The following is a 251,357-nucleotide window of genomic DNA, read 5'->3' as shown; positions in this document are numbered from 1 at the left end:
TGTGCGTCTCGCTTTATGAGCATAGAGTGACACCTAGTGCTGGAAAGAAAATTGCAGCTGAAGATGCTTAGTGGCTCCACTTCATGTCACCACATTGAACAGTGTTTGCAAACAACTTTTTTAGTTCTATTTAGAGTGGGTAATTGTCACGCTCTATACGTGAGATTTTTCTAATATGATAATCTCACAGTTCTTGTATTTGCACCTGGTGTTTACTTTGTATAAAACCACAACATTCGATGTCAACGTTACGTATTTCCTCAGATGAATTTATTGAGACGATTTCAAAATGACACACAGTAATTCAGATTTAGTATCTGGATGAACATATGTTCATATACAATGAAAATGTCTAACGACCCCTTATTGGTCAAGTAAGTCAAGTGACAAAACCAAAGAAAAGACTCAGAACATTAATGATATTGTCAGATAAAAAAAAAATCAAACCCCTCTCTCACGTTGAAGCATTAATTTCTAACCACAGGGAATTATCCAATTTCACTTAATTAGTCTGTAATGTATTATTTATACACTAAAAGTAATGTATCTTTTTTTTTATCTATCTATGCCACCCATGAAAAGTGAGAGGCAGAAAAATTGAATGCCCTTCCTGTCTATAGCAGACGGTACATCATTATTAACCTGTGTATACCACTTTTTATTTATTTTTATTTATTTTTAAACATTTACGTTTGGCGATATTTTTACAATGTCAAACGTGCCTTAGCTCAATAGAAAAATGAGAAACACTGCAAGTTTAAAGTATATGGAATATTTACATTTCATTCCAAATATCAGAAGGCATAAAAATAAACAAATCAGAGTAATTAACACGTACAAGAATAACTTCTCACGTCTCATCAATGTACTTGCCAGACGGGGGAAGTAACAAAGTACAAATGCATCGTTACCTCTGTACTTAAAAATTTCAGTTATCTGTTCTGGGGCTGCAACTAATGATTCTTTTCGTAACTGATTAATTTGTCAATTAGTTTTCGATTAATCTTTGAATCAGATAAAACTTTTTTTTAATTTCCATCCCTTTATTTTAAAAAAACAGGACATTATTTAAAATTGACAGTGGAGAAAATGCACAAACATAAATTGATTTTCATTCAGTCACTGGTCCGTAACATGTCAGAAAATAGGCAACAATGTTGATCATTGTTTTCCAAAGTAACAGTAAATGTTTGCAAATGTCTTATTTTGATTAAACAAAGATAATCAGAATGCCTTTATAGATGTCTATCTGAGAATATTTACTGTTGAGAGGCTGAAATTTGAACCATTTAAGTTCGACAAGGTCTCGAAACGATTAATGGATTATCAAAATAGTCGATTGAATTGATAATCGATTAGTTGTTGCACCTCTAATCTGTTTTTTCTGATGACGTATTTTTCTGATGAAAGTATTTTTTCTGATGACGTTTTACTTTTCAACACATCAAAATAGGCTTGTTACTTTTTCTAAGGTAATAGAAAAAGGTTAAGTCAACCGCAGTTAAGATCTTGATCGATTGAGATCTTGGGGTTTTATAAGGTGAAAAGACAGGGGCAGCGGTGACATGGGGGAAGGTCAACCAGGGAGCATTCACGACGATAACGCAACAGATTTGGAGAAGCAAGATATTCCCCATCCATGGTCGTACATAAAGGGTTATTTAATATTGTCAGCTCCCAAGAAACATTTGCGGTGAATATGTTACCTACCGTAACTACCAGCTTCTTGCATTCAAAGAATCTCCATCTAACCTGGAAAAGTGTAATACAGGTAAGGTGTATTTATTTCAGTTATCATTAGCCGATGACGTCTTGTCAGAGCAGTGACTTGGGCAGTTATGCTATTGGGCTAACACTTTGTTGACAAATCTCTTTAGACGTCAACTATAGTTCATTTTTGCAGAAAACTTGATTGCTTGATTGATTTGCAATGTTTGGTATTTTTTTTTATTTTTTATTTTGCACTAGACTAATATTACCAAGGGATTCCAAAGTGAAGAGTGTGATATTTCTTACACTTAAAAAAACCCAACGTGTCATATGCGATACTTACACTAAAATTAATTCATAATGAATGAATTATTTGTTGTGTTTTGTTCAAAAGGACCAATATCCAGCCAGGGTCCATTTTGAAGGAATTTGTATTTGAGAATGTATCTAATGTTTCAAGCTTTACAGGGTCAAATGTGTGTGTTGACAAATATCATGATCCATCAACTGTAATTCATTTCGCAGAAACGTTCAATTCGATTAGTAATGTGTAATAAGTGCCAACCGAATGGTGCTCGTGCCTCGGTGTGGCGACTCCGGACGGAACGAGCCGAAAGTCGCAACGACTACTACTATTTCCCACGCAGTCCAAAGTGAGTTACGATCTCTTCCATATGTCCACAGAAAGAGTATTTGCATCTCAAGTGGTGCGCGTCCTGGGCCCTTCTGGTGGTGCGTCCCCACCACTCCATTTACGCACTGGCCCCGGGCGCTGCGTACGCGTCCGCGCCGCTCTTGCCCATTCCTCCCGGGAGGAGAATGTAAGCCACCTGGGGCTGCACACCGGCCGCCGACCACGCCCCACAGTTACACGGCACCACGTAGGGGCTGCCGGCCGTCGCGTGGGTGTGCTGTCCGAGGCACGCCAATCCCCCCCCGACCACAGTAGCCCCGGGGTGGTACGCGAGGGTGGGCGCGCTGTAGCCGCTCAGAGGCGGCTGGAAGTCGGCCATCCGATGGAGATGTCTCACCGGGGAAGGCGCCAGCAGGGTGGGGCTTTTATTCCCGTGGATGAGAAACGATGAGTCCACGGAGAATCCCTTCAAGGGCTCCACATGCGGGAAAACGAGGCGCTGCGTCTGGGGGAGACTTTTGGGTTTACGTCGGGGTCTGTACTTGTAGTCCGGGTGTTCTCGCATGTGTTGAGCCCGGAGCCTCTTGGCCTCGTCGATGTAAGGACGCTTCTCGGAGTCGGAGAGGTTTTTCCACTCGGCGCCCAGTCTCTTGCTAATTTCCGAGTTGTGCATCTTTGGGTTGTCCTGGGCCATCTTGCGCCTCTGGCCCCTGGACCACACCATGAACGCGTTCATGGGTCTCTTGATGTGGTCTAAAGGTTTGGGCATTTCCAAATCCGACCACACATTCATTTAAAACAAATCCAGTCACCCTCCTCCCCCCCAAAAAAAAGAAAAAGAAAAAGAAAAAAAAGGATAAAGTCATGGGCTTTTTATGGCGTAATAAACCCACAATACATGTTTTCTGTGCTCCTAATTGTTTGAATGACATGTACAGCCTGGTTGCAAGTTGGAAGCTTGTTAAGGAAGAAACCAAGCATGTCAAGCTCTCATTTTCACTCCACTGTCACGGTGGGGCAAGCCAATGAGAAGAAGAGAACACTGTAATCCCCCTCAAAAAAAAAAAAAAAAAAAAAAAAAGACTACATTTCTAAGACGCCCTCCTTTCCCTCTCCCTTTTGACACTTGAGCCTCACAAAATCTCTGATGATGATGGCAAACGGAAAATAAATTGTTAAAAGAATTTAACATAGGCCAAACATTCGGGATATTGTAATGCCATTAAGTACAAGAGCTGTATGAAGATTTCTGCCTTTGGGCATAGTATTTAACATTAAATCTTAAATTAAATTAAATCTTATTTCAACATTGAAATACAGTGGTGCCTTGAGATACGAGTTTAATTCATTCCGTGACCAAGCTCGTATCACTCAAAACGTTTATAAATCAGCTTTCCCTATTGAAATGAATAGAAATGCCATTAATCTGTTCCAGCCTCACCCCAAAAAACCCAACCTACATTTCTGTAAGATGTTTTTTAGAAAGGAAAATAGAGCTCTGTATTACTGTACTTTATAAAAATATATAGTAATAAGAAAATTAAATCGAATGTATCATAATTAATACATTACGGTTCCTTCTAGTGTGTGTGTGTGTGTGTTACTTGGCCACCAGAGGGCAGTATAATACAGTCACGCAGACACAAATGAAGAAGAGTTTCACAACTGCTGTAAGTGACTCATGCAATAATATTAGTCGTTTTTCGCAGAGGGTAAAGTATATATCCCTGTGAGTATTATTATATTTTCTGTCTATGTGTGTTGCTAGACCGTTTGTGTGCAAATATCCATTCCGTGAAGCGTTATAACACCGCCACATACATGCTAATTATTCACCCGTCTATGGCGTTTTCTTTTTATGTGTTAGCATTAAGCTAGTGGACTTTAGCGGCAAAGTTATGTGGTTTTAAATATACATGCTGTAATACTCTTTGATTTACCTTTACTTGTTGTGACGTGGCGGCACGACGAACGAGTGGTTAGCACCTCTGCCTCACAGTTCTGAGGACCGGGGTTCAAATCCCGGCCCCGCCTGTGTGGAGTTTGCATGTTCTCCCTGTGCCTGCATGGGTTTTCTCCGGGTACTCCGGTTTCCTCCCAAATCCCCAAAACATTAACGGTAGGTTAATTGGAGACTCTAAATTGCCCGTAGGTGTGAATGTGAGTGTTAATGGTTGTTTGTTTATATGTGCCCTGTGATTGGCTGACGACCAGTTCAGGGTGTACCCCACCTCTCGCCCGAAGACAGCTGGGATAGGCTCCCGCACGCCCGCAACCCTTGTGAGGAGAAGCATAATGGAAGATGAATGAATGAATGAATGAAAATGTCTGTTGTAAAGTAACCCATTTAAAGTTGTTTTCCCATCATGCACTGCAGGCTTCCTGTATTCCACTAGACTACAAGTCTTCAAATTGCTTAACCCCCCTTCTGAAAAATCTATATTAATCACAGCCATAATTTGCTGGTCCTGGGAGTCTGTATTGATTTTTTTAAAACCATTTTCATACTTATGATACCTTATCTGATCAAATATAGGCTTTAGCCTCCTTGTATGTTACTGAAATGACATCGCTGGAGACATATTTGAATGGCTGCGTGTCAGGAAGTTAACACACTATCTGGGTGTTGGAGTGTGTGGAGATTACAAAGGCATTCCAAATTGAGTACTTAAAAAACATGTTGTAATCACAGTAGATGCTCAAATATCTTCTACTCTGCCTTGAGATTTTTCTAATGTCAAATATGTGCCTTAGCTCACTAAAGGTAGGGAAACACTGCAGTAGGAGGTCTTTATTTCATTTACTTCCCCCAATCAAAAGCCAATGTTTCTGGATGATCCAGTGGTTCCGCTGCACAGCAGCAATAGTTGTGATAAGACATTTTCAGCAGAAGGGCTGGAGGGATAAAGTGACGGACAGCAGGGGTCACCCACCTGATCCATCTCCTCATAGCCGGGCTCTTATCTACTGGCGCTGGAGGTTCCGGATCCCACAAGCACCACATCCAAACAGTGACCACTTCCAAACTGTTTTTAGACAGCCATAGAGATTAAACATATATGAGATTATATGAGAAGAAAATATTACTTTTGTTGTAACTGGCATTTGGTACCTCGAACCTGAAGTGGGAATTTACCCTCCTAAATTCATCTCTTAATATCCCCACTGTCATCATTGAAACCATCACTATTATGCAAAAACACAATATAACAGCTCACAACTGTGCCACATACATCATCTGGAGCAGTTCACAATCAATATTTATATAATAACATGACAAAACATTACAAATGTAAATAAAATACATCATGCTTACCAGAGCTGCTAATTGTTAAGCAACAATTCAATTAAATGCAATTCAAGCAACAGATATTTGAACACAAACGGTAGCAACACATGTAAACAGACAATATCACAACACTCAAAGGCATAATTCGAGCAACAGGTACAATATTTGAACACAAATGGTAGCAACACATGTAGACAGACAATATCACAACACTCACAGGCATATATTCTACACTCACAGGCATATATTCTTTATCGTCTGCAAAAATGACAAACACTGCAATTTACTGAGTCTCTTGAAAGAGCTGCAATAAATTAATGATGGTGCATAAACAGTTTCCATCCATCCATCCATTTTCTGAGCCACTTCTCCTTACGAGGGTCGCGGGCGTGCTGGAACCTATCCCAGCTATCATCGGGCAGGAGGTGGGGTACACCCTGAACTGGTTGCCAGCCAATCGCAGGGCACATATAAACAAACAACCATTTGCACTCACATTCACACCTACGGGCGATTTAGAGTTGTCAATGAACCTACATTCCATGTTTGGGGATGTGGGAGGAAAGCGGAGTGCCCGGAGCAAACCCAAGCAGGCACGGGGAGAACATGCAAACTCCAGACAGGCGGGGCCGGGGATTGAACCCCGATCCTCAGAACTGTGAGGCAGACGCTCTAACCAGTCATACACCTTGCCGCCCATAAACAGTTTCATTCTATTTAATTTGTTATTACTATATTTTTAGTAAAGTACAATACAGAGTCATATTTTTTGTTTTTGTAAATATTTGTTTTTTTTTGGGGGGGTGAGGCTGGAATGGATTAGTGGCATTTCCATTTATTTGAATGGGGAAACGTGATTTGAGATATGACAGTTTTGAGTTAAGAGTCTAGTCATGCCCAGTCTTGCCCGGACACGGGTCACCGGGGCCCCCTCTGGAGCCAGGCCTGGAGGTGGGGCTCGAAGGCAAGCGCCTGGTGGCCCCTCCACCTATGTGGCCCAACCGGCACAGCCCGGTGCAGCGTCTGCAGTGATGCGGACTTTGTATCGGTCCGTTGTGGTGAAGAAGGAGCTAAGCCGAAAGGTGAAGCTCTCAATTTACTGTTCAATCTACGTCCCTACCCTCACCTATGGTCACAAGCTGTGGGTCATGACCGAAAGAACAAGAGCCCAGATACAAGCAGCCGAAATGAGTTTCCTCCGCAGGGTGTCCGGGCTCTGCCTTTGAGATGAGGGTGAGAAGCTCGGTCATCCGCGAGGGGCGCAGAGTAGAGCCGCTGCTCCTCCACATTGAGAGGAGTCAGATGAGGTGGCTCGGGCATCTGGTTAGGATGCCTCCCGGACGCCTTCCTTGTGAGTTGTTCCATGCACGTCCCACTGGGAGGAGACCCCAGGGACGACCCAGGACACGACGGAAGGACTATATCTCCCGGCTGGCCTGGGAACGCCTCGGGATCCCCCCGGAAGAGCTGAATGAAGTGGCTGGGGAAAGCGAAGTCTGCTCAAGGTACTTCCCCGCAACCCGACCTCAGATTAGCAGAAGAAAATGGATGGATGGATGGAGTCAAGTCACGAGAACTAATTAAACTCGTAAGTCACGACACTACGTTATAGTGTTCCCATGCTATTTTTTATGTATTATTAATTGGCACTCCCCCATAAATGGTAATACTTGCCTATACGTGCCACAAGATGGTGGCAAAGCTCCTCAACATAAATCCTTGGAACCAAGATGGTGTGAAAACAATACTTTAATTGCAGTGGTATACTTTAGTTTATATTACATGGGCCAGCACAGCAGTACTGGTTCTCAAGGCCTTGGGCAGATTAGATTCACATGGCAACCCATTGAGGCTGAAATATAACTGGACAGAAAACAAAATCTAACATCCACATACAAGTACTGGAAGCAGTTAAACCAAGAGAAATGCTTCAAAATGAAGGGAATAGACGATTTGGAATACATTTAAAAGAAATAGAATTTAGGTTGTAAATGTAGGCCATAACCATTGCTGTAACTACAATTTGGAGTATGCACTTTTGTGTACTTGTCTGTGTTTGGTGTGACTTCTAAGAAAGAGCAGGATGGAAGGTTGGAGCGGGGGTGTTGTTGGTTGAAATGGGTAATAAGAAAAAGTGCCAGCAGCACAAAATGTCTGTGGTAATCCGGTTATCCCCAGGCTCTAAAGATACTGTCCCTCTCCTTGGGAAGTCTATCTTTTCTTCTTATGTCAAAACTGTCTTCCATGCACTCAGGTGGAATAGCGATTTATGGTGGAGAAAGAAATGGACAGGTACACAAAGAGGCAAAAAATGACAGATGACACAGAGAACCAGAGTCTGAATGAGAAGGGTGTCAGCGTTTGACCTGAAAAGATTAACTTGAAAGATGAAGAACTGCTGAATTACTTTGATTGTACTGGACTTATTGACCATGTTTGTTATTATTGTTGACAATGGACATTCGTGCTATGATCAAATGAGTGCTAATTCAGATTCACTCGCGAGTTCTCGTGAAAAAAATGAATCCCAAGTTATAATTGTTTAATGAAAACGAATCAAACTACATATTTTATTCTGACAAGAGCTGCATTGCTGAAAATGCCCTTTGTTTACATCCGCCGCCATTATTAGCCAATCACATGGATCGCAGAGCCGTTCTCCCCTCCGAAACGATAATCCCCGCAGAGCCGTCTGATGACCGTGGGCCTGTGAGGAGCCGCACTGATGTTCATGACAAGCTGCGACTGCGGCAGATAAATTGGATAAAGTTACGCGAGATTCATTCAACGCATCGTAGCAGATGATTGATGAGAGCTAGCCAGCTTCCGCTAACTAGCAGCTAAGCTAACTAGCTGTTTTAGTAGAAGCATATATTGCCAGCCAGCATGGATTTACGCATTTTACGGGCACCAAAAAGCGGCGAGGGATCCCGGTTCAAGTTAGCTATTTTAAACTAAAAAGATGCGTTTTGGCAACAGCTTTTTCTGGAGGGAAAAACAGTTGCGAAACTTGTTTTTGCCATTTTTAAGTTAAGTGAAGAAATTAATAGAAAAAAGTTACATCTTTCAGATGAATACTGGTCTAAATCAAGCTTTAGTTACAATTTTTGAAAGACATTTGATGGAGGTTGGGACTTAGACCACTATTGCACTGAACTTTGCTTTTCTAATTCCAGTTTGTTTCTTTCCTTTCAGGCAATCTATTGTCGATGATACTGACCGGGATCCAACTGATAAAACTGAATGAAAGATGATGACAGTATCTCAGTTGTAGATACAACTGTCATTATATCTCATCTAAATGAAAATTGTAATCATTATATTTGGTAAAATATAATTGGCACGATATAAAAAAACAAAAAATAATGTGCTTACTAAAAATATTGTTTCTTCTTTGTGTCTGTGTAGATTCTCAGTCATCTAGGTCATGGTAATCCGTAAAGGTTGAATTGAGGCAAATGAAGGCAAAAAAAAAAAAGCACAACAAATTCAAGAAACAAGAAGAGCCTTCTTGTTTCTTGAATTTGTTGTGCTTTTTTTTGTTGTCCAAAAATGTTAAAAAATGACTTGGTAATTATGCTACTAGGCTAATGACAGTAGTTCTTGGGTGGGGGGGGGGGGGAGTCTCCTCTCTAAGGGGTCCCTGGAATCAAAAGGTTTGAGAGCCCTTAGTATATAGTTCATATCCCTGACTTCCACACCACTTTACAATGTGTTCTATGTTTTCATGCTATCTTAATGAACCAGAGACAATGTTTCTATACAACTAGGAAGTTCCATCACACTTCCATGTCATGTTTTGTTGTTTCAGCTCCTAAAATAATCAAATCAAATCCAAAAAAGTGCATTCTTGACTAACAACACTTTCTGACACTTCTGAGTGGTCCATTAAGGAAAATCCCCAAAGATTTTCAGTGCTCTTAGGGAGGGATTTCACTAAACCATGTACTTATTCTCATGATACTTAAGAAAAGTAAAGCTCTTTTAATAGCTTTCCTCCTGACACTTTGACAGTGGAATATGCTTCGGTTGACCCTGGGCGGGTTGACAGAGATGGGGGAGTGGGGGGGAGAGATCTTTGCCCAACAAATCATTTCATAAGACCTCATCCTGGCTAAATTAATACACTTCCTCCCGGGTTGGGAGGATAAACCTGATTGTTACATTACCGCGGTGGTCCCTATCAGCCAGTTTGTAATACGAGCAAGTCAGCAGTCAGTGAGTTACATTTACAAGCAAGCATTTGTCACCGATTTTTCTGCCACCAGGGCATGAGATTCAAAATGGCCTATAGCATAAATCAAGTGCTGCTTGGAAAGTGGAAGATATGACAGACAGGAATAGTTGGATCTGAATTTATGACCTACACATTTGGATGGGATTTTATCTAAAATGGTTAGTTTGTGTTTACTGTATATTTTTCAGGAGTCAGTATTTATAAGGATGAATTATTATTAAATGTGAGTCACTGCTAATTATCTATGAAGGACCAGATATAGGCCAAAAATAACATTTACTTCGCACACATAAAACGTCTCGTGCACATACGAAAACACTCACACACAAAAAAAAAAACCTCTCACACACAACTAAAACCCTCTCAAATACACCCCCCCACCCACCCACACACACACACACACACACACACCAAAATAACTCTCACATATGCAGTAAAAACCTCTGAGGCACACAAGGGAACTTCTTACTCGCACACTAAAAAAAACCTCACAAACACCAAAAACCCTCTCACTAACAACAAAAAACCTCTAACATGCACACCCAAAAAATCCCACACTCACCCAAAAATGTTTCTCACAAACCAAAACCCTCTCTCACACACATCAAAAAATGTTCACCACACACCAGGGAACGTCTCACACACGTACCACAAAAACTCTCACAACCAAAGTAAACCTCTCACAGTCACCAAAAATCTTGTTACACACACCAAAAAAACCTCACTCACACACAACAAAAAAACACTCAAAAACAACAGAAAACCTCTCATGCTCATACCAAAAACATATCTCACACTCACAGTAAAAAAAACTCACACATACCATGAAAACCTCTCACTTTCACCTAAAAACCTTTGCCTCACATAAGGAAAGCTCTCCCACATACCAAAACAACCTCTCACGCCAACCCAAAAACTCACACTCACCCCAAAAATGCTCACTCACCCCCAAAAACTCTCACTATCACATAAAACTCTAACACACAGCAAAACTCTAAATAATGACACATGCTCCAAGATACCTCTCACTCACACACAAAAACCTCTCAGCCTCAATAAAAACCTCTCCCACACACCAAAAAAGCTCTACCACATTCCAACAAAACTCTCACACCATCCCAAAACACAAACACTCACCCAATAACGCTCACTCACACGAAAATAACTCTCATACACAACAAACAACTCACAAAAAACAAAACACTCACACGAACCAAACGTTTTCTTATTAACCCAAAAAAAATCCTCCTCATTGACACCCAAAAACTTTTACAACACCAAAAGACCTCTCACAAACAAAAGGTTCTTATTCACTAAAATGTCTCACTTAGACAAAAAAGTCGCTCACAGAAAAAAAGATTGCTTTTTCCTCCCTATGTGAAGGGTTTTTGTTTTAGTAAGAAGGTTTTGGTGAACAAGAGAACTTTTTGTTGGGTGTGAATTTTGTGTGACAGAGGTTTTTTAGGTGTGAATGAGAGATGTATTTTGTTATGTGTGCGAACATGTGTGTGTGTGCGTGTGTGTGTGTGAGTGAGTGTGTGTGCGTGCGTGTGTGTGTTTGAGAGAGAGTATTTATTTTTGGCCTATACGGCACCTCATAATTATCATTTATCAGCATCTATACTGCATAAGCCCTTTGCCCCTGTTAAGAGAGTGGCCACCCTTAAAAACATTTTTGAAATGTATTTAAAGTCACATCTGAAGTCATCACATGAAGCTACCATACAAATGACAGACCCAAGAGCAACTAAGAAGCTTATGGAAATAATGTTTCCCCCGCGTGCTCAAGATATGCTTGCTGCAACAGCAAATGGAATAGACTGCTATTTACCAACTTATCTCACGGCTCTTATGGCGGCTAGAAGGAGAAAAACACAGATAGACAGGCAGAAAGGCTTTAGAGAACATTTGCCAGTTGACTGAGCCTCGGAGCTAGAATTAAATATTGGTGCTGTATAAGAACGACTACCACCGGGCGGTCCTCCGAACTGTTCTTCGCTGACGTGTTAAACCATATTTAATCAATTGGATGTGTAAATGTAAAGAGCATTGTGAAAACATCACAGCATCTCCCCATGATGCTTTTTCATATAGAGGTGCCTTGAGATACAAGTGACCAGACCTACGAGTTTTTTGAGAAAGGAGCTGTCGTCCTGCTAATTAATTTTACAGCCTTGCTTTTTTGGACATTTTTTCTAAAAGAGGCTTCATTCAAGCTGTGTATTGCTATTCAAAGAGGACTAAACAAAACAGAGAATTACATGTGTAGTGTATTTAAAACTACCACACTTAACCTTTCAGTCTGTTAGCTTAATGCTATGCTAATTAGCATCTATGGTGCTATAACCCTTAAATCACAGATTGCCCACAAATGGTGCAGCAACACATGTAAAAAGATAATATAACAGTACTCACACTCATATTCTTTATCCTCTGCGAAGAACGACTAATATTAGTGCTGTACTAATAAGCGTTGACATCTCACTGAACAGTATATCCGTCTGTCTGCCGTATACTGCCCCAAGGTAGCCAGAAAGAGCAGCACAATGGCTATTCAATTTCTATTCAGGTCAGTGGGGATAGATGTTTTGAGATATTAGTTTTTTTAGTTACAACAGTGGCCACGGAACGGATTAAACTCGTAACTTAAGACACCAGTGTACTCTTGTTTTTCTACAGCTAGCGCTGTCCTCATTAGGGTCACACGTTAGCTGGAGCCTTTTCCAGCTGACTTTGGGGGAAAGGTAAGGTACACCCTGGACTGGTCACCAGCCTATCGTAGGGCACAATTTAGCAAACATTCACACTCACACCAACGGGCATTTTAGACTAGTCTTCAATGGACTTTAAATGCATACTTTTTGGAATGTGGGAAGAAGCTGGTGTATCTGCACAGCACTAACGCAAGCACGGGAAGAACATGCAAAAGCAACACGAAATGCTGAGCCCAGATTCGAACACACAATTTCAGAACTGTGAGGCAGATGTGCAAAATTGGAAAAAGAAGGTAAGGTTCAGGGCTCGTCCGGGATTGGAACCCGGGAAGCGAGAATCATACCCCTAGACCAACTTGCCACATAGCAACCAGCACTAAACCTTCAAAAAACTTGAAAACCCATACTGACCCAGTAAGGTTATGATTTTTTTTTTTTTTTTTTACTCCAATGAAATACATGGCTTCATTGTTTCTAATGCACAGTATGCCAAATGATAGACGTCGTCCGGGCAGATAACCGGATCTCCTTTGGATAAATAATATTACATACGAGTAGGGCATCGCTGGACATAAAATTGTATTGGCACTAATTTAAAAAATATATAAAACGAATTCCTTTTTTTCTAGACTGTAAAACGACTTAAAATCATATAACCAATGCATTCGGGCTGTATCATAAGTCATAAGTCATCACATCAGCCCAGAGCCGTACATCAACCATCAGCTGTTGTTGATGCATTCGACGCCTCATTGAGCGGGTTGGCCCGTTGTTGTGATACGTCAGCGCGTCCACCATATTGGATTTGTCATATCTGCCTTTAAAGTCAACAATGTGAACTTAATAAAGCGGCAGCCTATAAAGCATAAAAAAATTAATGCTTCTGACTAATTTACACACACGTTTACATATATGCACCAAAACAACGTATTACACGTGTAAAACTTTTAATATTATTATTTAACCTGTGTCTGCAATATCTGTGTATTGTTTTGGTGCCATCTGGTGGTATCTTGGTGCCAAGGAAACACATTGAAGTGAGTTGAGGAGCTTCATTTAGACAACAGTAGTCCTTTGACTTTGATCTTGTGGCTTCCTTAGGAAATTACATACCCTTTTTTGGGATCGTCAATCGTCAATAAAGACATTTTCATACTGCACTTCGTTTTTTTGGTGTTCGACACAACGCAGCGTGCAAGGACGACACGGCCCGAGTGCAAGCTTGCCCATATTTGGAAGTACTTGCGTAGCAGCCAACAAGGAAGTAAAAGGGTGGCTTTTCCTGCTGGTTAGTCTATTGCTGTTAGCACTCCGAAATCACTCCGCCAACCCCTCTCCTACTGAATGCGCCTTCTGACATCACAGTGACCCTGTCTCAAATTGAAAATTTTTCAATTCGAGGGCGCGGCAAACACCCAGCGTGCGTTGAGAAATGCCCTCGAACTTCCATATACACAATGAATAGGTTTGTCGACAGCACGCTGCACGTTGCTAAGTGCAGTGTGAAAAGGCCTTCACACGCAGATTTTTGCTATTCCCTATCCCCTGCGAATAGTGGGAGTTCACTGTATAACAGCACACATCTGTGCCATCACTTCCACTTAAATGTTATGTAACACTTCAGAATAAACATTTATCTAATAATAACATAACAAAAACATTTAAAAAATTAAATACATAGTACTCATCAGAGATGCTGATTATTAAATTGATTAATGTGTGCAGATCGCTACAGATGTGTTCTTGTCGAACATGGCTGTAACAATGATTGCGCTGATCAACTAATCAGAGTACAGAAAAATACTTAATGTCATTGAGAACCAGCTCTGGCCCTGTGAGTATAAATTTGAAATCTGATGGGTTAAACAAATACTGCCATTGCTAATATAGTTTAAATTGCATGGGCCAGCTATACTTCTTCGGGGCCTGGACATATTAGATTAACATGGAAACACATAGAGGCTCAAATCTGATTGGGCAACATTTTTTAAATGAAATTAACTGAAATTAAGAAAATAGACTGGTGGGAGTAAATTCATACAATACAATGGCACCAATACTAGAATTTAGGTTCTAAATGTTAGTCAGTGCTTCTGATAGTGTTTAGAATTGCTAGTGTTTATGAATTAGGCCTCTTCAACGGGCCTTCACTATTCCACATCCAATATGGCGGCGGCGTCCACGTACGTACCCAATGTGTTACCGCCTGGGTCGCGCGGTGCATTCTGGTCAATTAGTGTCTGCTTGTAGAAAGCTGTATGCACCGGAATCTGAAGAATTCGAGACGTCCGCCAAGCCAAACTCTTCTTCACTACCTCCGGTCTTTACTCCTCTTTGTCCTCTCCACACTCCATTTTCCAGCGGGCTCTTAAGGTAATGGTTAATATTCCAGCAGCTCATCACTTTTGAAAAATAAATCAGCGAGGTTGACTCGGCTCGCAGTAGCTAGTTGGCTCAAATTAGCATCGCGAGTTAAACAGGGAGAAGCTAATCGGCTAGTTAGTGAGTAGTTAATACTATCTATCGTGCTAAGAATGTAAACTGATTTGATTTATTGACCTCTTTCCATCGCCTTTTCGGGAGACCATGATTAAAATGTTTAATTTGTTCGTGGACGTCACCATCAGCCCCGTTCCACACCCACTTGAGCGTCAACCGTTATACAGATAGCGTTTATGGTCCACATTTTTGCACGTAAAAACGCTCATTAAACGCAGTTTATATTTTATACCGTTGAATTCACTATACTTCACAATGTATATTCAAAGTCCAGAACAATATTTTTTTGGGTAGTTTAATAACGACGTGGCTGTCTTTCCCGTTTGAGTATCAATCAAGACAGTCTATCGGTTTATTGTCGGTCACCATGTACTGAAAACATTAAATAAGAGCAGAAATGCGATTTGTCAGTTTCTAGCTTTGTTGCTAATAATCCATCTGCAGTCACCGTGGCAGGTGAGAAAGAAAATCAAGAAAAGAGTGAAAGTTACGTTAGAAAATAATCAATTTTATACACAAAAATTACATTGTTCACTATACAAGAACAAAGTGAATTACTCAGGATGCGCAAATATACCCTCATAAATTGCATTACTCACTCACATAGGGCAACAGCCACACATATATAGTCATGGATTACATTATTCACCCCAGTACATATGAGGATAAAGTGAATTAATCACATAGTATACACAAAAATACCCACATCCACATGAATTGCATTATTAACTCTCCCCTGTTCTGCACGTGAAGGCAATTATCAAACACTCCTCCCAATTCATACAGTGCAATCCAGTTTACTACTGCCAAAGCGGGAGACTTCACACGCATTGGAAGCCTGAACCATCATTTTTGCAGTAATACTGTTCTGAAGTGACTTGTCTTTTTTTGTTTGACTATTCAGCCTTAAAATAGAAATGTGTCGAAAGTCAATATGAAACACTTTGACTGTAAGTAATAATAAAAGTCAAAGAAGCATATCACAAGCCGTAATGCAGCTCACAGGAAAAGTAGATCATGTTTTTTTTACGTGTGGTGACATTTGAGCTCTCACAAAGCAAACCAGACTTGCTGTCTCTCACACTTCCAAGGCTTGTAAGCATTCAGGCATGAGAATGCATTACTACCATTACCATTACAAACAGTTTTTGTGAAGACAATGAGTTTCTTTTGTCGTTTATCTTTTTCGATGAAATGTGATGCCTGTCCTTCCAGGTGCAGTGAGGAGTAATCATGTCTCAAGGTGACAGAATGAAGGCAAGTCTTTGAGAGTAGCAGTCACATTGTGTGCTTCATCTTTATGGTTTTGTGATTGCTCATAATGCAGAAGTGGGAGGGTCCATAAGTAACTCAAGTCGTAACCTTCAAGTTTCAAGAAAGCCCCAAGTTACTGTGTCAACAAATCAAGCAAGTCAAGTTTTTACTTGGATTGAGCAAGTCATACAATTTTGCTTGGTCACAGCATATATTTGCACATTAGCCACTTTGCGCTCAGATCTGTACTTATGTACTTAGCAGTACTAACATACTGTTCTTTGTAATGGTCCGAAACAAGTCTCTGTATTGTCCATTACTTTCTTCTCAGTTAAACGCATAACTGGCGTGAGGCTTGCTTCATGTTTGACCAGTTACCGCTTACTGTACAGTGAGTATAAAAATTCTACACACCGATGTTCAAAGGCCAGGTATTTGTAATATAAAAGAAACGGACAAATTTCTCAAAATTTTGTTGAAAAACCAGACAAAAACACTTGAAATATCCCAACCAGCATGCAGGAAAATGTTTAAAAGTCTGACAAAAGCGAGCTTGAAATTCTTGAAATTCTCTCCATTTTTCTGAAATGTTTGTTTGGCGCACGCAAAAAAAAAAACCACATCACCACTCATTGCCAAAAGAACACCATACTTACAGGGAAGCCTGGGGGTGGCAGCATCATGCTTTTGAGACTGTTTTTCTTAAGATGGAACTGGGACCTTAGAATTATGAACAATTCCAAAAAGCAGACAGTGTAAGCACAAAACCTTTAGACTTCTAGAAAGAAAGATAAATGTCAGGAAAAGCCTAGTAGAACATCTGAAATTTATTTGAGGTTAATCAAAGGCACTTTACATGGTGGAAGATGTTTGCTGACTGCCATTTAACAAGTTTCAATGTGATTGGTTTATTCTGAACACAGCGACAGCTTCAGTTATAAAATGGTGTGCACATTTGTGCATTATCTGTTTATTTGTACTTTTCCCCTGAAAAGGATTACTTTTTTAATTGATTTGTACGGGTTATATATTACATTAATGGTGGAAAAATGTTCTGAAATGATTAATTTTCTTTCTTTTTTTTTAATTTTTTTTTATATATCACAAAAACCTGGCATTTGAACAGGGGTGTTAGACCTATCCACTGTAGCTTACCTGTCTTTTTGGGTCTTATAATGGCAGATAAATGTTAAACGGAGTAGTTGTTGTTGAATCTTAAATTGTTTTAGACAAGTCAGCCCCAAGTCCTTAATCGGCGACTAAAATCTTTTAAAATTTGTGACAACTTTTGGATTTGGAGAAGAAACCTGCCATCTTGTTCCTGCAAAACGAGTGATTTTACAGTTCTTGCCTCAGTTTCAATAAAGAGCAATAAACACTGGAAAGGGGGGGGGGGTAACAATTGTGTCTGATTTTATAGACAAAAAAAGCTACATATTTAGCTACTATGTTTATCTGTTATTTTTTTTGTTTTTACAGCAGGGCCAGTTCACTAACCCGGAGACCCCAGGCTATGTTGGTTTCGCCAACCTGCCCAATCAGGTCCATCGCAAGTCCGTTAAAAAGGGCTTTGAGTTCACCCTTATGGTTGTCGGTAAGTTTATGATCCTGTTTTCATAACATTCAGATAATGTTTGTGGTGGTATGCTCTTTCATTAATCTTTCATAGGCTTATATTAAAAAAAACAGCCCTACACAGCAAACACTGCTGTGTTGAGCTTGTCTTAATGCGTAAGTGTAGTGTGTGTATTGCAAGTAGCTCATCAGTCTAGTTGTTCAGCTGGAGTCTGCAACCGTGTAAACTCCTGATGTGAGTGCTGTGACTCACTCCCTGAGCCCCACTTTGGAAAGGGGGAGGGTGGAAGATCTCTGAAACACTGCTCATCCTTTTCGCTTTAAAATAAACCCAGTGTGAAATGTGGCCTGTGTGCCTGCAGGGATTGTTTCAAACAGTGAAATAGACTCACTCTGTCCTTTCCTGACCTTACTAAATGGTGATTTCACCTTCTGCCTGATCTTCTGCTGGCATTGTTACAAGTTATTTTAAATTATGTTTTCTTGTATAGACTAGACTCCCTTGTAGATGCAAAGAAACATGTTATTGCTCTGTTGGAAACCACAATCACAAGATTCACACATCAAGTAGTTGCTTGAGACCCTGTCGAGATCAGACTTTCTCTGATAGTCACGTTTGGTCTCTTGATTGATTTTCACCACACAGAATAAAGTGACCTAGCTACTTGGTGCTAGTTTTCATTTCATGTAGTCTTCCTCAGAGTTCTCAGATTCTGGGTTCTAATCGCGACTCCAACTCTCTCTAGGTGAAGTTAACATGTTTTGCCTGTGCTTGCGTGGGTTTTCTTCCCGTACTTCGGCTTCCTGCCACATTCCCAAAACATGCATTTCAGGCTCATTAAAGACGTTAACTCAGGGGTGGGCAAACTACGACCCGCGGGCCACATCAGGCCCGTTGATCATTTCAATCCGGCCCGCCAAAGATTGGTTACAGAATCACCCAAATCATATCAAAATCAGGACTACATTCATTTGAACTTTTCCTGTAATGCCGAGTGGTTCGCAGGTAGCGCGATAGTTACAGTGATACACTGACTTGTCTTTGGCTTTTCTGTTTTTAATCTACTACTGCTCTGAACCTTTCGTCAACCATGAGTGGGCCAAAGAAAATAAAAGTTGGAAGTGAGTGCTGAGTGTTTAATATAGAATGGACTGCTAAATACTTTTTCCACTGAGGTCCGGTCAAAGGCTGTATGTCTAGTTTGTTAAGAAACCACTGCGGTTTTAGAGGAACATAACAGCTGTCACTTTTCTACCAAACATACTGATTATGCTAACAGCCATTCAACGCAGGAACTGATGGCTACGGCTCAGCGGTTAAACTCAAGCTTGCAGGCTCAGCAAAACACCTTTATCTGACAAACTGCCATCCAAGATTCAGTCACACAAGACCCTGAAACAGACCCTGAAACAATGGGAGCTGCAGATGGAACTGATTGTTCTCCAATGCGTTACTGTCTTAAAAGAGAAGTTCAACTCTCAAACTGGATGAGTTTTATGCTTCATTAAGCACAGACAAATTTCCCAAAATTCGGAAGATTGCACAGAGGATTCTGGTGGTGTTTAGCTCTACATACAGTGGGTATGGGAAAGTCTTCAGATGCCCTTAAAATTTTCACTCTTTGCTGTATTGCAGCCATTTGCTCAAATCATTTAAGTTCATTTCCCCCTCATTAATGTACACACAGTACCCCATATTGACAGAAAAAAACGGAATTGTTGAGATTTTTGAAGATTTATTTTAAAAAAAAAAACCTGAAATATCACATCCATAAGTATTCAGACCCTTTGCTGTGACACATATATTTAACTAGGGTGCTGTCCATTTCTTTTGATCATCCTTGAGATGGTTCTACATCTTCATTGGAGTCCAGCTGTGTTTGATGATACTGATTGGACTTGATTAGGAAAGCCACACCCCTGTTTATAAGACCTGACAGCTCACAGTGCATGTCAGAGCAAATGAGAATCATGAGGTCAAAGAAACTGCCTGAAGAGCTCAGAGACAGAATTGTGGCAAGGCACAGATCTGTCCAAGGTTTCAAAAAAAAATTCTGCTGCACTTAAGGTTCCTAAGAGCACAGTGGCCTCCATAATCCTGAAATGAAAGATGTTTGGGACAACCAGAACCCTTCCTAGAGATGGTCGTCCGGCCAAACTGAGCAATGGGGGAGAAGAGCCTTGGTGAGAGAGGTAAAGAAGAACCCAAAGATCACTGTGGCTGAGCACCAGAGACGAAGTCAGGAGATGGGAAAATGTTCTAGAAAGTCAACCATCACTGCAGCCCTCCACCAGTCGGGGCTTTATGGTAGAGTAGCTCGATGGAAGCCTCTCCTCAGTGCAAGACACATGAAAGCCCGCATGGAGTTTGGTAGAAAAAAAAAACACCTGAAGGACTCCAAGATGGTGAGAAATAAGATTCTCTGGTCTGATTTTTGGCCTTAATTCTAAGTGGTATATGTGGAAAAAAACAGGCACTGCTCATCACCTGTCCAATACAGTCCCAACAGTGAAGCATGGTGGTGGCAGCATCATGCTGTGGGGGTGTTTTTCAGCTGCAGGGACAGGACGACTGGTTGCAATCGAAGGAAAGATGAATGTGGCCAAGTACAGGGATATCCTCGACGAAAACCTTCTCCAGGGTGCTCAGGACCTCAGACTGGGCCGAAGGTTCACCTTCCAACAAGACAATGACCCTAAGCACACAGCTAAAATAACAGAGAAGTGGCTTCAGAACAGCTCCGTGACTGTTCTTGAATGGTCCAGACAGAGACCTGACTTAAACCTAATTGAGCATTTTCGGTGCGTCACATGACAATACAGGTATTTTTGCTCTAAATTGGCTCTCAGTATGGCTCCAAAGAAAGTGAAAACTGCTAGCGATATTATCAAAAGATCACAAACACAAAGACCAATCATGTTTTTTTTTTTTTTTTTTTTTTTTCCTCCAAACAGTAATATCTTCAAGTCAAATCTGTATCGTGCTTTTCTCAACACTGAAAGACGAAAGAGTAACGTAACTATAACTCGGTTGCATCCAGATTAATTGCATTTCCATTCATTTTAATGGGAAACTACCTTGTTTCACAAACGTTTCGCTTTTCAAATAGTCGTGGAACAGATTTAATTTGTACACCAAGGTTCCACTGTAAGTAAATAAGGCTTCTTTACCATTGAGGCATAAGTTTTGAATAATTTCATTGTAAGGCATGCCAACAAGTTCTTGGTTAGTAACACCTCCGATTTAGGAGTCCTATCAAGACAATCAGAATGTGTTTTAAAAGTAGAATCCTACAAAAATCAACCCAGTTAGAACAGTTAAACATCACTTAACAGAACCAACGCTGAAAGTCTGGTGGGTGCAGTGTTCAACACTTATGCAACCAGATGAATATATATTTTTCTTTTACAATTTAATTGCAAAGGTTGTACGTCATATTTAAAGGTTGAAAATGTTTTGAGATTATATACTGTATCATCAGAGGAAAAAAAAAATTGGTGCGGGGTGTGTTCACACATCACTATTCATTTAACTTTGCTAATTGATTGTGAGAGCTCTCACACTGCTACTTTCTCACAATAAGGTGTGTTGGGTCAAATTTCAACACTTACCTAGGTTACCAAATATGGTTCCTTGTGTAATATAGTGGTTTACCTAATAAGATTTGTGCAGTGTCTTTGCAAACTGATCCAGAAAGCCCTCTGGGGCTGATCTGGACATCCTTCTGGATGCAGGGAGTTAAGAAAATCCAAAACTGGTTGGCGTACATAAAGTGCGAAACCACTACAAATTGATTGTAAAGCCTTTCATTCAACATCAGCAGATGCACATGTCCCTTAGGTATTTAGCGTTCATAATTTATGAATCAGTCAAAACAGTCATGCTGTAGTGCTGACAGATTACGAATCAAAACATGTTCACTCGTTCCTCAGGTACCAGGATTAACCACTTGATAACTCTGGGAAAGATTAACAGTGAAGTCAGAGCTTGTGTTGTGTCTGTTTCCTGGTTAGAGGCCCAGAGTGTTTTTCAGGAAGGTGTCATCTCCCCCTGCAATGCCAAGAACCAAAATATATATTCTTCGTTACAGTCTGCATAAGATTATTCACCAGTCCCAACTAGCACTCAGTTGTGTATATTGTTTTTGTTTGTCTGTCTTTTGTTTTTGTCCTTTTGTGGCAAAAGGTGAATCTGGGCTTGGAAAATCCACCCTGATCAATAGCCTGTTCCTGACTGACCTCTACCCTGAGAGAATCATCCCAGGAGCAGCAGGTAGAACACCAGCACAAACACGCACAGGCCTCCAGGCCGTGGCGTTTGTCATGTTGCTGAGCTTCATGCATTCACGGTCCTTTCATTCCCAAACAGAGAAAATCGAGAGGACAGTTCAGATCGAGGCATCGACTGTGGAAATCGAGGAACGGGGCGTCAAGTTGCGTCTCACTGTGGTTGACACCCCGGGCTATGGAGATGCCATCAACAGCCAGGACTGGTATGAAATGGGGGTTGAACGACTTCATAGTTTTTGCAGTCAAGTCAATTTTAATCAAAGACACGATTGATATTTTTTTTCAGTTGCCTCGAAACACAAACTCGCTCGCTCACTCACTTCCCCCGTTGTCCTTGGTTGCACTGTCATCGAAGATTTCCAAGATCTTCCACTTCTATGCCTTTCTGTGACTCTTCCAGTCTTTCTGTTGCAACCAGGTCACTGAGTTTAGTGTCACAGAATGTCATCATCAGGTTGCAACACAGAGAGTCACAGAAAGGCATAGAAATGGACATCCTTGGATATTTTTATGGATCAAACACCTGTTGTGAATTTTGCCATTCAGCTCCTTGTTAGAGAACAGGAAGTTGTGCAGAAAAATACTGAAATGATTAACTGAAAAACTTGAATAATTCTGTTACAAAGAAAGTCAAAGCACAATCTCTGCCTCAAACCTTTTGTAGTGACCTGAAGTAGACAGCAATAATACCTGCCCCTCACATGTGTAGTTATTTATTGATCCATCCATTTTCCATACCGCTTATCCTCACTAGGGTCGCAGGCGTGCTGGCGCCTATCCTGGCTGACTCTGTCCGAGAAGCGGGGTACACTCTGAACTGGTCGTCAGCCAATCGCAGGGCACATACAAACAAACAACCATTCACTCTCACATTCACACCCGCAGGCAATTTAGAGTCTTCAATTAATCTACCATGCATGTTTTTGGGATGTGGGAGGAAACCGGAGTACTCGAAGAAAACCCACACATGCACGGAGAGAACATGTACACTCTACACAAGCAAGGCTGGACTTGATCCGGCTCCTCAGAACTGTGAGGCAGATGTGCTAACCAGTTGAGCACCATGCTGCCCATTGTAATTTAATAATGCAAAATCAATTTATATCTGATTAATCTATGGGTAATCGATTCTAAACTTTTCGATAACTGCACCCCTACAACAAATACTCTTTCAAGGAACGCTAAACACAGCTGAAAGGGATATTATCTAAGGTCATCACACCTGAACGCTCTCAAATATGATTTGTGTAAAGCTACCAGTTGGAGGTGCATTAAAAAGTTTAGAGATGATGAAATTGAGTCACCTGTAAAGGTTATAGTGAATTTTAGGTTTATCCTGTACTTGTGGAAGCACAGGCACCTACAACTGGGGGCAGAAAATTCATTTAAATGTGATGTATAACTTTTTCTCCGACCAGTTTCAGCACCATTATCAGCTACATAGACGACCAGTTTGAGCGTTACCTCCACGACGAGAGCGGCCTAAATCGCCGCCACATTGTCGACAACAGAGTTCACTGCTGCTTCTATTTCATCTCTCCGCTTGGCCACGGGTAAGTGCCTCCTGCTCACTGGAACGCCAAAGATAAATTTGCACATTCATTGCTAACTGTACTGCAGTATTTTCACTAATGTGCCGCCTGCTTGTTTCTTGTTTTCCCAGCTTGAAACCCCTGGATGTTCAGTTCATGAAGGCCATCCACAATAAGGTCAATGTGGTTCCTGTCATCGCCAAGGCAGACACGCTCACCCTCAGAGAGCGAGAAAGGCTTAAGCGCAGGGTGCGCAAGATATGTTATGCTTGCCAGTTCCTACTATCGTGTGCAAAGTCTTGAGGCATCTCAGTGAATGAGTGTACAGTGATCCCCTGTTCATGTCCACAGTTACATTCCAGACCCAACCGCTATAGATGAAAATCTGCGATCTAGAGAGTGACCATTTAAAAAATATTTTCGACCCAACCGCTATAGATGAAAATCTGCGATCTAGAGAGAGTGACTATTTAAAAAATATTTTCAATAGTTTAATCCTCAAAATACCACATGCTTGAAACATAAAGTACACTTTTATACACATTCTAAATGTATTTTAACACACAATAAAGAAGTGTGTATAGAATCCTTAATTCCTAAATCAACAGTCTGTCTGTACTTGCACAAAATGTAATTTATGGAGAGAAGGTGATGGCATGTTCACTATTCCTATAGCACAGTTTAAACCCCATAATTTTCCAAAATGTTAGTTTTTAAGGGATTTTGTATGAGGAATGGAATTCAAAACACAAACACCTGAAACTACATTTAGGGGGAAAAATCCCAAGTTTGTAGGGCCTAGGGACCAGAAACTGCTCCTGTCTTTATTTTTTGTGTTGTAACTGAACAATTAATTCTAGCCCTTGTGCGTTACTTTGCTCAGATTCTTGATGAAATTGATGAACATGGTATCAAGATTTACCACCTCCCTGACGCTGAGTCAGATGAGGATGAAGACTTTAAAGAGCAGACTAGGATCCTCAAGGTAAACTCAGTTTCATCTTTGATCCCTGTTTTCACGTTTCAACAACTTAAGCATTAAATGTGCTCTTTGGCCACCAACTATGCTTAGAAGTTGCTGATCTTCCCCAGGCTAGCATCCCTTTCGCGGTGGTAGGCTCCAACCAGCAGATCGAGGCCAAGGGGAAGAAGGTGCGGGGCCGCCTGTATCCCTGGGGAGTGGTGGAGGTGGAGAACCCCGAGCACAATGACTTCCTCAAGCTGCGCACCATGCTGATGTAAGAAGAGTTACTACTTATAATCTATAAAACATACCTGATTGCAATAAGAAAACAGACACATAGTGACCCACCTGAAGTTTTTCTGTTTGCTCATAAAATCGGTGTATCTTCGTTCCTCTATCGATGCTAGCGATGTGTAGTTACAGGATGAAAAATTAAATGCTCCTCCACTAGATGGCAGATTGTAGAATTGACCTGGAATCCCCCTATTGCCATTCATGCAAAAGAATAGCTTTGTGTTCAACTAAACAGTCCCACATTTATTTATTAAAAATATACACTTATAAAATATTTTACTGTTGCGAATCCATATGTTCCACTTTTTAAATGGAACTTTTAGAAAAAAAAATCTGTTTACCGCGATATTCTAATTTAAAATGCACCTGTATCTCACCATTTTTCCACAACACCACAGAACCCACATGCAGGATCTGCAGGAGGTGACCCAGGACCTGCACTATGAGAACTTCCGCTCGGATCGCCTGAAGCGCAGCGGCAGGTTGTCCTCCCATGGTTACGTTCTGCCTCTGTCCCCTGCGTACGTACTACCTGTCTGTCCGCTTGCTTCTCTGCACCTCCTCCCCCCGCCTCAAACAACACCATCACATTTACATTAAGACAGTAGGAAAAACACTATGACATTTTAAGTCGTTTAGCTCAACACACACCTTTGAATCAAATATACAAGAACCGGTATATATTGTACCAGGTCTATATTTATATATCAAAGCAGATGACATAATTTCTAGATTTAGTTTGTATTTATTCAGAAATAACCATTATAATTCCTGAAGTAGTGTCAGTTGTACTGTAGTTCTAACTCATCATTTTGCATGTAAACGACGCTGGCAACGAGCAAGTCCAACAGGTGTTTAGTGTTTTCGTGGGCCAACAACATCAGGGATGGGCAAAGTAGGGCCCGCGACACACATGTACGACTACCGATTATTCACATTAGTCCTGTAATGTAATTTAACGTTTTTGAGCCACTGGTGAAATTGCAATGCCTACAATGTTGTATTTTATTAAATAGTTTATTATTAAATACATTTTATATTTTTATTTAAATCAGTATGGATTATTTTATTTTTTTGAATAAACCATTCATAAAATACAATATATTTGTCATGTTCTTAGTTCAATATAATTATACATATAAATTATTAAATATAATTGAAATTGGCTTATTTTGGTTATTTTATTAAACTAACATTTTCCATAAAATACAAAATATTAGTAAAATGTTTATTTTACAAATAGATGGCTACTTTGTGATTACATTTATTTTTTAATAAACTACTTTACATAAGATAAAATATTTGAAAACTAAAGAATTTTACATTTTATTTTTATCAAATTTTATATAAAATGAAACTATTAGTAAAATAAATTTGATACCATTTAATAATTTTATTTCTAAACCAAATATTACTCAAACAGTTTTACATTTTTATTATTTTAAATAATTGGCTAGTTTATGAATGTAGATGTAAATGCCATGAAATAAAAGCTGGAATTCTGAACTTTTGTCTCATATTCATCTTTTGATCTGAAACTCAAATGTCTTCAGAACACAACAAAAAAAAAAGGAATTGACCTTGCCATTCCAGTACTTTTGGAGGGGACTGTATGTTCTAAATAGTAATGCAACAAAAAATGTGCATGGATTATTTTAAAGTAAACCATTTACAAAAATAAACGTTTTGTGAAATAGTTAGCTAATTAATTATAGGTCAACTGATTATAAGTAACAAAATAAAAAACGGACACATTATTTTATTTAAAAAAAAATAATAATAATTTTTGATCCGTTTTTAAAAATCCCAAATTTGCCTGTCCATGAAAAACTAGCAGCTAACCATGGATTAGCTGCTAGTTTTTCAATAGCATGTATAGCTAATAGCGGACTTGAACAGAGTTGCCACGTTCTCATTATTAACAAATCATCACCCTCAAAATAGCTCCAAATAAGTTTTTTTCAGTTATTCCCTATAAAGCCAATGCAGGAAAAGGGACTGGTTTTACTGGTCTTCACATTACCCGGCCATCTGCGCTATGATGGGGTTCTGGTCTTGAGTTTTCCAATTCCCAGTGGACAGTTGGAGGTACTGTTTTTTGTTTTTTTTGTGGGGGGCGGGGTTAGTCTATTGTCAAGTGGGGGAGGTATTGCAGTTCCCCTGTGACTTTCACCTTCTGCTGCTTCCTTTCCTCCAAGCTCACTGCTCTCATCTTTTGTAGATGCCCCCTTTCCTCTAGCAGACCACTCGACTAATCCACTGACCCACTTATTCCACTTTTTTCAATGTGGCTTTTGTCATGTTTGCCTAATAATGAGCTGCACTCCTGCCATATAAACCTCACACAGAATCAACTCTTACACTGGTGCACATCGCTTACAATGCAACTTCACATTTGGATTAGTTTTTTTATTGTTGGTTTATCCACGTGCTCTACTCACAATAAATTAGGGATATATCGCTTTCGGGTGACAGTGAGGCTTCAAACAGGATATTCTGAAAGGGAAATTGCCACTGAGCCCACACTGGATATAAAAAGTCTGCACACCCCTGATTAAAAGTAATGATGAATCATGAAAAAAAGGATGAATTAACCATTTTGATGGAAGAAAAAAAATAACCTGTACAACTCAATTTAATTGCATTGTAACAGTTAAGTTGGCCACTCAATTGTGTTCAGAATTAACACAATTATATTATTATAATGTTCATGTTAAATGGGTGTCAACACGCAGCTGCCACCAGTTTAAGTGCCTCTGGTTAACCGCAAATCAATTTGAGCTGTTCTAGTAGGCTTTTCCTGACATTTTTTTTTTTGCCCTCTATCAACCTGGCATGTGAACAGGGGTGTGTAGACTTTTTATATCCGTTGTAAACTGTCATCAGTAGATTGTGATTTATTTTTTCTCCCCCTCCCTGTTCAGTTCCTTGTTAGAGAACAGAAAGTTGTGCAAAAAGTACTGAAACATTCAACAGCTGGGCACGTGCATTGAAAAGTTTAGAGAAGGGCCAATTAGGTTCACCTGTAAAGGTTATGGTGCATTTTAGATTTGTCCTGAAATTTCACCCAAAAGCCCAATATCACGATCTTTTTCTGAGTAGTTATAAAATAATTGACAATGTGGGCTTGAAAGTAGCATTATATAGTAACTGTGTCCCTGTGCGGCTGCTACAGAAATGGTCCGGAACCGGAGGAAATGGACAAGGATATGATTCTGCAGGAGAAGGAGGCTGAGGTGGGTAGTGCCACACATGGCACTGTATCGAGTGAACAGTGGTTTTCAAACTGGCAGACCCTTGGTGTGTGCCAAATAATTAGCAATAAATTGGTGTATGATTTTTTTCAAAAAAAAAAAAAAAAAGTGTTTTTATTTTATTTTTAAGTAGATACAGTAATAGCCCTTACGTGTTTTTCAAGATGTGAGCCATCTTTCGATTGATTTTTGTCTTGAGTTGCGAGCAAAAACAAATTTATCGCCAGCTATGGTGCCGGCAAACTTAACAATAAGCAGTGGCTTGCTTGCTGTTGTTTACAGTAGTGCCACTCTTGCGGAATTTTAATGTAAAACTAAAAAACAAGAAGAATTACAGATTGTGTTTAATTGTGGATGCTGTTGTCTTCCAGCTGAGACGAATGCAGGAAATGATCGCCAAGATGCAGGCCCAGATGCAGAAGCAGGGGGATGGAGAGGGTGACGTTTGAAAAGATGGAGTGAGTGAGAATGATCCCCTTAGAACTGTGTTGACACAATATACAGTGGGGCAAAAAAGTATCTCGTCAGCCAGCAATTGTGCAAGTTCTCCCACTTAAAAAGATGAGAGAGGCCTGCAATTTTCATCATAGGTATACCTCACCTATGAGGGACAAAATGAGAGAGAGAAAATCCAGAAAATCTATTTTTTTTTAAAGAATTTATTAGAAAATTATGGTGGAAAATAAGTATTTGGTCACTTACAAACAAGCATGATTTCTGGCTCTCACAGACCTGTAACTTCTTGAAGAGTGTCCTTTGTCCTCCACTCGTTACCTGAATTAATGGCACCTGTTTGAACTCTTTTATCAGTATAAAAGACACCTGTCCAGGTTGTGGCACAATTGGTGGCTGACTAAATACCTTTTTTGCCCCACTGTAGATATAACGAGTATTTTGTGTGCATGTTATACCTATTTTGTGGCCACAATTTAGTATTTTGTGGGCAAAAATGAGTATTCTGTGCGCCTGCTATACATACAGTGGGTACAGACAGTATTCAGACCCTCTTAAATTTTTCACTCTGTGTTATATTGCGGCCATTTGCTAAAATAGTTTTTTTTTTCCTCATTAATGTACACACAGCACCCGATATTGACGTAAAAAAAACGGAATTGTTGAAAATTTTGCAGATTTATTAAAGAAAAACTGCAATATCACACAGCCATAATTATTCCGACCCTTTGCTATGACACTCATATATTTAACTCGGGTGCTGTCCATTTCGTCTGATCATACTTGAGATGGTTCTATACCTTCATTGGAGTCTAGCTGTGTTTGATTAGACTGATTGGACTTGATTAGGAAAGCCACACACCTGTCTATATAAGACCTTACAGCTCACAGTGCATGTCAGAGCAAATGAGAATCATCAGGACAAAGGAATTGCCTGAAGAGCTCAGACAGAATTGTGGCAAGGCACGGATTAGGCCAAGGTTACAAAAAAAAGATTCTGCTGCACTTAAGGTTCCTAAGCACAGTGGCCTCCATAATCCTTAAATGGAAGACGTTTGGGAAGACCAGAAGCCTTCCTAGAGCTGGTCGTCCGGCCATATTGAGCAATCGAGGGAGAAGAGCCTTGGTGAGAGAGGTGCAGTCGGGAGATGGACGAATGTTCAAGAAAGTCAACCATCACTGCAGCCCTCCACCAGTCGGGGCTCTATGGCAGAGTGGCCTGAGGGAAGCCTCTCCTCAGTGCAAGACACATGGAAGCCCGCATGGAGTTTGTTAGAAAAAAAAAAACACCTGAAGGACTCCAAGATGGTGAGAAGTCAGATTCTCTGGTCTGATGAGACCAAGATCGAAATTGTTGGCCTTAATTCTAAGTGGGTTGTGTGGACAAAACCAGGCACTGCTCATCACCTGTCCAATACGGTCCCAACAGTGAAGCATGGTGGTGGCAGCATCATACTGTGGAGGTGTTTTTCAGCTGCAGGGACGACTGGTTGCAATCGGAGGAAAGATAAATGCGGCCGAGTACAAGGATATCCTGGACAAAAACCTTCTTCAGAGTGCTCAGGACCTCAGACTGGGCCGAAGGTTCACCTTCCAAAAAGACAATGACCCTAAGCACACAGCTAAAATACTGAAGGAATGGCTTCAGAACAACTTCGTGACTGTTTTTGAATGGCCCAGTCAGAGCCCTGACTTAAACCCAATTGAGCATCTCTGGAAAGACCTGAAAATGGCTGCCCACAAACGTTCACCATCCAACCTGACAGAACCGTAGAGGATCTGCAAGAAGGAATGCTACAGGATCCGCAAATCCAGGTGTGGAAAAACTTGCATCATCCCCAAAATTAGTCATGGCTGTATTGGTTCAAAAGGGTGCTTCTACTAAATACTGAGCAAAGGGTCTGTATACTTATGGCTGTGTGATATTTCAGTTTTTTTTTTGTTTTTTTTTTATAAATCTGCAAAAGTTTTAACAATTCAGTTTTTATATATATATATATATATATATATATATATATATATATATATATATATATATATATATAAAAAAAATATATATATATATATATATATATAAAAAGAGGGGGGAAAAAATATATATATACATACACACACATATATATATATATATATATATATATATATATATATATATATATATATATATATATATATATATATATACATATATATATACATATATATATATATATATATATATATATATATATATATATATACATATATATATATATATATATATATATATATACATATATATATATATATATATACATATATATATATATATATATATACATATATATATATATATATATATATATATATACATATATATATATATATATATATATATATACATATATATACATATATATATATATATATATATATATATATATATACATATATATATATATATATATATATATATATATATACATATATATATATATATATATATATATATACATATATATATATATATATATATATATATATATATATATATATATATATATATATATATATATATATATATATATATATGTATATATATATATACACACACACAAACAGTGTTATAATTAATTATAAATATATATGCTCTGTTTTATTTCTTATGCTTTTTTTTTTTGTTTGCCAGCTACTACAATGAAGTGACCCATGGATTCAAAGTGGCATATAAAGTTTATTTTTTAATACAAAATCATCTGTTACCTTTTCATTTTTTTACATTGACAAATTTGACACTAAAGCTGACTCAGTTCTTCTGGTATATTTGGTCCTAAACAATGTTTTAAAGCACATGCTATTGCTAATATTTTCCTTTTGAAAGCGCCTCACTGAGAGTCAGAAACAACTAGTCATAGTCTGAATACTTTTTATGGGAGGGTGAAAAATACCCACCCTGCCCAAGTAAAGAAAGTGTGCCATGAACTGTTGTTATGAACATTATATATGATATTACCCTCATGCATGCTATATGACATGCATCTGAAATCGTTTCAAATGAAATGTTTTCCGGTTGTCAGGTCAGCATGAAAGAGTGGCTGTCATAGTTTTGAGTTGGACAAACTGTTACCTGTAATACTGTTGGCTTTACAAACGAAGGATATTATTCATTACATTTCTTTGACAAGTGAAGGCTTCTTCATTTTCTAATGTACTGTTAGGTGACGTCATGCCCCAGTGAGAGCCAAATGTTTTCTTGTCTAATTCAAGGCAAGAACATTTGAAACAAATTTTACTTGTCAAAGGTGGCCCATTAAGGTCCATCCATGCCAATTATTCCCTCACCAGATAAACTGTGAGCTCCTGACATTCCTCTTTCAGCTGTTTTTATCCCGATATTAAAGCACCAAATATTCTTCTTATTGTATAATGTTGTAATAAAAGTTTTATTCTACAACTGTAGGCTGGTCTATTTTTTAATGTATCTTTTTCTCCTATCCTGTGTATGATGTGAACTCCTCAATACTAGAATTGTGTGATCAGATTATAAATTTAGAAAAGTAAACATTTACTCAACCTAATCTACTCCTACTAATACTGCAATTCAATCTACTGTAATATATTCTTTGGAAGTGGTTCGGTTTCATAAACCGTGGCTTTGGGGTCCACACAATAATGTGCCATAATTATGTATCATTTAAAAAATGCATACCTTTTGTATCCTTATCTTTGAGCCAATTAAAAGCACTAATGTGAAAAGATTGTGACGCATCACGTGGTATGTACAGCGGCTGCAATAACTATTTACCACGTCACCATAGATCTCACTAAATCTATCTCCAAAGGTGCTATTGACAGCAGGATAATGATCCAGAACATGCTGCCAAGGAAACTCAACTGGTTTCAAAGAAAAAAAATAAAGCTGCTAGAATGGCCCAGCCAATCACCTGACTTGAATCCAATCGAAAATAACTGAAATTCAAGGTCCATAAAAGAAGCCCACGGAACCTTCGAGATTTGAAGACTGCTTGTGTAGAGGAATGGGCCAAAATCACATTAGAGCAATGAATGCGACTAGTTTCTCCATATAGGAGGCATCTTGAACTTGTCATTGCAAACAAAGGCTTCTGTACAATTTAGAAGTCAAATGCCCATGTTAACTGGGAAGGCTGGCAGCGAATGAGTTAGGTGATCGAAAATTGAATCTTGCATTCCTAACATTGGCTCTGCTGCTCAGTGTGATGTGAAAAAAATGTGAACGTGTTTAAGGAAGTGCATCTTTTGTATATGTTGTCAATTATGTACTAGGAAGAAGTGATGTTGTAACATTATGCACAGCCACAGTTTATTAACAATTTAGCAATGCCGTTAGCTATATTGCTAACGTTAGCTACCATACTGAGTCATCCGTACTGTACAGTATATGGCCACTGGTTACATTTCTTTATCATCTTATGATTACATTACTAAATAAAATTCAACACTTACAACCAGCACGGCTCAAAGACGGAATTAGCATAAAAGGGAAGCACAAATCCTAAATAACTGAAAGAGCTTGATTATATACACACAAATTTAAAGTTAGACAATTTTTCTGTTGACAAAAAGAAACTAATTACAGATAGACTGTTTTTTTCTATAATCTTGGGGTTTATTTCAATATTAAGTTTGCATTTATATCAAATGTTGTCTCCTCTGAAATAGTTTTGAAGGGAAACACAGCATTTTCATTACTCCAATTCACCTTCCGGTCTTTCCGTCAATGGAGCAACTTCTCTAGGATCACAGCGCTGATGCCGACCCAGATGATGGGCTGGTGGTATCAGACATGCATGCCCTTGCCCCCTTTATGGATTCATAAATCCCATCACATCCACCTTGTTTAAACAGGAACTCTACATTCAGATCCTCAATCTTATGCAGAGACTGAGTGAAGTGAAAATGAAATGTGAAAACCGTAGAATTGGTAAATGTCATTTTTATTTTTTGGAGGCATTTGTGTACATGATCCAGTATTCTGTTTCAAGTAGTCTAAACTTGCAAGATTTTCTTTCAAGATAATTTCTCTAATGCTAATTTGTTGTTCATTCAGTACCTGTTTTAATACAGTAAGTTATACATTTCCCATTAAACTAACTCAATGCTCCATGCATTTCCTTGTCTGACTGGGTTGTCATATTGTGTCCAGCTTGACATGAACTTACAGTGTACTGTTCTGAAAATAGACTTACAGGACCTTTTTAATGTGTTGCATAACTTATTTTATTTTGCAATTAAATATATAAACAACCACAATGTATTGTTACTTTATTGTTACATTCATGGTCAAAGTAGACAGTTATCCTACAAGTTTGTCTGTCTGTATTTAGAAGATGCATGCTGGTGTTCCTGTGCAGTCAACCACTTTATCACTCCAGGGGTAGACGGTAGTTAAGTATAATTTACTTTGTTCCCTTAATTCTTCCATGGGAGAATCTTGGAATAATTTACTCTGGCTTCCTTGGACCCGAAAAGTTTGAGAACCCCTGCCTTGAAATGACGAAGAATTGGATGACCATTAATTTTTTGGGGGTGGGTCTCCATAGAACTGAATTTCTAGTCTTTGGGTATCAGGACCTTAGAGGAAAGTTTCCAGGCACCTTTTAGATTTTGATAAGCACAAAGGCCACTTTTCCATAATTGCCCAAGTCATTTCTGACTTACTGTCACAATAACAGTAAAAAATACCAATAATATAGGACTCTTTATTAATATAGGACTCAACTGCACTCTTCTAGTTTGTTGAATTTGTTGTTTTGTTTTGCAAAAACATTACAAAATAACTTCGGCAATCATGCTATTTTGCTAACGATATTCTACAGTATGTGTGTTCTTGTTAGAAAATATGCGAGAATTATTTTTTTCCATTCAATTTATTACACCTTTTCAGTCTAACAGGTATACCCAACGTGTTTTTTTTTTTTTTTTTGGTCTTAAATACTCTCCACACTTAAAAGAAAAATTGTAAAAATATTTAATAACTACATAAAAGGTCTCTTGGGCGGGGGTGATGAGGAGTGGGCAGGTTGTAAAAGTGGGTGGGTGGGGCACAGCTGAGGTCCTTGTCTGATTTGTTGGGTGAGGGTTGAACATTCATCTTAGGGTTTCATCGCGAAGACGGCGTGGTGTTTCCGTTTAAAGAAAACCTGAGAAAACAAACAGCGGCATATTAGACGACGGCAGGTTCTTTCTAGATCCCAGATGTCAGTGGTGTACCTGCACACTCTCTCCATCATGTGTGTGACGAGGCGGTCGGAGATGCCCGGACAGGATTCCTCAGCCAGGTTGAAGGCGTTCTCCAGCTCCTCGATGGCGCCAACTCCGCCGCCACTCGCTCGCCGCTTCTCCTTTAGCTGAGGGCCGACGGAGTCAATAAGGATCAGGAAAGAAAACAGTCGAAATCTCTAGTATACCTTGCCTTGAAAGTTTGTTTGAATTTGTTCTGTAATTTTCCCCACTGAAATGAATTAATATGACAAAGATCTGTTCTAAACCCTTACCCTAACCCACGGTGGTGACTGGTTAGCACATCTGCCCCACAGTTCTGAGGTTCACGGTTCAAATCCCAGCCCCACCTGTGTGGAGTTTGCATGTTTTCTCCAGGTACTCCGGTTTCCTCCCACATCCCAAAAACATGCATGGTAGGTTGATTGAAGACTCTAAATTGCCCGTAGGTGTGAATGTGAGTGTGAATGGTTGTTTGTTTATATGTGCCCTGCGATTGGCTGCTGACCAGTTCAGGGTGTACCGCGCCTTTCGTCTGAAGATAGCTGGGATAGGCTCCAGCATGCCTGTGACCCTGGGATAAGCGGTACAGAAAAAGGATGGAGGGATAATCTGTTCTAGCCCCTACCCCCACGCAAAAGCACCACCACTTTGTTTGTTACATGTTTAGTCAAACATATGACACCATTAAGGAAGCAAGTACAGGACTGGCCAAATATGGCCAGTTCTATGACACATTAGAGAGCAGCCCATCAAGGATTGACCAATCAGAGAAAAGGGGTTGTCCCAACTTTTCATATAAAAAGCCTGTGTTTTGCTCATTGTGTTTCGGTCTCTCCTGGGAGATGCTCATGAATTTGATCTTTTGCCTTTCAGAATGAACTTTTTTTGTGATCAGACCAGCTCAGACTCCAGGCTCTTTGTCCCGTTGGACTGACATTTTTCCAGATCTAAAGAAACTGTGTTAATTCCACTTAAATTCCAGAGTTTGAATTTAGGTTTGGACTCGTAGGACAGGTCATGACTCCAACTTCAACTGAAATCCATGCCAGCCTGAATTTAGCGGTTTTCCGGACATGAAATGCCGTAAAATGCCATGTTAAAGTCGAAGTTAACAAGGGAAAAAAGTCATACTCCGAGAATGTAAAGAATATGACTTTATTGTAGTAACATTATGCCTAATAAACTACAACCACAATAAAAATGTTGTTGCATTAATAGCTCAATCAAAACGTAGTTTAAGAGGTCAAGTTATAGAATTTGTTGTATGAAATTACTCTTGCCTTCAGAAAGTCAGGATGCCATAGGAATGGCAATTTAGAAAAACAAATAATGCATTATAACAGGTACTAAAAATTGTGGAACAAAAGGCATATTTTTTTAGACTATGCATCGTCATATTTTTTTGAGAATAAGGCATCTTTTCCACAATGAAACACGTAATAATATGAGGATAAAGTTGTGTCTTTGAAATTCACTCATTGAAACGGACTTTCTTTCCTCGTTAAACTAACTTTAAGATCATAAAATTACGAATTTATCTTGGAAAAATACAACTTTATTCTCCTAAGATTACAACTTTTCTTTCCAGCAAAATTCATCTGATTATGACTTTACTTCTCAGGCAATAGGCAACTTTTTGATTTCTATTGCATGCAAGGTACAGGTCGTTAGCCTAATAGCATAATTGCCCAAGTCATTTTTAACATAATGTCACAGCATCAATAAAAAAACAAAAACAAATTTGCTTACTAAAGATTGTTTTTTCTTAATTTTACTGTGGATTCCCAGTCATCCAGGTCCGCAAATATTGAAACTGGACTTTTATTTGTTTAATTTGTTGGGTTAATTCTTCTTTTCCCAAAAACTTTCAACTATGACTTAGGCAATTACTGTTATGCTATTAGGCTGACGACATGGTAGTTATGTTTAATTGACATTCATATTCATAAGGGGGCCCTTGGGAAAAATTCTCTCCTGTTGGGGTGCCTGGCCCCAAAATGTTTGCGAACCCTGTGATTTAGACATACCTCTTTGAAGATGGGTGTCACCAAGGCTGACAAGCACTGTGACTTGGGTTGCCTTTTGACAGAATCCCCTGACTGGAAAGAGATAATGTGATGATTTTTCAACATAAATATAGATTTGATGTAGATTGTGTGGTTCAAGTGTGTGTCTTGCCTCCAAGTCAGTATGTGTGTAGCCCTTTTGTAACTTGTTCAAAGAGCTTGGTCTGACTGTTGGAAAGGTCCACATGGGGCAGGAATCCACATCACTATCCGCATCCCTGGAGAAAGAAATAGAGGGAAAATGACCAAACAATTTAAGAAGTGTTATGTCTAACAATTTGGACACGTTAATCGTGCATTAAGAATACTGTGGATTGATTTCCGATTATCACATCATCTTACTGCCACACTTAAAGTATCACAATATCATGACGGGTATGACATAGAAGAGCCCTAGTTTGACTCGAGCTACATATTGCGTAACCAATAAGTAGGTGAGTAGAGTGGACCATGTAAGACTCACATATCAGAGTCGTCCGAGCTGGACTCCTCCCCGTGACCCTCGGACTTCCAGCGGCGGTAGCGGTCGATCAGTTCAGTCAGGTAGGCAGTCTTCTTGGTGTAACGCGTGATGAACTTGTGCTTCACCAGCTCTTTGGCTGTTGGCCTCTAAGTCGAAAGAAGCACGGGAGAGAAAAAAGGAGACAAAAGATTAAAAAAAAAATAATAATTTAAAAAAAACGTGGTGATATTACCCTATTACATTGAGCTACATTCTCCTTGATACTTTCTATTATTGCTTGTGCGATCTGTTTGTTTTGGTTTGTCAGAGAGACTTCTGTCACATCAACAACATCACCACCGGTGACATTTGACTCAATTTGACTCATCCAATCAAACAGAGCAAGGCAGTCACATGACCACAAAAAAAGTCTCTGTGGCCCCGCACAGAAGCAAAGTTTTTAAAGTGATTCATTTACATGAAACAAGGCAGAAACAACGGAGGCGGTCATGCGTTGTTATCTGTGTCTGCCGAAAAATGTCCACATTTCAGCCTACAATAACCTACCTCAGTTCAGACTTGAGAAAAAACCTTGTGGTTTTCTAGGTACTCTCTTCCTGGTCAGCCTATTGTGCTGTTTCACGTGTGTAAAATAAGAAAGTTAACGCCATTAATTGTGGCTGAATTTGCTTTAATTGAAAATAACTCATTAATGCTTTAGTTTAAGTGATAGTGTTGGGTAACCTCGGAGTTTACACATTCCTATTTTATATTTTTGTATATTTGATGCTCATGCCCGGCAAAAGAAATAAAAATCAGAAGTGCCTCACAAGTGACTCCGTACTTAAGTAGTTTTTCACTGAATACTTAATTATTCAGAGGACTACTTTGTACCTTTACTTGAGTAATATATCCTAACACTGCTGTTATTTGAGTAAAATGTTTGACCAATGCAAGCAAGCATTTGACACGCCCATGCATTAAAAAAACATGAAAATTTTACTCACAAAACGGGGGTCCTTATTTAGGCATGCCTCCACAAACTCTTTAAAGGGCTTGCTGTAAGCTCCTTCTAGGGTGGGCGGAGTGTTTTTGGGAATAAGGAAGAGGACCCTCATGGGGTGTAAATCAGAGTTGGGAGGTTTGGCTTTGGCCAACTCAATGGCTGTGATTCCAAGGGACCAAATGTCAGCCTAACAAAAGGGCAAAGGAATCAAAATTAATACAGTAGGATTACACACATACAGTACAAATAAAGGGTCTACTCACCCCTGTTAAAATGTCTTTTTTTTTGGTGATATATATATATATATATATATATATAAAGAACAAGATAAATAATTTCAAAACTTTTTCCATCATTAATGTGACTTACAACCTGTAGGACTCAATATAAAAGTATTTTCAAGTGGGGAAGTAAATCAAACATATTAAATGAGAGACAGCACACACCTGCAATCATTTAAAGTGACTTTGATTAACCCCAAATAAAGTTCAACTGTTGTAGCCTTCAATGAACCTACTGTGCATGTTTTTGGAATGGGGGAGGAAGGCAGAGTAACCGGAGAAAACCCACGAAAACACAGGGAGAACATGCAAAGTCCAGACAGGAAGGCCGGAGCTGCAATTCAAACCCAGCCCCAGAACTGTGAGGCAGACTTGTGATAACCTTTAGTCCACCGTGCTGCCCCGGGTATCTGAGTAAAAGAAACAATTTCAAGAATGTCACGCAGCCTGAAAAATGACACCGGATCAAAGCAAAGTATTATGATCCTAATAAAGGCTGACCTCCTGATAGAGCGGCGATCAGATAAAGATGGTGCAAGTGTACCAAATGAAATTGCTGGTGATTACATACTGTGCATTTTTCCACACAACAAAAGGTGCTCATATGGTTTCTGCTCTTTGAAACATAACAGGAGGCCCTCAGTTTCGGTGACAGAACACGACACAGTCCGTCACTAACCTACGCTAATGCAGTCGTAAAGTCATAATTACATTAAATAATTGTATGAAAGCACTTTTAGGCCATATAAAACAATCAAATGAAAAACAGTACAGCGGGAAGGTAACCAAGTGTGCCTCCAGACTATGCATTCTTACGCCACTCACTAGTTCATTGCACATCCGTCGCAAACTGAGAACCCTCTGTGATGTTTTACTTAAAAGCACGGGTCAATATGAAATATTTTATTGCTCATCGCAGTCTGATAGAAGGTATATTTCGAAAATCAGGTGCATCCGCCTGTTGCCGCTATACATGTCAAAGAGCTTGTCTTGGAGATATGATTCGCTAGAAAAAAAGTAAAGAAACAAGCAAGCAAAAAGGAGTTTAAAAAAAGTCTTTGGGCAGCTTCTTCAGAAAGGGGAAAAGACCAAAGAAGAAGCTACAACTTACAAGGAAAGCTGCATCTAAAAGGCAATACCAGCAGTCGTACTAAAAATGTGGCTTTAGTTCTACACTTGATTTTCAGGCACCAAACCTGCTCTGCCTATAATGTGATGACAAAACCGCCCCCAAAAAAGCACTGAATACCTTCATTTCATTTCCAACATCCTACCTTTGTTAAGCATGATTTTTTTTAAATGATGGTGACAGACCCGCCATACACTGCGTAATGCGGTTGAACCCGATTGGACCAGACCATTGGAAAAAAAAAAATAGGAAAAAGCAGGTTGCTAAAGAGAGAGGATGTGGGTGAGAATAAAAGCCGTTGCGTATGAATCCAAAAGCTAGTTTATTTTTAGACTTGTCACGTGTCTTGTGGCGTAGTCCTCTAACTGACGGCCAATAAAGTTTTTTCAATCTTGTCGGTGAAAAAACACGTCGTCAGTGTGGGACTATTTTGCAGTGTCTCAGACAAACAACACGTAAGTTATTTGCAATCTGTGCACAACTGACGTACGTCGTGGGGAACGTCCTCTAAATGCTTCAACACAATAAATTTGATCGGGCACCTGAAGAATGTACACAAGGAGGAGCATGCCGCGTTCAAGCAATGCAGCGTGGGGGGAAGCCAAACGGACCCCAACTCTGGACAACGCCCAGAGTTGGAGAACGTGAGAATAAACATGTCATTATCAGTATTTGTTAAAAGTAATTTCATTTGTTCTGTCTGTCACTATGCCTCACTGGCATAAATAGAGGAACAAAGATACATTATTTATTGTAAATAGAATTGTTTGAGCAATTAGGTACACAAGTATATACAGTAAATGAACAGGTCATAGATAAATAGACACATTAGTGATCGGCCCCAAAAATCCTGATCGTGTAAAGCCTAAAAATCAGTATCGGTCCTGAAAAAAACATACCGGTCTATCATTAATTAATTAATTAATTAATTAATTAAGAACTGCATTCAGGGGAATGGACAGTTGTGAATCTTTTGCTGCATGAAACAAGTCTGTGACTGGGGACCACTGGCTTAAAGTGTCCATTCTGCATAGCTGTGGTCTCACCTTGAAGTCATACGCCGACTGCTTGATGACCTCGGGCGCCATCCAGAAGGGTGTGCCCACAAATGTGTTCCTCTTAATCTGAGTGTCAGTCAACTGTCCCGCCACCCCGAAATCAGCCAGCTTTACTTCGCCCTGCTCGGACAAGAGCACATTGGCAGCTGGAGGTAGCAGAAGGAAAAAGAGTTACAATACAAGTGAAATCATTCAAAGTGTAGATTTTTGCTCCAGTGTTCCACCATTATATTTCAGTTCACCGTTCGCGCCCCACTGTAGCGCATTTTATTTATTTAAATTCCGTTTTTTGTTTTATCAGGGTTTTCTATTTATATTTTACAATACAGTGTTGTTTTTCTTCATTAAACATAAAATTTCAGTTTTTTGTTTTGGGAGGGCTGTAATGGATTGTCATTTCAATTCATTTCAATAGATGTTTGAGATACAAGTTTTTTGAGATACAAACATAGTCATTGAATGAATTAAACCTTTAATTATCGCAAGGCACCACTGTACTTGCCCTTGCACGTGGCAAAGGAGAGCCACAGTTGCCGATGCACTTTTCAGCCTTTTATTGAACAGCGGGAAAACAGTAAAACACAATGACACTCATGCAGAAGCTGCTGTCACCCACAGCTCACGCCCAGACACTCACACAAAAACTTGCCAATGTCACATACCATCCCACCAGGGCCTGCCTCTTGGAGGCACATATCTAACACATAGACACTACAAAATATACAGCATTTTCTATACAGTAATGCCTTGAGATACAACTTTAATTCATTTCTATGACTACGCTCGTATCTCAAATCCACCCATCCATCCGTTTTCCATACCACTTATCCTCACTAAGGTCGCGGCCATGCTGGAGCTTATCCCAGCTAACTTTGGGCGAGAGGCGGAGTAGACCCTGAAATGGTCACCAGCCAATCGCAGGGCACATATAAACAAACAATCATTTACACTCACATTCACGCCTACAGGCAATTTAGAGTCTCGAATTAACCTACCATGGATGTTTTTTTGGGGGGGATGTGGGAGGAAACCAAAGTACCTGGAGAAAAACCATGCAGGCACGGGGAGAACATGCAAACTCCACACAGCCGGAGTTGAACCCAGGTCCTCAGAACTGTGAGGCAGATGTGCTAACCAGTCACTACCGTGCTGTGTATCTCAAACCATCTACCACAACTGAGATGAATAGAGACCCTATTCATCCATACTTGTCTCCCTCAAAAGACCACAACATTTTTGTAATGTATTGTTTAATAAAGAAAATAGAACTTGCAGTTTTTAAAAATATATAGTAAAAAACTTGAATACAAACCTAAATTCCAATGAAGTTGCGACGTTGTGTAAAACAAATAACAAAATACAATAATTTGAAAATCCATTTAAACTTATATTCAATTGAATACACTACAAAGACAAGATATTTAATGTTCAAACTGATGAACATTATATCATTTTGAATTTGATGCCTGCAACACATTCCTAAAAAGATTGGGAAAGTTGCGGAATACTCAAAAAACACCTGTTTGAAACAGTCCACATGTGAACAGGTTCATTGGAAACAGGTGTGTGTCATGATTGGGTATAAAAGGAGCGTCCCTGAAAAACTCAGACATCAAAAGATTCAGAGAATCTGGAAAAATCTCTGCACGTAACCAACATTGAATGCCTGTGACCTTCGATCCCTCAGGCGGCAACGCATTAAAAACCGGCGTCATCAGGAACGATTTAGAAAACCATTGTCAGTTAACACAGTTGGTTGCCACATCTACAAATACAAGCCAGCATCTGTGATGGTATGGGTGTGTGTTAGTGCCCTTAGCATGGCTAACTTACACATTTGTGAATGCACCAATAATGATGAAAGGTACATACCAGTTTTGGAGCAATATGCTGCCATCTAAGCATCATCTTTTTCAGGGACGTCCCTGCTTATTTAAGCAAGACAATGCCAAGCTACATTCTGCATGTGTTACAACAGTGTGGCTTTGTAGTACAAGAGTGCAAGTACTAAAGTGGCCTGCCAGCAGCCCAGATCTGTCTCCCATTAAAAATGTGTGGCACATTATGAAGCGCAATAGACGACAACGGAGACCCTGTTGAATTAAGTTGTACATAAAACAAGAATGGGAAAGAATTCCACCTACAAAGCTAGAACAATTAGGGTTCCCAAATGCTAATTGAGTATTGTTAAAAGGAAAGGTGATGGAACGCAATGGTAAACATGCCACTGACATGCAAACACCGAAGACATGAAAAGGATGACAAAAAAATAATAATAAAAAACTTTGTAGGGGGGCCCTGGGAGCAGAGACTTTTTTGGGATTTTAACATAAATTAACCAATCTGGAAGTCTCTGAATAGTATAATAAGGCAAAATAAATGTTCTTCACGCAGCAAAACATTTATTTACACCGCTCAAGTAGATGTTGATGTACAAATTTAAGATTAACAGTAAATTTGTCTAATTTATTTGCTTTTTTGTTTTGGCCTCCAACTTGAGCCAGGGCCATTTCCACCTGCACCTGATGCCTGCTTCAAGCTGTGCCACATGAATAGCATCCTCCTCCTTAAGAACTCTCATTCTGGAAAATAATTGACTAAAATCATTGTCTGTTTCACTTCATTTTTCACTATTACCAACTTCAAAGGCTAATCCCAATTTCAAAGGCTAATCCCAAATGCATCCTCCAGGGAAATATTGATTACAATATTTTCTGAATTTGAAGTTAGTTCATTCTGCGTTGTGACATCATCCCTAACATCGCTCCATCGGTAAATACATTTAACATTAACATCCGTAAACTAATTAGATAATTGTAGGCGCGGTTCCGAATTAATACAAGACAATATTATAATTAATTAATACAATACTAGTGGATCAGCTCTTGTCGCCAATGTTACGTGTGCGTCGTGGTTCTGCTGGCACCACAACCAAAACCACGACCCGCAACACCTCAACACGAAAATACAAAAGACTAGGGCAACAAATAAGACACTGGCTGATCTGATGAGCAAAAATGTTGCTTCAACGTAAGAGTAGCAAGAGAGGATGTCCGCTCCAGAGGTGGGTAGAGTAGCCAAACATTGTACTCAAGTAAGAGTACTGTTACTTGACAATAATGTCACTCATGTAAAAGTGGTCCTCCAAAAAATTACTTAAGTGTAAAAAGTACACAGTGAAATAATTACTCAAGTACTGGGTAAATAGTGAGTAACTTCAGTTTTTTTTAACCACACCATGAACATCAATAAAAAAAATAATAAAAAAATAAAATGTGAATGTGCAAATTCTAATCTTGCTGTGTGTATGTGCAAATTTTCTGTTTTGTGTTTTCTCAAGTTATAAGTGAGATGAAATGTCCCCGTTTGTGCAGACAGTGCCAGTAAAATACTACAATACACGAAAGCTGATGTTGTGACTTTCTTGTGTCGTTTGATTGGTGCACTAGACTTTAACGTCACTAGCGGTTAAATGGGATTGGCACAAACAGCGCCCAACGCGGAAGTCTAAGTCTTGCGCACGAAACAGTTGATAAACAAGCAATAATTGATAAATAAAAGTAGCGAGCGACATTTAGATTATTGCAATGGAATAAAAGTACCGTTACTTGGATGCTGGATGAGTGTAATGGATTTAGGTGCCAGCGTTCGAGTACGAAACAGCCTATGACATCAGAGACGGCCATTTGTGTTCAAAATCTGTTGCTTAAGGCGTTATAACACCACATTTTTTAGGTAATCTTTGCCATTTCCCATTATGTGTTAGCGTTACGCTTGTGGAATGAGCAATTCTCTATGCTTAGTTTGACACTTTATGCTTAGTTTGACAGTAAACTTCAACTGGAAGAGGCATTAAACAGCTTGAATCCTCTTTTTTGAAGAATTATTCACCATCTGCCAAACTGCTCTGTTTGTAAAGTGAGTCAAATTCACTGCCAGCATCTAAGCGCTCTTATATCACATTTTTTATCCCATGTGAAAGCAAAACAAAAAGGCCAAACGACGGCTCGTATTTCCAAAAACTTGTATGTCGGCTGGCTCTTATTTCAAGGCACAACTTTTAATTTTTTGGCGTTGAAATACATTTACAAAATTCTGAAAAAGTTTAAATGTGTTTCAAACGGGTGGGGTTGTAAAACTATTATTATTTTTATACAGCCTCTTAATACCAGATTTTCAGCTACAGCGGGTGGGTCTGGAACGTATCACTCACGGGATGAACAGGGGTTCACTGTATTACCAAAGACATTCTTTTCACCTTTAATGTCTCTGTGAATCTTCCTTTCAGAATGCAAATACTCCAACCCCTTCAGGATTTCCCGCAATATCGTGGCAATGTACGTCTCTTCAAGTGGTCCTGGACGGAGCTAGTTGGGGAAAAAAACAGTTTTGCTTTTAGATTTTTCAAATTTGTAAAAGGTGCAAGAAAACAGAAATTACATTACCAGATCCAGAGCAGATCCTCCACCTAAATACTCCATGATAATCCACAGCTTGGTCCCCTGGTAGGCAAAACATAGCAAAAAGATGTCTCAAAGCATCCACGTGGGAAGACATGATTTGAATGAGGAACTCACCTTGAGGTATGAGCCATAATACTTGGTCACAAAAGGACTATCACATTGGCTCAGCACTGTGATCTCCTGCTGAATGTCTTCAATTTCGTCCTCTGCCTCCTCCAGGTCGATGATTTTAATAGCTACAACCTCCTTGGTGCGGTTGTTGATGCCTTTGTAGACCTCTCCAAAGGAGCCCTTGCCAATGCGCTCTTGCTTGGTGAAGTACTCCTCAGGATCCAACCGTGAATTCTAGTTCAATGACATTTTAAAAAGTTATGAATTTTTCATGTATAGCATACAGAGTGTCCCGAAAAAATATACTCACTCTTTGACTTGCTACTACTCGAATATTTAATTTTCATTTAGGTGTTTATTGACATAGATGAGTCTAATGAGTTAAGTACACTTTTTATTGAACTATATTTAATGTTAATGTTCAAACTGTACATAATTTTGCAGTGATTTTTAAGGTGGTACTTGGTGTAAAATATTTGACAAATAATGATCTACTCTACATGCATGTTTGCAATGTTTGCAACTCGTTTGAAAATGCAGTTTCAGAAGTAGTACTAGGAAAAATTGGATTTTCCTCAATGTGTTTGTGGTGTAACGTAAATGGCGTGGCAACTGAGTTAAGGTCATTATGGGCGTCGCCTGCTGAAAAGCACAAAAGCATTGGCGTGTTAAAATAAAGAGTTGAGCTTTACATCATGTCAGTATTAAAGAAGGAAAAAGATCAATTACACTGTTTAAAATTCAAATCTAAATCTAAACAAGAAAAAAAGATGTTGCATGTTGGCATGTGGTGGATAATAAATTTTTATATACATACCAAGTGTATTTACTGTGCGTGTGTACAAATAAGTATTTAACACGTCACCATTTTTCTCACTAAATATATTTCCAAAGGTGCTATTGACATGAAAATTTCCCCAGATGTTGGGAACAACCCAAGTAATCTTACAATGAAAGTAGAACAAATAAGATCCTAAATTAAGTTGTATTTAATAGTGTGAAATGACACGGAAAAAGTATTGAACACGCCAACTGGTATTTATTTAATTATTTGTACAAAAGCCTTTGTTTGCAATGACAGCTTCAAGATGGCTCCTGCATGGAGAAACTAGTCGAATGCTTTGCTCTGGTGTGTTTCTGGCCCATTGCTCCTCGTCAAATCTTGAAGGTTCCATGGGCTTCTTTTATAGACCTTGAGTTTCAGTTCTTTCCATAGATTTTCAATTGGATTCAAGTCAGGTGATTGGCTAGGCCAATCCAGCATCTTTATTTGTTTTCTTTGAAAGCAATTGAGAGTGTCCTTGGCAGTATGTTTAGGATCATTATCTTGCTGAAATGTCCCCCCTCGTTTCATTTTCCTCACCCTCGTAGATGGCAGCAGAATTTTGTTAAGAATGTCTCGGTACATTTTCCCATTCATCCTTCCTTCAATAATATGAATAATAATATTCATCCCCACACCATCATGTTCCCACCTCCAAATTTCACAGTTGGTATGGTGTTTTTCGGGTGATGTGCAGGTCCATTTCTCCTCCAAACGTGGTGTGCATCATGGCATCCAAACAGTTAAATTTTGCTCTCATCCGACCAGACTATATTCTCCCAGTATTTAACTGGCTTGTCCAAATGTTGTTTAGCAAACTTTAAACGAGCTTTTACATGCTTTTTTTTCAGCATTGAGGTTTTGCGTGGTGAGCGTGCATACAGGCCATGTTGGTAAAGTACATTACTCACTGTTTTCCTTGTGACAAAAAGGCTTTACACAATCAGGATTTTTGGGGCCGATCAGCGAGTTTAAAAAAAGGATAACCGATCTGATCACAAGATGGAGTAATGTGTCTATTTAAATGACTTGTTAATTTCCCGTATATACTTGTACACTGCATAATGACTATCTTAATGTATTCATTCTCTTGTCCAGTGATTCGGAAATCAGTGTGCCGTGGCCCATTAGTCTGCCATGAGCAATTTTCAGGGGTGCCGTGGGAAATGATCACATTTTACTTCACTGCTAAAGAAAGTATTCATTTACAAGAAATAATGTGTGTATGTATGTAAATAAATGCCCTTCTATTAGATGGCAGGAACTACATACAGTATTTACTGTGTATCTACTTTTTGTGACATTTTTTTTGTTGGTGTGCCGAGAGATTTTCCAATTGTAAAATATGTGCCTTTGCGCCATAAAGGTTGGAAATCACTGCTCTAGTCACATCATGTATTCTAATCAGTCAGGTCAAACCAACATTACAACATGACAGAAATAATGGGAGCTAACTTATTGTAGTTGAATTACTTTATTGTAATTAAAATTACTTCACACACATCGAAACTTTAGAGCATGATTCGACATCATCATTGCGAGAGGTATCGTATTAAAAGTATGTGAACATACCTCAAGCAAGCCTTAAATTAACGTAATCTTCCGAGCACCGGTGACCACCAGCCACGTTTCCCCCCATTTTGTTTTTATAATGGTGAGGATAAGCAGTACAGAAAATGGATGGATGGAATACACGCAACGCAATGTCGTCGCCATGGTGTATCCGGTCGCGTTTATTATGAGTTAACAAGATAAAGCCCAGTGATTGTAAAAGACCCGATGTGGTGGTATCGGAATACAAGATTTTATTGCAGTAGTCTGACATAGTGCAATCGGGACAGACCAAATTTGTCTTGCCGTCTGATCCATGCAATACATGTTGTCTGTATCAGATGTGTTGTCTGTCCCGCACTCCCGACATGTTTTTTTTTAAATAACTTTATGGGTTGTCAAATATTTACAGTAGTACGTCAAAAGACACGCGACACGGCTAAAAATACATTAGCTTTTGAATTCAAATATACTGTACACGATGCTGACGCGGAGTAAATGTCTTTTGCAGAGCCGATCAGATCAGCGAATTGTGACATTAAAAGCGATCAGCCGATCAGCATAAAATCCTAATTATCGGCCGATACCGATCAGATTGGTGTAAAGTCTTGTGACAATAGTACCTGCTTATTCCAGGTCTTTTTGAAGCTCTTCACAGGTGGTCCTTGGCTCTTGGAGAATTCTTCTGATTATTCTTTGGACTCCTCTGTCACACCTGATCGAAGCAAATTTATGGTGGTATGATTGGCTTTCCACTTACGTATTATGGCCCCAACCGTGCTCACTGGAACGTACAGAAGCTTAGATATGCGCCTGTAACCAATGCCATCATTATGTTTTGCAACAATTAGTTTGAGCTGGTCTTGAGACAGGTCTCTGCTCTTACCCATCATGAGATGTGTCTTGACTCACACCTTGGCTATTAGACCTTTTTGTAGGCCAACATATGGACTGAACCAGCTGATATTCATTTGCACTGACAAGGGGCTGGATTGCTGTTTGATGATTGATAGATTTTAGGTGTCTTGGTTTTCCATGCCTTTTTGCACCTCGCTTACTTCATGTGTTCAATACATTTTCCCTGTGTCATTACATATTATTACACACAACTTAATTTCTGATTTTAGTTGTTCTACTTTCTTTATACGTATGAATTACTTGGGTTGTTCCCAACATCTGGTGACATTTTCATGTCAATAGCACCTTTGGAAATATATTTCGTGAGAAAAATGGTGACGTGTTAAATACTTGTTTCAGCTGCTGTAATGCACATTTAGTACAAGTGTAGAAGGAATTTGGTTAATACGGATTTGACATTAGAACAGTGATTCCCAACCCGTAATGTGCCATGAGATCATCAGGTGTGTCGTGCAAAATGATCCAAATTCACTTCATTGTTCTGAAAATTGTTGATTTCTGATGTATTTTTGTTCATCTGTTTATGCCAGTGACGTATAGTGACAGGCAGAAAAGTGAAATGCGCTTTCACTACATGGCAGATGCTATATAACTTACCTGTGTATCCACTTTTTGTGGCAAATTTATTTGGTGATGTAAAAAATATGCCTTAACTGAATAAAGGTTGTGAAACACTGTAATAATACTGTGCATGTTTCGTCTTCCTACGATGACCCACCTTACAATGAAAGCCTTGTCTTGACAGTGTGTGAATATAGTGTGCAAATGTTGTTTCATGTACCTGGTTTTGCATGTCTCGTAGGTGTGCCATCTCTTCTTCAAGTTGATTGTTTCACTCTTTCCGGGATTATCAATGTGTCCTTTTTACTTTATTTTTGTACCTCCTCCCCCCCGCCCCCATGCCCCCACCCCTTCCCTCCTTCAGTCGCTATCTAGGAAGCTAGCTTTAGGTGGCTAGCCAACAAGATAAAGAGCCAGCCAGTCAGCCAGCCTACTGCTTCTTCTCTTAACGGGGCTGTCACTCCGAGCACCGTCTTCGGGGCCTCCAAGTCCACTCGGGCAGCCAATAGCCCTGCGACAAGCCGTCCTAGCGGCCGAGACACTCCATGTATGTCCGTGGCGGTGGGCGAAGAGAAAAATAGCCCACCCGCGTTCGGTATTTTTAATTCATTTCACGAAGCCCCGTTGTTCAACAGCTTGAGGACAAAATAATGGCCCTGACAAACAACGCATGCGCAGCTTGGTGTTAAAACCGGTGGAATGCTGGGATTTGTAGGCAATCGTATTGTAGTTTGGAGAAACCTACTCAGGGGTTCTCAAACTTTTTTTCTCCATACAGGAGATACTGTTATCCATGGACCTCTTTATAATCCGAACGCCAATCAAACATAAATACCATGTGCTCCCCTAAATGCCACAGTATAGAAATTAAAAAGTTGCCCATTTACAACAGGAAAAAAGTTCTGTGTTTTTTTTTTTTTTTTAGCAAGGGGAGAACATGTAAACTCCACACAGGAAAGCCACACCTGAGATTCCAACCACCAAACTCAGAACTGTGCGGCAGACATGCGTTTAACCACAGCATGCTGCCTAATTGTAAACAAAAAGGAAAGTTAAAAAAAAAAGATTGTTCAATCCAGTTGAAGGGTCAGTTTGAAAATATGACATTGAAAAAATAAGCCACAGGTCTGAATTAGATTTTTACATGATCTGGAAGTTTGGTAACGAGCATTATTAAGATACATTCGCTTGTTAACCAAAATTTTTTGAAGGCCATTTGTTTTCCCTTTTTTTCTTGTGTTAGATTTTTAAAAAAAAATCACTTTAAAAATATTATTGAATTTGATTTTAATATATAATAATATGGTTTTGCGTGACTCAAAAGTTTGGCAAAGATACATTAGCTTGTTAGCCGCACCTACATTTTTCAAACACATTTGTTTTCCAGTTTTTTGTGTTAAAGTAAAAAATAAATAATTAAAATTATAAGGTTTTGCTTTTTTATTTTTTATTTTAATATTAATATATATTCTATCGTGTTTTGGATGATCCAGTCACCAAGGAATTTGGTAGCAAGCATTATTAGTAAAGATATATTAGCTTGATAGCAGCCACAATTTTCTGAGACATACCTTTTCCTGTGTATGTTAAATAAAAAAAATTAAATAGTTTTTAATTTTTGGATTTTTGATTGCCAATTGAAAATGGAAAGAACGACCGATACACACATTGTAAAAACAAAAATAATTATTTTAAACTAAGAAAATAAAATTCAAACTGGCACGGCCCCACTGATAAAGCTTTTGGTATTTTTGGGATATTTTAATTTGAATAACAATTTAAGACTTGTTGACACTATATTTTTTTCCCACCGAATTTTTCGATCATAGAAAAAAAATGCAATGTGCGAAATTTGATGGTTAAAAAAATATTGTTTCCCCCAGCTCCGCCCCGGCGGGCACTTCGGATACCTATATCAAGCACACACAGACCACCAGTTTAAAAGGGCCGTTCATTGGTTCATTTAATCGATTCTACATTCTGTTCCGGGTTATACTCATTCGCGTCTTTGCATTTCGGAACAAGTTGCCATCCATTTGACCAATGAATATTTAAATCCCGCGCATCAACTACTAAAGGTATGTCGTCGTTGGGTTTAGGTTGAGTCAAGCGTCTCATAAATCCGACGTTTTGGGTTAGACCGTTACAGCGAATGGCTAAACAAACCGTCGTGACCGTACCGCTTGTTTATACCGTGACGTATGGTAAATAACCTTTTTTTGTGACGTTAGACACCATTAACGTTCATGGTTGTATTTGATTGATGGACGTCTAAATCCCTTTACAGACGTCGAGGTCATGTGTGTCAACAGCTCAGCCTTCGTGTTATGTAATTTAATGCAGAAGAACGTGAAATGGTCTCGCTCAAATACAGTATCAGTTCCGTTTGGCGCGTCACATGATGATATGATGAATTGTTTACAGAATTAATTTATGAATTTCGCAGGAACCTAATTACATTGGAATCATCTGTCAAGAGAATTAGCAGATTGTCTTAATATTCGCTTGATTGGGACGAGATCTAATGGTCATAATATCATCAGAATTGTTTACTTTTCTTTCTTTTTTAAAATTTTATTTATTTATTATTATTTTTTTAAAGCTGTAATAAATGCCTGTGTATGAACCCGGTGTTGCATGTCTCAGAGCTGTGCCATAATATGAATTAATATTGTAAAAATGTGTAAAATAAATGTGCATATTAACATATACCTACTGTATACTGTTCATGTTCGGTATATTTATACCTCTTCATTTTGCACTCATAAATGTCACTGCAGAATTTGACGAGCATATGATTAATATATTTACATAATTGTAATGTCTTCACTGTAATTTATCTTTAGTTTCAACGTGGAGTAGAGCTATTATGCATACATTATGTATAGTAACAGTTTCATACACCTTATTTTGTGTGTATTGTAATTCATCATCATAAATCACGGTCGATAATGTTTCCCACTTTGTACTAACTGTCCAAATCATTAGCCTAAAAGCATAATTGCCTGTCATAATGGCAATCTGCAACTTTAAGTTAAATCGAGGAAACTTGACTCTTGTTTGTTGAAATTGTTGTATTTTTCTAGTGATACACAGATACTGGCGATACCAATATTGGTGCCGTTGCCAATACTGTAGGTCTGTACCGGTACTCGGACTGGTAAAAATTCCAAGATACTGGTATTAAGTAGTGGTCTGATAATGCATTAGTTCAGATGTCCTGCAAGTTTTATTTTAGAACTAAAATGACGTGTGTTATGGCCTACATTTAAGTGAAATATGTGGGAAGACTGTTTAGGGAAAATATGAAATTGGATTTTAAAAATCTCCGTAATGACAAATTATTACTAGTCTAAACTCTGTTATATTCGAGTGAAACTCATGCCATGTTCTGGAAAAGTTTGGCAACACGTTTTCAAAACGTAATGACAAGATCAAGTATTGGTACTCTGTTTTGATGAGTAGTCAAATATATACTTGTAATTGATATGAATTAAAGTGGTATCGGCGAATCCTTTTGTTTTCTTGATTTCTGAGGACAATAAAAAAAACAATAAAAATTACTTAAAGTAGGTATTTATGTTATTAGGCTAATTAAATATTACTACAGCATAAATTAGACTATACCTATTCCATGTCACATACCAACATGGAACATTCTAATCTTTCGTCAGAAAAAAAAAATACTGAAAAATCTACCTTTAGTACAGTAATAGAGTATGATTACTTTGTTTCCTCCCACCACCGGTTATAAACTTAAACTGTGAAACACTGGCCTAGCATTAAGTTGTCTTTGCGACTGCAGTTGACCCTAAAAAAGACCCAATACTGTATGTCTTAATTTGTATCTGTGTACAAATGTGTATTTCTGTTTTCTCCCACAGGCTGCATGAGTGGGCCGTCGTTCACCTCGCCCCCCGCCGAGGTGGCGGAGATGAACCGTATCCACTATGAGTTGGAGTACACGGAGGGCATCAGCCAGCGCATGCGCATCCCGGACACCCTCAAGGTGGCTGCGGAAAACCAAGATGGTTCTCTGCCACAGCAGCAACCCCTGCACACTCATTCAACGCTGATGCAGGTGCCTGAACGAATTGTCGTTACAGGTGAGCTCAGACATGAATTATACTATGCCTTTCTGTGACTCTTCCACTCTCTCAGTATCTCTATTGCTACCTGCCGCTGACACTGTAAGCTCAGTGACTCGTCATTTTCTGACTCTCTTCTTTCCACTTGCTACACAGCGGATGATGGGGATCCTCAATTCTCTTGTCCGAGAGACTTGGACCTGATTCAGTCCATTCCTACCATGGAGCTCCTGGACATGAAGGCCCCACCGCGTGTTCTCACACTCTCAGAACAACCACTGGGCTCCTTGGAAACTGATCAAATAAGCAAGAGCAACCCCAGCCACGCAGTAAGACAAATCTGTGTGGGTTTTTTTTGTTTTTTTAAAAAAAAATCCATTTAGATCACAGGTTTCATACTGAAGAACTGGAGACCAGATCCAGCCCGCCACATCATTTTATGTCATTAGCTAAAGCATCCATCCATCACTCCATTTTCGGAGCCGCTTCTCCTCACAAGGGTCGCGGGCGTGCTGGAGCCTTTACTGGATGCGATTATTGGGTTCTTGAAGCATTTATGGAGTTGAAGACTTAAATAAATTGGAGTTTTGAGAGTTTGATCTTGTTGCAGTCTATCTGTTCCAATTCTAGCCAATTGTTGCTCCTCATTGTGGTGCATCCATTTGATGAGGTATTGTAATTGGTTAGCTAAATAATGGTGTTTAAAGTTGGGAGCATTTAGGCATCCCTCCTGTTTACTTTTCTGAAGAGTGGATGAACTAATTATATTTTTCTTATTTTTAAAAAATATATATATTGCGTCATAATCTAATCTAATCATTATGGACTTTTCCAAGCGAAAGAAAAAGTAGTTCCACCAACTGTGCAGCAGTTAGACAATCTCAATAGTTTAGTTACTTTCCAATGTGTTCCTCTTAACGATGTACATTACTTTTAATAACCGAAGTATCAGTGTTTTGATTTAAAAATCGATTTTGGAGCACAAGGATCTGGCATCGGAGGTAGCAATATTCTGCACTTTTGATAGCTTTGCGATGTTAACAGATACTGAATCTATACCATACCAAAACATAAGTAAAAGCAGTGGAATCAGAGAGGCCCAACATGCATTTTGAATTCTTTGTATTTTTATTCATTCAAAATCTTAGGCATTGGAGGATATCGTAATTTTCTCCATTGTGGGACTCATAAAGGTTATCTTATTGCATAAAAATAATGCTTTATATATACCCTCTTGAAAAAAAAAGACAATCTGTTAAAAATAAAATATTTTGCGCAGCTGCTGAGATTTGCATCCCACAAAAATTGCTTCACAGAAGTTATCACAAAAACGTAGACCTGTGAAAACCAGCACATAGTACTGTCTTTTTCCCTCTCTGGTTCATAATTCATAATATCCTTCGTAGAAAAGTGAAAAACTATGCTGAGTATCTGTCTAGCTGCACATAGCAACTCTGGGGGGAAAAAAAACTTTACTAAAAAGATGTGATATTGTACTGTTTTTGATAACACTGTACTTTTTTTGGTTACCAGTACACCATGCAACCCAAACCAGTATATCCACTTTTTTGACATTTTTATTTGGTATTGTACCGTGAGATGTAAAATACCGTATGTGCCTTGGCTCAATAAAAGTTGGGAAAAACTGACCAAGATTATGTATCATTCACAGACTCATTCTCGATCTCGAAGGGAACGCAGTGCCAGTGAGTTCATATCTGGTCGGCATAGCAGTCAGATTATCAGAGGTGACGTAAGGTGAGGACGTGCTTCTTTTCTATAGTGCTTGCGCCTTTTCTGCCTCTTGTTTTACTCCTAACTACTTCAAAAATCTCCCCCTCTTTACTGTTTCTCTCCACTTACCTTTCTGACAGTGTAACACCTTCACCTTCTGCCCCCCCAGTCCGCATGTGTCCCCCTCTGTGCTCCCCTGAGGACGCAAACGTCAACCTGTTCACAGCCGCGGGCTTCATGGCTTACATCCAATCCACTACACGCCGGGCCTACCAGCAGGTCCTTGAAGTCTTGGATGACAGTCACCGCCGGTGAATTTTTTTTGTTTTCTTTTTCCCTTCAATTTATTCTTGAAAATGTATTATATATCCATGCATTTTTCTATTTCTATATTCTATTTTTATACTGCTTTTGCTCTTTTTTTAAAGCATTTGTGTTGTTTGCAAAACAGTGTTTATTTCAAAGAAGTCAAGACCGCATTAACTGGGTATATCCCATTTGTCCTTTTACACTGCAGTCGCATTGGCAGATATCCGATACATTGGTGCCTTGAGATAGGAGTTTAATGTTCCGTGACCCCGCTTGTTCCTCAAAACACTCTCATATCAGCTCATCTGTCCCTATGGAAATGCGATTAATCCGTTCCAGCATCCTCCCCAAAAAACATCAGAATTTTTGTTTTTTAATAAAAAAAAAAAAAAACACTAAAATATTGTACCGTATTTTCACAACAATAAGGCGCACTATATTAAATGGCGCAGTTTCAGTTACGGGGTCTATTTCTGTACTTAACATACATAAGGCACACCGTATTATTGGGCGCAGGTATGGTAAAAGATACGCTATCTTAAAATGTACAGTAGCATGCATGCACGCTAAAACAATGTTTTTAAAAAGGCAGCGGGCTCAAAACTGAGTTCGGTTCTACTTTATTGAAGTACACCCTGAACTGGTTGCCAGCCAATCGCAGGGCACAAACAAACAACCTTTCGCACTCACATTCACACCTACGGGCAATTTAGAGTCTCCAATCCACGCATTTTTTTGGGGATGTGGGAGGAAACCGGAGTGCCCGGAGGAAACCCACACACGCACGGGGAGAACATGCAAACTCCACACAGGCGGGGCCGGGGATTGAACCCCGGTCCTCAGAACTGAGAGGCTGACGCTCTAACCAGTCGCCCACCGTGCCTCTTTTTATGTTATTTTTTTATTTATTTATTTTTTTAAATTGTTCACTAACTGCTGCTTGTTATGAAGGGAGTTGAGCTTGCTGCCACCATATAGCGCTCATATCTCCAATTTTTGCTTGCAAGTCAAAGCAAAAAAACAAAAGCCGATCGACTGCTCGTGTCCCAAGGCTTTTAATTCGACTCACTCAGATCTCAAGTCGCCACTGTACATCGTAATATCTGAGTCCATGTGTCTTTTGTTTCTTTAGGCTGGCGTGATGCATATTCCCAATTGTGCCAATTAAATGTCACTTTCAATGTCTCAGCCGCAATATAGAGAAGAAACCTCACTCTGGCATTACAACCTCACATTAATTCCAACTAATTCTTTATTTCAATGTGTTTTACGTGGATTTGTTATTAGAGAGTGTCTTTCATACTTGTCATCACTGTACATCGCACAGGACACACCTGGACCTTGCCTTGGAAATGAACCCAGATGAGTCTGGCTTAGTGGACGCTTCCTCATTACGACGACAAGTATGTTCACATGACTCCAACATGTTATACATGTAATGTCCCTAATATATTGAACACTGCTCACAAAAACTTAGGGATATTGGGCTTTCGTTTGGACTTTCAGGATGAAACTAAAATGCACTAAAATTTTATTTTACTTTCTATAAACTTTTTAATGTAAAGAAAATGTTATTGTGCATTTTAGGTTAATTTTAGTCCCATCCTGAATGTACTTTTTGTGAGTTATTGGTCACTCACTGTATTATTGTTTATTACGTTGAGGTGAATAATGAAAAATTATAGGATCCGGTCCCATTGCCAGGTGCATGCCAGTAAGAAAATACATTATGTGTGTGATCTTACAGATTGTGAAGCTTAACCGCCGTCTGCAGATGCTGGAGGAAGAAAACAAGGAACGCTCCAAGCGAGAAATCGTCCTGTATTCTGCTACGGTTGCATTCTGGCTTATCAATACCTGGGTTTGGTTCCGCCGCTAAAAAAATAAATAAATAAATAAATAAGAAAGAAAGAAAAAGCATCTCCCAAAACACATGGAGCCAAAGCAATGTTTTGGTACTGACAAATTAGGGATTATTTTCTAACATCTAGACAACTGCTGGAATCAACTGCATTTTCAGTGTCATCCATTGCATGCTTTTATGGGAAATGATTGAAATTCAGATTTCAAACTCTACACTGTATACAGCACTGTTTTAGATCCAACGTACTGTACGACACTTTTGCTGCTTTTGCAGTGCATTTTGTTGTTAATATTATTTTTCAAGCGGCAAAGTGTGGTTATGTTGCACATAACCAAGAAAAAATATTTGGATCTATTTTCCCCACTGATACTTGCGTTTAGTAGCTTTATTGTATGTTACCTTTTTTTCCCATGTCTTTTACGCTGTGCAGCCAAATACTTTTTCTTTTTTTTTGTGGAACTAATCATTAAATGAGAAACAAGATAATATTTTACTTTGGCAACAATTGCTTTGGGTGACCCAGTCCAGAGTTGGAGCTGCAGTAAATAAATATTCTTAGTGTCAAAGTATCATGAAAAAAAAATCTAAAGATGCCATAAGATTTATGCTGAATGTTCATTGTGTTCTGTTTCACCAAAACATCGATGTACAGTAGTGAAATGTGGCATTGTCAAACTATTGCTCTTTTTTTTTCTCTTTCTTTTACTACTTTATCAGTTACATAACCTGTATGTGGATGTCATGTAAATTTTCTACACGAGCTTTCCAAGTTTTGACCTCGCTTCATCACACATTTTCCCCAGAAGATGAATAGAAGTTACCTTTTCCCCCTATCCAGTCTTCTTCGAGCTGTTGTTTCTGTAGCAGTGCATTATAGATGTTTATGTAAAATCTAGATGTCAGCAAATTGAATTCTATATAGAGTTGACATTGAGGGTATATATATTGTTTTCTTATCTGTGTGTCTTTGATGTTTTATTTGAATTGAAAAACCAATACATTTGTTGTTGATAAATTGCTGTAATTAAATTCTCCATGACTTTTATTTTGTGCAACGCTTCCTCCTACTGTTTAAAGTAAGCATTACGAGGAGGCGACTCCAGACCTTCCTGTGTACCAAGCGTACTCGGGTGACGACACTTAATTAAGAGCAGCGCCCATACAAATATTAATCTACAAATATTAGATTTTCCGTTATAGGGATAGACCACGGTGCGTTACAATTTACGTGCGAATTCGAGTTACGTCGCCGCTTTAGGACCAAAACTCCGTCGTTCAACGAGGACTGAAACCTGTATTCACTCGGATTTTAGGCAAGTAAAAGTGGTTAAAAAAAACAGCTCAAACAAAATTTGACCCTTATTTTTTGAATAAAAAAAAAAAGAAAAATGTTCCTGGCACTACCAGAAGTGACGTCACTGCGTAGGTTTGTTGTTAAAGGTACGGATAGGGTTGCGATGGGGATAACTAAGCTAGCAGATTTGATCCGATTTGAAGCTCCCGGGGCGATTTCTCACAAAGATGTCAGTGACTACACAGGTAAACAGTCACCTCTGACTTTCTAGCACTTTGCATCGTTTTTCTTTGCCACGATTTCGCCGTTGTTGTGAGACGCAAGGCTAACTTGATGACGACCTCGCTGTGTTTACGTCGCAGACAGTGTAGCACCTGGGTGAAGTTAATCTTTGGTACCTTTCTGCAATCATTCGTATTTCTTACATATTTTTTGTTTCTAAAAAAAGAATGAAAAACTAACACACTCTTCCTGCGCCAGATGTTAACACAACATGCATTCTTAGGCTCCAATAAATAAATGAATGGGCCAATAGTTCAATCAGGATTGGTATTTAAGCAGTACTCTTCATCGTGCTGTTCACATTTTGAAATCATGAGACAAAGATGAGGCCTAACAATTCATCAACAGTGCCTCGCCCTTGCGAGACATTTTCATGAATTTTAACACCTGTTGTGAATTTGTATTTTCCGCTCTATGTTAGGGAACAGCATGTTTTGCAAAAAGTACTGACACATGAACGTTATTCTAAAGGTTCGAGAGGGTCAAATTAAGTTGACCTGTAAAGCTTGTAGTGCATCTTAGGTCCAGCCTGAAATTTCACCTGAAAGCCCAATATCACAAACTTTCTGTGAGTAGTGTATATATACCATAGGGAAATTAGTAGTGCAGGGGGTTGGGGGGGTGATTCATGTTGTTGATTGGACACCAGGAACACTATCATGCTGGACTTATTTCATCAAAATATGTAATGCCATCAGTGTGGGTTTGTTGTCATTTCTGTTGTCCTCGTATGTGGTCATGGATGACACAGTTGCTGATGCCTTTCATTCACTTTATTCCCACAAGTAGTAACGGAACACATCGACTCTCCAACTTGAGCCAGCGTTCAAGCTTAAATGTCCCTTTGACCTTTCATCTTTGATGTGATGTCACAACCGGCAATCACCACACCCGCCCTTAATGGCCCATACTCAGAGCCAGAGATATACAGTATTCAATATTAATTTCTGCAGTACAATGTAGTCAAGCTTCAGCTATTGAATACTTTTAGTATAAATTATTACTTCTATTATTCAATCTATTAATTGAATAATTGGTTAACAAATTATGTTGGATTAAAGTTGATTGTGAAATCAGTTTTTCCCGATTATTGTTTGTTCAGCGATTATTGTTTATTTGCTATTTTTTTAATGATTAAACAAAACCAAATAGACAATACTAAGCAATATCATTCAAGAGGGAGTGATGTACTCATCAGCCTTTTTGAAAAGTGAGAGCTCCTTCTTGGGTAATGCGAAGGGCTATCAATTACTCAATTACAAGTTATTCATACTACAGCTGCAAATAATTATTATTTTCACAATAGAATAAAGTGACTCATTTTTTCCCATGAATTGGTTATGATTCAGTCACTAGTTTAGCCTGTAATGTCAGAAGATAGGCATGTTGATTAGTTTTTCCAAAGTAAAAGCAGATGTTTGCAAACATCGTATTTTGATTAAACACAAATCAGTCTGCCTAAATGGAGGACAACAGAAATCAGAGAATATTTACTGTTGAGAGTCTAAAATCAGAGCATTAGGACCTTTTTGAAAGAAAAAATGGGTCAAAATTATTAATCTTTTATCAAAATAATTATCAATTAATTTGATAATCTATTAGTTGTCGATTAATCAATTAATTATTGGATATCTACAGTGTTAAGTTTAATTAGTTAATGCTGTTGAGCTTTTTTTTTTTTACTCTAAAGGCAAGGTCATTGCCTTGGATACATCAATCGTGATGAACCAGTTCCGTGCCGCAACACCGTCACTGAAGTAAGTAACCTGAAATACTATATGTTGCAAACTGGAAGGACACTCTGACTGAACATGATCTTGTTCCAGTTTAATCCGAAAGCATTACAGTACAGGATGTAGTTGGCTGTGTGTCTGTGTCTGCTTCTGCAGCCCATTGACTGGCCTCTTCTTTCGCACTCTGACTTTCCTGGAACATGACATAAAGCCCGTGTTTGTGTTTGATGGAAGACCTCCCGGAGAAAAGATTGCTGCTGTAAGTTACACACCGAAGACCACATGTTGTCATTCAAGTTGAAAATTAAGTTTTGCAGATGAACTATTAGAGGCTACTCAAAATATTGATGTAAAAGGTCATAACGCTGGCCCAGCATGCATGTGAATTGAATTAATTGATACTGTGAGACAGTGGACAACTGTTGTTTGATCTCTTCATGTTTTTCTGGCAGCTTCAGAAACGAGCTGAGGCAGCAGGTTGGCGCTCCCCCAACCATTTGGGCACAGGTACAAAATACACCTTTACGAGAATATACACAGAAGCAGCTGAACTAAATTTATGACCTTAATTCTAATATTAGTTACATGAAACTGTATTAATTTATTCTCAACAGTCTGTTGTCTTCATTTTGTCATGTTTCCCTTGGCTGCACTGCTTCCAGTACGTGTATGTGGACGGTAGATTATTATTATTTATTTTTTTTGTCCAATCAGATTCAGCCTCTATGTGTTGCCATGCCTATGTAATCTGCCCAGGACGCTCAGAATCAGTCATATTGACCAATGTAACTTAAGATATGTTACAGAGTTGACTGTTTCTTTAACCAATCAGATTACAAATTCATCCTCACAATCACAGGGCCAGCAAACTGGCTCTTGATGATTCCAGCATTTTTCCGTCTTCTGATTGGTTGGTCAGAAAAAAACTGTGCCACTAGCAAAACATGCCTGTAGTGATTTGCACAAATTAATACATTTAATAATCAGTATCTTTTAGTTAGTATTATGTATTTTGTTTGAATTTTTATGTTTCTTTCATGTTATTAGATTAGCATTTTTTATATAGTATTGACAGTTTTTATAATTCTGACATGATAGTGGTGTTATAAGAGGTGAATTTAATCGGGTAAGTCCTCACTGAAGGCCCAGGTGCCAAATGCACGGTCTGCCATTGGAATGTACCCTCGAAGTGTGATGTTGATTTTGTTAGCCTAATAGCACAATTGCCTAAGTCATTTTTGAAAGCTTTTTGAAAACAAGTGAAACCAACTAATTCAACAAACAAGAAGAATTCAGTTGCCTCGATTCAACCTTTGCAGATTGCAATTACCTCGATGACTGTAGATCTACACAGACATAAAGAAAAAAAACATTATTAGCAAGCACATCAGTGTTTTTCAATTGATATTTTGACTAAGTTAAAAATGACTTAAGCAATTATGCTATCAGGGTAACGATTTGTATCTTCTCAAGCGGCATATTTGTCCTTCATCCAGCATCACTCCAAACAAAAGACAGTTTCCATCTCCTGAAGCTTCTGGGTGTACCTGTGATCCAAGTATGACCTTCATAATAGTTAAATGTTATTTTCCCTTGACTCTGTCACTTTTGACAATTTTTTTTCTCTCTTCTTGTTGGTTTGTTCCAGGCTCCAGGAGACGCTGAGGCCCTTTGTGCTTGGCTGGTGAGAGAGAGGACTGCAGAAGCTGTGGCATCAGAGGACATGGACACGTTGCCATTTGGGGCTCATGTTCTGATTCGCCAGCTAAATGCCAAGAAAGACAGGTAAAGAATGACGGGCAGCATGCTCTTTAAAGTAGTCTTCATATTGTTATCAACTTCTCTGTAGTTTTCATTACAGTCGTAAGCATTTTTGTACTAAACCACAAACATTTTTTACATTTTTGTTATATAACATTGCCACTAATACAAAATTAAGCAGCGTGTCTCTATTTTTGTCACTATGGGATCACTGTAAGATAAAGTGGAAGCAGCAACATTTTAAAGCTGCAGAACAGCTTCCAAAAAAAAAAAAGAGTCTTTGCTTTCTTTCAGGGCCATACTATTACTATAGTGTGCTTACCATCAATGCTTTTCTCATTTACAGTGACATAGTGGAATATTCTTTACCCATGTTGTTGGAGAAGCTCCAACTAACTCACAAAGAGGTAACGGATTACAGTGGTACTATGACTTATGAGTGCCACAATTGATGAGTTTTTGAGTTACAAGTATTGGTCATTTTATATTGCGAATCAAAATTTTAGTTATGAGCAAGCCTCAGATACTATATGCCACCACGCGAGGGAAGTGAAAACAAAATGGAGCGATGAAGGTACTGCAATGCCCTCGCATGTGGGCAAGGAGAGCCACAGTCATGGATGTACTTTCAGCTGAACACACATACCGTATTTTCACGACCATAGGGCGCACCGTATTAAATGGCGCAGTCTCAGTTACGGGGTATATTTCTGTATTTAACACATACATAAGGCGCACCGTATTATTGGGCGCAAGCATGGTAAAACATACGCTAGCTTAAAACATATGGTAGCATGGATGCACACTAAAACAATGTTTTAAAAAGGAAGCAGGAGCAAAACTGAGTTCGGTTGTACTTTATTGAAGTATTTAACAATGTACTCACGTTATTTTTTGATCAAGCCTCATCCACAAATCCATCAAAGTCCTCATCTTCTGTATCTGAAATGAACAGCTGGGCAAGTTCTCAATCTAACACGGCAGGTTCGAGACAGTCTCGTTGCCGTACGAAAGCTCGAACAACAGTGCAAGCAGACACGTTAGCTAAAGCATCCACAATCCATTCACAAATGGTGACGTAACTCGTCCGGCGCTGCCTCCTAGCCTAGTAAAGCTGTGTTCGCCATCTGTCATCCATGGCTCCCACGCCGCTCACTTCACTTTGAACGCCATGTTTACACGGATGTCCAGCGGTTTGTCAAGCCTCACGGATTGATGGCAAGCCCCGAGTTATTACACTCAGTCGAATGGTGACTGTAGAGACGCTTCTTCCGGCTGTTCTTTGCTCATTCATCCATTGCTCGAGGTGGCCTTCCAACTCCGGCCACCTCGCCTTGTTTCCGCGTTTTGTTTTTCTTTTTTTTCCGCGGAAACTCAGCTTCGTCTTCTTGACTTGGCGAAGCTCGTTTTCCTGCTTCCTCCACTTGCGAACCATGGATTCGTTGATCTTGAATTCTCTCGGGGCTGCTTGATTCCCATGTTCCTCAGCGTAACTGATAGCTTGCAGTTTAAACTGTGCTTTGTAAGCGTGTCTCTTCGTAGGTGCCATTTTCGGGGGTCCCACGGCCAAAACGATGTTGTTTTGCACAATGCCCACCCCGGAAATGCTCCCAGTCAGTCAAGCGGTAAAAAAAAAAAAAAAAAAAACACCCCAGCGCTATATCCCTACTGGGGGCGTGACTTTAGCGTCCTACTTCACGCACCCTTCCCCTGTCCTCAGCCACGTCCGCTTTTCCTCTGTTCAGCGTGTCGGCAGGAAATGCTAAAAAATAAATAAATAAATAAAAAAAGCCAAGCGGAGCGCTCATCACACAACAACATTTATAGATGTTGGAACTCGGTGCACACATAAGGTGCGCCGCATTATAAGGTGCCCCGTCCATTTTGGAGAAAATTTAAGACTTTTAAGTGCGCCTTATGGTCGTGAAAATACGGTCTATGAAATGAGTACACTTGCAAAGGAGCTGCTGTTGGCCACAACTCACACCCACATGCTCACACGCAGACTAACAGACTCTAGATCCAGAGGTCACTCACTAAGCCACTCCCCTAAAAGGCACACATCCAACATCCAACACACACACTTAATAAAACCAGATTATATATTTTTATTGGCTTTAATTATGTTTTTACAATACAGTGCTTGTGTTTCTTTTTAAAAACAGAACAAAATAATTGTGCTGCAATGGATAAATTGCATTTCAGTTCATTTCAATTGGAAACATGTATTTGATATAGGTGTAGGAGTAAATTTAGTTGAATGAATTCAACTAGCCAGTAAAGATACCACTGTATTTAGATTCCTATTTTGTTGAGGTTTTAAGGCACTGCTTAATATTTATCATGTGCTTCTTTCCCTCGCCCATCCCAGTTTGTTGACCTGTGTATCTTGTTGGGATGCGACTACTGTGATAAGATCGCAGGGTTCGGTCCAAAGAGAGCTCTGAGACTCATCCAGAAGTACCGCACCATTGAAAATGTCGTTTTGCATATCAACAAACAGGTGCGACATTGTCAACCAAGCTACACTTTGTGAGTTCTTTTTAAGATGTTGATACCTTGCTGCACCACAGACATATCCAGTGCCAAATAACTGGAAATACAAAGAGGCACGAAAGTTATTTTTGGATGCACCACACACAGAAATACCAGAGTTGATATGGACTGAGCCAGATGAAGAAGCTTTGGTTGGGTTCTTCTGCCGCACCACATATGTCAAGTACAAATCCATTGTAGTATTTTGCATGTGATTCTCTCCCTTTTTCAAGACTAGTCACTTGATGTTTGTTTTCATGATTTTAGGGAGGAAAGAATCCGTCATCGCATGGAGAGATTCCGACAGATTCGGGAGAGTAAGCGAAAGCAAAGGGAAACGGAGATCACAGCAGGACACAGCAGGCAAACTCGGATGGATGACTTTTTCAGAGTTCTTAGAAAGAGGGAGCAGGTGAACCTTATGATTACTTTATTACTTATTAAAATGTATTATTGAAGGGATAAAAAGCTCTGCTTCAACTTAAATAAATCATGACTTGAAGACTTTCATAGAGCAGGGAAAATAGAGGATTGATTGAAGAAACAATACATACCAGTTCTACCATTATAAATCATTTTGATGGTTCAAAATTCTGTAAAATTATACAGTAAACCACCAGCTTTATTGGGGGCACACTATGCTCTGTTATTTGCTGAAAATTCACCTACTGTTCTGTCTCGAGATCATTTTTTTCCCCCTTGATCACACTCGTAACTTAAAACACTTGTATCTCAAATCATCTTTCCCCATTGAAATTAGTTGAAATACAATAAATGCCTTCCAGCCTCCCCCAAAAAGCAACAAAAATGTAAATTTTTTTAATTAGAAAATAGCGCTCTATGATTTTGTACTTCATAAGAACATACAATAATAACATAAACAGAATGTAAAGAATTGAATAGTTTTTGCCAGATTTCTTTGCTTAAATTCAATGGAATTGAATGCTGCATACAATAATAACATAAACAGAATGTAAAGAATTGAATAGTTTTTGCCAGATTTCTTTGCTTAAATTCAATGGAATTGAGTGCTGCTCCTTCTGTTGTGCACACCATGGCCATCTGGGGTCAGCATAATACAGACATACAGATATACAGGGTGATTGAAAAGTAATTCCCTATTTTAAAATACTTATAATTTATTGATATGTTGCAATATCCATCCATCCATTTTCTTTACCGCTTCTCCTCAGTAGGGTCGCGGGTGTGCTGGAGCCTATCCCGGCTATCATCGGGCGGGAGGCGGGGCTACACCCTGAACTGGTCGCCAGCCAATTGCAGGGCACATAGAAACAAACAACCATTCACACCTACGGGAAGTTTAGAGTCTTCAATGAACCTAGCACGCATGTTTTTGGGCTGTGGGAGGTAATATTTTCACAATTTTTTTTTGTGTATGAGTGGCCAGGCAGAAGTCCTGACTTAACACCCTACGACTTTTTTTCTGTGGGGTTGGTTAAAGAAGCAAGTCTATTCTACCAAACCAATGACTTTGGAAGAACTTGAAGTGCGAGAGTTCCTTGTGAAATCAGTTAATGCGGTTCCCAGGCGGCTTGAGAAACTGGTGCCTAATGCTGGCGCCCATATCGAATTTTAAATTAAACTCCATGCAATACACTTTCTTCGCATGTTCATTTCTAGTAAGAATTATAGTTCATAAGTACTTAAAAATAGAGAGTTACTTTTCAATCACCCTGTACATGGAGATGTTGGTCACAACTCATTTAGAAGCAGTAATATTAGTCTTTTTTTCGCAGAGGATACAGAATATATGCATGTGAGTATTGTTATATTATCTGTCTACATGTGTTGTTCCACCGTTTGTGTTGAAATAGCCGTTGATTAAAGGGTTATGACACCGTGACACCAATGGTATTTGTTAGTCTCTGGCGTTTTGCATTGTTTGTTAGCATTAAGCTAAATGGACCTGCCTAAGATAAAGCTATGTGATTGTTTTAAATACACAACGTGCAATTCTCTTTTTTTTTATGTGTAGTTTGAAAGTAAACTAAACTGGGAGAGGCAGTAAACCGCTTGAAGCCTCTTTTTGAAGAATTGTTCACAATCTGCTAAACTGCTGCTTGTTATAAGTTCAGTTGTGTTGACTGCCACCACACTGTGCTCGTATCTCAAATTCTTGCTTGCAAATCAAAGCAGAAAATCGGCCAAACGATGGCTTGTATCTAAAAAAAACTCCCTCACTTGCATCTCAAGGCACCACTGTATTTGCTGTTTTGTGCTCAGGCTAAATCCTTGTCTTGTAGAAAAATATAAATATTGCTTTGGCACCAACTTGTGGCCAAGGACCTTTGTTGAAGTGAGAGAAGGAGCTTTATTTAGACCATAGCTTTGTCTAATAAAAAAAAAAAGTGCTTTGCCGCCATCTTGTGGCCTCTATAGACAATTAAAAACCTTTTGGGGTGGGCATCAATTACTCATGTATTTTCGCTATTCATGGCAGAGTCCGGTCCCAGTCAGGGTCATAATATATTTGTATATCATTAGCTTAATAGCAACGTTGCCTAAGTCAGACTTTTTTCGAAAAACAAAACAATAATTTCAACAAACAAGAAGAATCCAGTAGCTTCAATTCAACCTTTTGCTGATTCCCATGATCTGGATGAACGAGATTCTACACAGACATAAAGAAAATAAAAACACAATTTTAAGCAACACATCATTATTATTATTCATTTTGTGACAGTAAATCAACAATGTCTTGAGGCAATTATTCTATTGGGCTAATGATATGCTATATATATATATATATATATATATATGCACTGTATTTTTTATTTTTATTTTTTTAATGTACTTTTTCCCAGTTCGTCTACATTTCGACACATGAATTTAGATCCAAATTACACAACAAAAATGTTGTCTTACTGCTACTTTGAAATAGAAGCAGAAAGTCATTTACTGTAGTTGAGTTTAAAGAATTGTGCAATAATAGGTTTGACCTGACAATTATTCACTCTTTCCTCTTCCAGCCTGTTGAAGCTGGGGACTGTGGAAGCAGCAACAGAAAGAAACCAAAATTGAAATGACACCATCAAACATGGATGGAAGTTGGTTGTACATCTATATGCTTTTACAGAACTCTCACAATCATGTATAACCCATTTAGTTTTTTTATGCAAACATTTTTTCCAATGTAAAAAAAAATGTCTGTGTTTTTTTTTAATGCCTTGCAAGGCAACCATTTAACCTTTTTAATTATTACTGTTGTTGTCATGCTCTTTGAAATACTTTCTAACAGCTGTTGATTATGTAGGTAAAAAAATAATCATTTTGAAAACCTGTGAATTGAGGGTTCTTGTTCTGCGTGTGATCAGCTTTCTTGTCTGAGTGCTAAAATGCCATTCACAATGAATATCATTAAGTCCGGCATAATCAAGAAAGACAGAGCAAACAGTGGGTCGCTATGAAAGAGGCCAGTGTGATCTCTGTCAGGGTTGCTTCCACCAAGCCCAAAAGAGACAGGGGATGTCTCATCACAAGGTATTCAAGTAGCACCTGTTGTGAAATCTGTGCCAAGGCGCAGACCACAGACTTGAATTACGCTGGTGGATTTTTGAAAAAGACTATAACTGAGATGTGTAAAAGAAAATAAGTGTTTTGTAAATACTCATTTATCTGGATTAAACATTGTTTAAATACTGTCAATAAAATTAAAACAGCATTTAAACAATTTCTGAGTATTTGTATGTGTGACTGAATAAAGTAGTGAAACGCAGTGATTCACAACCATGTGCCGGGAGATCAAGGTGTGCTACATAAAATTATCCAATTTCACTTAATTGGCCTCAAAGAGGCAGCACGGTGAACAACTGGTTAGAGCGTCTGGGAGGAAAACTCCGGTTTCCTCCCACATCCCAAAAACATGCATTAATTGGAGACTCTAAATTGCCCGCAGGTGTGAATGTGAGTGCGAATGGTTGTTTGTTTAAATGTGCCCTGCGATTGGCTGGCAACGAGTTCAGGGTGTACCCTGTTTCCTGTCTGATGGTAGCTGGGATAGTCTCCAGCACTCCCGTGACCCTTGTGAGGATAAGCGGCTCAGAAAATGGATGGATGGTCAAAAAGAAATATCACTCATTTACCACAAAAAAAATATTTTTGCTCATCTATTTATGCCGGCAACGTATAGTGACAGGTGGCACAATTAAATGTTCTTCCACGAGATGGCAGAATGTGCATCCATCCATCCATTTTCTGTACCGCCTATCCTCACAAGGCTCGTGGGCGTGCTGCAGCCTATCCCAGCTATCTTTGGGTGGGTGGCGTACACCCTGTACTGGTCACCAGCCAATCGCAGGGCACATATAAACAAACAACCATTCGCACTCACATTCACACTTACAGGCAATTTAGAGCCTTCAATTAACCTACCATGCATGTTTTTGCGATGTGGGAGGAAACCGGAGTACCCGGAGAACAGGCAAACTCCACACAGGCAAGGCCCGGATTTGAACCCCGGTCCCCAGAACTGTGAGGCAGATGTGCTAACCAGTTTTCACCTGTTGCCCTTTGTAAACACAACAATTGCTTACGTGTTCAACTAAACAGGCCGACAGACCCTATCCAAAAAAAATAATATCATGGAAATGTTTTTTCATTTCCATAATTCTATTCAAAAAGTTAAAATTTCATAGATTATATATTCAGGGCCCACAATTTAAACAGTTTCAAGTATTTATTTGTTTATTTTTACATAATTTGGTTCAATTGTCTCAGTTTGGTTCAATATGGGGAAGACTGCAGACTTGACAACAGGCCAGAAGACCATCATTGATACTCTCCATAGGATGGGCAAGCCACAAAAGTTCATATAGCTAAGGAGGCTGGCTGTTCACAGAGTGCTGTGTCCAAGCATATCAATGGAAAGTCGAGTGGAAGGACAAAATGTGGCAGGAAAAGATGCACCAGCAAAAGAGATGACCATGGGCTTCGGCGGTTATCAAACAGAGAAGATTCAAGAATCTAGCAGAGAACCAGAAAGAGTGGAATGAGGCGGGAGTCACAGCTTCAAAAACCACCATATTTTGATGCATCTGGGAGATGGGCTACAACTGTCGGGTTCCTCGGGTCGAGCCACCTCTGAGCCTGAGCCAACGTAGGAAGCGTCTCAATTGGGCCAAGGAGAAGAAGGACTGGACTGTTGCCCAGTGGTCCAAGGTCCTCTTTTCCGGTGAAAGTAAAATGTGCCTTTTATTTGGGAATCAAGGTCCAAGGGTTTGGAGGAAGAGGTCCAGTGTGAAAATACCCACAGTCAGTCATGATTTGGGGTGCAATGTCCAACGCATGTGTTGGTAAACTCTGGTTCCTTAAATCCAAGGTCACCGTAACAGTCTACCAGAATGTTTTAGAGGACTTCATGATACCTTCTGCTAAAGATCTGTATGGAGATGCAGATTTCATCTTCCGGCAGGACCTGCCCCCTGCCCATCCGCCAGAAGCACCAAAACCTGGTTTGATGCCCATGCCATCACAATGCTTGACTGTCCAGGCAACTCACCGGATCTCAACCCCATTGAGAATCGATGGGGTATTATCAAGAGGAAAATGAGAGGCACCAGACCCAAAAACAAAGAAGAACTGACAGCAAGCATCAAGGAAATCTGGGTTTCCATAACTCCCAGGCAATGCATCAAGGCGGTGATTAAAGCAAAGGGATTCCCAACCAAGTATTGAAGATTAACATATCGATTTGAAAGTACCATATTTTGATTGATTTAATGAGACCTTTATTTTTTTTTCTCCAAAAACTGAGAAGTAAATTGTGATTTATTCACAGTATTCTATTTTTTTCTTATTCCTGATTTTGTGGGTTTTATGAGCTGGAAACCCAAATTATGTAAAAATAAACAAAGAAATTGTTTAAATTGTGGGGCCTGAATCTATAATCTATGAAAAGGTAAAATTTTTGAATGGAATTATGGAAATAAATAAACTTCCATGATATTCTATTTATTTTTTTTTGTCAAGGGTCTGTACATTTCACACTTGGTAATTTTTTTGAGTAAATTGAGGCAAGCTCATCTTTATGTATTGAGGAAAAATAGATAAACGTAAAGAAAGTAATGTTTGGATTAAAGTACTTTGTTTTGAATTATCGCCTAAAACTTTTGCACATTTTTACAACTATATTCCTGGCAGAAATAGAGGGCCACAAAATCTAATTTTGCACAGGGAATTTTGAACTATTGGTACTCCAAATGTGTATTGGCCCATCTGAAGCAACTTTATTCTTTATGTCATTGTTTTACTGTAGGCAGAACAGTGGACGAATGGTTAGCACATCTGCCTCACAGTTCTGAGTTCAAATCTGGCCTCGCCTGTGTGGAATTTGCAGGTTCTCCCCGTGCCTGTGTGCGTTTTCTCCAGGTACTCTGGTTTCCTCCCACATCCCAAAAACATACATGGTAGGTTAATTGAGGACTTTAAATTGCCCGTAGGTGTGAATGTGAGTGCGAATCGTTGTTTGTTTATATGTGCCCTGCAATTGGCTGGCGACCAGTTTAGGGTGTACCCCACCTCTCCCCCGAAAATACTGTAGCTGGGATAGGCTCCAGTAGGCCCGCGACCCTAGTGAGGACATCTGCCGCACAGTTCTAAGGACCCGGGTTATTGCGATAGAATTCTGTCCTGCAGGTGGCGCTGTGACTTGAGAAGCTGGTCGGTTTATTTTATTTTTTTGCCCAGAGAAGAAGATTTTGTCAGTCGCCCATCCATAGCACTCTCAGCCTGCTGCCTGCCTGCCTCCCTGCCTGTCTGTCTGTCTCCCTTCCTCCCCGCCTGCCGCTGCCGTCCAACGCGCCCCCCCCGAAGACGCCCACCCATTTCCAGGTCTTGAACCGAACCACCCTAACCATGGCGACCAGCGCAAAACGAAAGCAAGAGGAGACTCATTTGAAGATGCTCCGGGAAATGACTAGCCTCCCCGCAAATCGGAAATGCTTCGATTGTGACCAGCGCGGCCCGACCTATGTCAACATGACAGTGGGCTCCTTCGTCTGTACCACCTGCTCCGGCATCTTGTAAGTCCCATTCTCATTGTTGTCGTCCACCCGGTGAGGACGACGCTTTTTCCGGGGGAAGGGAAAGCCGGGGAGCTCCGCGGCTGCCTGACTTGGCGGTTCCGTTAGCACGTATGCTAAGCGTTCAAGTCGAGACAGTTTGGACGCCAAGACGGGTTCAGTGTCAGGTCGTCGTCGTGTACTTACAAGCTTTAAATGAAGACCTGGAGTCTTCAAAGTCACATTCAGGCTGAAGAGTTTGTAAGTGGATTAGTGGAACATGGTCTCATGGGTGTTGTTGGTGGTTGACAGACTAGTTGGCAAAAGTATTTACACAGTACAGCTGTTGGAGAAGTATTGATTCAATTCTTTTACTAAGTAAACAGTTTCGGAATTCTGAAATACAGTCTATTAAAAATATATATTTTTTAGTAATGTCAATTATGTACAATACCCAGAGGTACGCGCACACTTTAGTAATAATAAATGTACAGCTCGAGTAGAACTGATTCTTCCTTTAGTTAAAAGTACAGACTCTTAAATGTGCACAAGTACAACAGTAAAACATCTTTTTTTTTACTGCCAGAGGTGGCAAAACTACTCACGCTCTGTACTTATGAAGTGGAAATACTTGGATAAAAAGGGTAAAGACTCTGAAATGTACGCTAATAAAGTAAAAATACATTTCTACTGTCAATAAATACGACATGGAGGTGGCAAAAATACTCACAGAAATTACTTAAGTAAACGCCCAGATACATACTATGTAAAAAGCCTTTGGTGAAAGTAGAAGTACTGATTCAATTCCTTTTACTGAAGTAAAAGTAGAAAAGTACAGAATGAAATGTATTCAAGTAGAGGTGGCAAGTACTCAAACTCTATACTTACCGTAAGTAGAAGTACAGAATTATACTTGTGTATAAAAAAAGCACTGATTCAATTCCTCTAATTACGTAAAAAAGTACAGACTTTGAAATGTTCTCAATTAAAAAAAAGTAAGATTTTTTTTTTTTTTTTACTTTTTTTTTTTTTTTATTGTCAATTATATACAATACCAAAGGGTGGCAAAAGTACTCACACTCTGTACTTAAGAGTGAATTAGGACGCATTAATGGCAGATACAGTACTTCCATCCATCCATTCATTTTCCATACCGCTTATCGTCACTAGGGTCGCGGGCGTGCCGGAGCCTATACCAGCTGTCTTCGGGCGAGAGGTGGATTACACCGTGAACTGGTCGCCAGCCAATAGAAGAGCACATATAAACAAACAACCACTCATGCTTATATATTTAAAAAAAGCCTCTGATAAAAGTAGAAATAAAAGTACTGATTCAATTCTTTGATTTAAGACTCTGAAATGTGTTCAAATACAAATAGATTTATACTGTCAATTATCGGTTTTTCATAATGTGGCACAACATTGTGGACTAAAAAACGCTAAATTAGCTAACGCTAACAACTGAAATAAATACACCTTGTGTGTTCAGATTAAGTGGAGACATTTTTTAATGTCAGAAGCTTGGGGGCGCACTAGACAAAACACATTTACCACGAATCATTCATGGAGCCAACATCAATTCTCTTTAATAAGGCTATGGATGGGGAATATCTTGCTTCAGTTGTGTCATTGCCATTAATGCTTCCAAATTCATGTTCCTCCATGTGGCTGCTGTCCCTGTTTTTTTTTGTCCTATAAGACCCCAAGATGTCAATCAAGACCTCCACCGCGGTTGACTTCACCTCGCTCTAGTTCTGTGTTTTTTATGGTGCGTTGTCATCCGTAGGGGTTGAAAAACAATTTTGACCAAGCGAGGAGGAGAAAGTACCAGGCTTTACACGATCAGGATTTTTGGGACCGATCAGCGAGTCAAAAAAAAAAAAAAAAAAAAAAGATAACGAGCCGATCCCAAGATGGAGCAATGTATCTCTTTAAATGACTTGTTCTTTTACTGTATATATTTGTGTACTGTATACTGAGTATCTTCAAAATTATTCTCTAGTCAGGTCATGTATTCTAATCAGTCAGGTCAAATCAACATTACAACATAACAGAAATAATGGGTGCTAACTTATTGTAATTAAATTACTTCACACACACACTGAACCTTTAGAGCATGATTTGACAGAACACCCGCATGTTTACGTACAACCGTTAGTGCTAGCACTAGCTTACTAGGCAACATAACGTTTTGTTGCCTGCTTGCGAGCCGTATCGTATTAAAAGTACATGAACATACCACAATCAATTGCTGAATGAAAATCCTTTTCTGAGCACCGATGACCACCACCACACGTTTTTCCCTATTTTGTTCTTATAATACATGCGGCGCGATCCATTGGTGTTGTAGTCGCTATGGTAATGAGTGTATCCGGTCGCGTTTGAGTTGACAGTATAAAGCACAGTGATTGTAAAATACGGGATGTAGTGGTACCAGAATACAAGATTTTATTGCAGTAGTCTGACATAGTGCAATCGTGAAAGACCAAATTTGTCTTGTAGTCTGATCCAGGCATTACGTGTTGTCTGTCTCAGACGTGTTGTCTGTCCCTGCCGACATGTTTAAAAAAAAAAAAAAAAAACTTTTATTGGCGGTCAGATATTTACAGTACTACGTCAAAAGACATGCGACAAGGCTAAAAATAAACTAGCTTTTGGATTCAAATATACTGTACATGATGCCGACGCGGCGTAAATGTCTTTTGGGGAGCGGATCAATGATGTCATTGATTGGATCGGCGAATGATGACATTAAAGCGGATCAGCATAAAATGCTAATTATACCGATACCAATCAAGCCGATCAGATCGGTGTAAAGTCTAAAAAGTGCAGATATGTTTTATTGGGAGCAAAAGTTAAAAATCCTAATAATAATGACCGTAATTTCTCGTATATAATGCAAAATTTTCCCCCCAAAAATTGTCAGAAGTCAATAGTGCGCATTATACATAGGTAAAGGGGAAAATGAAAAAGAAATTCCCATTTTATAAATGTATGCCGCCATCTAGAGGTTAAAACAGGATGTCTTCAAGGCGTGGCAAGGATGGCTCCCACAACTCCTTCCCTTTTTATGTGACATTCATTGTGGGTCAGTGGGCCACTTCTCATTTCCCCTCCCAAAACTAACGCATTGGGAAATCAGCACCAGTGAACTTGAGTTGAGCAATGTGCTCACTGAGTACTGTGTGATGGGGCCTAAACGTTACGGGCTTTACAGATCTGGGTCCATGACTAAAGTGTACAGTGGTACATCAAGCCAGTGTTTCCCAACCTTTATTGAGCACAAGGCACATATTTTTACATTAGCCTAATAGTACAGTTGCCTAAGTCATATTTGAACGTTTTCGGAAAATAAGAAGACACTTTTAGCCAGCACATTGGTATTTTATTATTAGTAATTTTTATTTCGTAAGAGTAGGTTAAAAATGATTTGGGCAATTATGTTGTTAGGCTAACAACATTCCAATATTGAGACAGAGAATCTCCAAAGCTTGGGATTGTTTCATACTTAAAAAAAAAGATAAAGTGCAATGTGTCTACTGCAGAGCAGAACTAACTACATGTATCACAACAGCACGTCTATGATCGCCAACACAAGGTATTGATGTTAGCCAATTTATAACAGCCTACCTCTGCTAGTTAGGACGTATTGTAATGGCCCCACAGGTTATCAAATATGGACAAGACCGCCGGTGCACTTTCAATCGCTTTCTTGAACAAATCGTAACAAAATAAATGCGTAATGAGCACATTGATACGCGAACTGCTAAAGCCACAACTGACACCCAGGCACACAGACTGGCTAACAGTTAGCCAGGTAGCAGAAAGTTGCTTACCTGAGCTTGCAACAGCAGACTGTACACTCATTGCTAACCCCACGTCACCAAGCTAGGCCGCAGCTTTTAAGCCACACACACGCAAAGTCACAGGTTATATACTAAAATGTGAGGATGGCGACTCGAAGTAGAAAACAATAATGCCTGTACCTTACATGCAAATTTTTTTGTTGAATAATGAAAAGTAATTTTTAAAAAATCAGAATAATCTGTAGAATAATCGATTCTGAAAGGATTCGATAGCTGCGCCCCTAGTTAGAGAATAGAGAGTGCGCCATCTTATAGAATTTGACTTCAAATACTGTAGGTTTTTGCTCATTCTTTGGAGGGAAAAGGGAACTGCAGAGTTGCATTAACCAACATTCTCACATCCTTCCACAATTTCTGCACAGCATGGACTCTGACCTAACATCCACAGTACTTTACCACCAGTGTTGTTTTTAAATCCCTTCCCGCAGGCAGGTTTTTCCACCAGGACTTCTCTACTACCCCTCTTCTGGGAACTCTCCACAGCCTGAATGCTCCCCAGCAGCTTTCTAACTGGCCTTGCATGTTTTCACAAGAAAACATAGCCTCACATATCCCTCTGAGTATAGAGCAGACCTACGTATAGTATTTGTTTTGAATCCATTGTTTAGTCTCTTCGTTATATGAAATGGTAATACAAAATGTGTGATTTCATAGAGTCAAGCATTGGCTTTATTGCTATTGTGCTCCAGAACCGAATTGCCCTTCTGGGACTAATAATGTATTCTGAATCAGAATCTAAACAACTGAACCAACATTTCTCTTAACCAAAGAACACAATACAGTACTTAGTATTTTTGACGCCTGCAACAGATGAAAGGCATTTCAATTAATTTCAATGTGGAAAATGTATTTGATAAATAAGTAAATTGAGCTTGGAGCAAATTAACTCATAAGTCAAGGTAACACTGTATGAAACCTTATTAACTGGAGCGCCGTTGTTTCCAGTAACATGTTAAACATCAATTTCCATACCAGTATAAGATGGAAATAACTAGTCTAATGTAAATACTTTAGAAACACTACCTTAAGTTTAATGCCGAATGTGGTTACTAAACATCTTCTCATTGTTTGTTTTGTTTTTAACAGTAAGTGTCATGCAAGTATGAAAGGAAATTACCCACTGAATTAAAACAAAAAACATGCATAACACTCCACCCTTTGATCACACGTGACTTGAATTTGGCCATTGTTTCCCTCTAGCTTTAATTATTGCTAAGTTTTTTCACAGGTCGTGGGGGGGGGCTGCTGAGGCTCGAAGGCCCACTATGGTTCAGTCAACGGCGTACCACATATGCCAGTGGGTTCTCTCCCGACCGATCACGTTCTCATGGCGCCCCTCACGTTTCTCACGTTCTAGGTTTTTTACTGATGAAACGTGAAGCCTACCTTTGGAGCATTTTTTTGTGGCTGTGGCAGAGTCGAAGGAAGCTCCCTGACTCGACTCCAGGGTCGGCGTCGGTATGGAAGCCCCATACTGTCACTCAATAAATGTTGGATAATAATAGTTTTCTGTAAACAACTAATTGACTAATCCGTCCGTCTCTTGTACACACTGTGCAGTGCGTTTGCATTGCCAGAAAATGCTCTGTGGCTCTCTTTCTTTGTCGTGCGCTTTCAAACACACATATTCGACATTAAGCATAAGAAACAGGTATGTCACGGTGGGTTTTGCAAGAAAATTTAACACATGGCTTAGCTTTAGAAGAGTTGCAGGCAGTGAATACGAGATGCTGGGAAATGCATATGCTTCCCGTTACACGGCGGACCGCTTCCAAGTTTTGATACGCTTTATTACTTACTGTCAGGTTTAGTTGCCTGCACGTGGTTTTACTACAGCCTACTAGGTTTCCCATCTGCACCATGACTGCCGTGGAAATGTTTTGACAATGGAGAATCCATCCATGGAAATCATGGCCTGTCATGTTTGCCAATTTCCCCCCCCAGCGGTATCTCACGACTATTTGACATTCGAGGCATTTTGGTTGAACTACAAATGTTCAAGTTACTGAAATTGTCTTCAGCAGAGTTCATTCTGCTCACTTAAGGCTTCTTTATACTCACGTGGGCGGTGACCGCGCTGACGTCACTCCGGCTATCCCGCGCACAGTTTTCCTTTATACTCTAGCGCAACCCACGCACACAGTTTTGAAAATGTACCCCTCTAAGTCGGGGGTGTCGCTACGGCTGGTATTGGCTAGGCCACCACAGGGTGGAGTTTCCTCTTCATTTTTTGGCCATTTCCGGTACCCGTTTTTACATTCCTTTCCGGAACAAGGAGCAAAGTAACAACAATGGCGACCGTGGAACAGTGTCTGCTAGAACAAATGAACCGAGCTGACCAGATGATACATTTAATTATGCTCCAAAATCGATCAATAAGGCGGCGGCGTAGATGGTATGTAGAATCAAGGGGAACACTGAGTACGTCATCACAACATGTGACTAAAACGGACCAATCACGGGAGGTGATTTCCGTGGCATTCTACGCGCAGCAAAAATGTTTGCCCTGTGCACGTCAAGTGACGCATAGGGGCCACGCGGCCCAATGCGTCGGTCACGTGAGGCAATGCGGGCGCTGTCGACCACGCGAGCGCGGGAGTATAGAGAGGCCTTTATTCAACAGTCCCTGCTGTTGATGATTTTTAATTTTTTTTAAAGAATAGCTTAATAAGTGAGTCTCTGGAACATGATGTTCAATGCTGTACAGATGGTGAACAATTCCTTCTAAACAAGCTGTAAAAATTCCACTGACTAGACTTTTTTTGTTGGAATTTTCTTTGCATCCTGTCCTTGTTTGCTTGCGTGAACAGATGTCAATGATGTCACTTTCTCTGTGATGTAGTTTCTGGAGAGCAAATTGACCCTAACGTGTCCCCAGGTAGTTTTGAAAGTCCTGTCAGCTGAAGCAATCGTGGCTTGTAAAAGTTTTGGAGTGTAATTTTGATGTAACGTTGCTTCTGCTGTTTATCTGTTAAAAGGTCTCCCAGGATCAAAATCACATTCTAGCCGTGACTATGGCTTGAATGTTTAAACAAAAGTGTGAGGACAAAATATATTCCAAGTCGGTTCCATAGAGGCTCCACACATCAAGCTTTCCAAGTGATTTACCTGTGATCATTCAGCTTTGGTTTGAATTCAAGGAATGCAGTGGCAGTAAATGTATGCCACAGTTGTTTGGTGTTGTATTTAGGAATTTGTCTTTGCTGCTTTCACACACGTGCACACAAGGCATTGGATTGCGTCCGGCCTCCTATATTTTAGCTAACAAAAAACCTCCTCCACCCCACAGGCGAGGGCTGAACCCCCCACACAGAGTGAAGTCGATCTCTATGACTACCTTCACACAGCAAGAAATTGAGTTCCTACAGAAACACAGCAATGAGGTAACACACTCCTGCAACATTGTTGAACATATTTGAATTGTCATAATGCTCTGCCTTTAATTCTGAAGTCATCTTTCTGCTTTTTCAGTTCTGCTTTGTCAACTTTATTGGCAGTCCTCCTGACTTTTTTTCCCTTCCATTTCTCTTCATCCCCTCCCCCTTCCTGCTACTTTGTCTCACCTCTCTCTTGGACACCCCCGATTCAAATTCCCCTCCTTACCGCCCACCCCCTTCATTCCTCTGAACCCCCACCCTGTCCTGCTGTAGGTCTGTAAACACATCTGGTTGGGCCTCTATGATGACAGGACGTCAGTTGTTCCAGATTTCCGGGAGCCGCAGAAAGTGAAAGAGTTCCTCCAGGAAAAATATGAAAAGAAAAGATGGTATGCTGAACTTATTGTTTGCTTGTTTTTGTCTACTCAAATAAGATCTGGTTTAGTTAATTGTTTTGTAGTGTTTTTCATATCAAATGGTGATTTGGTTGTTTGCAGCCACTATTGTACTATTTGATGGACGCACACCATTAAGCACAAATGATAAAAAATAAATTAAAAACTATCATGTTCTTAAAATTTCAGCATTTGGTACCTCGGCCTTCCATTGGGACTTACCTGACTTAATCCATCTCTTAATACCACCACTATCCAGAGTCAGGAGTCAGACCAGTCATACATTTGATGACTTTAGACTAGGCGAAATGGCACAAGACTTTCAACTTGACTTCGATTTGAACACCAAAGTCTCTTGACTTCACTTGTACTCAAGCCCATTGACTTGAAAAGTCACTTTTACCAAAGTTTTGAGAGATGAACACTCTGCAGCTCTCTCTCAATAGTTCAACATGCCAATATTAATTTTATTGCAGGAATTTCAGAATGATGTATCCATTAAGTAGATGTTGTCAGCTGGTATCGCTCAGGTGGAAGTGTCCCACTGCACTAAAGGCTTCTTTATACTCACGCGGACGGTGACCGCGCTGACGTCACTGAGCCTATCCCGCACGCAGTTTGCCTTTATACTCGAGCGCAACCCGCACGTGCTCTTTTCTCCTCCAAGTCGGGTTGTCGCTACGGCTGGTATTGGCTAGCACGCCACAGGGTGGAGTTTTTTTAATAGCTATAATAGAGTCCACCTCTGTGCTTGCCTGTGTCCATAACTCCCCCTTGGAAGGATGTGAGTGATCACAGGAGTTGATGAGTCCTCATCATGAGTTCATCATCCAATTTTTCCTTGTTGTTGCTAGACCATCCGAAAGACCATAAAACCGTGAAACTTATGTTATAACGTGATACTGAACCTTTATTTTTTTCTGGTGTGGCAGCAATACTCTTCCGTACATAAACTACTGTATTCAGTAGTCATTCAAAAGAAGCAAACCGCCTTCAGATGATGCGTCAATAGTATTAGCTAACAGACGAGCCAAAAAACATGCTCGCACAAGCTGAGGTGACATCACACATAGACAAACAAAGATGCGCACTATCACTTTACACAAACAGCATAAAGTCGTTTAATTCACCTTTCGGCATTTAAACACAATAGTAAATGTAAGGGAATACAAGCATATTATAAATGCAAAGTAGCCTGTGGCTATTATTACAGTAGTTGCTGCATCTGGAGAGAAGCAGAAACATACTTTCACTTTTGATGGTGCAATCAAGGACCCCCCAATAAAATAGGACATTGAAAATGCAGACAAAAATCCAATATCACTGAATTAAACCAAACAACATCAAGATTCTACCATGTGGCGATAATTGAATTGCTTTGGCCTGAGCACAAATATGGCATATAGATGAGATTTTCATCAAATAACGGAGGATAGCTTCCCCAAAAATCTGCAAATATGCACATTTGCAAATGCGAATTGCGAATATGTGCAGGTTCATATTATAACAACCTGCAACTGTGCCGTGTTTAGTACATCATCTGGAGCAGTTCAGAATCAATGTTTGTCTATTACATGACACACAAAAAAAAACATCTTACTCACCAGAGATGATGATTATTAAATGTATTAATGTGTCCAGGTTGGGACAGAAGTCAAAGTTGCCAGTAATGTAGCCAGCTCACTGGCCCTGTAAGGATAAATTTGAAATCTGATTGGGTTAAAGAAACAGTCTCATTGCTAATATACAGTAGTTTAAAGCTAGCACTACTGCTTCTGAAGGCTGTGGGCAGATTAGAAATATACTAATAATACTTACATATACCAAAACTGTGCAGCCAAGAAAAACACAACAAAATGAAGAGAAAAAAACAGTTGGAAACAAATGAATACAATTTCATGGAATAAATATAAGAATGTAGGTTATAAATGTCGTTCAATGTTTCTGATGGCAGAGAAAGCCACTGCTTGAATCAATGATTTTAACTCCAGTGTTCACCTTCCAACATAAGAGAATATTCATTTATTTTTTAATTTGCCCTCAATTTGAAGGTATGTACCTCCAGACCAAGCCAGGTCAGTCGTAAACGTCCAGGCATCAGTGTCTGGCTCCTCAGCCAGCAGCACTGGCAGTACCCCAGAAGTACAGCCTCTAAAGACCTTACAGCTCAACAAGACCCCACTTCGTCAAGTAAGAAAATGCACATTGAAACCCATCTGTGTTCTCCTTAGAAATATGATTTGAGGAAAATGTCTGATGACTGTCTATGCCTTGTGTCCAGTCCCCAGCGTTAGGGCGCTCCCAGGCTCACATCACACCCCAAGAGAAAAGGTTTGACCTTCTGTCAGACCTGGGTGGTGACATCTTTGCTGCCCCACCTGCACAGGCTGCCACCTCCACCAACTTTGCCAACTTTGCACATTTTCCAAGCCAATCAGGTAAAACAAAACCCACGTGTTCCAAAACAAATGTACATCCTGTCATCATTCCATTACTTTTAAATTCATCATCCAATTTTCCCTTGTTGTTGGCTGCAGCACCTCAGCGTAATACAGACAGCAACTTTGCCAACTTTGATGCATTTGGAAACACTGCAATTCCATCCCATCTGAGCACGTCACCCCCCTTAAAGTCCTTTTCCACAGGTACCCTCCCCCTCTATCTCCACCAGCTTGTCCACATTTGCTCACCTCACCACATGTCATTTCATATTCACAGTGTACACCACTGCACTGTGCTGCAGCTGCACTGAGCACGTGTGGAACATGAAAACCTGATGGATGCACTTAATCTAGAATTCTTGGTAAAATTCAGATACGAATGGGATTTGTTGTGGTTGTCGAAGATCATGCGTTACTAGTTTTTTTTTTTTAAGTTTTAAAAATTGTGATTTAGTTCCGGAAACATTAGCATATATGTTTTGTCTCTCACGAGACACTAGCCTAAAGGCTACGTTTACAGTATGTTCCCAGTGGCCACGGCAGCCCCGTTTGCTCGAAACATAGTGTATTGTGAGATTTTGGCTATTATTTTTCTCCATATTTAAGTCATGCCATCTTTTTTTCATGGTCTATCGCAGTGTTCATGAGTTCTGGAGACTAAAAGGTGCACTATGGTTCGATCTGTGATTTAACACGGATGCCAGTGCCTTCCCTTCTGGCCTGACCCATTCTGATGGGCTTCGTTACATTCTCTCAAGGTTTTCTGTGGATGAAATGTGGACGCTGGGCACTTTTGAAGCACATTTTTGGCCCCAGCAGAGTCAAATGAAGCGCCCCTCGTAGGCTTGGCTCCAGAGTCAGCATCAACATAGGGTTGGCACATACTGCCGCTCATTTAATGTTTGATTATATTTGTTTTCCGTGAACAGCTAATTCACTATCCGTCTCATCTACCAAATCACGCAAAAGAGCATGTTATTCACATACACACTGCAAAGTGCAAATTGTTTGACTTCTAAAAAATATCACCTGGCAATCATGGGCTGTCAAGTTGTCAGCCTGCCTTCTGCGGTGTCTTTTGACAGTAGTGTTTTGTCCTTGGTGACCAAAAACTGGGGTGCCCTGGCCGCTGGGAATGCAGCCTAGCCAATTAGCAGAACAATGTGGAAGCTTCTACCTAAATTCATAAAGTATAATATGTCAGAAAATGTACATAATGCTTATATAACCAACCATTTAAACAGGAGGAGGCATGCCAATTCCGTCCAGGTCAAGCGCTGTCCTCGCCCAGTCCCAAACTGGGAGCTGCACAGAGGATCGCTACGCTGCTTTGGCTGAGTTGGACAACAAGCTAAGCTCCTCTCTAGGCAGCAATGTGCAAGGGTGAGAGACTGGTTGACATACAGGCATTTCACTATATAGGAGCAACTCTGCTCATGTTAAAAATATTTAGTCTTTAATTAACTTGGGTAATAATTTGTGTCCTGTTTACAAGAAAGCAGAAAAATGTTTGCAAGTATTAGCGAATACAAAAAAATTGCTTCCTGATTTCATATATTCAATTGCTGTAATGCAATAACACAGGCTTGTCATGACAGGAATTTATTTGGTCCAGTGCTTGGCTCATCGCCAGCCCAGAATGCACCTGTTCTACCCAGTATGCAGCCCGGCTTTGGAGGTGACTCGTATTATAGTGGTCCTTTTTAGAATAAAAATACATTTCTTACTCTTTTAAAAACCGGCCATTCCATTTAGGGGTCCCTTCCACAAATCCCTTTGTTGCTGCAGCTGTCGCCTCAGAGATGGCCACCAACCCTTTCCAAGCCAATGGCAGAGCTCCAGCTGCAGGTTTGTGCACATTTTAGCACACATTGACATCTTTTCCTGGTGTGGTTAGGTGTAGCTCAATCTAGACTGGGCAAAGTATGTAACACATAGGGCTTGCTCCGTTTTTTTAATCCAGCCCACTGGGCATTTTACATTATGAATAGTCCTGTAATATTTGTTGCATTGATTTAGCTTTTTTTTCCCAAATATTTGTTGCGTAAAATATATTTATTCATATCTCATTAAAAACTAAATATATCAATGAAAGAAAATATTTACATGAATATTAATTTATTGTGTTAAATAATTGTTTGGTTAATAATTAAATTAATACATATAATGTTATAAATAGGCAATGTATTGTATAGTTAAAACTACTTGACATACATATTTGAAATAGTTTTAACTTAATTTTTTTCTCTCTGTATGTACATTGTTTGTTTATTACCCTATCTCATGAAATAATTGGTTACTTAATTCATTTATTGTAATTAAAATAAAAAATATTAGTATCATTCTTGTACAATTTTTATTTTATTGAATAATTGGTAATTAATTGAATAATGCAAACAAATCTGATTAAAAGTATTACAACTAAAATAAACAATTTTACAAACATGTTTTAACTTAATTTCCCCCATAATTTGTCAATGAGAGTTATCTCTTTTCACTGTACAATTTACACGTATTGCAAACACCTTTTTTTTGTTATCCTCATTAACGAATGACCTGGCCCATCTGTGCATTAAAATTTCAAATGTGGCCCTTGAGCACAAAAGTTTGCCCACCCCTGAGTTAATGTTCAAGTAAGCCGAGATAACTTCCTGTGTTCTTAGAAGTGTTTCCTCCTTGTGTTGTGTTTTGTTGCGTATGTATGTTTGTAGCCGCCTCATTTGGTACTGGCTCAATGAGCATGCCCGCTGGCTTTGGGAATTCGTCTTCATACTGCCTCCCGACCAGTTTCAGCGGAAACTTCCAGCAGCAATTCCCTGGCCAGGCCCCCATCCCTTATTCTCAACCCGGGGCCTACCACCCTCAGTCGAATGGTTAGTGGCCTCCCATATTCCTGTGTCCTTGTACCACCTTATTACCTATGCAGCACCTGCCAGTTGTTTCCTATGCACACATTTCTCAGACATGCATATGATTTTCTGAGCATGATGGCCCCTTAGCCTTGGAAATTGTCACTTATGCTTGCTGGGAACTGCATGTCACAGCTTGTCAGCGGCAGCTACTGCTCAGTCATTTGAAGTTTTTTTTATTTGGGTTATCAGTTCATTGAACAATTACATATATATTGGGTATATTGGGGGTTCTCAAACTTTTTGGGTCCAAGGGCCCCTTATGGGTGAGAATTTTTTCCAAGGACCCCCCCCTCATAATCCTAACGCCAATCAAACATACTGTGACTACCACGTGTACGCGTAATCGCCATTGTATGTTTCAAATTTACACCAAACTATTCATGACCTAGTTAATAGAAATTAACTAAATTATCCATCCATCCATCCATTGGCTGAGCCGCTTCTCCTCACTAGGGTCGCGGGCGTGCTGGAGCCTATCCCAGCTATCATCGGGCAGGAGGCGGGGTACACCCTGAACTGGTTGCCAGCCAATCGCAGAGCACATACAAACAAACAACCATTTACGCTCACATTCAGACTTACGGGCAATTTAGAGTTGTTAATCAACCTACGATGCATGTTTTTGGGATGTGGGAGGAAACCGGAGTGCCCGGAGAAAACCCATGGAGGCATGGAGAGAACATGCAAACTCCACACAGGCGGGGCCGGGAATTGAACCCCGGTCCTCAGAACTGTGAGGCAGACGCTCTAACCAGTCGTTCACCGGGCCCGTTAACTAAATTAAATTTTGTTAAATTCAATATTTTTAAGACTGCAACAAAGTGTGTTTTTGAAATGATGGGAAAGATGACTCGGGTATCTTACACCAGTCCTACCATCTCTTATCCAATGCCAAGTTGTATGTCCTTTTCTTATATTCTTCCCCTTTCTATTTCATTTTTAAAATGTTCCTTTTTCATATCATAAAGGCGACCCCCAGTATTCTTGTTCTAGTTTTTTTGTTCCTATATTGTAATAATAGATAGTTGTATAATGGTGGAAGGACCAATCATTCATCTTTGTACTATTTATCTGGTCTTGGATAAACTGTGGATATTCAACTATGGATGAATGGTGAAATGTTAGGTTAACGAACCATGTAAAATCCAATTTAAAAGGGAATTTGGGGGGGGGGGGGGGGGGGGGGGATTCCTGTAATATGCCTTTTGGTATTAAAAAACAACAACAATTCATGCAGGTATGTCAGATTTTCGTGAATATACGTCAAAATCATATCAGAGCTTTTAATTGGCTCAAAGCTAAACTCGCGAGGATTACTATTTGTGTCATTGGTGCGTCAGTCCCCATATGTAAAGTAAAAAATGCACTTTTGAAAATGACATGACATAATAATTTATTGCAAATTATTATTGTGGAGCTCCAAGCTTTGCCTCGTGGACCCCTAGTGATCTTGGGACCCCAGTTTGAGAACCACTTTATACTGTAAGTCTGGACCAAAAGCCCATAAAACAAAATTGCCATCTCTTTTGAGGCTCAGTCACTTCCTAAATGCAATCTGACATGCTGGGGTTTGATCCTCTTTCTCCTTTACAGTGTCACGAGCGCCATAGAAAAAGATGATTTGTTAAGTTTTATAAACTTCAAGCTCCCTGTTTGTCTTTCCCCCTCAAGGCCCTGCTGCATTCCCAGTCTATGGTCCAAACAAGTCCTCAATGACGCCGTTCGGTCAGCCCATGGCTGGTCCTGGCATGCCCACTAATCCCTTCATGGTGAGCATGCATTGTCTCAAGTTATGGTTGCGCCGCTGACTGAAGTTAAGCGTGTAATTATAGCATCATTCCCAATGGTGGGAAGTAACTAAGTACAAATGCTTTGTTACTGTACTTAGTAGATTTTTTTTAGTATCAGTTCTTGAGTATTTGATGACTTTTTACTTTTACACTTTACATTTGAAAAGAGATACCTGTACTTTCTATTCCTTTTTCAAAACTGTGGCTAGCATTAATACCAGTTAAACTACGCGAGTAGAGCGGCAGAGGAGGAGAGACGGAAATATGGCTAGTACGACTTAAAAACCCTGAAATGTTGAAAACTTCAGGTCAGCACTATGGGAGCATTTCAGCTACCTGCTTGAAAACAGAGATATAATTTGCATATATGACAAGACCCAGACTATTTGTCGCAGGCGCTTCAAAAAAACTTCCCAGACTCTCATTGAAAAATTTAAGGCACCTTCAGAGACACCATCCTGAAATTTTCACTTATTGTGTGTGGGCCTGCAATGTAGCTCCTGCGATAAACAGTACACTAATTAAAATAAAAACATAAAAGTAAAATTTTTTAATGTAATTTATAGTAACGTAACATTTTTCAACATTTCACTTTTGTATTTAAATACATTTTAGTCAACTTTTTTTCTTTACCAGTCGAATCAGTACTATTTCTACTTTTAACCAGCCTTTAAAACAAACAAAAAAAAAATTCCCAATTTTTTTTTAATAACAGAAGAATCTGTACTTCTACTTAAGTACAGAGTGTGCCTACTTGATCCCCTCTTTTCCTTCTAGGCGGGAGCCCCCACTGGACCGTTCCCTTCAGGCAGTACCTCAACCAACCCATTCCTGTAGCACAACCCCCCGTCCTCATCACCAGAGGGCAGCATGCAGCACATTAGTCAACGCACCGTTCAGTAACGCTATTATTGGCACTACATTTCTTTCTGCACAAAGTTTACACTATGAAGGAGAACAAAGGACTATATTGAAGACTAACGGACTTTTAGGGGGAAAATGTTTGGACTATATACAATACATTATATAATTTTTATATTATTATTATTTGTTTATGCCTGTAAACTGTGAGCATATCATCGTTTGTAATCATATTTACTTATGATGTATAACGAAGACCGTGTTAACAAAGGTGAGTAGCTACACTTTGTGTAAAAACCACTACATGCTATATTGTAAGTAAGGGTTTACAATTTACCAACAGGGTTCTAACTATATATCAGTGAGCTGGAGTTTGACCCCAACCATGGAGATGCAGGTATTTCATTTAAAAAAAGGGATTGTTTTTGTTATTTTAGTGCTACTAGGTTAGAACTTAGGCCCAAATTGTCCATGAATAGCCTTCACAACCAGAGTTACAGTTGCCTATAACCAAAAGGAGCTTGCTAATAAGTGTGTAAATCCATCCAGGTTGGTTGGGATGCTGTATTGCCAGTATCTAAAATTGTAGAACCAAAGGTCATCAGTTGGAAACTAAGGCCAGATCTTTTGAGTAACTGAAACTTAAGGCATGTGGACAAGCCGGTGAGAACACAAATGCAGTAAACTATCTAGAAAATTTGGATAAAGTGTGCAAAATGATCCAAATAACTGTCATTTAGGATGTCAGATGAGCAGGTCTCGAAATTTCACAATGTGTGAACTATGTTAATGTGAGCTTCCGCAGCGACTGCCTTCAGGTTTGAGTTTGCACTCGATTTAGGCCTCGTTTTATTACTGAATTACTTTGTCACCGGACATGTATTAGGGTCCCAATTGTGCCGCTCGTGACTAACAAATAAATTCCGTGTGTTTCTTGTCTTTGCAAGAATAGCTAAATCAATGTGTACATATATAAATATATGTATAAATAAATTAAAAGATTTTTAAATACTGCATCCTTCTAGTTATTTTAGCAAGTCAACTATACCAGTGGTTCTCAAACTGGGGTACCCAGATAAAATAATTTGCAATAAATTATGTCGTCGTCTTTGGGGGGGGATTGCTGACTACGTATGTGGACCAGCGAGCCGATAAAACTAATTACTCCTTCCTACCTTTTAGCTTTAGGCCAATTAAAAGCTCTGATACGACTGTGATGCATCATCACATAAATGACACCACATCAATAGCTTTTTTTTTTTTTTTTCCTTGGGAGCAAAAAATCATGTGAGAGAAAACGCCCATTTTAAAAAAAACAAAAACAATTTTTGTGAGAATATCGTGTATTCTAAAAAAAAGCTGCCTTTTCCAAAATAAACGGCATCATATAATGATAGGTTTTTGAATAACAAAAAATTAAAATATGAACAAAAATATAAATGAAAATATTTATTATTTATTATATTTATAATATTTAAATACTTCGTTATAACTGACTTTAATATACAGTGATAAGATTATGACAAGAAAAATATTATGAATATTATAAAAAAATATGACTATTCTTGTTGGAATAAGACTATTTTGACAAATCTTTTTTTTCTTGGGGAAAAATACTGTCATAACTTTTTTTTTTTTTTTAATGAAAAGGCAACCAATTTTTATGGCATTTTGGGGTTATGTTTACTTTCCTTGAAAATAGGCATTTTGGTAGTTTGGTTTAAAAAAATACAAATTTATTGTCATTACAATTTTTAATCTAAAAATAAGTTACTGTAATAAGTTACTTTTCCTCTTTAAAAATTATTATGAATATTTTTTTCTTGCTAAAAACATCTTAATTTTGCATTACGGTATGTACATGGTAATTATTTAAAAAAATAAAAATTGCAAATTGTCTTCACTTTTAAAAATATTGACATATTGCAAGCATTTTTAGTTACCAATTCGCCTTTAAAAATAACTTGAATGATACTGTAGCTGGAGTTTTTACTGGCTTCTGATTTTAAAGCTAGTTATCCATCAATTTGTGTATATGTAATAATATGAGGAATGAATATCTGATGGATGAATAATGACGAAATAATGAATATACATTATGAGGAGTTCGCAGCCATAACGTCCCTCTGAGTGAAATTATAACTACGATGTGGGCCGCGACAAAACCTGAGTTTGACACCCCTGAACTGTTTACTGTAAATAAAAGTGTTGGAACACCGTTACCATGGCAACACACAAACCCATCATGGCGTCCCTGTTGACAGACCCGCTGTTTGAAATCTCTGGACGGGGTCCCTCAACTAACAAAAACTTCTATAATTGCGTTGTTACCAAGGAAGACGTACGTATACGCACTTCAGTGGCAAATGTCAAAAGTTATTTCCCCTGGTTTTCTGACTTTTACCGAAATTAATGAGAGGGTCACCGTTTCAGTGCCCGATGCTAATTACTGTTAGCCGTTAACGTTCGCCGTGGTCGCCTTCTTATACAAAACGGATAATAATGGTCATTTCTCATTAACACCCTCACAGCGGTACAATATTAGTTTAATATGCTTCTTACTATGGTGGGGAAAATTCACTGCGTCCTACGGACAGTATCAGGCAAAGCTGATGCTTATTTCTATTAAAGATAGATGACACAATTGAACATCAAAACATAGAACAAAATAAGTTTCTGATTCTGTTTTGATGTTGAATTGTTCAGTTGTTGTTATATTCAGTTTTCCCCAACATTTACTTAGCCATGACACCCATTTTACATTGTAAAAATCTCCACCAAACAAAAATGTCACGAAAAGTATATACTATACAGTACTGAAATAATTAGGATCTCATCTCAATTTACTCACAAATTTACCCAGTGTGAAATCTGGGCCAGTTAAGTTGAACACAAAGCTATTATTCTGTTTTATGAATGACAGGTTATATGTACCTTCTGCCATCGAGTGGAAGAGCATTTAATTGTTATGCCTGTCACTATACATCGCTCGCATAGTTGTAAATATTTTTTAGAGCAATTAAGAGCATTTCCCGCGACATCCCGGCTCACGACATATAGTGGTTGGGAATCACTGCCTTATGTTGTTTCCCCAGAGTGTATAATCTTTCTAATACACACAGGTGATATGGAGATGGTGGATGATATCTCCCAGAGCTGTATACAGGCTTTCAAAGCCTGGTCAAATGACCATGTCTCATGAGGATTTCCTGGATGACAGCAAGCTACAAAGTAAGGACTTTGTAGGAGGAATAAACAGTTTGCGTTATGCTAGTAGTATATGCGTTATGCTAGTAGTATAATAGTTGGTCATATTGGGGCAATAAAAAGGCTACATTGTGTAAGTAAAAAGTTATTTGTCTTGACAAATATCTTCTTCACAGATGAACTCGGCATGATCTTTGGCTATGGTGCCTTGCAGTACACCAAGGCTCTATGCCAAGGCCATTTTGATTACCTGGCACGTCTCCCTGACTCCTTACTTCTGCAGATCGTCAACTATCTGGAGCTCGAAGATGTGGGTCAGCTTGGACGAACTTCGCATAGGTTCAGGGAGGTGAGTTCTCCCAATGTACAAAGATAAAAATGCACATTGGTTGTTCCCCATAAAGACTTTTGGCCTGTCTGCTGGGACCTAATGAGAAATACTGGTACAGTAATCCCCTGCTATATCGCAGTTTGCCTATTGCAGTCCTGCTATATTGAAGATTTTTCTTTTAAATATATTTTTTTGATGTTGCAATATTCTTACAATGTGTTTAAGTAAGTTTGAATAAGTGTGTATTGGGGAGGTATTTTAAGCTTTAAGGGGTTTTGAATTTAAAGACCCAAGCATACTGTACTTTTCAACTCTTCCTCAGCTATGTGGCTCAGAGGAGTTCTGGGAGCAGGCAGTGCGGCGGTGCTGCAAAACAGTTTCCCCCGAGGTACCTGCCCTGGCACGAGAGGTGGGTTGGCGTAGCATCTTCTTCACCAACAAGCTGCAGCTACAGAAGCTCCTCAGCCGCCGCAGGCTGAGGGCCGAAGAGGAGAAGGCCGAGCTTACTCCTGGGAAAAGGTCAGAGACGTCTTGTTCCGACCTAAAACCAGTTGCGGGGGTGGAACACACAATGGAGGGATGACAGCGCCCAAAAAAAAAAAAAAAAAAAAACTTCACCATCCCATATTTAGCCTGCTGTTGGACTGTATTGATTTGTCACTCATATAACATCCCTTACTTAATTTAAGTGTTCACATTCTTTGGTCGTATAATTCAAATAGATCATTTGATGAGCAGTTTGCAACATTTGCTAAGAGATTATTATCTAGTGTGCCATCTGAATGTTAACACCCAAAAATAAACATGAACTAATACACTTACAAGCCACATTTTGGTTGCATTATTTTACTGTATGAGAGACTAACTGGATAAAAACAAATATTTAATGAATACCTCCCAAAGAGGAGCATTTTTATCTCCGTAAAGCCAGAATAGATCTCATGAGATTGTATAGGTGCAAAAGTCAGTAGTTTTTATTTTAAAATACATTTTGATATTGTAAACTAAAGAAACATAACCAATGTCAATAACATTTTGTAGAGGAAGAACAAAAAAATGACGAGGCTACGGATAAAGGTGTGATGAAAGAAGTGGATTTGAGTCTCTATAGCATCAGTGGAATCCAATCACCCCCTTAAATCATAATGGCACCTCCCAACCGTTCATAATACCCCATAAACCAATAAGTAGACTTCTAATTAATAAACAGATGGACGAACAAACACATACACAGTTGTGCCTTAGGATACAAGTTTGATTCATTCCGTGACCATCTTTGTCATTCAAAACAGTCGCATCCCAAATCATCTTTCCCCGCTGAAATAAATTTTAATACCATTAATCCGTTCCAGCCTCCCCCCAAAAAACCTACAAAATGTTTGTAATATCTTTTTAATCAGGAAAATAGAACTCTACATTGTACTTTATAAAAACACATAGGAATAACGGGGTGGCACGGTGGACGACTGGTTAGAGCATCTGCCTCACCGTTCTGAGGACCTGGATTCAATTCCCGGCCCCGCCTGTGTGGAGTTTGCATGTTCTCCCCGTGCCTGCGTGGGTTTTCTCCGGGCACTCCGATTTCCTCCCACATCCCAAAAACATGCATGGTAGGTTAATTGAAGACTCTAAATTGCCCGTAGGTGTAACCGTGGGTGCGGATGGTTGTTTGTTTGTATGTGCCCTGCGATTGGCTGGCAACCAGTTCAGGGTGTACCCCGCCTCCTGCCCGAAGATAGCTGGGATAGGCTCCAGCACTCCCGCGACCCTTGTGAGGATAAGCGGCTCAGAAAATGGATGGATGGAGGATTCTATCTGGTGTGTGCAAGTTGGCCATCGGTGGGCAGTATAAACAATCATGCAGACGCCAACGAAGAGGAGTTTCACAACTACTGTAAGGAGTTTCACAACTACTGTAAGTGAATCAATAGGCCTAAAATGAAGTAATATGTTTTTTTTGCCAAAGGATAAACAAGATCTATTCCTTTGAGTATTGTTATATCGTCGATGTGTGCTGCTTATTGTGTTACAACACCACCATATAGATTCTATTTGTAATGCCTGTTTATGGCATGTCCCATTATGTGTTAGCATTAAGCTAGCAGTCTTTAAGGTAAAGCTATGTAGTTCTAAATACGCAATGTATGTTTTGATTTACAACCCCAATTCCAATAAAGTTGGGACGTTGTGTTAAACAAATAAAAACAGAATACAATGATTTGCAAATCATGTTCAACCTATATTTAATTAAATACACTACAAAGATATTTTATGTTCAAACTGATAAACTTTATTTTTTAGCAAATAATCATTAACTTAGAATTTTATGGCTGCAACACGTTCCAAAAAAGCTGGGACAGGGTCATGTTTACCACTGTGTTACATCACCTTTTCTTTTAACAACTTTCAATAAACGTTTTGGAACTGAGGAAACTAATTGTTGAAGCTTTGTAGGTGGAATTCTTTCCCATTCTTGCTTGATGTACAGCTTCAGCTGTTCAACAGTCCGGGGTCTCCGTTGTCGTATTTTATGCTTCATAATACGCCACGCATTTTCAATGGGAGACAGGTCTGCGGCCTCATGTACAAAAGGTGCGTACGCACAAAAACGTGGCGTCCGTTCTTTTTCACGGCAAAATTGATAAATTGAGTAATAAGTTGATAAATGGCTTTTGCTTTGCATAGTCGAGTTTTAAGTTGCACTTACGGATGTAGCGCCGAACTGTATTTTCTGACATTGGTTTTCTGAAGTGTTCCTGAGCCCATGTGGTGATATCCTTTACACATCGATGTCAGTTTTTGATGCAGTGCCGCCTGAGGGATCGAAGGTCACGGGCATTCAATGTTGGTTTTCGGCCTTGCCGCTTACATGTAGTGATTTCTCCAGATTCTCTGAACCTTTTGATGAAATTATGGACAGTAGATGATTAAATCCCTAAATTCCTTGCAATTGAACGTTGAGGAACATTGTCCTGAAACTCTTCGACTATTTTCTCACGCACTGTTCACAAAGAAATGAACCTCGCCTCATCTTTGCTTGTGAATGACTGAGCAATTCAGGGAAGCTCCTTTTGTACCCAATCATGGCCACTTGTCCCAGCTTTTTTGCCACCTGTCCCAGCTTTTTTTGCCACGTGTTGCAGCCATAAAATTCCAAGTTAATGATTATTTGCTAAAAACAGTGAAGTTTATCAGTTTGAAGATGAAATATCTTGTCTTTGTAGTGTATTGAATTAAATATAGGTTGAACATGATTTGCAAATAATTGAACCGTATTTTCACGACCATAGGCCGCACTTAAAAGTCTTAAACTTTCTCCAAAATGGACGGGGCACCTTATAATGCGGCACGCCTTATGTGTGCACCGAGTTCCAAAATCTGTAAATGTTGTTGTGTGACTTTGATGAGCGCTCTGCTTGACTGACTGGGAGCATTTCCTGCCGACACGCTGCTTATATAGAGGAAAGGCGGACGTGACTGAAGACAGCATGGCTGGATGGAAGAGGAGAAAATGAGAGCGTGCTGAGTGAGATGTACGTAAAGAGACCGGATGTTTTTTTTCCACGCGTCACCATCCCTGTTGATCTGTGACTCCATGCACGCCCATCTCACAGCCGCTGTGAAAAACCGAGTGCAGCAAATGAAGTCGGAGCTCACCATCATTCCGGGAGGCTTGACGAAGGAACTAAACAGGGCGTTCAAAGTGAAGTTGCGAGTGGCGTGGGAGCGATGGATGACAGATGGCGAACACAGCTTTACTAAGACTAGGAGGCAGCGCCGGACGAGTTACGCCACCATATGTGAATGGATTGTGGATGCCTGGGTTAATCTGCTTTGACTGTTGTCCAAGCTTTAGCGACAGCCGGCATCATTGCAGAACAGCCCCCCGGCAACGAGACTGACTCCGACAATGACGAGAGGGAACCCGGCATGTTTGATGGAGTACTTGCCCAGCTGTTCATTTCGGATACAGAAGATGAGGACTTTGACGGATTTGTGGATGAGGATTGTTAAAAAAATAACATTACTACATTGTTAAATACTTCAATAAAGTACAACCGAACTCAGTTTTGCTACCGCTGCCTTTTTAAAAACATAGGCTAGCATGCATTCTAGCCTATGTTTTAGCGTGCATCCATGCTACCGTATGTTTTAAGATAGCGTATGTTTTACCATGCCTGGGGCCCAATAATACGGTGCGCCTTATGTATGTGTTAAATACAGAAATAGACCCCGTAACTGAGACTGCGCCTTTTAATACGGTGCGCCTTATGGTTGTGAAAATATGGTATGTCAAGACAAAATTTAGCCATGTCGTGGCTCATATCTTGAAAAACTGTGATTAGTGATTAGGGAGTACGAAATGAGGGAATAATTCCAAACACTGCTAATGCCTTCATTGGTATCTGCCAACACATTATAGTAATTTGGTTATTAATATTAAAAAGGCACACTTACAAAGGCCACTTCAGAAAGGTAGCAGAGGAAAATAAAAAAAGACCAAAAATATATTACAGGGACAAATGGATTGAAAAACTGGATAATCTGGTATCAGACATGCAAAAAAAAAAAAAAAAAAAAAATCATAAAATGTTTGCATTCATCAGGCAAATGTTCTCACGTTGAAACTGCGCTCGTACCTGCAGGCCGCTGAAAGACGGGACGAAACACACACCGTTTGAGTCACTCACGCTGTATGCCATAGGGCTGGTATGCTTCACGTCAGAGAACAGATCTACAAACGCAAAAAAAAGTTATCACATTGCTTTACACAATGGTGGATTTTTCTAGGTGTCATACAGTGCCATGAAAAAGTATTGCCCCCCCCTCTCCCCTTCTCAAATTCTTATATTTTTACATCGTTTCCCCACTTTAATGTTTAAGATCATCAAACAAATGTAAATAAACAAATATCACCCAACTGAACTTAAAATGTTGTTTTTAAATAGTGATATTTATTAAGGACAGAAAAAACTTTTCAAAGTAACCTCCTTCTGTGTAAAAAAGTAATTACTCCCCCTGTTATATCATGAATTAATTGTGGCTAATCACAATTTTTGGTTAATTTTCACTGATCACACCCAATCATGATTAATAAAAGTTATGAACCGAATCGGTGACAAAGGGCAACCTTGGCGGAGTCCAACCCTCACCGGAAACGAGTCTGACTTACTGCCGGACATGCGGACCAAACTCTGACTCCGGTCGTACAGCCCGTATCAGGGAGTTCGGTACCCCATACTCCCGAAGCACCCACCACAGGACTCCCCAAGGGACACGGTTGAACGCCTTCTCCAAGTCCACAAAACACATGTAGACTGGTTGGGCGAACTCCCATGCACCCTCGAGGACACTGCCGAGGGTGTAGAGCTGGTCAACTGTTCCACGGCCAGGACGAAAACCACACTACTCCTCCAGAATCTGAGATTCGACTTCCCGACGGACCCTCCTCTCCAGCACCCATGAATAGACCTTATCAGGGAGGCTGCGGTGTGTGATCCCCCTGTTGTTGGAACACACCCTCCGGTCCCCCTTCTTAAAAAGGGGGACCACCTCCCCAGTCTGCCAATCCAGAGGCACTGTCCCCGATGTCCACGCGATGTTGCAGAGGCGTGTCAACCAGGACAGCCCCACAACATCCAGAGCCTTTAGGAACTCCGGGTGAATCTCATCCACCCCCGGGGCCTTGCCACCGAGGAGCTTTTTAACCAGAGGCCTTTACTCTTACTCAAGTAAATATTTGGATGACTACTTTTTACTTTTACTTGAGTCATATTATAAGTATCATAGTCATATATAAGTATCAGTATTCTTACTTGAGTACAATATTTGGCTACTCTATCCACCTCTGCTAATAACAATGAAATGCAGAGGCAATTGTGTATACATAATTGATGGAGTAATTGTACTGTACATTCAGTGCTACCGCCCCTTAAAAGTAAAAAATTAAAAAAAATTTAAATACGAGCCATCGCTCAGACGATTTTTTGTCTTGGGTTGTGAGCAAAAATTTTAGTTATAAGCGCTAGATGGTGGCAGCAAACTTTAAAACAAGTGCTTGCTTCAAGCTGTTTATTGCCACTCCCAGTTGAGGTTTACTGTCACACTTAACATAAAACAAAGACAACTACATGTTGTGTATTTAACCAAACTACATAACTTTGCCTTACAAAATTCCGCGAGCTTGATGTTAACACACAATTCAAAACGCCATGGATAGGCTAACAAAAGTAGCATGGCTGTTGCGGTAGTTCTAACCCTCTAAACAACTTACATTTGAAGACATACGATAGCAACAAGCAGACATACAAAGAAACTCACAGGCATACATAATTCATCCTCTGTAAAAAAAAACGACGAATATTACTGCAGCTTATTCATGACATTCGTCTTCTGTGTTTCGCCGTCAAAACTATCTTTGTGTTATGCCACCCCCTGCTGGCCAAAGAGTGCACATTAGAATTCAATGGGCCTCCATTGAATTAAAGCATGAAATAATGATGTGCACTCTTTTTAATTTATTGCATTCTATACAGTTATGTTATTACTGTATGTTTTAATTTAAGTACAATATTGTGCTATAATCTTCAATATTAGTACATATTACCTACCATGAGATAAAACAATAGACCATACCTAAATTACAAAAAAAGTGTTTACAAAGGTTTACATTGCTGGAATTGCCTCATATTGATAAGCCTTCCACATTGAGCTACATCATGATTTGAGTTCCAAGAAGGCACAGAACTCCCGTTAGTGCTGATAGGATTATGAGTCAATGGGAGAAACAATCCTATAGGGGGTGCAGTCATTCATCCTTTTGTTGAGTGAAGTGGATACACTCTGCCTGGTAAGATTTGGGTCATGGGAATCAGCTGTCTAGCTTTCACTGAAACGGATCCTATTTATTTAGCAACTGGTTTGAGTACCAAGTCAGAACCTTTGGGGCTCCAGCGTTTTAATGCGTGATTTCACTTCCAGGTGAATGTGATGCGACCTGAGCAGCACTGCGGCAGAGCAAAAATGTTTGTTCTTGCTATGCTTGTGTATTTTCTCAGAGCAAAGTCACATACATATGTTTGATTAATTGGACGTATGTGTATAGAGTTGTATCGGATCAGAATCAGAATCATCTTTGTTGGCCAAGGAGTTTGTCTCCAGTAGTTAGAACCACTCCAGTACTACAGCAAAAAAGCCATGATCACAAAATATACATTTAAACTATGAAAAAGGATGGATGTTGATTGTTAAAACTTGACCACGTTTGAAATTCTTCATACAAGTGTAACTTGACTTATGAGTGACCTGATTTAAGAGTTTTTCGTGATACGAGCTGTCGCGCTGATGTTTTTTTTGCTTTAACTTTGGCAAAAATTTGAGATACCAACGCTAGATGTTGGGAGTGAACTTGACTCACTTCACAACAAGCAGCAGTCTGGCAGATAGTGAACAATTCTTCAGAAGAGGCTTCAAGCTGTTTACTGCTACTCCCAGTTCAAACTACCGGTAAACATAAAGAAACTTACACTGTGTATTTAAAACAACCAGATAGCTTTGCCTTGGGAAAGTCCTCTTAATTTAATGTTAACAATTAATGAAAAATGGATAGCGTCTTTTAGGCAGTGTTATTGCTCTATAAACAACAGATTTGCAGCAACACATGTAGACAGAGAGTATAACAATACTCCCAGGCATAGTCTTTATTCTCTGTGATAAAGGCAACTGTTACTGCAGCTCACTGAGCAGGTGTGAGCATATTCTTTGTGCATATTTGTATGTCTGTATTATACTTGGCCCATTGCCCATAGCACGTCTACCAGGAGAAGCACAATGAATTAATGATGATGCACAAACTGTTTAATTCTTTACATTCTATTTCATTATGTTATAATTATATAATTTCAGAAAGTACAATCCTCTAGAATTCGTAATAAAAAACATGTTTTTGTTGGCGTTTTATTGAGGACTGGAACGGATTGATGGCATTTCCATTTATTTCCAAGGGGATGTGTGACTCGAGTATTTTGAGTTACGAGCATCGTTACAGACCAAATTAAACTTTTAAAGGTCCCGTATTTTGGCTATTTAGACATCCATAGAGTGAGTCTCTAACATGGACTTGTTATAAAAGTGTCAATTTAATTAAAAAAAAACACCTTGGTTTTGTCATATGAGTGTCCAGAAAAGGCCCCTCTGACAGCTACTTCTGTTTGATCCAATTTTTTATCCGTTTTGTCCATATTTGGCTAAGAAAAATAAATCGAAAGGTGAATGAACTATGTGTGAAATAGTTAATTCATTCTAATTTTTCACTTGTATTTTTTTTAATCCAGCTTTCCATTTTCTATAGCACTTGTCCTCATTAGGGTTGCGGGTATGTATTACTGATAATCTAATTATAATTAATTAAACCATTTTTATTTATTTTATTTTGCTCTTTTTTACAATAATAATATATTATTAATAATAATACAGGGCGGCACAGTGGATGACTGGTTAGAGCGTTTGCCTCTCAGTTCTGAGGACCGGGGTTCAATCCCCGGCCCCGCCTGTGTGGAGTTTGCATGTTCTCCCCGTCCCTGCGTGGGCTTTCTCCAGGTACTCCGGTTTCCTCCCACATCCCAAAAACATGCATGGTAGGTTAATTGATGACTCGAAATTGCCCGTAGGTGTGAATGTGAGTCCGAATGGTTGTTTGTTTGTATCTGCCCTGTGATTGGCTGGCAACCAGTTCAGGGTGTACCCTGCCTCCTGCCCGATGATAGCTGGGATGGGCTCCTGCACGCCCGCGACCATAGTGAGGAGTGGCTCAGAAAATGGATGGATGGATAATAATAATACAATATTTACAATTTTAACAATACAATATTTACAATTTACAATAATCTCATTAATCAATTGTTTGAATAAAAGGGAAAAAAACAAATTGAATACATACAATTAAAAAATTTCAGTCTACTCAAAGTTGATTAATCAATGACATCATTGATAGAATAGGGCATGAACAACTAACGATTTTTTTTAGTCGACTATACAGGTAACGTTCTAATTCTAGCCGAACTCAATTAATTGATGACATTATTTTTTCGGCATGTTGCAGCAGTCCCCAACCTTTTTTCACACTGTCAGTGTCATAAAGGGATACAAACGAAGTGATGTTGGTCCTTGTTATATGGTGAATAAAATTCTCAGTAGCACACAGTTGTCTGTGCATTCTTGGACATAACATTTTGGCGACAGAGAGTTTCCAAATTCTTGGTCACTTCACGCCACCAACCGCTTTCCTCACCGCAGATCCCATCGTCCTGCTGGTAAGAATATTTTAAAAACAGTGGCGATAGCCAAATCTGTTAAGGCTAACTGCTATTCTTATACACAACCAGTTTATTTTCACATTCACAGATACGTCCAGACGTACAAAGACGTTGCCTTGTTGAACGAACATGTCGCTGCTCCACAGAGCGTTGTATTCCGGTGATGGCAGCAGACAGGTGAGTGCCAAGTAACTTCTATAAATTAGCGAATTGGAAGAGAAGATGCCAAAAATGTGATTATTGATCAGTCGACTTCAAGCGTTAAACGTTGATGCGGATAAGGAAAGTTGACTAATCAATTCAATCACTAGCATAGGATCGTATGGTCATGGCACCTCAGCATATGAATTCTTTTAAAAACATTTTGGTTTAATATTGATTTTGTATTTACTTATTTTATTTTTTTATTTTTATTTTTTAAAATCGTTCACTGGTGCATGCCCACTCAATTTTGTGGTAAAGAAAGATGAGGACCCAAGCGCACGGAAACAGGGAGGCAGGGCTGGATAAATCGCGACAAAAATATTTATTTTCAGAAACAAAAAAGCCAAACAAAAGGTACATGGAAAATTCTAAATAATTTCTCTTAAAAAAAAGAAAAGAAAAAAAAATCTAGATTAAAAGTAACAAAGAAACACAGGGAAACAAAATACCACAACAGGAAAAATGGCAAAACTAGAAACATGACTTGCTGAAACAACAATGATCCAAAACAGACTGAACAATCCCAGGGAGCTAAATACAAACAAACTGCCGAGACGAGGCACACCTGGACAAGACACACGATCAAACATCTAGTAGCGAGTGGCCAAAATAGCACCAGGCTCCTCTGGGTTGTCGTCGTCGTCTCAGCTCAGTTTCTCTGCTCACTCGTTGACGTTTGCTGACATATGACTTAGACCTGTTATCCATTAATTCCTAATAGAGCTCCAATGAGAATTCATGGCTCAGCAGAGATTATCTCATCGTGGTAACTAGTAGGACCTCTTACAGTGACTTATGAGTGTGCAGAATAACCCTCTGACCTGTTGGAAAAGTTAGAAGCCGTGCCCGTTTCATCCACTCAGGGAACTTAAATCCTTACAAGACTCTATGATCCATTTACAACATGACGTTTGACAAATTTGATATGTATGGTAGTCTCTTTTACTGGCAGTATGCCCTTTCGTCTTCTTCAAATACTGCTTCACCACTGAAGGATACTGGCAGAATTTTGTCACGGACCAAAACTTGCCAATTAAGCATGGCTAATTCAGTCGTCATATAAAAATACAATTTAATTACCCGCTCAGGCATATTGTAAGTGAAAAAGTCTGCATTTGAAGCTGTGGCAGCAAGCCTGTGATCTTGTATCGTGCACTGACAGTTTAAGACCATTTCAGAATGGATTAGCTAATATTATTTGAGGTTTATGATATTGAATTAATCTACATTAGTGTCAATGCCAGTACCAAAGATAGCGCATATGACCTCATACTGGAAAATTAAAACCACTGTTGCAGCTCAAGTAAAATTCCCTGATACTGTGCACTACAGTGGACACATTCAAACATGTTAAATGGGAGTCAGCGCAAAGCTGCCACCATTTAAAGTTCAGATGTTCTAGTAGGCTTTTCCTGACAGTATGGTTGCTTTCAAGCAGAAGTCTGAAGGTTTTGTGCTAAGACTGACTGCTTTTTCAAACTGTTCATAATTGCTTCCACCTTGTCTAAGGCCCCAGTTCCAGCTGAAGAAAACAGCCCTAACGCATGATGTTGCCAACACCAGGCTTCACTGTAGGTATTGTGTGTTTTTGGCAAAGAGCAGTGTTGTGCTTGGGTTAGGGTTAGTGTTTAGGGTTAGGGCTAACCCTAAGTACCTTTTGGAGTTATGGCCAAAACGTTCAATCTTCAAAATTTTGTCACATGCACTCGGGAGATTTTGTTATTGTCAATACAACACCTGTATCGAAGCAGGAGTTCAGACCATTCAGAGAGATTCCCTCACCCCTTTGAAACAATATATAAAGCCAAAATGTCTTGTTACATTTTTGTCCATTGTCAATCAAGGAAATTTTGTGAACTGCAATGCAATAAAAAAATTGAAAAAGTTAGTGCACAGTCAACGATCCCTGCTAGTGACTGCTGTACATCATGAACAAATATAGAGGGCCACAAAGCTTCTTAGGACAGAGCCCGCTTACGATTCCCTTTCTGTGCACAGCATCCTTGAATAGACCACACAAAGATACCTAAGCCAAAATCCCTCCCTGGTATTTAATTCTAAATGAGTGATTACTGGGTGTGTCAGTGTGTCTTGGGTTTGCAGGTAGTTTGGGTGAAGGAGCTCATTCGTTCACTGGCTTTTAAGAGTCCTGCAACCTGAGACCCGTACACCCTCAGACACACTGCACCCGTTGCAAGAGGTTTTTCCTGGGTAGTTGCTGAAGAACCCAGTTGCGTAAGGGGGGGCCGACCACATACAGCCGCCAAGATGTGTGACATGGGGGGTCTGGATAACCTGGTGGCCAACACGGCCTACCTCAAAGCCCAGGGTGGTGATGACAAGGAGATGAAAAAGCGCCGTCGCAGCTTGTCTCTGCCCAAGGTGGAGCAATGTGCTGCAGTGCGATCATCCATCGATAAGGACTTTACATCAATCTGTGAACGGCAGCCTATTGGCAAAATGTTTTTCCGTCAATTCCTGGCAAACAATACCGAGTTTAAGCTTGCTGCTGATTTCTTGGACGAGCTTTACGACTGGGATCTGGCTGAAGGTGCAGTAAAAGACAAGGCGCGGCAGAACATCATCAACAAGTTTTGCAAAGCTGACTCCAAGAACTTCTTGTCCTTTCTCACTGGGGAGGCCGCTGACAAATGCAAGGCTGTGACAGATGCCACCTTCGATGAGGTGATGAAAGGCAAAGTCCAAGATGGTGTGAGGGAGTTTTTGATGGGCACACCCTTCACAGATTACCAGGCCAATCCATTCTTTGATAAATTTCTCCAGTGGAAGGAGTATGAGAAGCAACCCATCAGCGACAAGTACTTCTATGAGTTCAGGACCCTGGGAAAAGGTGGTTTTGGAGAGGTAGGACTGGAAATTCATGACATAAAGTCAGTGTGTTTGATAAAATGATGGTTTAAAATTATTAGAGTCCTCAACAAGATAAAAAAAACATGCAATTTTTCTAGAACTGTAACGATGTTGACACAAAAGCTTTTAATGGAAATAGAAATATGATAAAGCATTACATCAACATACATTAATTTGTTTTATAGACCATTAAGTCCCAAGGTACACACATACCTAATAGTTTGATTTTAGAGTACCGTAGTTTTACAGTTTTCAGTATAAATGGTACACAATCAAGAAGTCTTCAAGAATCCCTTTACTGACGACTGAACATAGAACATAGAAGTTCATAAATTATGAGGAGTTTTTCTTCATAAGCTTTAAATGACATTTTCCTCAAATCTGGAAGCTTGTTACAGAAATATTGTGACTGAAATGCTTAAATGTGATTATTTAAAAAAAAACTTTAAACTTTTTTACACTTTAAACGACACACTGTTAGCTACTCATGACTTAACCTTTGCAATTAAACTTGAAGCAACAGTGGTCCTTATGCAACCTGAATGACACAGGATTAAGTACAGATCCTTGGGGAACTCCTTAAATGATTCTGTATCATGCTAAGTGAACTGCTTAGCGGTACGTTTTGCCATACAACTAAGGATAAAAGCAAAGGCCAAAATGTTGAAAAGCATGCAGGAAGTTGAGCTACAAAGACCTGCAAATACAATAAATACACAAGAGAATTCTCAGGGCATTGAATCGATCACAACTGGACTGTAATTGTTGTCTTAGAAGACATTTCACCTCTCATTAACCTACATGAGAAAAATTGTGAGGATTACTACTAAGGCTGAACCCATTACCTATTAGGTGTACAGTATCATTTTCATTTTAAAGAATACCTACTGTGTTGAATATTTCTGAAAATGTCTGCAGTCCAGATTCAACGTAAATGAGAAGTTTGACTTCTTGAATCTATATATAAAGTGCCACTGTTTCAGAGATTATGTCAGTTGTAGGCTAAACTTTAGTCTAATTTGTGAACTGAAGTCACAGAAGTTAGGTACTACAGGGCCTTTTCCCAGCATTTGGCTACTGTATATTTACACAAATTAAAAAGTCCAACAATCAGTGCAGTTATAGTTGAAGGTTGCTTCTGCAGCATTTGGGTCTTTCAATTCAACTATTCACTTGAAACCTTTTCGCAGGTATGTGCCGTCCAGGTGAAAAACACAGGCCAGATGTATGCTTGCAAGAAGTTGTGTAAAAAACGACTGAAGAAGAAGGGTGGTGAGAAGATGGCCCTTTTGGAGAAAAAGATCTTGGAGAAGGTCAACAGTCTGTTTCTGGTCAACTTGGCCTACGCTTATGACACCAATACCCACCTGTGCCTTGTTATGACCTTGATGAATGGAGGAGACCTCAAATACCACATCTACAACATTGGCTATGACGGCAATGGCGTGGACAAGGGCATCGAGATGAAGCGCATCGTCCACTACACAGCCCAAATCACCACCGGTATTCTTCACCTGCATGCCATGGATATCATTTATCGTGACATGAAGCCTGAGAACGTGTTGCTGGACAGTGTCGGCCAGTGTCGACTTTCAGATTTGGGTCTGGCCATAGAGATTGCCCCAGGAAAAACTGTCTCCCAGATGGTAAGTAGAGCCAACTCATAACAGTTACTACTATTTCTCCTCTTATTTGCCTTGGACACTTTTATCTAAATAGCGAGACCTGAGAGACACCAAACTATAGGAATGACAACACTCTTAATTGGTTAATGATGCATCAAAAACAGCACCTCCTTACGGTGCTCAGGTATCATAAGGTAAGGAAGGGTATCATTAGGTCATAACTAAAACTGAATCCACGTTCTTGAGCAGGTTTCAATCTTGGTGGGCTTTTCATTTTAAATCCGGACAGGGATTACTGGACTGTTTAATACACCTGTGCAAATCAGTCTCTCTCTATTCATTAGGTAACTCATCCTTTTGTGATCACATTACTGTATAGTCGAGGCATTTCAGGGGCACCGTTATGTATGGATCCTTTCCTGCAATAAATGTTAACCTTCCATGTTCTTACCATGACTCCTGAAAATATACTCTCACTTCTAGCTAATTAAAGCTTTTTTTGGGATGACGTAGGAACCGTGACATTTTAGTCAAGAAGAAGTGGTCAAGTCCTGACACTTCTTCTGCTATAGAAAAACTCACCTTTGCGTTCATGATGTTTGATTTGCAAAACCACGTATGTCCCGTAAGATGATGAACTTTGAACATATCTTTTGGCCTTTGCTTAAGGTATTTGCTGTAGCAAGGAGTAAGCCCTCAGCGCTATGAATGTCCAGTAATCTCATTATCCAGTTCTGTGATGCTCCTCAGCCAGCTAAAGCGACTGTACTAACCTCCGAGGGCAAGGTTGACTTTGGTCCCCCTAATCCTTTTAATGGGCATTACACAGTCTGTCCCTGATCAGATTAACAGAAAAATAATAGTAGAAGTTTGCAAGCAGAGTGACTTTAAGCTTAGAGAGAGTGAGTTGGTTCCAGCATTGAGTTTAAACTACTCTTGTCTATTAGACCAACTATCAACAGAATCACAAAAATTAAAAAAAGCCCTCCAAAATAAGTTGATATACATTCTAGATTTGCATGGTGCATAAGATAATACAGTTTTTGGCTTTTTGTGTCTTGCCAGCCATAGTCAGATATCTTTGGCCAATTCCTGTCAAGGTTGGTGGAATATTGTAGTGAAGATGGATCAATTGTATAAATCAGTCACGAGAGACTAGGTATTGCCTGTTATGCGTCCCACCTCACGGTTCCTACCAATCCAGAAAAGGTTGGTAGCTATAGTAGAACACTTGTCAGCGTGTAGACACACATGAGTCTTGACAGGTAGTAGGCTTAGCATTAGGATTAAGCTCCTGGTTCGAGACTGCGGGTCACGTCATGAGGGATGGGGGATGGCACAGATACTGGTGGAGGGTAACTAAGCTAAAGGTGAAAGTGAACATGGCAGTAGAGTTCTCTGAAGACCATTTAACCCTGTTGGAAAGTTTCTCTGTGAATGTCATAAGCCTGAGTCTTCATTCATTTACCTTTTAGGCCTACCTCTAAAATATAACTGTACCCTGTCTTACTTCCACAGGCTGGTACTGGAGCCTACATGGCCCCGGAGCTTTTGAACAAAACTCCATACAGGACATCAGTGGACTGGTGGGCGCTGGGCTGCAGCATCTACGAGATGGTGGCCGGCTACACGCCTTTCAAAGGGCCTGAAAGTAAAAAGGAGAAGGTGGAGAAGGAGGAGGTACAACGTCGTATTCTCAATGAGGAACCCAAGTGGGAGCACAAGTTTTTCGATGCCACCACCAAAGACATCATCCAGTTGTTACTCAAGAAGAAAATGGACGAGCGTCTCGGCATTAAGTAAGATTTAGTCGAGAACAGTGATTCACAACCACACTAATGTGGGGAAATGACCCAATTTCACTTAATTAGTCCAAAAATTATTATTTATCAATTTATGTCAGCGACGTATAGTGACAGGCATAGGCATTGAAATGCTCTTCTACTGGATGGCAGAAGGTCCAATTAAGCTGTGTATCCACCAAGAGTAATAGCTTTGTGTCCAATACACGTCTAAATTCCACATTAAGTACATTTGTGAGTAAACTGAGATATCATCATTATTTCAGTATACAGCCATCCCCCGTTCGTTGTTGTTTACGTTCCAGACCAACTCCTGATAGGTGGAAAGCCGCGAGATAGAAAGAGCATTTAAAAAACTTTCTGCATTAAAATACTCTTTAACGCTTTAAACCTTCATTAAGCCAAGGGACAGATTACATTTAGAAAGCACAAAACGTGGATACACAGGTTATTTATGTATCTTCAGCCATCTAGTGGAAGAGCATTTTATTGTCCTCCCCGTGTGTGTCGCTGACATAGATAGTTAAACAAAGATACAATATTAGTAGTAAGTAAATAAATAATTTTCTGACCATTGAAGTGAATTTGGATAATTTCTTGCTACACACCTGAGGATCTCTCACGGAACACTAATATGCCGCGACATACTGGTTAAACACATTCAAACTTATTAAAACACACTATTTGAAGCGGCTCAGAAAATGGATGGAAAATTGTCAGCATAAAATGTATAGAAATACATTAAAATACATAAACATTACAATACAATACTATACATAATAACATCAACACTGCACTTAAATGTTCTTAAGGGTAAATAAAAATTGAACTTAAAAATCTTTTTGGGAAACACACAGTTCTAAAAATAGATGAATGCATATGTGTTGTACTTAAAAGTTAAATAGAACTAAACTGTACTTAACAAATTTACTGTACTGGATGTAAAATACATTTAAGACAAATTATGCACAGTTTGAACATTAACACTAGGAATATGAAAAAGAAGCTACTTAAATAATGATTCAAATAAAATGTATTGCCCAGAAAAGTTAAATGTTGTACATAAACAGATGTTTGAAAACAAAAGCGCGAAAAGATTAAATGGATTTGTTTCGTACTTAAAAGTTGAATACGACTGAACTGTACTTAACAAATGTACGGTACTATCTACAGTGGGTACGGAAAGTATTCAGACCCCCTTAAATTTTCCCCTCTTTTTTTATATTGCAGCCATTTGCTAAACTCCTTTAAGTTCATTTCTTCCACATTAATGTCCACACAACACCCCATATTGACAGAAAAAAAACAGAATTGTTGACATTTTTGCAGATTTATTAAAAAAGAAAAACTGAAATATCACACAGCCATAAGTATTCAGACGCTTTGCTCAGTATTTCGTAGAAGCACCCTTTTGAGCTAATACAGTCTTTTTGGGAATGATGCAACAAGATTTTCACACTTGGATTTGGGGATCCTCTGCCATTCCTTCTTGCAGATCCTCTCTAGTTCTGTCAGGATGGATGGTGAACGTTGCTGGGCAGCCATTTTTAGGTCTTTCCAGAGATGCTCAATTGGGTTTAAGTCAGGGCCATACAAGAGCAGTCACGGAGTTGTTCTGAAGCCACTCCTTCGTTATTTTAGTTGTGTGCTTAGAGTCATTGTCATGTTTGAAGGTGAACCTTCGGCCCAGTCTGAGTTCCTGAGCACTTTGGAGAAGGTTTTCGTCCAGCATATCCCTGTACTTGGCCGCATTCATCTTTTCTTCGATTGCAACCAGTCTCCCTGTCCCTGCAGCTGAAAAACACCCCCACGGCATGATGCTGCCACCACCATGCTTCACTGTTGGGACTGTATTGGACAGGTGATGAGCAGTGCCTTGTTTTCTCCACACATGCCACTTAGAATTAAGCCCAACAATTTCTATCTTGGTCTCATCAGACCAGAGAATCTTATTTCTCACCATCTTGGAGTCCTTCAGGTGTTTTTTTTAGCAAACTCTATACAATTTAATGGGGTCTGAAAACTTTCCGTACCCACTGTATCTAACAAGGAAGCCATTGTCATTTTTAAATTGTTTACATTCTTTGCCTTTTCTTTAGGGACAACCTGGAGGACCCCAGGAATCACCCGTGGTTCAAGAGCATAAACTTCGCCCGTCTGGAGGCCGGTCTGGTGGCGCCCCCGTGGACACCCAAGCCCAACGTGGTCTACGCCAAGGACACGGGCGACATCGCCGAGTTCTCCGAAATCAAAGGCATCGAGTTCGACGCCAAAGATAACAAATTCTTCAAGGAGTTCAGCACAGGCGCAGTGTCCATCCAATGGCAGCAGGAGATGATCGAAACGGGACTGTTCGACGAGCTAAGTGATCCCAACAGGAAAGAGGGTGGAGGAGATGTGGATGATGAAAAGAAGTCCGGTACTTGTATATTGCTGTGAGAGGACTCCTTGTTCATTTTTCACATCACATGCACACTTTTACCCTTTTCAAATCGGACACATTTTTTTCAGGTAAAGAGCACGTTAGTATGCAACGTCTCATCTCAGGATGTTGCTCTACTGGACGACAGAACGAGGGTCAAACTAATACATTGTTCCCCTGCTATTCACGTTGGTCTAGTACCAATACGAAACCAGGCAGCATTCTGGACCAGTTGCCGCTGTTGGATTGATTTTTTTTTTTCTTTTTCTCCCCCAAGCTCTTCCCCTCACTTCAACATAGTTCCTTGACACCAAGATGCCACAAGATGGCGCCAAATAATGTTAGACATGGCTTTACCTGAGAACAAAAACAGCGACTAGGTGAGTCCTTCAGTTCAAATTCACGAATATGCAGGAGTTTCACTGTACCTTTAATCATGTCACCTTGCATGCACTTTGACCAGAAATGTCAGCTGGGGGTCTTTACATCTTTAGAACACTTCCACACAAGTATGAAATTAATTCACGAAGTAAGAGGCAGGTTGAATAGAAACGGAGCAGAGGTGGCAGACGTACTTACACTCTGTACTTAAGTAGAAGGACTGGTACAGGGTAGAAATACTGATTTACTCTTTAAGTAAAAGACTGCAATGCAACAAAAGTAAAGATGTATTCTTAATGTCAACTGTATCCAAAATTCATTTTGATAACAAGCGTTTTCAACTTACTAACAACAATTTTTTTAAATAGATAACGATAATGGAAAAAATACACCTGATCTGCAAGTGTTTTTTCGGATTAGACGGAGAATTTTTGAATGCCAGAAACTCTGAATCTGTTGCATCATCGTCGCTGGTTTACGTTCCGCCTTAAGAATCCCCAAGATCTCAAATCAATCAAGATCTGAACTGGGGTTAACTTTACTTCTCTTTTAGTTACGCCATTTTTTTTACATTGTGTCCTCATCTGCGGATGTTGAAAGAAGTATTTTGACAAAAGAGCTGAAAGTACAGATCCGTTTTCAAATGTAGGCAATAAAGAAAAGTCGCCAGAAAAATAAATACCCAAGTAAAGAGACCTGGAAAATCTGCTTAAGTACAGTAGCTAAGTATTTGTACTGTGTTACTTCCCACCACTAAAACTAGACATTATAATGGCTGGAAATGTGCTTTTGTAACTACTGTAGTTGGAATCTGGTTCAATCTTAAACCTCTGATCTCTTTGTTGAACCTTTAATTTAACTATTAAAGTGGAAAAAAAGTGTAAATGTTGTACATAGAGTACATCTGTATATCTGTTTACCCTGAGTGAGGAGCAATGGTTTAGTACTTCTTATGTTGGTGCTATGAGAAAAATCAACTAATTAATAGTTATGTTATGAATGGCCTCTTATTAACTGAGAATTGGAAGGACGTGGGACATTTGAGAGGAGCTGGGTGATGAATATTTATACTGGAATGTTCTATTCTGTGCAAATAACTCAAACCAGATGTTGAAGAGACATCCACACAGGGCATTGTTCATGTTCTCAAGAGAATTTAGCAAGCCACATTATGCACAGTTTGAACAGTAACACTAGGAATATAAGCAAAAATACCTAAGATACAATACGATTGCTCAATAGAATAAAAATTATATTTACACGCAAATGCCAGGAAAAAATTCATGAAAACTGTGGTGTTTCAGGACAGTATGAATGTTTCTAAGGGTAATTATTTTGCTGAAGGTTTTTGATCTTCCCAGATTTTGATCTTAAGTTTTTACAGTTAATGTTATAATGAAGACTAAATGTACGTACTTGTAAATATACCACAAGAGAAGTTTTAACATAGGAGAATCACATGTAAGGATGACATTTCATTAAATAAAGTGCTAAATATGTCTTTTAAAACATGTCTTGTCTGTCTTTTGGTATAGACCAGAGTTTTCCCACACTTCTTCATGTTTTCATACAGAATAATGGAAGAAAGAGGGGAACCCACTGCGTTATGTTTATGAAACATTGTAAAACCAGTTCGATATGCTCTTCCCCAAAAATGTTTTTTCTTGTTTTCCGAAAACATTAAAACATGACTCAAGCCACTATGCTATTCGGCTAATTACGAATTTAAAGGGAAAAAAAATCTAAAATCTCAGTTAACGGTGACAAAGCAAAATGTTATAAGTATTTGTGTCATTTTTGTTAAAGAAAAACAACATTATATTGTCAATTGAAAAATACCAAAGTGCTTGGTCATTTTTTTTCTTTGCATACCCCTGGTAGACAAACTAGTCAAACATGATCATATCAATTGCATTAATCCAGTTGGATTTGCTGCCTGCGTCCATGGCTGTGCTTCAGGCCTGCACTGGCTGGCAAGTTCAACTCTTAGCTGATAACGGGATAACCCGTGTTATCCTTTTCACCTTCTTTGTGTAAATCATCCTCAAATCCCTTAAGGTTCTCAAGCATCCCCATGCAACTGCCAGGGCGTCCATCTGTGCAAAAAGAAGATTAAAGGTAAAAGCGGGGATTGATATGTGATATTTATTAGAAATGACTTGCAGTGCTATCTAAATGAAAGTCAATATTGAAAAAAAATCAACTGCAGATGTAAAATTTATACGGTTTCATGACTGCTTTATCGGCCCGACTCAAAGAAGCGTACGGTGTATTTTAGGAGAGGCTTAATCCCACACAGATTATCCTTCGGACACAGAGAAGTGCTCAATGGACGGAGATATTGGCTGGAAAAAGACAAAAGGCGACACAGGTGGCTAATGCATACTCACACTCTCTACTAAGTACAAGTACAGATACTTGTGTGAAAATAGACTGGAGTAAAAGTAGAAGAAATAACTTGACTCCTTAATAAGTACAAATGTACAGACTGAAATGAACTTCAATTCAAAAGTGAATATAATGTTTTTTCCCAGTCACGCTGTGAATGTTCACGAAGTTCACTCTGTTTGTGCCCTCATGGCGCGACTGACTGGGGACCAGTCCAGGCTGTACTCCAAAATCAGCTGTGATAGGCTCTAAAATTAGGGATAACAAAAAAAAAAACAAGACAGGCAAACGAGTGTCCTTTTTTTTTTTTCCTTCAAAATCACTTTTATTTCACAATTTATTTCATCAGGTCTTAAGGCACCCTGAGATGTTACAAGTTGTTCTTTCAAACATGGGTTCCTTTAAACACTGTGTAAACATAGTTTTGAATAAGATCATTTCCTGTAAATATTTAAATTATTTCTTTACAATCCACAGACGTTGTGTTTTTGTGACAAAAATACAGTGTGAATTAAGTAAATATGGTCGATAGTGTTTACAGTAGATATATATACATTGAGTAAGAGTAATAGACTGGCAGACAATCAGATCAACGGGCCGAAGAAGAGAGAAAACTAACAAACAATATTTGAGAGCCGGAGAGAGATAGAGATCACGTAGTGATATTTAGCACATACTTACAGGTAATGCTGAACTTTGCGATGCTTTTTATTGATCTTTTTTTCCTCGTTTGTCTCACCGCACCTCTCTGACGTCGAAGCAATTTACAGTGTACTTAGTGTGTGTGTGCGCATGTTTGTCTCCTCAGCTTGTATCTATGGACAACACTTCGAGCATTGATTCCATATCCTTCATATTCAGTTTAAGGTGTACTAGTACCCTCTTTGGCCTCACCACAATGATAGAATGACTGTGTCTTACTAGTAATGTTTTTTTCCACGACTAATGTCACTTTTGACCCACGAGTATGCAATTAAACCTTACTAGTAAATTATTGTGCTGCACTAGTAACACTACTAGGCCCGACTCATAGGCATGTGTCATGCACTAGTAGCTACCTGGACCCAAATGCCCACTATTAGTTTTGCATCACTAGTGACATGTAGTTGTCCTACTTGAGTGCAGAAATGACAGCTGTAGTGAAAAAAAAAGTTACTAGTAAGACATGGTCATTATACTAGTGAACTAAATTGTATTACTAGTGCGGACAAAGAGAGAACGCCTTACTAGTAACATTTTAACCTCTACTATTGCCGCTTTTAGCCTACGAGGACACAAATTCACCTTACTTGTAAACTACTGTGCTGCACTACTAACACTACTAGGCCCAACTAGTAGGCATGTGTCATAAACTGGTAGCACCAAAATGTTCACTAATAGTTTTGCCCCATTCATAACATGTAGCTGTCCTATCTTCTAGAGTGCAGAAATGTAATAAAGCAGTGAAAGGTAGTAGTGGGAAAAAAACATGCTGACTTGTCTTACTAGTGAGGCCAAAGAGCGTGCTAGTACATGGACCTTAAGCTGGAAATGAAGGATATGGAATAAATGCTCAAACGGCTTCCCATAGCATCGGAGCAAGACAACATATCTAATCCTGAAGGGCTCACCCACATGTCGGCTGTTGCAATGGAGAGGTGAGCACACAGGAAGACAGACTGACCGAAAAACAGACAGGCAGACATGCAGACAGGCAAGACGGACGGCACGAGACTAGGTTGCGGCGACACGTGCCCCAACACAAAGATTTATCTATTATTCCCTAAATATGCTAAGGATCACTATGTATTTATATGTAGAAAGATATTTTTTTTTTCATATACAGGAATACAGTTGCTATATTATATTATCAACATATGGATTCTTTGTGGTGTAATATGTGACACTTTTGCAAAAAATAAAAATAATAATAATCATAAAATAAGTGCTGGAAATGAGCTACCGGACTTCTTCCCCCACCATCTCACAACAAGATAAGAATCCTCGTATTCTCTCTCAGGACCATCTTTAATGCTGTCGTTCGTATACCATACGACTATGGGGGGATGAAAACAACACTGCTCTCTTCCGGGGATGGAAGATCTATCGAAAGGTGTTAAACTCAAAAGCCCTGGGGCACCACATCAGCAATGAGTTTTTCTACTTCATAGTTGTTGCTAAATGGATTTGTTTGTTTAGTTTGGGCAGATTATCTGAACCAAAGTCAAACATTTTCTTCGATTTGAACAGATATTACAACCAAACAAAAAGATTGGGATATTTGACTTTCAGGTGAAATTTGAGGATGAATCGAAAATGCACTAGAACCTTTCCAGGTGACCAATATATTTCCAAGGACGACGTTGTGGGGAAAATGACTTGTTCCGTTCGAGAATACCTGAAATAAATAAGACAACGTAACTTGCGCCGTTTATTCTCTGTCAGACAATTGGAGACGTGCAGGTCTGGCCAAGTGAAGGTCGCAAACACTGATTTTTATACCTCCATGTAAATGGTTCAGACCTACACGCATAATGCAGGAAGACACAGACGATTAGCACGATAGGATCCGAAGGGGAGGTCTCACACCTCCGCCTTTCGGTATTGTTCTCGATCAGAAGAACTGGAGTAGCTCTTGATTGAATAATCGAATTCATCACAAGTGTTGCAATTCAATATCGAATTTACAGGAACACACTGAAATAAGTTATACTAATATCCTGTCCGAAGCCTCGCCATCGCGAGAGAGACTGGAAAAGTCACAGAAGTGGACATAATGGAACCATTTTGTAGTGTAACTTATTTCAGTGTGTTCCTATACCTTCAGTTGTGAATCACAACACTCGTGACTCATTGAAGATTCCAGAGACTCCAGTTAGTCTGATCAAGAATAATACAGAAACGAGAACATTCTGTCTGAAGCCTCGATATAGAGAGACTGGAAGTGTCACAGAAAGGCAGAGAAGTGGACGTCCTTGAAAAACACCTGCTGTGAATTTTGCCTTTCACTTCTTTGTTAGAAGACAGCAAGTTGTGCAAAAAGTACATTTACAGTTGGACATTCATACGTTTCGAGAAGGTGCAATTAAGTTCACCTGTCAATGTTCTAGAGCACTTTAGGTTCATCATGAGATTTCACTCAAAAGCCCAATATCCCCAACTTTTTGTGGGTAGAATACCAATCAAATGCTTATCCAATGATGTATAGGTAATCATATGATGTGATGTTCACGTTGATACCTTTTTACAATTTTCACAGCCCTAACGGCTCTCCGAGTGAAACCACAACTAGGATGTAGCCCGCGACAAAAATGAGTTTGACACCCCTGATCTACAAAATATGAAGAAGTTGCATCGGCGATAACACGACAGCTCCAAATGGCTTGCTTGCGTTGGCTATAAATTCAGCTAATCACATCGAAATGAAAGCAAAACGGGGATGACTTGTGCAACAGGTGGAAGGGATGGATCAGGAGCACAGCCTGTGTCTTGTTCTCTTGGGATCTTTTGCGGAGGTCAGCAAGGAATCTTGAAGGAAAGAAGGGTCATTGTCATCAAAGCAACATTCGTAACTGGCTCTCCGACTACGGGCCGGACTAATCTGCCTCATCCCGAATGCTGTCTTGAGAGGGATTTGACACTTCCTTCCTCAGCGAATGTGGGCAGCCTCCACACCGGCTGGGGGTTCCTTTTGACCGGCAATTTCCCTCTTTTTTTTTTACTCCACCACCTTGATCCTGAAGGTGACGCGGCCCAGGAACTTATCCCTCTCGTCGTTATTGCGCAGGTTAGAGCCCTCTACCCGACACTCCACCGACAGCTCCTTGTTGTAGTCCTCCTTGTTGAGCAGCAGCTTGACGGCAACCAGGGGCTGAACGTAGTTCATCTGGACCACAGGAGGTACACAGTGAACTGTGGATCAGTGGTGGGAAGTAACAAAGTACACTACAAATACTTGAGGATTATACGCAAATAGATTTTTCAGAGTTTCATTTGCTCAGTAACCAATCTCGTAACTACATTTACTCGTACAGCGGTACCTTGACTTATGAGGGCCTCAACTTATTATTATTTTTTTTTTACCCGAGAGAAATACTCACGTGAGCTTTCTTGCCATAGTAGGGGAAGTACATCTGGTCAATGCGGCCCTTTCTGGGGAAATACTGCATCTGAACTGGGTTCTCCTTCTGCAGAGCAGAATACATGTTAATGGAAGCATGCCTTATATGGAATTTCTTTCAACAAAACACTAAGCGATGACCCTCTTTTGTTAGTGTGGAGTTTGTAATGAAGTGGAAAGCATGGTATGCTTTGTTGTAAATTTGCTATTTGCAGCGCACATTATGCTGATTGCACTAATAATGGCTTGAAAATGGCACAGGGGTGGGTTTTGGCGCCATTGTGACTTTACTACGCAGTTATTCTTATTCTGGCCTATTATTCCCGATACTTGACATACCAGCTTACCCTAAGGTCGCCACTGACAGCATGCAGAAGAAAGTCAGTAAGAAACAAAACAGACAGAAAGGGGGAGGGAAATGAAATCAAGATCAACAAAACAAAGTGGTCACACTGTTCTGCTCATCACAGCTTTTTTTTTTTTTTTTTTTTTTTAAATGACAGAAATGAAAAAGACAAAAACAAAAATACACATACAAGCACATCTATTTGGGAGGGAAAAAGTTTACTTTGACGGTGCAGTTGACGTAAGGGTCCCCGATAGGCTTCAGGCCAATAATCTACAAGGTGAGCAGAGAAATGAATTCAAATCAAAGCACTGCCCAAAACTCTATTACTGAATTTGTAACTGTCATTCTACTATTTGTTCCCATGAAATTGTATTACTCTATTCCTTACAGTCTATTCTCTTCATTTCATAGTGTTTCTCTTGGTACTTGATGTGGATGTTAAGATTTCTTTTCATCCAATCAAATTTCAGCCTTTCTGTGTTGCCATGTCAAACTAATCTGCCCAGGGCCTTCAGAATCACAATAAAGTCAGCATTTTTCTGTCCTCTCATCTGTTGGTCTGAGCAAAAGTGTTCAACTAGCAAAATACATCTGTAGCGAACTGCACACATTGATACATTTAATAATAAGCAAATCAGCTGAGTACCATGTATTATATTTACAAACTGACGAGGCTGTATTAAGAGTTGAATTAAGTCAAGTTATTTCTCACTAAAGGCCCAGGTACCAAATACATGGACCACCCCCACCCCCCCACCGTATGATTCCTATCATTTTACAAGGGATAGGAGTTGTGGTTTTAGTCACCCTGTTGAGTTTCAGAAGCACGCATGGTCTTCCCTCAGAGTAACCAAAGTTTGTGTCAGACAGGCCAGAGCAGAAGCTAAGGTAGCCTCTCTTGAAGCGGCACACTTTCTTTTCCAGTTCCTCATCCTGCAGGAAATACTTCCCTTCGGGGCAGTCCAGATTCTTCTCCTGCTCTGTGTCATTGTAATCCTCTGAAAGGTGGAGGCGGACACAGGTCAGATAGCAGTTGTGTGCAGTACCTTGACTATAGTATCCATTATACTGTGCAGTATGAAAAACATCAATAGTAAAATGCAGTGAAAAGTCAATATGTGTGCAAAATAATAAACATTTCAGCAGTCTCACTGGATTTTCATTCTCAGGCTCGGATTGGCTGCTGGTGATCTTCACACGTTATTGGATTTTAATTTAGCTTTAAGCACTTTTAAGCTCTATGATGGGCCCCGAGCATCCTGCATCTTCAAAGGCTTCTGGGAGGAAGATCCTGACCATTCAGGAGAAGATAAAACTCCTGGATACATTCCAGGAAAGTCAGAATTATGCAGACATTGTATTGATTTCTGTGCCCTGTCGACATAACATAATAATGGAACTCCATAACTTAGGCATTACTGCCATGCACGGGTATTCACAGCACTTATTTTCACAGTATTTTCTACATATAAAATACTTTAATACTTTACCAGTGATGAGAGATTGTGATTTTCTAGGAATGTTGCTGATAATTTGAAAATGTTATGTCGCAGAGATTTATAAAAAATAAAGTCTTACATGTTGATATTGATGTGTTTCTTACCTTGTTAAATCATTGTTGATAATTACATTATTGTGAGAAATCATTACCATGATCAGTGTCTTCACACAGATTAATATCAGTCCTGCATTTTTTTCCTGTACTGGTTATATTCACGAGGGTTGCGGCAAAAATTACAAACTCATTCACTGCTGTGGACGTTTACATTTGTCAACGGGAATCCAACCGTTTACTCCCAAAGGCGTATATATTCGTCAAGTACATTTTTCAACGGTAGGCATAGAACACAATGTAGAACACAGCCCAGCTTGTTTGCATAATTCAAGCTTCTATAACTGTAATGACAAACACACCAGTGGATGGCAGTGTTGCATCACTGTGGATTTGAGATCAGCACAGGTTTTGAGTAAAAGATAAAGATTAGGCTGTGAATCTGGACTTGTCACATCAATTATAAGGGAGAGAAATGCCAACACGTTGGAAGTCTGACGTTTGGCATCTTACAGTCAGACAGTATGAGTATATATGTATATATATATATATATATATATATATAGTATAAACAGATTGTGTGTGTCGCAATCATGAGAAAGATGTGATGGAGTGAATGACTAACGGCGTGTAAGTAAGTCACACTTGAGCTCTCTCTCTCTCTCTCTCTCTCTCTATATATATATATATATATATATATATATATATTACCGTCAAAGTCACTGTTCTGTCTGACATGTTTCTTTTCATGAAAAGCTTTGTTATTAGTGAAACCTACCCATGTTCTACTGCTGATTACTAGCGAACAGAGAAAACATAGGAACCAAGTTTTTGGGTAAAAGAAGACAATTCTTTGTTTTGGTACATTCAACCAATTGTACCAAAACAAAGAATTGTTTTCTTTGTTTTGGTACATTCAATGCTTATATTGTCACTAAACAATATTGCGTGGGTCTTGTAAGATAAGTCAACATGCTCGCAAGTGGCTGGCAATATGGGGAACTCTGGTTGGAAACCGCTTGGCAGTTAATGAGTTAATAATAACAACACTTGATGAAAAGGTAATATGGGCAAATTTGCTATTTCAGAAGTGTGTATGTAACCGGTAGGCCTTCCCATTAATCATTACCCAAGAAGTATTGTAGCTCTCGGTTTCAAAAAGGTTTGTGACCCCTGCGCTATACCAATATGACAAATCTGCCTTGACAAGAACATCAATATAAATATGAATGCATCACGGCTCTCACTTTGCAGGAATGACTCCAGGTTTTCCACGTACTGTGCATACTTGAGGGGCTCGGATTTGTTGAACACGATGTCCAGAGAGTTCGGACGGATGACCAATCCTGGAAGGGAGAGAGAGAGAGCAGGAATGTGAAGGAATCCAAGCAGGTCGATACATATACAGGAAAGCCAAAACTACATTGTAGTACATTTACTCCAATGGCATCTCATTATATGACTAATCAAGCATGAATAATGGATGGAGCTGTGTTGGCAATTACTGTAGCTGAAAGCTTTACCGTAGCGCACGTGAGGACGGAGGAGACACTAACCTGGGAAAGGAACGCGGTCTCTGTACCTGGGCACGTTGTCATCCAGGGTGAGCAGCATCACCCACATGGTCAGGGTGAACATACCGGCCAGAAAGCAGTAGAACACCAAGTAGAACAACAAGATGAGAGCTACAGGGGGGAAGGGGGGGGGGGGTCAAGATTGGACCAACACAAAGAGAAAAGTAATGAATCATTTATTACCTGCCGCAAACAACAACAATCTATTTTCCACATCATCTCTTCATTTGAGTGTTCTATCCCCTGTGGGGGAAACCATTTTGGATCAAGGGGGAAATGCTGGCTACTGTTAAAAAATACGGGTGCTGACTTTCATCTTAAGGGATGAAGCTGCAGCATTCGACACATAACGTCTGCATTTCTCCACTGCAGGTAAAAAAGGAAGCCTGAAAATGTTTCACCGCACTGCATAAAAACAGGGCTTAAAAAATGGAATCAGTACAGTATTACTTAACTTGAACAAAATGAGCTGCCAGTACGGCACAGTGGGCGACTGGTTAGCACATCTGCCTCACAGTTCTGAGGACCGGGGTTCAAATCCCGGCCTCGCCTGTGTGGAGTTTGCATGTTCTCCCCGTGCTTGGGTGGGTTTTCTCCAGGCACTCCGGTTTCCTCCCACATCCCAAAAACATGCGTGGTAGGTTGATTGGAGACACTAAATTGCCCTTAGGTGTGAATGTGAGAGCGAATGGTTGTTTGTTTATATGTGCCCTGCGATTGGCTGGCGACCGGTTCAGGGTGTACCCCGCCTCTTGGGCGAAGATAGCTGGGATAGGCTCCAGCGCGCCCGCGACCCTTGTGAGGATAAAGCTGTCCAGAAAATGGATGGATGGAGCTGCCAGTAGAACAGGAAGGATTTCTTAAAACAAGTAGCTAGCCTCAAAATCCCCTTAATTGAATTTAATTTGATCTTAATCTTAATTTAATCTAATGAAGTCAAAACACACACAATCTCAAATCATCTTTCCCCATTGGAATGGATGGAAATGTCATAAATCCGTTGAGCCCCACCCCCAAAAGAAAATGCATAATGTATTTATAATAAGGAAAATAGCATTTGCCAATATTGTACTTTATAAAAACTTAGAGTAATTATAGAATTAGAAAAGAATTAAACAGTTTGTGCATCATGATTTAATGTTTCAAATTCTAGTGTTCCCACCTTGTCCACTGGGGGGCAGTATAATACAGTTATACAAAGGATAAAGTATGCCTGTGAGTATTGTAATATTGTCTGTCTAGATGTGCTGCTCCACAGTTTGTGCTCAATTATACATAAAGGGTTAAAACACCAAGACTTCCAATGCTATCTGTTAGCCTGTCATAGCATTTCACATTATGTGTTAGCATTAAGCTAGCGGGAACATTCTTATGGCAAAGTTTGGTTGTTTTAAATACACAGGGTATAATTCTCCCTGTTTTATATTTAGTTTGCCAGTAAACTTCATACGCAATAAACAGCGTGAAGTCTGTTTTTTGAAGAATTGTTTTTTGTTGTGCCGACCCATCGCCAATTAAGACTTCTGTCAATTGTGTGAAATTGTTGATTAATCACATCTCAAAGAAACTGAGGCAAATTGGATTCCACTACTCGGCTGTGACCAGCAGAGGCGCTGTTATTTCGGTTTGGACTAGTTTGTGAAGAAGAAAGACAATTTCTACTGGCATAATTATTTGTCAAAACAGGAGAAAAGAACATTCTGACAAAGATTTAGCCTTACCGTTACAATCAATCGTTTGTTTATTTTTGTGCATAGTCAATCAAGGAAATGTAATCAAATGTATTCAAACACTGCAACAACTGGGATTATTATTTTTTTTTTTTTGGGAAAAGAAATATTTAAGCAAAACCCAACCCCTAATTAAAAGGATGGGAGAGACCCCTTCTATCAGCCCCATGCAACTCCCTTTTCTGTCATTCCTCCCAGAAGTATCCCACAATGCTTAGTGCACGAAGTGGGGTTGTGGGAGGGAAGAAGAGAGGGGAAAAGAAGAGAGGGAATCCCATTTGACCTTGACAGGCATGCTAATGTAGGCGGCCATGCAACTGCAATGGAGCATCCCACTGCACAGCAGCACGGGGGAGGGGCGGGCTGCATGACGGCCCCCGCTCTGCAGCCTATAGGAGCCTGACGTTTTGTTACTACCTCTACCCATGACCATCATTACATAAAAGCATCATATAGGTGCAGCCGGGGCGTGCTGATGTACTGAGGCCCAACGCTGTTCTAATTCGTGCACATGATTTAAAAAATATATATTTGAATTCAAATCCAATTTATGTGTTCATGACTCATTCCTGCATCCTTGCATGTGTAGCTATGCATATCTTCATGGTGCAAGCTTCTCTCTCTACACCTTCATGTAGGCCTGTGATGGTCCCTCACATCCCCCCTCCCCATTTTTTTGGGAGGCTCACATCTTTAAATGCAGTATGAAAAAATAGGGTATACCAGGGGGGTTTTCTTACCCCAACTGCCGGCCGTGCGCCCCAGAACCTCGCCGGTCCTCGGGTTGTAGAAGGAGTCCTTCCAGCTGGACGTTTCCGCCTTGTTGGCCGGTTTATCCTCCGTGCTCGCCATGCTGGGATTCTTTTCAAATATGTAGGGAGAAGGGTAAACGTCCTAAAAGTAAATCCCCAAAATATGGGGTAAAAAAAATAAATTAAAAAAATGCACCAAAGCGCAGAGCGGTTGATGTAATGAGGCGAAGAAGCCGGTGAGTGGTCGGATCAATGGTTGGGAAGGAGTGGGCGGTGGAGATAGAGGGAGCGCTTAGCAAGCAGGCACAAGGAAAGGAAGGAAGGAAGGAAGGAAGGAACATAAAAAAATCCCAGAAAAAAATCCAGTGACGTCGACAAATGCCCCTCGGTGGCAGCTGATGTGGAGGAAGGATGCGCATTGGTCGCCGGCGCATGAGACGCGCACCCATTACAAATATAGGACGCACTATCTTGCTTTCTTATCATCACTTTATGCTCCATCCGCGGTTTACGGTCGTGCATCTGCTTGTCCCAGTTAATACTGCACAGTGTGTTTAAAGGAAAGGATGTGGTTTTGTGTGTATTTCTCTCTCTCTCTCTCTCTCTCTGATTGTGATTTATGGCTTGTAGCGCACATTCCAGCATGCAGGCGATGCACAGCCGGCATGTTTCTCGTTGGGTGCTATTTGTGTCTGACTGAGCATATAGTTAGATATTTGGGGCATTTGCCAACCCTTGTTGCTATGGCAATGGGACACTATGCTGAAGCCACAGTGTAAGGGAAAGCGGGAGAGGGAAGCTAATACAGTAGATTGTTTTGATTTGAGGGATTTTTTTTTTCTTTTTTCTTGTATTAACTGTGAAGTATCGAATGTTGTGATTCTGTACCAGGGCCTGCGGTGGGGACTCAGCTGACTTAATCCACCTCTTGATACCACCACCATCACGTCACGATTAAAAAAATATATATATCAATACTCTACCAAAAAAAGCAATAACAGCTTGCAAACTGTGGCAGGTATACTGGGGCAGTTCAGAATCAATATTCATTGAATAGCATGACAAAAACAAAATTTTTTTACATAAAGTGCATCATACTCACCAGAGATGCTGATTAAAAAATGGATTAATGTGTGTAGCTGCGTAGCTACAGACGTGTTATACTAGTTGAACAGTTTTGCTCTGACCAACCAATCAGAGGCTAGAGAAATGCTAACAGTTTGCTGGCCCTGTGAGGATAAATTTGAAATCTGATTGGTGAGGGAAACAGTCCCGTTGTGACTGCTGACCAGTCCAGGGTGCAGTCTGCCTGGGATAGGCTTCCTGCAATGCCGAACAGGATAAGCAGTTTTGCAAATGGATGGATGGATCTTTTTGTTAGCCCGTCTATGGCGTTTCACATTATATGTGAGCATTAAACTAGCAGACTTATGTTAGAGGAAATTACACGATTTGATTGAACATTTTGGCGTTTTATTATATAATATTTAATTACAGATAATATTTAATTCTCTTTTGCGTTATTTAAACTGAGGGTGACAAATATCGAGAAGCAACCACGCTTTACCACTTATTTGGAGAACTGCACGAGAATGAGAACAGATGGTAAGGAGTACTTCAAAAAGTGTGTTTTTTCACATTTTAATAAGTTTAAATGTGATTTAAGTGTGTAGGGGAGGTACAACTGCATGATAAATAAAATATCTCTATATATGGTTGGCAGTTCGTATCCCTGCCCGAGCACGTTGTCGCCGTGTCCCTGGGCGAGACACGTAACCCACATTGCCTATGAATGAATGTTGTTAGATGTTTGTTGGCGGTCAGAGGAGCCGTAGGCGCAGAATGGCAGCCGTGCATCCGTCAGATTGCCCCAGGGCAGCTGTGGCTACACAAGTAGCTTACCACCACTGGGGTGTGACTGTTGAGTGAATGAATAATGCGTGCAGTTCTTCTTATTATATTGCAGACTTTCACCTACTGCCGGTGGGTCTGGAACGTGTCCTCCACGATAAACAGGGGTTCACTGAAAAAAGAACATTTACTTAGTAATATTATGCACAGAGACAGAACATGTTCACATTTTAAGGTCATATGGCAATGATGCCCCCGTCTCCCCAAGTAATGGAGGCATCATACAGTTCAAGTATAAGAGGATGAGACACTGACAAAGGGGAAAAAATGCTCAACCTGCAGCCCTATATGACACCCTTTAACAACCAGTGTGTCAGGAAAAGAGAAGAGAACGAGGAAATGGTGGGGGTTATATAATGACCCATGATGAAGGATGCAGCTCATATGGGGTTGATGGGGGTGGGGGGGTGTTAGGCTAGTGGTCGTGGTGGTGCATCCAGTTCGAGCTGTCAGATTGAATTTGTTGCAAGGCAGGGTTCTCCCCTCCACAACTCATACAATGCGGCACGGCCATGATTAGTGTGAGAGTAGGCAGCACTGATTCATGGGCTCGTTCTGTCCGCCTCACTCGCACGTTTGGCTCCCTGAATGCGGCACTGAGTGAAAAAAAGCCGAGAGAGGACGGAGTGGGGTGCTTGCTAACAGTTGGAAATTGGGGGGTATATGCGCAGCGATACTGGAGAAATTTGTGCAATGTACACTGTGCTCTCTCTCTCACAATCCTCCCATTGTTGATGAACACCCCATCCCCTTTTTATTCCAGTGCACTCAATTAGCGCCTCCTTCACCATACCAGCACCACGAGCGGGAACACACACACACGCACACATTTGTTCTCATTCTATCCATCCACAAGCTGCCATAGCAACCCTCACAGCGAGCGTGCTCACATCAATGGGAAGCACTCCCTACACTCATGTACAATCGGTGTGTTTTGTAATTACGTCTAAAAAAGAAAAACTGAAATATCACACTGCCATAAGTATTCAGACCTTTTGCTGTGACACTCATATATTTAACTCAGGTGCTGTCCATTTCTTCTGATCATCCTTAATATGGTTCTACACCTTCATTAGAGTCCACCTGTGTTTGATTATACTGATTGGACTTGATTAGGAAAGCCACGCCCCTGTCTATATAAGACCTTACAGCTCACAGTGCATGTCAGAGGAAATGAGAATCATGAGGAACTGCCTGAAGAGCTCAGAGACAGAATTGTGGCAAGGCACAGAGCTGGCCAAGGTTCCCCAAAAAATTCTGCTGCACTTAAGTTGGCGTCCATAATCCTGAAATGGAAGACGTTTGGGACGATCAGAACCCTTCCTAGAGCTGGCTGTCTGGCCAAACTGAGCAATTGGGGGAGAAGAGCCTTGGTGAGAGAGGTAAAGAAGAACCCAAAGATCACTGTGGCTGAGCACCAGAGATGGAGTCAGGAGATGGGAGAAAGTTCTAGAAAGTCAACCATCACTGCAGCCCTCCACCAGTCGGGGCTTTATGGTAGAGTAGCTCGACGGAAGCCTCTCCTCAGTGCAAGACACATGAAAGCCCGCATGGAGTTTGCTAAAAAAAAACACCTGAAGCACTCCAAGATGGTGAGAAATAAGATTCTCTGGTCTGATGAGACCAAGATAGAACTTTTTGGCCTTCATTCTAAGTGGCAAGTGTGGAGAAAACAAGGCACTGCTCATCACCTGTCCAATACGGTCCCAACAGTGAAGCATGTTGGTGGCAGCATCATGCCGTGGGGGTGTTTTTCAGCTGCAGGGACAGGACGACTAGTTGCAATCGAAGGAAAGATGAATGCGGCCAAGTACAGGGATATCTTCGACGAAAACCTTCTCCAGAGTGCTCAGAACCTCAGATTGTGCCAAAGCGTCACCTTAAAAAAAGACAATGACCCTAAGCACACAGCTGAAATACCGAAGGAGTGGCTTCAGAACAACTCCGTGACTGTTTTTGAATGGCCCGGCCAGAGCCCTAACTTAAACCCAATTGAGCATCTCTGGAAAGACCTGAAAATGGCTGCCCACCAACGTTCATCATCCAACCAGACAGAACTGGAGAGGATCTGCAAGGCTGAATGGCAGATGATCCCCAAATCCAGGTGTGAAAAAGTTGTTGCATCATTCCCAAAAAGAATGTATGGCTTTATTAGCTCAAAAGGATGCTTCTACTAAATACTGAGCAAAGGGTCTGAATACGTATGGCTGTGTGATATTTCAGTTTTTCTTTTTTAATAAATCTGCAAAAATTTCAACAATTCCGTTTTTTTTTCCCGTCAATATGGGGTTCTGTGTGCACATCAATGTGGGGAAAAAATTAACTTATTTTAGCAAATGGCTGCAATATAAAAAAGTGAAAAATTTAAGGGGGTCTGAATACTTACCGTACCCACTGTATTTTCTTAACAAAAAATGCCACCATTGAGCCACCAAAGTTGACAATATTCAATGTTTAGACTTTGTGTTTACATATATACCATAATTGTTTGAATAAATAATATACATGTATTTCACGTTTGTCTGAAAAGACACATTTATTTTATCAAGTTCCGCTTCAAACAATCATGTCATCAAACCGTAGTCATGCTTGTTAGCAGGAAGTCTGCTAACCTGTTTTCCGGCTTTGGTCACGTGACGTTCCACATATAGCGGCTTACTTGCCGATTTTCGCTATTCGCAGCAGGATCCCAACGAATAGCAGAGGAACACTGTACTGATTCAGCTTGATTACTTAAGTACAAATAAAAAACACAGACGGAAATAGACCTCAGTACACTGAAAAAGCATCACACAGTTGTCATTCGTTTAGTTTTTTTGAATAAACATTGTTGAAAAATATTAGCTTGCAAATGATGCAAATGTTTTTTCTTTACTGTAATTAAAATTTACAGCAGGGCACCGAACTGAAATGTTCATTTAGTTGATTTTCTTTAATTCAGTGTAATTTGCGCATGCATCGTGGACTAGGACGGAGTGACGTTGACATTGGTAAGAAAAACATAAACTTTGCATTTAAGGTCTCGTTATGGTTAGTTTAAAGTCATTTATGTTTTTAACATGTATCTGTCCTTGATTGGACGCAATGTTGTAATATGCAGCCGTTGAATCCGACACACTATTGTCCAGAGCGTGCAGGCCAGGTAAACTGTAGCCTTCTGGGGACGGGAGGAGCTTCTGCTTAAAAGTATATATTTCTCCCAGATAAATGCCATAAAATGTTAAATAATAATGGTAAACGCTTGTGCCTTGTGTGCCTGTATAAGTGTGCATGCGTATGAGCATTGAAACTCACTGCTGTGTGTTTCTAAACAAAACTAAGTCAGCCAAAGTCAGCGAACACTGGTAATGTTTGTGGCGACATTAAAAAATGCTTTACATAAAATAAAAACTTTCAGGATATAGAAATGAATATTGTTTATTGATTCAGAGCTGAAAAAAATAACTGTGACAGATTAGTTCAGTAAGTTACGCAGTGTTTAATTGTTTCAATGTACATAAGTAAAAATGAATTTCGCTTGTCAATTACATACAGTCCACACCGGCGAGGCCAGATTTGAATCCGCGTCCTCAGAATTGTGAGGCAGATGTGCTAACCAGTCGTCCACCATGCAGTGTTCTTGTAATAATAAGAAAGAATACAGTATATTACAGTACATGTTGTTTATAACGCAATACATTTCTGTATGTAACAATTGAGCACTGGTTTGACTTTTATGCTATTAAAATGAGTGATTCCATAGCTTTGCTAACATTGTGAACAACACAAAATGTGTGTGATTGGCAGACTTATTTTGGTACATCTGTTTTTTTGTTGTTGTGTGAGGTTTTTGCAGCAGGAGTGTTTTGGGTGTGTGTGATAGGTTTTTGGTACGTTTTTCTGGGGTGTGTGTGTGAGTTTCTGTGGTGTGTTGTTCTTTGGGTGAACACGAATAATGAGATTTTTTTTATATGGGAACTTTTGGAGTGTGAGTTTTCTTTTGTGTGAGTGGGAGTTTTTTGGTGAGTTGGGGATTGGTGATTTATGTTGTTAGGTTTTTTTGCTGACCGTGAGTTCTTTAGGTGTGAGAGGTATTTCTTTTGTTGCATGTGTTTTTTTGTGTGTGAGAGACAAATTATTCATACGGCACCTCATATGGTTATAGTGTATCATCAAAAGTTTAATGCAAAAACCCACTGTGTGAGACGTGTACATATTCTTTTTTTGCTGCTGCACCTGTATTTAAAAACGAAACAAAAAATTAGACGCGCGCCGAGTGTGTTTGGGAGGGCGTGCGAGGTCAGTGTCAGGCTTGCTTGTTGCGTTTGAGAGCACAATAACGCAGCGATGTGCAGACACGCTCAAGCGACTGGCTCCCAGCAGCCCAAAACTCTTGTCAAAGCGCACGTATATTGAGTCACACTCTGCTTTTAAATTATTAACATATGGCAGGAAATGGCTTCCGAAGGCTCTGTCACAATGCAGTCGTTTAGTCAGGTATGTTGCATGATTTGCGTCCACATTTTGAGCCCATTTCAACCAAAAATACCAAATTATTGATCGAGGCTATCACATTTTGTGTTGGCCAATGGAAAACCATTTGAGCATTTTTTTTTCTCCATATCCTTGATCTCTAGCTTAAGGTCCATAGTACTAGTATGCTCGTTGTGCTCATCAGAAAGACAATTCAGTGCTGGGCACTAGTTGACAAATTCATGCTACTAGTACTACTAGTTCTTCTAGTTAACAATGTAGCATGTATAATAAATGTTTCTAGTAAGACAGTCATTCTAGTAGTGCACCAAATTGTCTTACTAGTGAGGACAAAGAAAGTAATCGTACATGGACCTCAACTCATTCACTGCCAGCCTTCCCAGTTAACATGGATATTTGACTTCTAAAGCAGTCAATGGCAGTGAATGTGTTAAGATGGATAACGAGGATATCGATAAATGCTCAAACGGCTTTCCATACTAGCCTCAATTCCAGTCAACCCAGGATCCTTGAACGTTCCCACACTAAAAGCCACAATAAGAAATTATTATTAGTATTAGAAGAGCAAAAAGTAAATAACATGTAGAAAACAAGACGTAATGTGTTTTGGGCATGTGTGTACGGCACGGACTGGAGGAAGTCATTTTAAAATTTGCATAATTACATATATAGTTTTAATGTGAGGCTCCTGTAGTCACTAGCTTCAAAAATATACTTGGTTCTATAAAGCGTCCAGACTGATAAAATCCAAAGTGAACATAGTGTGAAGTCCCTGTGCTACTGTAACATTGAGAAAAGGGACAAATCTGACTTAGTACCTCCTTATGGGATGGTGCAAATGATTTATTTATGTATTTATTTTAAAATCCTGGACAGCTGGGGAAGCAAATCAAGCCCACCATGTCGAGAATGCACTTTCTCGTGAAGGTGTGCTTCATTTGCCTACCCAGTCATTCCAAGTTATAAAATTCACAAATTAGCATTTTGCGCACACGTAATAGCTATTCCGTGGCCCAAATTTAGTATTTCGTGGCCACAAATGAGCATTGTTTTGCACACGTTATCCCCATTTCATGGCTGCAACGGTTACAATTTTCTTATTTTCTGGCCACAAATTATTATTTTTGTGTAAGCATTATACCTATTTCGTGGGCACAACTATATTATGGCACCAATTTATTATTTTGTGGCCATTCATTCGTAATTTTTGCACGTTATATCTATATTGTAGTGATAGTTTTGATTTCTTTGCCCATTTAATGTCTGGGGCTTCGTAAGGTTGAAGCAGGGGACTACCTCATATACTAGCGCCACTGTGAGGAACAGTGTGCAACTATGTGGTCCATATTTGATGAAATACTGTAACCTGAGGGGTCACTGACAGTATGCGACCTGAAATCACATCTTTACGTGAGAAACAATTCATGTGTGGTCTCTGCTGCGATCTGCGTCCTCATGTGTTTTCAAGTATACCGGACATAATAGCAGGGCACAATCAGACTTCTTCAAAAAGGTTTTAGTCGCTTTTCTTCTGTGAGCGCATCCTGTGTCAGGGTTGCTTGTACCAATACATGGAGCGTCGGAGAGCTCTCTCCCATCTCTGGAGATCGTGTGTGTGCTCGGAAGCAGCACAGTCACTGGGCGCTCGTTCGGGGCAAAATACGTCGCTCGCACTGTGAAGTTTCTTCAGCTCTTCGCAGGTTTGCCAGTAGCCTGCAAGGACAGAAGATGATGATGATGATAAGGGGCGTTTGGACATGCTGACTTCAAGAATGACAGTAGAAGGATCACGCTGCCACCAGAAGAAGGGCAGCGATTGTTGAGAAAATATAATTACCTCACATAAGACACACACACCACAATTGGTATTATCCAGATACCAGTACTTTTTTTTAAAGACCTAATTATGGCATCATAACAAATGCATCTTCTGTAATTGATTTACACTGTCTTGAAATCGAATTGCATCACATAAATAATTAATAGGAAAGCAGTTTACAGAGCTACGGAAGATTTTTCCTCTTCAGACAGTCGGCAGCTAAAAAGACTTTTGATCAGACTGGAAAAAACAAGAACATTATCAGGACCAATATTTTTAGAGAACAAACTGACATTGAGGATTTGTGTCCTTGTGTCATAGTGGACTTGTCTTCTTGTCTACTTGTGTCCTTGCATCCTGGTCTCCTAATAGACTTGTACCCTGGTCTACTTGTGTCCTAGAAGTGCTAAGTGCAACTATACTATTAGGATGAATTTGTATTGGGGATATTTTGGAGGTCAAACGTCAGTGCTTGTGGTGTAAATTCAGACTGAATTTGTATTAAATCAGATTATTCTGCAAGATGTTTCTTTTTCCCTAACAAGAAACTTAAGCACTTACGTTCCTTGTTAAAGAAGAATAATTTAAAACCCTACTAACATACCCACACCAAGTCCGGCTACAAAAGCAGCCCCCAAGCAGGACATTTCATGGTGCTGGCCTCTTTCTATCTTTCTACCAAACAGGTCCGCGGTGAGCTGCATGATGAAGTCGTTAGAGGAAACCCCGCCGTCCACCCTGAGAGGCAAACAACAAGGGAAAATGCACTGAGCCACACTGCGTCGTACTGAGCCGTAATTCATTGCCAGTAAAATCTAATCTACATTCACAGAACCCGAAGTCTCTGGCGCTAACCCAAACCTGTTAACGGGATATCGACTCGTAAGATGGAATAAACAGGAGGTGCCATTAAAGAACTCTACCTGATCTTTCTAACGGGAATGTTAGTTTCTCTTAGCATCGTCTCATATAGTTGCTTGTTTCTGCAAAGAAAACAAACACACACACACACACACACGCACAAACAAAGGAGAGAATGTTCGGTCTGTTCAACGCAAAACACTGCGGCTCCTCAAAAAGACTCACCTGAAGGCAATGGACTCGAGAATGGCCCGGACCAGGTGGCATTTGGTGGTGGAAGGTTTGAGGCCCATGAAGGAGGCACAAGCTTTCGGGTCGTTCAGAGGAGCCTTTGGGCATAAAATGTAACATTTCAACAATAGTTAATAATCATTAATCTACAGGTATACAAGGGCTGTGTTTGGAATCACTCCCCATCTACTATAAAGTGTCTTGTAAAGTGAGTTAACATTTTTGTAGTGCTGTTTAAATGTGTAATGACTAGTATTGGTTATCCCTATACAGCGCCCTCAATTTATCCCACAATGCACCTTGAAAAGTAGTGAACGAACGATGGTCACTAGAAAAGCAATATAAAACCATGATACATTGTCCAATACAGAAAAATGATTTTCCATTTCAGTTTCCTGGGTATAGCGTGATTTTCGGCAAGTAACAAATGCATGAGTTGTGCGAAAATATCATAAATATAAATAGAACAATGTATCAACACAGATGGACACAGAGTGGTTTGTTTGTATTATCCATCCATCCATCCATCCATTTTCTTTACCGCTTATCCTCAGTAGGGTCGCGGGCTGCTGAAGCCGATCCCAGCTATCTTAATTTTGGAAAATACGTTCATCTTAAAACTAAATTTTGTTCAATATTTTTAAAGAAGGTCCACAAGCAGACGTTGATCCGGTACGTTGCAATGACGTAATTTTGTATGTTTTTTATTTGACTGATGAGTGAACTATAAAATCCACTATATAAGAATCCCTATACAGTAGTGCTTTGATACAAATTCAATTCATTGTGACTATGCTCATATCCTGAAACCCATGTATCTCAAAGCACCTTTCCCCATTGAAATGAATGAAAGTTTCATCCCAGTCAAAAAACAAACAATTTTTTTTTATTTTAACTTGATTAAAAACAATTAAAAAAAATTTGCAGTCAACAGTATTGTACGAATACAAACACAGTAATAACATTTGCTCTCCACAGGACCTGCTAAAACGAAAAATGCGAACGCATAACACTACTGGACCTAATGTATTGTCCTTGCCTGTTCTTCTTCTGTGGGGTCAATTGCCGGTTGGCAACCCCGCTTAATGGTACATACTGCCCCCAACTGGTATTGTCCTTACACTGCAGGGAAACCCATGTGGATGGTGACCAGATGTTTTCAAGTTTGCTGGCGCCATCTAGAAGTGTGAGTCTGAAGTCCACTCAAATATTTGCTAGTACCGTATTTTCACGACTATAAAGCGCACTTATAATGTGGCACGCCTTATGTGTGACTTTGATGAGCGCTCCGCTTGACTGACTGGGAGCATTTCCTGCCAACACGCTGCTTATATAGAGGAAAGGCGGACGTGACTGAGGACAGCATGCGGACGTAAAGGGGGAAGGGTGCGCGTGAAGTAGGACGCTAAAGGCACGGCCCCAGTAGGTATATAGTGCCGGTATGTGCAAACAACATTGGTTTGGCGAAGGACCCTCGAAAATGGCACCTACGAAGAGACACGCTTACCAAGCACAGTTTAAACTGCAAGCTATCAGTTACGCGGAGCAACATGGGAATCGAGCAGCCGCGAGAGAATTCAAGAAGATCAACGAATCCATGGTTCGCAAGCGCAGGAAGCAGGAAAACGAGCTTCGCCAAGTCAAGAAGACGAAGGAGTTGAAAGACCAACTCGAGCAATGGATTAATGAGCAAAGAACAGCCGGGAGAAGCGTCTCTACAGTCACCATTCGACTGAGGGCAACAACGCTTGCAGAAGAAATGAAAATTGAACATTTTCAAGGAGGTCCGTCTTGGTGCTTTCGTTTTATGAAACGGCGCCAACCGGGCAAGGACTACCGTGGCGCAGCAACTTCCGGCGGATTACAAGGAAAAGCTGGCTATCTTCCGTTCCTACTGCAGTAAAAAGATTGCCGACAAACACATCCAGCCCAACCACATCACCAACATGCCTTTTCCATGTCACTTTCGCTCACTTTTGACATCCCGGTGAACCACACTGTAGAGAAGAAGGGGACCACCTCGGTAGCGATACGCACAACGGGGCACGAGAAGTCGGCTTTTACTGTTGTGCTTGGTTGCCATGGTAATTGACAGAAACTGCAACCTATAGTGATTTTTAAGAGGAAGACGCTGCCTAAAGAAAGGTTTCCAGCCGAAGTCATCGTTAAGGCCAATCAAAAGGGCTGGATGGACGAGGAGAAAATGAGAGAGTGGCTGAGTGAGGTGTACGTAAAGAGACCAGATGTTTTTTTCCACGCATCACCGTCCGTCCCAGGTGATCTGTGACTCCATGCGCGCCCATTTCACAGCCGCTGTGAAAAACCAAGTGCAACTAAGACTGGGAGGCAAAGCCGGGCGAGTTACGCCACCATATGTGAATGGATTGTGGATGGTTGGGCTAACGTGTCTGCTTGCACTGTTGTTCGAGCTTTCGTAAAAGCTAACATCATTTCTGAGTAGCTGCACGGCAACGAGACTGACTCCAACAATGACGAGAGGGAACCCGGCGTGTTTGATGGAGAACTTGCCCAGCTGTTCATTTCGGATACAGAAGATGAGGACTTTGATGGATTTGTGGATGAGGATTGACCAAAAAATAACGTGAGTACATTGTTAAATACTTGTACCGAACTCAGTTTTGCTCCAGCTGCCTTTTTAAAAACATTGCTTTAGCGTGCATGCATGCTACCGTATGTGTTAAGCTAGCGTATGTTTTACCATGCCTGCGCCCGATAATACGGTGCGCCTTATGTATGTGTTAAATACAGAAATAGACCCCGTAACTGAGACTGCGCCTTTTAATACGATGCGCCTTATGGTCGTGAAAATACGGTATGTCACGACAAAATTTAGCCGTGTCGTGGCTCATATCTTGAAAAACTGTGATTAGTGATTAGGGAGTACGGAATGAGGGAATAATTCCAAACACTGCTAATGCCTTCATTGGTATCTGCCAACACATTATAGTACTTTGGTTATTAATATTCAAAAGGCACACTTACAAAGGCCACTTCAGAAAGGTAGCAGAGGAAAATAAAATAAAAAAAGACCAAAAATATATTACAGGGACAAATGGATTGAAAAGATGGATAATCTGGTATCAGACATGCAAAAAATAATAATAAATAAATCATAAAATGTTTGCATTCATCAGGCAAATGTTCTCACGTTGAAACTGCGCTCGTACCTGCAGGCCGCTGAAAGACGGGACGAAACACACACCGTTTGAGTCACTCACGCTGTATGCCATAGGGCTGGTATGCTTCACGTCAGCGAACAGATCTACAAACGCAAAAAAAAGTTATCACATTGCTTTACACAATGGTGGATTTTTCTAGGTGTCATACAGTGCCATGAAAAAGTATTGCCCCCCCCCCCCCAAATTCTTATATTTTTGCATCGTTTCCCCCACTTTAATGTTTAAGATCGTCAAACAAAAGTAAATAGACAAATATAACCCAACTGAACTTAAAATGTTGTTTTTAAATAGTGATATTAATTAAGGACAAAAAAAACCTTTTCAAAGTAACCTCCCTCTGTGTGAAAAAGTAATTACTCCCCTTGTTATGTCATAAATTAATTGTGGCTAATCACAATTTTTGGTTAATTTTCACTGATCACACCCAATCATGATTAATAAAAGTTATGAACCGAATCGGTAACAAAGGGCAGCCTTGGCGGAGTCCAACCCTCACCGGAAACGAGTCTGACTTACTGCCGTATATGCGGACCAAACTCTGACTCCAGTCGTACAGGGACCGAACAGCCCATATCAGGGGGTTCGGTACCCCATACCCCCGAAGCACCCACCACAGGACTCCCAAGGGACACGGTCGAACGCCTTCTCCAAGTCCACAAAACACATGTAGACTGGTTGGGCGAACTCCCATGCACCCTCGAGGACACTGCCGAGGGTGTAGAGCTGGTCAACTGTTCCACGGCCAGGACGAAAACCACACTACTCCTCCAGAATCTGAGATCTGACTTCCCGACGGGCCCTCCTCTCCAGCACCCATGAATAGACCTTACCAGGGATGTTGAGGAGTGTGATCCCCCTGTAGTTGGAACACATCCTCCGGTCCCCCTTATTAAAAAGGGGGACCACCACCGTCCGCATATCCGGCAGGAAGTCGGATTCGTTCCCGGTGAGGGTTGGACTCCACCAAGGCTGCCCTTTGTCACCGATTCTGTTCATAACGTTTATGGACAGAATTTCAAGGCGCAGCCGAGGCGTAGAAGGGGTCCGGTTTGGTGGCCTCAGTATTGCATCTCTGCTTTTTGCAGATGATGTGGTTCTGTTGGCTTCATCAAGCCGTGATCTCCAACTCTCACTGGAGCAGTTCGCAGTGTGAAGAGGCTTGGATGAGAATCAGCACCTCCAAATCTGAGACCATGGTCCTCAGTCGGAAAAGGGTGGCGTGCCCTCTCCAGGTTGGGGATGAGATCCTGCCCCAAGTGGAGGAGTTCAAGTATCTTGGGGTCTTGTTCACGAGTGAGGGAAGAATGGAACGGGAGATTGACAGGCGGATCGGTGCAGTGTCTGCAGTGATGCAGACTTTGTATCGGTCCGTTGTGGTAAAGATGGAGCTAAGCCGAAAGGCGAAGCTCTCAATTTGCCCGTCGATCTACGTTCCTACCCTCACACCTATGGTCACGAGCTGTGGGTCGTGACCGAAAGAACAAGATCCCGGATACAAGCGGCCGAAATGAGTTTCCTCCGCAGGGTGTCCGGGCTCTCCCTTAGAGATAGGGTGAGAAGCTCGGTCATCCGGGAGGAGCTCAGAGTAGAGCCGCTGCTCCTCCACATCGAGAGGAGCCAGATGAGGTGGCTGGGGCATCTGATTAGGATGCCTCCCGGACGCCTCCCTGGTGAGGTGTTCCGGGCATGTCCCAATGGGAGGAGACCCAGGGCACGACCCAGGACATGCTGGAGAGACTATGTCTTTCAGCTGGCCTGGGAACGCCTCGGGATCCCCCCGGAAGAGCTGGATGAAGTGGCTGGGGGGAGGGAAGTCAGGGCGTCCCTGCTAAAGCTACTGCCCCCGCGACCCAACCTCGGATAAGCGGTAGAAAATGGATGGATGGATGGAGTGGGCCAAAAGTTTTAGAAAACTTGATTTCAGTTGTTGCTGCTGAGGATGGTTCTTCCAGTTATTGGGTTTAGGGGGCCATTACTTTTTCACCCAAGGCCAGGTAATTTTGAATAGTTTTGTTTTCTCTTTATAAAAAACAAAAAAACAACAACAGCATTTTAAGTTCACTTGGGTTATATTTGTCTGACATTTAGATTTGTTTGATGATCTTAAACAAAGTGGAAAAATGCAAAGATCTAAGAATTTGAGAAGGTTGCCAATACGTTTTCGTGGCGCTGTCCTTATTTTCATTGTGGGCCACATTGTAGTTACGGTTGCCCTCAGAGAACTGTCTATAATGCAGAAACCACGTAGCTGTATATTCACTAAGGGTGGTGCGATATGAAAAAAATAAAAAATTAAATCTTACTTCGGTATGTGCAGTACCTTTGTTTTAAGGTTTTGGTTTGATTCACATTTGTTATGATAAGGTAAAAAATGCAAAACACACTGCTTTGCGTTTATTGTAAACTGGAAAAGATTGAATGACTTTTAAAATGAAACATCAAGACATCAAATATTTTGTTTTTGTAAAGTGCGACATCAATCATTGGTCTCTAAGAAAATGAAGGATGTAGACAAGTGCAATAGGAATAGTTGGAATAGTGTGGCTTATTAAAGCACTAACAATGCCATTTGTTATTGCTTTGGCTCCATGAAAACCCTGGGAGAACTGCTATAAGTTGCCTTTGTACTATATCCACACTGGCATGATGCTGTTTTGAATGAGTCAATAAATTTGACGTTCTGCCAACAGCATGTCGCCAGCCAGAAGCTGAGCTGCACTGTGTTTGTTGGGCTAGATTGCAAGGCAGTTCAACTTCTTGTCCCTTGCCTAATATGTTCTGTGTGGGAACATTAATAATTGCCCAATGCACTGCATTAGATTATTATCATTTTATAATGGATAACTAGTTTTGAACCCAAGTTCTTTTACCAGGAGGGCCGGTTCTCCTTGAGTATGACAGCTCTGTCTAGATGGTGACATGTTTAGAAATGGCAAAACTTGTTTGTCTGGAATGGCATCGTTTGGGATCTCACGTAACCGTGAGTGTCTTATTATGATGGCATTCATATGCAATGACAGCTGTGCTACGCTTGGCACGGTTTCAGGTTAGAGCTCCGTAACCAATAACCAAGTACCAAGTTCAGAGTTCCATTCTTATGGCGATGACGTAATTCAAAATAGAACTATTACTAAACTACGCTGATACAAAGGTAATCTCATAATTACAGTAAATATCTACATTAGAACTGTCATAATCGAATATTTTTTTAACTAATTATCCTATCGATCATTCCATCAATTAATCAGATTTGCATTAAAGTTCATTGCGAAATATTTTTTTCCGATTACTGTTTATTAACCGAGTATTTGTTTATTTGGTATTGTTTAATTATTAAACAATACCAAATAAACAACAACTCATTCACTGTCATTGACAGGTGCAAGAGAAAATGAATATAGAAGAAAATATGGGATTTTGCTTCCCTTTTGCAGATTTTCCACTTTTATCCCAAGCAATTACAGTCATTTCCAAACATCTCATCACTCACCCAGTGCCTGAGCCCATTTGATAGCGGTGCCGGTGTCTGCTGCGTTACCCTCAGCCAGATACACCACTTCTTTGCTAATCTTCCACCCTACTAACGGATAGAGACCTAACAAGAAGACCCACATCTGGTTGTTACAGACCTGACATGAACATACAGTAGATTGTATGCTTGTATTGTACTTTCTTCTGTATTATACGTTACCATTTACAGATGTGTGAGGTGTGCTGCCAGTATTGATGTCCATGAAGGTGCCTGTTCCCATGGTGATCTTCACATCACCCACACTGTAGCAACACTCTCCAAACATGGCAGCCTGTTGGTCCGCCATCTACAGCGTGAAGTATTTCTTAATAACGGGTTTATAATTGGCAAGATAACACGGTCTCACGTAACGAGGACAATAAGGACACTGATCTGACGTCGTATCAGAGGGTGTGATACCAACTCACCACTGACATGATGGGAATGGATATCCCAAAGATGGACGGGTCTGTGAAACCAAATTCATGGCTGGAGTACAACAGGAGAGAACAAACATACATCATCTCACACTATACTAAGAAGTAGGGATGTCACAATCACATTTTTTTGCACCCGAGTCAGAGTCTTTCATTTTAAGTAACTGCCGATGCCGAGTCCCGATCCGATACATATAACTACCAAAACTCCATCCATCCATTTTCCGTACCGCTTATCCTCACTGGGGTCGCGGCCGTGCTGAACCCTATCCCAACTGACTCTGGGCAAGAAGCGGGATCTACTAAAACTCAACTTTTAATGTTTAAAAGAACAACCAAAAAATACATGAGTAACAAGTAAAATAATAATATTAAAATAAAAAACAATATATATTTAGCAAATAGAAATCATTTTGGTAATCCTAATTGACCAAAAACAGGAAAATTTCAGTCTGATTTCATCTCCGACAGTCAGAGGGAAAAAATGCTGTTCCTACGGTGGGGCCCTTGGACTCTTTGGGTCAGTGTGGTGTGATGCATGCATGGAGCTACACGTTTGCAGTATATAAAATAAATATATATATATAAAATATATATATATATATATATATATATATAAAATAAATACATAAAAAAGAATAGAAGAACGTCGGCGGGACAGTGGGCGACTGGTTAGAGTGTCTGGTTAGAGTGTCTGCCTCACAGTTCTGAGGACTGGGGTTCAATCCCCGGCCCCGCCTGTGTGGAGTTTGCATGTTCTACCCGTGCCTGCGTGGGTTTTCTCCGGGCACTCCGGTTTCCTCCCACATCCCAAAAACATGCAAGGTAGCTGAATTGACAACTCTAAATTGCCCGTAGGTGTGAATGTGAGTGCGAATGGTTGTTTGTTTGTATGTGCCCTGCGATTGGTTGGCAACCAGTTCAGGGTGCCTCCTGCCCGATGATAGCTGGGATAGGCTCCAGCACGTCTGCGACCCTAGTGAGGAGAAGCGGCTCAGAAAATGGATGGATGGATGGATAGAAGAACGTCGCGATAAAACATTAATTTGTGTGTGAGTCTCACCCACGCACATACACACAGAGTCTGTGTGTCACTTTCCGTCACTTATATTATACTGTTACTAAAAATACCCCGAAAAGTTACATTGTTGAATATAAAATGAAGCTATTACCGTTCCATTTGGAAAGATCTTTGCACCTCGGGATTATTTTGTCACGTTATGACATTTAAAATGTTAGAAAATGAATAAAACCGATCTTCTTCAACCAATCTCGATCAGGTGAAAATCACGTGATCAGATTGGGACATCTCTACTAAGAAGTACAACTTTGCTTTCCTGAGGTACATTTCTTTACAATTGGGAGGTGAAACAGTATACAGGTGTCATTTCTATTTCCTCATTCCTTCTACTGTAAAAGCACAAAACACACTACTCATAAACAGGGATATTGGGATTTTGGGTGAACTTTCAGGATGAACCTGAAATGCGCTAGAATCTTTACAGGTTAACTTAGTTTGACCTTCTCTAAACTTTTCAATAGAATGTCCAAGTGTTCAATATTTGAGTAAAGAACACTTTTCACAAGTGTTCTCTTACAAGGAGCTGAATGGCTACATTCACAAAAGGTGTTTGGTCCATGAAAATTATGTGAAAATTTCCACATATGTTGAGTTCTATGTCTTTCTATGACTCCTCCAGTCACTCTTTACCTCTGTTGAACCTGCTAATAGCAAGCCTCGCAATGGTGAAGTACTGTTGAGCAATTTTTAGGTGCCGAGTCGGTGTCATGATGTCAAAATGTGAACCGCATGATGAAGAAGACTGTTTAAATACCAATTTTAATTGACGCAGGACATTTATTGGTCCATTCATGGACAAAAAACCTGTTCGAATTTTGTCGTTCAACTCCTTGTTGGCGAACAGCAAATTGTGCAAAAAGTGCTGCAAAATTGAACAGTTGGACATTTGCATTCAAAAGTTGTGATATGGTCAAACAAAGCTCACTTGTTAAGGTTATAGTGCATTTGAGGTTTATCCAAAAATTGTACCCCGAAGCTAAGTATCCTTTAATTTTGGCCCGTAATGTATAGTATATGTGGGCAACTGTGGCAAAATGTACACCAGCCACAACATTACAAACACAATCTAATGAGATCCAATAGAAGAGCTGTATGAAAAAACAGCTGATCTAACAAATGTAATAAAGCTATTTGTATTGACACTGTCAGTAAAGTATTAGCTTCCTCCAATATGTTAACTGTCATGGGGGTAAATGGGATGAAACTAATATCAATAAAAACTGAGCACCATTATCTTTGTAAGGACAGAATTTTTGTGTCGGATCTCATTAGTAGTCACGGGTGCTGTAGCGGTACACGACTGACTTTAGTGTAGCCAACGTGGGATCAATTCCTGCTCAGTCACTGGAGCTGCAAATGTGAATAGGAATGATTGTCTGTCTCTATGTTCTCTTTTATTGACTTTGTCTCTCTTGCCCCCCAGATTCAACTGGGAAAGACTCCAGCTTCGGCCTGACCCAGAACAGGAAAAGCGGTACAGAACTGACGGATGGTTGGATCTCATTAGATGTGCAGGTGTACCTAATGTTGTGCCAACTGACTCTAAAATTTATTTACTCACCCTGTATTTTCTACTTTGGGGAAAATAGAGAGTGGCAGGGAGACCAGAGAGCACAGTAACTGACTCCAACACATCTGTGAATAGAAAACCATCACAAGGATACAAAACAAATTCATCCAAAGTGAAAATTAACAAAATTACAGTTTACACGAGACCTGATAGGAGTCAAAAATCCCGGTTGAACTTGCATTTGAGTAGTCTGTGGCATGAATCAGACCTGGTGGAGATCAGGTGACACAGAGAGATGATTGTTCTTTTTTTTCATGATGTGATCATTTGACACATTTGTAAAGAATTTAGTAATTAGATGTTGAATTCCAGCTGAACTATATCATGCAAATCATTGCACTGAATTTGGGGGAAATTTGCAGAGGGGTGGGTCTCATGGGAGAATGATGTGAAAATAGCAGAGCTACCTTTTGTGAGTTTGAACAAGAGCCAGGTGTCAATTGTTCCAAAGCAGCAGTTTCCATCTGCCACTGCTTGAGCAACCTAAGAGGAAAGAAACAGCAACAGTGAATATGTTTAGGGGAAATTACATTTTATGTGCATTGCTGTTTGAATCGACATTCAACTGGGGGTTATATTATGAACCTTAAATGGAGGAATAGAATTTTGTATTGACACATCACAGTAGACTATAGCACAGTCTACTGAAGTGTTGCTTGACAAATAGTTTGTTGGCAACAATTTTAGGAAATGTGATTATGAATCTTGTTTCAATATTGAATGTGACACTGTGCAACTAATCTCTGCTTTATACCAACACAAAATAGTATGCTTGGTTTGTGTGTTATGATTTACAAAGCTGTAATGGAGCAAGATGGCATACAGTGTATACATTTACCAGCCAAAACATTATGTCTCGCTATCAATTCTTCAATCTTGTGAGGGAAATACCACCCCAATTCCAATAAAATTGGGATGTTGTGTTAAACATAAATAAAAACAGAATACAATGATTTGCAAATCACGTTCAACCTATATTTAATTGAATACACTAAAACGACAAGATATTTAATGTTCAAACTGATAAACGTTATTGTTTTTAGCAAATAATCATTAACTTGGAAATTTATGGCTGCAACACGTCCCCAAAAAGCTGGGACAGGTGGCAAAACAGACTGAGAAAGTTGAGGAATGCTGATCAAACACCTGTTTGGAACATCCCACAGGTGAACAGGCTAATTGGGAACAGGTGGGTGCCATGATTGGGTATAAAAGGAGCTTCCCTGAATTGCTCAGTCATTCACTAGCAAAGATGGGGCGAGGTTCACCTTTTTGTGAACAAGTGCGTGAGAAAATAGTCAAACAGTTTCAGGACAATGTTCCTCAACGTACAATTGCAAGGAATTTAGGGATTTCATCATCTACAGTCCATAATATCATCAAAAGGTTCAGAGAATCTGGAGAAATCACTGCATGTAAGCGGCAAGGCCGAAAACCAACATTGAATGCCCGTGACCTTCGATCCCTCAGGCGGCACTGCATCAAAAACACATTGATGTGTAAAGGATATCACCGCATGGGCTCAGAAAAACTTCAGAAAACCAATGTCAGCAAATACAGTTCGGCGCTACATCCGTAAGTGCAACTTGAAACTCTACTATGCAAAGCAAAAGCCATTTATCAACAACACCCAGAAACGCTGCCGGCTTCTCATGGCCCGAGCTCATGTAAGATGGACTGATGCAAAGTGGTAAAGTGTTCTGTTGTCCGACGAGTCCACATTTCAAATTGCTTTTGGAAATTGTGGATGTCGTGTCCTCTGGGCCAAAGAGGAAAAGAACCATCCGGACTGTTATGGACACAAAGTTCAAAAGCCAGCATCTGTGATGGTATGGGGCTGTGTTAGTGCCAATGGCATGGGTAACTTACACATCTGTGAAGGCACCATTAATGCCTAAAGGTACACACAGGTTTTGGGGAAACATATGCTGCCATCCAAGCAACGTCTTTTTCATGGACGCGCCTGCTTATTTCAGCAAGACAATGCCAAACCACATTCAGCACGTAGTAAAAGCTTCGTAGTAAAAGAGTGGGGGTTCTCGACTGGCCTGCCTGCAGTCCAGACCTGTCTCCCATTGAAAATGTTTGGCGCATTATGAAGCATAAAATACGACAACGGAGACCCCGGACTGTTAAACAGCTGAAGCGGTACATCAAGCAAGAATGGGAAATAATTCCACCGACAAAGCTTCAACAATAAGTGTCCTCAGTTCCCAAAGGTTTATTGAATGTTGTTAAAAGAAAAGGTGATGTAACACAGTGGTAAACATGACCCTGTCCCAGCTTTTTTGGAACATGTTGCAGCCATAAAATTCTAAGTACATGATTATTTGCTAAAAACAATAAAGTTAATCTGTTTGAACATTAAATATCTTGTTGTTGTAGCGTATTCAATTAAATATAGGTTGAACATGATTTGCAAATCATTGTATTCTGCTTTTATTTATGTTTAACACAACGTCCCAACTTCATTGGAATTGGGGTTGTACAAGAGCTGTGTAAAAACTTGTCTTTAAATGGGTTTGGGTTGATCACACTTCATGCTTTTCTAAAATGTAACCACCTCATGTAGCTAAATACCGTTGGTAATTGTATATTTAATTATTTGTGAAAGTGCTAATAAGAAAATGTAACTTGTCCATGTTAGTTTAACTACAGATTTTAGAACAGCGCACACGAGGCATTATGTTTACTACGCAGTGCATTATTGTTTTAACACTCACATACAGGTACACTCACCTGTTTGTAGTGTTTGAGGGCCCAAACAAGGCGGAAGGTGACATGTTGAGTCGAGAACACAATCAGACTCGCTGCAAGTGACCGCTTCTGCCTGGTCACGAAGTGCAGAACTTTCATCACGCCATGGATTGCCTAAAGGCAGAGTTGGCAAATGTACTCACACTAAAATAGAAGTACAGATATTTGTGTTAAAAAAAAAAAACAAAAAAAAAAGACTCGTAGAAGTACTGTTTCAACTCCTTAAGAAAATTACAGACCTAGAAATGTTCTTAAGTTAAAAAAAAAAAAAAAAAAAAAAGAGTGCAATTTCTTTTTTTTTTGTCACTTACAGGATATACAATACTGTTTTGATATCCCTCCTATTAACTTGCATCGTGCTTTTATTGTGAAGAGAAAAAAATATTGGACAGGCTATCAAAAAAACGTGTTCCTATATCTAATGAAAATACTAAATTAGCCAATGATAACTGAAAATAATGCACCTTACTTGTATGTTTTTTAAATGTATTTAATGGAGAAAGATTTAATGCCAATGGCGTTAAGACTCTTTTGAGTCACTTATTAATAAAAAAAGAAATTGCAGATACAAATCAGCAAAGCAGAATGAGACTCACTTTCAAGGTGCATGATCTGTTCCATGACGTTACCAGGTCTGCTGCTCTCTGGTCTTGCCAGCTGATGAAATTATGGAAAGGAACACCAGTTCTCCTGCGAAAGGGAAAGTAAGGATGTGAAAAAGAGTACACAAGTAAATAAAGTGACACTGTGAGTACTGTAAAGATTCTCAGGTCATACAGAATCACCTGTCCCATGTTGTGAAGGTAGCTCGCTGAGTAGAGATGCCCAGAGCCTCCATTTGATGCATTTGGACTCCGGCATCTAAATTGTGCAACACAGGACCTGAGTATGATTGTGCTGAACATTCAATTCACAATTTCAGTGTAGGCTATTTTTTTATTTGATTTGATCTTTTCAACTTTAACTTATTTTCAGTTAGCTGCAGAAGTATTGGGGAAATGACAGAGCTCTTATGTTTTTTTTTTAATGTTTTTTTTTAAAAACACTCAACCACAATGGATTTTAAATAAGTTGTTGACATTCATCTTACAACCATTTTATGCAGATTAGAGCTATTTATATTACCAATACATAGATATAAATCCTTGGAGAGTCAAGGACTGTCTCAAGTCTCGACCCCATGAATATGAGCAAATTTTCAGTTTCCTTCCTGGAGATGCTACTTTTACTTTCAGTTGCTGCTTGTTTATTGCTTTTGTATTCTGCAAGTGAAAGGCCCGCTCTACTGGGTTGAGATCTGGTGACTGACTTTCCCTTTAAAGACTATCCAATCTATTTTTCTTTCATAAAGTCTCGAGTTGGCAGCACGGTGGACGACTGGTTAGCACATCTACCTCACAGTTCTGAGGAACGGGGTTCAAATCCCGGCCCCGCCTGGGTGGAGTTTGTATGTTCTCCCCGTGCCTGCGTGTGTTTTCTCCGGGCACTCCGGTTTCCTCCCACATTCCAAAAACATGCGTGGTAGGTTGATTAAAGACTTGTAATTGCCCGTAGGTGTGAATGTGTGCGCGAATGGTTGTTTGTTTATGTGTGCCCTGCGATTGGCTGGCGACCAGTTCGGGGTGTACCCCGCCTCCTGCCCGAAGATGGCTGGGATAGGCTCCGGCACCCCCGTGGATGGATGGATGGAAAGTCTCGAGTTGCTTTTGCAACTGGGTTCAGTATTGCACAGTGAGGCATTGTTCAGTGGGATTTGTGGCATTTGGGTGAATGTACTGTACAAACAAACATACTCAAACAATAATTTTAAGTTAAACAAGCTCTCTAAACGATTATTCAATGATCAAAACACTTGTCAATTAATTAGTTAGTCAATTAATTAATTAGTGGTCGATTAAAAAAGTAGGGACTAGAAAGTACAAATGTTTGTTTTCAAATGTAGGGAGCTAAAGTAGAAAGTCCTCAGAATATTTTTTTTAATTTAAGTACGGATAACTCTTAACTAAAATGTTCTTTCCTACCACTGGTCCATGACAATTTCCAGTTTCTTGGTGATGGTTTTAATAGGGATGTAGGAAACGAGCAGTACCTTTTACAGCCCCCTTCACCACAGAGATTAAGCTTTTCCACAATGTGTCTGGGTCAAGTTCCACATGGCCTTCCTCTGGATACAACGGGACCACCTAAATACAGAATACAACATTAACAAGAGTGCATGACACGTTGCGTGACAGTAGCTGGAGGAAAGTGGACACTGTACCTCTGTACAGGACGAGCCACGGATTTCTGCCTTCTTGTCATACACGTGACATCTGATCAAAGTCGTGCCCACGTCCACAGACAAAATAAATCTCTCCTTGTTCATACCATTCCTCGGGGTCCCCATTGCAGGACATCAGTGTCGTTTACAGCAAGAATCCATCGTATTTATATGTGTGTTGTGTCGCTGAAGCTGTGACTCAACCTTCGGACTTCGGTCACAAGCTTCCATTTCCAAACGTCCACACATCGTCGCAAACGATACAAAGCGACATTTTGGTAACTAGATAGGAATAGATACCAAGTTGTACTATAACGAGCCTCGTTCATGTGACTGGGTCCAAATCTTCAAGTCTGTATCTAAACGTGGAACCATTAATAGGTTCAAATTTTACGTTAACTTGCTAAACTCGTAAAAATAAAGTACTAGGAAATCTAAATTGATATAGTTACAGCTGGGAGTGGTGGCGTTATTACAACAACAAACAAGCCGAAAATGATGTCTTGACTCACATATCCCACAAACAAACTCAACTCAACTATAAAGATAAGACTAGATTCGCCAGCGCTCCGTAGAAGCCGAGCCCAGCGACGTGCCTACGTAGCAGCCATGTTGTAGGGGCAATAGTTCCATCAAAGGCAATGCATGTTCATCGAAAACAAGTCCTAAATTGGTTATTTTACAGTCAATTTTCATGAGGTTTACTTTTTTTTGTCAACGCCACAGGATGGGCGATTACGATACCGAATATTTTTATTGCTGTGAAAGGATATTCCCAGTTCCCTTGTTTTTATTTTGTGGCGTTATGCAGCACAATGTGCAGGCATCCGTGTCATATTTTTATTTTATTTTTATTTTGTTTTGTGCCGTGCACATATGTGGCATGTGACGACACTTCGCCCCCACTAGTTTCGCTTTCCTGTAGACATGCAGATCAAAGGGGCGTATTGGAGCTACCTAAATTTTATCTATGCGCGATCCCCTTCTGGCCTTTTGGGCACCCGTATGCGTCATGGGCATGCGTAGTATGAAACATTAGCTAGCGCGCACGTGTGTCACCGACTTGCTGTATAAAAATGGTGAAGGTAAATATATTACTTACTTTTTCACCAACAATGATTTTGCCAAGTCAAAATGCACCTTTACTTAGATAACAAATAAGTCAGCGATTACGTGTTTGCTTTACTTGTACAGCGACACTGTTTCATTCTGTTCTGTTCTTGCTCAACTAAAAGCACTACACTACATTTAAAATTCGGCACTAACAATCATTTAGAATTTTTCGAGGAGGTCCAACCCGTCTTTGTGTCGTCTTTACAGTAAATTTCGTTTGTTGTAGACAGAGCATTGTCTTTCAGTCCTGTTTTGTTTAACATTAGGTTTTGTGATGTATTTCCCAAACTTTATTGAGCCATGGTACATGATATTTTACATTAGAAAAATCCCAAGTACACCATCAATCAAAAATGAAGAGTTTAGAGTTATTTTTTCCCCCTACCTGTCACTATACTACCTTGCTAGCATGAATAAATCAACAACAAAGAGATGCCATGTTTGTAGTAAATATATACTTTTCGGACCAATTAATTTCAATTAGATACTTTTCTGAATTACTGTCCTAACATACCTATACTGTAGTGATAACATTTGTTGGTGTGTCTAACGCAGGGCACAAGATCTAAAAAGACACCAAGTAAGGTTCTGAAGAATGACGATGAAGACACTAACGTCACAAGTGAGTAAACAAGCTACCCTGCTCAATAACTGTAAGTCTCATAAGAACAGATGGATTATTTCTTCAGAGGAAGTGTTAGGACAGAATATGTGGTCACTAATGTGAAACACATAGATAATATCTTAAATTAAGAACGTGTTACATCATAAATCGGTCATGGAGGTTAAGGAGTGTCTCACTGAAGGACTTACAATACTTAAATAATATTCACAATGAAAAGTGAGAAGTTTCAACTTCATTGTAGTCTGGACTGTGAGCTGGTTTGACGTCACGTAAGTAAATGCTTCTCCCCCGCCCCCGGCAATCACCCACAGCTTTGCTAGTTAGACAATTGCGTAAGCTTGTCCCCTTTTCTCGCTCTTTGCATCCAAATTACAATGGTGGGAGCAATGGTGTGTGTGTGTGTGTGTGTGTGTGTGTGTGTGTGTGTGTGTGTGTGTGTGTGTTTGTGTTTGTATTCCCGTATGCCCCCAATATCAAACCGCCACTCACTTTCACGTTTATGTACACGCACGCATGCACAAACGCACGCACAAACACAATTGCCTTCATGGACCACCATTGGCATCCATCTCTCTATCTATCAGTTAAGATTAGAAAAGTTTACTGAGAATGGTGTGCTTGTTGACATTTATGTACTTACTGTATTGTGTTGTCTTGTCAAGTCTGCACTAAGTGATGATTAAATGGGGCGTCAACTACACTAATATTTAAGTTATTGGTTCATATTGATGACATCATTCTGTAACTTGTGTAGCATACATTACCAAGTAATTGGTACAGTTAAGCTAATGCTTTTTTTTTGTACCGTGGATCAAGTGATATTCCTGCCACATGGCAGCTGCTGAAAGTAATGAAAACGTTACCTTTTTCTAACTTAGTTACTTTTGAACTCAAGCAATCAGTAAAGTAACTAAGTTACGTTTAAGCTCAAGTAATCAGTAAAGTAACTGTTACTTTTTCAAGGTAACTGTGGCAACACCGGTGTTCATTGAGCCTGTGCTTCTAGCCAAACAATGTCCATTGCTTGAGTTTGCTTGTGCAACCTAGGTTTCTAATCTTGTTTTGAAGGACAAAGTGAAAAGTACTATTATCCAAAATTCCATTAAAAAGGGAAGTTTGTAAAAATGTAATTGTACATTTACTGTACTGTACTTTTTCTTTTTAAGTAAATTTTTGGTTAACATGCCTTTGTTGACAAATATAGTCATTACAAAGTATTATTTACTGGTGGCTTTTAACCAACCTGTGTGGATTTACAGGATACACGAAAACACTGTCTATCTTAATGATTTATGTACAAATGTCACTTTGATCTGTTTCAGTAAAAGGCAAGCACAAAGCGGAATCTACGGGAGAAACCTCACCGTCCAAGAAAACTAAACTCATCAATGATGGTATGGACTCATATTAGAGACACAATGACATTTTCTGTTTGGAAAGTTCCTTTGAAACGTGTTGTCTGTTTTTATAGGCTATTGTGTGTTTGTTGGCAACTTAAACGACTCCAAAACATTTGAAGAAGTCAATAGTTCATTAGAAAACTACTTCATGACACAAAGTCTTCTTGTACAAGACATCAGATTAGCTCCATCCAGGTGAGTAGCTCTTTACTTACAGTAGATGATTTAATTATTAGGTGGTTTTTACAGTATTGTTTTATTTTTTATTTATGTATTATTATTATTATTTTTATTTTTTTTAAAGAAAACACGCATTTATTGATTTGGCCTCTGAGTTCGATGTGACTAAAGCCTTGTCGCTGGATGGAGAGATGATTCTTGGTCAGCCAGTGACTATCGCTAAACCAAAGGTCAAAACGGTGGATTATGTGAAAACGAAGGTGAAGGCTCCAAAGCTGGACAAGAAAGGTAGTCAGTGCTTCTGACTGTTGTGCTTCTGTGTACAAACCTTGAGATGTTTGGTTCTATTGTTTAATTTAAAAAACAACAATATGAATGTTTGCTTTTTCTTGTCTTAATGAAAAGCAGTCTCTGAAACAAAGTCCAGAAACCTTCATTTGACCATTTTTATTGTCAGGTAAAGATGCAAGATGCTTGTTTTTGAAGAATGTCCCATATAACGCAACAAGGAGAGACATCCGGGAGATTTTTCCTAAAGCAATTAAAATCAGGTTTCCTGGTGAGGCTGAGAACCCAGACAGAGGGTGGGTTTTCGTCAATAATCATTCTTACTAATGTGAAACTTGTATTATCGAAATAATAGTATCGAGCTCTATGTTCTCAACACTAAGTTAAATTTGTCTTTATCAACAGTATTGCCTTTTTGGAGTTTAAAAATGAAAGAGTTGCTAGTAAAATGAGGGAATTCAAACAAGGAGCCAAGATCCAAGACAGGCTTCTCATTATTGACTCTGTCGGAGTGGGCAGCAGCTTCAAAAATGCCGACAAAAAAACAACCAATGAAGGTAATTTCTGTGCAGCACCTAAAAGGTCTTGTTTACAACGACAAGCTACTGACTCTTTCAGTCGCTCTCTGTCGCTGTTGCAACATGCTGATGACACTCTGTGACTCTCTAAAGACAGGCTCTTTTCCAAGGAAAGTCTTACAGTTTCATCAGCAGGTTGCAACAGACTTACTGAGAGACTGGAAGAGTCACAGAAATATCACCTTACTTTTTGTGTGTAGTATATGTTTATAACCCATAAAATGTTGCTTTCCCCGTTTTTTTATTTGAAGTTTGTCCAAACACCACACTCTTTGTAAGCAACCTTCCTTTCAAAGTCAAGGAAGATGACATTAAAAAAGTATTTAAGAACGCTGTCACTATTGCTATACCAAACAAGGATGGCAAAGCTAAAGGGTAAGTGTACACTATTTTCTCTCTCCTCTCTTTTTTCTTTTATGCAAATGAATGTCAACATCTGATGTCCAATGACCTACAGATATGCTTTTGTGGAGTTTGCCACTGTGGCAGATGCTCAACAAGCCCTAAATGCCACCAAAAATGTGAACGTCCGAAAGAGGCGGATGAGAGTCGAATTCTGTGAAATGAGAGAAAGGCCAGAGACTGGAAGAGGTATGTATTTATATGAAAGTTTATTGTATTATATACACATCTACCAAAACAAAAAAAGTAAACATTGAAGGCATATGTTCACTGCCATTGACGGCCGTTGAATTCAAATATCCATGTTAACATGGAGGACTGGCAGTGAAACATGGAGGACTGGCAGTGAATGAGTGAAATCAGGAAAAAGTAGCCAGAAGCAACCAGTGAAGTACTGCCGTAATGCTGTATTTAAATAATTGGGAGAAAGACTCAGTCCAGGCCAACTAAATAGTATGTGAATTTAATACACCAAACAAAAATATAAATGTAACACTTTTTTCATGAGCTGCCCTTAAAGATCTTTGGACTTTTTCTATGGATGCAAAAAGCCCATTTCTCTCAAATATACTTAACAAATCTGTCCAAATCGGTGTTAATGAGCACTTCTCCTTTGCTGAGAATCCATCCACTTTACAGGCGTGGCATATTAAGATGCAGACGGCATGCTTATCGCATAGATGTGCCTTAGGCTGCCCACAATAGAAGACTAAAATTTGCAGTTTTATGTGAGGAAAATGTTGGTCACACCAGATACTGACTGGTTTTCTTGTTTTTATGTTATGTAAATGTAAATGCAGTCATATTGGATCAGGATAATTTGAAAGCACTAAATCAGAATTGTGCACTTGGACCCACGTTGTAAATGCATCCCAAGACTCTTGCCTGCTTTGACTGAGAGCAGGAACATTGCAGCTCTGTTTCTTTCTTTTCTTAGTGGAGTCAAAAACACTGATTGTATGGGGACTTGGGGAGAAGACAACTGCAGAGATTCTTCAAGGTGCTTTTGAGGGGTGTCTCTGTGCAAGAGTTGCCACAGATAAAGAGACAGGAGAGTCAAAAGGGTAAGTTGCATTGTGTATCTCTTACAAAAAAAAATGGATGTGACATGTCTTAGTCTGTGCCAGAAATGTCAAGAGTACTAGTATTCAGTAATTAAGTAAAAGTATTAATACTTGTGCAATACAAAATCTCTGGTAAAAGTACTGAAGCCATTCCGTTACTTGAGTAAAAGTACAAAAGTACGCACATAAAAGTACTTAAGTAAAAAAGTAAATCAACATTTTTCAACCCAATAATAAAATACATATAGTGAGACTGTCCGCAGCACAATGTGCAGGCATTCTTATTTTGGTTTACGACCTGCAGTCCACAAACATGGTATGCGATGACACTGCCCCACTATCTTAGCGACATGGAATGCGCCGACAGTTTGCCCCTACTAGCTTAGTGTATGTTCCATGTTAACAATAACATGGGAAAAAAATCGAAAGAAATCTCTGCTATACTAGACACATTTGGTCACCTTTGGTCTGTGCTACACATTTAAGTGTGTGTTGATTTTCATTAGGTTCGGTTTTGTGGAGTATGAGAGTGAAGAAATGTGTGCAGCTGCCAAAGAGGCCATGGAGGACAGCGAGATCAATGGAAGCAAAGTCAGCGTGTATTATGCACGATCCAAAGTGAAAAGAGGTCATCCAGGTGGGCTGGGTGCCAGCAGATTGGGAGCAAACAGAGCAGGTACAGACTGTACACTTTTTTGTAGTCAAAAATACTCATTTACTGTACAGGAACACATTGAAATGTATTTGTTTGTGTTTTTAAGTGGTTTATACATATTGTTTCCCCCCAAAAAGAGTCATTTTATTTTGTTATTTTTATTGTATTGACTTTCCTGCTATGGTTATAAAAAATCTGAAGATACTATTTACTCAGTACTTGAGTAATTATTTCACTGTGTACATTTAACTCTTACTTTTTTGGAGGACTACTTTTTATTTTTACTTGAGTCACATTATTGTCAAGAAACAGTACTTGTGGAACCGCGAAACACACGTAACATCGGCGACGAGTTGATCCGCTAGTAAGTACAGCTCCAAGTACAGCGTTCACACAACAGACACTTAAGAGAAAGTTAACGGTTGTGTTCCCTCGGCCAGCAGTGAGCTAGCTCGCGAGCTAACAAGCTGGCCTGCGAGCTAAGGAGCTAAACAGCTTGCTCCACCACGGCAAAGTCATTTAAAATGTCAGTGGCTCTCCGAGTTGTGGACTCTGTTAGCCCCCAATTAACACGAACACGGGAACGTGAACTGTTTATTAATCATAACCTCAGTGGCACGCGTTATTCATCCAGTAGTTGGCTATAACGAACATTAACATATATTTGATTGACAGGTGAAGGGCTTGTTTTCAGCAGACCAACCACACAGTAGCCAGGCTTACATGGAGACTTTTTTGTTATTCCGATTGAAGATCTCTGGTCAACTATTTACATGTGATTTGGTCTATTCTCCGATCGGGTGCATAAAGGATGTGCACGACATTGAATCGGAACAGCCGTGAGACGTGTACGTCGTCGTGAACGTCACGTCATTTATCAAAATGGAGGTCCGTCTTCTCTTCAGCACAGTGACTGGGATTGTTTTCGTTTATATTAAAAAACGGTTCCATCTAATTATCACTGATATAATTTTCAAAAGTGTTTGACAGCCAGCCACTATCTCTTGTGACTGCCATTTGCCTCATGCAGTGCAACACAGCTCCTTCGAGTTGATCAGTTGTGCCCTTCATCCTCGACTATCATCTCATGTTACAGTATGATAATGCACAGCCCCGTGTTCAAGGGATCTGTACACATTTTTGTATTGTTGATTGTACACAAAAGCTGAAAACATCCCAGTTCTTGCATGGTCAGCATACTCACCGGATGTGTCACCCATTGAGCATGTATGCGATGCTCTAGACTGGTGTATACTACAGCGTGTTACAGTTCCTGGCAGTATTCAGTAACTTCGCACAGTGGTTGGTGGATGGCCAATAAAGCATAAATGACCATTACCTGCCAAAGTATAAAAAGAACTGTGAGAACCTTAAATTCTCATGCAGGAGAACACACCGTACACGCTGCAAAAAATACAATTGCAGTGGAGGAAAAAGTATGTGAACACTTTGGGATGTCTTAAATGTATGCATAAATTGGTTATAAAATCTGGTCTATCTTCATCTAAATCACAAGAATAAGCAGTTTCCTGAAACATACCGCACAAATAATTCTGTGTTTTCATATCTTTTTTTTTTTAATTTAAATTAACGTAAACATTCACAGGACAGGAAGGGGGAAAAGTAAGAGAACATCGAGGCTATGGATTCTACAAGATCTAATCAGAGGCAGGTCTAAGATAACCTGGAGTCTCATCAATGAGACAAGATTGGAGAAGTGGCTTAAAGCTGCTCTGGCCACAAGAAAACACACACCAGTTTAGAATTGTCCCTTGTCAAGAAGCATTGCCTGATTTGTACCATGCCTTGCTCAAAGAGCTCTCACAAGACCTATGATTAAGAATTGTAGACTTGTATGAAGCTGGAAAAGGTTACAAAAGTATCTCTAGAAGTCTTAATGTTCATCAGTCCATGGTTAGACAAATTGTCTATAAATGGAGAAAGTTCACCACTGTTGTTGCTTCTATTCTAAGGTATGGCCGTCCTGTAAAAATGACTGCAAGAGCACAGTGCAGATATGCTCTGTGCATTAACACATTGTGCTTTGTGGTTTGTCATAACTACCATATTTGTAGTTGGTTGACCATATCTGGTGGACTCTTCTTTCAGGACAAGAATGTGGAGCTGACAGGACGCAATGTGATGTTAAAGCGGAAAAGGAAGTGGAGTAAATAACAGGAATGGAAAATCAGTCGTGTGGATATTTGACGCTCAAATCACCTATATGGTCTTCCAAGTCTTTTTTTTTTTTTTTTTTTTGTCTTTATTTGAATACCTTTTTGTTTGAATAACCTGTAACAATGTTGTAATGTTTTAAAAACGTTGTACTGTAACTGTCATAATTACTGTGTGTATAAGTAGTTATAGTTTTTTTAAACCCCACACACACACACACGCACAAATGTTCACGTCTAATGGGAACATCATTCTTTATAAAAGTTCCCGAATGAAAATACAAATGTCTAAAAAAATAGCTGCAGATTTACAGAAACATACGAAATATAAATTTTTCTTGGCACGTGAATTTGTTTTGATGCCCACTTGTTGTTAGGTAGACTACATGGGTCACAAGTCTTACTCAAGTAAAAGAAATTCTGTACAACTCAATATGACTCGACAGTGTTTCTCTTGAACAAGCCATATTACTGGTAAATCTAAAAAAAACATACTCTATATAATAAAAAGATAATGAACAAACAAGCTGCCCAATTTGTTCGTATTCTAACATTGCCACTGGTTAACTGGATGTTCTGACCAATTTTAATGTAAGGAAATGTCTTGTGCGAACAAATATATTTTGAAAAACAAACTATGGCTTGTTTTTTTAATTTTATTTTTTATGTTTGTGTACATACAGTATATTTTCACCAAAATAATACCACAGGATTCCTTCCACTCCACTGATCAGTAGTGAAACTACCTTAGGCAATACTGTCATCTTAAATGTTTCTGTTTCAAACACAAGTTGTGTTTATAGTTTTACTGATTCATTGATTTAGTTGAAAACTTTAGGAGGCGTTACTCACATCGATTTGGGCGGCTCATACCAACTCTTTCGTTGCACAAAGAAGAAAGCCACAAGCTGGAAGAGTAGGCTCTAGAGGATCTGAGCTGTAACTGAGAAGAGCACCGAGCAGGAGATCAGGCTGGTTTCAGGAGTTTGCTGCACCAGCTTCTTCCATGCAGGGTTAAGGCTCACTAGGCACACCAGTTGAAAAATTATGTAGAGTATTGTAATCATGCTAACCAGGAGCCTGAGCGAGAGAAATGCACACATTTTTAATGACATTATGGAAAACGTGTTCCTTGAAAATACAACAAAGAAAGCGATGCCAATGTCAATATGAACTGGTTAGAGTACAAAGTTGGTGAGAACCTGAAGAGGACATTGTCAGGTTCAAGACACCTAAAAAAAACAAGACAGACACCGAGGTAGTTCAGTTTTCAGACTTGCAAGGAGAAACGGACGAGAGTGTGTTTAGTTACAGTCTCTATACCGCTCTGAGTTCTCTCTGTCCGTCCCCTCTCTTTTTATTTCCTTTTGGACAGTTCCTAGTTACAAAGCTGTTGCTGCTATAAAGTTGGGGGAGCACATAGTAGCATCGTAAACGATCACATATAGGACTCTTTGTGGAGATGTGTTCTTCCTCAGGGTTGATTGCTTCAACCTTTGACTTCTGACCGCAAAATGTTCCAGCCGCTATCTTTGTGATGAGGGCCCAGTCCTCTTCACAGACAACATCAACTTTTATGATACAATCAACATACTGCTAAATGCATGCTTTGAAAATACTATAAGAGTAAATATGGGATAACAATGTACTTTTATTCTAACAGACATGTTTCACAGACACACGGCATCTACAATCTGCATAAATGAATGTGTGTTTTTATGCCATTGAAAACAATAAGCTTGCACAATTTACACGAATGTGCATCATGTAAAAAAAAAAAGGGTTTTGCCCTGTTTCTTCTTGGTTATGTATGGCTTTGGCTTCCATTAATCATGAGGGGGAGAACATTGTATTAATTATAGAGCATTACTACATTATGTACAATTAACCTGTTTTATGTACTAAAAAAGGGTTGAATACACCACCATGAGACATGAATATGTACAAATGAGGCAGAATAGTTACCAATGCCGCCCTATCATGGGCACAAGTCAGTGCAAACTGTAGGCCGGTCCCAAGCCCGGATAAATGCAGAGTGTTGTGTCAGGAAGGGCATCTGACTTAAAACTTTGCCAAACAAATATGAGCGTTCATCCAAAGAATTCCATACCGGATCGGTCGTGGCCCGGGTTAACAATGTCTGCCACCGGCGCCGTCAACCTGCGGGGCGCCGTTGGAAATTCAGCTACTGTGGTTCGAAGTCAAAGAAGAAGAAGAGGTGGAAAGCGGGTTCTTCGGCAGAACGAGAAGAGGAAAGCACAGAGCCTAGAACTGAATGTGTGGACTTTGAATGTTGGGACTATGACAGGAAAATCTCGGGAGTTGGTTGACATGATGATTAGGAGAAAGGTTGATATATTGTATGTCCAGGAGACCAGGTGGAAAGGCAGTGAGGCTAGACGTTTAGGGGCAGAGTTTAAATTATTTTACCATGGTGTAGATGGGAAGATAAATGGAGTCGGGGTTATTTTAAAAGAAGAGTTGGCTAAGAATGTCTTGGAGGTGAAAAGAGTATCAGATCGAGTGATGAGGCTGAAACTTGAAATTGAAGGTGTTGTGTGTAATGTGATTAGTGGCTATGCCCCACAGGTAGGATGTGACCTAGAGCTGAAAGAGAAATTCTGGAAGGCGCTAGACGAAGTAGTTCTGAGCATCCCAGACAGAGAGAGAGTTGTAATTGGTGCAGATTGCAATGGATATGTTGGTGAAGGTAATAGGGGTGATGAAGAAGTGATGGGTAAGTACGGCATCCAGGAAAGGATCTTGGAGGGACAGATGGTGATAGACTTTGCAACAAGGATGCAAATGGCTGTAGTGAACACTTTTTTCCAGAAGAGGCATGAACATAGGGTGACCTACAAGAGCAGAGGTAGAAGCACGCAGGTGGATTAAATCTTGTGCAGACGATGTAATCTGAAGGAGGTTACCAACTGTAAAGTAGTGGTAGGGGAGAGTGTGGCTAGACAACATAGGATGGTGGTGTGTAAGATGACTCTGGTGGTGGGGAGGAAGATTAGGAAGAGAAAAGCAGAGAAGAGAACCATGTGGTGGAAGCTGAGACAGGACGAGTGTTGTGCAGCTTTTCGGGAAGAGGTGAGACAGGCTCTCGGTGGACGGGAGGAGCTTCCAGAAGACTGGACCACTGCAGCCAAGGTGACCAGAGAGGCAGGCAGGAGAGTACTTGGTGTATCTTCTGGCAGGAAAGGAGAGAAGGAGACTTGGTGGTGGAACCACACAGTACAGGAAATCATATAAGGAAAAAGGTTGGCTAAGAAGAAGTGGGAAACTGAGAGGACCGGGGCGAGGCGAAAGGAATACATTGGGATGCGACACAGGGCAAAGGTAGAGGTGGCAAAGGCCAAACAAGAGGCATATGATGATATGTATGGCAGGTTGGACAGTAAAGAAGTAGAAAAGGATCTATGCAGGCTGGCCAGACAGAGGGATAGAGATGGGAAGGACGTGCAGCAGGTTAGGGTGATTAAGGATAGAGATGGAAATGTGTTGACTGGTGCCAGCAGTGTGCTAGCTAGATGGAAAGAATACTTCGAGGAGTTGATGAATAAGGAAAATGAGAGAGAAGGGAGAGTAGAAGAGGCAAGTGTGGTGGACCAGGAAGTGGTAATAATTAGTAAGGTGGGAAGTTAGAAAGGCATTAAAGAGGATGAAAAATGGAAAGGCAGTTGGTCCTGATGACATTCCTGTGGAGGTATGAAAGCATCTAGGAGAGGTGGCTGTGGAGTTTTTGACCAGCTTGTTCAATAGAATTCTAGTGCGTGAGAAGATGCCTGAGGAATGGAGGAAAAGTGTACTGGTGCCCATTTTGAAGAACAAAGGTGATGTGAAGAGCTGTGGGAACTATAGAGGAATAAAGTTGATGAGCCACACAATGAAGTTATGGGAAAGAGTAGTGGAGGCTAGACTCAGGACAGAAGTGAGTATTTGAGAGCAACAGTATGGTTTAATGACTAGAAAGAGTACCACAGATGCATTATTTGCCTTGAGGATGTTGATGGAAAAGTACAGAGGTCAGAAGGAGCTACACTGTGTCTTTGTAGATTAGAGAAAGCCTATGACAGAATACCCAGAGAGGAACTGTGGCACTGCATGCGGAAGTCTGGCGTGGCAGAGAAGTATGTTAGAATAATACAGGACATGTACGAGGGCAGCAGAGCAGCAGTGAGGTGTGCTGTAGGTGTGACAGATGAATTTAAGGTGGAGGTGGGACCAGGGATCAGCCCTGAGCCCCTTCCTTTTTGCAGTGGTGATGGATAGGCTGACAGATGAGGTTAGGCTGGAATCCCCGTGGAACATGATGTTTGCAGATGACATTGTGATCTGCAGTGAAAGCAGGGAGCAGCTGAATGAACAGTTAGAAAGATGGAGGCATGCACTGGAAAGCAGAGGAATGAAGATTAGCCGAAGTAAGACAGAATATATGTGCATGAATGACAGGGGTGGTGGGGGAAGAGTGAGGCTACAGGGAGAAGAGATAGCAAGGGTGGAGGACTTTAAATACTTGCGGTCAACCGTCCAGAGCAATGGGGAGTGTGGTCAGGAAGTGAAGAAACAGGTCCAAGCAGGTTGGAACGGGTGGAGGAAGGTCTCAGGTGTGTTATGTGACAGAAGAGTCTCTGCTAGGATAAAGGGCAAAGTTTATAAAACAGTGGTGAGGCCAGCCATGATGTACGGATTAGAGACAGTGACACTGAAGAGACAACAGGAAGCAGAGCTGGAGGTGGCAGAAATGAAGATGTTGAGGTTCGCTCTCGGAGTGACCAGGTTGGATAAAATTAGAAATGAGCTCATCAGAGGGACAGCCAAGGTTCGATGTTTTGGAGACAAAGTTAGAGAGAGCAGACTTCGATGGTTTGGACACGTCCAGAGGAGAAATAGTGAGTATATTGGTAGAAGGCTGGTGAGGATGGAGCTGCCAGGCAAGAGAGCTAGAGGAAGACCAAAGAGAAGGATGTCGTGAGGGAAGACATGATGGCAGTTGGTGTTCGAGAGGAGGATGCTTGTCACGGGAGAAGCCGAAAGGAAAAGAAGAGGCAGAATAGTTACCGTGTAGAGCAGAGTCATGCCGCAAGAACAAGATGATGTTGATGAGGGCTATGTATTTGAACACACAGAACGATGTGACAAGAGCAGCGCCGCCTTCTCTGTGGACAGTAAAGGGAAAACACCAGAATTACCACAAATAAAATAAAATGTGTCCATTAAAATGAAGATAATTCATTTGAATGCATAAGAGCCACTTACATAGTGCCAAAGGGTCTCTGGTCTTTCTCTTTATGTAAGAAAATGACACACAACCGGATCAGTTGTGTGTCTCATTTTGAGCTATATTCTCCTGTTTGCGCATTAATATTATTTGGGATTGTGCACTTTTGATCCACGCATATTTTCCTGTCCACACTTCTGACACACCCAGTACACGTAACCTCTGAATGAGTGTGCAAACACCAAATAGACTCATTGAACTAACTCATTAAATTCTCCGGCTGGCTGTAAATCATGGAGCATGGAGTTTTCCTGAGACTTGTTAATGTCATTGAAATTCATGAAAAAAATATAGTGCACTTTAAATATAAAAAGACCTTTTGTAGCATCTGTCTCTACATACATTTGATAGCTTTCTGGAAGGGGCTTACAATACGCGGTGATGTTTTGGGCTTGCTCCACCAAGGTTGCGTATCTGGCATGAGGGTGCATCAATGACAGACTTAAGCGGACGAGAGAATCTGCTTTATATCCTGGGGCATTTGAATTAGAATTTCGGAGTTGAAATTAAATTAGAAATTCAAACTCAAGAATTCATTGAATTAGAATTTTAGAATTCATTGAATTAGAATTTTTTTTTAATTAGAATTTCGGAGTTGAAATTAAATTTGAAATTCAAACTCAAGAATTCAAATTCAAATGCATATGGAACAGATATACTTACATAATACAGTTTTCCAAAACTTTAGAAAGAAAGCTGATGTACTTTGTTACCAGTCAATTTCGATTCCATGAACAACAACAAAAATACAGTAAGCCCCCGCGAGATCGCAGTTCACGTATCACAAATTTTATTGTGTTATTACAGTTGTTACTCTATTATTTTATACTGTTTGTACAATATTTTTTTGTGTTATCCATTGCTTTTCCCCTCTCTCAATGCGTTTAAATCTAATTGTACTTTTTTTAAAAGTATGTTTAAAGACCTTAAAAAAATTTAAGTGCCATAAATCCAATAAAATCATGCTGGGGTATATTTAAATAAGGTATTTCCATGTCACAGATTTTCATTTATTGCGGGGGAAGCCTAGAACTGAACCCCAGCGATAGAGGGGGCATTACTGTGTGTACAAATGTGTGTGGTTTTCATGTATGCTTACCCCACTGTCATTAGCAGCATCCCTACACATCCCAACAATGTATCTGTAAAAATGGAAACAACTCATTATTATGTGGAACCATATGAAAATAGATTTGGTAATGAATAACAATAAAAATTAAGATGACTCAATGTTGTGACATCTGGCACTCCTGCCAAGCATTCTCCCCAGTTCCATATATTCCATTTATTTAACAGAAAGACCTGGCCCATTGGATTTGGCATAATCATCCAAATTATTAAGTATTTTTTGTTTTCAAAGACAATTTTGCAGTGCACCCACATTGAGAATATTAATATATCCAGGCTACATTGAACAAGTAACATTAAAGTCGGCAATATTAATTATTTTTTTTTGCAGCTGAGTTTAGCAAGTAACAGTGTTTGATTTAAGTGGACAAATAAAAGATTATGTGTTTAGGTAAAACAACATCTTTTGATGTGAAGCTCAGAAATCATTTAAACATAGTATGTAATAAAAAAATAAAAAAAAAACTTGGTGTCTTGTGGTGGGACGTTTCTGTTATGTGCAATAAATCTAATGTCTTATGAATGGAATAAGGCACACCAGGCGAGTCACTGCACTTCTGGCAAAGAGAGTTCAGACTCCAGTTGATGATGTACCAGGGCGATAACCCTGAACTGCCAGGTGTAAGACTGCGAAGTCTCTTTAAAACTCTGTGGGACTGTGGAGAAAAACAGTAGGACAACAGGCCTGTCTGTCATTTGTGACCTCAGCATATTACAGTACTGTATATTCCATTGAATACACTACAGAGACAAGATATTTAATATTCAAACTGAGAAACATAATTATTTTATTTTTCAAATATTCATTCATTTTGAATTTGATGCCTGCAATCTGTTCCAAAGATGCTTGGACGGGCATGTTTACCTGTGTGACATCACCTTTCCTTTTAACAATAACTCAATAAGCGTTTGGGAACTGAGGACACTAATTGTTGAAGCTTTGCAGGTGGATTTCTTTCCCATTCTTGCTTGATGTACAAATTCATTTGCTCAACACTTTGGGGTCTCAGTCGTCGTACTTTGCACTTCGTAATGTACCACACATTTTCAATGGGAGACAAGCCAGTCTAGTACTCGTACTCTTTCCTAGCTGCATTGTTGTAACTTGAGCTTGCACTGCCTTGCTGAAATAAGCAGTGGCAAATAAGAATGCCGCATTGTCTTCAATGAGTGCACGCATGTCACACAGAGAAGGGAGTAAGACCCATGAAGGGGGATTTTATTTTTTCTAAGTTCGACTTGACTGCCAGTGTGCGGTCTAGGTCTTGAAGCTGGCTTGGCCGCTTTAGAGCACCTCGTTGTCGCGCCGAGGAATAGCCCTGCAGCAATCCGATGAAATGTATTTTTAGCTACCGGAGGTTTCAAGCGGCTATGCAGTTGTTCAGTAGATAGATGAACAAAGATACACTAGTGGTAATAAATAAATAATTTCCAGGCCCAATAAATTTAAATTGGATCATTTTACGCGACATTCCTGATGATCAACCAGTCAACTGCATGTTTCATTTCATGTGGTTCAGGTGAAATGACACACCCCGGGTTTCCTGATAAGCAGTATTTCAGCACTGCAAATACATTTTCAACTGGTTTGTTTGGGTGCTTCGGGAGTTTGTAGTATGTGTGGACAAAGCTGCAAATTAAGAACCAGTCTGATGTGCTCTTTCACAGTTTTGTCTGAGATCCTCAACAGCCTGCTCTTCCAGCTTTTTTCATCTGTCCCGTCTGTACAGACTCCACGGAAAATGTGAGTAGACATAGTCTGTAGTTTTAAAGATGTGTTTTTTCTTGCTTCTTTTACTACATTTTTTATGACATCAGTTCTTGTGATGAGCATGAAATAGCCAGTCATTTATATTTTTTAACCCTTCAATTAGTTTTTAAAATGTGCAGGAAGTCAAAGATGCAAAAATATATTTTTTTCAAACATGAATTTTCAATACTGCCTTTATTTTGTTATATTGCTAATAGTAGCCAGCAAAGGGAGGCTCCACTCCATAAATTAAAAGGCAATTCTTCTTCATGGTCACTAAAAGGTATCTCCACTTCTTGAAATGAAAATTGTGCCATTCGGTTGCTCCACTGGAATAGCGTGTCCCATTAAACACCTCTTTCAGAAATTAAGAATATTACATGAAATTCCTTCCTTTCCCCAAAATTTACAAATGTATTTCTGGTAGAAAAACACTTGTTTTGTCTTTGAAATGGTTCTTTCTTTCTATCTATCTATCTATCTATCTATTTATCTATCTATCTATCTATCTATCTATCTATCTATCTATCTATCTATCTATCTATCTATCTATCTATCTATCTATCTATCTATCTGTCTGTCTGTCTGTCTGTCTGTCTGTCTGTCTGTCTGTCTGTCTGTCTGTCTGTCTGTCTGTCCGTCCGTCCGTCCGTCCGTCCGTCCGTCCGTCCGTCCGTCCGTCCGTCCCTATCTATCTATCTATCTATCTATCTATTTGTCCGTCCGTCCGTCCGTCCGTCCGTCCGCCCACCCACCCACCTCTATCTATCTATCTATCTATCTATCTATCTATCTATCTATCTATCTATCTATCTATCTATCTATCTATCTATCTATCCATCCATCCATCCATCCATCCATCCATCCATCCATCCATCCATCCATCCATCCATCCATCCATCCACCCACCCACCCACCCACCCACCCATCTATCTATCTATCTATCTATCTATCTATCTATCTATCTATCTATCTATCTATCTATCTATCTATCCATCCATCCATCCATCCATCCACCCACCCACCCACCCACCCACCCATCTATCTATCTATCTATCTATCTATCTATCTATCTATCTATCTATCTATCTATCTATCTATCTATCTATCCATCCATCCATCCATCCATCCACCCACCCACCCACCCACCCACCCACCCATCTATCTATCTATCTATCTATCTATCTATCTATCTATCTATCTATCTATCTATCTATCTATCTATCTTAATAGTAGTTGTGTATTTACTTTTTATGTATATTAGTTATGTTTGAGTCATAGTACATCGTTTGCACATAATTGTGATGAACTAACATTTGATTATTTTCGAGGAAAAGAGGGGGAAATGACATCAGTTAACCACATTTTAATCATGTAAAACTTTTTTTTAGTGTAGTAGCAGTAGAAGTAGCTTTTCTTTTGCATTTACTTTTTAAAATGTTTATTTATTTTGTTTCAGCACTAGTATTAGAAGTTGCAGTAGCAGCAGTGATAGTACTCGTGTGTTTAAGTTAAATTTTTTGAAATAGTCGTAGTTGTCCATCCATCCATTTTCTGTACTGCTTATCCTCACTACCCTTTTTTTGTTTTGTTTTTGTAGTAGTAGCACTATGTGTATTTACTTTTTGTGTTTATTTGTTTTGTTGAAGTAGTAGTAGTGCATTTACGTCAGCAATCGGCGTATGTCAGTTACGTCAAGTTCCCGTTGTCTTTGAAAATCTGTGCATTTACCCTGCAGATATTCCGATGTTTATCTGATTCTTATCTCACAATCGGAAGCGTTTTGGATGATATGTGAATGGATGCAGGGTTCCCCCCCTCCGGGTTCCCCCCCTCCCTTTTATTTTTTCTTCTTCACGCAGCCGTGACACGGATTGCGTCACTTGAGAGCGTGAGAGAGCAACAAAATGCGTGCCTCATGAAGCACGCAGCATGCGTTGCAAATCCAGCCTCAGAGGTGTGTCCCCGTTTATTAAATATGCAACGGCAGCCAGCAGAGAAATGTGGAGGTTTGATTCCGTGGAGGAGGGGGGGTAGAGTCAGCACGGGCCAAATAAACGGTATGTAAAGTTTAATGTTTGGATGACTTATGCATTATGGTTGACTTCCGCGTGTTGTGGAGTCATTTACGGACAATTTTGAGCGTTTACACACGTTCCGGTCGTTTCACGTGTTCGCTCATATCGGATATGTGTCACTTGAAATTTAATTAAATAGTTTTTTTTTTTTTTTTTTTTTTTTTTTTAATCGCAATTGAAATTGCACACTTGGAACTCTGCAGACCACGTGTCGAGATGGAAGCACCTTACAAGTCACTAACTCATAAGTGTCATGAACAGCAGAGGTGACTAGAGTAGCCAGAAACTGGACTCAATAAGAGTAGCCTTCTGTTCCTTTAGAATAGTATGACTCAAGTAAAAATTAGACCTCCAACGACAAGAGTTAAAAAAAGGTATTCAGTGAAAACTCCTCAATGACTTGTGAGTAACTTCAGATTTTTTTTTAAAGCAGACCATGAATGTCAAATAGACAAGAAATATAAAATGAAAATGTGTAAATTCAGAAAATGACCAACAAAATAACTTTAACTCAAACAATAATAATCCATCCATCCATCCATTTCCTTTTACCGCTTATGCTCACCAGGGTCGCGGGCGTGCTGGAGCCTATCCCAGCTATCTTCGGGCGGAAGGCGGGTTACAACCTGAACTGGTCGCCAGCCAATCGCAGGGCACACAAAACAAACATCCATTCGTACTCACAATCACACCTACGGGCAATTTAGCGTCTCCAATAAACCTACCACGCATGATTTTGGCATGTGGGAGGAAACCGGAGTGCCCGGAGAAAACCCATGCAGGCACGGGGAGAACATGCAAACTCCACACAGACGGGGCCGGGGATTGAAACCCGGTCCCCAGAACTGTGAGGCGGATGTGCTAACCAGTCGTCCACCGTGCCGGCACAATAATAATATAATAAAGAAAAAATAGATATCAAAATCAATAATATAAATAAAAGTAACGAATGAAGCGTAGCTCAAAGTAACAGATTAAAAGTAGTTTTCTTCGCCAAAATACTCAAGAAAAAGTATGTTGCATTAAAACTACTGTGACAAGTACAATTCATCCAAAAAGTTACAAATTTAACAGAGTAAATGTAGAGTGTTACCATCCACCTCTGGTTGACAGACACAATTTGATGACTAATATTCAAGTTGAGTCATAAGCTTGGGTGGCAAAAGTACTCACAGTGTATTGAAGTACAAGCACAAATATTTGCATTTTAAAAAAGCATGTGGTAAAGGTACTGTACTGATTCAACTCCTTTTCTAAAAGTGCAGAATCTAAAATGTACTCAATACGTAAAATAAAAATGAATGTTTATAGCAAGTACCACCTAAAAATAGAGCTCTCCAAGTCCATCAAAAACGAGTCGGTTTTACTCCTAAAAAAAGTATTTTATGATAATATACGTTTGTATTATTGTAAGCCACTGTAACATTTTGCACAGTTGGAACAACATTTTTTTTAACATTTCTTTTTTTTTTAGTCAATGTCTTTATGTCTCCAAAGTGTTCTCTGTCAATTGACTGTCTTTTGTCGTACTAGAGCGGCTCCAACTACCGGAGACAAATTCCTTGTGTGCTTTTTGGACACACTTGGCAAATAAAGATGATTCTGATTCTGATCCTCCATGCGCTGCCAAGATCCACTCCCAACAAATTTTTTAAAACAGTTTTTAACTATTTAGCACTGGGGTGTCAAACTCTTTTTTGTTGCAGGCCATATCGTAGTTATGGTTTCCCTTGGTGGGCCATCATGACTGTAAGGCCATATAAATGTATGATCACCTCATATTATTACATGTGCACAGCAAATTAATGGACAACTCACTAGTTTTGAAATCAGAAGCTAGTAAAAAAATGTTTGTTCAACTATTTCATTTATTTTTAAAAGGGTGATAGGTAAAAAAATATATTTATAATATCTGAACATTAACAACAGTAAAGGCAATTTGCAATTTTGGTATTTTAACACTGTTTCTCAGCAAAATCCTGGGGGAAAAAAACATTTTATATTCAGCTAAAAAATGATCTCGCATCAAACTGATCTATGCCCACCCTTACCTGTTTGGATGGCCCCCAAGGTGAATATTCTCAAGTACACCCACCAAGGGTCATTAGGTTGAGTTTATGAGCTGTGTCATACTCCCAATTTTAGCTGTCACGAATACATTTTAATTCACCAATTTTAGACTAAATGAATCCAACAAATATGTCTGGACTCTTGCTGTTGTAAATGCTCAGCGAGCCGGCTTCAAGAATCGGCCATCTACCTGTCCGCCCATAATTAGGGCTATGATACAACACCTAAATATGTGCATGGTAGAGACAAACCTTTCCCAGAATGTACAAGGAGTGCTAGTTTTTATTGCCGAGTGTTATTGTTATTGCCGAGTGTTATTGCCGCTACTGCCACGTACTTCATTTAAATTTTACCTTTTATTGTTTCACAATCGTCAGGTGAGCTATTTATCACAGTTGTAAAAAGGTTGACAACATTTTAAGAATACCATTATGTCTCATCTCAACACTGAACAGTGGATATTATACAGTATATTATATTGAATCTTATAACTCATGGGATAGAAGATTCATGAAAAATACTGTAATACATGCCCATAATTCCTAGCAAGCGTTGTAACATTCATGGCTCTACAGTTTTTAAGCAGTTCATTGTAAATAACAAGACAATATGGCACTGTTGCAGAAAAGCATTGTTGTATATGCTTCTAATATATATATATACGTGTGGGGTTCACAATATGCAAGCTCATTGTGGAGGTCACATGAAAAGTGCATCACTTCAGTAAACACGTCAGGAGAAGTTTAGAGAATGTCGTCCTTTGCTGCTTGGCGATAGTTTTACCAGTAAATTACGGTAAAAAAAAAAAGCCTACGAAATAACAGTGTGAATAAATAATTTTCAGACCAATTCGGTGAGCTTGGGTAACTTGCAGTGACACATCTAATGATCTCTCACCGCATACCACTGGTGCCGTGTCATAGTCGTTGGGTGTCAACGGCTTAGTCTATAATGAATAGTTCTACATCAAAGTATCAACGCTTCTTTCCACGTTTCTTTTCCTTGTAAATATGGAAGTTTTTTGCAAATAAGACAAATAAAGGCGCATCTGTTTTCTTTGAAATAAAGACAAGGTGGTAATTTCAGTGTATAATTTACTAAGTAACTAGTTCATTTGTGTCAACAGTTCAATGACATAATTCCTTTGGGGGGTTTAAAGCTTAGACAAGAATCAACATCACAAGATGTAAACATAAATACAAATGTCACTTGTTACAGAGACCATTTGCTTTTACACAGGGTCCTTGTTGTTTTTTTGCCGTAATTCACGTAAATGATCTCTGTAACGAGTGACTTGTCTTGTAGTGCACGGTGTGATTTTGCCTCAAGGTGGACTATGTTTCAGGCTGTTATCTACCACGGATGTCAGTAAGTTCCCTCTAGGCCCGTCATGTTCTGATGGGGTTCCTCATGTTTCTTACGTTCTGTCAAGGCTTTCTGCAGATGCAACGTGGAGGCCCGGCACCTTTGGAGCATGTTTGTGCCCCGGCAGAGTCTAATGAAGCTCCGCTATCTGGCCTGGCTCCAGAGTAGTCGTCAGCGTAGGGGGTCACATGTATCCTACCGTTTAATAAATGTTTGATTGCACTGACGCACAGTGCAATGTTTGATTAAACTTGATGACACTGGCCCCATGAGTTTAGCATTGCCATAAACATGCGGCATAAAGTAGGTACGATGTCTATGATCGATGCACTCAACTTGCTTACTTCCGGTTTCCAGTTTTTCAGCATTATGCTATTCTGTCGCAACGTCGCTAACTTTAGGTTTTAAAAGAAAGTAGGTAATTTTTAAAGTGTGAGTAGAAAGTACTTATATTTGTATTTTTTAAAAAAAAAAGAGTAAATGTAAAAAGTCACCACAAAAAGAAATACTCAAGTACAGATACCTGAAAAATCTACTTAAGTAATGTAACAAAGTAATACTTTGTTACTTCCCACCTCTGCCGGGCATCCACAATCAAGCAATCTCGTCCCGTCACATTTGCCCATCCCGTCCATCTGCCCTAAAAGCACTTGTTTCAAACTCATTCTAAATGATTTAATGAAAAAACTCCTTTCCTTGACTCCTGTGGTTCGCTTGCACACTGTTGGTTAAGCAAAGTAGCTCATCACGCACCACGTTGTTAGTATGAAACGTTGTAGGTCTGAACCATTGTAATCTGAGGACCCCTGTATATTATTGTCAATAGTAATAACAATGAGCTGAATTGAGCTCTACCGTGGTGCTTTAGCAAAAGCTAACAAATTATCTTGTGTTTTCCTTGCAGCTCTTGACAGCATGAAGAACCGAGAAATGAAGTTCATCAATCAAGGCCTGGAGGATGAGATGGTAATTATCCACGTCTCATTAATTATCCCCAGGAGTGGGGATGGTAATTGAAAACTGGTTCTTTTTGAGAACTGGTTCCCATTAATTTGATTCATAGCATTAGTTTGTTTTCCTGACGATTATCCTTATTTTTCCTCTCGTCGCAAATGTCATCACACACAAGAAGTGTATTTTGGTTCTGAACTTTTCTAACATGGTGTCAAGGCAGAAGCACTCTAAAATTTGAAGAAGAAAAAAGATGCCGGTGCTAATTGCAACACGAAGATTGAATTTGGTCAAACAAAGGGGGAGGATATAAGAGAATCGATAAGGGATCCGATCGATAAGCAGTAGCGATCAGTGACTGATCAGTCACTACCTGATCAGTGTGACCGAAAGAACGAGATCACAATTACAAGCAGCTGAAATTAGTTTCAGCCTCAGGGTGTCTCTATTAGAGATAAGATGAGAAGCTTGATGAGAGGAGCCAGATGAGATGGCCTGGGAATCTGGTTAAGATGGTTACACACATACTAATTTTTAACATTTTAACTGATTTTTAAAATGTAAGAGACGCAACCCATGACAAGGCAAAAATTGCATGCGTGTTGTCACTGCTATTATAGTGTGTGGTATGTTCAAGTTGACCAATACAGAACACCACAAGTATCCACCAATCTCCACCAACAATCGAAAGTCACCTCCCCAAACCAGATTTCTGTCATAGGACCAAGACTGACCTGTGAGAGGCATTTTGCTGTACAGTATTCCCTCGTTTTTTGTGGGGGTTACAGTCCAGAACCCCCCCCCCCCCTCTACCACGATAGACAGAAATCTGGGAAGGAGCGACCATATCTTTATTTTCTTATTTTTGTTTATTATAATTTATATATTTGTTTCTTATTTATAGATATATTTACAGCTTTATACATAACACCATTTTAAACTATAGTTGATAGGTGGGGGGGGGGGCCACAATTTTTTTGTCAGCGCTATCAGGGGGCACATGGGACCGCAATGTTCTTGGTCGAGTTTTGTCTTCTGGCAGCTTTTTGCCTTTGCGTTAGTACTCTCTTTTCCTACTGATTTTCATCAAGGTGTCAACACTCTTCTTCTCTGATGTAGAAGATCTGGTGTTATAGCAAATGTTGTCTCCAATCTAGTTGTGGATGGTGTTATCACAATTTAAAACTGCTCTGTTACGGTAGAGGAAACTTATTTATCATTTAAAAAAAATTATGTAGGGGCCACTCCGAGTGTGCTCGCAAGCCACATAATTCCTCCAGCAAATGTTTAAATAAAAATAAATAAAATAAATAAATAAAAAAGAAGTGACCCTAAAATGGATCTTTGAGGAACCCCGTATTGTGGACTCTCTGTTTAAGAGAAAACATAATGGATTATACAATGGCCTCATTTTGATGTGTTCCATGCAGGAGGTGTGGGGTTACCGGCCCTGTCTGTGGAAAATAATCCTGGTAGGTGTTGGTGCCGTTTGCTCCGGTGGTCTGCTGCTCCTGCTGCTCTACTGGATTCCCGAGTGGGGGGTCAAAGCCACGTGCACACGAAGTTCACTGAGGGAAGCACACACACTGCTACTCAGGACAACGGTACGCTTTGACAAACCCCAAATGCTCTCCATGTTTCTCCTGTACACGTCATTGCCATGCTCGCTGTCACACGTTCCTACAGGTCTTACTGCTTCTGCAAAGCCCATCAAACCACAAAGGGCACAAACCAGGTAGGAACATGGATTGGTCAGTGTGTGGTGCATTAGCATGCTGCAATATGGCAATGTCAGCATGCCAGCTTCAAGTCTAGACAAGCTCATTTCAGATGTGATGCAAAACGGACTTATAGGGTGGTCCAGCAGTATTTGTACCTGATGTTTTGACAGAAGGTTTAGGGTCATAAAGGATCTCCCAATCAGTTTGGCTGCATTTTCTTTTAAACTAGCAGACAAAATAGTATTTCCTGAGGCTTGCAGCACACCGAGTGACATCAATGGACCATGAGAGTCTTCAATGAACTAAACATGCGTGTTTTTGGACTGTGGGAGGAACCCAGAGTACCCAGAGCAAACCCACGCAAGCACGGCGGAAACATGGAAATTGGACATGTCATTCTGGAACCCAGAATGACATGTCCACCCCCACACACACTCTTACAGGCAGCAAAACAATTAAATAAAATCTTCACACGCCGCAACATGGTTTTCCGCGCTGCCCTTGATGGTGTTATAAACAGTCGACGTGCAAACATATAACCAGGATCAATTACACAGACAGCAGATATGCAGGTCGGGGCAGGGCTGAAAAATGTTCAGCAAACCACTTTGTAAGAGGAAAACAAATTCGAAACAAACCATGTAGATAGGGTGCTGTTTGTAAGGCGGCTCACGCTGAAAATAAGAGAAACAATTGTCTCTTTTAGCTTCAAACAATGTTAAAAAAGCTGGCGTGAATTTTTGATAGTTTTTTACTAATTTATAACAATTATTGTCAATGTAAAGATGTACAATAGTTAAATCCAAATAATAAATGTTACAGTATGGACAGTTCAATGTCATTGTGAAAAAACAAAATCCTTCAAATCCAGATTTGACCTTTCTACAAATTTTGGGGGAATTGACTTGATCCTGCTAGTATATTTCCCACTTTTTACTGGTTTACTATGTCAAAATAATTAATGCAAAAAACAAACAAACATTTGCACAGTACTGAACACCTACCAAACTTGCCATTCTTGGGCAAAGTTGTAGAAAAAGGATTTAGGCCCCACCAAAGTGCCGAGACAACTCTGATAAAGGTGACAAATGTTATCTGACTGAACATAGATGCAGGCACTCAGCCTTTGTTCAGTCTTAGTTCTGCTGGACCGACTGTAAGTGCTTCCTTTGACATGTCCATCATGTGATCGTACTACACATGGTTAGAATACAGGGTGGGAATCTCTGGTCCTGCTTTAAACTGGTTCAAGTCCAATCTTGATGAAAGGAGGTACTTTTTCAAATTGGTAACAGTGCCTCAAAATATGGCTGTCAGCTATGAATGAGACTCACTCTCTAAAGCTTAATAAAGTTAAAAATCGTGTGTGTATCTATAATGATCCTAAGCGGCCCTAGTAAATAGAATTTTAAAATATGCAGGATTGACATGGAGGGCCATTTTTCTAATGTCAGTTTTACGTACCCCTGCTTACATCTTTAATGATAATAGACAAAATAAAATATATTTGAGCCAACATTGGAGGTAAATCTGTTATTGTTGCTTTTACAGGATGACTTCAGGCAGTGGGTTCGTGCCAAAATACACATGATGCTGGCTCCAGGGAAGACCCCCTTTGATAGTGTGGATCATCAGTCCACAGCTCCTTTTCAGAATGGACACCGCCACCAAAGCCTCATTGGTGAACTTAAGGATCAGAATGGGAATTTCAACTACAGAGAATCCGTTAACATTGTGAGAATTGCACAGATATTTTTGAATTTTTTAAAATGATTTTATTGGTAGGCGGCACGGTGGACGACTGGTTAGAGCGTCAGCCTCACAGTTCTGAGGACCCGGGTTCAATCCCCGTCCCCGCCTGTGTGGAGTTTGCATGTTCTCCCCGTGCCTGCGTGGGTTTTCTCCGGGCGCTCCGGTTTCCTCCCACATCCCAAAACCATGCATGAATTGGAGACTCTAAATTGCCCGTAGGTGTGAATGTGAGTGCGGATAGTTGTTGGTTTCTATGTGCCCTGTGATTGGCTGGCAACCAGTTCAGGGTGTACCCCGCCTCCTGCCCGATGACAGCTGGGATAGGCTCCAGCACGCCCGCGACCCTAGTGAGGAGAAGCGGCTCAGAAAATGGATGGATGGATGGATTTTATTGGTATGTTTGTTTGTTTCACCGCTGTAGTTTTTGAAAATCGACTCAGATTTCCCCTTTTCCTCTCTTCTCTTCGTAGGTGCACTTCTTTACCCACAACAGTATCAAATACTACTGGAATGAAGGCACACAGGACTTTGAAACATTTAAGTATGAGTCCCCCAAAACACTGCTATTACTGGTCCTAATAAATCTATATTAAATGCTCACTTAAGATAGACTGTATAGACCCTTTCCAAAAAAATTGAATATCATGGAAAGGTTTATTTATTTCCATAACTCCATTCAAAAAGTTAAAGTTTCATAGATTATTGATTCAGGGCTTACAATTTAAACAATTTAAAGTATTTGTTAATTTTTACATAATTTGGGCTTCTAGCTCATAAAAGCCACGAAATCAGGAATTAAAAAAATTTGAATACTGTGAGGCGGCACGGTGGGCGACTGGTTAGAGCGTTTGCCTCACAGTTCTGAGGACCGGGGTTCAATCCCCAGCCCCGCCTGTGTGGAGTTTGCATGTTCTCCCCGTGCCTGCGTGGGTTCTCTCCGGGCACTCCGGTTTCCTCCCACATCCCAAAAACATGCATGGTAGGTTAATTGACAACTATAAATTACCCGTAGGTGTGCATGTGAGTGCGAATGGTTGTTTGTTTGTACATGCCCTGCGATTGGCTGGCGACCAGTTCAGGGTGTACCCCGCCTCTTGCCCGAAGTTAGCTGGGATAGGCTCTAGCACGCCGGCGACCCTAGTGAGGAGAAGCGACTCAGAAAATGGATGGATGGATGAATACTGTGAAGAAATCTGCCCAACTTTTGCAGGCCATAAATGTTTTAAACTGAGTGTCACACACTAATCATCTACTAAACTCAAGCACCTGCACAGGTTTCCCCAGGTGTCATTAAATTCCTTCAGTTTGATTCAATTGTCTCAGGTGGGTTCAATATGGGGACTTGACAACTGGCCTGACGACCATCATTGATACCATCCATAGGATGGGTAAGCCACGAAGGTTCAGAGCTAAGGAGGACCCTAATTTCTTTTTTTCCTACAAAAACTGAGAAGTAAATGGTGTTTTCGTCAGAGTATTCAATTTTTTTTTTTTATTCCTGCTTTTGTGGATTTTATGAGGTTGAAGCCCAAATTATGTAAAAATAAACAAATAAATACTTGAAATTGTTTACAATGTGGGCCCTGAGTCTATAATCTATGAACGTTTAACTTTTTGAATGGAGTTATGGAAATAAATAAACTTTTCCATGATATTAAATTTTTTTGGAAAGGGGTCGGTATCCCAGTGGTTCTCAAAACCCTTACACCAAGTACTACCTAAAAAACAAACAAACACTTACCTCTCCAAGTAACACCATCATGACAACATTAACATTACAATAGTAGGCCTAAGGGTTCATCAAAACAAAAGGTTTTATTCCTGAAACTCAACTCAACTTCATTTATAGAGCACTTAAAATAACTGCCGCTAAAACCAAGTGCTTTACCTAAGAGCAAACATAAAACGCAATAAATATAACAATAATATTGCAAAATAAGTAAATAAATAAATAAAAATAAAAATTCTCATTCAAATATACTGCACAAGAGCTCCCTTCACATTGACATTTGGCATAGCCTACTGGAGTTCCAGGGTTTTATTCCCCCTTGTTGCACAATCGCATGTTGTAAGTTGTTTGTCGATGAGAGAGGAACATACTACACTTTGACAATCACTGATCTCTACAATGACAGCAGACATAATATTTGCACAACTTTTTAGGGGCTTGGAGGACACAAAGGTGAGCTGTGGAGGCATTCACAGAGACCACAGCGATGGACTCACTAAAACCATACAGGACTACAGGTACCAACAGTCTACATTTTTCCTCAGAGTTTTCTTTTAAATTTCAAGAAAATTTCATTTCCGGGAACACATTTACTGTGAATAATGGTTATGTGAAACAAATTTGTTCCTACCAAAAAGAAGAGTGTGGCATCCCCCCCCCCTCTATGTCAGAATCAGACTCATCTCAGAATCAGAATTATCTTTATTTTGCCAAGTATGTCTAAAAAACACACACAAGGAATTTGTCTCCGGTAGTTGGCGCCGCTCTAGTACGACAACAGAGAGCACTGTTGAGACATAAAGACATTGAGAAAAACAGTCACAGAGCAATAAAGGGTTGCTAGTTATCTGGTAATGCCGATACAAGTATTATTTATTTTTATATTTTTTTGAGTCCTCTAGCACTTAGAACAGTTTGAATGACTAATATAGCAAGACCCCGGTGCAATGACCATTGTGCAAAGGGCGCCGAGACTTCAAGGAATGCATGCAGTTTAAAGTGACTAGTAGTGCGATAGTTTGGGACAATGTCGATTGTGCAAATGTTGCAGATAGTCCTCAGTGAGTGTGCAAGTGGTGCAGATGCTACTCTGGTATGAGTGGCCAATATTGGTCAAGAACTGATATGCAAATAGGGCAGCATGGAGAGACTAACGCAGTGAGTGCACGAGTAATGTATAATTGGCCCGACAGAAATGTGACAACAAACTCAAGACAAAATTTTTTTAGCTGTTTAAGAAGTTGATGGCAAGTGGGAAGAAGCTGTTGGAATGTCTGCTTGTTTTAGTTTGCATTGATCGGTAGCGCCAACCTGAGGGAAAGAGCTGGAAGAGCTGGTGACCAGGATGTGGAGGGTCCAAGAGGATTTTGCACACTCTTGTCTTAGTCTGGCAGCGTGCAAATCCTCAAGGGTGGGTAGGGTGGTACCGACAATCTTTTCAGCAGTTTTGATTGTCCGTTGCAGTCGGAGTTTGCCCTTTTTTGTAGCCGCACCAAACTAGACTGTGATGGAAGAACACAGGACTGATTTGCTGACCGCTGTGTAGAACTTCCCCAACAGCTCCCGTGGCAGGCCGTGCTTCCTCAGAAGCCGCAGGAAGTAAATCCCCTGCTGGGCCTTTTTGAGGACAGAGTTAATGTTGATCGTGCACTTCAGGTCCTGAGAGACTGTAATTCCCAGGAACTTGAATGTCTCGACGGTTGACACAAGGGCAGCTGGACAGCGTGAGTGGCAGCTGTGGCGAGGGATGCCTCCTGAAGTCCACGATCGTCTCTACAGTCTTGAGCGTGTTCAGCTCCAGGATGTGTCGACCGCACCACAGCTCCAGCCGTTCCACTTCCTGGAGATATGCAGACTCGTCACCGTCTTTGGTGAGGCCGATGACAGTGGTGACATCTGCGAACTTCAGGAGTTTGATAGCCGGTTGCGTTGAGGTGCAGTCGTTCGTGTAGAGAGAGAAGAGCAGCGGTGAGAGGACACAACTTTGGGACGCCCAAGTGCTGGTGGTGCGTGTGGATGAGGTGGCCTCCCGCAGCCTGACCTGCTGTGTCCTGCCCGTCAGAAAGCTGTACAAACACTGGCAGATGGCAGGCGAGACGCTGAGTTGGAGAAGCTTGGAGGAAAGGAGTTCAGGGATGATGGTGTTGAACGCAGAGCTGAAGTCCACGAACAGGATCCTTGCGTAGGTCCCCGTGCTGTCGAGCTGTTCTAGGATGAAGTGCAGTCCCATGTTGACTGCATCATCCGCAGACCTGTTTGCTCGGTAGCCAAGCTGCAGGGGGTCCAGCAGGGGACCTGTGACGCTCTTGAGGTGGTCCAGGACAAGGCGTTCAAAGGACTTCATGACCACAGATGTCAAGGCGACAGGCCTGTAGTCATTCAGAACCGAGATTGTAGGTTTCTTGCGGACTGGGATGATGGTGGAGCGCTTGAAAGAGAATGGTACTTCGCACAGTTCCAGAGATCTATTGAAGATCTGTGTGACTACTGGAGCGAGCTGGTCTACGCAGACTTTTTGGCAGGATGGGGACACATGGTCTGGGCCTGCCGTTTTGTTAATCTTTTGTTGTTCGAAGATGCGTCTCACATCTTGTTTGTGGATGGTCAACGCAGAAGTCAGAGGTGTGATTGTGATGTATGGGTGTGGGGTGTAAAAGCGTCCTTTTCAAATCTGCAGTCGAAGGTGTTCAAGTCGTCAGCTAGTCTTTTATTGCTGGTCGCTTGTAATTGATTAGCGATTGTAATGCATGCCAGACTGATTTGGAGTCGTTAGCAGTAAACTGTTTTTCTAACTTTACTGCATAGTTTCTCTTTGCAATGTTAATTTCTTTAGTCAGCTGGTTTCTAGTGCAATTATACAGGGATTTAATATGCGTCCTCCTTAGCTTGGCGAAGTTGCCTAAATTTGGCAGTGAACCACGGCTTGTTGTTATTGAATGTGCGAAATTAAAATAAATTAGTGAGTCCGGGATTTTTTTCAATTTCGTTTACTTAGAACACTCCACTGAATACTTGACGATGATTCAGCATTAACTCAGATTTTACGTTGTGTAGTACTCATTCATTCATTCAATTTCTGTACCGCTTGTCCTCACTAGAGTCGCGGGCATGCTGGAGTCTATCTCAGCTATCTTTGGGTGAGAGGCAGGGTACACCCTGGACTGGTTGCCAGTCAATTGCAGGGCACATATACAACCCCAATTCCAATGAAGTTGGGACGTTGTGTTAAACATAAATAAAAACAGAATACAATAATTTGCAAATCATTTTCAACCTATATTTAATTTAATGCACTACGAAGAAAAGATATTTAATGTTCAAACTGATAAACTTTATTGTTTTTAGCAAATAATCATGAACTTGGAATTTTATGGCTGTAACACGTTCCAAAAAAGCTGGGACAGGTGGCAAAAAAGACTGAGAAAGTTGAGGAATGCTCATCAAACACCTGTTTGGAACATCCCACAGGTGAACCGGCTAATTGAGAACAGGTGAGTGCCATGATTGGATATAAAAGGAGCTTCCCTGAATTGCTCAGTCATTCACCAGCAAAGATGGGGCGATGTTTACCTCTTCGTGAACATCCGTAATTGCAACTTCAAACTCTACTACGTAAAGCAAAAGCCATTTATCAACAACACCCAGAAACGCCGCTGGCTTCTCTGGGCCCGAGCTCATCTAAGATGGACTGATGAAAAGTAGAAAAGTGTTCTGTTGTCCGACGAGTCCACATTTCAAATAGTTTTTGGAAATTGTGGACGCCATGTCCTCCAGGCCAAAGAGGAAAAGAACCATCCGGACTGTTATGGACGCAAAGTTCAAAAGCATCTGTGATGATATGGAGGTGTGTTAGTGCCAATGGCATGGGTAACTTACACGTCTGTGAAGGCACCATTAATGCCGAAAATGTACATACAGGTTTTGGAGTAACATATGCTGCCATCCAAGCAACGTGTTTTTCATGGACGCCCCTGCTTATTTCAGCAAGACAATGCCAAACCACATTCTGCACGTGTTACAACAGCGTGGTTTCGTAGTAAAAGAGTGCGAGTACAAGACTGGCCTGCCTGCAGTCCAGACCTGTCTCCCATTGAAAATGTGTGGCGCATTATGAAGCGTAAAACACGACAACGGAGACCCCGGACTGTTGAACAACTGAAGCTGTATATCAAACAAGAATGGGAAAGAATTCCACCTACAAAGATTCAACAATTAGTGTCAGTTCCCAAACGTTTATTGAATGTTGTGAAAAGAAAAGGTGATGTAACACAGTGGTAAACGTGACCCTGTCCCAGCTTTTTTGGAACGTGTTGCAGCCATAAAATTATAAGTTAATGATTATTTGCTAAAAACAATAAAGTTTATCAGTTTGAACGTTAAATATCTTGTCTTTGTAGTGTATTCAATTAAATACAGGTAGAACTTGATTTGCAAATCATTGCATTCTGTTTTTATTTATGTTTAACACAGCATCTCAACTTCATTGGAATTGGGGTTGTAAACAAACAACCATTCACACTCACATTCACACCTATGGACAATTTAGTGACTTCAATTAATCTACCATGCATGTTTTGGGGATGTGGGAGGAAACCGGAGTACCCGAAGAAAACCCACACTGACACGAGGAGAACATGCAAACTCCACACAGGCGAGGCCGGATTTGAACCCGGGTCCTCTGAACTGTGCGGCCACCGTGCCACCTTGTGTAGTACTATCGGAATTAAAATACTCCTTATGTATTTTAATTCCGAAGAGGAGTATATATATATACTCCTCTTCGTCTTTATGATGACTTTAAGTTTAAGATCTCTCAGTAAGTCTCCCTTTGCTTATTGTCTTAATAACCTTTCTCAGAACAAATCCTTCAAACTTATCGTTGAATCACACCCATTGCTTGTTGTCAACAGAGCTTTGTTTTTTGGGAAGAATGACATTGATGTAAAAGTGCCATCTTTATTCAAACTCTTTGTAAAAGAGGTAAGTTTGGTTTTGAAAAAAAATTTTTGGGTACAGTTTTCTTTAGCCTGTTTTGTTCTTTAATGATCATTGATGTACTTTCTCTCAAGGTCTTGAACCCGTATTACATCTTCCAGCTCTTCGCTATTATTCTGTGGGGTGTTCAGGAATACATCAATTATTCTCTGACCATGTTGATTTTATCTTCAATTTTAATAGCTGCCTCTCTGTATTCCATAAGAAAGGTGAGTCAAGTTGAACCATGTTGTTCCTCTTACTGTATAATTTCCCTACAAAATCAAATCTAACGTGTGTAGACATGTAAGGGTTTATGTGTTTGTCGACTGACTTGTGTGTTTATGTCTATGCAACAATTTGCTAAAGTTTTTACAATTTTAATTATTTTTTTATGTGATGGTTATATTCCTCCAAGAATGTTCCGATTACATTTTGGGAGAGCAAACACAGACAACAATCGAAATATCAAAATTTAAAACAAGAAAAACTGCTGGTGAAAATGTTTCCAGTGTGAACAGAATTTTCTTTACATCCATCCTGAATATTTAAAGTATTATGTCAAAACAATTTCCATCGGAAATGCTGCGTAACAAATTACGTAGTACGATAGACAGATATCTGTGCCAGATATCAGATCAGGTTAGGTTTGTTGTGCTAAAATCAAGATCGAGGTACGGTTTCAACCTGATGGAGAATTGCTTCTCAATATAAAGGAACAACAACATGAGATCAAACAACTAGTTCAGTCATTGATTTTGCTGGTAACCAATGCTTAAACCTTGGCGGTGGTTTCAGTTGTGTTGATGACCCTGATTCGTTTTTAATACTTGAATTCTTTCTCACTACTCTCATTCCAGCATTATGTGAAACTGCATAATTTGGTGGTCGCCCACAGTTTGGTACAAGTTTCAGTGTGCAGAAGAAATAAAGGCATGTGTTACACAAAATCACCTAATTTTCCTATGAAAAAACATGTTTGTTTTTAAATACAGTGGTACCTTGACTTTATTAGGGGGCCCATTTTTTTGTTGAGTTACTAGCTGTCGCTTGGTTGATTTGTTTTGCTTTGTGTAGCGATTCAAAATTTTAGTTCCGCATGAGCTTCAGATACCCTGGCGCTCGAGTGAAGTGGAAAAAATGGCAGCAACTGAGGTACTGTATTGCCATCGCATGTGGGCATGGAGAGCCACAGTTGCCGATACACTTTCAGTCGTTTATTGAACGGGACAAATACGTCAAACACACAAATACAATGAGAAAACTCGCAAGGAGCGGCTGTAGGCCACAACTCACGCCCAAAGGCTCATGCAGAATAACCGATTCCTGTTCCGAATGTCACTCACTAGGCCACGCCCGTTAAACACACACATCCAACACACAAATACCAAAACCTATTAGGTAATTACACTTTTTAAAACCAGTTAATTACTTTAAATTCTCTTATAATGTTTTGTTATGTGGGCTGGAATGTATGAACGGCATGTCAGTTCATTTCGATAGGGAACATTTATTTGATATACGTCAAAATTAAGTTATGAGCTTGGTCATGGAGCAAATTAAACTGGTAAATCAAGGTGCCACTGTTGTAACATTCCCAATAATACGGTCTGCGATGGTGGTCTGAATAATTATCAGTTATTACCAGTGTCCTCTTTTCAAACTTGATCGCAGATGTCGAACAGGTCATGTCGACTGAGCTTGTACCCGGTGATGTCATCACTATTCCAGCCAATGGGATCATCATGCCCTGTGACGCTGTGCTCATCTGTGGCACCTGCATTGTCAACGAGAGCATCTTGACAGGTTGACATATGGTTACTCTGGTTGTATATAAATTGATCAGGGCAGCCTTGTATGTATTCTCACCTTTGATCAGCTCCTAACAGATGCAGGCTGTGAACATTGTACCTGAGCTGGGCCTTCAGTTGGGATTTACCCGACCAAATCCAACTATTAATACCACCACTTGCATGTCACATTTATACAACTATCAATACTATACAAAAACATAATATAAGAGTAAGCAATGCTGCCTTGTGCAGCAGTTTACAATCAACATTTATTGAATAACATAAAACAATTACATATAATTAATTATATATATATATTTATATATATAAAAACAATTATATATATATAATATAGCAAAAACAAATAAAATACTTAATATTTCCCAGATGTGTGCAGATCACGATAGGCATATTTTGCGAGTCAAAATTGGCTCGAACAGTTTTGCTCTGAACAACCAATCAGAGGATGAAAAAGTGTTGACGTTATTGTGGGCCAGCTAGCTGAATTTAAAATTTGATGAGTTAAAGAAATAGTCCCTTTGCAAGTACTCAACTCAGCTTTATTTTTAGAGAACTTGTACAGAGCACTGTGTAGTAGTCTAAAAACGATTTAATTGAAGGCATTTTGGGGAAATAATTTACGATTTACGTTCACTACAAATGAATGAAGTAATTTCTTCGAGAGGCTTGTGTGGTTCCACAGCTGTTCTGTCTTGATTGGATGCTTGATGGTTTTTGGATGTGTTGATTTTGTTAGTTAAACATTACAATAAGTGCTCAATAAATTGCTACCAACAAAAAAACAAGAACATTTGACTTCAAATTTCAGACACCCCTTGACCCCAATGGTTGTTTATTGTATGTCTGTTTCGTTTTCCAGGAGAGAGTGTCCCTGTTACTAAGACCAGTTTGCCAAGTTCAGGCGATGACGCAGAGAGGATCTACAATACAGAGGAACAGAAGCGACACACCCTCTTCTGCGGCTCACATGTTATCCAAAGCCATTACTATGCTGGCGCGCTGGCGAAGGTGGTCGTGGTCAGAACAGGTGAGGACGAGAGTTGCAAAGAGTTTTTTTTTTCTGGAAAATGTCGGGTAATTTTCCATTGTAAATTAAGCTGTGGAATTTTTAAATTTCCAAATAGGAAATGACAAACCAAAATATATAAACATTTTTTTGGTTTTGGCCCTATCTATTTTGCATGGATGTCTGCTGATGACAAACCAAAATATATAAACATTTTGGTTTGTCATCAGCAGACATCCATGCAAAATAGATAGGGCCCCTTGAAGACATTACAATAACGCAAAGGGTGAAAACTACGAGCAAGATTTGAACGTCGCCTGATTTTACGAATATCCCCCCCAACCCTAAGTCCCTGACGGAATCCACAACCCTCAATAATGTGCACTTGCGTGATTCTGAAATTCACAGGGAACGCATTTCCAGCTTCAACAAAATAACAGCGCTCGTAATACTAAACTAGCATTAGCAGTGCAAATAAGCCAACGTTAGCCATGGCAGTTACGTTGGTAGCAAGACGTTTTTGTAATGCCTAACACTATATGTTAGTTTGAAGTTATATTTTTTGGAACGTGAAATCAATTAAAATCTCAAAAGAGATATTACTGTTATAATTGTAGTGTTCCTCAATGAAAATATAAAGTGTTATTTCCTGTCCCGCATTGTGTGATCATTTTTCAATCAAACACACTTGACAAAAAAAAACAAAAGAGGTGATAAGGTTACCAGTCGAGCAGGAATGCTTCGCTTTTGAATCCTCTCAGCTGCCTCCTATGTTCACCTTATTTTCATTTTTATTTTTATTTTCCGGAGGTGGATATCCTGCCATAGTTTCAGCACAGCTCTTGAACACCAAGGTAACAGGTCAACTTTTACGGCGAAGTATCTGAAGCTGCTAATATCTGAAAATTTCGCTCTCAACAAAAAAGCAAAAAAATCATCTAAGCAACATCTCATAACTCAAAACTCTTTTTTTCAGTGAGCATTATGCAAAGATATATTTCCTCAATTATATATATGTTCCCTATTAAGATCCAAATTTCAATGTTATAAATTCCTGGTTTATTAATTTCCATTAATTCCCAATGAAGGTTTCCAACTTTGAAAATTTTTTGAATTTTGCAACCCTAATGATGATGCTGAAATACTGCTTTGCTTTACTCATCCGAATAGATTTATTGTCATTGACGATCCCACAGGCTTCAGTACAGAAAAAGGCCAGCTTGTGCGCTCCATCCTTCACCCTAAACCCACCAACTTCAAACTGCACCGTGATGCTACGCAGAGCCTGATGTGCTTGGGGATGTTGGCATTTCTTGGTTTCATCTACACCATCGTTGTTGATGTCGTATTGGGGGTATCACTTCTCAAATAGATCTTTTCACCTTTATGACATATATACAGTATTTCCAGGTGGCAGAAGCCTTAGCAGTTGACCAAGGAGCGCGATTGAGAAAACAGTGTAACGAAAATTATCATAAAATATCAAAATAAAAAAAGAATAAACTAGATGGTGTTTCCTCACCTGGATGCTCTGTACTCAGCCTCAGGTTAAAAGGTCATTACGGTATGACTTTTAACCTTTGTGTGTGTGTGTGTGTGTGCGTGTGTGTGTTTCAGTCGAATTGTCAGTCAAAAAGAACAAAGATGTTATTGTGAGGTAAATAGACATGGTAGAAGTTCAGACGTAGGTAGATCACGAGGGATTGGCTAATTAATTGAGTTCCTTGGTTCATTGGCAGAGTCATGCTCTATTGTCGGTGAAATGGTTAGCGTGTGTTAGCTCTGATGTTAGCTAGCAGGCTGCTGTCAATTATGTTTTGCTCAATTCACAACAACAACCAGACCAATCATTTTCTCCATATCTGTGAGAATTTTTTTTCCATAAACCCATTCATGGATGTTTGGTTCACAGACTGTCCCTTTGGAAGTGGTGACTCCACTACCTTAAATTTTGGGGCTATATCCGGTGGTGCAACCCCAAAAACAACAGATTTTTGTCTTCATTTCAGTTCTTGTCAGCGGTGGTTAGTCTGCCACCTGGAAGTATCCTGGCGCCTATTATTTACAAATATTATGAAATTGTCTCCACATTTCATGAAATATGTGTGATATTGGTGGTCCCTTTTTGCAGGTTCCTATTACGTACCTCATCTTCGACGCTCTGAACATCGTTGTTGTTGCTGTACCTCCGATCTTACCCGTGGCCTTGACGGCCGGTCTGATGCACGCACAGCGGCGCATGAAGCGAGTCGGCATTTTTTGTATCAGTCCGCAAAGGATCAACATTTCCGGTCAGCTGAACCTGGTCTGCTTTGACAAGGTGGGTCGAATCCACAGCTTCCATTTCATTACATTCACTCTACGTACACTAGTAGCGGCTTTCAGGTCGATCCTGAAATCTCACCCAAAAGTCCAATATCCGTACCTTTTTGTGAGTAGCCTACTTTAGTATATTGGTGTAGATTACCATGCAGCCAGGTAACAGTAATCTGCTAAAGTTCAATGGAAGCAACTGGATTCTTTTTGGCTGGTGGCAAAAATGGCTCCTTACCAGCCACATTTCCCATGGAATGAAACAATCTTAAGGAACAACAACAAGTCCCAGGCACACACGCACACCAGGGACACACTTTAAATAGGAGGACTCCAAATCTAAAATTTAAGGCTAAAGAAGCCTTTTGGATTGAAGGCGAAAAGTCTTCAACAATCAAGATTCGAGAACTTTTCCGGATTCTCTCGAAATAGCAGCATGTAACCTGTATGTCCTCATCTCTGATTTTATGACATCATCAGATCGTCAGCAACGACAGACATGATCCTTTCTAAAGGGTTTTTTATCTGACAACACACAGATTTGGGAGAAGCCTGTCAGAGAGAGCAGATGGTGACTTATGTGTGAAGTTATAATTGAAGACCACAGCATCAGTGCATTTTTGTCTTTTGGACTGACAAACGGATTTTACTAGTCAGAGCTTCTGATCATCTAACCCTTTAAATAAGTATATGATATTTTCTTATCCTAATAGGAATAGGGTGTTGCCTGTCGATTGAGCTAAACTACTCAAATGAGCTTTTTTATGTCTAATTAATGCGTGTCAACCTAATTTACATACCTTACTGTCAATATTTACTAGACTGGCACGCTCACTGAAGACTATTTGGACCTATGGTGTATTCAGAGAGCTGAAGATGGCATGTAAGTAATTTAACCTTTTAGTTTCAAGCTTCTGGGTCCTCCTTAACATGGATCACTTAAAGTCTGTATTATTACGACGACAACGACTGGTGTTTCTAGAGTTGTCTGATATTTATATCAATCTATCCACCTATCAACAATACTGCATGATCTAGTGCAATAGTGAAAGGTGAATCAGCTTGAGGGACTTAAAGTTGTGATGTTCAATTTTCATTTATATGCAGTGAGATAATTTGACTGTCGGCAGTCATGATGACAAACCTGACAATTTTCTTAGAAATACATTTTATTTAATAACTATTTCGTGAGGAACAGTGGACGACTGGTTAGAGCGTCTGCCTCACAGTTCTGAGTTCCGCCTGTGTGGAGTTTGCATGTTCTCCCTGTGCCTGCGTGGGTTTTCTCCGGGCACTTCCACACAGGCGGGGCCGAGGATTGAACCTCGGTCCTCAGATCTGTGAGGTCTGAGGTTCCGCCTGTGTGCTCGGGACCTGCTTTGTTTGGATAAGTCACGAGTTGACGAGACCAGAAAAAAGGCTTCTGCTGTTAAGAAGTAACGGTACTTTTACTCCGTTACCATGTTCTAAATGTTGCTCGCTACTTTTATTGATCAATTATTGCTTATTTAATCAACTATTTCGTGCGCGAGACAACGACTACTAATACTCTTACTTGAGTACAATGTTTGGCTACTCTACCTACCTCTGGAGTGGACATCCTCTTTTGTCACTGTTACGTTTAAGCAACATTCTTTCATATCAGATCAGCCAGTGTCGTACTTGTTGCACTGGTCTTTTGTATTTACGTGTTGAAGTGTTGCAGGTCGTGGCCCTGGTTGTGGTCCCAGCGGAACCGCGAAGCACACGTAACATCGGCGACAAGAGTTGATCCGCTAGTACATCTTGTATTAATTATGAAACGCAGCTACAAATATCTAATTAGTTTACGGATGTTAATGTTAAATGTATTACGCGATGGAGCGATGTTAGGGATGATGTCACAACACAGAATGAACTAACTTCAAATTCAGAAATGGACAATAAAAACACAAGAATGTTGTACTTAATATTTTCCTGGAGGATGCATTTGGGATTAGTCTTTGAAGTTGGTAATAGTGAAAAATGAAGTGAAACAGATAATGATTTTAGTCAATTATTTTCCAGAATGAGAGTGCTTAAAGAGGAGGTTGCTATTCATGTGGCATGTGGCACAGCTTGTAGCAGGCATCATGTGCAAGTGGAAATGGGCCTGGCTCAATTTGGAGGCCAGAACAAAAAAAGCAAAGAAATTAAGCAAATTTAATTTTAATCTTAAATTTGTACATCAACATGTACTTGAGCGTTGTAAATACGTTTTTCCGCATGAAGAATTCTTATTATTTTTTTGCCTTATTGTACTCTTCAGAGTCTTCCAGATTGCTTAATTTTATCTTAAAACATTTTCTGCGTGTCACGTTTTTCATGCCTTTGGTGTTTGCATGTCTGTTTAGTAATCATTTCAAACTACTCTAAACTGCTAGAGGACTCTGGATCATTTGCACAATTGTCATTGTATCAGCATTACCACATTACTGGTAACCTTTCATTGCTCAGTGACTCTTCTTTGTATGTTTGTATTTTTTTACGTCTCCAAAGTTTTTTTTTTGTCAAAATGGCTGTCTGTTGTCGTACTCCAACTACTGGAGACAAATTCCTTGTGTGTTTTTGACGTACTTGGCAATTAACGATTATTCTGATTCTGTTTAATACAGTAGATTTGTTCTCAAGCTATTTTCAACCATTTAAATTGGTTAATAAGGCATAAAAGTAATAGACGGCGTCATAGTAGACCAATAGTATTGATTTGTAAAAGTAATACGAAGTTGACCATATTTGGACATTCAAGGTTTCTGACGGACAGCGACCTATGCAGAGAGGATATCCATCCATCCATTTTCTGAGCTGCTTCTCCTCACTAGGGTCGCGGGCGTGCTGGATCCTATCCCAGCTGTCATCGGGCAGGAGGCGGAGTACACCCTGAACTGGTTGCCAGCCAATCGCAGGGCACATACAAACAAACAACCATTCGCACTCACAGTCACACCGACGGGCAATTTAGAGTCTCCAATTAATGCATGTTTTTGGGATGTGGGAGGAAACCGGAGTGCCCGGAGAAAACCCACACAGGCACGGGGAGAACATGCAAACTCCATACAGGCGGGGCCGGGGATTGAACCCCGGTCCTCAGAACTGTGAGGCTGACGCTCTAACCAATCATCCACCGTGCCGCCTGCAGAGAGGATATAATAATAATAAAATGTTATATGGCAATTCTAGCTTTACTAATGACTAAGTGCATCGTTTTGCTTGTCAGATTACTGGATCTCAATGAAGTTTGGGTGTTTCATAGTACGGTCAAAGTCAACTAGAACGAGTGTGTCCTTTATTTCATTCTTAAAAAGAAATTCATATTTCTTACATGATGTCATTAATAACCACTATACAGTGCAACCTTCAATAAATGCATTGTGATTGTGATTTTATTCACTTGGTATCTCAAAATCTGTCTATTTGGTGGGTAATTTCTTTCTTGTCACGCCCAGTTTTTTAGCTCCAGCCGCTGAGGTATCTAAAAAGACTTGTTTTGCCGCCTGCATGGCTACTTGCCATTCCTTGATCACCATAGAAGGCAAACTCTGTGGAGACCCTTTAGAGGTCAAGGTGTTCAGCGCCACTGGCTCGGTAAGGAGCACTGAATGTTTAAAGTGTGTTTCCCTTCCCGTGAGACTGCTGTCACGATGGTTACATTATACAAGAAAACAGTAGGATTACATTTTTTAAAGGAAACATACAGCGACTGAAATAAGTATTTAACACGTCACCCTTTTTCTCACTAAATATATTTCCAAAGGTGCTATTGACATGAAATTTTCACCAGCTGTTGGGAACAACCCAAGTAATCCATACATACAAAGAAAGTAGAACAACTAAGACCAGAAATTAATTTGTGTGTAATAATGTGAAAAGACACAGGGAAAAAGTATTGGACACCTGAAGAAAGAGAGGTGCAAAAAGGCATGGAAAGCCAAGACAAGACCTAAAATCTATGAATAATCAAAGAGCAATCCAGCCCCTTGTCAGTGCAAATGAATATCAGCTGGTTGATGAATGGATGGCCTATAAAAAGGTCTCATTGCCAAGGTGTGAGTCAAGACACATTACATGATGGGAAAGTGCAAAGAGCAGTCTCAAGACCATCGCAAAGTAATTGTTGCAAAACATAACGATGGTATTACAGGCGCATATCTAAGCCTCTGAATGTTCCAGTGAGCACAGATAGGGCCATAATACGTAAGTGGAAAGCCAATCAACCATCATAAATTTGCTTTGATCAGGTGTTCCTTGCAAGATTTCTGACAGGAGTGCAAAAAATGGTACTGGTAAACTTCACATTATTGAACGAAGGATGAATGGGCAAATGTACCGAGACTTTCTTGACAACAATCTGCTGCCATCTACGGGGATGATGAAAACAAAACGAGTGTGGAGATTTCATCAGGATAATGATCCAAAACTTACTGGCAAGGAAACTCTCAATTGGTTTCAAAGAAAAAAATAAAGCTGCTAGAATAGCCTAGCCAATCACCTGACTTGAATCCAATTGAAAATCTATGGAAAGAACTGAAACTCGAGGTCCATAAAAGAAGCCCACGGAATGTTTAAGATTTGAAGACTACATGTGTGGAGGACTTGGGCAAAATCACACCAGAGCAATGCAAGCGACTAGTTTCTGCATACAGCAGGCGACTTGAACCTGTGATTGCAAACAAAGGCTTTTGTATAAAGTATTAAATAAATACCAGTTGGCGTATTCAATACTTTTTCCCTGTGTCATTTCACATTGTTACACATAGTGTAACTTAATTTCTGATCTTATTTGTTCTACTTTCTTTGTATGTATGGATTACTTGGGTTGTTCCCAACATCTGGTGACATTTTCATGTCAATAGCACATTTGGAAATATATTTAGTGAGAAAAAAAGTGACGTGTTAAATACTTATTTCAGCCGCTGTACAACTGTCCAATTTTTGCTTTCAGGAACATTTTAGGAAACAGACAACTCACCAAAAGTTGACTTGGCTGTGTAGTTTTTATACTTGATAGAAAGTCTAGCAATGCAAACTCGCAATTCAAAACTCAGTTTTCTGAGTTATCATCATATATTTTGTTTTGTTCAGATTCTTGAGGAGGCAACTGAATACCACACTGCACTTTACAATGCCAGAATTTCCACTGTTGTTCAATTTCCAGATCAGGTAATCCTTCAAACCAGGATACCGTGCTGTGTATTTTTTTAATTGATCCTGTATGCAAAACCCCAAAGTCTTTCACTTTTCAGGCTGGTGAGTTTGGCATTGTGCACCAGTTCCCCTTCTCCTCGGCGCTGCAGAGGATGAGTGTGGTAGCCCGGCAGCTAGGACAAAATCACTTTGACATCTACCTGAAAGGAGCACCAGAGACTGTGGCTAACCTCTGCAAACCACACACAGGTCAGACATGTGTCCATGGACATCTTAAGTAGTATATTATGTCCATAGTTTGTCAAATGGGTTGCATTTTGAGTACCTTCAATCACTTTAATTGCCAATACAGTGTTACCTTGACTTACGAGGGCTCCAACATTTTTTGTTTTTTGACTTACGATTCGTCTTTACAAATGACAGACTGACTTACTGCGCTTCTGTTTGTCTCCACAGTCCCACAGAGTTTCACAGAGACTCTGGAGACTTATACCAGGCAGGGGTTCAGGGTTATCGCCCTGGCACATCGCCAACTGCAGTCTGAACTCTCCCTGCCTGAAGTCCAGATCATCTGCCGGTAGGCATTAATCCAAATGCAGAATTATTACACAATTACAAAATTTACCACCAGTGATGTGCAGACTATTCCTGATCGAAAACTATTCGTCAACGGGAGGGTTGCGGTGTCCGGTGCAGACAGTTTACTATTCATCATTGGGAGCGGGGGAGGTGGTGGATTAACTTTGAAGACACATGCAGATGGCGAGTTGAAAATAAACACCATCACCCGACTCTGGAGTGCTCATTTTACGATGGTAGTTTTGTAAACTTTAACCAGAGACAACATGGCTTTGTGGGTAATTTGATCCAAGTCAATCCATTGCTTTTTTTTATTCACTAGTGTCAAATATCATTAAACAAGTATATATAATGTATAAGTACTGAAATAAATGGACTTTTCTACCATATTCTAATTTATTGACATGTACCTGTAAGTAAACTGCTACAACATTCCGGGGAAATCGCAATGTCCTATCACTGATGAGGAATTCGTAGAACCATGTTGGTGAGCCCCTGTTGAGGTAGTAGAGATACAGCAGCTAGATAGATAATTTATTTTGAAGACAAACATGAGATACAGGTATAGTATGTAGGGTTGACTTTCGTCTGTTTTACATCGGTGTGTGTGTGTGCGTGCGTGTGTGGGTGCGTGTGTGCTTGGTCTAACCAGAGAGCAGATAGAGACCAACATGGACTTCCTTGGTTTGATCATCATGCAGAACAAAATCAAAGAAGAGACTGCTGGCGTGTTGCTTGAGTTACGACAGGCGAACATTCGAACTTTGATGGTTACAGGTAAAAACGTTTTTGATATCTTGTCACGTCATGAATGTTTCAAGTTCACATAAAGCTTGTTGTTCTTTGCCATCACTTTTGTGTACTGTTAGGTGACAACATGTTGACAGCAATATCGGTGGCTCACGGCTGTGGAATGATTCAAGTACGTGAGAAAGTCATAATTGCCGATGCTGTGCCTCCTAATGATCAAAACCCCGCTAGTATCACATGGCGCTACTCTGAGAACATTGATCTGGAAAATAATCAGGTAAGACAGAGAATGTCATGTAAAAAATATAATTATCTTTGACTTACTGATGGAGACATGGGAACATTTTCCAAAATGGGTAGAGTATCAGGAAAACAACATAAAACATAAAAAGCACAATAAAAAAAGGTTATAATTGTATTTCTGTTGGATCGAAGTTTACCCAATCGAACTTTACCCAATCATCAAGATTTCAGGCTAGCACAAACCTGTTATGTAACATGGAGGCACACAGATTCGCTTAATTTAATGCAGCTCCTATACGGGGCTTCCCTTGATGGTCTTAAAAAAATTACAAAGTACAAACCTGTCTAAAGTTTGCAAATGAACACTTTAATAATGTAGAGCAGATCATTCTTTTACATAAAGGAATATTTTGTTAGACCGGCATAGAGACAAATAAAAAGTGACTAAAAACACATCTCACCATTATGCTAAATGTGATTGTTGTAATTAGTGGGAGCCCTGTGACAGGCCTGTAGTCATTCAGACCCGAGATTGTAGGTTTCTTGGGAACTGGGATGATGGTGGAGCGTTTGAAACAGGATGGTACTGCGCACAGTTCCAGAGATCTATTGAAGATCTGTGTGAAGACTGGAGGGAGCTTGCCCGCACAGACTTTGAGGCAGGATGGGGACACAAGGTCTGGGGCTGCTGTTTTGTTGATCTTTTGTTGTTTGAAGATGCATCCCACATCCTGTTCGTGGATGGTCAACGCAGAAGTCAGAGGTGCGATGGTGGTCGGTGGTGTGGCTGGGTGGGTGTGGGGTGTGAAAGTGTCCTTTTCTAATCTCCAGTAGAAGGTGTTCAAATCGTCGGCTAGTCTTTTATTGTTGGTCGCTTGTAATTGGTTAGCGATTGTAATGCATGCCAGACTGATTTGGAGTCGTTAGCAGTAAACTGTTTTTCTAACTTTACTGCATAGTTTCTCTTTGCAATGTTAATTTCTGTAGTCAGCTAGTTTCTAGCGAGATTATACAGGGGTCTAGCCCCACTTTGATATAAGCAGGAAAGGTTACATTTGTGGATGGATAAATCCCGATACCACATTGATTTTGATCAATCAGGTCAACTTTTAGAACAATGGCGACATGTTTTTGTTTATCCATCCATCCATTTTCTGAGCCGCTTCTCCTCACAAGGGTCGCGGGAGTGCTGGAGCCTATCCCAGCTGTCATCGGACAGGAGGCGGGGTACACCCTAAACTGGTCGCCAGCCAATCGCAGGGCACATATAAACTAACAACCATTCACACTCACAGTCACACCTACAGGCACTTTAAAGTCCTCAATTAACCTACCATGCATGTTTTTGGGATGTGGGAGGAAACCGGAGTGCCCGGAGAAAACTCACACAGGGACGGGGAGAACATGCAAACTCCACACAGGCGGGGCTGGGGATTGAACCCCGGTCCTCAGAACTGTGAGGCAGACGCTCTAACCCTTTTCCCACCGTGCTGCCTGTTTTTGTTTATATGCAATGAATTTTGAACAATGATGACGTGACATTAATTTTTTTTTTTTTATCTTTATCAGTACTATTCAATTAACAGTAAGCAAAGTGTGTAACGATTGATTAATAAACCGTTGTGGCATACAAAACCAGGTCAGGTTTTTTATGCCACAACTTGGCATACAAAACCTAACCTGAACACGAGAAACTGATGTCACGTTTGGATTCAGCAATGCAAAATTGTCCTACATCAGTTGAAAAAAACATTTTGTAGCCCATATAAAGAGCACAATAACTGCAAATAACGGAGTTTAAGTTGGAAAAAAAAGTCCCGCTGTGGACAAAATAATAGTAATAATAATAATAATAATAATTAGTGTGTTTTATTTTTTTAATGTGTAAATTCTCTGCTTACATTCAGACGACTGAGATCAGCATTGCAGGTGATGGGGTGCACAGTGTGGAGGACCCGGACTATCACTTTGCTGTGAGTGGCCGAGCCTTCGCTATCATCACTGAGCACTTTCCACAACTTTTCCAGAAGGTACTAAGGTACATTTTTGTCTCATATAGTTTTCTATGTCCTGGCATGAAAATGACTGGATGTTATACTTTCTTTCTCCTCATGGGCGTGCTGAAGCTCCTCCTGAGAGCCACTGTGTTCGCCCGCATGACTCCAGACCAGAAGACTCAGCTGGTGCAAGCTCTGCAGAGCATGGAGTCAGCTTTTTTAAAATTGATTTATTAATGCTGACAAATTGTCTGTTCTTCGTATGACTTTTGTGCATAATATAATCAACTTGTCTCCTTTAATTTGTTTTAACCATGCAGTTACACTGTTGGGATGTGTGGGGATGGTGCGAATGACTGTGGGGTAAGTTGTTAAAGTATTTGCAAATCACACATAATATGAACCCATGCCTATTTGTGGTTTGCTATTCACCCATTTGTTTGTGGAACCTATACAGTGGTACCTTGATTTACAAGTTTAATTTGTTCCGTGACCAAGCTTGTAACTCACTTTACTTGTATATGAAAGTCATTTTCCCCATTGAAATTAAAAAACACACAATCTCAGTTTGCACCATATCATTCCTCCCCAATTTGCCACAATCCTGATTTTGAGATTAACAAAATACCGCTTGACTGCAGCATATGGGAACAAACTGGAATTGACCGCCTACATCACTTATTCAAAAATAATGCATTCATGTTACGTGAAATCTTAGTCCAACAATTTCAAATTAGAGCTGGTAACTTCCTTCAATATTATAAAATTAGAACAACAATCCTAAAAAGTTTCTCAACACACGCGAATACTTTAGAATTACTGATTTTGTTCAGAAAATAGTACAACTACTCTCTCAAAACCAAAAAACTCCTATCAAAAGTATACAGATTAATCTCAAGTACTAATTCAATACACTTGCAAAATGGGAAAAAGACCTCTCAGTGTCTACTGACATTGATTACTAGGCACAAATCTGTTGAAACACATTCTCAATGACAAAAAAACATTTACCAATTTACCAACATTTACAGCTAATCCGGTTCAAAGTACTGCATAGATCACACATTACGCAATATAGTGTAATATAGAATATTATATATATATATATATATATATATATAATTTATATATCTATATATATCCGTTCCTCCGTTTTGAACTGTAGGATTCCGATTTCTCCTAATCTTTGTCTGCTGGGTGATTTAAAAGGTGGGCCCACCCTTCCTCAATCTGCCGGCTCAGCAACTCCGTACACCAGTTGACTAAAATGAATGTGATATGGTGTTCATTCACTAATACCTAATACCTAATACCTAGCGGTACAGAAAATGGATGGATGGATGGATCGTCTGATGCCCTAGTGAAAACGTCCATGTCTCTCCCTTCTGTGTCTCTGCATGTGCTTAGCTGTTTGTCAGCATGTTGTGGAGTAAAGTTTTAACAGTTATCTATTCATGCCAGTTTGGGACGCCACTTGACAAGGCAATAGAGTACTGAGCAACAGACAGGTTAGGGCACAAATCCTTAGTTTGCGGGGAGCTACTGTATGTTTGACATGTAATTATTTATAAACAGCAATGTTCACATTCACATTTCCCACTAAGCTTTTGAGTGTTGAACTCTTTTGAAAGAGGCAAGCATGGCCGCTAACATTATTGTTGGCCCATGCTTAGTGCGGGACATATTGGGGGAACATTTTATTTGCTTGTGCAGCATATCCGCGGTTCCCTATACGCAAATTAAGCTATTCATGTCTTGTGTGTGTGTGTGTGTGTGTGTATGGAATCTATCCTCAGCTATTCACTGATAAACTAGTCATTGGTTTCAAGGAAGTCTGTTGAAATGATACATCTTGACTGAGAAACTAAGACCTCTGTATGTCAGGGAGGAGCTAAATTTAGCCTGGGTTGTTAATGGAAGTTACGCAGCGTCTTCACTGAATGTGCATGTACACACTCACTTCCGACACATTTTTTTCAAAATCAAATCATCTGAAAGCTATTTTATTTTTAAGGGTAATGTTGTAAGATGAGTTTGAAATTATATTAAACTATTTTGGAATCAGTTTGTGTTATAATTACAGTTCAAACTATTAATATAAGCAATTATGCAGTATTACTTGCATTTTTTTTTGACATTTATGGCAATTATAGCAGTGTTACAAGAGACTTTCAGCACAGTCTTTTCAGCGTTCAATCTATGATACTTTGGTTTCTGGTATAATTATGCATAACTAAAATGTTCATACAATATAATTGACTCAAAATTGAAAAGATATGGTTGTTAGCTATGAAACTGGTGTATTCTTCCCATTATACTGAGGATGTTTCTTTCTCTTCCAGGCCCTGAAGAAAGCTCACAGTGGGATCTCTCTCTCTGAGCTGGAGGCCTCTGTTGCTTCCCCCTTCACCTCCTCCATCCCAAACATCTCCTGCATTACCAACCTCATCAGGTAGCTTGCAGTTGTACAAGAGGCAGAGATTTTGCCAGTGTTGTCAATTTTTATCCACAGAGAAAATGACATTTCAGTTTCATATTTAATTTAAATTGATAGTGAAAAATGTTATTTTTGAGATTCTGGTGGTTTCCTCACTGTCCACAGGGAAGGCCGTGCTTCTCTTATGACAACTTTCTGCGTGTTCAAATTCATATACCTCTTCAGCCTCATCATGTTCTGCAGCGTCATTCTGCTCTACTTGGTAACTATTCTCAAATGCTTAGACAGTTCCTGACAATTTCCAATTATATTCAAGTATTTTACTCATTAAATGGCAGGGTAGTAGTGGATGAATTTAAAGGCAGGAAACAGGCAATGGCATGAGCAGGAACATTATTAAAAAAAAGGTGGTAACTAGCTTATTGGCCAGTTTTATTTTTTTTAATGCCACCCCCACCCCAAAAAAATAAAAAATAAAATACAGCAATTGACAGCAATCAAACTAAGCAAAATCATCGAGCTAAATACACTAGTGACTAGTGACTTTCGGCTTTTCCCTGTCAGGAGTTGTCATAGCGAGTCACTCTCATGATTTGTTTTTACGACAAGATTAATCAAAGAACAAGACACATCTGGAAGAAAAGAAGCGCTTATTAGTTGAGCTAGAGGAACATGTCAAGACAGGTGATACTAATCATGATGAGACACAAGGAGGAGCGGTACCCACAGGAATTATTACAAAAATGCACATAAACTGGACTATGACAGGATAATAATAATAATTAATATGACAGTAAAATTGTATTCCATCAGAAAGGTAGAAATTTTTTTTCCTTTAAAAAAGGTAATTGTGTCTAGGAAACTTTTATCGATTAATCTTTGAAAATTTGGATAATTTTTGCTAGATCCATAGTGAAAGCCCCTCATTCACTGATATCTCAGTTAACACATGATTAAGTGGAGGTATGTGCTCTCGAATATAGAAACAAAATTAAATGGTAACATTGTAAATTAATATTTAACAAAAAAGCCTGAACAAATTCAATCACAATTATGAAAATACATTCTGAGACATTGTGTGATTACATGAATTACAATCAAATTAGGAGTGAGTCTTATACATTATGTTCGATGGACATTGTGGGAGGATTCAGTGGCGATTTCGGGAAAGTGCGTTATGTGTGTATTGTGTCCTCCTTAGGTTCTCAGCAATTTCGGAGACTGGCAGTACCTCTTAACTGACACTGTGATGCTTTCTGTAGTAATTTTTACAAGTGAGTAATATTAAGTCGTACACAATAATCACTGAGTTGAATTTCCATTTACTCTTTAGGAGGTGGTGTAAGGTGAAATGATACAACTCAGTTTCCTGATCTTGCACCCGATTTTTAAACTGGTTTGTTTTGGTTTGTGGTTTCTTCAGTGAGTTTGAACCCTGCACGGAAGAAGCTGGTACGACGTGCCCCCCCGACCAGTCTGATGTCCGGGCTGGTGCTCTCCTCAGTTTTGTTTCAGATCCTAAACAGCCTACTCTTTCAGATTTTTACTTTCGTCTTAGTGCAACAACAAAGTTGGTATCGGACTCCTGAGGAAATGTGAGTAGCATCTGATGCCCTATTCAATACAATAATTCCTGATCCCTTCGCCCCACCTCTTCAGGCAGTCTTAGTCTGCTTGTTTGGTCCACATCACATTTGGAAAGAAGCGTTTTCACTTGATCAAAATTGTATTATTATACCGTATGTCTATTAAATACTAGTGTATTTAATTGCTCCATTTAACAACTTTTTTAGGGTACAGATATTGTTTTGTTAGAGGATAATTTCCATCCATCCATCCATCCATCCATTTTCTGAGCCGCTTCTCCTCACTAGGGTCGCGGGCGTGCTGGAGCCTATCCCAGCTATCATCGGGCAGGAGGCGGGGTACACCCTGAACTGGTTGCCAGCCAATCGCAGGGCACATACAAGCAAACAAGCATTCGCACTCACATTCACACCTATGGGCAATTCAGAGTTTTCAATTAACCTACAGTGCATGTTTTTGGGATGTGGGAGGAAACCGGAGTGTCCGGAGATAACCCACGCAGGCACGGGGAGAACATGCAAACTCCACACAGGCGGGGACAGGGATTGAACCCGGGTCCTCAGAACTGTGAGGCTGACGCTCGTCCACCGTGCCGCAGGATAATTTCCATACTGAAAAAATATTTTGGTTACCACATATAGCTGCATGCCAATATTACAGATACACACAATAATAAAGTGCCTTACTGTTAATTTAATACCTTCAAAAATAACTACTTTTGTCTAAAAGAAGTTCCTCAACTCACTTCAACATAGTTTCATGGGGCCATGATGCCACGAGATGGCAGCAAAGCACTACTTTTGTCTAAATGATGCTCCACAACTCACAACTCAAGGAGCAGAGTTCCACCAAGATGCCATGTTGAAGTGAAGCTGGGTTCATCCGTGAGTCGCAAATATGGGGGGAAGATTTCAAATGAGTGTAACTATCAATGGAAACAGTTCCTCAGCTTATTTTTGGAACCTGACTGTATTGTTTTGTTGCACAACTTTTATGGTACAAATAGAATAGGATAACAGTTGAAAAATGGCCATTGGATTACAGTTAGGTCATTTTCAATCGTGGATCTCGAGTTGGTCGTGTTGCTAAAATGGAGGTGTACTGTATTTATGAACAAATCTCTCTCCTCTATTGCAGGAAACGCAATGAGTCCAGCTTCATTGACACATACAGCCTCAATCAAACTGAAGCTGAAGGCCTCTATATCATCAAGAGCTTTGAAAGCACTTCCCTCTTCTACGTTTCTGCCTTCCAGTATTTGATTGTCGCTGTTGTCTTCTCCAAAGGAAAACCCTTTAGACAACCAAGCTATAAAAACTGTAAGACAGTGTGTATGGAAAAGAAACTGTTGTCAACATAGAATAAGCTTTCATTTGTGACCATTAGTTTTACCATAATTTCGCATGGTTTATTCAAATCACATTAGATTTGAAAAATTGTTAATTTACTTTTTCAAGAGCAGTGTTTCCCAACCTTTATTGTGCCAAGGCAGATATACATTAGAAAAATCTCTTGGCACACCACTTAATGAAAATGCCACAAAAGGTATATATACAGAAAATATGATCTTGTCCCAATTTAATCCCCAATCTATTTACTGGGTGTGAAATCTGGGCTTGTTTAGCTGGACACAGGTAATTTTTCTATTGTATGAACGGTAACAGGCAGATACATCGTTTAATTGTAACTTCTGCCATCCAGGTTTCGCGGCATAGTGATTGGGAATTGCTGTTCCAGAGGTCATGTTTACCCTGATTTAACTCACCTTTTCTGTGTTTGAAATTACAGGGTCATTTGTGTTGACCTGCGCTATTCTATATGCTTTCCTCCTGTTCATCATGCTGTATCCCATTCCTGCTGTAGATGAGTTGATGGAGGTAAACCTTGTTTTCATGTATCTATTAAACGACTGACTCTACTCACCCACCTACCCACCAGTCAGTAGTGGGCTGTAGATTTGGTACCTGGACCTTCAGTGGGAACTCACTTGACTTAATTCACCAATTAATACCACCACTATCACATTGGAATTATAGGAACCATCTATAGTAACCTAATTGGCTATGACCTATGCGGTTCCCCTAAGGGTAAATCCTGAGATCTTTATTGTACAACACGATGTCTAGTTTTTCTGGAAAAGTCTTCTTTGAAAATTAATGTTTAAGTATGTTAAAAACCAAGCCAGTTTCTCCTCCTCCATCAGCCGTTGTAGGCATAACAAATTCAAATATATTAACGCGTCTCGGTCGCTACAGAGATGTTTTGCTTGTCAAACTTGGCTGTAGCAGTTTTGCTCTGACCAATCAACCAGAGGATGGAAAAATGCTGACGTTATTGTGAGAAAGATTTGAAATCGCATTGCTAATATAGTTTAAATTACATGAGCCAGCACTACTGATTTTGAAGTCCCTGGGCAGATTAGCTTGGCATGGTAACACATCGAGGCTGAAACCTGATTAAACAGTAAATCCAACATACGCATACTGCAAGCAGTGCAGCCAAGAAAAATGCTATGAAATGAAGAGAATGGACTGTTGGGAATAAATTACAACGGTTTCACGGAAACAATGTTAGAATTTAGGTTGTAAATGTCGGCCATTGATGCCCACCACGGATACAAGTATAATGCTCTGGTTAAGCAGTCTTCAGGGAGACGTCACTACACTTGACAAGTTGTAGTGATTGGCAGAAATTGTATATGTGCTTCCTTCTCTGCCATTCTGTTTCTCTTCTCCCCTCAGTTTGCAACCATTCCCTACGACTGGCGCATTACGCTGCTCATCATTATTTTGGCACATGCTGTTCTGTCTCTTATACTGGAGGTACGGTCACAGTCTCGCATCTCCCTCTGAATGACTTATCTATAATTTTATTTAGAAATATTAATTTGTATTCTCAATGCACAGTGATTGTTCCATCAGTATTTCATACATTTTAACCAATTGTGTCAAATGTTCAAGTACTCTTGATTGTGCATGTGTGGGTCTGCAGTTCAATCGAATGTGATGTGATGTGATTCCCGCAAAATATTTCCTAGAATTTGATCCTTGACACTTTGTGGAAGTTTGTTCCAACCAATCCGGGTGTAAAGTGGACCACCACATCCCAAACTGCTAACACAACACAGGTTGGAAGGATTTTGATTTGATCATCATGCTCACTCCTACTCTTGCATCCATGCTTTGCTCTGGTCTCTGATTTTACACATACAGTCATTGCATAAGGTACACTCACTGACACTTTTAAATTACAATGTACCTTTACATTACAAGAATGGTCACTTATAAAGAGGTGCTTATTGGCAAACAAAGTTGCATGACATTTTAGGTCAGAAATTCCAAGTAAAATGCCAAACATCCAAGCGCATAGGGAGTGTTAATTTGTACGGACTCCTAAAAAGTTCAAGGAGAAGAGGACAACTCCACCCTCTTCTGTAAAGTCGGGAAGTTTCACAGTTATGAAAACATAATAGTTTCTTTTTAGGTGAATGTGATGTAATAATAATTGAATGGCTACTACAGTATATAGACAAATAAGAAAGTAGCATGCTCAAAGCAAAAAGGAAAATATTATTATTTTAGAACACAAATGCTCTGCTAAACAAACTATCTTTTTTGATTTATTTTGTAAATGTACCATAACCAACTGGCGTACTGTATGTCCGGTAAGATACATTGTTTTCCCCCCGCACTACCACACTTTTGAGGTTCAACATTTTATTCATTACTGTGGTTGTAATTTGCAATTATGTATTTTTCTCCCGCTCATGTACTATACCCAGTTAAGGTAGCCAAAATATTAGAAGAGGAAAATGTTAATTTTTGTAAATGTTAAAATGTTATATTATTTTGGAACACAAATGCTCTGCTAAACAAACTACCTTTTCTGATTTGTTTTGTAAATGTACCATAACCAACTGGCGTGCCATATCTCCGGTAAGACACATTGTCGTCGTCCCCACCCCACACACTGTTGAAGTTTAGCATTTTATTCATTGCGGTCGTAGTAATTTGCAGTTATGTGTTTTCCCCCCTGATTATTTCAGGTGTTAAATTCATAAAGTGAAACTCAAACAGATTTATTAAACAGGAAAATACTTTTCAGAATACCAATTCCTACCTAACTTCTCGATAAAAAATTATCTGGATTTTTTTTTAAATGTAATATTCTAGTTACTTAACGTGGTGAATTAGGTGGTTTCCTTAGCTATAAGAGCTAAATGTTTTACTCTGTGTGTAGTGAATCTTAAAATATTTGTTTCACTAAATAATCAGGTTTTTCCACAATACTCAAATTTATTTCGACAGACCTCTGATGCCTATTGCAAAGTACAAACACAATAATACAGCTATTGTAAATCGTTTTGACAGTGTCAGCCTAAACTGGATTATTGTCTTTAAAGGCAAAATTATGGCTACAGTTCATGTACTTGATCTCACCAGTGTGCAGGTGTACCTAACTTTAAATTATTCATATGATTAAAAAAATAAGAGGCTAGTGTCTGATATTGCAAGTGTAAAGACTTACTGACACAATGTTTTTGTTCTGCCTTCATGCTGAACCTGATCTCAGATGGTGAATGACTGTTGGTGCTCGGCCTTCCTCTCCAGGATCTTCTTTCGTAAAAACCGGCCCCCGAAGACGAAATACAAGTGTCTGACTCTGAAGCTGCAGGAGGAGGTTGACTGGCCTCCTGTACCTTCCACCATCACCTATGCCAGCAGGCCTCAGTACCACATATCTGTCCCATTTTGACACTAATAATCATGATAGTGGCCTCCCATCTTATAGATGCCGTGTCTCATCTGGTGCTTCGTTCACTTGAACAAACAAATGATGGATGGATGGATGGATGGATGTAAGTATGAATGGTTATTTATCTCCATGGGGAAATTCATGCCTTCCCCTGTCCTAAATATATAACAGATGGTTGCCTCTCGGTTGCAACAGAGAGACTGGGAGAGTCACAGAAAGGCATAGAAGTGGATGTCCATGGAAATGGATTGTTCCCTTGCTGGATCGAACACCTAATGTGAATTTTGTCATTGAGCTGATTGTATGTGAGAGAGAGAGAACAGCAAGTTGGACAAAAAGTATTGAAACATTTTACAGTTCCAATTCGGTTAAACTCTAAAGGTGCATTTTAGGTTGATCCGGAAATTTCACCCAGAAGCCGAATATGACTGATTTTCTGTGAGTGTCCACTCTGCAGTTTTTATACACATTTGAAGAAGCCCAATTCAGATCTAAGCATAAAAAGATTACATTTTTGAGACATACCCGAATTGGGCCACTTGGAGTCGTTGTTGTTTTTTTAAAAATTATTTATTTCATAATTTATTTTGACACTTTTGACACTTGAACCATGAAGTGTAAATCCACACAAACTGTGCTGCGTCACTGATTGAACAAAAAGTAAAAAGGAGATTAAAAGGACACCTGAAGTAAAACTTACTGTAAAGTGACGTAGTCACACATTCCATTTCTTTGTAACACTGATAAATACAAATTCTCAGTCAACCAATCATAGGGTGAAAGTGTGTCTGTCTCCGTCATTACACAAACATTGTGCAAATAAAGGGGCTCTCAATTACAATACTACATTCTTCCAATACATGCTGCATGTAGAAAACATTTTATTAATAAAAAAAAAATCACTAGTAGTCCACATGCACAAATTCTATCCTAATGTTACTTTATTTATCTACAAGATAACACATACTTGGCGGCACGATGGACGACTGGTTAGAGCATCAGCCTCACAGTTCTGAGGACCGGGCTTCAATCCCCGGCCCCGCCTGTGTGGAGTTTGCATGTTCTCCCCGTGCCTGCGTGAGTATTCTCCGGGCACTCCGGTTTCCTCCCACATCCCAAAAACATGCATGAATTGGAGACTCTAAATTGCCCGTAGGTGTGAATGTGAGTGCGAATGGTTGTTTGTTTTTTGTATGTGCCCTAAGATTGGCTGGCAACCAGTTCAGGGTGTACCCCGCCTCCTGCCCGAAGATAGCTGGGATAGGCTCCAGCACGCCCGCGACCCTTGTGAGGATAAGCGGCTCAGAAAATGGATGGATGGATAAATAACACATACTTGCATTTAATTATTTGTTAACTGAGATGCAGCTGTAAGAAGAAGTATGCGTACCCTTTGGAATTACAAGGATTTCTGCATAAAATGTTGAGAAAATATGATCCGTTTGAAAGGAGCACACAATGCTATGTTTGGAGAAAAGAAGCTGGAAGGGGCATCATGGCTTTGGACTGTTTTGTTAGCTCAGGGCCTGGACGCATTGCTATCATCAACATGGAAAGGAATTTCCCATATTGATCAAGACATTTTGCAGGAGAACTTAAGACCATCTGTCTGCAAATTAAAGTTGCTGTAAATAGAAGATGGTATGAACGTAGCAGGACAATGACCGAAAAGACAGAAGTAAATCAACAATTGAGGGGCTGCAACAGAAGAAAATCGTCAAAGTCCTGACCTGAACTCGATTGGGATGCTGTGGCATGACCTCAAGTCACACCAGACATCCCAAGAGTGTTGCTGAACTTAAACAGTTTAGTGAAGAGGAAAAGTTCACATACTTTTTCCACCCTGCTCCATGAAATGTACATGTTGTGTTCAGTAAGAACATGGAAATGTGAATTTTTCCCCCCAATTTTTTTTATACATATATAAAAAAAAATGTTTTATTTTTGTTTGTTTGTTTGTGTTTGTTTTTTGATTTATCCCTGCTTATGCAAGAATTTGGGGGGTTAATTATTTTATTTGCTTTTTTTTTTTCAAATGCAATTTTAATGGCCATCAATTATCCGCAGATTTCCGCTATTCGCGGTCTGGCCCAGTCCCTATCCGATGTAAACTGCTTCAGTTCTGGATGTAGCAATAATAAGCAACATTTTTAAGCACAGGTGTCAAACTCAAGGCCATCAATTTATGTAGCCCACGAAAGCAAGTGCGTCAAATTCATGTTTCTTGCTAAAATAACAACATTGAAACGTCTTCCCTTTTATATAATGTTGATTGCAAACATTTTTGTGACCAATCACCATTTCAAAATGAATTGAATTAACAACTTTTTAGCGGCTTCTGGTTTCAAATATAGTTATTCAGTGATTTTTTTGTGTATATGTAATAACATGAGGCAATTGTACATTTACTGTATATGTGTTCGCGCTCATGACGGCCCTCCGAGGGAAACCATAATTACGATGTGGCCCGCAGCAAAAATGAGTTTGACATCACTGTTTTAAAGGATTAAGGTATAATAGTTTGCTGTACACATGTACTGTATACAACCCCAATTCCAATGAAGTTGGAACATTGTGTTAAACATAAATAAAAACAGAATACAATGATTTGCAAATCATGTTCAACCTATATTTAATTGAATACACGACAAAGACAAGATATTTAAGTTCAAGATGATAAACTATTGTTTTTCGCAAATAATCATGAACTTAGAATTTTATTGCTCCAACACATTCTAAAAAAGATGGAACTGGTGGCAAAAAAGACTGAGAAAGTTGAGGAATGCTAATCAAATACCAGTTTGGAACATCCCACAGGTGAACAGGCTAATTGGGAATAGGTGGGTGCCATGATTGGGTATAAAAGGAGCTTCCCTGCTCAGTCATTCACAAGCAAAGATGGGGCGAGGTTCACCTGTTTGTGACCAAGTGCGTGAGAAAATAGTCGAACAGTTTAAGGACAATGTTCCTCAACGTACAATTGCAAAGAATTTGGGGATTTTATCATCTACGGTCCATAATATCATCAAAAGGTTCAGATAATCTGGCGAAATCACTGCATGTAAGCGGCAGGGCCGAAAACCAACATTGAATGCACACTTTGTTGGAAAATAATTTCATATATATGGGGTTTAGCGGGTTTGTTTTAGTTGTATTTATGCTTTTATTTGTGATAACAAGATGAATTAGACCCTCCACCTCCATTACGACCCAAGGTTGTCATTTTGTTGGGTTTTATTTTTTGTTGTAATGTTATGTTGTTGATGAGAAGTGTTCGGTGTGAAACAAACAAGTAAACTCAAGAAACTAAACAAAACACTCCATTTAAGAGTTATGTGCCTGAATGGCTGAATATCACTTGTTTGATGTTACTGCTTGGAGAATGTTTCGTGACCAATATGTTGACTACTACCAGCCTAATAAACAGCAGCTTCTGATGTTAAAAATGTCTAATCTGAAAAAACACATACAGATAAGGTTTTTCTTTTCAATCGTTATCATTAGCTAATTTAGCATTTTTGTTTTATGTTTTTTTTTTTTTTTTTTTTTGCTGCACTCATGCAAGACCTGTTTTCAGTTCAGTCCTGATTTTCCTGTCAGCAAAAGCTGTGTCCATTGATTTGTCTTACCAAGCACTATGCAAGTTAATAAAAGAGGGACATTTTGTGTACAGAAAGTGTTTTTTTTTCTTCCCCTCAATGTGCCAGGTTATAAAAACTGGTATCGTAGATAACTCAAAATAAAAAATTCCTTTTACTTGAGGACATTTCAGTCTGTACTTTTGTACTTTTACTTAACTAACAGTTAAATCTGTACTTCTACTTTTACTCGTCTTTTCTTCTTCTCCTGAAGTAGTAGTACAGTTTTGCCATTCCTACCCTCACAAACAAATTCTAAACTAAAGATGATCGAGCCTGTCTGTCCATAATTGTGGAGTGCACCTACAAGTAACATTGAAGGTAAAATTGTCCACAATGGAATAGTTTAAATTGTAAACCATCAATCCATCCTACCGCTTATCCGAGGTCGGGTCACGGGGGCAGTAGCAGGGATGCCCAGACTTCCCTCTCCCCAGCCACTTTATCCAGCTCTTCCGGGGGGGATCCCGAGGCATTCCCAGGCCAGCCGAAAGACGTAGTCTCTCCAGCATGTCCTGGGTCGTCCCCGGGGTCTCCTCCCATTGGGACATGCCCGGAACACCTCACCAGGGAGGCGTCCGGGAGGCATCCGAATCAGATGCCCCAGCCACCTCATCTGGCTCCTCTCGATGTGAAGGAGCAGTGGCTCTACTCTGAGCTCCTCCCGGATGACCGAGCTTTTCACCCTATCTCTAAGGGAGAGCCCGGACACCCTGCGGAGGAAACTCATTTCGGCCGCTTCTATCCGGGATCTTGTTCTTTCTTGTTCTTGGCTCTGGATGTTGTGGGGCTGACCTGGTTGACACGCCTCTGCAACATCGCGTGGACATCGGGGACAGTGCCTCTGGATTGGCAGACTGGCGTGGTGGTGCCCCTTTTTAAGAAGGTGGACCGGAGGGTGTGTTCCAACTCCAGGGGGATCACACTCCTCAGCCTCCCTGGTAAGGTCTATTCAGGGGTGCTGGAGAGGAGGGCCCGTCGGGAAATCGAATCTCAGATTCAGGAGGAGCAGTGTGGTTTTCGTCCTGGCCGTGGAACAATGGACCAGCTCAACACCCTCGGCAGGGTCCTCGAGGGTGCATGGGAGTTCGCCCAACCAGTGTTTTATGGACTTGGAGAAGGCGTTCGACCGTGTCCCTCGGGGAGTCCTGTGGAGGTTTCTTCGGGAGTATGGGGTACCGAACCCCCTGATACGGGCTGTTCGGTCCCTGTACGACAGGAGTCAGAGTTTGGTCCGCATATCCGGCAGTAAGTCGGACTCCTTTCCGGTGAGGGTTGGACTCCGCCAAGGCTGCCCTTTGTGACCGATTCTGTTTATAACCTTTATGGACGGAATTTCAAGGAGCAGCCGAGGCGTAGTGGGGGTCAGGTTTGGTGGCCTCAGTATTGTATCTCTGCTTTTTGCAGATGATGTGGTTCTGTTGGCTTCATCAAGCCGTGATCTCCAACTCTCACTGGAGCGGTTCGCAGCCGAGTGTGAAGCGGCTGGGATGATAATCAGCACCTCCAAATCTGAGACCATGGTCTTTAGTCAGAAAAGGGTGGTGTGCCCTCTCCAGGTCGGGCCTGAGATCCTGCCCTAAGTGGAGGAGTTCAAGTATCTTTGGGTCTTGTTTACGAGTGAGGGAAGAATGGAACGGGAGATCGACGGGCGGATCGGTGCAGCGTCTACAGTGATGCGGACTTTGTATTGGTCCGTTGTGGTAAAAAAGGCGCTAAGCCGAAAGGCGAAGCTCTCTATTTACCGTTCGATCTACGTTCCTACCCTCACCTATGGTCATGAGCTGTGGGTTGAAAGGACAAGATTCCGGATACAAGCGGCTGAAATGCGTTTCCTCTGCATGGTGTCCGGGCTCTCCCTTAGAGATAGGGTGAGAAGCTCGGTCATCCGGGAGGAGCTCGGAGTAGAGCCGCTGCTCCTCCACATCGACAGGAGCCAGGTGAGGTGGCTGGGGCATCTGATTCGGATGCCTCCCTGACGCCTCTCTGGTGAGGTATTCCGGGCACGTCCCACCGGGAGGAGACCCCAGGGACGACCCAGGACACGCTGGAGGGACTACGTCTTTCGGCTGGCCTGGGAACGCCTCGTGATCCCCCCGGAAGAGCTGGCTGAAGTGGCTGGGGAGAGGGAAGTCTGGGCATCCCTGCTAAAGCTACTGCCCGACCCGACCACGGATAAGCGGTAAAAAATGGATGGATTACTCACTATTTACACAGTACTTGAGTAATTATTTCACTGCATACTTTTTTTTTTGTAGGACTACGTTTTACTTTTACTTGAGTCACATTATTATCAAGTAACAGTACTCATACTTGAGTACAATGTTTGGCTTCTCTACCCACCTCTGGAGCGGACATCCTCTATTGCTACTCTTACGTTGAAGCAACATTTTTGCTCATCAGATCAGCCAGTGTCGTATTTGTTGCTCTTTTGTATTTTCGCGTGAGGTGCTGCGGGCCGAGGTTGTGGTGCCAGCGGAACCGCGAAGCACACATAACATCGGTGTCAAGTTGATCCGCTAGTACCATAGTTTCTCATGTATAATGCGCACCCCCAAAGTTGAACTAAAAATTCAGGAAAACTCTTCAACCTATGTATAATGCATTTTTACAATGCATGATTTTGCTTCTACCCATATGATCAAAACATGTACAAGTATTGTGTTTTTATTTTATTTTTCAAATTATTCTGAAGTTAAGCACTTTATTTGAACACATACTACTTTCTTTTTATTTACTCTTATTTTGAAATTCACAGCCCTACTTTTATTTAGTAAATGAGAAAGCACACAGTTGTGCTCATATGTCCGATTGCCAGGCAGAATTCGTAAGATGTGTCCAATTCTCTAAAGAAAACATGAAGGACCAGGCGAAGCACATTTAATTTTATTTTAATGGGATTCAAACACAACTGTCAAGCATTTCAGAAAAACATTACCATTAAACAAACCATAACCACAAAGAAATTGATGATTGTTGTTCAGTCATCAGTTGTACTTAAAAAACAAAACAATATTTCACAAATTCTGCCTGGGTATGTAAACTTATAAGCACGATTGTACATATTTGCAGTCATATGTACCCCTGGGTGGCACGGTCGAGGACTGGTTAGAGCGTCTGCCTCATAGTTCTCAGGACCGGGGTTCAATCCCCGGCCCCTCCTGTGTGGAGTTTGCATGTTCTCCCCGTGCTTGCGTGGGTTTTCTCCGGGCACTCCGGTTTCCTCCCACATCCCAAAAACATGCACGGTAGGTTGATTGACAACTCTAAATTGCCCGTAGGTGTGAATGTGAGTGCGAATGGTTGTTTGTTTGTATGTGCCCTGCGATTGTCTGGCCAGTTCAGGGTGCACCCTGCCTCCTGCCCCATGATAGCTGGGATAGGCTCCAGCACGCCCGCGACCCCAGTGAGGAGAAACGGCTCCGAAAATGGATGGATGGATGTAACCCTGTCATATTGGAATGAATGTGTAGGCTACACCTTTTTCATAACCTCCAGGTGGCATACTAGAATGAAAGTGTACAACTTTTTCATAACCTCTAGATGGCGGCATACATTTATGTGAAAGTCTTTTTCATTTTCTCCTATACCCATGTATAATGCGCACGATAGACTTTTGACAATTGTTTTGGGAAAAAAATACGCATTATACATGAGAAATTATGGTACATCTTGTATTAATTAGGAAACACGCCTACAATTATCTAATTAGTTCACAGAAGTTAATGTTAAATGTAATTAAGCGACGGAGAGATTTTAGGGGTTATGTCACAACATAGAATGAACTAAATTCAAATTCAGAAATGGCCAATAAAAACAGAAAAATATTGTACTTAATATTTTCCTGGAGGATGCACTTGGGATTAGCCTTTGAAGTTGTTAATAGTGAAAAATGAAGTGAAACAGACAATGATTTTAGTCAATACTTTTCCAGAATCAGAGTGCTTAAAGAGGACGATGCTATACATGTGCCACAGCTAGAAGCAGTCATCAGGTGCATGTTGAGATGGGCCTGGCTCAAATTGAAGCCCAGAACCAAAAAAGCAAAGAAATGAGGCAAATTTAATTTTAATCTTAAATTTGTACATCAGCATATTCTTGAGCGGTGTGAATAAATGTTTTTCTGTGTGAAGAAAATGTTTATTTTGCCTTATTGTACTCTTCAGTCTTCCAGATTGCTTAATTTGTTAAAAAAAAAAAAAAAATCCAGAATCCCCCTCCATTTTTTCCCCCATACCTTTGGTGTTTGCATACAGCAAGCATTGGAAATCCAGCCTCAGAGGTGTGTCCTGTTTATTAAATATGCAACGGCAGCCAGAAGAGAAATGTGGAGGTACAGGTACACTCATTTGATTGCGTGTAGGGGGTAAGAGTCAGCACGGGCCAAATAAACGGTATGTAATGTTTAATGTTTGTATTGTTTATGCACTATTGTTGACTTCCACATGTTGTGGAGTCATTTAATTTTGAGTGTTTATACATGCCGGTTGTTTTAAGTGTTCTCTCATATCAGATACGTGTCACTTGAAATGTAATTAAATAGGGGGGTGGGGGGAGAAGCAAAAGCAATAATACATAGATAACTAGCAACCCTTTATTGCTCAGTGACTGTTTTTTGTCAATGTCTTTGTCTCAAAAGTGTTCTCTGTCTGTTGTCATACTAGAGCGGCTCCAACTACCGGAGACTAATTCCTTGTGTTTTTTGGACATATTTGGCAAATAAAGATGAGTCTGATAATAAAAATAAAAGTAACGAACAAAATAACAGATTAAAAGTAGTTTTCGTCACAAAAACACTCAAGAAAATGTTGCATTAAAACTACTGTGACAAGTGCAATTCATCCAAAAAGTCACAAATTGTAACAGAGTAAATGTAGTGTGTTACCATCCACCTCTGTTTGACAGACACAATTCCTCCATCCATCCATCCATCCATTTTCTGAGCCGCTTCTCCTCACTAGGGTCGCGGACGTACTGGAGCCTATCCCAGCTGTCATCGGGCAGGAGGCGGGGTACACGCTGAACTGGTTGCCAGCCAATCGCAGGGCACATACATACAAACAAACAACCATTTGCACTCACATTCACACCTCCGGCCAATTTAGAGTACGATGACTAATGTTCAAGTTGAGTCATAACCTGGGGTGAAAAAGGTGCTCGCACTGTATTGAAGTAGAAGTACAAATATTTGCATTTAAAAAAAAAAAAAAAAAAAAAAAAAAAAAAAGCACGTGGTAAAAGTACTGTACTGATTCAACTACCTTTCTAAATGCGAAAAAAAGTGCAGAATCAAAAATTTACTGAATACGTAAAATGAATGTTTACAGCAAGTACCACCTAAAAATAGAGCTCTCCAAGTTCCACCATCATGACAACATTCAAATACAGCAGGTGTTCGTCAAAAACGAGTCGGTTTTACTTCTAAAAAGTATTTTATGATAGTATATGTTTGTATTATTGTAAACCACTGTAACATTATGCACAGTTGGAACAACTCACGTCTTCCTGAATCCACTCCCAACTATTTTTTTTAAAAACAGTTTTTAACTATTTAGCACTGGGATGTCAAACTCATTTTTGTCGCTGGCCACATCGTAGTTATGGCTTCCCTTGGCGGGCCATCATCACTGGCCAAATAAATGTATGATCACCTCATAGTATCAGATGTGTTCAGCAAATTAAAGGATAACTCACTAGCTTTGAAATCAGAAGCCAGTAAAAAAAATGTTCATTCAACTATTTAATTTTAAGAGGGCGATGGGTAAATTCTTTTTTAATATCTCAACATTAATAACAGTAAAGACAATTTTCAATTTTGGTATTTTAACAGGAAACATGAAATTGATGCACATAATTTGCTTTCGTGGGCCACATAAAATGGTGTGGTGGGCCAGATTTGTCCCTCGGGCCTTGAGTTTGACACCTGTGAATTTTCACAAGAGGCGTAGACATCATATTCCGGTCTTTTAAGTCAGGCACTTTTCCCACATGACTTAAAACAGCTGTCATCAAAACACTGAATAATAATTTGGATCGAAGTGCCATTGCCATTAACAGGCCCATCTCTAGTTTACTGTTCCTCAGCAAAATAATGGAAAAAACAGTTTATATTCAGCTAAAAAAAATATCTCTCATCAAACGGATCGATGCCCACCCTGACCTGTTTGGATGATCCCCAAGGTGAAGGCCACCGCCCCGCTGACAGCCCCCTGAATCTCCCACCCTCCCCTTTGCACGGCACTGCTTTGAAAAGCACTGGTACACAAAACCCGTTTTGGTAATTTGACACAATGGAAAAAAAAGAAAAACATCTTTCCACACAGAATAGTTTTGTTCTGTTATTAACTTACATAGTGCTCATACTGAGAAGAAAAAATGAAAAAAAAAAAAAAAAAGTTTTTCAAACCAACAGTTAACCAGTCCTGTCCGTCCGTCCATGCTACTGCTCTCGCCCCCCATTAGACCCCGAGCTCTCCATTAGTCAAGATCTCAACAGCAGTTGACTTCACCCCTCAGTCTTTTTTCATTGAAAAGCTAAGGAGCCTATTTGGACAAAGTGAGGAGTAGAAAGGACAGATATGTTTTCAAATGTAGGGAGTAAAAAAAAAAAAAAAAAGGCAAAATAAAAACTCAAGTACAGATACCCGAAAAATATTCTCAAGTAGACTCACCAATAGTCATTAGGTTGAGTTTATTAGCTGTGTCATACTCCCAATTTTAGTTCATTTTAATTCACCAATTTTAGGCTAAATTAAGACAACAAATATATCAGGACTCTTGCTATAGTAAATGCTCTGTGAGCCGGATTAAAGAATAGAGCGGGCCATATCTCTCCATATCCGCCATAATTAGGGCAATGGTACATCACCTGAATATGTGCATGGTAGAGACGAACATTTCCCAGCATGCACAAGGAGAGCTAGTTTTATTCATTTGGAATATTATTGCAGCTATTTCCACATTCTTCGGTTAAATTTTAACTTTTATTGTTTTCCAAATGTCAGGTGAGCTATGTATCACTGTTGTCCAAAGGTTTACAACATTCTAAGAACATTATTATGTCTCATCTCAACATTGAACAGCGGTTCTTATACAGTCCCCTCCAAAAGTCTTGGAACGGCAAGGTCAATTCCCTTCTTTTTGTTGTATACTGAAGACATTTGGGTTTCAGATCAAAAGATGAATATGAGACAAACGCTTTTATTTCATGGTATTTACATCTAGATATGTTAAACAACCCAGGACAGAGCACCTTTTGTTTGAAGCCACCCGGTTTTCAAGTGCGCAAATGTATTGGAACGGACATTATTAAATTAACTTCAAGTGAATAACATTTAATATTTGGTGGCATAATCCATTCTTGCAATAACTACATCAAGCCTGCAACCCATTGACTTCACCAGACTGTTGCATTCTTCATTTGAAATGCTTTTCCAGGCCTTTACTGCAGTCTCTTTCAGTTATTGTCTGTTTCTTCCTTCAGTCTCCACTTGAGGAGGTGAAATGGATGCTCTATTGGGTTAAGGTTTGGTGATTGGCTTGGTCAGTCTAAGACCTTCCGCTTTCCCCCCCTGATGAAGTCCTTTTTTGTGTTGGCAGTGTGTTTTGGGTCATTGTCTTGTTGCATGATGAAGCTTCTCCCGATTAGTTTGGAAGCACTTTTCTGTAAATTGCCACACAAAATAGTTTTGTAGACTTCAGAATTCATTCTGCTTCTACCATCAGGAGTTACATCAGTGTTCCCCACCCATCTTTGCATCGTGGACCGGTTAGGAGTCTGCATTTTTCTCACGGACCGGCTGTGGTGGCATCCATATATTATATATATCTCGCACGCACGCACGCACGCGCACGCACACCCACACCCTTGCCTCGCTTCTGCTTCCTCCTTCGCCGTTTGTGGCGCATCCACTGTGGGCACGATGCAGGAGTGGGGGTCGCAGTTGTTGTAGGCAGCCAGATCAGACTACAGTTCTGTAGCTCCTCCATGAGAGTAGACTTTTAACTCCGTAAAAGTAGTTCTGCCTGTGTCGAGCAGAAACCTACGACTGTATCTGTATCAGAGCGGACTTTGTGCGTGAGAGTTAACTGTAAATAAACCCGTGTTTTAAGTAGGACTCCTGATATAGTGTTGTCGTTTGTGACCGTTTCGTTCAAAAGAACAAATCTTTTCAGTTAACGCAATGAGCTGAATTAGTTTATGAAATTATTTCGTTCTTTGAGCTCTGCCGCCGTTAGCCAGCCCGCTCGGACCGGAAACAGAAGTGTTCGAGCCGGTTGGGACCGGGAACGGAAGTGTTCTGTGCAGTCTTGACATGTCAATTGTGATGCGCAGCTGTTGCGGCGGAGAAGATCCGGTCAATTTTCAAAATAAAACACATTGACATGTGAATTGCAATACAACAGAAATTATATAAATTGTTCATTCTTTCTCTGCAGCCCAGTAACAATTGCCTCACGGCCCGGCACCGGTCCGAGCACCGGTGGTTGGGGACCACTGAGTTACATCATTAATAAAGACAAGTGCCGTTCCAGAAGCAGCCATGCAAGCCCAAACCATGACATTACCTCCAACATCAGAATCAGAATCAGAATCAGAATCATCTTTATTTGCCAAGTATGTCCAAAACACACAAGGAATTTGTCTCCGGTAGTTGGAGCCGCTCTAGTACAACAAACAGTCAATTTACAGAACACTTTGGGGACATAAAGACATTGACAAAAAACAATTGTGCAAAAAGATGCAGAGTCCTCTAGCACTTAGAGCAGTTCGAACGACTAATATTGCAATAGTCCGGCGCAATGACCATTGTGCAAAGGGCGCTGAGACTTCAAGGAGTGTATGCGGTTTAAAGTGACGAGTAGTGCGATCATCTGGGACAATGTCGGTTGTGCAAATGTTACAGATACTCCTCAATCAGTGTGCAAATGGAGCCGATGCTACTCTGGCATGAGTGGCCAGTATATGCAAATAGTGCAGCATGGCGAGACAACTACAGTGAGTGCACAAGTAATACATAATTGGCCCCACAGAAATGTGACAACGAACTCAAGTCAAAAAATTGCCAGCTTGTTGAATGGAATTATAGGTTAGGTGTTTAAGAAGTTGATCGCAAGAGGGAAGAAGCTGTTGGAATGTCTACTAGTTCTAGTTTGCGTTGATCGGTAGCGCCTACCTGAGGGAAGGAGCTGGAAGAGCTGGTGACCGGGGTGCAGACGGTCCGAGAGGATTTTGCACGCCCTTGTCTTAGTTCTGGCAGCGTGCAAGTCCTCAATGGTGGGTAGGGGGGTACCGACAATCCTTTCAGCAGTTTTGATTGTCCGTTGCAGTCGGAGTTTGTCCTTTTTTGTAGCAGCACCAAACCAGACTGTGATGGAAGAACACAGGACCGATTCGATGACCGCTGTGTAGAACTGTCTCAGCAGCTCCGGTGGCAGGCCGTGCTTTCTCAGAAGCCGCAGGAAGTACATCCTCTGCTGGGCCTTTTTGAGGACGGAGTTGATGTTGTTCGCCCACTTCAGGTCCTGAGAGATTGTAATTCCCAGGAACTTGAAGGTCTCGACGGTTGACACAGGGCAGCTGGACAACGTGAGGGGCAGCTGTGGCGAAGGATGCCTCCTGAAGTCCACGATCATCTCTACCGTCTTGAGCGTGTTCAGCTCCAGGTTGTGTCGGCCGCACCACAGCTCCAGCCGCTCCGCTTCCTGTCGATATGCAGACTCGTCACCGTCCTTGATGAGGCCGATGACAGTGGTGTCATCTGCAAACTTCAGGAGCTTGACAGTCGGGTTCGCTGAGGTGCAGTCGTTCGTGTAGAGAGAGAAGAGCAGCGGAGAGAGGACACAACCTTGGGGCGCCCCAGTGCTGATGCTGCGTGTGGATGAGGTGGCCTCCCCCAGCCTGACCTGCTGTGTCCTGCCCGTCAGAAAGCTGTAAATCCACTGGCAGATGGCAGGTGAGACGCTGAGCTGGAGAAGCTTGGTTGAAAGGAGTTCAGGGATGATGGTGTTGAACGCTGAGCTGAAGTCCACGAACAGGATCCTCGCGTAGGTCCCTACACTGTCGAGGTGTTCTAGGATGAAGTGCAGTCCCATGTTGACTGCATCATCCGCAGACCTGTTCGCTTGGTAGGCAAACTGCAGGGGGTCCAGCATCATGCTTCACAGATGAGCTTGTGTGTTTTGGATCATAAGCAGATCCTTTCTTTCTCCATACTTTGGCCTTTCCATCACTTCAGTAGAGGTTAATCTTGGTCTCATCAGTCCATAAAACTTTGTTCCAAAACTTTTTTGGCTCATCTCTGTACTTTGAAAAACCCAATCTGGCTTTCCGATTCTTTTTACTGATTATTGGTTTGCATCTTGTGGTATGGCCTGTATAATTCTTCTCTCCAAGACTTCTTCGAACAGTGGATTGTGATACCTTCCCCCCTTCCCAGTGGAAGTTGGCAGTGATGTCACTGACTGTTGTTTTTCGGTGTTTCTTCACTGCGCTCACAATGTTTGTGTCATCAACTGATGTTGATACCCTTGGCCGACCTGTTTGATGTCCGTAGCTCAGTACACCAGTAGTTTTTCTTTTTCAGGAAATTCCAAATTGTTGTATTGGCTATGCCCAATATTTGTGCCATAGCTCTGGATTTTCTCTCTTCTCTCAGCTTCAAAATGGTTTTCTCCCATAGACAGCTCTCTGGTCTTTGTTTGCTTAACAGCAAATGCAGTTTTCATGGGTTATGCCACCAAATATTTAATGTTATTCACTTGAAGTTAATTTAATAATGTCTGTTCCAATACATCCGTGCACTTGAAAACTGGGTGGCTTCAAACAAAAGGTGCCCTGCCCTGTGTTGTTTAACACAGCTAGATGTAAATGCCAAGAAATAAAAGATGGAATTCTGAAATTTTGTCTCATATTCATCTTTTGATCTGAAACCCAAATGTGTTCAGTATACAACAAAAACAAAGGAATTGACCTTGCCGTTCCAATACTTTTGGAGGGGACTGTATAATGTATTGAATCTTTTAACTCATGGGATAGAAGATTCATGAAAAGTACTGTAATAGATGCCCATAATTCCAAGCAAGCATTGTAACGTTCATGGCTCGACAGTTTTTAAGCAGTTCGTTGTCAATAACAAGACAGTACGGCGCTGTTGCATTGTTTTATATGCTTCTAATATACATGTGTGGGGTTCACAATATGCTTCCGTGGAAGGAAAGTCATTGTGCAGGGCAAATGAAGAGTGGATCACTGCAGCAAACACCTTAGGAGAAGTTATAAGAATGTCGTCATTTGCTGCTTGGTGATAGTGTTACCACTAAATTATGGTTTAAAAAAAATAAACATGAAATAGTGTGAATAAATAATTTTCAGACCAATTCGGGGAACTTGGATAACTTGCAGTGACACACCTAATGATCTCTCACCGCACACTAGTGGTGCCGTGGCATAGTTGTTGGGTATCAATGGCTTAATCTATAATGAATAGTTTTACATCAAAGTATCAGTACTTCTTTCATGTTTCTTTTCCTTGTAAATATGGAAGTTTTTTTTTTTTTTTTTTTTTTTTTTTTTTTTTTTGCAAATAAGACAAATAAAGGTGCATCTGTTTTCTTTGAAATGAAGACAGGCTGGTAATTTCAGTGTGTAATTTACCAAGTAACTAGTTCATTTGTGCCACAGTTCAATGATATAATTCCTTTGGGGGGTTTAAAGCTTAGACAAGAATCAACATCACAAGATTTAAACGTAAGTACAAATGTCACTCGCTACAGAGCCAATTTGCTTTTACACAGGGTCCCTTTTTTTTTTTTTTTTTTTACGTAATTCACGTAAATGATCTCTGTAATGAGTGACTTGTCTTAGGTTGCCACTAAATGTAGTGCACAGTGTGATTTTGGCTCAAAGTGGACTGTTTCAGTTTTTTTTTTTTTAATTTTAAATGTAAGAAGCTAATTTTTAAAGTGTGAGTAGAATGTACATATTTGTTTAAAAAAAAAAAGTAAATGTAAAAAGTCACCACAAAAAGGAATACTCAAGCACAGATACCTGAAAAATCTAAACTACGGTAACTAAGTACTACGTTACTTCCCACCTCTGCCGGACAGCCACAATCAAGCAATCTCATCCTGTCACATTTGCCCATCCTGTCCATCTGCCCTAAATGCAGTGGTGTCAAATGCAGTGTGAGTACATCCACTTGGAAAAGTAATTTTTTTATCTTTTTGTTGGCAAGAGCAGTTTCATTAATCTGAAGATGATTGGATTGGATGTAAATTGGAACACCCTTGTTCTCACTAACCTATGCTAACACAGTAGTTCAGTAATAATTACAGTCAATATTTGATGAAAAACACTTCTTGGCTATCAATATAGAAGAATCCATCCATCCATCCATTTTCTGAGCCGCTTCTCCTCACTAGGGTCGCGGGCGTGCTGGAGCCTATCCCAGCTGTCATCGGGCAGGAGGCGGGGTACACCCTGAACTGGTTGCCAGCCAATCGCAGGGCACATACAAACAAACAACCATTCGCACTCAACAGTCATGCCTACGGGCAATTTAGAGTCTCCAATTAATGCATGTTTTTGGGATGTGGGAGGAAACCGGAGTGCCTGGAGAAAACCCACGCAGGCACGGGGAGAACATGCAAACTCCACACAGGCGGGGCCAGGGATTGAACCCGGGTCCTCAGAACTGTGAGGCTGACGCTCTAACCAGTCGGCCACCGTGCCTCCAATATAGAAGAATCAAATGGGGAAAAAAACGTTACAAAAAATACTCCTTTCCTTGACTCCTGTGGTTGGCTTGCACACTGTAGGTTGAGCAAAGTAGCTCATTGCGCACTGGTTGTTACTATGAAATGTAGGTCTGGATGGACCATTGTAATCCGAGGACCCCTGTATATTATTTTCAATAGTAATAACAGTGAGCTAACTTGAGCTCTGCCGAGGTGCTTTTGCAAAAGCTACAACATTATTTTACATAATGAATGGGTTTTTCTTGCAGCTCTTTTGACAGCATGAAGAACCGAGAAATGAAGTTCATCAATCAAGGCCTGGAGGATGAGATGGTAATTATCCACTCCCTATTAATTATCCCCAGGAGTAGGGATGGTAATTGAAAACCGGTTCTTTTTGAGGACTGGTTTCCATTAATTTGATTCATAGGATTCGTTTGTTTGAGTGACGATTCCGCTTATTGATGCCTCTGGTCACAAATGTCATCACACACAAGAATTGTATTTTGGTTCTGAACTTTTCCAACATGGTATCAAAGCAGAAGCACACTAACATTTGAAAAAAAAATAAAAAATAAAAAAATAAATAAAGATACCGGGGCTAATTGCAACACAAATATTTAATTTGGTCTAACTAAGGGGGAGGACATAATAGAATCGGTAAGGGATCCAATCGATAAGCAGTAGCGATAATGCAATTGGAATCTCTAAATTCTTATCATTTTCTATCCCTGATCAGTCATGACCGAAAGAATGAGATCACGATTACAAGCAGCTGAAATGAGTTTCTGCAAAATCAGGAAACAATCTTGTCTTTTGTAGTTTTAATATCTTTGCAAAGAGAGAGAGAGACTCGAGAGGTTCCAATTTTTTCGCCCCTCTGCCGTTTCTGAGACGCCCACGGAAGAGCAATGCCTAATTAAACAGCGAAAATAGGTAGGGAATGAGGAAAGTAGACTTTACACCAATCTGATCGACTTGATTGGTATCCGCCGATAATTAGCATTTTATGATGATCGGCTTTGTCATAATTCGCTATTTCTAATCTATGATGTCATTGACAATTGTTACAACTCTTGTGCTGGCGCTAAACTGGTGTTCTTTTCACAATCAGTTTTTACAGGTTGATATCGGACATGGCACATTGAGAAGGAGCAAGTTTGGAAGGCAACCTGTAAAAACAATCACACAGGCATCATGGTATACATTTAGAGACTTCCTGAAGTTTTTTTCTGTTTATCACAAACGTAGGACCTCTATCATTTTCATGTCTGCAGGCAGTGTCTCTAACCACCACTGGGGGCGGGGGATGACCATGTTCCATTGTTCAACAGTTATCAGTCATTTCCTTCCCCCCCATGTGGCTGGTTGAGGTTCAGGAAGCAGGAATGCACAACTTTATCAGTTCTTGGGGTTCCCTTGAGAACCGAGCCATGGGCGTGTCTGTTACACCGCCAATAAAGTTATTTAAAAAAATTAAATAAAACGGCGGTGTGGGACAGACAACACGTAATGCCTGGATCAGACTACAATAAAACTACCGCAATAAAATCTTGTATTCCGATACCACCGCATCCCGTCTTTTACGATCACCGGGCTTTATCTTGTCAACGCAAACGTGACCGGATACACGTTACCATGGCGATGACAACAACAATGGATCGCGTCGTGTGTATTATAAGAACAAAATGGAGAAAAACGTGTGCTGGTGGTCACCGGGGCTCGGGAGAGGGTTTGAATTCAAGGATTGCCTGAGGTATGTTCACGTACCTTTTAATACGATTATCACTCGCTAGCAGGCAACAAAACGTTACGTAGCGTCGCAAGCTTTAGTGCTAGCACTAACAGTTGCACGTAAACATGCCAGTGTTATGTCGAATCATCCTCTAAAGTTTCGGTGTGTGTGAAGTAATTTAATTACAATAAGTTAGCACCCAATATTTCTGTCATGTTGTAATGTTGGTCTGACCTAACTGATTAGAATACATGACCTGAATAGAGAATACTTTTGAGGATACTCAGTATACAGTACGCAAGTTTATACAGTAAATGAACGTCACCCTGACCCTAAAATGGATCTTTGAGGAACCCCAAAGTGAGGACACTCTAAGAGAAAACATAATGGATTAAATAATGGCCTCATTTTAATGTGTTCTATGCAGGAGGTGTGGGGTTACCGTCCCTGTCTGTGGAAAATGATCCTGGTAGGTGTCGGTGCCGTTTGCTCCGGTGGTCTCCTGCTCCTGCTGCTCTACTGGCTTCCCGAGTGGGGGGTCAAAGCCACGTGCACACTAAGTTCACTGAGGGAAGCACACACACTGCTACTCAGGACAACGGTACGCTCAGACAAACTCCAAATGCTCCATGTTTCTCCTCTACACGTCATTGCCATGCTCGCTGTCACAAGTTCCTACAGGTCTTACTGCTTCTGCAAAGCCCATGTTACGTTCCGGGTCTAGGGGAAACCCAGAACCTAACTTGATCTGATTCTTCCCACTTCCAAGTAACGCCAAGGCCACCAAGTCACCAGTTTACAATGTTTATTAAAACTTCAGAGGGAGAACTATGCCACCACAACAAACAAAACAGAACTGAACAACCCTGTCTGTCTGTTCTCAAAACAAAGATGAAACATTAAAGACACACTCTTATCTCACTCCTAACCCAACAGAGGAGAAAAATGGATTAAAAAAAGAGCTTCTCCCTCCTACCAATAGACAATGCAACCGACAAAACCACTGCTTATGATCCAAAACACACAAGCTCATCTATGAAGCATGGGGAAGGTAATGTCATGGCTTGGACTTGCATGGCTGCTTCTGGAACGGGCTCACTAGTCTTTACTGGTGTAATTCATGGTGGTAGCAGCAAAATGAATTCTGAAGTCTGCAAAAAATTTTGTCTGGCCATTTTCAGAAATATTTATCCAAACTAATGGGAAGAAGCTTCGTCATGCAACAAGACAATGACACAAAACACACTGTCAACACAACAAAGGACTTCATCAGGGGAAAAAAGTGGAAGGTCTTAGTCTGGCCAAGTCAATCAACAGACCTTAACCCAAGAGAACATACATTTTACCTCCTGAAGAGGAGACTGAAGGGAGAAACCCCCAGAAACAAAGAAGAACTCAAAGAGGCTGCAGTAAAGGCCTGGAAAAGCATTTCAAATGAAGAATGCAACAGTCTGGTGAAGTCAATGGGTCGGAGGCTTGATGGAGTTATTGCAAGTCAGGGTTATTCCACCAAATATTAAACGTTATTCACCAAGTTAATTTAATAATGTCTGTTCCAATACTTTTGGTCACTTGAAAAGTGGGTGGCTTCAAACAAAAGGTGCTCTGTCCTGAGTTGTTTAACACACACACACATGTATATATATATATATATATATATATATATATATATATATATATATATATATAAATACCATGAAACAATAGCTGGAATTCTGACCTTTTGTCTCATATTCATCTTGTGATCTGATACTCAAATGGATTCAGTATACAGCAAAAACAAAGGAATTCACCTTGCCGTTCCAATACTTTTGGAAGGCACTGTAGCTGTCGCTTCGTACCTGGAAACCATTTATGTTGCGCATAGTTTATGAGTGCTAGAGGACTCTGCATCTTTTTGCACAATTGTTTTTTGTCAATGTCTTGATGTCCCCAAAGTGTTCTGTAAATTGACTGTTTGTTGTACTAGAGCGGCTCCAACTGCCGGAGACAAATTCCTTGTGTGTTTTGGACATACTTGGCAAATAAAGATGATTCTGATTCTGATTCTGATTCTGATTCTGATGTTGGTGACGAGACTCCCCACACTTTGCTTTTTAGACACAGGTACAAAAAAATCCTGAATATAGGTTGGTAGGTATTTTAAAAGCTTGATTTGCTGAGTTCATTCAACTGCTGCTGCCTGATAATAATAAAAATAAATGTACCCCAAAAAATTCCCGATGGTCAATCTTTAAATTATTCCATTTGGTCAGTTTAGAGCTAGAAAGCGTCCTACTGCTATTATGCAGATGACAGTCAGATTTACGTGTCAATGACAGAAGGTCACTACCGGTCACTCCGTCAAACTGATCAGTGTGTGGATGCGAAACAATTTTCTCTAGCTAAACTCATAAAATTGGAATCAGTCTGTGGCCAGCTGAAACAAAGAAAAAGTGTTATCAGCTATGTCTGAGACTCACTCTCTAAAGCTTAATAAAGTTAGAAATCGTGTGTAATCGTAAATATAAATGATCCTAAGCGGCCCTAGTAAATGGTATTTTTAAATATTTGATTGACATTGAGGGCCCCAGTGCCATTTTTCTAATGTCAGTTTTATGTACCCCTGCTTTTTAATTATAATAGATGAGATCAAATATATTTGAGCCAAAATTAGAGGTAAATCTGTTATCATTGCTTTTACAGGATGACTTCAGGCAGTGGGTTCGTGCCAAAGTACACATGATGCTGGCTCCAGGGAAGACCCCCTTTGATAGTGTGGCTCATCAGTCCACAGCTCCTCTTCCGAATGAACATCACCAACAAAGACTCACTGGTGAACTTAAGGATCAAGATGGAAATTTCAACTACAGAGAATCCATCAACATTGTGAGAATTGTACAGATATTATTTTTATGCTTTTATTGCTTGTTTGTGTTTCTGGGCTGTAGTTTTTGATAATTCGACTCAGATTACCCCTTTCCCCTCTCTTCTATTTGTTAGGTGCACTACTTCACCCACAACAGCATCAAATACTACTGGAATGAAGGCACACAGGACTTTGAAACATTTAAGTACGGGTCCCCCAAAACACTGCTATTACTGTTCCTAATAAATCTATATTTAATGTTCACTTAAGAGATATGCCAGTGGTTCTCAAAACTTTTACACCAAGTACTACCTAAAAAAACCACTTAGCTCTCAGAGTACCACCATCATGACAACAATTACAATGCACTAGCATGGTAGACCTAAGGGTTAATCAAAAACAAGAGGTTTTATTGTCACGATACGAAGGTATGCGTTTTAACTGGACCCAGTAGCAAGCGGAGGCTGAGAAGTTTGTGATGAATAGTTTATTGAAGAGGAAGTGGGTATTGGACCTCTGAGGCGTAATGGCGGATCGTCGAGACGGGGAACGTGTGGCGGGCGGTGGCGTGAGCAGGTGGATGGCTTGGCGGCGCGGTGAAAGAGGTCAGCAAGGCGGGGAACACAGAAGGAGCACTGATGACGAGGAATAACATGGAAGTCACAATAATGCAAATAAGGCGTAGCTTACATGAATGTACTAGGCCGGTATACCACACAATAAATACAACAATAATATTGCAAAATAAATCAACAATGTGTTCCCGTTCAAATATACAAGAAGCGTTCCCTTCACATTGACATTTGGCATAGCCTACTGGAGTTCCAGGGTTTTATCCCCCCTTGTTGCACAATCAACATGTAAATTGTTCGTCAATGAGAGAGAGGAACATGATTCAAGCCTCCGCTGACCACCGCGAAGTTGCCAGGATGTTGAAATTGTTACCTCCCGATCACAGCATGACATCACTCGCATTAGCTGAAAGCTGAAGTTTGAATCTTAAATGAACAACTGCAGTTCACTAGCAGCCGTTAGTTCAGGGATGTCAAACATTAATTCTGGCCCGCAGGCCCGTCAGGGGGTCCAATCCGGCCCGTGGGGATAGAGAACACATTCACTGCTATTTTTCAAGAAAATTTACTTTTTGTTGCTAATCTTGCCCACTGGAGGGTACACCGACTTAAATGACAACGACGCACTTGTGACAACAACTTAAATTTTGATGTATACATTACAAAGGATGCATAACTGAATGATACACGCTCACTGATTCATAATACTGTTTAAATAATTTTTGGTTAAAAATTTCAGACTGCTCATATGATTTTCAACAAAATTTGCAGCAAGATAATAATGAATAAATGTGAATATTTTCCGGAGGACCGTGTAATTATTTGCACCAAAACAATGGGTAACTTGAGCTGTTGTAACAGGCTGCTGATACACAGGCACCACTTTGGAAAAACTCAATATGACAAGTAGATTTTATATTATTCTAAACCTATGTAACGCTATGCGCAATTGGAACTTTAACACTGCTCTTCAATTTAGGAACAAAAAAAAACTTAAATAATAATTCAATTAAAATATCTTGCACATAAATAGAAAATCTACCAAATGTAAATGTGAAAACAAGCAGTTCTTAAAGATTATATGCAACTGTGTTGAACTAAAAAGTTAAATACAACTGAACTGTACATAGGCAGTGATTATTTTGTGTACCACTAGAGGGAGCCCACATACTACTAGTGGTTCGAATATCACACTTTGACAATCCCTGATCTATACCATGACAGCAGACATAACGTTTGCGCAACTTTTTAGGGGCTTGGAGGACACAAAGGTGAGCTGTGGAGGCATTCACAGAGACCACAGCAATGGACTCACTAAAACCATACAGGACTACAGGTATCAACAGTCTACATTTTTCCTCAGACTTTTCTTTTAAATTTCAAAAAAATTCTATTTCCAGTAACACATTTACTGTGAGTAATGGTTTTGAAAAACAAATTCGTTGTCACCGAGAAGAAGAATGTGGCATTCCTCACGTTAAGTTTCCTTAAGAGCAGTCCACTGAATGCTTACACACGTCATGATTCATAATTAGCTCTGATTTTACATTGTGTGGTACTCATTCATTTTCCGTACCGCTTATCCTCAGTAGGGTCGCGGGCGTGCTGGAGCCTATCCCAGCAATCTTTGGGCGAGAGGCGCGGTACACCCTGAACTGGTCGCCAGCCACTCGCAGGGCACATATAAACAAACAACCATTCACATTCACATTCACACCTAGGGGAAATTTAGAGTCTTCAATTAACCTACCATGCATGCTTTGGGGATGTGGGAGGAAACCGGAATACCCGGAGAAAACCCACGCAAGCACGGGGAGATGCAGCAAACTCTATACAGGCGAGGCCGGATTTGAACCCGGATCCTCAGAACTGTGCGGCCACCGTGACGCCTTGTGTAGTACTATCGGAGTTAAACTTGATGACCTCGAGTTTAAGTTCTCTCAGTAAATCTCCCTTTGCTTATTTTCTTAACCTTTCGCAGAACAAATCCTTCAAACATCTCATTTAATCAGACCCACTGCTTTTTGTCAACAGAGCTTTGTTTTTTGGGAAGAATGACATTGATGTAAAAGTGCCATCTTTATTCAAAGTCTTTGTAAAAGAGGTAAGTTTGGGTTGGAAAAAAACATTTTTGTACAGTTTTCTTTAGCCTGCTCTGTTCTTTAATGATCATTTATGTACTTTGTCTCTTTCTCTCAAGGTCTTGAACCCATTTTACATCTTCCAACTCTTCGCTATTATTCTGTGGGCTGTTCAGGACTACTTCCCTTATTCTCTGACCATGTTGATTTTATCTTCAATTTTAATAGCTGCCTCTCTGTATTCCATAAGAAAGGTGCGTAAAGTTTAACCATGTGTTGTTCCTGTTATTGTCTAATTTTCCTTCACAATCAAATCTGCTATGTGTGGAGATGTTAGGGTTTGTTTTTAAAATTTAAAGTATTTTTTTAAAAATTGGTTGTATTCCTCCCAGAATGTTCCCATTAAATCTAGGGAGACCAACCACACACAACAATTGAAATCTCAAAATTTAAAACAAGAAAAACTTGTGGTGAAATTTCCTCCGATGTGAACAAAATCTTGTTGACATCTATCCTGAATATTTAAAGTATTTTGTCAAAACAAGTTCCATCAGATCCAGAGTCCACTTTTGGCAGCAGTTGGTAATGCTACGTGACAAATTACGTAGTACGATAGACATCTAGATATCTGTGTCAGATATCAGATCAGGTTAGGTTTGTTGTGCTAAAATCAGATCGAGGTACGGTTTCAACCTGATGCAGAATTGCTTCTCAATATAAAGGAACAACAACATGAGATCAAACAACTAGTTCAGTCATTGATTTTGCTGTTTACCAATGCTTAAACCTTGGCGGTGGTTTCAGTTCTGTTGGTGACCCTGATTTGTTTTTAATTCTTGAATTCTTTCTCACTACTCTCATTCCAGCATTATGTGAAACTGCATTACTTGGTGGTCGCCCACAGTTTGGTACAAGTTTCAGTGTGCAGAAGGAATAAAGGCATGTGTTACACAAAATCACCTAATTTTCTAATGAAAAAACATGTTTGTTTTTAAATACAATTAGTGTGCCATTTTTTTTTTTTTTTGTCGAGTTACGAGCTGTCTCTTGGTTTATTTATTTTAAAATGTAATTAAATTGTATTTATTTTTTTTGCTTTGTGTAGCGATTCAAAATTTTAGTTCCGCATGAGCTTCAGATATGCCGCCGCTCGAGTGAAGTGGAAAAAATGACAACAACTGTGGTACTGTAATGCCATCGCATGTGGGCAAGGAGAGCCACAGTTGCCGATGCACTTTCAGTCGTTGATTGAACGGGACAAACAGGTCAATTACACAAATACAAAATGAGAAAACTAGCAAGGAGCGGCTAATGTCACTTACTCGGCCACACCCCTTAAAGACACGCATTCAACACACAAATACCACAAGTTGTTCGGTAAGTACATTTTATAAAACCAGTTAATTACTTTAAATTCTCTTTTAATATGTTTTATGTGGGCTGGAATGAATGAATGCCATTTCAGTTCATTTCAAAAGGGAACATTTATTTCATACAGTACACGGGTAAATTAAGTTATGAGCTTGGTCATGGAGCAAATTAAACTGGTAAATCAAGGTACCACTGTTGTAACATTCCCAATAATACGGTCTGCGATGGTGGTCTGAATGATTATCAGTTATTACCAGTGTCCTCTTTTCAAACTTGATCGCAGATGTCGAACAGGTCATGTCGACTGAGCTTGTACCCGGTGATGTCATCACTATTCCAACCAATGGGATCATCATGCCCTGTGACGCCGTGCTCATCTGTGGCACCTGCATTGTGAACGAGAGCATCTTGACAGGTTGACATATGGTTAATCTCTTTGTACATTAATTAATACTAATTATTACTGATACTAATTACTAATACTAATTAATTAATAAAGTTTCACGTTTATAGAAATCATCAATCATCAATACTATACAAAAGCAGAACGCAATGGTGCCATGTATATTATTTGGAGCAGTTTACAATCAATATTTATTGAATAACATGGCAAAAACATAAAATACTTATTTACCAGAAATACTCTTTATTAAATGTATATATTTTCCGAGTAAAAATTAACTGGAACAGTTTTGCTCCGATCAACTAATCAGGATGGAAAAGTGTTGACGTTATTTTGGGCCAGCTAGCTGCCCTATAAGGTGAATTTGAAATCTGATTAGTTTAGTGATTTCCAAGTATACTCAACTCACCTCAAGTCAGCTTCATTTATAGAGAGCTTGTACAGAGCACCGTGTAGTAGTCTAAAAACATGTTTTAATTGAAAGCATTTTGGGGAGATAAATGTTAAGATTTACATTCACTACAAATGAATGAAGTAACTTATGTGGTTCCACAGCTGTTCTGTCTTGATTGGATGTTTGATGGTTTTTGGATGTCTTGATTTAGTTAGTTGAACATGATAATAAGTGCTCAATAAATTGCAAACAACAAAAAACAAGAACATTCGACTTCCAACTTCAGACTGTTCTGACACCCCTTGACCCCAATGGTTGTTTACTGGATGTCTGTTTCGTTTTCCAGGAGAGAGTGTCCCTGTTACTAAGACCAGTTTGCCAAGTTCAGGCGATGGCGCAGAGAGGATCTACAATACAGAGGAACAGAAGCGACACACCCTCTTCTGCGGCTCACATGTTATCCAAAGCCATTACTATGCTGGTGCGCTGGCGAAGGTGGTCGTGGTCAGAACAGGTGAGGACGAGAGTTGCAAAGAGGTTTTTTTCCCTGGAAAATGTCAGGTAACTTTCCATTGTAAATTAAGCTGTGCAATTTTAAAATTTCCAAATGAGAAACTTTCAATGGGAAGTATGGGAATTGATAGGCCTTTATGGGAATTAACTGGTAAATGAGAGTAATTTGATGGGAAAGTGTCACATTCAAGCATATACATACAAGTGTGTGTGCGTGTGTGTGCATATATAGTGGGTATGGAAAGTATTCATCCACCCATCCATTTTCTGAGCTGCTTATCCTCACAAGGGTCGCGGGAGTGCCGGAGCCTAGCTATCAACGGGTAGGAGGCGGGGTACACCCTGAACTGGTTGCCAGCCAATTGCAGGGCACATATGAACAAGCAACCATTTGCACTCACATTCACACCTACGGGCAATTGAGAGTCTTCAATTAACCTACCATGCATGGTTTTGGGATGTGGGAAGAAACCGGAGTACCCGGAGAAAACCCACGCAGGCACGGGGAGAACCTGCAAACTCCACACAGGCGGGGCCGGGGATTGAACCCCGGTCCTCAGAACTGTGAGGCAGACCTATAACCAGTCGTCACCGTGCCGCCGCTGTAAAATAATAAATCAATAAATAATTTATTGATAGAAAAATTACTATGAACCGCGCCGTGAGTGACGTTGACTCACCACATGACTTGAGTTGAACGTAAGGGGCTTTTTTTACATGCCGTTCTGCATTCACTCCATCTTTTCTTACGATCGCTACACACACTTTCTGCTACCCACCGCGACACATACATTAAATACCTGACGGAATCCACACCACTCAATAATGTGCACTTGCGTGATTCTGAAATTCACAGGGAACGCATTTCCAGCTTCAACAAAATAACAGCGCTCGTAATACTAAACTAGCATTAGCAGTGCAAATAAGCCAACGTTAGCCATGGCAGCTACGTTGGTAGCAAGACGTTTTTGTAATGCCTAACACTATATGTTAGTTTGAAGTTTTATTTTTTGGAACGTGAAATCAATTAAAATCCCAAAAGAGATATTACTGTTATAATTGTAGTGTTCCTCAATGAAAATATAAAGTGTTATTTCCTGTCCCGCATTGTGTGATCATTTTTCAATCAAACACACTTGACAAAAAAAAAACAAAAGAGGTGATACGGTTACCAGTCGAGCAGGAATGCTTCGCTTTTGAATCCTCTCAACTGCCTCCTATGTTCACCTTATTTTCATTTTTATTTTTATTTTCCGGAGGTGGATATCCTGCCATAGTTTCAGCACAGCTCTTGAACACCAAGGTAACAGGTCAACTTTTACGGCGAAGTATCTGAAGCTTGCTAATATCTGAAAATTTCACTCTCAACAAAAAAGCAAAAAAATCATCTTAGCAACATCTCAAAACTCTTTTTTTGAGTTAGCATTATGCAAAAATATAGTTCCTCAATTATATATATGTTCCCTATTAAGACCCAAATTTCAATGTTATAAATTCCTGGTTGATTCATTTTTTCCCTTAATTCCCAATGAAGGTTTCCAACTTTGAAATGTTTTCGAATTTTGCAGCCCTAATGATGATGCTGAGATACTGTTTTGCTTTACTCATCCGAATAGATTTATTGTCATTGACGATCCCACAGGCTTCAGTACAGAAAAAGGCCAGCTTGTGCGCTCCATCCTTCACCCTAAACCCACCAACTTCAAACTGCACCGTGATGCTACGCAGAGCCTGATGTGCTTGGGGGTGTTGGCATTTCTTGGTTTCATCTACACCATCGTTGTTGATGTCGTATTGAGGGTATCACTTCTCAAATAGATCTTTTCAGCATGATGACACACATAATTCCAGGTGGCAGAAGCCTTAGCAGTTGAGCAAGGCAGCGCAATTGAGAAAACAGAGTAACTATAATTATAATAAAATATCAAAATACAAAAAAATAAATGAGATGGTGTTTCCTCACCTGAATGCTCTACTCAGCCTCAGGTTAAAAGGTCATTACAGTATTACTTTTAACCAGTGTGTGCGTGCGTGCGTGTGTTTGTGTGTCAGTTGAAAAGAACAAAGATGTTATTGTGAGTTACATAGATGTGGTAGAAGTTCAGACATTCACACCTTTTCCAAAAAATTTGAATATCATGGAAAAGTTTATTTATTTCCATAATTCAATTCAAAAAGTTAAACTTTAACAGATTATAGATTCAGGCCCCACAATTTAAACAATTTCATGTATTTATTTGTTTTTCTTTTACATAATTTGGGCTTTCAGCTCATAAGACCCACGAAATCAGGAATTCAATACATTAGAAAACTGTGAAGAAATCCCGATTTACTTCCAGTTTTTGTATAAAAAAAAGAGAAATTAGGGTCACATTAAATCAATCAAAATATGGTACTTTCAAAATGATAATTTAATTAATACTTTTCAATACTTGGTTGGGAATCCCTTTGCTTTAATCACCACCTCGATGCGCTGTGGCATTGAGCCAATCAGCCTGTGGGATTGCCTGGGATGGAAGCCCAGATTTCCTTGATGCTTGCTGTCAGTTCTTCTTTGTTTTTGGGTCTGGTGCCCCTCATTTTCCTCTTAGTAATACCCCATCGATTCTCAATGGGATTTAGATCCGGCGAGTTGGCTGGACAGTCAAGCACTGTGATGGCATGGGCATCAAACCAGGTTTTGGTGCTTCTGATGGATGGGCAGGGGGCAGGTCCTGCTGGAAGATGAAATCTGCATCTCCATACAGATCCTCAGCAGAAGGAATCATGAAGTCCTCTAAAACATCCTGGTAGACTGTTGCGGTGACCTTGGATTTAAAAAAGCAGTTTACCAACACATGCTCTGGACATTGCACCCCAAATCATGACTGACTGTGGATAGTTCACACTGGACCTCAAGCAGCTTGGATTCTGTTCTTCACCAGTCTTCCTCCAAACCCTTGGACCTTGATTCCCGAATGAAAGGCACACTTTACTTTCATCGGAAAAGAGGACCTTGAACCACTGGCCAACAGTCCCGTCCTCCTTCTCCTTGGCCCAGTTGAGAAGCTTCCTATGTTTGCTCAGGCTCAGAGGTGGCTCGACCCGAGGAACTTGACTCGAGGAACCCGACAGTTGTGGCCCATCTCCCGGATACGTCTGAACGTGGTGGGTTTTGAAGCTGTGACTCCCGCCTCATTCCACTCTTTCTGGATCTCTGCTAGATTCTTGAATCTTCTCTGTTTGTTAACCGCTGAAGCCCACGGTCATCTCTTTTGCTGGTGCTTCTTCTCCTGCCACATTTTGTCCTTCCACTAGACTTTCCATTGATATGCTTTGACACAGCACTCTGTGAACAGTCAACCTCCTTAGCTACGAACCTTTCTGGCTTACCCATCCTATGGCGGGTATCAACGATGGTCTTCTGGCCAGTTGTCAAGTCTACAGTCTTCCTCATATTAAACCCAACTGAGACAATTGAACCAAACTGAAGCAATTTAATGACACCTGGGGAAAACTCTGTGCAGGTGCTTTGACTTTAGTAGCTGATTAGTGTGCGACACTCAGTTTAAAACATTTATGGCCTGAAAAATTTGGGCTGATTTCTTCACAGTATTCACATTTTTTGAATTCCTGATTTTGTGGGTTTCATGAGTTGGAACCCCAAACTATGTAAAAATAAACAACTAAATACTTTAAATTGCTTAAATTGTGGGCCCTGAATCTATAACCTATGAAAGTTTAACTTTTTGAATGGAATTATGGAAATAAATAAACCTTTCCATGATAGTAAATTTTTTTGGAAAGGGTCTGCAATTAACATGATCACGAGGGATTGGCTAATTAATTGACTTTTAAGTTCCTCGGTTAATTGGCACAACATGCTCTTTTGTCGGTGAAATGGATAGCGTGCATTAGCTCTGTTGTTAGCTAGCAGGCTATCCATTATGTTTCGTTCAATTCACAACAACAACCAGACTGTCCCTTTGGAAGTGGTGACTCCACTACCTTAAATTTTGGGGCTATATCCGGTGGTGCAACCCCAAAAACAACAGATGTTTGTCTTCATTTCTGTTCTTGTCAGCGGTGGTTAGTCACTTGTCTGCCACCTGGAAGTATCCTGGCTCCAATTAATTACAAATATTATGAAATTGTCTCCACAGTTCATGAAATATGTGTGATATTGGTGGTCCCTTTTTGCAGGTTCCTATTAAGAACCTCATCTTCGATGCTCTGAACATCCTTGTTGTTGCTGTACCTCCGATCTTACCCGTGGCATTGACTGCCGGTCTGGTGCACGCACAGCGGCGCATGAAGCGAGTCGGCATTTTTTGTATCAGTCCGCAAAGGATCAACATTTCCGGTCAGCTGAACCTGGTCTGCTTTGACAAGGTGGGTCGAATCCACAGCTTCCAATTCATTACATTCACTCTACGTACACTACTAGTGGCTTTTAGGTCGATCCTGAAATTTCACCCAAAAGTCCAATATACGTCACGTTTTGTGAGTAGCCTACTGTAGTTTAGTATATTGGTGTAGATTCTCATGCATCAAGGTAACAGTAACCTGCTAAAGTTAAATCGAAGCAACTGGAATCTTTTTGGCTGTTGATGTTTCACATGTCGGCACAGTAGTTGACTGGTTAGCACATCTGCCTCACAGTTCTGAGGACCGGGGTTCGAATCCCGGCCCCGCCTGTGTGGAGTTTGCATGTTCTCCCCGTGCCTGCGTGGGGTTTCTCCGGGTACTCCAGTTTATCTCCCACATCCCAAAAACATGCATGGTTGGTTGATTGAAGACTCTCAATTGCCCGTAGGTATGAATGTGAGTGTGGATGGTTATTTGTTTATATGTGCCCTGCAATTGGCTGCCGACCAGTTCGGGTGTACCCCGCCTCTCCCCCGAAGATAGCTGGGATAGGCCCCAGCACGCCTGTGACCCTCGTGAGGATAAGCGGTACAGAAAATGGATGGATGGATGGATGTTTCACATAGCATCCATTAGGCTTCTTCAATATCAAATTTTTAGTGTGGAGTCTTTCTATTAATGACTGGTGGGTGTGTACCCTGGGGGTAATCACATGAGGGTTATTACTGTTGTTGCCAGGTGTGGCTGGTGATTGACCGTTTTACATACCAACCACCTGCCTAGTGGCAAAATGGCTCCTTAGCAGTCACGTCCAATGGAATGAAACAGTCTCTGGGGAAGAGATGTCTTCACATACACACCAGAGACACACTTTAAATAGGAGGACTCCAAATCTAAAATTTAAGACTAAAGAAGCCTTTTGGATTGAAGGTGAAAAGTCTTCAACAACCGAGATTCGAGAACTTTTCCGGATTCTCTCGAAATAGCGGCATGTAATTATTACATTATTAGATCATCAGCAATGACAGACATGATCATTTTTAAAGGGATTTTTACATGAAAACAAACACAGTTTGCCTGTCAGAGAGCGAAGATGGTGACTTATGCGTGAAGTTATAATTGAAGACCACAGCATCAGTGCATTTTTGTCTTTTGGACTGACAAATGGATTTTACTAGTCAGAGCTTCTTAGCATCGAATCCTGTAAATATCTGATATTTTCTTATCCTAATAGGAATAGGGTGTTGCCTGTTGATTGAGCTAAACTAGTCAAATGAGCTTTTTTATGTCTAATTAATGAGTGTCAACCTAATTTGCATACCTTACCGTCAATATTTACTAGACTGGCACGCTCACTGAAGACTATTTGGACCTTTGGGGTATTCAGAGAGCTGAAGATGGCATGTAAGTAATTTAACCTTTTAGTTTCAAGCTTCTGGGTCCTCCTTAACATGGATCACTTAAAGTCTGTATTATTATGACAACAACTACTGGTGCATCTCTTGTTGTCTGATATATATCAATCTATCCAGCTATATATAACACTGTATGATCTAGTGCAATAGTGAAAGGTGAATCAGCTTGAGGGACTAAGTTGTGATGTTGAAATGTGTGCACTAAATGTAGAGTATGTTCACAACCTTTATCTTCTGAAGACACTGTTTTCAGTGACAAAATGAGGTTAGCTGGCATTTGAGACTGCTGGGAAGTCATAAGAAATATATCACACCTGGCTGGAAAACCTAACTGGCAAACATTTAATTTATATGCAGTTTCATCATTTGACTGTAGGCAGTCATGATGACAGACCTTACAATTTTCTTGTAAGCCAAGAAACATACATAAAACACATTACAATACATAAAAATACATTTGATCAAATAACTATCTCGTGACTGTTAAACAGAATCATGGCACCTTCAAAATCACTAGTTTTCAGGAAATAATAATAATTTAAAAAAAAGCCATCTTGCTTGAATTAAGAAACACCGCATGGTTCAAGTTGGTGCATCGATCAATCCAAACTAAACTAAAACCAGCAGCTTCGTCCCTCTTGCCATTAACTTCCTAAACAGATAACTTACAATTCCATTGAACATGCTGCCAAATTTGTCTTGCGATTGTTGTGAAATCTCTGTTGGGACACTTCTGCATTATTCATGCACTCACTGTACTAGTCTCGTCACTCTGCATTATTTGAATATCTGTTCTTGACCAATACTGACCACTAGTGCTTGAGAACAATCTGTGCCATTTGCACAATTGTCACTGTTCCAGATTATTGCACTACTAGTCACTTTAAACTGTTTGAATTTCTTGAAGACTCTGCACAATGGCCAATGTACCCGATTATTGCTTTCTTAGTCATTTCAAACTGCTCTAAATTGCGAGAGGACTGGATCATTTTCACAATTGTCATTGTATCAGCATTATCACATTACCGGTAACCTTTCATTGCTTAGTGTCTCTCCGTCGTGTGTTTTTATGTCTCAAAAGTATTTTTTGTAAAATGGCTGTCTGTTGTCGAACGTGAGCAGCTCCAACTACCGGAGACAAATTCCTTGTGTTTTTGACATACTTGACAAATAAAGATGATTCTGGTTAATAAAGTAGATTTGTTCTCAAGCTTTATTCAACTCTTTAAATTGGTAATAAGGCGTAAAAGTAACAGACGGCGGCAGAGTCGACCAATAGTATTGATTTGTGAAAGCAATACGAAGTTGACCATATTTGGACTTTCAAGGTTTCCGCCGGACAGCGACCTATGCAGAGAGGATATGCTAATAGTAAAAGGTTATATGCCAATTCTAAGCTGGCACGGTGGACGACTAGTTAGCATATCTGCCTCACAGTTCTGGGGAACGGGGATCAAATCCCGGCCCCGCCTGTGTGGAGTTTGCATGTTCTCCCTGTGCCTGGGTGGGTTTCCTCCACCCAATCCGGTTTCCTCCCGGATCCCAAAAACATGCGTGGTAGGTTGTTTGAAGACTCTACATTGCCCGTAGGTGTGAATGTGTATGCCACTGGTTGTTTGTTTATATGTGCCCTGCGATTGGCTGGCGAGCAGTTCGGGGTGTACCCCGCCTCCCGCCCGGAGATAGCTGGGATGGGCTCCAGCAGCCCGCGACCCTAGTGAGGATAAGCGGTAATGAAAAAGGATGGATGCATGGATGCCAATTCTAGCTTTACTGATGAGATTACTGCATCTCAATGAAGTTGGGGTGTTTCATAGTATGGTCAAAGTCAACGAGATAGTGTCCTTTTTTCATTCTTGAAAAATAAATTCACATTTCTTCCATGATGTCATTAATAAGCACTACACTACACTGCAACCTTCAATAAATGCACTGTGATTGTGATTTTATTCACTTGGTACCTAAAAATCAGTCTATTTGTTGGGTCATTTCTTTCTTGTCACGCCCAGTTTTTTAGCTCCAGCCGCTGAGGTATCTAAAAAGACTTATTTTGCCGCCTGCATGGCTACTTGCCATTCCTTGATCAGCATAGAAGGCAAACTCTGTGGAGACCCTTTAGACGTCAAGGTGTTCAGCGCCACTGGCTCGGTAAGGAGCACTGAATGTTTAAAGTGTGTTTCCCTTCCTGTGAGACTGCTGTCACGATGGCTACATTATACAAGAAAACAGTAGGATTAATTTTTTTAAAGGAAACATACAATTGTCCAATTTTTGCTTTCAGAAACATTTTAGGAAGCAGGCAACTCACCAAAAGTTGACTTGGCTGTGTAGTTTTTATACTTGATGGCAAGTCTAGCAATCCAGACCCCCTAACACACAATTCACGTTTTCTGAGTTATCATCATATATTTTGTTTTGTTCAGACTCTTGAGGAGGCAACTGAATACCACACTGCACTTTACAATGCCAGAATTTCCAAAGTTGTTAAATTTCCAGATCAGGTAATCCTTCAAACCAGGATACCGTACTGTGTATTTTTTTAATTGATCCTGTATGCAAAACCCCAAAGTCTTTCACTTTTCAGGCTGGTGAGTTTGGCATTGTGCACCAGTTCCCCTTCTCCTCGGCGCTGCAGAGGATGAGTGTGGTAGCCCGGCAGCTAGGACAAAATCACTTTGACATCTACCTGAAAGGAGCACCAGAGACTGTGGCTAACCTCTGCAAACCACACACAGGTCAGACATGTGTCCATGGACATCTTAAGTAGTATATTATGTCCATAGTTTGTCAAATGGGTTGCATTTTGAGTACCTTCAATCACTTTAATTGCCAATACAGTGTTACCTTGACTTACGAGGGCTCCAACATTTGTATTTTATTTTTGACTTACGATTCGTCTTGACAAATGACAGACTGACCTACTGCGCTTCTGTTTATCTCCAGTCCCACAGAGTTTAACAGAGACTCTGGAGTCTTATACCATGCAGGGGTTCAGGGTTATTGCCCTGGCACATCACCAACTGCAGTCTGAACTCTCCCTGCTTGAAGTCCACAGCCTCTGCCGGTAGGTATTCAGCCAAATGCAGAATTATTGCAGTATTGTAAAAATTTCCCACGAGTGGTGTGCAAAGGTGTGGTGATGTTAGAGGCCAACTACTTTTATCTTCTTTTCTTTTGAGAGTGGGTGGCAGACTTTTCCTGAGCAAAAACTGTTCGTCAACGGGAGGGCGTGCGTGTCCAGTGCAGACAGAGTTTACTATTCATCATTGGGAGCGGGGGAGGTGGTAGATTGACTTTGAAGACACACGCAGATGGCGAGCTGAACATCAACACCACCCCCGACTCTGCAGTGCACATTTTATGATGGATAGTTTTGTAAACTTTCACCAGAGACAATATGGCTTCGTGGGTAATTTGATCCAAGTCAATCCATTGCTTTTTTTTTTTCTTCCCCACGAGTAACAAGTATCATTAAACGAGTCTATATAAAGTACTGAAATAAATTGACTTTTGTACCATACTCCAATTTATTGAACTGTAACTGTTTGTACACTGCTTCAACATTCCTGGGAAAACACAATATCCCATCACTGATGAGGAATTTGTAGAACAAGCCCACGGGCTATTCCTGTGGTCCGGTGGGCACCATGTTGGGGACCCCTGTTCTATCTCTCTCTCTCTCTCTCTCTCTCTCTCTCTCTCTCTCTCTCTCTCTCTCTCTCCCCCCATAACCCTATCTATCGATAGATTTATATATATATACAGGTACAGTATATATGGTTGATTTTAGTCTGTTTTACATTGCCGTGTGCTTGGTCTAACCAGAGAGCAGATAGAGACCAACATGGACTTCCTTGGTTTGATCATCATGCAGAACAAAATCAAAGAAGAGACTGCTGGCGTGTTGCTTGAGTTACGACAGGCGAACATTCGAACTTTGATGGTTACAGGTAAACATATTTTCGATACTTTGTCACGTCATGAATGTTTCACGTTCACATAAAGTTCGTTGTTCTTTGCCATCACTTTTGTGTACTGTTAGGTGACAACATGTTGACAGCAATATCGGTGGCTCGTGGCTGTGGAATGATTCAAGTACGTGAGAAAGTCATTATTGCTGATGCTGTGCCTCCTAATGGTCAAAATCCCGCTAGTATCACATGGCGCTACTCTGAGAACATTGATCTGGAAAATAATCAGGTAAGACAGAGAATGTCATGCAAAAAATATAATTATCTTTGATGATTTACTGATGGAGAGATGAGAACATTTTCCAAAATGGGTATCAGGAAAACTTAACATCAAACATAAGAAGCACAATAAAAAAAGGTTATAATTGTATGTCTGTGGATTGAAGGAAACAACTGTTCGAACTTTAACCAATCATCAAGATTTCAGGTTTGCACATACTTGTTTTGTAACCTGGAGGCACACAGATTTGTTTACTTTAATGCAGCTCCTATACGGGGCTTCCCTTCATGGTCTTAAAAAAAAGCACAATTACAGACCTGTCTAGGGTTTGCAAATAAACACGTGAATGATATAGAGCAGAAGTCTTTTTTACGTGAATGAATATTTTGGTGGACTGGCATAGAGATGTGTTGTTGTTGGTGGTGGTAGCGCACGGTCACGCAATATCTGGGAACTACCGCATCATCATCTCATGAAAGATGCGAACGTGTTGTACACACTGAAAGGCAAGAGCAGAAATTTTAAATTTGATTCACTCTGCGACTCAGTTAAAAAAAAATTAAAAAAAAGGATCGTAATTGGGCTGCCAAAACGCCTGTTCCATGTTGACGTAATGTAGAAACGATAAAAAAAAAAAAACCTTTGTGGGATACACTTCGTTTCCGTGTGGAAGGGGTCTCAGTCGAGATGTATCTATTCAACATACTTCCTTGAGACCAATTCTTATTTTAACAGGGGTTTGGCACCATCTGATGGTAGCTTAGAGCATTACAATGGTCAACAACATGTATTTATTTTGTCTAAAGATTTTTTTTTTGCTGATTTAGGACAATTTTGATGGGCTGAATCCTGATACCACATTGGTTTTGCTCAATCAGGTCAACTTTTTGAACTATGGCCACATGTTTTTGTTTATATGCCCTGAATTTTGAACAATGATGACGTGACATTCAATTTAAATGTACTTACTTTTATTAGTTACTATTCAATTTACAGTAAGCAAAGTGTGTAACAATTGATTAATAAACTGTTAACAACCTGGCATCAAAACAAAATTGTCCTAAATCTGTTAAAAAAAAAATGTTGTAACCCAGTGATATATAAAGAGCACAATAACTGCAAATAGATGAAATTTTCAGCAAATAACGGCGTATAGGTTGAAAAACAAAAACAAAACAGTCCCGCTGTGGACAAAATAAAATCCATCAGTCCATTATCTGAGCCGCTTATCCTCACAAAGGTCGTGGGAGTGCTGGAGCCTATCCCAGCTATCATCGGGCAGGAGGCGGGGTACATCCTGAAATGGTTGCCAGCCAAGCGGAGGGGACATATAAACAAACAACCATTCACACCTACGGGCAATTTAGAGTCTTCAATTAACCTACCACGCATGTTTTTGGGAAGTGGGAGGAAACCGGAGTGCCCGGAGAAAACCCACGCAGGCACGGGGAGAACATGCAAACTCCACACAGGCGGGGCCGGGGATTGAACCCCTGTCCTCAGAACTGTGAGGCAGGCACCCTAACCAGTCGCCCACCGTGCCGTCACAAAATAAACTAATAATAATAATAGAGCAACTAACTGTTGGAGAGATGCTCGTGTGTTTTATTTTTTTGAATGTGTTTCCCTCATTTTCTGTTCACATTCAGACGACTGAGATCAGCTTTTCAGGTGATGGGGTGCACAGTGTGGAGGACACAGACTATCACTTTGCTGTGAGTGGCCGAGCCTTTGCTATCATCACTGAGCATTTTCCACAACTTTTCCAGAAGGTACTCAGATAGATTTTTGTCTCATATAGTTTTCTATGCCCTGGCATGAACATGTTATACATTATCTCTCCTCATGGGCATGGTGAAGCTCCTCCTGAGAGCCACAGTGTTTGCCCGCATGACTCCAGACCAGAAGACTCAGCTGGTGCAAGCTCTGCAGAGCATCGAGTCAGCTTGTTTAAGATTTATTTATTCATGCTGACAAATTGTCTGTTCTTCCTATGGTTTTAGTGCATAATATAATCAACTTGTCTCCTTTAATTATTTTTTAACCATGCAGTTACACGGTTGGGATGTGTGGGGATGGTGCGAATGACTGTGGGGTAAGTATTTACAGCATTTGCAAATCACACATATGAACCCCTGCCTATATGTGGTTTTCTATTTACCCATTTGTTTTTTTTCTTCCGTGGAACCTATACAGTGGTACCTTGATTAACAAGTTTAATTTGTTCTGTGACCAAGCTTGTAACTCACTTGTATCTCTAAGTAGTTTCCCCCATTGAAATGCCATTTATCCATTCCAGCCCACAACCACTGTTTACTGCCATGTTTTTGGTTACAAAAAACATTAAATAAAAACATTATAAAAGAGAATGTAAAGAAATAAACTGGAAAAAATAAAATATAAATAAAAACATAAAAGAGTGTCAAGAAATAAACTGGTTTTATGTCACGTAATTAGGTCGAAGGTCTCTCTCAGACACCCACTAATATATTTGTGTTGTGTGCCTTTAAGGGGTGTGGCCTACTAAGTTACATCAGGAAACTGATGTAACTCTTCTCCATGCTCCTTGCGAATTTTCATATTTTGTACTTGTGTATTTGACTGTACGTCCCGTACTCCCATTCAAGAAATGCCTGAAAGTGCATCGGGGACTGTGGCTCTCCTTGCCCACATGTGTGGGTATTATAGTACCTTAATTGTTCCATCTGTTTTATTACTTCACTTGAGCAGCAGTGGACTATATTTGATGCTCGGAATTTCGTCTCGCAACACAAAGCAAAAGCATTGGCCAAGCGACAGCTAAAAAAAACCTCATCATCTGGGCCACTTGTATGTCAAGGTACCACTGTAGTTATAGAATTAAATAAACATCCCAGGAGGGATTGTGAGGAATTGGTCTCATGTCCTAGTGAAAAAGTCCATGTCTCTCCCTTTTGTGTGTCTGGATGTGCTTAGCTGTTTGTCAGCATGTTGTGAAGTAAAGATTTAACAGTTATCTATTCATGCCAGTTTGGGATACCACTAGACAAGGCAATCCAGTCTTGAGCAAGAGAGAGGTTAGGGCACAAATCCTGAGTTTGAGGGAGCTACTGTATGTTTGACAGGCAATGTCATTATTTATAAACAGCAATGTTCACATGAACGTCGTGAATTCAATAGTCAAAAGCTCAGTATGAAGCTTTTTGAAAGTGGCAAGCCTATTAACATGGCCGCTAACGTCATTGTTGGCCCATGTTTAGTGCGGGACATATTAGGGCAACATTTTATTTTTTGTATTTTATCTTGTGCAGCATATCTGCGGTTCTGTGTGTGTGTGTGTGTGTGGTATAATTACAGTTCAAACTATTAATATAGGCAATTATGGACTATTACTTTTTTCACCATTTATGGCAATTATAGCAGTGTTACAAGAGACTTTCAGCACAGTCTTTTCAGCGTTCAATCTATGATACTTTGGTTTCTGGTATAATTATGCATAACTAAAATGTTCATACAATATAATTGAGTCAAAATTGAAAAGATATGGTTGTTAGCGATGAAACTGGTGTATTCTTCCCATTATACTGAGGATGTTTCTCTCTCTTCCAGGCCCTGAAGAAAGCTCACAGTGGGATCTCTCTCTCTGAGCTGGAGGCCTCTGTTGCTTCCCCCTTCACCTCCTCCATCCCAAACATCTCCTGCATTACCAACCTCATCAGGTAGCTTGCAGTTGTACAAGAGGCAGAGATTTTGCCAGTGTTGTCAATTTTTATCCACAGAGAGAATGACATTTCAGTTTCATATTTAATTGAAATTGATAGTGAAAAATGTTATTTTTGAGATTCTGGTGGTTTCCTCACTGTCCACAGGGAAGGCCGTGCTTCTCTTATTACAACTTTCTGCGTGTTCAAATTCATATACCTCTTCAGCCTCATCATGTTCTGCAACGTCATTCTGCTCTACTTGGTAACTATTCTGAAATGCTTAGACACTTCCTGACAGTTTCACATTGTATTCAAGTATTTTACTTATTAAATGGATTGGTGGTAGCGGGTGAATTTAAAGGCAGGAAACTGGCAAAGAACAGGAACATTATTAAAAAAAAAAAAAAAAAAAAAAGGTGATGACGAGGTTATTGACCAGTTTTATTTAAGTTTGTTTAATGTCTCCCCCCCCCCACCCCGAAAAATACAGCAATCGACAGCCATCAAACTAAACAAAATCATCGAGTTAAAGAAGTGATTTTCGGCTTTTCCCTGTTAGGAGTTGCCACAGCGAGTCACTCGTATGATTTGTTTTTACGACAAGATTAATCAAAGAACAAGGCACATCTGGAAGAAAATAAGGGCTTATTGGTTGAGCCAGAGGACCATGACAAGACAGGTGACATGATGAGACACAAGGAGGAGCAGTACCCACAGGAATTATTACAAGAATGCACATCAACTGTCCAAACTGGACTGTGACAGGATAATATTAATAATTAATGACAATAAAATTTTATTCCATCAGAAAAGTAGCATTGTTTTTTCCTTTAAAAATGTTTGTGTATAGAAAACGTTTATCGATAAAGCTTTGAAAATTTGGATTATTTTTGATAGATCCACAGCGAAAACCCCTCATTCACTGATATCTCAGTTAACACATGATTAAGTGGAGGTATGTGCTCTCGAATATAAAAACAAAATTCAATAACACTGTAAATTAATATTTAACAAAAAAACCTGAACAAATTCAATCACAATTATGATTACATTACATTCTGATTACATTAATTACAATCAGATTAGCAGTGAGTCTTATACATTATGTTCGATGTACATTGTGGGAGGATTCCGTGGCGATTTCGGGCAAGTGCGTCAGGTGCAGCCGCACAGGGTGCCACTCAAGCTACGGCTGCCACTCGGAGGGAGGATCCTGAGCTGTCATGTGCCTGACGTGTACTGTATTGTGTCCCCTAGGTTCTCAGCAATTTCGGTGACTTGCACCTCTTAATCGACACTGTGATTCTTTCTGTAGTCATTTTTACAAGTGAGTAATATTAAGTCGTACACAATAATCACTGAGTTGAATTTCCATTTACTCTTTATGTGGTGGTGTAAGGTGAAATGACACAACCCAGTTTCCTGATCCTGCACCCAATTTTTTTTAACTGGTTTGTTCTGGTTTGTGGTTTGTTTAGTAAGTTTGAACCCTGCATGGAAGAAGCTTGTGCGACGCGCCCCCCCAACGAGTCTGATGTCCGGGCTGGTGCTCGCCTCAATTTTGTTTCAGATCCTCAACAGCCTACTCTTTCTGATTTTTACTTTCGTCTTAGTGCAACAACAAAGTTGGTATCTGACTCCTGAGGAAATGTGAGTAGCATCTGATGCCCTATTCAATACAATAATTCCTGATCCCTTCGCCCCACCTCTTCAGGCAGTCTTAGTCTGCTTGTTTGGTCCACATCACATTTGGAAAGAAGCGTTTTCACTTGCTCAAAACTGTATTATTATACAGGATGTCTATTAAATGCTAGTTAATTTATTTGCTCCATTTAACAACTTTTTTAGGGTACAAATATTCTTTTGTTAGAGGACAATTTGCATACTTAAAAAATATTTTGGTTACCACATTTAGCTGCATGCCAATATTACAGATACACAATAATAAAGTGCATTACTGTTCATTTATTACCTTAAAAAACTACTTTTGTCGAAAAGAAGTTCATCAACTCACTTCAACATAATTTCATGGGGCCATGTTGCCACAACATGGCAGCATAGCACTACTTTTGTCTAAATGATGCTCCACAACTCACAACTCAAGAGTTCCACCAAGATGCCATGTTGAAGTGAAGCTGGGTTCATCCGTGAGTCGCAAATATGGGGGGAAGATTTCAAATGAGTGTAACTATCAATGGAAACAGTTCCTCAGCTTATTTTTGGAACCTGACTGTATTGTTTTGTTGCACAACTTTTATGGTACAAATAGAATAGGATAACAGTTGAAAAATGGCCATTGGATTACAGTTCGGTCATTTTCAATCGTGGATCTCGAGTTGGTCGTGTTGCTAAAATGGACGTGTACTGTATTTATGAACAAATCTCTCTCCTCTATTGCAGGAAACGCAATGAGTCCAGCTTCATTGACACATACAGCCTCAATCAAACTGAAGCTGAAGGCCTCTATATCATCAAGAGCTTTGAAAGCACTTCCCTCTTCTACGTTTCTGCCTTCCAGTATTTGATTGTCGCTGTTGTCTTCTCCAAAGGAAAACCCTTTAGACAACCAAGCTATAAAAACTGTAAGACAGTGTGTATGGAAAAGAAACTGTTGTCAACATAGAATAAGCTTTCATTTGTGACCATTAGTTTTATCATAATTTCTCATGGTTTACTCAAATCTCACTAGATTTAAAAAAAAGAAAAATATTTACTTTTTTTTAGAGCAGCCTTTATTGAGCCAAGGCAGATATACATTAGAAAAAAATCTCTCGCAACACCACTTAATGAAAATGTCACAAAAATTAGATATCCAGAAATTATGAGCTTGTCCCAATTTACCCGACAACGCCCGCATTGCATCACGTGACCGACGCATTGGCCCGCGTGACCCCTGTGCATCACTTGACGTGCACACGGCAAAAATTGTTGCTGCGCGTAGAATGCCGCGGAGATCATCTCTCGTGATTGGTCCGTTTTGGTCACATGTTGTGATGACGTACATACCATGTACGCCGCCGCCTTCTTGACCAATTTTGGAGCATAATTAAACGTAGCATGTGGTCATCTCGGTGCATTTGTTCTAGCAGACTCTATTCCACGGTTGCCATTGTTGTTGCTTTGTTCCTTGTTACTGAAAGTAAAGTAAAAACGGTTACCAGAAACTCCACCCTGTGGTGTCCTAGCCAATACCAGCCATAGCGACACCCCCGACTCGGAGGAAAACTGCAGTACATTTTCAAAACTGCGCACGTCGGTTGCGCTCGAGTATAAAGGCAAACTGCGTGCGGGATAGCCGGAGTGACGTCAGCGCGGTCGCCGCCCGTGTGAGTATAAAGAAGCCTTTACTCCCAAATGTATTTACTGGTGTGAAATCTGGGCTTGTTTAGCTGGACACAAGTCATTTTTCTATTGTATGAACGGTAACAGGCAGATACATCGTTTAATTGTAACTTCTGCCATCCAGGTTTCGCGGCATAGTGATTGGGAATTGCTGTTCCAGAGGTCATGTTTACCCTGATTTAACTCACCTTTTCTGTGTTTGAAATTACAGGGTCATTTGTGTTGACCTGCGCTATTCTATATGCTTTCCTCCTGTTCATCATGCTGTATCCCATTCCTGCTGTAGATGAGATGATGATGGTAAACCTTGTTTTCATGCATCTATTAAACGACTGACTCTACTCACCCACCTACCCACCAGTCAGTGGTGGGCTGTAGATTTGGTACCTGGACCTTTCGTAGGAACTTGACTTAATCCACCAATTAATACCACCACTATCACGTTTCAATTTCTCGAAACCATCTATAGTAGACTAAATGGCTATGACCTATGGGGTTCCCCCAAGGGTCAATCCTGAGACCCTTATTGTTAACACAATTTCTAGTTTTTCTGGAAAAGTCTTTGTAAATAAATTAAGTATCTTAAAAACCAAGCCGATTTCTCCTCCATCAGCCATTGTAGGTATAACAAATTCAAATGTATTAATGTGTCTGGATCACTACAGACGTTTTACTTGGCTGTAGTAGTTTTGCTTTGACCAACCAACCATCCATCCATCCATCCATTTTCTGAGCCGCTTCTCCTCACTAGGGTCGCGGGCGTGCTGGAGCCTATCCCAGCTGTCATCGGCCAGGAGGCGGGGTACACCCTGAACTGGTCGCCAGCCAATTGCAGAGCACATAGTAACAAACAACCATTTGCACTCACAGTCATGCCTACGGGCAATTTAGAGTCTCCAATTAATGCATGTTTTTGGGATGTGGGAGGAAACCGGAGTGCCCGGAGAAAACCCACGCAGGCACGGGGAGAACATGCAAACTCCACACAGGCGGGGCCGGGGATTGAACCTGGGTCCTCAGAACTGTGAGGCTGACGCTCTAACCAGTCGGCCACCGTGCCGCCACCAACCAACCAGAGGGTGGAAAAATGCTGACGTTATTGTGAGAAAGATTTTAAATCTTATTGGTTAAAACACTGTCGCATTGCTAATATAGTTTAGATTACATGAGCCGGCGGCCCGGTGGACTACTGGTTAGAGCGTCTGCCTCAAAGTTCTGAGGACCGGGGTTCAGTCACCTTCCCCACCTGTGTGGAGTTTGCATGTTCTCCCCGTGCCTGCGTGGGTTTTCTCGGGGCACTCCGGTTTCCTCCCACATCCCAAAAACATGCATTAATTGGAGACTCTAAATTGCCTGTAGGCATGACTGTGAGTGCAAATGGTTGTTTGTTACTATGTGCTCTGCAATTGGCTGGCGACCAGTTCAGGGTGTACCCCGCCTCCTGGCCGATGACAGCTGGGATAGGCTCCAGCACGCCCGCGACCCTAGTGAGGAGAAGCGGGTCAGAAAATGGATGGATGGATTACATGAGCCAGCACTACTGATTTTGAAGTCCCTGGGCAGATTAGCTTGGCATGGCAACACATAGAGGCTGAAATCTGATTAAACGATAAATTCAACATACACATACTGCAAGCAGTGCAGCCAAGAAAAATGCTATGAAATGAAGAGAATGGACTGTTGGGAATAAATTACAACGGTTTCACGGAAACAATGTTAGAATTTAGGTTGTAAATGTCGGCCATTGATGCCCACCACGGATACAAGTATAATGCTCTGGTTAAGCAGTCTTCAGGGAGACGTCACTACACTTGACAAGTTGTAGTGATTGGCAGAAATTGTATATGTGCTTCCTTCTCTGCCATTCTGTTTCTCTTCTCCCCTCAGTTTGCAACCATTCCCTACGACTGGCGCATTACGCTGCTCATCATTATTTTGGCACATGCTGTTCTGTCTCTTATACTGGAGGTACGTTCAGTCTCACATCTCCCTCTGAATGACTTATCTATAATTTTATTCAGAAATATTAAATTGTATTCTCTATGCACAGTGATTGTTCCATCAGTATTTCATAAATTTTAACCAATTGAGTTAAATGTTCAAGTACTCTTGATTGTGCATGTGTGGGTCTGCAATTCAATCAAATATTTCCTAGAATTTGATCCTTGACACTTTGTGGAAGTTTGTTCCAACCAATCCGGGTGTAAAGTGGACCACCACATCCCAAACTGCTAACACAACACAGGTTGGAAGGATTTTGATTTGATCATCATGCTCACTCCTACTCTTGCATCCATGCTTTGCTCTGGTCTCTGATTTTACACATACAGTCATTGCATAAGGTACACTTACTGACACCTTTAAATTACAATGTACCTTTACATTACAAGAATGGTCACTTATAAAGAGGTGCTTATTGGCAAACAAAGTTGCATGACATTTTAGGTCAGAAATTCCAAGTAAAATGCCAAACATCCAAGCGCATAGGGAGTGTTAATTTGTACGGACTCCTAAAAAGTTCAAGGAGAAGAGGACAACTCCACCCTCTTCTGTAAAGTCGGGAAGTTTCACAGTTATGAAAACATAATAGTTTCTTTTTAGGTGAATGTGATGTAATAATAATTGAATGGCTACTACAGTATATAGACAAATAAGAAAGTAGCATGCTCAAAGCAAAAAGGAAAATATTATTATTTTAGAACACAAATGCTCTGCTAAACAAACTATCTTTTTTGATTTATTTTGTAAATGTACCATAACCAACTGGCGTACTGTATGTCCGGTAAGATACATTGTTTTTCCCCCGCACTACCACATTTTTGAGGTTCAACATTTTATTCATTACTGTGGTTGTAATTTGCAATTATGTATTTTTCTCCCTCTCATGTACGATACCCAGTTAAGGTAGCCAAAATATTAGACACTGCTCTTAAAAAGTGTGATATAATTTCATGGGACAAAAAAAATCCTTAAAACTGGATTTAACATTTACATTAACATTTGAATCATTAAATATTTTAACACATGAATGATTACTATTATTTCAGGTGTTCAATTCACAATATGGAACTCAAACAGAGTCGTTAAACAGGAAAACACTTCAGAATGCAAATTCCTACCCAATTTCTAAATAAAAAATTATTTGGATTAAAAACAATTTAATATTCTAGTTTCTTAAAATGGTAAATTAGGGATTTGCCTTAACTTTAAGATTTTAAATGATTTAAAAAAATGGATAACTGCTTTACTCTGTGTGTAGTGACTCTATATACAATAATATTAGTTTCACTTTTTTTAAATAACTTTTTTCCACAATACTCAAATTTTGACATGCCTTTGATGCCTCTCAGTATGAAAATTCTATACTATTGCAAATTACAAACACAATAATACAGCTATTGTAAATAATTTTGACAGTTTCAGCCTAAAATGGATTAGTCTTTAAAACAAAGCAAAGCAATTTATATAGAGCATTTCATACACAATGTGTTTTACATAATTAAAAGCATTTAAAAACAAAGAAAAAAAAATCTTATAAGCATTCAAAACAAAAAGGGGGGGGGGGGAGTACAATTAAAGCAGCATACAGTGCAAGAAATAAAAGTGGAAATGCTCTAAAAAGCATTAGAGAAAAAGAAGAGTTAAAAGGCAAAATTGTGGCTACAGCTCATGTACTTGATCTCACCAGTGTGCAAGTGTACTTAATTTTGCCTTACAATGCTTAAATGAATCATATGGTTAAAAAAATTCATAGGCTCGTGTCTGTTATTGCAAGTGTAAAGACTTACTGACACAATGTTTTTGTTCTGCCTTCATGCTGAACCTGATCTCAGATGGTGAATGACTGTTGGTGCTCGGCCTTCCTCTCCAGGATCTTCTTTCGTAAAAACCGGCCCCCGAAGACGAAATACAAGTGTCTGACTCTGAAGCTGCAGGAGGAGGTTGACTGGCCTCCTGCACCTTCCACCATCACCTATGCCAGCAGGCCTCAGTACCACATATCTGTCCCATTTTGACACCAATCATCATGATAGTGGCCTCCCATCTTATAGATACCATGTCTATCGATACCATGTCTCATCTGGTGCTTTGTTCACTTTAACAAACAAATGATAGGTAGAGAGACAGACAGACAATTGAACTTAATAACTGAAGACCTTTGGATCAGTTGTTAGAGTACATCTGTGATTACAGATTGTCCCTAAACCCAAGATTAGATTTTAGATTTTTACATTAAAGGACATTTGGAGCAATGGCTTAGTAGATTGCAGTTGTTTTGTGAGGAAAAACTGGGATGTCAGACTGTCATAGAAGACAACAACTGGATGGATGGATGGACGTATGAATGGTTATTTATCCCCATGAGGAAATCCATGCCTTCCCCTGTCATAAATAAATAACAGATGGTTAGCTCTAGGTTTCAACAGAGAGACTGGAAGAGTCACAGAAAGGCATAGAAGTGGACGTCCATGGAAATGGATTGTTCCCTTGCTGGATCGAACACCGAATGTGAATTTTCCCACTGAGCTGATTGTATGTGAGAGAGAGAACAGCAAGTTGGACAAAAAATACTGAAACATTTTACAGTTGTGCATTGAAATGTTTAGAGAAGGTCCATCTAAGTTCAACTCTTCAAGGTTATAGTGCATTTTAGGTTGATCCTGAAATTTCACCCAGAAGCCAAATATCCCTGACTTTTTGTGAGGATTGTGTCCGATCTTGCAGTCACCTTGGTAATTATCTTATTTCTATCAGATTTTTTTCACATTTGGAAGAAACCCAATTCGGATCTAAGCCTACCAAATTACATTTTTGACCCATATACGAATTGGGCCACTTGGGATATATATATATATATATATATATATATATATATATATATATATATATATATATATATTTATTTATTTTTTTTGACACTTGAACCATGAAGTGTAAATCCACAAAAACTGTGCTGCATCATTGATTGAACCAAAAGTAAAAATGAGAGTAAAAGGACACCTGAAGTAAAACTTACCTTAAAGTGAGGTAGTCCCACATTCCATTTCTTTGTAACACTGATAAGTACAAAAAAAAAAATCACTGTAGTGGTCCACATGCACAAATTGTATCTTATGATTTTATTTTAATTTATTATCTACAAGAGAGGCCAGCACGGTGATGATTGGTTAGCACATCTGCCTCACAGTCCTGGGGACCGGGGTTTAAACACCCGCCTGTGTGGACTTTAAATTGCCTGTAGGTGTGAATGTGAGTGTGAATGGTTGTTTGTTTCTATGTGCCCTGCGATTGGCTGGCGACCGGTTCAGGGTGTACCCCGCCTCCCGTCCGAAGATAGCTGGGATAGGCTCCTGCAACCCGCGACCCTAATGAAGATAAGCGGTAAAGAAAATGGCTGGATGGATGGATCTACGAGAGAGCACATACTTGTACTTAATTATTTGTTAACTGAGATGCAACTGCAAGAAGAAGTATGTGTACCCTTTGGAATTACCAGGATTTCTGCATAAAATGTTTCGAAAATATGATCCGTTTGGAAGGAACGCATGATGCTATGTTTGGAGAAAAGAAGGCACCGCACACCACCATCAAAACCTCATATGGTGGAAGGGGCATCATGGTTTTGGACTGCTTTGTTACCTCAGGGCCTGGATGCATTGCTATCATCAAATAAAAAATAAAAAAATACATTTTCCGTATTTATTAAGACATTTTGCAAGAGAACTTAAGACCATCTGTCTGCCAATTGAAGTTAAATAGATGATGATTATGTATTTATGGATGTAACGGGACAATGACCGAAAAGACAAAAGTAAATCAACAAACAACTGAAGGGC

At 40.1% G+C, this 251,357-nt stretch overlaps 13 protein-coding genes across 24 annotated transcripts; 9 read left to right on the top strand and 4 right to left on the bottom strand.

The window, feature by feature from the left end:
- Positions 1-2,462: 2,462 nt before the first annotated feature.
- Positions 2,463-3,137, bottom strand: LOC133411763 (transcription factor Sox-14). Its single transcript, XM_061694440.1, has one exon. The coding sequence runs from the start codon at positions 3,135-3,137 to the stop codon at positions 2,463-2,465; it is 675 nt and encodes a 224-aa protein (XP_061550424.1).
- An 11,684-nt stretch (positions 3,138-14,821) lies between these two features.
- septin2 (septin 2) lies at positions 14,822-32,132 on the top strand. Of its 2 annotated transcripts, none has more exons than XM_061693732.1 (13): positions 14,822-14,957; positions 16,299-16,340; positions 17,817-17,931; positions 22,099-22,185; positions 22,282-22,405; positions 23,621-23,755; positions 23,866-23,983; positions 24,618-24,719; positions 24,827-24,972; positions 25,391-25,474; positions 28,168-28,228; positions 28,618-28,704; positions 31,368-32,132. In XM_061693732.1, exons 2-12 carry the CDS (start codon positions 16,317-16,319, stop codon positions 28,693-28,695), a joined length of 1,074 nt encoding a protein of 357 aa, XP_061549716.1. In that variant the 5' UTR covers positions 14,822-14,957; positions 16,299-16,316; the 3' UTR covers positions 28,696-28,704; positions 31,368-32,132. The 2 variants fall into 2 exon arrangements, with proteins under 2 accessions (XP_061549716.1, XP_061549714.1); XM_061693730.1 differs by having other exon boundaries at positions 25,391-25,513.
- Positions 32,133-34,674: 2,542 nt separating this feature from the next.
- Positions 34,675-50,013, bottom strand: stk25b (serine/threonine kinase 25b). The gene is made up of 11 exons (XM_061694658.1): positions 49,572-50,013; positions 45,502-45,732; positions 45,370-45,426; positions 45,183-45,291; positions 40,913-41,070; positions 38,458-38,643; positions 37,472-37,617; positions 37,121-37,226; positions 36,970-37,041; positions 34,931-35,067; positions 34,675-34,860 (listed from the first exon to the last, which is right to left on the bottom strand). The coding sequence occupies exons 1-11, from the start codon at positions 49,599-49,601 to the stop codon at positions 34,821-34,823; spliced, it is 1,272 nt and encodes a 423-aa protein (XP_061550642.1). The 5' UTR covers positions 49,602-50,013; the 3' UTR covers positions 34,675-34,820.
- Positions 50,014-51,294: 1,281 nt separating this feature from the next.
- Positions 51,295-58,359, top strand: LOC133411575 (mitochondrial fission factor homolog B-like). Of its 3 annotated transcripts, none has more exons than XM_061694105.1 (7): positions 51,295-51,429; positions 53,236-53,457; positions 53,596-53,783; positions 55,112-55,197; positions 55,314-55,484; positions 56,810-56,885; positions 57,230-58,359. In XM_061694105.1, exons 2-7 carry the CDS (start codon positions 53,241-53,243, stop codon positions 57,359-57,361), a joined length of 870 nt encoding a protein of 289 aa, XP_061550089.1. In that variant the 5' UTR covers positions 51,295-51,429; positions 53,236-53,240; the 3' UTR covers positions 57,362-58,359. The 3 variants fall into 3 exon arrangements, with proteins under 3 accessions (XP_061550089.1, XP_061550092.1, XP_061550091.1); XM_061694107.1 differs by having other exon boundaries at positions 51,296-51,429; positions 53,596-53,768; XM_061694108.1 differs by lacking the exon at positions 55,314-55,484.
- A 414-nt stretch (positions 58,360-58,773) lies between these two features.
- Positions 58,774-68,626, top strand: zgc:110269 (probable flap endonuclease 1 homolog). Of its 2 annotated transcripts, XM_061695123.1 has the most exons (11): positions 58,774-58,885; positions 60,613-60,679; positions 60,812-60,914; positions 61,108-61,162; positions 62,152-62,213; positions 62,304-62,440; positions 62,763-62,823; positions 64,788-64,919; positions 64,990-65,135; positions 65,219-65,363; positions 67,942-68,626. In XM_061695123.1, exons 1-11 carry the CDS (start codon positions 58,804-58,806, stop codon positions 67,996-67,998), a joined length of 1,047 nt encoding a protein of 348 aa, XP_061551107.1. In that variant the 5' UTR covers positions 58,774-58,803; the 3' UTR covers positions 67,999-68,626. The 2 variants fall into 2 exon arrangements, with proteins under 2 accessions (XP_061551107.1, XP_061551109.1); XM_061695125.1 differs by lacking the exon at positions 64,990-65,135 and having other exon boundaries at positions 64,788-64,948.
- Positions 68,627-71,685: 3,059 nt separating this feature from the next.
- Positions 71,686-89,020, top strand: agfg1b (ArfGAP with FG repeats 1b). 3 transcript variants are annotated; one of them, XR_009769666.1, is made up of 13 exons: positions 71,686-71,991; positions 79,126-79,219; positions 79,487-79,602; positions 81,660-81,798; positions 81,890-82,046; positions 82,146-82,253; positions 83,294-83,432; positions 83,648-83,727; positions 83,805-83,897; positions 84,761-84,922; positions 86,633-86,730; positions 87,529-87,883; positions 87,956-89,020. XR_009769666.1 is itself a non-coding variant. In XM_061693840.1 (12 exons), exons 1-12 carry the CDS (start codon positions 71,825-71,827, stop codon positions 87,586-87,588), a joined length of 1,413 nt encoding a protein of 470 aa, XP_061549824.1. In that variant the 5' UTR covers positions 71,686-71,824; the 3' UTR covers positions 87,589-89,018. The 3 variants fall into 3 exon arrangements, 2 of the variants coding, with proteins under 2 accessions (XP_061549824.1, XP_061549825.1); XM_061693840.1 differs by having other exon boundaries at positions 87,529-89,018; XM_061693841.1 differs by lacking the exon at positions 82,146-82,253 and having other exon boundaries at positions 87,529-89,020.
- Positions 89,021-89,567: 547 nt separating this feature from the next.
- On the top strand, positions 89,568-95,708 carry fbxo36b (F-box protein 36b). Of its 3 annotated transcripts, XM_061694369.1 has the most exons (6): positions 89,568-89,953; positions 90,735-90,843; positions 90,996-91,168; positions 91,473-91,669; positions 94,611-94,683; positions 94,765-95,708. In XM_061694369.1, exons 1-5 carry the CDS (start codon positions 89,837-89,839, stop codon positions 94,663-94,665), a joined length of 651 nt encoding a protein of 216 aa, XP_061550353.1. In that variant the 5' UTR covers positions 89,568-89,836; the 3' UTR covers positions 94,666-94,683; positions 94,765-95,708. The 3 variants fall into 3 exon arrangements, with proteins under 3 accessions (XP_061550353.1, XP_061550352.1, XP_061550351.1); XM_061694368.1 differs by having other exon boundaries at positions 94,611-95,708; XM_061694367.1 differs by lacking the exons at positions 94,611-94,683; positions 94,765-95,708 and having other exon boundaries at positions 91,473-91,807.
- An 816-nt stretch (positions 95,709-96,524) lies between these two features.
- grk7a (G protein-coupled receptor kinase 7a) lies at positions 96,525-111,864 on the top strand. 3 transcript variants are annotated; one of them, XR_009769691.1, is made up of 6 exons: positions 96,525-100,461; positions 100,553-103,533; positions 104,730-105,185; positions 106,683-106,963; positions 109,066-109,768; positions 111,828-111,864. XR_009769691.1 is itself a non-coding variant. In XM_061694362.1 (6 exons), exons 3-6 carry the CDS (start codon positions 102,937-102,939, stop codon positions 109,403-109,405), a joined length of 1,674 nt encoding a protein of 557 aa, XP_061550346.1. In that variant the 5' UTR covers positions 96,525-100,461; positions 100,553-100,641; positions 102,178-102,936; the 3' UTR covers positions 109,406-111,254. The 3 variants fall into 3 exon arrangements, 2 of the variants coding, with proteins under 2 accessions (XP_061550346.1, XP_061550345.1); XM_061694362.1 differs by lacking the exon at positions 111,828-111,864 and having other exon boundaries at positions 100,553-100,641; positions 102,178-103,533; positions 109,066-111,254; XM_061694361.1 differs by lacking the exon at positions 111,828-111,864 and having other exon boundaries at positions 109,066-111,254.
- Positions 111,865-112,463: 599 nt separating this feature from the next.
- atp1b3a (ATPase Na+/K+ transporting subunit beta 3a) lies at positions 112,464-123,192 on the bottom strand. 2 transcript variants are annotated; one of them, XM_061694365.1, is made up of 7 exons: positions 122,202-123,189; positions 119,714-119,842; positions 119,405-119,503; positions 117,413-117,603; positions 116,825-116,875; positions 116,237-116,323; positions 112,464-116,022 (listed from the first exon to the last, which is right to left on the bottom strand). In XM_061694365.1, the coding sequence occupies exons 1-7, from the start codon at positions 122,311-122,313 to the stop codon at positions 115,855-115,857; spliced, it is 837 nt and encodes a 278-aa protein (XP_061550349.1). In that variant the 5' UTR covers positions 122,314-123,189; the 3' UTR covers positions 112,464-115,854. The 2 variants fall into 2 exon arrangements, with proteins under 2 accessions (XP_061550349.1, XP_061550350.1); XM_061694366.1 differs by lacking the exon at positions 116,825-116,875 and having other exon boundaries at positions 122,202-123,192.
- Positions 123,193-126,679: 3,487 nt separating this feature from the next.
- Positions 126,680-146,857, bottom strand: gk5 (glycerol kinase 5). Its single transcript, XM_061694363.1, has 16 exons — positions 146,325-146,857; positions 146,154-146,247; positions 144,850-144,925; positions 144,661-144,754; positions 144,047-144,178; positions 141,715-141,790; positions 141,454-141,515; positions 141,299-141,372; positions 138,648-138,708; positions 138,400-138,526; positions 138,199-138,303; positions 134,697-134,791; positions 131,503-131,606; positions 131,340-131,399; positions 131,021-131,154; positions 126,680-130,310 (listed from the first exon to the last, which is right to left on the bottom strand). The coding sequence occupies exons 1-16, from the start codon at positions 146,448-146,450 to the stop codon at positions 130,147-130,149; spliced, it is 1,584 nt and encodes a 527-aa protein (XP_061550347.1). The 5' UTR covers positions 146,451-146,857; the 3' UTR covers positions 126,680-130,146.
- Positions 146,858-147,319: 462 nt separating this feature from the next.
- LOC133411611 (nucleolin-like) lies at positions 147,320-155,438 on the top strand. The gene is made up of 12 exons (XM_061694178.1): positions 147,320-147,409; positions 147,993-148,059; positions 149,385-149,456; positions 149,534-149,657; positions 149,767-149,930; positions 150,100-150,226; positions 150,336-150,487; positions 150,760-150,883; positions 150,966-151,099; positions 151,848-151,974; positions 152,481-152,650; positions 154,739-155,438. Exons 1-12 carry the CDS (start codon positions 147,401-147,403, stop codon positions 154,798-154,800), a joined length of 1,332 nt encoding a protein of 443 aa, XP_061550162.1. The 5' UTR covers positions 147,320-147,400; the 3' UTR covers positions 154,801-155,438.
- A 9,475-nt stretch (positions 155,439-164,913) lies between these two features.
- LOC133412004 (polyamine-transporting ATPase 13A3-like) lies at positions 164,914-204,243 on the top strand. Its single transcript, XM_061694953.1, has 32 exons — positions 164,914-165,025; positions 169,383-169,444; positions 170,860-171,033; positions 172,702-172,884; positions 173,373-173,443; positions 175,066-175,149; positions 179,542-179,611; positions 179,701-179,835; positions 180,466-180,538; positions 181,280-181,411; positions 182,279-182,446; positions 183,622-183,779; positions 184,557-184,745; positions 185,560-185,621; positions 188,203-188,341; positions 189,839-189,916; positions 190,000-190,150; positions 190,358-190,478; positions 191,133-191,257; positions 191,350-191,507; positions 193,381-193,503; positions 193,600-193,679; positions 193,791-193,833; positions 195,813-195,922; positions 196,073-196,169; positions 197,109-197,181; positions 197,331-197,502; positions 198,632-198,813; positions 199,283-199,371; positions 200,236-200,316; positions 200,532-200,621; positions 202,067-204,243. Exons 1-32 carry the CDS (start codon positions 164,944-164,946, stop codon positions 202,247-202,249), a joined length of 3,738 nt encoding a protein of 1,245 aa, XP_061550937.1. The 5' UTR covers positions 164,914-164,943; the 3' UTR covers positions 202,250-204,243.
- A 5,978-nt stretch (positions 204,244-210,221) lies between these two features.
- Positions 210,222-249,536, top strand: LOC133411511 (polyamine-transporting ATPase 13A3-like). The gene is made up of 32 exons (XM_061694003.1): positions 210,222-210,281; positions 218,895-218,958; positions 220,788-220,961; positions 223,046-223,228; positions 223,343-223,413; positions 225,033-225,116; positions 225,815-225,884; positions 225,981-226,115; positions 226,728-226,800; positions 227,516-227,647; positions 228,376-228,543; positions 230,185-230,342; positions 232,725-232,913; positions 234,232-234,293; positions 236,314-236,452; positions 236,728-236,805; positions 236,889-237,039; positions 237,248-237,368; positions 238,130-238,254; positions 238,347-238,504; positions 240,145-240,267; positions 240,356-240,435; positions 240,548-240,590; positions 242,084-242,193; positions 242,344-242,440; positions 243,436-243,505; positions 243,657-243,828; positions 244,579-244,760; positions 245,732-245,820; positions 247,408-247,488; positions 247,676-247,765; positions 249,354-249,536. The coding sequence occupies exons 2-32, from the start codon at positions 218,908-218,910 to the stop codon at positions 249,534-249,536; spliced, it is 3,642 nt and encodes a 1,213-aa protein (XP_061549987.1). The 5' UTR covers positions 210,222-210,281; positions 218,895-218,907.
- The last annotated feature ends 1,821 nt before the right edge of the window (positions 249,537-251,357 follow it).

This window comes from Phycodurus eques, chromosome 13 (assembly GCF_024500275.1).
Source record: "Phycodurus eques isolate BA_2022a chromosome 13, UOR_Pequ_1.1, whole genome shotgun sequence".
Classification (NCBI taxonomy): domain Eukaryota; kingdom Metazoa; phylum Chordata; class Actinopteri; order Syngnathiformes; family Syngnathidae; genus Phycodurus; species Phycodurus eques.
This window is presented reverse-complemented; position numbering and strand designations above follow the sequence as displayed.

Bases quoted from the DNA above. Each gene is read 5' to 3' on its own strand.
- LOC133411575 (XM_061694105.1), top strand. From the start codon at position 53,241: ATGAGTGGGCCGTCGTTCACCTCGCCCCCCGCCGAGGTGGCGGAGATG. The intron at 53,784-55,111 runs GTGGGTTTTTTT...TATCATTCACAG, and splicing joins ACGCAGTAAGACAAATCTGT to ACTCATTCTCGATCTCGAAG. The intron at 56,886-57,229 runs GTATGTTCACAT...GTGATCTTACAG, and splicing joins CTTCCTCATTACGACGACAA to ATTGTGAAGCTTAACCGCCG.
- LOC133411611 (XM_061694178.1), top strand. The intron at 150,884-150,965 runs GTAAGTGTACAC...AATGACCTACAG, and splicing joins AAGGATGGCAAAGCTAAAGG to ATATGCTTTTGTGGAGTTTG. The intron at 152,651-154,738 runs GTACAGACTGTA...CTCTTCTTTCAG, and splicing joins ATTGGGAGCAAACAGAGCAG to GACAAGAATGTGGAGCTGAC.
- fbxo36b (XM_061694367.1), top strand. From the start codon at position 89,837: ATGGCAACACACAAACCCATCATGGCGTCCCTGTTGACAGACCCGCTG. The intron at 90,844-90,995 runs GTAAGGACTTTG...TCTTCTTCACAG, and splicing joins GGATGACAGCAAGCTACAAA to ATGAACTCGGCATGATCTTT. The intron at 91,169-91,472 runs GTGAGTTCTCCC...ACTCTTCCTCAG, and splicing joins CTTCGCATAGGTTCAGGGAG to CTATGTGGCTCAGAGGAGTT.
- LOC133411511 (XM_061694003.1), top strand. From the start codon at position 218,908: ATGAAGAACCGAGAAATGAAGTTCATCAATCAAGGCCTGGAGGATGAG. The intron at 243,506-243,656 runs GTGAGTAATATT...TGGTTTGTTTAG, and splicing joins TTCTGTAGTCATTTTTACAA to TAAGTTTGAACCCTGCATGG. The intron at 243,829-244,578 runs GTGAGTAGCATC...CCTCTATTGCAG, and splicing joins TATCTGACTCCTGAGGAAAT to GAAACGCAATGAGTCCAGCT.
- zgc:110269 (XM_061695123.1), top strand. From the start codon at position 58,804: ATGGGGATAACTAAGCTAGCAGATTTGATCCGATTTGAAGCTCCCGGG. The intron at 62,214-62,303 runs GTATGACCTTCA...GGTTTGTTCCAG, and splicing joins TGGGTGTACCTGTGATCCAA to GCTCCAGGAGACGCTGAGGC. The intron at 65,364-67,941 runs GTGAACCTTATG...TTCCTCTTCCAG, and splicing joins TTCTTAGAAAGAGGGAGCAG to CCTGTTGAAGCTGGGGACTG.
- agfg1b (XM_061693840.1), top strand. From the start codon at position 71,825: ATGGCGACCAGCGCAAAACGAAAGCAAGAGGAGACTCATTTGAAGATG. The intron at 81,799-81,889 runs GTAAGAAAATGC...CCTTGTGTCCAG, and splicing joins ACAAGACCCCACTTCGTCAA to TCCCCAGCGTTAGGGCGCTC. The intron at 83,433-83,647 runs GTGAGAGACTGG...TTGTCATGACAG, and splicing joins CTAGGCAGCAATGTGCAAGG to GAATTTATTTGGTCCAGTGC.
- gk5 (XM_061694363.1), bottom strand. From the start codon at position 146,450: ATGGGGACCCCGAGGAATGGTATGAACAAGGAGAGATTTATTTTGTCT. The intron at 138,709-141,298 runs GTGAGTAAATAA...GTTGTACTCCAG, and splicing joins CCCAAAGTAGAAAATACAGG to CCATGAATTTGGTTTCACAG. The intron at 131,155-131,339 runs GTAGAGTTCTTT...TTTGCCTCTCAG, and splicing joins ATTCCCGTTAGAAAGATCAG to GGTGGACGGCGGGGTTTCCT.
- LOC133411763 (XM_061694440.1), bottom strand. From the start codon at position 3,137: ATGAATGTGTGGTCGGATTTGGAAATGCCCAAACCTTTAGACCACATC.
- LOC133412004 (XM_061694953.1), top strand. From the start codon at position 164,944: ATGCAACGGCAGCCAGCAGAGAAATGTGGAGGTTTGATTCCGTGGAGG. The intron at 180,539-181,279 runs GCATGTGTTACA...ACTTGATCGCAG, and splicing joins AGTGTGCAGAAGAAATAAAG to ATGTCGAACAGGTCATGTCG. The intron at 190,479-191,132 runs GTAGGCATTAAT...TGGTCTAACCAG, and splicing joins GAAGTCCAGATCATCTGCCG to AGAGCAGATAGAGACCAACA.
- grk7a (XM_061694362.1), top strand. From the start codon at position 102,937: ATGTGTGACATGGGGGGTCTGGATAACCTGGTGGCCAACACGGCCTAC. The intron at 103,534-104,729 runs GTAGGACTGGAA...ACCTTTTCGCAG, and splicing joins GAAAAGGTGGTTTTGGAGAG to GTATGTGCCGTCCAGGTGAA. The intron at 106,964-109,065 runs GTAAGATTTAGT...CCTTTTCTTTAG, and splicing joins GACGAGCGTCTCGGCATTAA to GGACAACCTGGAGGACCCCA.
- septin2 (XM_061693730.1), top strand. From the start codon at position 16,317: ATGTCTCAAGGTGACAGAATGAAG. The intron at 25,514-28,167 runs GTACGTACTACC...CGGCTGCTACAG, and splicing joins GTTCTGCCTCTGTCCCCTGC to AAATGGTCCGGAACCGGAGG. The intron at 28,229-28,617 runs GTGGGTAGTGCC...GTTGTCTTCCAG, and splicing joins TGCAGGAGAAGGAGGCTGAG to CTGAGACGAATGCAGGAAAT.
- stk25b (XM_061694658.1), bottom strand. From the start codon at position 49,601: ATGGCACACCTACGAGACATGCAAAACCAG. The intron at 45,427-45,501 runs GTGAGTTCCTCA...TTTGCCTACCAG, and splicing joins ATTATGGCTCATACCTCAAG to GGGACCAAGCTGTGGATTAT. The intron at 37,618-38,457 runs GTGAGTAAAATT...CTTTCGACTTAG, and splicing joins TAAATAAGGACCCCCGTTTT to AGGCCAACAGCCAAAGAGCT.
- atp1b3a (XM_061694365.1), bottom strand. From the start codon at position 122,313: ATGGCGAGCACGGAGGATAAACCGGCCAACAAGGCGGAAACGTCCAGC. The intron at 119,504-119,713 runs GTTAGTGTCTCC...TCTCCCTTCCAG, and splicing joins AGACCGCGTTCCTTTCCCAG to GATTGGTCATCCGTCCGAAC. The intron at 116,876-117,412 runs GTGACTAAAACC...CTCACCTTGTAG, and splicing joins TGCTTCTGAAACTCAACAGG to ATTATTGGCCTGAAGCCTAT.